Source organism: Urtica dioica, chromosome 8 (genome assembly GCF_054948205.1).
Source record: "Urtica dioica subsp. dioica isolate 48M chromosome 8, U.dioica_male_clone48M_v1_H2, whole genome shotgun sequence".
Classification (NCBI taxonomy): Eukaryota; Viridiplantae; Streptophyta; class Magnoliopsida; order Rosales; family Urticaceae; genus Urtica; species Urtica dioica.
Window position 1 is genome coordinate 21,666,832 of NC_142763.1, and position 285,284 is coordinate 21,952,115.

At 36.7% G+C, this 285,284-nt stretch overlaps 26 protein-coding genes, 1 long non-coding RNA gene, 2 other non-coding genes and 2 pseudogenes across 47 annotated transcripts; 14 read left to right on the forward strand and 17 right to left on the reverse strand.

Annotated features, from left to right (window-relative positions):
* The first annotated feature begins 1,391 nt into the window (after window positions 1-1,391).
* LOC149388537 (isoamylase 2, chloroplastic pseudogene) lies at window positions 1,392-4,501 on the forward strand (annotated as a pseudogene). Its single transcript, XR_016300521.1, has 2 exons — window positions 1,392-1,556; window positions 1,959-4,501. The product of XR_016300521.1 is annotated as an isoamylase 2, chloroplastic pseudogene (transcript).
* A 7,594-nt stretch (window positions 4,502-12,095) lies between these two features.
* Window positions 12,096-15,459, forward strand: LOC149388538 (uncharacterized). 3 transcript variants are annotated; one of them, XR_016300440.1, is made up of 10 exons: window positions 12,096-12,411; window positions 12,484-12,607; window positions 12,781-12,846; window positions 13,682-13,818; window positions 14,026-14,096; window positions 14,366-14,496; window positions 14,602-14,695; window positions 14,785-14,895; window positions 14,988-15,086; window positions 15,168-15,459. It is a non-coding gene; the product is annotated as an uncharacterized LOC149388538 (long non-coding RNA). The 3 variants fall into 3 exon arrangements; XR_016300439.1 differs by having other exon boundaries at window positions 14,026-14,496; XR_016300441.1 differs by having other exon boundaries at window positions 14,026-14,496; window positions 14,791-14,895.
* Window positions 15,460-16,553: 1,094 nt separating this feature from the next.
* On the reverse strand, window positions 16,554-20,464 carry LOC149388539 (uncharacterized). Of its 6 annotated transcripts, XM_089624452.1 has the most exons (10): window positions 20,292-20,456; window positions 20,076-20,109; window positions 19,635-19,853; window positions 19,121-19,540; window positions 18,769-18,843; window positions 18,613-18,657; window positions 18,463-18,537; window positions 17,491-17,592; window positions 17,206-17,374; window positions 16,554-17,112 (listed from the first exon to the last, which is right to left on the reverse strand). In XM_089624452.1, the coding sequence occupies exons 7-10, from the start codon at window positions 18,481-18,483 to the stop codon at window positions 17,057-17,059; spliced, it is 348 nt and encodes a 115-aa protein (XP_089480578.1). In that variant the 5' UTR covers window positions 18,484-18,537; window positions 18,613-18,657; window positions 18,769-18,843; window positions 19,121-19,540; window positions 19,635-19,853; window positions 20,076-20,109; window positions 20,292-20,456; the 3' UTR covers window positions 16,554-17,056. The 6 variants fall into 6 exon arrangements, 3 of the variants coding, with proteins under 3 accessions (XP_089480578.1, XP_089480579.1, XP_089480577.1); XR_016300943.1 differs by lacking the exon at window positions 20,076-20,109 and having other exon boundaries at window positions 17,206-17,411; window positions 20,292-20,464; XR_016300942.1 differs by lacking the exon at window positions 20,076-20,109 and having other exon boundaries at window positions 17,206-17,411; window positions 17,491-17,833; window positions 20,292-20,464.
* A 1,741-nt stretch (window positions 20,465-22,205) lies between these two features.
* Window positions 22,206-28,195, forward strand: LOC149388540 (general transcription and DNA repair factor IIH helicase subunit XPD-like). The gene is made up of 12 exons (XM_089623937.1): window positions 22,206-22,793; window positions 23,419-23,699; window positions 23,809-23,891; window positions 24,369-24,772; window positions 24,948-25,141; window positions 25,276-25,456; window positions 25,610-25,734; window positions 26,595-26,684; window positions 26,798-26,876; window positions 26,960-27,036; window positions 27,455-27,563; window positions 27,682-28,195. The coding sequence occupies exons 1-12, from the start codon at window positions 22,251-22,253 to the stop codon at window positions 27,799-27,801; spliced, it is 2,286 nt and encodes a 761-aa protein (XP_089480063.1). The 5' UTR covers window positions 22,206-22,250; the 3' UTR covers window positions 27,802-28,195.
* A 508-nt stretch (window positions 28,196-28,703) lies between these two features.
* Window positions 28,704-36,520, reverse strand: TT8 (basic helix-loop-helix (bHLH) DNA-binding superfamily protein). Its single transcript, XM_089622849.1, has 9 exons — window positions 36,019-36,520; window positions 35,587-35,841; window positions 33,238-33,334; window positions 33,106-33,120; window positions 32,955-33,011; window positions 32,351-32,831; window positions 29,947-30,554; window positions 29,150-29,314; window positions 28,704-29,049 (listed from the first exon to the last, which is right to left on the reverse strand). Exons 1-9 carry the CDS (start codon window positions 36,126-36,128, stop codon window positions 28,966-28,968), a joined length of 1,872 nt encoding a protein of 623 aa, XP_089478975.1. The 5' UTR covers window positions 36,129-36,520; the 3' UTR covers window positions 28,704-28,965.
* Window positions 36,521-55,665: 19,145 nt separating this feature from the next.
* On the forward strand, window positions 55,666-56,487 carry LOC149388542 (uncharacterized). Its single transcript, XM_089622460.1, has one exon. It carries the CDS (start codon window positions 55,666-55,668, stop codon window positions 56,485-56,487), a length of 822 nt encoding a protein of 273 aa, XP_089478586.1.
* Window positions 56,488-68,545: 12,058 nt separating this feature from the next.
* LOC149388543 (aluminum-activated malate transporter 2-like) lies at window positions 68,546-73,465 on the forward strand. The gene is made up of 7 exons (XM_089624545.1): window positions 68,546-68,594; window positions 68,810-69,067; window positions 69,367-69,507; window positions 71,044-71,316; window positions 71,838-71,950; window positions 72,062-72,205; window positions 72,913-73,465. Exons 1-7 carry the CDS (start codon window positions 68,546-68,548, stop codon window positions 73,222-73,224), a joined length of 1,290 nt encoding a protein of 429 aa, XP_089480671.1. The 3' UTR covers window positions 73,225-73,465.
* Window positions 73,466-76,532: 3,067 nt separating this feature from the next.
* LOC149388544 (protein trichome birefringence-like 10) lies at window positions 76,533-79,660 on the reverse strand. Its single transcript, XM_089624544.1, has 4 exons — window positions 79,068-79,660; window positions 77,792-78,181; window positions 77,201-77,359; window positions 76,533-76,956 (listed from the first exon to the last, which is right to left on the reverse strand). Exons 1-4 carry the CDS (start codon window positions 79,520-79,522, stop codon window positions 76,623-76,625), a joined length of 1,338 nt encoding a protein of 445 aa, XP_089480670.1. The 5' UTR covers window positions 79,523-79,660; the 3' UTR covers window positions 76,533-76,622.
* A 3,590-nt stretch (window positions 79,661-83,250) lies between these two features.
* Window positions 83,251-85,530, reverse strand: LOC149388545 (protein trichome birefringence-like 10). The gene is made up of 4 exons (XM_089621707.1): window positions 84,814-85,530; window positions 84,140-84,529; window positions 83,879-84,037; window positions 83,251-83,637 (listed from the first exon to the last, which is right to left on the reverse strand). The coding sequence occupies exons 1-4, from the start codon at window positions 85,341-85,343 to the stop codon at window positions 83,286-83,288; spliced, it is 1,431 nt and encodes a 476-aa protein (XP_089477833.1). The 5' UTR covers window positions 85,344-85,530; the 3' UTR covers window positions 83,251-83,285.
* Window positions 85,531-90,476: 4,946 nt separating this feature from the next.
* On the reverse strand, window positions 90,477-92,538 carry LOC149388546 (F-box protein At2g27310-like). Its single transcript, XM_089623464.1, has 2 exons — window positions 92,189-92,538; window positions 90,477-91,355 (listed from the first exon to the last, which is right to left on the reverse strand). The coding sequence occupies exons 1-2, from the start codon at window positions 92,536-92,538 to the stop codon at window positions 90,632-90,634; spliced, it is 1,074 nt and encodes a 357-aa protein (XP_089479590.1). The 3' UTR covers window positions 90,477-90,631.
* Window positions 92,539-94,547: 2,009 nt separating this feature from the next.
* On the reverse strand, window positions 94,548-95,737 carry LOC149388547 (outer envelope membrane protein 7-like). Of its 2 annotated transcripts, none has more exons than XM_089623465.1 (2): window positions 95,379-95,737; window positions 94,548-94,683 (listed from the first exon to the last, which is right to left on the reverse strand). In XM_089623465.1, exon 1 carries the CDS (start codon window positions 95,581-95,583, stop codon window positions 95,380-95,382), a length of 204 nt encoding a protein of 67 aa, XP_089479591.1. In that variant the 5' UTR covers window positions 95,584-95,737; the 3' UTR covers window positions 94,548-94,683; window position 95,379. The 2 variants fall into 2 exon arrangements, with proteins under 2 accessions (XP_089479591.1, XP_089479592.1); XM_089623466.1 differs by lacking the exon at window positions 94,548-94,683 and adding an exon at window positions 94,866-94,919.
* Window positions 95,738-99,272: 3,535 nt separating this feature from the next.
* Window positions 99,273-100,842, forward strand: LOC149388548 (small ribosomal subunit protein mS37-like). 2 transcript variants are annotated; one of them, XM_089623486.1, is made up of 4 exons: window positions 99,273-99,371; window positions 100,022-100,195; window positions 100,283-100,364; window positions 100,655-100,842. In XM_089623486.1, the coding sequence occupies exons 2-3, from the start codon at window positions 100,025-100,027 to the stop codon at window positions 100,346-100,348; spliced, it is 237 nt and encodes a 78-aa protein (XP_089479612.1). In that variant the 5' UTR covers window positions 99,273-99,371; window positions 100,022-100,024; the 3' UTR covers window positions 100,349-100,364; window positions 100,655-100,842. The 2 variants fall into 2 exon arrangements, with proteins under 2 accessions (XP_089479612.1, XP_089479611.1); XM_089623485.1 differs by lacking the exon at window positions 100,655-100,842 and having other exon boundaries at window positions 100,283-100,465.
* Window positions 100,843-100,959: 117 nt separating this feature from the next.
* Window positions 100,960-104,478, reverse strand: DBE1 (debranching enzyme 1). Its single transcript, XM_089623484.1, has 2 exons — window positions 104,398-104,478; window positions 100,960-103,993 (listed from the first exon to the last, which is right to left on the reverse strand). Exon 2 carries the CDS (start codon window positions 103,939-103,941, stop codon window positions 101,377-101,379), a length of 2,565 nt encoding a protein of 854 aa, XP_089479610.1. The 5' UTR covers window positions 103,942-103,993; window positions 104,398-104,478; the 3' UTR covers window positions 100,960-101,376.
* A 1,587-nt stretch (window positions 104,479-106,065) lies between these two features.
* LOC149388550 (cyclin-dependent kinase D-3-like) lies at window positions 106,066-111,551 on the reverse strand. The gene is made up of 8 exons (XM_089624801.1): window positions 111,166-111,551; window positions 110,585-110,738; window positions 110,200-110,498; window positions 109,888-110,122; window positions 109,557-109,792; window positions 109,152-109,472; window positions 106,469-106,596; window positions 106,066-106,354 (listed from the first exon to the last, which is right to left on the reverse strand). The coding sequence occupies exons 2-7, from the start codon at window positions 110,687-110,689 to the stop codon at window positions 106,527-106,529; spliced, it is 1,266 nt and encodes a 421-aa protein (XP_089480927.1). The 5' UTR covers window positions 110,690-110,738; window positions 111,166-111,551; the 3' UTR covers window positions 106,066-106,354; window positions 106,469-106,526.
* A 3,294-nt stretch (window positions 111,552-114,845) lies between these two features.
* Window positions 114,846-118,781, forward strand: LOC149388551 (putative glutathione peroxidase 5). Its single transcript, XM_089624802.1, has 6 exons — window positions 114,846-115,131; window positions 115,236-115,312; window positions 115,441-115,502; window positions 115,777-115,895; window positions 118,276-118,443; window positions 118,533-118,781. The coding sequence occupies exons 1-6, from the start codon at window positions 115,078-115,080 to the stop codon at window positions 118,563-118,565; spliced, it is 513 nt and encodes a 170-aa protein (XP_089480928.1). The 5' UTR covers window positions 114,846-115,077; the 3' UTR covers window positions 118,566-118,781.
* Window positions 118,782-137,017: 18,236 nt separating this feature from the next.
* Window positions 137,018-137,702, forward strand: LOC149388552 (small polypeptide DEVIL 14-like). The gene has a single exon (XM_089624200.1). The coding sequence runs from the start codon at window positions 137,201-137,203 to the stop codon at window positions 137,339-137,341; it is 141 nt and encodes a 46-aa protein (XP_089480326.1). The 5' UTR covers window positions 137,018-137,200; the 3' UTR covers window positions 137,342-137,702.
* Window positions 137,703-140,198: 2,496 nt separating this feature from the next.
* STN1 (Nucleic acid-binding, OB-fold-like protein) lies at window positions 140,199-140,726 on the reverse strand. The gene has a single exon (XM_089621712.1). The coding sequence runs from the start codon at window positions 140,708-140,710 to the stop codon at window positions 140,213-140,215; it is 498 nt and encodes a 165-aa protein (XP_089477838.1). The 5' UTR covers window positions 140,711-140,726; the 3' UTR covers window positions 140,199-140,212.
* A 3,086-nt stretch (window positions 140,727-143,812) lies between these two features.
* On the forward strand, window positions 143,813-147,106 carry LOC149388554 (homocysteine S-methyltransferase 2-like). The gene is made up of 7 exons (XM_089622923.1): window positions 143,813-144,066; window positions 144,607-144,663; window positions 144,740-144,972; window positions 145,116-145,245; window positions 145,602-145,805; window positions 146,433-146,504; window positions 146,649-147,106. Exons 1-7 carry the CDS (start codon window positions 143,902-143,904, stop codon window positions 146,850-146,852), a joined length of 1,065 nt encoding a protein of 354 aa, XP_089479049.1. The 5' UTR covers window positions 143,813-143,901; the 3' UTR covers window positions 146,853-147,106.
* A 298-nt stretch (window positions 147,107-147,404) lies between these two features.
* On the reverse strand, window positions 147,405-149,082 carry LOC149388555 (uncharacterized). Its single transcript, XM_089622924.1, is given in 4 exon segments — window positions 147,405-147,941; window positions 148,597-148,681; window positions 148,684-148,740; window positions 148,965-149,082. Coding segments are annotated over 3 exon segments (474 nt in total). The 5' UTR covers window positions 148,715-148,740; window positions 148,965-149,082; the 3' UTR covers window positions 147,405-147,583.
* A 2,726-nt stretch (window positions 149,083-151,808) lies between these two features.
* LOC149388556 (small nucleolar RNA Z221/R21b) lies at window positions 151,809-151,889 on the reverse strand. The gene has a single exon (XR_016301125.1). It is a non-coding gene; the product is annotated as a small nucleolar RNA Z221/R21b (small nucleolar RNA).
* Window positions 151,890-152,117: 228 nt separating this feature from the next.
* On the reverse strand, window positions 152,118-152,198 carry LOC149388557 (small nucleolar RNA Z221/R21b). The gene has a single exon (XR_016301124.1). It is a non-coding gene; the product is annotated as a small nucleolar RNA Z221/R21b (small nucleolar RNA).
* A 1,113-nt stretch (window positions 152,199-153,311) lies between these two features.
* Window positions 153,312-158,769, reverse strand: MCCA (methylcrotonyl-CoA carboxylase alpha chain). 2 transcript variants are annotated; one of them, XM_089623927.1, is made up of 16 exons: window positions 158,349-158,769; window positions 158,127-158,248; window positions 157,403-157,550; window positions 156,998-157,135; window positions 156,693-156,788; window positions 156,531-156,590; window positions 156,357-156,449; window positions 156,159-156,270; window positions 155,827-155,931; window positions 155,497-155,633; window positions 155,160-155,394; window positions 154,906-155,072; window positions 154,511-154,627; window positions 154,162-154,404; window positions 153,927-154,022; window positions 153,312-153,610 (listed from the first exon to the last, which is right to left on the reverse strand). In XM_089623927.1, the coding sequence occupies exons 1-16, from the start codon at window positions 158,682-158,684 to the stop codon at window positions 153,602-153,604; spliced, it is 2,214 nt and encodes a 737-aa protein (XP_089480053.1). In that variant the 5' UTR covers window positions 158,685-158,769; the 3' UTR covers window positions 153,312-153,601. The 2 variants fall into 2 exon arrangements, with proteins under 2 accessions (XP_089480053.1, XP_089480052.1); XM_089623926.1 differs by having other exon boundaries at window positions 153,312-153,613.
* An 11,547-nt stretch (window positions 158,770-170,316) lies between these two features.
* NET1D (kinase interacting (KIP1-like) family protein) lies at window positions 170,317-177,238 on the forward strand. Of its 2 annotated transcripts, none has more exons than XM_089623540.1 (5): window positions 170,317-170,630; window positions 171,051-171,123; window positions 171,254-171,506; window positions 171,789-175,657; window positions 175,822-177,238. In XM_089623540.1, exons 3-5 carry the CDS (start codon window positions 171,404-171,406, stop codon window positions 176,986-176,988), a joined length of 5,139 nt encoding a protein of 1,712 aa, XP_089479666.1. In that variant the 5' UTR covers window positions 170,317-170,630; window positions 171,051-171,123; window positions 171,254-171,403; the 3' UTR covers window positions 176,989-177,238. The 2 variants fall into 2 exon arrangements, with proteins under 2 accessions (XP_089479666.1, XP_089479665.1); XM_089623539.1 differs by having other exon boundaries at window positions 170,318-170,630; window positions 171,342-171,506.
* Window positions 177,239-177,629: 391 nt separating this feature from the next.
* On the reverse strand, window positions 177,630-181,419 carry LOC149388560 (nuclease). Its single transcript, XM_089624827.1, has 3 exons — window positions 181,033-181,419; window positions 180,194-180,672; window positions 177,630-178,444 (listed from the first exon to the last, which is right to left on the reverse strand). The coding sequence occupies exons 1-3, from the start codon at window positions 181,178-181,180 to the stop codon at window positions 177,869-177,871; spliced, it is 1,203 nt and encodes a 400-aa protein (XP_089480953.1). The 5' UTR covers window positions 181,181-181,419; the 3' UTR covers window positions 177,630-177,868.
* A 500-nt stretch (window positions 181,420-181,919) lies between these two features.
* On the reverse strand, window positions 181,920-191,451 carry LOC149388561 (sulfate transporter 3.1-like). Of its 2 annotated transcripts, XM_089622955.1 has the most exons (12): window positions 190,975-191,451; window positions 190,102-190,309; window positions 188,960-189,131; window positions 188,023-188,088; window positions 187,181-187,294; window positions 186,031-186,147; window positions 185,290-185,416; window positions 183,983-184,269; window positions 183,209-183,399; window positions 183,044-183,129; window positions 182,827-182,903; window positions 181,920-182,534 (listed from the first exon to the last, which is right to left on the reverse strand). In XM_089622955.1, the coding sequence occupies exons 1-12, from the start codon at window positions 191,306-191,308 to the stop codon at window positions 182,361-182,363; spliced, it is 1,953 nt and encodes a 650-aa protein (XP_089479081.1). In that variant the 5' UTR covers window positions 191,309-191,451; the 3' UTR covers window positions 181,920-182,360. The 2 variants fall into 2 exon arrangements, with proteins under 2 accessions (XP_089479081.1, XP_089479082.1); XM_089622956.1 differs by lacking the exon at window positions 187,181-187,294.
* Window positions 191,452-206,291: 14,840 nt separating this feature from the next.
* LOC149388562 (microtubule-associated protein RP/EB family member 1C-like) lies at window positions 206,292-211,339 on the forward strand. Its single transcript, XM_089622461.1, has 4 exons — window positions 206,292-206,390; window positions 210,623-210,778; window positions 210,996-211,102; window positions 211,285-211,339. Exons 1-4 carry the CDS (start codon window positions 206,292-206,294, stop codon window positions 211,337-211,339), a joined length of 417 nt encoding a protein of 138 aa, XP_089478587.1.
* Window positions 211,330-213,351, forward strand: LOC149388563 (phosphatidylinositol 4-kinase beta 2-like). Its single transcript, XM_089624382.1, has 7 exons — window positions 211,330-211,518; window positions 212,094-212,147; window positions 212,231-212,305; window positions 212,572-212,655; window positions 212,757-212,837; window positions 212,931-212,995; window positions 213,188-213,351. The coding sequence occupies exons 1-7, from the start codon at window positions 211,345-211,347 to the stop codon at window positions 213,249-213,251; spliced, it is 597 nt and encodes a 198-aa protein (XP_089480508.1). The 5' UTR covers window positions 211,330-211,344; the 3' UTR covers window positions 213,252-213,351.
* Window positions 213,352-250,828: 37,477 nt separating this feature from the next.
* On the forward strand, window positions 250,829-256,644 carry LOC149388564 (serine/threonine-protein kinase Nek2-like). Of its 5 annotated transcripts, none has more exons than XM_089623236.1 (15): window positions 250,829-251,053; window positions 251,691-251,818; window positions 251,908-251,974; window positions 252,302-252,367; window positions 252,628-252,674; window positions 252,760-252,805; window positions 252,899-252,979; window positions 253,110-253,152; window positions 253,281-253,330; window positions 253,419-253,500; window positions 253,600-253,682; window positions 254,343-254,416; window positions 254,568-254,619; window positions 254,769-255,236; window positions 255,665-256,644. In XM_089623236.1, exons 2-15 carry the CDS (start codon window positions 251,733-251,735, stop codon window positions 256,208-256,210), a joined length of 1,791 nt encoding a protein of 596 aa, XP_089479362.1. In that variant the 5' UTR covers window positions 250,829-251,053; window positions 251,691-251,732; the 3' UTR covers window positions 256,211-256,644. The 5 variants fall into 5 exon arrangements, with proteins under 5 accessions (XP_089479362.1, XP_089479364.1, XP_089479366.1 ...); XM_089623238.1 differs by having other exon boundaries at window positions 250,829-250,981; XM_089623240.1 differs by having other exon boundaries at window positions 250,831-251,053; window positions 253,633-253,682.
* Window positions 256,645-260,121: 3,477 nt separating this feature from the next.
* LOC149388565 (nucleolar GTP-binding protein 1 pseudogene) lies at window positions 260,122-262,283 on the forward strand (annotated as a pseudogene). The gene is made up of 2 exons (XR_016300749.1): window positions 260,122-262,143; window positions 262,224-262,283. The product of XR_016300749.1 is annotated as a nucleolar GTP-binding protein 1 pseudogene (transcript).
* Window positions 262,284-263,496: 1,213 nt separating this feature from the next.
* On the reverse strand, window positions 263,497-264,649 carry LOC149388566 (MDIS1-interacting receptor like kinase 2-like). Its single transcript, XM_089623316.1, has 2 exons — window positions 264,200-264,649; window positions 263,497-264,092 (listed from the first exon to the last, which is right to left on the reverse strand). The coding sequence occupies exons 1-2, from the start codon at window positions 264,504-264,506 to the stop codon at window positions 263,737-263,739; spliced, it is 663 nt and encodes a 220-aa protein (XP_089479442.1). The 5' UTR covers window positions 264,507-264,649; the 3' UTR covers window positions 263,497-263,736.
* Window positions 264,646-269,354, reverse strand: LOC149388567 (uncharacterized). The gene is made up of 6 exons (XM_089622462.1): window positions 269,330-269,354; window positions 266,952-267,518; window positions 266,322-266,847; window positions 265,837-266,046; window positions 265,332-265,747; window positions 264,646-265,226 (listed from the first exon to the last, which is right to left on the reverse strand). The coding sequence occupies exons 1-6, from the start codon at window positions 269,352-269,354 to the stop codon at window positions 264,646-264,648; spliced, it is 2,325 nt and encodes a 774-aa protein (XP_089478588.1).
* Between the last annotated feature and the right edge of the window lie 15,930 nt (window positions 269,355-285,284).

Sequence of the window (285,284 nt, forward strand, 5' to 3'; positions counted from 1 at the left end):
AATTTATTCTTTAATGGCGAAGAAACGTACTAGCTAAAGCTTCACCTTGCTTCAATAAAGGGAACAAAAATAAATATAAAAACTATACATTTACCCTTGAATCTGTTAATGAGAAAAAAAATAGAGAAAAAATAGGGCAGTGTTAAGCATAGCAAACTATTTAATTTCAAGGCATAACTTCGCAAATCTGTAGTATATTATCGATTTTATATCATTTAAAAGTTTATTGCATTGCATTGCAACTCACTTCATACATTGAAAAATCATCACTGCGTGAATAGCTGAATGTCCGATAATTTAGTTGTTCCAAATAAAAATGATACAACATCGCAATTTATCTGCGACTTCCACAATATTTTAGGCTTCTGGTGAAATATCCATGTGGTTTTATTTGTTCGGAACGATTTATTACAAAATAGACGATGATAGTTCTTAATTTTTAGTGCTAAATATGTTTACTACGCTTAGCTACCACTAATTGTCTCCTCCTTCCGATCTACTTTACCTAAAACTATTTGATAAAAGTTTTTTCTTTTTGGAGAATGACACATATATACCGTAGTATATTATGTGTTTGAGTGAAATGTCGAATTTAATATTTGGTTTTAAAAAATGTTGAGTTTGTATCTTATGTTTAATTAAAATGATAAATTATACCTTAAAATATATCATTGTATCACAAATATTATTTATATTGACTTTTCGTTAATGTTGACTATGATATTTATATGTAGACCTCATTTTATCCTTATTAATTAGCTCCTTATAGTCCTATATGTAATTTATTGTAAAAAAAAAAAATAACGATTTCTAAAATCTGAAATATCATAGAGAACACAGACATAGTAAAGGATAAAAATCGACATTAAAAAATCATCAAAATCACATATTCGAACGAGATATTCAAGAATCAAAGTTGCAGTTTGAGAGATATGAATTTTATTAGTCTATTTTGATTTAGTTCGATTTCAAAATAAGGGGTTTTTTTATATATTTTTATTTTTAAATAAATTATTATAAGTCGCAAATGAACAATGGTAAAATGACGTTTGCATATAAATATCAGAGTCAACATTAATCAAAATTCAATAAAAAGATGATTTGTAGTACAATTATCTAATTTATGGTATAATATCATCATTTTAATTAAATAAAAAGTATAATCTCGACATTTTTGAAAAACAAATGTTAAATTGGACAATTCACTTAAAACATATGGTATCTATATTATTTTTCCAATTTTTTTTTTTTTTTAATACCATTGGATATCGTAAATCACATAGAATTAACGGCTGAGATTATGCGCAGCGGGGTTGTTACGGTACGCGCGAAGCAGGAATAAACGAACTAAGCCAAAAATTCACTAACTTCCACTGTTCACTCGTCGCTTCTTCCAAAAGCGATAATATTTCACAAAACGACACTCCATTTTCTGTTCGCTCTCGTCTCTGTCTCCTCAGCTCCGCGCTCGTCTTCTTTCTCCGAATCTCTGATAATGCAATGGTGAATTTCCTCAATCTGATTTGATCTTCCCATTCTCCCTCAGATCGCAGAGTGTAAGTTCACAGCTCTCTCTCTTCGTGAGTTAAATTTTCGACTTTCTTTTATTCATAAATCGCTTTTGATCACGTTGAGTTTTCTTTTTGTCCAGATTTTTATCCTCTATGTTCTGTGTAGTCCTCTTGTTTTCTGCTTTGTTATTCGTGTATTAGACTTTTGCTGTTGAAGCATTTGATGTTGTTTATTTGCCGAGATCATTTTTAGGTGATTTTGTTCATTATTTTAGGGAGCTGATTATTTTAGTGAGGCACATTATCTGATGATTTCGAATCCGATTGAGATCGATTATTGATCGCGGTTATTAGTCTCAACCCTTGATCTTTAAACAGCATCATGACTCTGTTATACTTGAATCTAGCTAAATTTTTGCTTTAATTTTTTTTTATGTTGTGTCTTAGGCAGAAAAAAATTCAAATTCAGTGGGAATATAATCGCAGTCCGAGCACAACTTGATATGGAAACTCTTCTCCAATCACAGGCAAGTTGTGCTTATTTTGTCGACTTTGGAGTTAACAACTCATCTAGGCTGAACTGTTTGAGTGGTGTCCTTACCAGAGATAGAGTTCGAAATAGCTTTAATAAGAGGAAGCCAATTTATGGACAGGCTGTTAAACCATTTAGAAATACCAGTTTTGAAGCAAATGCAACCCCACGATCGTCGATCGAGTCATTTCAGATATTCAGAGCTAGTAATAAAATTGAAGAATCTGATAAGGTAGCGGCGTACCGGTTTAGGACAGAAGTTGGTGGTCTGGTGAATGTTCTTGTCAGAAAGAAAGATCTGAATTGTGTTGTAAGAATTGAAGTTTCTTCCTTGGAATTGCCCGATAATGATCACGGTAGACTGGTTCTAGATTGGGGATTATACGCAGGTGATTCATCCGTACACTTTCCTTCTGAGGCTCGATTACAACAGTCTTCTTTTGGGAGGTTCTTTGTGGAATTGGAGGTTGAGGCAAAACACATCCCGTGCTATCTCGCTTTTCGATTAAGATCTCTTGTAAATAGTGACACGAGTGGTGTTGAAATAAGAAGTCACAGGGAGGCAAATTTTTGTGTACCTCTTGGTTTTGGTTCAGGTCACCCAACTCCACTGGGTCTCTCTTTCTCACGCGATGGGTCCGTGAACTTTTCCATCTTTTCAAGAAACGCAGAAAGTGTGGTTTTGTGCTTGTACGATGACCCCGAATCTGATAATCCTGTTCTGGAGCTCGACCTTGATCCATATGTCAACCGAACAGGTGATCTTTGGCATGCTTCCTTTGAAAGTCTTCGGAATTTTTCTCGTTATGGTTATCGAGTAAGACATACTTGCTCCGAAGAAAACAAAGACAAATCGGAAGATCAGAAAGTACTTCTGGATCCATATTCGAAGATGATTGTGAATTCTGGTTGTGGAAAGTATCTTGGGCGAATACACAAAGAACCTGTTTTTGACTGGGTTCATGATGTTGGGCCGAAGTTACCGATGGAGAAGCTGATGATGTATCGGCTTAATGTGAAGCGTTTCACAGAGCACAAGTCTAGCCAGTTACCTTCTGACATCGCTGGTACTTTCTCTGGTCTGAGTGAGAAGTTAGAGCATTTAAAGTATCTGGGTGTAAACGCAATTTTGCTAGAGCCTATTTTTCCATTCGATGAGAAAAATGGACCGTATTTTCCTCATCATTTCTTTTCGCCAGCGAATCTCTACGGACCTACTGGCGACTCTACATCTGCTATAGTCTCGATGAAGGAGATGATCAAGAAAATGCATGTGAATGGGATAGAGGTGATTCTGGAAGTCGTTTTCACCCACACAGCTGAAAGTGGCGCACTTGAAGGTTTCGATGATTCAACGTATTATCTGGACAGTCTTCGGCACTGGGTGACCGAATTTCACGTCAATGGGTTTTCCTTCGTTAATTCAGCGTCTCTGTTGCAAGGCTCCGATGGGAATTACCTGTCTCGCCCTTCTTTAATCGAAGCGATTTCTTTCGATCCTCTGCTCTCGAGGACCAAGATCATAGCAGACTGGTGGGACCCACATGGCACAGTGACTGGTGGGACCAAGATGGGCAGAGATGAACACCGGATTCTGCGACGATGTTAGGAACTTTCTTCGGGGCGAGGGGCTTCTGAGCAGCCTCGCCACGCGACTCTGCGGGAGCGGAGATGTTTTCTCAGAAGGACGAGACTCGTCATTTTCCCTCAATTTCATCGCCAGGAACCACGGGCTTCCTCTCGTCGACCTTGTCTGCTTCAGTGCCGAAGAACTGTCTTCGGAGCTGAGCTGGAACTGCGGGGAAGAGGGTCCCACGAATGACATCGTTGTCCTTGAAAGAAGAATCAATCAAATTCGTAACTTCCTTTTTGCCTTGTACGTGTCGCTGGGCGTTCCTGTTCTGAACATGGGAGATGAGTGTTTACAGTCCACTGGAGGCTCTCCCGCGTATACTTCTAGGAAGCCCTATAATTGGAATGCGCTCAAAACAGGTTTTGGAATCCAAGTCACACAGTTCATCGCATTTTTAAGTTTGTTGAGAAGGCGACGGAGCAACGTGCTTCAGAAAGAGAGGTTTTGGAAAGAAGAAAATATCAATTGGCACGGAAGCGATGAGTCTCCTCCGAGATGGGATGACTGGACCTGCAAATTCCTTGCGCCATGAGATTGAGGTCCGAGGAAGAGAAAAAAGGACACAAAGAAATGGAGTCGGATAGCGAGTGTATTGAGGGTGATGTGTTTGTGGCTTTTGACGCGGCTGACTCTTCAGAGAGCGTTGTTCTGCCACGATCCGGAGAAGGAATTGTGTGGCACAGATTGGTTGACACAGACACAGCTCTTCCGCTTCCGGGGTTTTTCTCGGTTAGTGGTGAGCCCTTGGTTGAGATGGTTCAAGGAATCCTTACTTACGAAATGAAGCCTCTCAGTTGCATTCTTCTCGAAGCTAAAGTTGAGTAATTCTACTGTTATGTTGGATTATGCTCTTGTAAAGTTCATAGAATAGTCGAATAATAATTGCATAGTTCACTTCACAAGAATATCGTGTCATCGGATTACAGTACGTAAAGAATTATCAGTTTGTATGTGATCAATCTCCCAAAATAGATTCTATGATTGCCTTATAAATATTTTATTAAGAGAACATATCATATATAAGCCTAAACAATGCAAGTTGCCAGAAAACTAAATATTTTCCTTGCTAATTATTGTTCAAATTTCTCCCTTTCTACAATGCATACTTGTGTCCTTTAACATTATTATATATATATAAAGCAAATGGATTATTCCTAAACTATGACCTTCACAATAGTATTGAACCAAAATCCAACATCTCTAATTTAATCCAAAAACATGACTTGCTTTTTTATACAATTACGTTTTTATCCTTTTATTTCTTTCAATTTTTTCTCATTGATTCTCTATTTCTCCTTTCTCTCGCTCCACCATTTTTTTCCTCTTCTACTCAGCCATCTTTGAAAACAACAGATGATTCACTTCACAAGCGTTGACGCGAAATCAAAAGAGGAAGAACACCGCCAAGAGGATTGAGCTCTCTCCGTCGAAGCCCATTGATGTCTCGAAATCGGAATCAAAGCTCGCAACTTTTGAAATTAGGATCGAAGCTCACCACGCCGCGGGAGAAAACGCATCACCATGTTCGTTTAGAAGCTCGCCGCGCCGTTGTACAACGATTTCTGTTCTTATTAGGGTTTTGATTTAGAGTTGGTCTCGTGAGATTTATGTATATTTATTTGTTTTTTTATCTGAAATGGCTTTGATTTGTTGAATTCCTGTGGTTTTTGAAGTTAAAAAACAATGAAAGAACGATTCTTGGAAGCATGGAAAATCTGGAAAAAATTCTGAAAAATTCTGGGAATCGTTGAACATTTATTGTCATTGTTGCATTTTTATTGACATTAATGTCGATAAATCTTCAACGGTTCTGGGAAAATTCTTTGAAGATTTATTGACATCAATGTCAATAAAAATGCAATTTTATTGACATCAATGTCAATAAATCTTCACAGTTTTTTTTTGTTGATTTTAAATGTTTATAAAGGAATTTTAAACGTTTAAAATATGAAATTAACATCCCGATTACACTCTTTTTATGCAGTAATGAGTGATATTTTATTGTATGTCAAATATAGTGGTACATGGGTTAAACCATGTGTATACAAGGAGGGTGCATCGTTTGTACTTGTGCTTTTGGATGGTTTTGAGTACAACCATCTCATGGACGCCGTGTATGCTGAGATGGGGCTCTTACCGTCCACTCATTCCATTGTGGTCAAATATGAGAGACCATTTTCGGCATTGCCAATATAGATTACAAACGATAGCCACGTCAAAAGTTACTTGTATTTGAGGAGCCGAGACATTTCCATGTCAAATTATCATCTTGTTATAAATAATATAAACAAAAAATGTTTATTGACATTGATATAAATAAAAAAAAGAACAGGAATGAATTATTTTTCAATAACTCACTGTGACTTTTTATTGACATTAATACAAATAAGTTTCAATGTTTATTGACATTAATATAAAAAAAAAACATGAATTAATTATTTTTCAATAACTCACTGTGACTTTTTATTGACATTAATACAAATAAGTTCCAATGTTTATTGACATTAATATAAATAAAAAAGAACCGGAATTAATTATTTTTCAATAACTCACTGTGACTTTTTATTGACATTAATACAAATAAGTTCCAATGTTTACATGAGCATGTTCTTTTTTTTTTTTTTATATTAATGTCAATAAATAAATTGAACTTATTTTTATTAATGTCAATAAAAAGTCACAGTGAGTTGTTGAAAAATAATTAATTCATGTTCTTTTTTTTATTTATATTAATGTCAATAAACATTGGAACTTATTTGTATTAATGTCAATAAAAAATCACAGTGAGTTATTGAAAAATAATTAATTCCTGTTCTTTTTTTATTTATAGAATTAATGACATTTTTGGCCCCTCGTCTTGGACCTCTTTAACACCTTGGTCCCTGATTAAAAAAACCTGTCATTTTGGTCTTTTATGATAATCAAATTTTCAATTATAATCCTTCTGTTACTTTTAGTGTCAAAATAGACAGAAAACGATCATGTGTCTGTCACGTGTTAATTTAAAGAAGGGTATTGCAGTAAATTAACATTATATATAAAAAAAAATTAAAGCCCTCTCTCTCTCTCTTCTTTTCTTTTTTCATTTTCTTACGATACATATTGTTCTCTTGAATCTAATCATTATCCTCCCTGACTTCAGTTGCAAATATCCCATCCCTTTTGTATCACAAAATAATAAGGTATATCTAAAATCCACAAAATGTAAAACCAGCAAACAAATCTGGAACCCCAAAACACTCAACTTGCAGATTAGTCCCAAGAATCACTCAAACCCCAACCCAAAAAAAGACCTTTCACAAAACCAGCAAACAAACACAAAACAGCATAGGCTCTCTCTCTCGGATCTGATTTCGCCAAAACCCACACACACAGAGAGAGACTCAAACGACTCTCTTTCTCAGTACTTTCATTGTACTTCGATGAGATGAGCAAGACTGGAGGGGACGAGGACGACGAAGACGAGTGCTTCTACGAATCCCTCGATCGCATTGCCTCGTCTTCTTGCTCTTGTTTCACATCCCCCTCCTCCGACGAACAAGAAATAGAAGAAGAAGAAGGAGATCGACCAAGTACAGATGGGAAAAGCAAAGAAAAATCTTCTTGCTCGTCGATCGCATTATCCCAATTTTTTCTCTGCTCCCCATTTATTTTCCCCTAAAACAAAGAAAAAAAAAAGAGAAAAGCAAACCCTAATTACTAAAAAAATTCTCTGTTCTCACTTCTCAGGCTTCAGAGCATGAATCATCGAATCGATCCTTCAATTTCACGTCGATGTCTTCGATGATATCTGTATAATGGTCAAAGCGTCAAGGCCTTCACGTGGTTCTTATCGCCACCGAGCTTTTATGGGTTTCAGCGATGCCCAAGCTTCGCTGAGGCCGAGTTTCTAGGGCTTCGAACGGAAATAGAACACGAGATAGGCGATTGGCTTCGGATCCCTCTGTCGCCGGAAAATTACGTTGAAACAAGGGCCTCCGTGGCAAGAGCCTCCATCTTGCAAGAGTAGTCGGATGAGCTGACGTGGCATTGTGGAAACGTGTCGCGCTCGGCTTCAGAGCCTCCACGGAGATCGACCAGAGTCTCCATTTTGTTTGGGTTGTTGTATCGGCTGAGGGGATTCAATTTTTTTTTTTTCCGATCTGTATGTGTCTGTAGTGTGTTTCTGTATATATGTAAATGTGTATGTGTACGTGTGCGGCTTCCTTTTATTTATTTAACAAAACTTAAAACTAAAAACAAATAAACTTAAAACTTAAATAAATGAGAAGGACATTTTAATAACTTTACTCTTTTTATTCGACACGTAAGCATTTTCTGTCTATTTTGACACTAAAAGTAACAAAATGATTACAATTGAAAATTTGATTATCATAAAAGACCAAAATGGCAGGTTTTTTTAATCAGGGACCACGGTGTTAAAGAGGTCCAAGACGAGGGGCCAAAAATTTCATTAATTCTTATTTATATTAATGTCAATAAACATTGGAACTTATTTGTATTAATGTCAATAAAAAGTCACATCGGAACTTATTTGACGTGGCTATCGTTTGTAATCTTTATTGGCAATGCCGAAAATGGTGTCTCATATATGATCACAATGGAATGAGTGGACGGTAAGAGCCCCATATCAGCATACACAGCGTCCATGAGATGGTTGTACTCAAAACCATCCGAAAGCACAAGTACAAACGATGCACCCTCCTTGTATACACATGGTTTAACCCATGTACCACTATGTTTGACATACACTAAAATATAACTCATTACTGCATAAAAAGAGTGTAATCGGGATGTTAATTTCATATTTTAAACGTTTAAAATTCCTTTATAAACATTTAAAATCATAACAAAAAACAAAAAAAAAACTGTGAAGATTTATTGACATTGATGTCAATAAAATTGCATTTTTATTGACATTGATGTCAATAAATCTTCAAAGAATTTTCCCAGAACCGTTGAAGATTTATTGACATTAATGTCAATAAAAATGCAACAATGTCAATAAATCTTCAACGATTCCCAGAAATTTTCAGAATTTTTTCCAAATTTTTCATGCTTCCAAAAATCGTTCTTTTATTGTTTTTTTAACTTCAAAGACAACAGGAATTCAACAAATCAAAGCCATTTCAGATAAATAAACAAATAAATATACATAAATCTCACGAGACCAACTCTAAATCAAAACCCTAATAAGAACAGAAATCGTTGTACAACAGCGCGGCGAGCTTCGAAACGAACATGGTGATGCGTTTTCTCCCGCGGCGTGGTGAGCTTCGATCCTGATTTCAAAAGTTGCGAGCTTTGATTCCGATTTCGAGACATCGATGGGCTTCGACGGAGAGAGCTCAATCCTCTTGGCGGTGTTCTTCCTCTTTTGATTTCGCGTCAACGCTTGTGAAGTGAATCATCTGTTGTTTTCAAAGATGGCTGAGTAGAAGAGGGAAAAAATGGTGGAGCGAGAGAAAGGAGAAATAGAAAATCAATGAGAAAAAATGAAAGAAATAAAAGGATAAAAACGTAATTGTGTAAAAAAGCAAGTCATGTTTTTGGATTAAATTAGAGATATTGGATTTTGGTCCAAAACTATTGTGAATGTCATAGTTTAGGAATAATCCCTAAAGCAAAACCCTCAATTTACTGTTCATACTACAGTAACCCATTTTTTCATAAAATTTCCAAAAGTACCTATTTAAGTTTTAAAATTACATAAATAACCGTATAACAAAATTTCAAAAACAACTTTAAAAAAAGAAAATTCCAGAAATAACTCTAAAAAACGAAAATTTCATAAATCACTCTAAAAATGAAAATTCTCTAAACTAACTTTAAAACAATAACAATTATTAGCCGACTAATAGTTTTATAATTCAAATTACTTATGATCAGTACAATTATTGAAAACTAATGAATATATAAGTAATGATGTTGGTTAATCATAATTTTTGTGTTGCTAAAAAAAAAATTTGTGTTCATAATTATAACTTACTATTTCTAATTTTTTTATATCTGAGTTATTATTTAATTAAAATGGTTTAAATATATATTAAAAAGTGGTAAAAAAAAATGTTAACATGTAACACATATGATAAGTGACAACCAACAATTGCAAACCGTTCACATTATTATCTAAATTAAAATTTATCAAGCCTCTCGGGCAACGCTGGGACCTATTGCTTGTAATAAAATAAAATAAAGAATGATCAACTCCTCTACAAAAGAATGATCAGATCACATGCGCTATCTCGTGGCTCAGTCCAGAGCATCTCGCTCAGAAAAGTTCAATCATCTTCGCAGAGAGTCAATGAAACAATAACTTAGCACTCACTCATAACTAACACCAAACAAAACAATAGAATTTATAAAACATTAGTAATACAAGCGTAGGAAAAACGTATAAGAGATCAAACAAAATATATTCATTATGTGAATGACACTTTTACATTGCTCATTTGTTATCAATATAAAATTTCAAATCTTTATAAATATAAAATAGAGGATTTTATGAATGAAGTAGCTAATATAAACTTTTTTTTTTTTAACGAAATGGTCAATATTTTATAAGCTATTACATAATAGCCACTTTTAATGTAGAAAAAAACTAATATAGACCTTCATGTTTGTATATATATATATATATATATATATATATATATATATATATATATATATATATATATATATATATATTCGTCTATTTGGAAAAAGAAAACGTATATTTTTCTTTATCGAAGTTCGCAAACAAGATTTCTTGCTTGAGTTTTATCCTTATACTAAAAAAAAATTTTTGGCTCGTGCAATTAGCGACCGGAGAAGAACATATATTTTGGGAAAAAAAATATTATATATCTCCCTTGTTTTTAATCGAAATGCTGCGTTTATTCTCATAGTTTTTAGAAATATCAGAAGTGCCCAAACATTCTTATTAATATCAACTATATACTTTGAAACATGTTTACATATCAAAACCCTTAATTTTATAAGATTTTTTTGATTTTTTTTAAACAAAAAATTGAACCTTCCATTTTTATTGGCGACTATGGTGGCGACAACAACAAAGCTTTCTCTTCTCTCTAGTAAGCTCTTCCTTTCGTCACTATCGTTCGTGGTTAGGTGCAATTACTTCTTTTAAAAATGGGCAGTTAATTTTAATTTTGAATTTTTTTAACAAAATCAATTAAAAAGGGAGGGTTTTGATATGTAAACGCATTTAAGGTGTATGATTGATATTAATATGAATTTTAAGAGACACTTTTGATATTTCTAAAAACTGTGAGAATAAATAAACGTAACATTTCGAGAAAAGGTTCCATGGGAACAATTTTTTATTTTTAGGGTGTGGACTAAGTAAATCAATAAAAACTCTTGATGATCCTATAGAAAATACCGGCATAAATGAAGAGCTCATTACGACGATCCCTCCAAACAAGCACAGGCTTATCGCCAAATGTTCAAATTCGTGCTAATTTTTTGGTTTTGTAATTGAAAATTTATTTATTTTCAATAGAAACTATTAGGTGGTAGGGACTGTAATTTTCCATGAATTTCCCATTTCTCGCTCAAAGATTGAGCCATGTTTATTTCTTTTTAAGAGACGTGATATTTTTCATATATTTTGTTATATTTAACAGAATTATTGGCTCATGATGGAGAAAAAAAATATATAAGACTATAAAAATGAGCAAATTCATTTAGTAAAATGGTACGTTCAACTTTTAATTTACAAAAATCAACGAAATTCAAGATTAAGAGCGAATTTTGATAGGTAAACACGTCTTAAAATATATAATTGATTTTAGTAATGACGCTAAGGGGGATTTATGATATTTATAGAAATTAAGTGAATAAACGACGGATTACAATTAAACTCAGGGAGACATGTGACATATATATATATATATATATATATATATATATATATATTTATACTAGAAAGTAACACGTGTTACGCACGTGGTTATTACACTACTAGAAATCATGCATTTCACAGCACATGTTTTCACGGCGTTTGGCAAAAAAACGCCGTCAAAACATCATTTTTTTTTATTGTCGAATCGACAGAAGACACGTGGCCTGTGAAGAGAAACGCTGTGGAAAACATAAGACAGCGCTTATATATAAGCGCTTTCATTTTATTCTCTCGAATTACAAGAAGCCATGTGGAGAAGAAGCGGTTTGAAAAAAAAAGTTTTGACAGCGTTTATATACAAACGCTGTGAAAAGTTAATGTTCAATTATAACTTGACACGTGTAAGTTTCAGAATTTAATTTATTTGTATTTATTTTTTATATCATTATTTTTTTTTTCTCAGCGAAAAACACTGTAAAAAATATGGCAGTTTATTTCTATTTCTAAGCATAGAATAAAAAACCCCTAAATCTGAGTATAAAATAACTTCTTCTCTCCGATTCTCCAAATACTCACGTTCTCCACGTTTTCCACGAACGCACCCTAGCCTCTTTGCTCACTCCGAGTAATGTCAAGCCATTGACAACCATTACCGAATCCTCCACCCTGACAACCTACGACCAAAGCCCCATCGTCCGCGAGACCCATCGGCCACACCGCCCCCGTCGGCGCCCCCATCGGCCTCCTCGCCGAGACCCAAGAAGAGGTCGCTCAAGCCAAGGCCAAGGCCAAGGCTAAGGCCTCCTCTCCGCCGCCGCCGGCTTCTGCCGCGTCCTCTCCAGATCCTCCGCCGCCGCCGGCCGCTGCCGCCTCCCCTCCGGCTCCGGTCTGTATCTCTCTCTCTCTCTCTCTCTCTTCCCTTCCCTTCCCTTCCCATCTGACTCCGCTGCTTCCACAGGTACGAGAAAGGTCATCCTCTTCCGTGTCGTCATCGTCTGCCTCTTCTTCCACTACCGAATCCTCCACCCTGTCGACGACGCCTACGGCCTCTGCGAGACCTATCTCAACCGCCTCTCTCTCAGGTCTCTTTCTCATTCTCTCTCTATTTAAATCTTCACTTTCCCTTGCATTTGTCGGGCTCCAAACATTCCCTTAAAATATTGGCGTTTGTTTGTGAAATTAACTAAAAATCAGCCTCTGTAAATCGCGATTTTAAATTTCCCTTTTTTTTTTTTTTTTTTTTTTTTTTTTGCAGCTCAACTATCTCGGTGACTATAGTCTAGAGATCTTTGACGATCCTTGTTGCGTTGCGATGATAGAGGTACATGCTTTTAAACAATCTCTCTTGCCTGTGATCATTTGAATGTTTTTTTTCTAGCTCTTCGGTCATATCATCAGCTTTAAATATTTCTTTGTAGGTCGGCTTGATTTATACTCAACGAGACCCTTCGTTCATTAACCCGTATAAGTTTTATGTTTTATGTTTTTTTTTTTGGTAGATTATTGAAGCCAAACTAAATAATCTTTTATGCAAACGATAGAAATAGAATAATTATTTCTAGGTATGTGTCAATTTCCAGGTGAGATAATCGTTTTCAAGTTAGCTAACTTGTATTTGTTTTTAATGGTAAAATTTTCCAATTACATTTAAACTTAATATTCGCTCTTTCTTTGATTGAAAAACCAAGGTTTAAATTGCCTTAAGGAAAAGCTGAACAACACTTGCAGTTGCAGATGAGCATTACTTTTGCTAATGTCAGTTATGTTAGAGCAACTATTTGTATACATATTTCTCATATGTAATGGACGTGTACAGAGTGTGCAATTGTTAGGAATTGGATCTCAGGCCTAAGGTAATTAAAGTAATGAGTAAACAGTTTGGGGTATGAATTTATGATAGTTTAATGTTTTTATTTTATTAGTTGTATAAATAGAAGGGATACTTCGAATTTATAATAGTTCGATGTTTTTATTCCTTATCTTTGTGAAGCGGCCTCTGCAACAACTCTATTTTTGGTCTCTCTGTCAAAACTTACTTCTCACTTGCTTCTTTTAATCGTCTGAATTTTACAAAGATTGGTTATTCTGTGCTGTGGCCTATTTTGTGTTGGTGCCTTTGTTTTGTGATCCCTCACACCTTGATGCTTTTTTTGTAGTGTGGTAGCGGAGTTTGATTCAGCTGCTGCAAGGAAAGTAGAGGACTGAGCTCGCTGGTCAGAATCACGGGAGAGCATCGTTGCGATTCTCTCTACCCCGGCAACAAGCTTGCTGGTCCTCGATGTTCGGATAGCGGGTAATTCAATCTTCTGCCGAGACTGGAGTTGGTGGTGTCGTTATTGAAAAATAAAGCTGTAAATAAGTACAATTTTTCATTGGGGTACTTCTCTGTGATGGTGCCTTTGTTTAGTGATTCTTAACACATTGATGTTTGTCCGTTGGACTATTTTGTGATGGTGCCTTTGATTTGTGATTCTTAATACCTTGATGCTTTTTCTTGTAGAGGTGCTGCCACACAGTTTGGTGCTTTGTTCGACTCATTGTTGAACTTGTGAATTCGCAAGGAAAGCAGAGGTATGAACACGCTATTGTCAGTCATGGATTTACTTCTACTTGGTTCCCAAACAGCCTCACCGGTCATGATCGTTGCGTTGTGGTCCTCTCTCTCGTGGATAAATATATGGCCGGTGGCTGGAATGGCAGACTTATCCGGCTAGATGAATGTAGTTCTTACTAGAGCATGGAAATACTCTCTCTCTCTCTCTCTCTCTCTCTCTCTCTCTCAACAAGGTGAGAATAAAGGTAAAAAAAATTCTCTTTTTCACAATCTTATCTGTCCGTAGAGCCTATGCTTGAGATCGGTGCCGTTGAGGTCAACAGAACCACGGCGGTGTAGCGGTGATCTGGCTGGGAATCACGCACGTGGAGAAGAGAGACTGGACACGACCACGCGGTGGTGATCGAGCTGTACAAGGTTTACAGATTCGAATCATCATTCTCAAACCGAGGAAGCTGTAAACAGGGATTACTTTTTTTTTCCCTGTTTTGTATTTATTTCTAACCCAATATCTTCACACAGGCTTTGCAAGAAAGGTTTGATTCAATCGGCCCGTTCTTTGGCGAGGGAGATCAACGCCCTTTGCAAGATAGTTCTGATCGAGAAAGCCAGTAATGTACGTGAACAATCTCTTGTTTTATTGACTGATTTCTACAAGTGGCGTTATTTTAAATTGCCTTAAGGAAAGCTGAACAACACTTGCAGTTGCAGATGAGCATTACTTTCGCTAATGTCAGTGATGTTAGAGCAACTATTTGTATACACATTTCTCATATGTAATGGACGTGTACAGAGTGTGCAAATCTCAGGCCAAAGGTAATCATATGGAAAATTCCAAAGGTATATATACGCACAATTAAATTAGTATATCAATTACTATATATTTCAGTGTAACATATTTTTTACAGGTACCGAAACAACCTTCGACAATTGAATGTGGCTATTTTGTTTCAATGATGATGAAAAACATTGTTGAAACTCGAGATTTTCATAAATGTTTGCATGAGGTATGTACACATTTAAATACACATATTCAATACGTAATATATTGTTTCACTCACAAACAACTCGTTTTTATATATTATTAGTTTGAAAAGTTGAAGAGTTATACAGATGAGGCAATAGATGCGTATCAAGAAGAATGGTACCAAATGGTGTTAAACTTTATGGACATGGAAGTCAAATCGTCAAATGTGAATGTAAAGTGAGTGTGTTTCCGGTGCATGAATATTCGTTTACATGGTTTGATATGTTTCGGTTTAAATATACGGTACAAAGTACGAATAATAGAATTTGATTTTGAAATTATTGAATGGATTATTAAAAATTCGTATTGGTATGTTTAGGTTCGGATTTTGGAATATATATTGAAACTGTGTGCATGAATTTTTTGTAATATTCAAATTTTTATATATATAAAAAGAAATTACATTACACAGCATTTGTAAATAAACGCCTTTAAAATTTATCACCTACCAAAACGACATGTGGATGACACTTTTGAAAAGAATAGACAGCGTTTGTATATAAACGCTGTGAAAACTTCTCACCCGCCATGAAGACACGTGGATGCCACGTTGGAAAAGAATAGACAGCGCTTATATACAAACGCTGTGAAAAACATTAGACAGCGCTTATATATAAACGCCGTGAAAACTTTATCGCCTAGATTCTTACGTGGCTCCTACGTGGCACCACTTTAGACAGCGTTTATTTTAGGCGCCGTGGAATACTTTTAACCTCATGCGATACAACAGCGTGCAAAAAACGCCTTCAATCATATTTCACAGCGTTTAAAGAATGCTGTTAATCAATATTTTTGTAGTAGTGTTATAGTTTTATTTGAAAAGAAAAAATTTAAAATTAATCCGTTTTTCTTAACTAACATACATTAAGAGATAATAAGAAATATAAAGCAAGTATCGTATTCACAAACTAAATTAAAGAGAATCTAAATTGTAATTAGTTTGAGATAAAAAATGGTTTTAAAGAGAATCTGTTTTGATGTGAAAGAAAAAACGAAGTTAAAAGGAAAGTATGGGATTTTCGTTTTGATTTGGTCTACAGATACTTTATATTTATAAATATAACAATATGTGATTTAACGGGAAAGAAAAAACGAAATTAAAACGAAAGTATATGTTCTTCCTTTAGATTTGGTCTACATATTATATTTATATTTATAAATATCTCTCTCACTCTCTCAATTTTATTTAATAAGTTGTTGCATTTAGCAGAGATTATGATCTAAAAAAAAAAGGAAAACACGTTTCAGTGTTTAGTCGCATCTTTAACCAAACCGAGTGGCTACATACACGATTACCGAGTCAATCTTAACCAATTTCCTAAAAATTCTCTAACAGATTTCCATAAGTATATATGCATACGATGTACATGTTATATATATTTATGGCTACTGGTTTTTTGTCGTTGAAGTAAAAAACCAACCTTGATTATTTGCAATACCCACTGAATTCAACTTCCGAGTACACTGATTCTTGGCATAAATGATTTCAAATGCAAAGCATTATCCATTTTTCACTACAAATATGTGGGCATTGAATAATTAGCAATTCTGTTAACCACAAATCTTGTGGGCAACCAGATAAAAACACCCTGTTTGCCTAAAATTTGAATGGTGTGTGACACTGACATTTACCACATATAATAATTAACACCCACAATCCAGCAAAACCCTAAAATGCCATGAACATGTTTCCAAATCTCATGCACCGGAAAGACAAACCCGGCATATATTATACACGTCAAATAACCGATATACAAGTAGTAATGGTAGTAAAATAAAAGAAAAACTCAGCGAAAGCTGTGATTGACCTTGTAAGGGTCCAATAGGCTGCTGCAATAGCTTGGGGAAACTTGGGAGAGAGATCTTGATGGCATTTCCACTCCTCAAAGGGCTTCAAAGCGATCGGACTTTCCACAGCCGCTGAATCGACGCACAGCATCGGTTGTAGTCTTAGTCCCCCAAATCCGACAAAGCGTTAGCCTTTTTGTCCCAAGGATTCCTAACAGCTAATCAAAGAGTATTTCAAAGCCTTGTAACTAATCAATAATATACGTCGTAAAAATTGTATTATAAAAAAATAAGAGTTCCGAAATACGAACCTGAATCGGGCAATCCGACTTTCGAAGAACCAGAGATCCCTCGTTCTCGTGGTCTATGATCGCGATCTTCGTCGGCGTGCTCAGGTAAACTGTATCGATCTATAACCCAGACAATGATCATGACCCTGGCCGTTGAAAGTGATCGCATCAGCTTGCTAAGTGAACCTCTCTATTTGAACCAGGTTGTCAAAGTAATCAAGCGTTTGCTGTAATCAAGTGATTCAGAGAACGAAAGACCATTAGAGTAAAAGAAGAGAATTAGAAAAAAAAAAAAAAAGTTCGGACCTGATATCCGATACGGGCACGTAGTTTCGGAGAGCGAAAGTGAAAGTGAACGATTTGTTGTCTGTGTTCCTCACTCAGGGTATCAATCTGAGCTTCCCGGGCCTGACACATACTCATTGGGTTAAACGTTCCATATTCTTCTTTTGTTGGGACATTATAAATTAAACTTTATTTTTTTCCCTTTATTAGGATAGGCTAATTTAGTGTTTTGGTCCAGAAAGAGATCTTGTGGATGTACCGCGGGCTCACCCCGGCGAAGGAATCGCAGAGTGTGAGCTTCTCAATTAGTTTGCCAAAGAGGTTTACAAATAGCTGACTTGGATTTGTTGAGAGTAATCAATTCCTAGATAGTTTGAAAGAATCAATAGCAATTACAAGAATGAACAAGAATAGAAATTTACAAATAAATAGTAGCTTATCATGAAAGAGCAATTGCATACCCAAGATATAATAAACACATCCTCACCTGAAGAAGAACAGCACATGTCCTCTGGCTTTTATTTATAAACAAGAAATGCTACTATAAATATATAAAATAATAATTAAAAAAAGTAATATTTTTCATTTCCATATCATGAGTTTTTTTTGGAAAAAAAAATGTAGTGACAGCAAAAATACAGAAACACCTTCCTGTATCTTCGATTGGGTATCTATCGCAAACGCTACACAGCATACGCTAGGTCATAGCTATCGAGCCCTTCAAAAAGGTTTTTTTAGTAGAAATATAAAAGCAGATATCGTAGATACGTACCTATATAAAAGTGATATGTTTCGAGATCATTAATCACTTCGATGAGATTTACAATATTTGGATGCTGAATCATCTTCATAATTAGGACATGGTAAGAAAAAAACAATATATAACATTTGTACATACCTCAAACTACATAAATGATTTATATAAAGTTAAGGAAACTATGGAGATCAATTGAAATGCAAACTACAAAAGCGCAGTTAACGAAAATATTTTACCTCGCGAAAAACATCAGTCATTGCTGTCTCTGAAGGTGCAACTCGCTGCTTCAAAAGATGAGACTTGTGAAAGGACTGCAAATAAAATACAATCAGCTCTCGAATTTCAAATGCAGAAACATCAATCCAGAATCAGGAAAATAATAGTACCTTGATTGCATAATGCTTCCCATCAACACGGCTTCAATAAAGAACCTGTTTCAAAGATGAGTATATTGATTTTATCATAAGGGAACAATTAACCTAGCAAACATCTAAAATGCCACTGCGTATGTGTTCTCTCTATCTCTATCTCTTGGTGCTTACCACTTTCCCATAGCTTCCACAACCAATCTTGTGCTCGCGAACATATTCATTCACCACCGTGTTCCCATTCTCATCCTGAACATTTTCAACACATCAATCCACATAAATTTGTTACTCTTAAAACTACGTCACAGTAAAGACAAATCTGCATGCAAACCAAAGAGGTACAAATACACTCTTGTGAATCTCATACTTTAAGCACTAACTCTAGGAAGAAAAATAAAACGACAACAGAGCGCACCACATTCAATATAACAGACTCGACTTGCAGCGAAAAGAGCAATGACTTAAACATAAATACTACGACCACAATCCATACGACGAATTGACTTGCACAAAAAAATGACTTTACCTCTGTTCGAACGAGTTGATGGGTTTCCTTAACGGGGAACTGCCTGCAAACCAATCCCATCTGTTCCCTCAACTCGAGAATCTCTTCGGAGCATTTTGGGCGAGTTTGTGACTCGCGGCCAAGGCTTCCCGCGTCGCTCTTGTCTCATCTTCCGGTGCTTGTAACGTCGCCATCGTACGAACGATCATCATCATCATCAACATCATCATCTTCCATATCTTCATCCAATAAGAACTCTTGGGAAAGGCAATTGTTAAAGCCCGAGCTCGGTCTAGATAGGGGGCTATGCTTTCGGGCAAACTCGAAGTAGCTACAGCAACCCATGAACTTTGCTACCGAAGAACTCTTACTTAACATACCAATCTGTGTTTTGCGATCTGAGCTCCCAAAAACAGAGAAATTATATTCTAACTACAAAACCTGAATTAAACAATAAAGCAGCTATCTTTAGCATTATATATATATATTTCAGGGTTTCGAACATACACATAGAAATTGTTTTAACAGTAAGAACCTGAATTCGCAGAGGAAGAAGGGGCTTTTTCGGGCCCAAATGAAACTCTGCTATTCTAGTGGATGTCATTCAGCCAAATGATGAAACGATTTTGAATGATCAAGTGCATTGCAATTCGAACCCAGCATCGCGATATGATGACTCCAATTGATTATTATTAATAATATAACCACGAAACAAAATCCAAAATTCTCCAACCAACAATACTTTGACCTTGTCCTGCAATACGCAGAAGAATATAAACAGTAAACACCCACAATTAAAAAAAACATAGAATTATGGCCACCCAACACAATATTCAATAAAATATGAACGTCAGTTGATAAAACAATAAATATATATAAAAAAAATTATCTTGGCACGAACGACAGTGACACAATCCGAGAAACAGAGACTTCTCGAAATGAAATACAGTAATTCAATTCAGAATAAATTGCATACCTTGCGTAAGGAGATAAAACGACCTGTATGAGATCTGAAAACCCGAATTTATAAACCATTTCGTAAGCCCCAATTTAAAAGTAAATTCGAGCAAAACATTTAAAAAATCTGAAAACCCTATTTTTCAAATTAAATTCGAGCAAAACCTATATCAAATCTGAAAACAAGATAGAAGAAGACGAGGAGACATAAACGACGTCGAGATGATGAACTCACCGTGAAGAGGAGCGGAGACGCGCGAGCCAATGGCGAGTGTTACGCTGGCGGCGAAGAGCGAAGAAGAAGAAGAAAGAAATATAGAAGAAAGAGACGCGAAAGAAAGAGACGAGAGAAAATGGTGAAGCCTACGAAACCGTACAAACCCAACCGAACGGTAACAAACTAAAAAAATAAAAATAAAACCGTTTGTATTCAAAGTGAGTGGTGAACAGTATTTTCGGAATTGGTTACATGTCGTATTTTAATTGGTAGATCCTTATGAACAGTGTTTTCGGATTTGCGCTTATTATATTTTAATAGATTTAATGATATTTTGATAAAAATAGGTATAACTTTAGAATTTTTGTAATTTTAGACATGACAATTTAATGGGAAAATAACGCATTTATACCCCGTGTTTTAGTGAAATGTCGAGTTTAACCCTCAGTTTTCAAAAATGTCGAGTTCATACCCTCTGTTTAACTAAAATGACGAAATTATACCTTCTGTTTAACTAAAATGACAAAATTATACCCTGAAATAGACAACAGTGTCACGAATATTTTTTTCATTGACTTTTCATTGACGTTGATTATAATATTTATATATAAATATCAATTATCTTTATTCATTCGCGCCATATATGTAATTTATATAAAAACTAAAAAATAAACAACAGTCTCTTAATTGTGAAGAACACAGAAAGAGGTAAAGGGGTAAACATCGATAATTGATAGTCATCAAAATCGCATATTCGAACAGAGAATCCAGGATTTAGAGTTACGATTCGAACACAAAATGAAGTCATTTCTTAGGAGGTATGAGTTTTATTATTTAATTTCAATTTAAGCCTATTTTTATTTCAAAATTGAGAATTTGGAAGTTAGGGTACTGATTTAGATTTGATTTGGTTTTTCTTATATAAGAGTTAATATCAATGAAAGGGAGATTTGTGACGCTGTTAGTCATTTCAGGGTATAATTTCGTCATTTTAGTTAAACAGAGGGTATAATTTCGTCATTTTAGTTAAACAGAGGGTATGAACTTGACATTTTTGAAAACCGAGGGTTAAACTCGACATTTCACTAAAACACAGGGTATAAATGTGTTATTTTCCCCAATTTAATTTGATCTATATACGACACCTATAAAATTTTAGAAAGGGTTGTACGTAATTATGATGTTTTGGAATAATAGTTGTTAGGCCGTCTTTTCCTTATGGTAAAAACGACGCCTCAATTGCAAAAACGACGTTACAATATAAAAGGGCAATTTAGTCAAATGCTAAAAATACGCATGACTAAAAAACCAAGCACCAAGCGCCAAGAGCAAGCGCCAAGTGCCAAGCGACAAGCACCAAGAGCAAGCGCCAAGCGCCAAGCGCCAAGCGACAAGCACCAAGAGCAAGCGCCAAGCGCCAAGCGACAAGCGCCAAGCGCAAACGACAAGCGACAAGCGACGAGCGACAAGCGACAAGCGCCAAGCACCGATTTTTTTCCTATAAATAGTTCATTCATTCTCAACTCAAAACTCAATTCACTCTCAAGTCATTCTCTCGACTCAAAATATTCTCTCAACCCCAGAATTCTCTCAGCCAAATACTCTCCCAACTTCAAAATTATCCCGGATCATAAACAAAGACCGAGAGCCACCTCTCGACGGGAGGAAGAAAAACAAAAATCCAAGAATCCACTCACATGGCAAATACACTCGCCCTGAACTACGTCATGACCTGATCCCGCAAAGCGGGTACGTAGGCAGCTCAAGAAGAGCACGGTCACACCCCCCATTCACCTTACTCGCTCCTCAAAAAACACAAATCCTCTTGAGAGCCGAAGAAACGTGACCCTAACAACAAAATATCGAGACACGTCGCAAGCTCGCACCCCGAGACGTGTCCCGCAAATGTTATCCGAGAAATCCATATATAGAGTCGAGTGACACATTTTGGGAAAGCAGATAGGGAGAGCGGAGGCGATGAAGTTCAAGATCGACGACGTGACGGTGTACTTCCCGTACGACCACATATACCCGGAGCAGTACGCCTACATGGTGGAGCTCAAGCGCTGTCTCGACGCGCGTGGCCACGCGCTCCTGGAGATGCCGACCGGGACAGGGAAGACCATCGCTCTCCTCTCCCTCATCACGAGCTACACGATCTCGAAGCCCGACGCGCCGCTGAAGCTCATCTACTGCACGCGCACCGTCCACGAGATGGAGAAGACTCTGGCCGAGCTGGCTCGCCTCCACCGCTACCAGATCCAGCACGTGGGTCCACGCGCCGCGTCGCTGCTGGCTCTGGGCCTCTCGTCTCGCAAGAACCTGTGCGTGAACCCGCGAGTGGTCTCCTCCGCCGATTCCCGCGACTCCGTCGACGCCTCTTGCCGGAAACTCACTGCTTCTTGGGTCCGCGCCGCCGCGGTTGAGAATCCCGGCGAGTTTCCGCTCTGTGAGTTCTTTGAGGCTTTGGACTCTGCTGGCTCCGAGGCGCTTCTTCCTTCCGGGGTCTATACATTGCAGGTTTAGTCCTTTCTTTTCATTCATTTTTAAATGATAAGGAAACCTAAATAGTTTTTTTGTCTAGCAGTCGAGTGTATATTTTTTTTTAATTTTATTTTTTTAAACATGGTTAGAAGATCGAACTGGGGGACTGAGACAATGGTGCCGAGAATTGCCCTTACCACTTTATTTATTTATTAATATTTATAATTGTGGTGTCTGGGTTAGACTTAAAAAGTTTACTTGGTTTATTTCCAAGAGGTCTTTGGTGATTAGCGATTGCTAGTGTTTTGTAGGGGATGGAGGGACTTAACCGTGATTAGAAAAAAATGATAAAGAAAGAAGCTTGAGTCTTGAACTTGGTTTGTGTGAAAAAAGAAATGGTGACTTTGTTGTGTTCATAATAGATGAAAGATCGAAGCTTTGGGATTGGTTTGCTGTGAAAATGGTGCCCTTATTATGTTGATTGTGCTGTGAGAAGGAAAAGCTCGAAGCTTGGATTGGTTTGTTGTGAAAAAACGGAACCCTTTATTCATTGCGTGTTTGAATTAGCGTTAAATTGGGGTTGTTCTTGAACGAGAAGCGTAGATTGAGATAAGACTCGGAGCGTTTTATGACGCCGGTGCTTTTTTTTTAATTCATTTAGGATTTGCGGGTGTTTGGGAAAGAGAAAGGGTGGTGCCCGTACTTCTTGGCGCGGCATATGGTGCAGTTTGCGAACGTGATTGTGTACAGCTATCAGTACTTGCTCGACCCGAAAGTTGCCGGGATCATCTCCAAGGAAATGCAAAAGGAGTCGGTGGTGGTGTTCGACGAGGCCCACAACATCGACAATGTCTGCATCGAGGCGCTCAGCGTCAGCGTCAGGAGGCAGACCCTCGAAGGCGCCAGAAGGAATCTCCATAAGATGGGCCAGGAGATTGACAGGTATGGGATCTCTCGTTTTTTTATTTTTATTTTTATTTTTTAGCTCTAGCGATGATGATGAGAGACTCGATGATTTGTAGCACTTAACTTGTCTTGACATGTTAGGTAGGTTCAAGGCCGCCGATGCTGGTAGATTGCGTGCTGAGTACAATCGGTTGGTGGATGGCTTGGCACAGAGAGGGAATCTTCCGGGTATGTGCTCTTTTCCGGGCCTTGTCCTCCATATATCATCGCCAAAAAAAGAAAGAGAGAAAAATCCCCGTTAGAGGAACTTTGTGACTGGATTGACTACTCTACTGCCCTTTGGCTTTTTTTTTTTCCGTAGTTTTGAAATTCAAATCCCATTCCTTTCTTCGATCTTTCTCGAAATCGGTCCCATTCTATATAGGTTATATCTTGCTATGGCTTATCTAAAGTTTTCTCCCTTTTTCAAATTTAATCTTAGTATTGAGTTTCTTATATATATATATATATATATTTTTTTTTGTGAGTTGTTGGTCTAATTGGTCAAGCCCTCGGTTATAGCCTCTCTAATTGCTAGTGTTTCCAGTTCCCCAATTGTTTGTGGGGGGTCATATGGGGACCTAGGGACGAAACCCTAGTTTTTTTTTCTTTGATTGTTTGACATACTCAGTGGAGTGATAAGCTGTTATTTCTTCTTAAATATAGCTGCGGATGGTTGGCTTGCAAACCCAATTGTCCCCGACGACATTCTGAAGGAGGCTGTGCCTGGGAATATTCGCAAAGCAGAGCATTTCCTCCACGTTTTGCGTAGATTAATCCAGTATTTGGAAGGGCGTTTAGAGACTGAGAATTTCGAGAAAGAAGGCCCTGTTGGCTTCGTGGCTTCTATTAATTCGCATGTTGGAATCGACCAAAAGACTCTGAAGTTCTGCTACGACCGACTGCATTCACTGATGCTAACATTAGAAATCACCGACACCGATGAGTTCTTGCACATTCAAACGATATGTGACTTTGCAACGCTCGTGGGGACTTATTCTCGTGGCTTTTCTATCATCATTGAACCATTTGACGAGAGAATGCCCCATATTCCCGATCCTATTTTGCAGGTAGCGTTTAAGTTTATGTTATGCTTTGTTTTCTGGATCGTTGTTGCTTTTATTCTTCCTAAGAAAGATTTTGAATGTCATCCAAAAATTTAAGTACAAGATTTGTGATATAGTTTGAAAGTTCACAAGTCCAGTTCGCGAATTTGTTTTTGTTGTCCTCTTTCGTGAATCCTAGCTTAGCTGTCACGATGCATCTATTGCGATAAAGCCCGTATTCGAGCGGTTTCAGTCTGTCGTGATCACATCCGGTACCCTGAGTCCAATTGATCTTTACCCTAAACTGCTCAATTTCAATCCAGTTGTTAGTCGTAGCTTTTCAATGTCCTTGACACGAGATTGCATATGTCCAATGGTTCTTACTCGGGGAAGGTATTGTTAACTATATAAAATCAACTTGTGATTAAAAATGTTATACGTTTTGTGAGAGGGTCAATACAATTATTTCATTTGTTTGTATTTTTGCTACTTGCTACTCGGTAACACCTGTGGTTTGGTAATTTCAGTGATCAGCTTCCCGTGAGTACCAAGTTTGATATGAGAAGCGACTTGGGTGTGGTAAGAAATTACGGCAGACTATTGCTGGAGATGGTATCTGTTGTTCCGGATGGGATTGTGTGCTTTTTTGTTAGCTATTCTTACATGGATGGAATAGTAAACAGTTGGAACGAGACCGGAATTTTGAAGGTGATTATGCACTTCTCACGTGTCCTGTCTTTTGCATTGAATCTTCACTCTTTTTCGCCTCATCATCTCTTTTAAGATACTCCTCTTTCTACTGTCTCTGGATTATTAGGAACTAGTGTTCTATACGGTCAATTAAAAATCGTAATGCCACAGGAAATCATGCAACATAAGCTTGTGTTTATAGAGACTCAAGATGTGGTCGAAACCACTTTGGCTCTTGACAACTATCGCAAGGCTTGCGACTGTGGAAGAGGCGCTGTCTTCTTTTCTGTTGCAAGGTAATTGATTTTTTTTTACCATGGTTGAAAAATTTGTAAATGATGTAAATTATTGTACCATAGAGTTTCTACTAAGTCCCTTTTGAGTATAGTCGCAGTGCATTTTGAGATATTTTCTTTTCTATGGTCATGCTTCATTTGCAAGATTTGATAAGTCGTCTGGTTTATGCTTATTTTGCATTGTTTGTTTTGGCTTTAGCTTGCCTGTGATTCTATAGAGGATATTTTTTATTTTGATTTTTTATTTTCTTTGTACCGTCCTTTTCAATGTCCGTGGACTTTATCTTATAAAATAAAATTTTCATGGTATTGTTTGGCTCTTCAACCTTTTATTTTTTTTATTTTTTTTATGTGTGTTATAATGACGTGAATTGGCTCTATGATTTTGTTGTGGGTTTTTATATTTGTCTGAAATATGGTTAATCCTATTATATGATCAACTGACTTACAATCAAGCACATGTCAAAACTGTTGGCATTTGTCAATCATTTTATCATTGCCTGTTGCGGCTACCAAAGGTTCATTGCCATTTGTAGTCATGAGTAAAATTTCGGGTTTGTTGTTTTTGGGAGAACTTATTCTTTTAATTTATTAAATCACATGGAAATAAATATACAGGCCACTGATACAGAAAGTCAACGTGGAATAAAGTCCGACTAAATAAAAGATTCCTAGAATAGTCTAATTCAATAATAATTTCCTTATAACCAGGTCTAGCAATAAGGATAATTATCTTTTTGATATAGTACAGTGTTATATATGATTTAAACAAATCTGTGTAAATTCTTGTCTACTTAGACTTAGATGCCAGAATAGCATGTAATCTACATAACTTATTAAAAGTGCGTATGCAATTTCAGAGGAAAAGTAGCCGAGGGAATAGATTTTGATCGACATTACGGACGACTGGTGATCATGTATGGTGTTCCTTTCCAGTACACCCTTAGCAAGTAAGTCTTGTGGTTGAATTCTTACAATTTCCATTATGTTAAAACTTTTTGTTGGCTAAGTAACTTCATTAAACGTTTCCCGTTGATTTTTCACATGGTGATATTTTATACAGGATTTTGCTGGCACGGTTAGAATATCTGCGCGATAACTTTCAGATAAAGGAAGGGGATTTTTTGACTTTTGATGCTTTGGTATGGTTGAATTGCTTTCTGGCCGTGTTTACTTGGAAATTGTTTAGACCATGTGTCTGAAAAGGTAATTTTCTTCGATACAGAGACAGGCTGCTCAATGTGTGGGCAGAGTTATAAGGTCGAAGGCCGATTATGGTATGATGATTTTTGCTGACAAAAGGTTAGTCATTCTCAGATCATGATGTTGAGTAATTTTTTTTTTCTCTTTTTTTCTTTAGTTAAACATAATCCACTGATATAGAATGATTGAGGACGTTTATTGAATTTATTTTGATTGTTAAGTTCCTAGTTAAAAGTATGGAAGAAACTGACTTTACAACTCCCGAGTCTTAGCTAGTTAACTGACAGTAGATCAAAGCAATCCCATGTAACAGAAATCCCTAATTCTTCATCTAAATGTGCAAGACTCAAACTTGAGAAAAACTGAGCAGTGTTGTTGAGACTCCTCTAAATCAAGGCCTTTAATCAACCCTTGACAATTAGGTCACATTGCACTCTAGCTGTTGATATTATGAATCTTTTGTGTGTGAATAAATAGTGCGTAAACCTTTTGAACACGAGTTTCTAAACTTTTCCAGGTACAGCCGTCACGATAAGCGCTCTAAATTGCCCGGATGGATTTTGTCCCATCTACGCGATGCTCACTTGAACTTAAGTACTGACATGGCTCTACATATAGCACGAGAGGTTGTTTTCACATTTAATTTTTTTTATTCTGTTTTATCAAATGGAATGCACAGATTGCATATGAATTTATATAAGATTTTATTTATTTATTTAATTATTTTTTTGTTGTGCCTGGCAGTTCTTAAGAAAAATGGCTCAGCCGTACGATAAGACAGGTGGGAGTGGAAGGAAAACACTGTTGTCCCAAGAAGACTTGGAGAAGATGGGTGACCGAGTCATGGAAGAAATGCAGTTTTAACAAGGCGAGTTTTCATTTAAAATTCCTTCGTAGAAGCAAAAGAGAAGTCATGGAAACTGAATCAGAAAGTCCTATTACCGACGCTTTGATCCGTAATATCACATTTTTAACTTTGCTGAACGTTTTTGACTTAACAGTTCCCTCAAGCCATAGCTTGACCCTGTTTGAGGGGCTTGGAATACCGATTTCGTTTTTGTTGTCCAGAAAGAGAAGAGAACAGAGATGAAATATAAATCATGTTAAAAGAATTCAAGGCGAGTCCTCATGGTGTCATGGTTTGTCTATTATTCCATGAAATGTGTTTTGGCGAATACTTTTTTATTTACCTCCCAAAACTAATTCTGTAAGATTGTCAAAATCTTTTTCTGTCGCCGAGTTTATCAGAGACATGAGTAGACTGGAGTGTCTTTTCATTGGAAGACTATGTATTTATTTATTCTTGAATTTATAGGAAGCAATTTTAAACTGTGAGATTCCCGTGAGAAAGTGCTACATGAACATAACTTTACAGGAACTACGTATTTTTTTTAACTGTCGGTCCGGTCTAAATTAGTTTTCCTTATCAACCTAGTAAAGTCTAATTTTTTAATTATAGAATCCGATTTTGTTTCAAGTAGTTTCAAATTTTTTTTTTGTTTTTTTTTTGTTTTTGTTTTTCTCTTTATTTCAAGACGCTTAAACCTAATAATTTGAGTTGAACACGTTAATTTGATGATCAAATTGTTTTAAAATTAAGAGGATTTATTTAATTACTTTTCTAGTTTAATTTATATTAAAAAAATAAAAACTGGATTAAAATTTAAATCAGACCGGTGTAATTAAATTGTTCGGCAGAATGACAGAAAATAATGGAGACAGTACTATCTTCGAGATAAGATGGCAAGATTGGCAATCATGTCTTCCCTTCTCTGAACCTTAATTAATTATGTCAGGGACGTACAAACAATTATACATTATGTTGGATTTATCTCCAGAGCAATTCAATAAAGAAATTAATTACTCTAATAATTACACTACAGACCAAAACAAGCTCTAACGTAGCTGATTTGATACATGCGCAGGTATTAATTATATGTTATATCCATATATCTATCTACTTCTACTAGGTAAAGAAAAAATAAAAAAATAAAAAAACGGTCTAATAAGCATTTCTTTCAGACATCTCTAATCTCTATGCGGTATGATCTGATTTATCGCCTTCTTCACCTCCACAATGCTCGCCTTTTTTCCGTTCTCATTCTCCTTAACCTTAAAAAAAAAGAAAAAAAAAAAAAGAAAATCAGCTCATGAGATCAGAAGTTTCGCAATCATCTATATGCATATATATGCCTAAACAATATTCACACACCTTAGCTCTGATTTGAGCAACGATGAAACTCTGATCATTCAATGAAGACTGAACTGTTCTGGTCTCGATCCTCATCTCACGAAGCATCTGCATAACCTCGAGCAACAAGCCTTCTCTGTACGGACACTGAAGCTCCAATAAACCTTCGCTCTCTATTATCGACACCTGAATCAGTTATGAAGCCAAACTCTTAATGTTAGAAGGGCTAATATGAAAAAGAAAAAAAAAAGTTCTTAAAAGCCGGTAGGTACAGTCCAATTATCAATGCCTACTAAAATTATTGTAACAGTTTAATAAATTAAATAAATATTTTGTTTCTCTTAACATAATTAATCTAAAATATATTTGATTTAGACTCCCATTTTCAATAAATTTAGTACAATGCAAAATTCTTGATGAGACGATTATTCTGACACTAGTGAAAACCTATTTTTAATATGTTGTATAAATTTTATTACTCATAGTTAAAAAAAAAAAAAAATACAATGAAACCGAATAATAATAAAAAAAAGAACTATACTATAATTTAATTTAATAAAGAAGAGACTATTTCAAGATGTAAGGTTAGTTAGTAAAAATTGCATGTGATACTGATTCTTTGAAACTAATCGAAAAAAATAACATGCTTGAAGCTTTTATCAAGAAAACAATATTATTAAAGTTGAAAGTTGAAACAATATTCGCTAAGCTGTTTACACTTTAAATAAGAAAAATAATCTAATTAAAAGTTAACTTTATAATATTTGAAAAAAAAAGAAGAAAAAAGCATGGAATTCTACAAGCGTCGCGTGACTGACCTGAACTGAAGTCTCTGCCTCAGCAACAGCGGCGACCACCCTCACCGGCGGTCCGCCGGCGGTGGACTCCACGATTCGGATCTTGCGCTTGTCGGAGGGAGGCTGGGCGGCGGAGGAGGCTTCGAGGTCCTGAACCTTCTTGCGGAGCTGCTTTACGTACTCTATGGTGTCTCCGAGGATCGAAGCCTTGTCCATCTTCGTCACGAACGGCACGAGCGATCTCAGGATTATGAACCTCTCGTTCAGCTTCTCTCTCCGCCGCCGCTCCGCCATCACGTGGTTCGCGCTCAGCTCCTCCTGCGCGGTGCGTGCACGCGCCGCCGTCGACTCCGACTTCGGCGAGCTTTCTTCGCGCTGCTGCTTCGCATGGAGGTACGGCACGGTGAACAGCGCGAATTTTAGGAGCCACTGTGATGTTGTTGTTGTTGTTGTCGGTGGCGGCGCGTGGGTTTGCTGGTCTGACCACGCGATGAAGGCTGACTCGGCAGAGTAGGTGACGTGGCTGGAGGATGGGTCGGACCAGAGGGTGGTTTGTTGGGTTTGGAGGATTGTGGACACTGTTTCTGAGTAGTGAGTGTCTTCTTGCGCGCTCAATTCCTCTTCAAATGCTGTGTTCATAATAATAATAATACAAAAAAAAAAGAAGAGAATAGTTATCATTTGTTTGTGGGTCCCATCTCCGAACGTATGTTTCTGAATTGTTGCTGGTTAAAAAAAAAAAAAAAAAAGAGGAAAATTTAAAATTTTCTATTGTTCTTGGGGGAGCAAAAGAAAATTTGAGGGAAACATGTGGAATCCATATATACCATATTTTCTTCAAAATATTGACTACGTAAGCCACCTAAACTATATGAATTATAAATTAGCCAATCTTTGATAAATAATTTGTAAATAGCCAACTTGCATACGTGGCAGCCTATTAAATACCTAAAATATATGTTTGGTTGTGTTAAATAAGACTTTTATTAATCTGTTAATAAGTTTACTTGACTATTTACAAGAAATTAATCAAATATGGACTATATCTCAATACACTATATCCGTGTGGTTATATAACTTAATAACCCTATTTTCTTTTCTGTTTTCATTTCCTCGAGTTTTCCTCAATTCAAAGAACACACATAAAATAAAAGGAATTCCCTATTTCCTTTTTGTCTAGGTTTTCAAACACACGATGAATATTTCGCACATTGGACTAATAATTTATTTTAATATTCAACGTTCCGTAATTTTGTTTAGCACGAACATGTGGAATTGCATGATATAATTTTAATGAAAATTTAGATGTCGGTAATTCATTTTTAGATATTCGAATAACTATATAATTTTTCTTCAAACAATCAAATACTAAATTTTGAATCTTCAAACAATCAAAATTTCATCCATATATCTAACAGCAAAAGGTTTTTTTTTTTTTTTTTTCAATAAATATTTTAAGGTTGTAAAACATGAGGTGCAAAGTCCAAATAACATGCAAAAATAGTACAAGTTTCTACAATATGATATATTATGAGTTCCGAAAAAGATATTTAGGCAGACGCTGTCGCTTCGAGATTGGAGGAAACTGAATGACATAATTTATGTGTCAAAGTCTGTAAGACAAGACAAGACAACCAATGGTGAAAGGGTTTTGTCTGTAATGTATACCAAACGGGGGTTGGGTTTGAAAGTTGGATTGTTGATAAAAAATGATACGTAAATTAATTGGACCCACGTCATACATTCATGATCCCATTCCATTCAATGTAGAGGAGTAAAACCAATCATAGATTTTAGACCATGTTAATCGGTCCCACTTAAAAGTGATATAACATAAAAAAAAAAAATGTAATTAGAAAACGTGTCTATAATATTTTGCGAGAATTAAGCACCAGATACCGCAGATTATATTCAATTTTTAATATAAAATTGCCAGCAATTCTATCATCGATCACTCATTGCTTTCGTTTTCTGTGTAACTTTGTCCTTTTAATTAATTATAGGATGAGGGGGATTATCTTCTGGTCAAAATATAAAATCTTTTACTTTATAATATAGACATTATTTTAGGAGTTATTTTTTTTCTTCTTACATTTTAGGGACTATTCTAAAATTATAATTATTTTACATTTATAGACTTTTTTAACTACTTATTCCAAAAACATGATAACAAATATCATAAAAAAAAAAATGTCATGAAAAAGTTGTTAATTAATGACATTTGTTTCATATTTTTGAAATAAATAACTCTTATTGGATAGTGAAAAAACTGTGAAATAATCAGAAATAATCCCTAAGATATTACTAACTCCTAAAAAAAAAACTCATTGAAAAACAAATTAATTTTTACCATAAAAATAATACGTACTACTACTCACGTCCAATTCTGTTTTTTTTTTTTTTATTTTAAATTTTAAAAACGCACCTGAAGGAAGAAGCGAAACATCGCAGGTGGAGGGGTCCGGCAGCTGGGACCAATGGCGGCCGGAATCCTGCCGGAAAGAACTCTCCGGCTGGTGGCTCTGAAGATCTCCGAGGCTCCTGGAGCGGCTCACAGCGAGCAAGTGGAAATCGGAGTCGAGATTATTGGAGCCATCTTCCGGCGAGCCCAGCCTTATACCCTCAGACATGTCGAGCTGCATCAACTCGCTCGGCTCCGCCGCCATCTTTTCCGGCTCCTCGGATTCCGAGTCTCCCTCGTCGTCCTCGTCCTCGGCTTCCTCTTCGGGCCCGACGAGCGCTCCGGCTCCGGCGGTGACCTGAGGGGAATAGTGGAAGAGAGGGTGATCGGAGGAGATGGCCGGGTTCGAAGTCGACTGCTCGGAAAGCGCCGGTTTCGGCGGCGGGTGGTCGTGCTCCACGAAAAAGCTCTTCACGTGTTCGATGAACCCTATGTCCTCTTCAACCTATGTTAATGAATTCTCATTATTTTTTTTCACTCCATAAATTACTAATGCAGCTAAAATGTATAAGTAATTTAATTTAGGGATGCACCAAAAAAACCATAATATAAATAAATATATTATTACCATGTCTACGGTGCCAAATTCCACGACTCCGTCCATTAGAGGAATGCAAACCACAGTCTGCAAGTTACACAAACTTCTTGTCATTATTATCATTTTTTTTCCTTGAAGAAATGACTTGGTAATGCTTAATTGGTTGAATTAAATTAATTACCTGTATACTAGCACTCTGGCGAAGCCAAGGAAACATGCATAGGAAAAGAAAAATGAACAGTTTAGTTAAAGAATATAATAGTAAATTAATTAAGTGTTGTACATGAATTTCAGAGTGATGGTAAATATGAACCTTGGCAAGAATGGCCCTAGAGAAAACTTTGCTGTCCACGTCATTGGTGCCAGTCAGCCAAACGTGCTGTCTCCTTGTGTACGCTTTTCCGGGCAACCTTTACGAATATTTAAATCAATCACCAGTAATGAATAATTAATATTGATGTATTTCAAACAAAAATAAATAAATAATATGTGTATATATTTGTTTGAGCCTCCTCCTCCTTGGTACGTATATATGTTGATGTTCTAGTAATTGTGTCTGCAAGCGACCACGACTTGAATTTTCCTTAAATGAAGAGAGAGATATAAAAAGGTAGATGAACCATGTTCTGTGAGTTAAAAGTTTTGTTGATGTTAAGAATAATACACACAACGTACATATAATCTTTTCTTTCTTCTATCTAATAAATTTCTATAGTTCTAGGTCACGATAATTAAACCACTGATTTGCTGCTTCTGTGCATGTACTTACGTGTCTGCAGTGTAGTCGCGTGGGTTTTATTCTCAAAGTAAAAGCAATACAGCCACACAATTACATGTAACTAGTATATATATATATATATATATATATATATATATAAATATATATATATATATATAAATATATATACATATATAGATGCAGTGTACGGTAGGAGAGACTGCAGAGAAGACAGATTTACGTAAAGATTTCTTTGTTGCAAAGCGGCATTATTTTTGACAACGGGACAAAGATGAGAATCGTTTAGTTGGATCTCTTTTTTCCCAAAACAAGCAGCTACTTTTGGCATTTTAAAAATAAAGAAAATTAAGAAAAAGAAAAAGAAACAAAGCTACTGATGATTTCGATTGTTCCTAAAGGCAATGTCATTTTGCGTACCGCAGAATCTATTCCCATCGATTTATGCAGTTAATAGGAAGAAAAAAAAAAATAATGAAGAAATTTAAAAATAACTCAAATATGTAAGAGGATGAGTGAGTACTATAGTGTGCTTGAATTCATCTTTCACACATACAAACCACACAAATGTGATTGATGGAAACAAGTCAAATGTGTATTTAATTCCATGCAGTGTTATTGTTTTAGAGGGGCTTATTTTGGCAACCAAGCATTAAAGGCAATGTCATATATCATATTCACTGAGAGACTCAATGCCAATGGTCCTCGCAATATATGAAAAAAAAGGACTAATAATTCAAAGGCTTCCACTTGGATTTTTCTGTTCCGTTTTCTTGCGTTTAGGCTTTTATAACAACCAACCATTCCAATAAAATTTCCGTGTATGGATTTCGTACTGTAGTAGTGAGAGGTAATTTTGCATTGTAATTACTTCCTATACTCTTATAGAGCAAGACATTGAATGGTTTGCTCTAAATCTTCAGTGCGTCTGTTTTCTATGAATGGAAGCAATATTTAAGTAGATTTTTTTTTTAATTTATTATTATTTTTTTATTTTATAGAAGAAAAAGAGTGAAAGTTGTCTCTTCTGATGCGAGAGCAGTTTGCCCCAAACAGAAAGGCATTCCGGTTTCTTCAAAAAAAAAAAAAAGAAAAAAAGAAAAAAAAAAGAAGAAGAAAGGCATTCCGGGTTTCACTCCCCATAAAATACTTTCCCTTTCGGACTCTTTATACTCTCACAACTAACCTTAGAAACTGACTCATCTCTGCTTCGAAAAGTGAAAGATTAGTAAATGAGTAGAGAAGTAACAATCATCTTTTAATTATTATGAGCCACCAAATTGAGAAGCTTTAGGCTTCCGCCTAATTATTTATTTATTTATTGCAGCATTTAATGCTTTACTTCTAATCTCATCCCAAGAAAATAAGCAGCTTTAATGCAATTTTAATCCAGAAAAAAAATAGTCATGTTGGCTTAGCTTTTAGTAAAATAGTAATTCAAGACTTTTGTGCTATTAGGCTTTATAGTTTAGAATTTATATAACTTTAATGCTGCTCGTACATGGTTAGCCCGCAGTTTTACATCACAGAAATATCGACTTCCGACGAAAGTTTTATATCGCCGATTAACGATTTTCAACGGAATTTTGAAATTCAACATTATCTCATGGAAATTCCAAAAATAAAAAATGAAAGCGTTTTTTTTTCTTTTCACCGGAATTTTTACTATTTTTCACAACGAAACGCAATGCGCGTTTTTCATACACAAAAAATCCACCAAGAGCCGAAAAATCATAGAAGAGAACGGATGAATCTTGGAACTTTTTAACCCTTCCTTAAACCCTAATATATAGAAACGGCTATTTTACTATAACATGTTTTATTTGTCAATATAAAACTAAAATTTCCAAGGCTAATAGGTTAGTATATCAGCAGCTAAATAGGCGAGAAAACGTAAGGGAATGTGTAGATTGAAATAGTACTAACCCGACCCCGGGAGGGAAAGAGAAGGAGACACACATCAAGTAGAACCACTCGGACTCGGTCAAGTCCTCCGGGGACAAGGACGCGCAGGGCCGTCGCTGAGGCTGATTGGTCTCTCCCACCGACAGCGAGTCATAAAGCTCCCTCAGCTGTTGACTTCTCTGCAGAGACGCCTCTTCCGTGCTCACCTCCATCGGCTGCACCGTCTTTCTCGTCTTTATCGCTCCGTTGTAGTACCCGTCGGACCACACCAATATCCTATGAAAAAAAAGCAAAAAAAAAAAAAATGTATATTATTGAATAAAAAAAATAATGATATTCATCATCGGTCAGCAGACATCAGCGGCGAGCGAGTGTCTGGCGTGACGTGAGTGTCACACCAGATGAAAATCATTTCTCTGTTTTTATTGATTGATTAAATGATTTTTTGGTTACCCTTGTTGGGGACACATTTGCCAGAAGAGACTGTAAGTCCACTGAGCCGATTGCACGGCCGTCTGAAGCATGGTTTGAAGCCGGCTACCACTCGCCGCCGGTGCAGCCATTTTTCGCTACTCACTGACTCAGTACTGATGTGTTAATTAGAGATTATTTTTGTTATAATTAATTTTGGGTGAATAGTAAGGAACGAGTTGAGAGAGGAGACAGATTTGGCTGGGTTTCTGATGATTATTATCAGCTTATCAAAAGAGGTTTCAAGGACAGTTGGATGTTTCAGATAGTGATAAAATCAGGACCAACGCAAGAGAGCGTGAGAGACTAGCAGGTGAGAGAGAGAGAGAGAGAGAGAGAGGCTTATGAAAGAGAAACGAGGTAGATGAGTTTGAGGAAGACTGGTTGTAATTTTCTTGAGAAATATAAAGCCACTTCGTTTAATATATCTGACGATGATGCTTCTGGTTTAAAATACAAAGTACTTGAATTAATTTTGAATGGTTGTTATAGTCAACCGATTGGTAGAACTTAGAGAGAGAGAGAGAGAGAGAGAGAGAGAGAGCTTTGGGACGTGAATAAAATTTGCTATTGGTTTTTGACTGGTCGGTCTACCGGACTATATATTGTATCACATATATACAAATTTGGTTTTTCGATAAGTAGATTTTGTTAGTTGTGTTAATTTCTGTGGACGTACGGGTTGGGAACTTTGGGGGGTTTTGTTGGATTATATGAGAGAGAGAGAGAGAGAGAGAGAGAGAGAGAGAGAGAGAGAGATTAGGTGGCGAAGACTGGGCGTTGAGAATGTATACAACTACAAAATGATAATCTATTTGTGTGAAATTCAAAAGCTATTTTTTCCTCCCTTCTAAGTTCTAACTATTTTTTAATGATGGTAAATAATGGCTGATTCAAGAATCAAAAGAATGGTTTCGTTTTAAAAAAAAAAAAAAAGAATCCCAAGAAATCAAATACCAAAAAATTCTACATCTGCTTTTCGACATCAAATGTACGAACTCCATAATAAACCATTGTTTCCGTGACCACTTCCAAGTCCTATCAAGGCAGATCTCACTCGCGCTCACACTTTTGTGTCTATCTTGTGACGTTTCGTTGGCTATTTTCTTTATATTTAACCCCTTACCTTTTTTTTATTTTTTTATATTTTATATTATCAAATATATATTCATTTACTGTAGTGTGGCTCCTTTTTTGAGGTCTCATGCGTCTTTATTATCAAAGTGTAAAGGATTTTTCTATAATTTTTTAACAGAGATTTTCCTATAGTTTGAACTTTGAACTTAGATATAATATATACACCGAATATATAATATAATAATGAAATAGAGTAATCAAACTCTATAATTTTGTACTGCTTCGATGTATTAAACTCTGCATTTTGTGGTTAGGCCTTATGTCCAAAATTCCAATTCCTATTTTGTGGTTCTATATATGAGTGGAATATTGGTAATTGGTTATCATACGCAAAATATAAGAGAATTTTGAAATAGTGATTCCAATTGTTACGATGAAAAGGTATCCGAACTGAGCAGAAGAATACGCGGCTTGGCATGCTACCGCCAATATATATACATATATATATATATATACATATATATATATATATATATATATATATTTTTTATTTTTTTTTTATTTTTGAAAAACATGCTACCGCCAATATAATACCAGTTAATGGTTCAAGGGCTATAAAGTAGAACCGCGCTTAGCTCATAAGGTAAGAGAAAATATTTGAGGGAAATACAAATAAAATCACTAGGAACAGTTAGAAATATTTAACAAATTAAAGAGAAAAGAAAGTTAAATTATACGGGCCTAAGAGATGCATGACTTGGATGTATCCATTTTTTTAAGAATGATTTATATTTAATTTAAATAAGCAAATTAACATAATTTATTATTTGGTAATTCATACAAAAAGTTAAAAAGTTGAGCTCAAGGGTTATGCTAGAACCTTGAGACGTATAAATAGTATATTTACATAAACTTCATGTTAAAAAGATATGCAAATTATTAAATATGTTGTTAATATATTGATTTTGGCAATGAACTATATGTAATCACATATATTGAGCGTAAATAAAATGGCACGAATGTGATAGTATGTAACATGGCTAAACAGCCTAAACTCATTACCCCTGTATACGTATAACTGTTCAAAAGATTCTTTATTGTTTCAAATTGTTTTTGCAATAGATAGGCACATAAACCACAATTACGTTCCTTCGTGGAACTACGGATCTTAATTTCATTTTTCTTTGAGAGCTAGATTCTAATATGTAGGATTTAAAAAATGTACGCGCTTGCATAAACGCATAATGCGATCTAATTTAAACTACCTAATCGAATACGGGATTCCCATGTGATGAAGTTATCTTATGATTAATAAATATAATTTTTTTTCAAGAAAACATAGTTTAATAGTTTAGGATAGTACAAATTCGAGATATATGATATTTTTTAGAATAATAAATATAATCCTTTTAGAATAAACGTAAGGTAATTTTTATTCATAAACAATAAATTGAAGAGATATTAAATTTATCCGATGACTAGTCAAATTAAGATAAAATGTGTGTCATTATCATAAAAGTATTTTCTTATAATATTTTCTAATTATATATATATATATTAAATATATATTATATTGAAGTTGTTTCCGAGCCTCAACAATCATGGAGAAAACAATATGGATATTATATGTTTGATTCGATTTAATTTATTTATGGGTCACAAAAAGGCTTCGTATAAGAAATGAATATTAAATGTGTGATGATAAGTATGAAAATAGAACAAGAAAAAGATTAGCTTTATTAAATATCCGATCTCAAACACACTGGTCGAGCTCGACTGATTATGAACACAATCGACGAGCTCTGGAGTACAATGATATATATATATATATATATAGAGAGAGAGAGAGAGAGAGAGAGAGAGAATAGGTCCCAATTCCCTATGAAGAAGAGAATTTATACTATGACGAGATGTGAAATCCTCTAAGACACGTGTTGGGACTTCGTCATTAATCACCTCTTCTTCTGCCATGTCGCTTTTGCGTTTGAATAGACATGGTAGAAATCGTCAACTCTCCGAGCTTTAAGGCGCGATCGCTTCTCTTGTATTGACTTGACTTTGTCACGACCTTGGTGAATGCGTTGTGAGCTCGTAAAATAGACTTGGACCGGGCCCAAATGATTTATGAAACTCGTACAACAAGGATTGATAAAAATCAATTAATAATTGTCATTTATTTGTTATTTAAATCATTTTATCGAAATGAGCTTTGATGAATATCGGACTTTGATGGCCCAAAATCAAATTATTTATGGGGCCGAACTCTACCATATATATATATATATATATATATATATATATATATATATATATATATATATATATTAGATACTCCAAGATGTGTGGCGCATATTATGTGGAGTTAATCATGAGTTGAGTTATATTTTTAATAATTGAGCTATAAATTTCGTCGATGATCGACTATTTCAAACAGTTTCTTCACACACACATATATTGCTCTTCTAAATTAATTTTATTACGATTAAGAATTGTTTCCGAATCGTGAATAATGATTCCCTTAGAAATAAACTATAAATTAATAATTAAAGTTAAATGAAGTCGAAAATATTCAATAGATTGAATTTTATTTTATATAAACATAAAAAAAATGTCTGTTTAGAGAGTAAAAAAAAAAATTCGCGATAGAATTTTTAGACATGTTATTCCTTTAATTAGTTTCAAGCACTACCATATGCAGCTCTTTGTTTGGGCCACAAAACAATCGTATTCTTTGTTTGGGCTTAGTTCTATTAATTGGACTCGGGTCCTCTTTTGAGGGCTTTGCTTCCTCGTTATTGTCTCGATCTAATTCTTGGTAAAACTTCAATCAGCTGGGAATTTAATAAAGTATTCAATAGTTTGGTACACAAATTTATGGTGTACTATACGTATATATTATATATATAATTAAAATAATATAAATTTGATTAATTCTTTAGGCATTTATTGTTGGTATGAAATTTTTCTTATCAGTGACGCTGGTACGTTATAATACCCATCTGATACTTATAAACTTATAAATTTCACAATAGCATAAGTTATAAGTTAGTTGATAATTCCATACCACTTTCAAAATGAAGGTATGAGTTCAATCCCCTACTAATAACGAAACTGCCTTAAAAAAATTAAATATTTAAATTTCCAGAAAGCTGTTTTAGTTATTAAGTTAAGACCGAGTGTTCATGGGTATTCCAGTTAACTATCAGAAACTTAAGTTATGAAAATTAGAAGGAAAAAAAAAAGATATTAACCAAAATGAACAGTATAGATTTGAAATAATTATCTTTATTGACCATGAATCTAAATAAACAAAAATAACTAAAATAAATTACCTATTAACTTCCAAAAGTTTAAAATCTCCCACAAATTGAGAAAAACAACCAGAAACAAATCAAATAAACTAACAAACAAAGTTATACCATTTGAAACTTCAAACTCCTAATTTTGGTTTTTTAAAATCTGATCACTTAACTGTTAATAACGATTATAAAGTACTTGATTAATATCAATTGCGAAAATAAGAGAAACTCACCAATATACATGAACTCGGTGATAATGAATATCACTAAATTATTATAGGGAAATATCATATCATATGTCTTCTCCGAGTTTGATCCAAATGCGACGTTTACTTTCTTGATTTTTTTTAAAATATTGGGATCCACCCTTAGCATCACTATTAAAGTCAATAATATACCTTCAAACACGTTTAGCTATCAAAATCCTCCCTCAATCCCGAGTTTCATTCTTTTTTTTTTTTTAATTAAAAGTTGAACTGGCCGTTTTATTCTTAATGAATTCTCTCTTTTTTATAATCTCAAGTTTTTCTTCTCTAGTCACCAATCGCACGAGCCAATTTTTGAAAAATCCAGTTCGGTTTAGTGTCGGTCTTAACTGAATGATGACTAATTAAGAGGCATTTTTTCGTACTACATATCCGTTAATTTCAACTCAAGTCCCATGAAATTATAGACCACTCACTTTCACTCAACACATTCACCCAACGACGATCCGTAATAAAATCAATAATTAACCAAAAGACCAGAGTAGATTGTATCTTGCGTATCTGTCTTGAGAGGCAACACATCAAATACATGTTGTTGAACATATTATGCAACATCTTGCACAATTTTACCTTTTGCACTAAAATAAGCTAATATCATAGTAATAACACACTTTATGCTAGTAACCGATTCATATTAATATAGAATATTCTATAATATGTGCCGTTTTGTGCTACGCGTGGAGGACTGTACGACCATCATGCTAGACTTTGGAACTTTTGGTGCCTCATGAAATTTGGATGCGCGACGCGCTGAGAGTCTTGCGCGTCGCGCTCCTCTGATGCCTACTAGTGCGTTGCGCTCTAAATCTTGCGCGATGCACGAGGCCTTGGTCGAGTTCTTCTCCATCTTTGACTTTAGCTCTCGAGGGTCGTTTCTTGTGCACTTAAGATCCAATTTTGCTCATGTTCTCATTTGCTATCTTGAACTTGAAATCACTAAAAACTGCCAAAACAATCAAATAACCTAAAGACTAGCTTTGGTTTTTGTATTAAAGGGTTGGGTTGCATGTGAATGAAACACACTTACCAGGTAGCTAGATTTGATATCACATATGCAGCTCGTCAGTGAATAAGTTTTCATTGAGTAGGAGCATTCTGTACAGTTGGTCTGTACGTGACCTGGAGAGGTTGCGGTTAAATACATCGTTTCAGTGACCGTTACACCGTAATCTTAAGTTATAGCCCCGATATAGATCGACCTAAATCTTGAGGTGCTCTTGGAAGTTAGGGTCATATAATCGGCTCTTTGATTCATTCGTTCACAGCTACAGAGATTCTTATATATTTATGTTTTGGGAGACCGGGTTATAATCAATAATGGAAGAGAAAGATCAAAAGTAGAATCGAGCTTTCAATAAAAAAAAAAGTCAATGTTCACTGATAGTTGATTCCGAAACTGTCAGATGCGCGCACTTTTGCATTACGAGTGGCAAATGAATCTTCCGTTGAGGAATCACTAGAACTCAGGGCTAGTGACTCGATGGTATACCGGTATATTTGACCCTTTTGAGTCACGAGATGAACCTGAAGGGTATACTATATGCACTAGTTATATCGATGGACGCTTTATCTAAAAGATCGAGTAATTATAATTCTGATAACTTTGAGGGTTTAATCTTGGATTATAGTGGAATATCACCAATATTTGATGAAACGAAAGTGCGAGAGGTAATAGTGTCTGCGCCCTCACTCATGTTCATCTAGCTTTGAGTTATTTGTTGTCAATGTTGCCCACAAGAAGAGTTGTAGTATTTACTTTTGTACATTTGATGTAATAAAGTCTCACGAAGACTCTTGCTTGTAATTGCTTATTCATTAATAAAAAGTTGAAACGTTCATTCATTCTTCCTTGTCTGTTTGAAGCTTTATGATAAAACGTTAGTCTTTAGTCCATAAACAAACTTAACAACTTACGAAGAGGCAATTGTAGATTTACATGAACCAACTCTTCGTAGTTTGCTTAAAACGATTTATTCGTAATCTAAGGGTCAAATGACTATTGACCTCAGTACGACTGTTAGGAGAATCTATGATGTCTGGTTATGGGGCATTGAGAGTTAGAGACTCTATAGTTTTTCTAGTATCTTCCGAAGGCACTGAATTGACCAGTGCACTTCTAGAGACAAAATAAGAACAAAGCATTTAACCTCTTATGTCTCGAAGTCACTACGTATGAATTGCATCGTGATTACCTTAATCCTGAAATGAGACATGCCATTTCATAGCTTACGTATTCTCATTTGAGAAAGTCAGAGTTCGGACTCACTATGTGATTCTGAACAGGGCCTATTGGTGAAGTACTAAGTTGTGAAGATGTCATGAGTAACGTTGTGAAGTTCTCATAGATATGGAATTCATGTACAAGATTGCTGAAATGCAATGTATACCACCTCATGCTTTGTTCCTTGGAATGTGAATAAATGAAGTGGCCAATGTCCAAATTGAGTCTTGACTCATTTGGATGAAACAATGTGACTTGTTAGCTCCTCGTCAATACATTGTTTCTGACTTATTCACAAGCGACAAAGGAGTTGATGAAATAACAGCTAGAAGGGTAAAATGGTAATTTTATAAATCCCGACTAGCTGATGATATTCATGAAGGGTAAACATAGATAATATTCAGTGGATCCACTCATTACAATTAGGTTGAATTCTTGAGTAGAAAATAAATTCATTTGAACCGAGAGATTTTCAGTGTCAACTCTTTAGTGGAGTCAGTTGACATTAAGCTAAACTTGGAAAAAGTTTGTGAACTTTTGAGTCCAAGTATTTAGCTAAAGCTTTGTTCATTTGGATCCATGAGGTCACTATCACAAATCATATCGAGTAGGAATAGTTAAACTAGAAGCTAAGTCAAAACAAGAACGAGACAAGTTTTACGAAAATTGTCAAAAAGGTAATTTTGTCTTTTTGGACATGGCGTGAAATGAATGTCAATAAATTTTTTGACATGGTCATATGATGACTTAAATCACTCGGCCATGGTGTGTTCATTGGGCCTTGTGAATTAATTTCATTTCATACAATTTTACTTGAAAATTCTTAATGGGCTTTTCTTATGTTGTCATGAACAAGTAAAGAAAAATCTAGAAAGACTTTCTAGAAGCCTTCTTGGTCGTCCAACTCAGAGGAATGAGAGATAAAATTCGCGCAGCCCTTAGTGTGAAAGAGAGTTTATTTTGTTCATTAATGTATGAAGATACTTGCCAAAAGAAAAAATAGGAAACAAATTTCCTCTATGAGGAACAAGGGCAATCAGCCAAGCAAGGCAAGGGAGTAAAAAAGGAAACAAATCCAAGCCTTCTAGAAGCCCCCTTGGCCGCCCAAATGAGAAAGGGAAATAAGAGAATTTTGCTCATGAATATGTGATATTCTATAGAAGAGGAAACTACCTTATTGAAGGTAAAGCCTCTCTTATAAATATGAGCCTTATTCTTCTCATTTTATTCATCCCAAGTTTTAGAGATTTGAGAGCTTCTCTCTCTAGCTTGGCCGCCCCTCCCTCCTTCTCTCTCTAAGTTCTTTTTCGTTTTTGTTTTGGCACCTAGGTCCACATTTGACCTAGTGTTTTAGCTCTTCGACTTTAAGACTTGTTCTTGAGTCGTAGTGTTTAAAAGTGCCCACTCACTAATTCCTTTTCTCTCGAGTGATTCTTGTGATAGAAACTGTCGTGGTTGCTTGTGTTGCTGAGGAAAGAAGAGAGACGTGCTGCGAGGGGAGACGAACGTTGCAACCTTCCAAAAGCTTCTCAACGTTCAAGTTTCTAAAAAGGTTAGTAAATTTATAATGCTCATAATAGTTTTTATTTACGTGCACTTGCTCTTTGTCTAGGTTAGTAAAATCGTTTTACTTGTCAAAAGAAATTTTTTAAAATTCTGCCGCTTACCCGAAGCGTTAAAACTTTTTCTTAAACCCTAGATGAATTTCAACATTATTAAGTCCATCGTCCCCTAGTCGGCTCCGACAAGATGGACAAGGATACTCTTGTAGTAAATATGAGATTTGACTATTCATAATTTAAATGAGCCTGAAAAGACCAATTCAAATAAGCCCACAAAGCCCAATGAATCTTGTAGTAGGCGTGTAAATCAGTGTGCATGGGTCTTGAATTTATTTGATCAAAGCCCAATTGGATTGATGTTTATCTCAAATAAGAAATATATGTTGTATATAAAATATGATTCGATTCGGGGAATATTTAAGATACTATTTATTTATGAGAGCATCATGAATATATTCTTTATTATTCCATTTATATAATAGTATATCTTATTGCGTGAAACAAATAATATGTTAATTATATTATTTATTAATAATATTATGGAGATATTCTATATTATTCAATTATGTGAATAATATATAATAATATGAGAAGTAATAAATATTCGATATGATTTGAATATTTTATTTATTAAAGTATCTTGAGGATATTTGATATATTCTAATCATAGAATAAATATCTCATACTAAATAGAATAAGATAAAATCAAATCGGAAATGTGCATATTCTATTTGCGTAAGCTAGAAGATTATAAATAAGGGGCTTGGAGTAGTGCAATTTTTGACCAACATAGGGCATTCTACACTTGGAATTTTCGCCCACTCCCTCTCCTCAGTTTGGACGTTTTTCCTCTCATCTCAAGAGTGAGAAATTCGTTAATACCACTCCCAAAGAGAGAGAAAAAAAGAAAGAATTATTCCAATACCTTGTTGGAATAATAAATTAGTAAAGAGTTACTCCACGCCTTGGTTTTTGTTCATCCGGAGAACGGTTCGAAAGACTTGGTGTTGATCCATCCACGAAGAACGCGAGGATCTCGAATACCTTGAAGATTGTCAACCGGCGCATAAATTCAAATAGCGGGACTATATATGAGTTTTCCTTGATAATTCTATTTATAATTTTTCTTATTAATTTTTTTTATAGTAGCTCATCGGTATGTTTAATTAAAATAGAACCTATATATGTTGTTGATGTTTTTATAGAATCTAAATTGTTTATGATTTTAATTTTCGTATTAGCGAAACATGATTACTTTCCGACAAGGCGTAACATGAGAGCAAAATTGTAAGGAAACAAAAAAAACTAAGAAATAGAAGAAAAAAAATGATGGAGAAGTACATCGGAAAAAATTATTAAAACAAATCTGGCTAAATCTCGTTAAAATGTTATTATTCTTTCACGGTCGTTGGAACTATTGAGCAAACGCCTCGGAAGATACACTGACAAACAATAAAAAGTTTATGCCAAAAAATTTGATTTCCGTAAAGAGAACCTGTGCATAATTCACCGTCGAACTATAACAAAAGAAAACAATTTTTAAAGGAGGATAAAAATGACTTTTTGAAAATATAATTTCATAGTAAATTTAAATATAATTAAATTCTCTCTGAAATTTCAGATTAAATAAGTGGATCGTACTCAACTATTTTTCACAAATTAGACAAACAATTGACATCAATACATTTTTATACCATTGTTTCGAACATTAAATGGCTTGATGTACGTCGACTCTATATTGGATGAAAGATATATGCTCTATTTTTTTTAGGGAGATATATCCTCTATTTGACCCCAAAAAAAATTGTCAAGGAGTTCGGTGCGTATGTATTAATCCAGAAGAAAGTTCAAGTGTAATGAGGTATTGGAGTGGATATCATGTGGATGAATGACTATGTATCCACTGACCATAGTCTAAAGAAAATGGCATACCAACAACAACAAAAACTTTGGTGTCACATCATTATATATGATTGGATTGAAATTCCTACCACAACCGGTACGGACCAGATTTCCGTGGCACGGACATAAGAGATTGAAAAATTATAGGAGAATTACTACTTTTGGCATTACTTAACTTTAACTAAATTAAGTGGAACTTCATTTGAAATTAAAAATAAAATGTACTTTGTGGCTTATGCGTACAATGGGTCCCAAGCAGCACCCAAAAATATTAAAAAAGTCAGATCCTATCTTCTAAAAGGAATTTTGTAAAATGGCTTCATTTGGCAACGCAGCTTGTTGGAGTATCAGCTCAGCCGAACCAGCAAAAGAATAGCTCAACCACAACTAGTAGTTAGTAAATTTGTTGTATTTAGTTAGCTTATACCGTTAGATTAGTCTAAGTTAAGTTTGTTTTAGGCTTAACACTCAATGGCAAATCATTCTCCGTCCCTCTGTCCATAAAATTATCATCGTCTGAGAGAAGATCAATCTTATATTGAATCCACCATAACTTTTGGTAGCCAGAAATTCAGTGTAATTATTTGTTCTTCTATGATCTCAATCACGCATCTAATTGCATCAAAACTTGATCAACACATTTTCTTTTCTTGGAGAAAACACATACTTTTTTGAGAAAATGACGGCATAAATACCATATGTTTACGGGTTTTTGTGGATATATACCTAAAGTTTAAAAGTTGCGGCAAAAATACCTAATGTCAAATATTTGTCTTTCCGTCACTACCAGGGTCTGTTAGTTTGGATGTATAGATAATGAACGGTGAGGATACATTTGGCTTTTAAAAATTGAATTAAAAATACTCTAAAAACAAAAAACAATTTTAAGGTAACATAATATATTTCATAACAAAAAAACAAAACAAAGAGCTATGATTCAATACAATTTTAAGGTAAAAAAATATCATCGTCGTTGCTTCAACAAGCTTCAGGCTTTTCTCGTCAGTGCTAAGAGCTACAGAGAAGGAGAAAAAAAATTAAAAAAAATTCTGAGAGCTATGATCATCTTGAAAACATCGGTTTCGTCTTCGTCTGAAGAGTTTTTTTTATTTTATCGTCGTCAACTCCGGACATTTTGAAGTTCTCAGGCATAGATGATGAACAATTGAGATTTTAGGGATTTCGAATTGGGAGTTTTTCTTTTCTGCGCGAAGAAGTTCTCAATTTTTTTGCTCTGTTTTAATATATTTTGTATTTCAATTGTGAAAAAAGTAAAATGATAATATTTTGTATTTTGTATTTTTTGAGCCTCATTTTATATTTCTTTTCGTGTTTTCAGATGACATCACAGCCTTCCACGTGTACATACATCCAAACTAACAGACCCTGGTAGTGACGGAAAGACAAATATTTGGCATTAGGTATTTTTGCCGCAACTTTTAATAACTTTAGGTATATATCCACAAAAACCCGTAAACATATGGTATTTATGCCGCCATTTTCTATACTATTTTTAATGGTATTACTGTCGATACGAGAGTTACGTACACTTGAAACGTTGAAATTTTATGTTAGCCAACATTTCAATATTTATAAAACAATATTAGCTTCAGTCTGATGTGGCAAATAAAATCAATTATTTTATACCTAATTTACCAATATTAATTAAGCAATGATATTTATTTCAAAAAAAAAAAAAACAATTTCCTAATTAGTAAGATATTCGTAAATGATTGAAATTTGAATTTATTAGTCTCTCTCCAAAAATCACTCTATCTCTACAAAAATAATTGTTTTTTTCTCGCTAATACAGTACTGGAACAAGATGAGATGTCGACATTTCGTGACTAAGTCACAAGCACCGCATAATTTTAGCTAGATTCTGTCGTTTCAGGCTCCAAAACGTTTTTTTTTTCTTTCTTTTCACATTATCGTTACGAATTTGTAGAATTTGTTTATCTCGTGGTGGTTCTTCATCTTTCCTAACTCATAATCTACATCACCCCCTCTTGGTTGGGTTTGTATGGTTTTCTGATTTTTTCTACAAAATTACGTAATTAATAATCAGTAATAACAGTTTGTAATCAATAACAACTATTTTTTCTTCGGTTGATTTTTATGAATTGTCAGTTAATTTTGGTTAATTATTGATATTAGGTCGCTGATTTAGTATGGTTTTGAATTTTCGTTAATTTTTGTTCATTATCGTTAATAAATTACTATGTTTTTCAGATTTTTGGTGCAGTAACAATTCTAATTTTTTTCGATGAAAGAAAAATTTAAGTGTAACAATTTTTTTTTAATTTTTAGAAATAATTAATTGTGTGTATTTTATGGGAATTGTTAATTTGTGGGATTTTAATTAATTTTTTTTAATATATGAAAATAAATTATAAATGGCATTTAAGTAATATACTGACCTGTCATGGCTAATTAGTTAAAGGTTTTAAAACGATGTCAGATTGTAATCTAATGTTTCGAAATGGCTAGTAAACTAGACTGCCCTATTTTTTAATGGTATTATTGTCGTTTTGATTAAATTTGTAGGATTTGCTCCCCAAATCCAACCTAAAATCAGAGCACGAATTATAATACATACGAAGAAACCCACATATTATTTTGTTGTATTTATGATTGTTTGTGGTCCACTTTTCATATTTTTCATTTAGAAGTTTTTTAATTTCTTTTGCGCTATTATTGTAATTTAAGCTTTTCAGCTTTTACCAATATATCTGTTTGAGGAGTCCTTTAAAAATATATTATACCATTAAATATGTAAATTTTCAGTGAAAGTAAATGACAATCGCTGAAATAAATAACTGTATATATAATTTTTTTTGTATTATAGTAATAAATAAAAATGAACATTTATATTTGAAACAAATAAATTTACTCTTACGTTGTATATGTGATTTATTCTTATATATTTATTAGACATTAAATTAAACAGCTTTTTGTGTTCTTTTTTATTATATCTATGATATGGTAACTGATATGAAACAAATAAATATATTTTTGCAATAATTTATATTTATGTATTTTATTTTTACGTATATATATTGGACAACTGTTTTTTTTTTCTTTTCTTTTATTATATCTATGATATGATAATTGATATATGATCTAAATTACAAGTTAATTTTTTTTACTTTTTATCATTTATTTCCTTTCTATTATATCTTATATTATCATAATTTTAATGGCACAAATTTTATAAATTATACATAGAGTTTTTTCTGCAGGAATGCACAGGTATTATACGCTTGTGTGTGTGCTGTGTGTGTATATATATATATATATATATATTAATATATATGTGCGTACGTGTTTATCTAATATACTTCATGTTAAATATCAATGTATTTTTCTATCTTAATAAACTACATATTATATAATAATTACACTACTCATACTCTTAATAATCAATTCTACAAGTCAAGCGATACGTTCAATTTAATTGGATTAAGTCACACTAATGTTATTTACAAATGATCGCTTTTGCTGTGCTTTCATGTTCTAAATCATAGTTCATATACAGTCTCATTCGATAAAAAAAAAAAAGAAAAAAAAAAAAGAGAACTAATGCTATCGTTTTAGTCCGATTCAATTGGATTACATGATCAGAAATCAAAATCTACCTAAAAGACTTGTTTTTTGGTTAAGAAAAAATGACAATCAGACCAGCAACTCAATAATCCACCGTACTTTTAAAAATAGTCAAAATTTCATTTTTTTTATTAAGAAAATAACATCCCATCAAGAAATAAATTAAGTAATTGATTAATTTAATTTAAATTACTTTGAAAAATAGCCCAATAGACCGAAGTAAATTAAATTAGCCTAACCGGTTAGTTAATTTACTTCGGCCCGGTGGTTTTTTTTTTTTTTATAAAATAAAACTTTGGTTAGAATCTTAAACGAAGTTAGAGAATTGTCTAATTGCAACAAATTCTTCTAAAAAAATCCGATTTGTTTAGGTTATTGTTCTGTTTAATCAAAGTTTTATATAATTTGAATAACCGGATTAATTATTTTAATGGTCCTCGACTACATTCCTATATGCACTATAAAAAAATCAAAATAAAAAGTATTCGGAACTTCCTAGACAAACACTATCCACCTTCAATGAATGTGCTCAAAGATAGGATTTGAATCATGTCAATTGTGATTATATCGTATCATATAAAGCAGCATTACAATATCACTAGGCAATTTCAAAATTTTAAGGGAATTCGAAATACTATCTGTAATGATAAACATGAGAGCTAGTGACGAGAACTAAGTCTCCTACAATTTGGACAGTGGTGAGTGCACCTACTTGGCGTCTGGAGCATTAGTTAAAAAAATGGTACTTTCATAATATAATTTAAATTAATATAAAATGATATTAAATTTATATTTTATGATAAATGTTAATGCGGTTTTTCACATAACATTTGCGACGTGCTTCTCACGGAGGACTCCGACTTCGACATGTCGTAAAGGCAAGAACTCTCCCTTAGACCCGAGGATTAGAGTCACCAAAGGGTTTCGGGAACCGCGAGGTCTCTAGATTTCGATCGGATTTGTTTATATAATCCGACTTAATAGATTTCGCAAAAGATTAGGAGTGAATCATATATATATATATATATACCCACCTAGGGTTTTTGTTTCGATTGATTCACTTACTTTTCTTTTTGGTTGATTTACGTAACCATATCTTTGTGTTCATCTCTCTCTGCTTTGAAGATCATCATCGACAACAAACTCAAAGAACCTTATAACTTTTGTACCGTCGTACTAAGTCCGTGAGAGCATTTTTTGCATTGACGTGCTTGTCAATCTTCGGGAGAAGATCCGGAGAAAGTCAAATACGAAAGTGTTTGCAGAAGGGAGTCATCAAACTTAATATTCTTGTACCTTTTACTATTTGAGTTAATGGATTGCTTTTCACCCCGAACATATCAGTCTCTCTGAGTAGGTGCTATTTCATCGAACAAGGTTACCAATTTCGTGTGTCTTTTGTTGCTTTAAGCTTCTTGTTTGATTGATTGTTAATTTAATTAATTTTGGTAAAATCAATCCGATGTTCAACAAGTATTCACAACAATTTAGTTGAACAACCATCTAACATAACATTAAGTAATTTCAGTTATGAATAGTATATTGATACATATTCATATTTTCTCTATCTCTTATTCCCAATATGATTTGGCAACAAATTCAACATGTGCAAATTTCCTCGAACCAAGATACACTGATATGGACTCCGAGTGTTTCTGGTGAGTTTTCAATCTCAGCCTATTATAAATGGAATTTTTTTCTCAGCCTTATGATACCTCCTTTGAACAGAACTTGAAACTGTGGCGAGCAAAAACTCCATCGAAAATCTGCTTTTTTGTCAGGAAATTATGGTTTCGTGATATACCTACTAATGATCGAATTAGAAAAATGGGAATTCATTTGGTCTCTCGATCCTTTTGTTGTGATAGCCCTTCTCAAGAGACATTTTCTCATATTTTTTTTAGGGGACGTGGCCAACAAAATCTGGAATATTTACCATGCTTTCTTTTCACATACGTCTAGAGAAATTACGATACTTCACTTATTTTCAGCATGGTTTACTGATACTAAGAAGATTCGTACTATGGGCATTGTCTTGTGGGAATTATGGAAGAGCGGTGTAGAAGTGTTTTTGATGATTATAGGGTATCAGCTACTACACTTCGTATCAATGTCGATGGCCTTATCGATCAACTCACTCAAATGCGTCAACAAGTTTGGTTCTCTAATACCCCTGATCATTCTCCATATCGCTCCGTTGGGCTAAAGTGGAAGGCCTTTACGATTGGATTTAAACTTGATGTTGATGGGTCATTCAAGAATGGTATATGTTCTATTGGTGGTCTTGTGAGGAATGAATTTGGTGATTGTATTATGTGTTTTGCTGGCACTGTTCATGTAAATTCTAGCTTTGAGGGTGAGTTTCAGAGTTTACTTTGGGGATTTGATTATTTGAAAAACACGTGGCAGCATATTACAGTGGTTGAAAGTGATTCTAAACTGCTCGTTGACTTGATTAAAGATAAAATTCGAACGCCGCCGTGGATTATTCGTTGCAAAATGAACTTCTTGAAGCAAATAATGGAACATATGGATTTTCTTCATGTTTATCGCAAAGAGAATATGGTGGCTGATTTCCTAAGCAAGTTTGGTCATTCTTTGGTGAAATTAAGATGTCTTAGTTTTAATGATTTATCTGAGCATGTACGCTATTTTATTGATATGTATAGCAAATGAGAGAGATATCACAAACTTGTAACTTTGTGATCCCTTTTTCTTTCAGTTTTATATTTTTTTATTATTTTTTTCTTATTGAATAAGTGTATCTACGATTTTTCTTCGCCATACGTGAGAGTTTTTTTAATAAAATTTTCGTGGTGCCGTCCACGTGTATATATATATATATATATATATATATATATATATATATATATATATATATATATCCCAACAACTCACTAGTTAGCTTGCAAGTGTGTCTTGAGAGATATGTCAAAAGAGGAGCCACATTATGTTCATTCGCAACACCGATTTAGTTTGAACGGAATTTACATTCCGTCTATAATAACCCAGGTGTAGTTAGCACATACACCTAGTCATATCACCAGGGTCGGTCCAAACTCACCGGGGACTCTAGACGATTCAATATTTTGGGGCCCTATAATATTAATAAAAATTTAATATTTAGAAAATGGACCAAAAGTGTAAATTTTTAGGGTAAAAAAATGTAAATTTTCTTAAAAATAAGCAAAAACTGTAAAATAAATTTTTTTTTTTTTGCCCAAGACAAAAGCCTTGCCCGTCTTAGGTCAGGGCCGGCCCTACATATCACATGAAGGAAGTCAGTGATAAGGTAGCTAGATCAAGCTTCTATCAAATGCAAGAATTATGATGGGCAATTTTGAAACTACAACACTAGTCAAGAATTATGATGGGCAATTTTGAAACTACAACACTAGTCAAGGCAATTAGTTAAGTTATTACAGCCAGAGCTAGTTATTCGATCTAACAATAGACGTGTTTGGTATCAACTAAGAAAAGATGTAGATGTATACATATATATATATATATATATATAAATATATGCTTATTTACTTATTTAGTTTGCTACTTAGTCAATTTTTACTAAATTTTTTATAAATAATTATATTCACAATATTTTTTTTTATTGCATATGAACAATATTTACACTATTTCATATTAACAATCTTTACGAATTGAAAATTTATCATAAATTTATAAAATGTTGGCTATTTAATTTTTAAATTTTTTTTATTTTGGTGGTTCAGTTTGCTAATCATTTGTATTTATATTTGTGATGTTCAATTCAGTTGAATAATAACAAGAAATCTGTCACTCAAAATGCCAAGGATCAATCTCCCTCGTTCTGAGAGATTGATTTCCTCATTCTTCTTATTCCTCTATTCTCAAATATCAAATAGAATCGGTTTTTTTTTTTTTTTTTTATCAGAAATAGAATCGTATTATTTACCAATTGGTATTTAACTAGTGCAGTTTTGATAACACACGTAGCGATTCAATAATAAATAAGTGAATAATTTTTTTAAGTGGTTACAATTTTGAGTGGTAAAAGATCTAATAAGCTATCACTAGAAAAACATAGCATTTTGACTCCTCAAATAAGGTAGGGCTTCCACTCAAAATCCCTGCGAATTTTATTTCGTCATTAACTTTAAAAACAGAAGGTACAACTTTCGTACACACGAAACAAGCTAGCAAAGTGACAGCACATCAATACATTCATATATATAATACCAAATCCAAAAGTTTTCCTTGTCGGCCTCTTAAACCCACACCCACCAATTTCTTCTGCCAAAAATTCACAAAAAAAAAAAAAAAAAAAATCAAGCGGTTATATAGCCGAATAAAACTTAAACTTTTGCAAAATAGTCATAGTTTGTCAACTATAAGCAAACTAGCCAAAGTAAGATTAATCTAAGTTGGATTAAATTTAATCCCAACGAACTATAAAGACAGAATGTAAGGTTTATGACGGCTGAATTAAAATTAATCGAGGCAAGATTAAAAGTCGTAGTACTCTCAATTGACTATTTTGCTATATCTAATGAAACTATGACTATTTTGAAAAGTCATAGTTTGAATTGGTTATTCAACCTCTCATAGGTCCTTTCGCATACACTATAAAATAAAAAATACCATAAAGTCAGGTAAAAGTAAAAGTTTAATTGACTCTTTTTATTAAGTAATTTTATAATGTAAAAAAATTGCAGATTAATACGTAAGGTAAATATATTGGATGAAGAGGAAGATGGTGGGATGGGAAGTATCCGTAAATTTATTCCCACACAAAGCTCATTCTTATATTCATAAACATAGAGTTACAGATACGAACACCAAACTTTGTTCAAAACAAAACATGCATACGTTTTAAGCGAGGCCACGTGCCCACACTGAAAAATAGAAGAAAAAAAATTATTCATATATATCTTTCTTTGTCTGCATTTATATATATTAAAAAGTTTATTTTCCTATAAAGTGTAAACAAAATTTTGACGACCATGATTGTTCAGATGATAGGATTGTATGGTAAGCTATACCTTCAACTGTTGTGTTCAGAGTACTGAAGGAAGCAACCAGCTGGTGGGTACATATTGCCATTGGTATTTGATGTTAGAATAATTTTGGGACTACTAATGTCATTAAATAAATGTATTAGGTCATTATTAATTAAGTCAAAATTGATGTGGTCTAATTTAGAATAAAATATGTGACTTAAGGACATATTTGTCATGAATTTATTATGTGGCTACCATAAGTGCTAATCTAATTTGATGATGGGCCAAATTAGAAGTCAACAATGGTTATTAATAATTGTCTGACAGTTATTAATAACAGGGTATGTCCCTGATTGCAGTACGTACGATAATTTTCTTGTATCCCCATCAACAAGAATTCTCCAGACTCAGGTAAACTGCAATCAAAAGACCATCCAATTCTTTATGTTTGCAATCCATGGATTCAGGTACGCTTCCGCTATTTAAGATCTATGGTTTGGTTTCTCTTGAATTGAATTAGGATTATTGTTAGGATTCAAGTATTGGATGTGTTCAAATTATTTAAAGCCGAAGTTGAAAATCAACTCAACAAAAGGATAAAGAAAGTCAAATCTGACCGTGGTGGTGAGTACTATGGTAAGATATGACGGCTTAGGTGAACAACGTCCGGGACCCTTTGCCAGATACCTAGATGAGTGTGGTATCCTCCCACAGTACACTATGCCTGGGTCGCCCAGAATGAATGGTGTTGCTGAAAGACGAAACCAGACTCTTATGGATATGGTAAGGAGTATGATTAGTCATTCAACCTTACCAGAATCACTCTGGGGAGAGGCGCTTAAGACCGCAGCCTACATTTTAAATAGGGTACCATCTAAAGCCACTGACAAAACACCTTATGAGCTTTGGACCGGACGAAAGCCTAGTTTAAAGCATTTTCATATTTGGGGTTGTCCTGCTGAAGCAAGGCCTTATAGGCCGAGTGAAAAGAAATTGGATACCAAAACAATAAGCAACTACTTTATTGGGTACCCTGAGCGATCAAAAGGGTATAAGTTTTATGATCCTAAAGTTAAGACAATCTTTGAGACGGGAACTGCAACATTCTTTGAGGATATTGAGTTTGGTGGGAGAAATAAAGAAAAAGACTTTGTCTTTCAGGAGGATTCGGACTCAACAATTTCTATTGAGGAAAGTTTGATTCCTATTCCAATTACTTTTGATAATGTTCAGGATTCTGTTCCTGTCATTAATCAAGAGCAACAAGACATTGTCATTCAACCACCTGAGGTACAAACTCAACAACCTCAAGATCAAGTGTCTTTGCGGCGATCCACTAGAGAAATGAGAAATGCTATACCAGATGATTACATAGTTTTTCTTCTCGAAAATGAGGATGGTTGTGGTGTGATGGAAGATGACCCTGTCAACTTCCAAAATGCCATGAATGATACAAACTCTATAAAGTGGATTGAAGCGATGAATGAAGAGTATAAGTCTATGCAAGACAATAAAGTTTGGGAAACTTGTCCCATTGCCTGAAGGAAAGAAACCTATTGGTTGCAAATGGATTTTTAAAACCAAAAGGGATTCGAAGGGTAATGTGGAGAGGTATAAGGCTCGTCTTGTAGCAAAAGGTTATACTCAAAAGGAAGGGATTGACTTTAAAGAGACCTTTTCTCTAATTTCATCAAAGGACCCTTTTCGGACAATCATGACACTTGTTGCACATTTTGATATGGAACTCCATCAAATGGATGTCAAGACAGCGTTTCTCAATGGAGATATTGAAGAAACAATCTATATGGTGCAACCTGAAAACTTTGTGTTGGGAGACCCAAAGAAGATGGTTTGCAAATTGACAAAATCCATATATGGACTAAAGCAAGCTTCCCGTCAATGGTACCACAAATTTCATCAAGTGATTCTCTCGTATGGTTTTGAGAGCAATGTTGTTGATGATTGTGTGTATCACAAGTTCAATGGAACTAAACATATGTTCCTGGTTTTGTAAGTCGATGACATACTACTTGCCACTAACGATAAATGCATGTTGCATGAAACCAAGAAATTTCTATCGAATCATTTTGAGATGAAAGATCTTGGTGATACCTCTTTTGTATTAGGAATCCAGATTTACCGAGACCGTTCTCGAGCTTTACTTGGATTATCACAAAAGAGCTACATCGATAAAGTGCTCAAAAGATTTGGCATGTATGATTGTAAACCAGGAGACACCCATGTCGCTAAAGGAGACAAATTCAGTCTCAATCAATGTCCTAAAGAAATTCTTGAGATTCAAGCAATGGAAAAGATTCCCTATGCTTCGGCAATTGGGAGTCTTATGTATGCTCAGGTTTGTACGCATCCAGATATTGCGTATATTGTTGGAGTTTTAGGCAGATACTTAAGCAATCCAGGTATGGATCATTGGAAAGCAGCAAAACGAGTCATGAGGTACTTGAAAAGAACAAAAGATCACATGCTCACATATAGGAGGTCAGACCATTTGGAGATCATTGGTTATTGTGACTCCGATTTTGCGGGATGCCAAGATAGTAGGAGATCCACATCAGGCTATGTCTATTTGTTGGGTGGTGGAGCTATATCATGGAAGAGTGCAAAACAGACTCTTATAACTTCATCCACCATGGCAGCAGAATTCGTAGCATGTTATGAGGCATCCAATCATGGTATATGGCTGAGGAATTTTGTCACGGGGCTGCGTATTGTGGAAGGAATTGAAAGGCCGCTTAAGTTATATTGTGACAATAAATCACCCGTAATGTATTCCAACAACAACAGGAGCTCGACGAAGTCGAAACATATCGACATCAAGTTCTTAGTTGTTAAGGAAAGAGTGCAAAGTGGTCAGATTTACATAGAGCATTTAGGAACAAACTCCATGATAACGGACTCTCTTACAAAGGGTCTACCACCGAAGGTCTTTCACGAACACACTTCTCATATGGATGTTGTACAGCTTCAGGATATCTAGATTCGGTGGGAGTTTGTTTATTTGTTTTATTTATGTTGTGTGCTTTATGTTTGCTTGTGTTGTTTGTAAACATACATATTTATTGTTTCTGATCAGATTTATGGTACTAGTTTATGACACTTTGCATATTCAGGATATAACTTGATCTCTTTGAAGTAGGATCGGATAAAATTGATATGAATAGATCACATTGCATATAATTTTATCTACCACATATTCATGATTGATCTATGTCATTTGATTATATTGATGTATGTGACCATTGACGTGTTTAGTTGTGATTGATACAACGAAAACAACTTTGATCCTATATTGATGTAATTGATGGACGAGATTGTAATATGTCACATCATGATAATGACAAACATTTTCTGCGCGTTAAGGTTGACACATTTATTTTATACATGTATAGTCCAGTGAGAGATTGTTAGAATAATTTTGGGACTATTAATGTCATTAAATAAATGTATTAGGTCATTATTAATTAAGTCAAAATTGATGTGGTCTAATTTAGAATAAAATATGTGACTTAAGGACATATTTGTCATGAAGTTATTATGTGGCTACCATAAGTGCTAATCTAATTTGATGAGGGGTCAAATTAGAAATAAGCAATAGTTATTAGTAACTGCCTGGAAATTATTAATAACAGGGTATGTCCCTGATTGCAGTACGTACGATAATTTTCTTGTATCTCCATCAATAAGAATTCTCCAGACTCACACAAACTGCAATCAGAAGACCATCCAATTCTTTATGTTTGCAATCCATGGATTCAGGTACGCTTCCGCTATTTAAGATCTATGGTTTGGTTTCTCTTGAATTGAATTAGGATTACTTTTAGGGATTTAAAAAATCATAACATTTGATTCTATTGTTTGAGAATGTTCAGAATTCAATAAATTTATTTTAAACTCTCGTAGCTTTAGTTGGACTCATAGTCTAGCTAATGGATAAATAGAGGCGACTCGACTAAATTAGTCGAGAGTTTATGACGAGGAAAAAAAAAGTATTTTTTTATATAAAAAAATTTGCTATCTAGCTTATATAAATTTGGACGTTTGCTAACTAATTGATATTTGATGTATATAGTCAACATGATGACGTGGCTAATAGTCAACATTTGGTAAGTTGATAAGTTTTTGTTTTTCGTAAATAGTCATATTATTTTAGTCAATTTATGCGTTTAAATAATTGGTCTTCGCTATTTACCAAAAAACTTACTAAAAAATGGCTGAATGAAAAAAAAAACGTAAATATGGATATATATCTAATGAGTCATTTCTATAATCATATAAAAATTCATTAAAAAATTGAAAACTACATATTATAAATTTTAAAACAAAATAAAAATAAAAAAACTTACAATACAACTAAATTTAATAAACATTTTTGTTATCATATTACCAAAAAAAATTTTTACACAAAATCTATTTTTTTGTCGTTATTTTTTGACATACAAAGTCAGAAACTAACAATTTATTATCATTCGACACTTTTATGACATAACATAAAAATTTTAGGGATCATTCTTAAAGTAGGACATTCTCACTACTTTTGGACCAAAGTCTATTAAGCCTAATTTAATAAAAAAACTATGAGTAATTACTTTTGTAGCCTTATTATAAAAAAGAAAAAAAATACACGTCTCTCTCTCTCATCTCTTTTTTTTTTAGCTAGAATTTCATATCTTCACTACTAGAAATATGACATTTAGCGACGGAAGTATTAGCGACGACTTAATCGTCGCTAATAAATCGTCGCTAATCACCCTTTTAGCGACGACTTTCCCGTCGCTAATTTTTTGGGGCGAAAAAAATTAAAGTTTGGCGGCAAAGATAATTAGCGACGACTTTATCGTCGCTAATTCTTTTTTGTCGTCGCTAAGTTCACGGGAAACTAATTAGCGACGATAAATTCGTCGCTAATGAGGTCTGAATTCAGCTAGCGACGATATAATCGTCGCTAATAATGTTGAATTAATTTCGAATTTTAAAGAGGGAAAAATCCCTCCCATTAAATTAAAACGAAATGATTTAGCGACGATAATGTCGTCGCTAAAGATATTTTAATCGTCGCTATACATTTAGCGACGAACTAATCGTCGCTAATTGTTTTCGAATTTTGACGAATTTTAAAGAGGGAAAAATCCCTCCCATTACATTAAAACGAAAATGATTTAGCGATGATAAAAATGTCGTTAAATGTCTGAAATTTACTAATAGCGACGGATTTATCGTCGCTAAATGAAATATCGATTTAAGTTCTTTTAGCGACGAAATGAAATGATTCAGCGACGGAAAAATCGTCGCTAAAGGTCTTTAAATACTAGATCGTGAACCAACTTCCTCATTTCTCTTTCTTTAACCTAAAACGATTTCTCTCTCTTTTTCTCTCTCCCGCCGTCGCCGTGCCCTCCTCCGCCGTGTGCCGCCGTCGCCGACCTCGTCGTACCCGGTAACTCTCTCTCTCTCCTCCCTTTTCTCTCTCTCCTCACATCTCTCTCCTTACCGGTCTCTCTCTCTCCCATTGCAGCTCCTCCGCCGCGCTCCGCCGCTCCGCCGCCGACGCCGTAGCCACTTCCCCGCCGACGCCGTCCTTGGCCGCTTCCTCTTCTCTGGCCGCGCGCTCTCCCGCCGTACGTGATCGGTAAGTTTTTTTTTTTAAAACTTTATATATATGGATTAATATATTAATATTTACATAAATGTTTAAATTATGTATAAGTATAATTATTTATATATATATATAAATATAAATTAGGATTAGATATATAAATATTTATATTATGAAATGAAATTTTGTTTGGATTAGTAAATTAGAAATTATTAAATTAAGAAATTTTGTTAGGATTAATTGAAATTAGAAATTTTGTTAGAGTAAATTAGAAATTTTGTTAGGATTTAAAAATTAGAAATTTTGTTAGGATTTAGAAATTAGAAATTTTGTTAGAGTAAATTTTGTTTGGATTAGTAAATTAGAAATTATTAAATTAAGAAATTTTGTTAGGATTAATTGAAATTAGAAATTTTGTTAGAGTAAATTAGAAATTTTGTTAGGATTTAAAAATTAGAAATTTTGTTAGGATTTAGAAATTAGAAATTTTGTTAGAGTAAATTTTGTTTGGATTAGTAAATTAGAAATTATTAAATTAAGAAATTTTGTTAGGATTAATTGAAATTAGAAATTTTGTTAGAGTAAATTAGAAATTTTGATAGGATTTAAAAATTAAAAATTAGAAATTAGAAATTTTGTTAGGATTTAGAAATTAGAAATTTTGTTAGGATTTAGAAATTAGAAATTTTGTTAGAATAAATTATTAATTAGGTGGTTATGGATTTAAAAATGAATAAAAATGTTAAATTAATTAGTTGGTTACGGATTTCAAAATGAATAACAATGTGAATTTAATTAGTTGGTTATTATGGATTATGAATTTTAATAATCGAACCACTGAGGTTGGATTTATTGTTAGTTTTAAGATGTTTCTATGCAGGTTTTAAAGTTAAAGACTTGATGCCGGGTTGTTAAGTTTATAGGGGAGGTTCTGCCGAAATTTCAGTAGGATCGTGAAATTATAAAATAAAATCCGAAAACTACTAAATTTTGAAATGTTCAATCTATAGGTAAAATGAGTTATCCAAATAGGAATTGGATAATCGAGGACCAACGTTTAAGCGTTGAGTTTGCGGCTGGCATGACAGAGTTCATGGCAATGGCCCGACAACACGTAAATGTCGAAGGACGAGTTAAGTGTCCATGAAGAGGTGTAACAACGTGTTGACGTAAAAAATTCCTAATATAGAGAATCATCTCTTTATCAGAGGATTAAAGAGGAATTACACGAGGTGGAACTTTCACGGGGAGGAAGAAGATGACGTAATGCAGTATCAGACGGATTACAGAGGAGGATGGATGTTTGATGTTGTACACGATATCTTAGATCACAACGACGTAGATGGTGACGATGACAGTATTGACCCGAATGCAGAATACCAGAGTGGACAATTCGATGACCTTTTCAGGGACCTGAACACAGAATTATAGCCGGGTTGTACGGAGTATTCGTCACTCTCATTTGTTGTCACGTTGATGCATTTGAAAGTGATGAACAAGTGGACGAATAAGTCGTTTGATCAGCTACTGGAAGTACTGAAAAAGTCTCATCCGATCGGCAACACGATTCCAGAGTCACACTATGAAGCAAAGGCGAAATTGCGTCGATTTGGTATGGGTTACGAGTCGATTCACGTCTGCAAACACGATTGCGCGTTGTTTTGGAAGGACAAAGCCAATCTAGACGAGTGTCCGGTTTGTAATGAGAGCCGGTGGCTGAAGAAAGACGGTGGAAAAAAAGTAGCGCATAAAGTGTTGCGCTACTTTCCACTGAAAGATCGACTTAAGCGACTGTACGCGAGTCGGCACACGGCTCTAGAGATGCAGTGGCACGAGAATGAACGCATTAAGGAGGATGGTGTACTGCGACATCCTGCAGACGGAGCAACGTGGAAGGAGATCGACCGAAAATATCCCATGTTTGCGGCAGAACCGAGGAACGTCCGGCTGGACTTGCCGCCGTTGGTTTCAACCCATTTGGTGACATGAGTTTATCGTACAGTATTTGGCCGGTAGTCTTGACTGCGTACAATTTACCGCCGTGGTTGTGCATGAAAACATCGTACTTGATGTTAACATTGCTTATACCAGGTCGTAGTACGCCGGGAAAAGACATGGATGTTTTCTTACGACCGCTGATTGATGAGCTGAAGGAATTGTGGGAAACCGGTGTTGTGTTGAGAGATGGTTCGACCGGTGAGCTATTCAGGTTGTTTTCCGTACTCCTATGGACGGTGAATGATTTTCCAGCGAGAAGCAGTTTGTCGGGATGGAGTGGTCAAGGGTATCTTGCTTGTCCGACATGTAACAACGACACACCATCTTTCAAGGCTCGAAACAAGATTGTTTACTGCGATCATCGTCGATTCTTGCCGTTGTTACACCCGATGAGGAAGAGCAAACTGTACAAAGTACGAAATGAGAAACGACCACCACCAGTGAGAAAATCAGCGAGCGACATACTTCGACAATTGCGATTAGTGGGAGATGCAACCCCGGGGAAGCACCCTGACTTCGGCGGGAAGAAACGAAAGCGCGATGCGAGTGAGCTGAATTGGACAAAGAAAAGTATTTTCTTCGAGTTGCCGTATTGGTCGAGTCTTACGCTGAAGCATAACCTCGATGTAATGCATATAGAAAAGAATGTATGCGACAATCTTTTGGGTACCTTGCTGAACATCGAGGGGAAGACGAAAGTTACAGATAAGGCGCGGTTGACTTTGGCGGACTGGAACATAAGGCACGAGCTTCATTTGTACCAAGAAAGAGATAGATGGATGAAATCGCATTCGTCATACACTCTGACACCTTCAGAACGGAAGTGGTTTACTGAGTTCTTGAGATCTGTCAGATTTCCCGATGGTTTTGCGGGGAATTTGAAGAAGAATGTTACCGCGGATGGGAGGTTGGCGGGTTTGAAGTCTCACGATTGTCACGTGATTATGCAACGCCTACTGGCTCCTGCTATTCGTCATTTTCTGGATCGAACAATTCGAGACGCCATAATAGAGCTCTGCAACTTCTTCAGACTTATTTGCTCTAGAACGCTGGTAATTTCAGACATTGAGAAGGCGCAAGAGGATGTGAAGCTTATATTGTGTAAGCTGGAACGAATTTTCCCGCCTGATTTCTTCACAATCATGGTTCATTTGGTAATGCATCTACCGGAGGAGGCAATTAACGGAGGTCCAGTTCATATGCGGTGGATGTATCCATTTGAGAGATACCTTGGAACGCTCAAGAACTTTGTGCGTAATCGAGCTAGACCAGATGGTTCAATTGCCGAAGCCTATGTTGTAGACAAAGCATTGACATTCTGCTCAAGGTATCTAGAAGGCGTTGAGAATCGTTTCAACATGCCCCAACGAACAGACGTCGCGTCTAACTTCGAAGGTGTCGAACGAGAGTTATCGGTGTTTCAGTCATCAAGTTGTCGGCCTTACGGGAAGATGAGCACGATACGCTTAGATGAGAATATACGTTTGCTCGCTGAGTGGTACATTTTACGAAATTGTCCCGAAATTGACGATTTCATGAGGTAAATGAGTGAAATAAATTAACTTGAATTATTTATACGAAGTGATGTATTAAATGAACATGAATTTTATTTCAGTGAACACATAGATCTCATGGAATTAGAAGGTCGGCCAGATGTTGAAGAAGCGCATCGACTTGAGTTCCCAAAATGGTTTTGGGAAAAGGTATTTGACTAATTAACTCAAAAAATATGATTAAACTCGCTTCGACACTAACCGACTCGTTAATTAATGGTTGTATGTAGGTATTTCGCATGAGCCAAGACGTATCTGTATCCCCCGAATTATATGCATTGGCATTGGGACCACATTTCGCACCACAAACGTATCCGTGTTGTGTAGTGAACGGAGTTAAATGTATCTCCCGTCAACGTGATAGCAGAAGAACGACTCAGAATAGCGGGGTATGTGTACCAAGTGAAGGAGGTCACGACTTCTACGGTCAAGTAGAAAACGTCATTGTCTTGACGTATCAGAACAATTGTCGTGTCGTCTTATTTCAATGTCGTTGGTTCGGTGACCAAGATCCGAGGAAAAGGACACACAACGACAATAACTTGACAAGCGTGTATGTGGCAAAAGAATGGTACAAAGACGAGCCATTTATTTTGGCAACTCAAGCGAAACAAGTTTTCTACTTGGAAGATAACTTCAATGGTCCTGATTGGCGAATCGTCGAAGAGTGTAATCATCGAAATGTGTGGGATCTTCCTGATATTGACCTCATTCTTGGTCAATCTTCGTCTTCAGTTCAGTTGTCAGTAGAACCGTCAGATTTAGATTCACTGTAGACGCGTCATCAGTCTGCAATACCAGAGCCCGTGAGCAACGACGCAATGAACTTGTTGGAAAATATTGAAGAAGAAGAGTTTATCGATGACGAAGAAACTGAGGACGAAGAATTGATGGAAGAAGATGATTTGTCAGACGACGATGATTGATAGTATATAAGGTTTTTCATTAATTTACTTACTAAATTAACTGATTTAAATCATTACGAACGAATGCATAACTAAATAAATTTTGTTTTGAATTTCAGATGGCTGCGGCTACAGGAGTTGGAGGCAGCGGAGGCGGGGAAAACGAGCGGCGGGACGACAAAGCAAACGTCGCGACTAGTGTTTTATTAGATATTTTGTGTATAGTAGATTATTATTTACATATTTCTCGATAACCGAAAACGTACGTAACCGGATTTTAAATTATATTATATTTCTTGATTTGGATAATATAATTTAGTTTTTATTTGATTTTTCATTTTAGAATTTCATAAATAAAAAACCATAAAAAATAAATAATTAACGACGAAAAAAAAAATAATAATAATAATTAGCGACGACATTATTACACAGAAGTATTTAGCAGTCGTCGCTACTTCACGCGGGAAATTTTCGCGCGTGAATTAGCGACGACAAAGTCGTCGCTAATTTCCTGTTTCAAAATGGAAAAAAACTTCTCGTCACGACATTTAGGGACGAGATTATCGTCGCTAATATCGTCGGTAAATATTTAGCGACGACAAAATCGTCGCTAAATATATTTAGGCACGCACATTTAGCGACGATTTTTATCGTCGCTAAAATCGTCGCTAAAGAGATTTAGCGACGATTATGGGGTTTTTAGCGACGAAAAAAATCGTCGGTAAATGTCGTATTTGTTGTAGTGCTTCTTCTTCTTCTTCACACCTGTTCTTCTTTGTCTCCACCATGATTCGCTTAACACCGGAACGAAACGGAAGATATAGAAAACAATCTCAAACTATATTTTAGCGGAGAATGAAGTATGTTTAGGTGCCCAGTTCCACTCGGGAATGGACTCAGGCGATTGAAGTTTGAAGCTTGTAGGCTTTGTTTGGAGCCCAATATTTTACCATGAAAAATTGAAGAATCTAGAAATCCGTTTGAATATTTAATAGACATTTTGTCTTTTTATTGACAAAGTCTTTGAAAATTTATTGACATCTAGAAAATTTATTGACAAAATGTCAATAAACCTTCAAACGAATTTTAAGATTTTTCTAACCAAATTTTTTTTTTCTTTAAGATTTCCTAGATTTTTCAAAAAAAAAAAATTAATTAATTTTTTTTTAATTTCATAGACTAAACGAAAAACTAACTTTGCTTTTGTGACCATTAAGTAAATAATAAAAGTAAATAAATAAAAAAAAAGATATTTTATTAACGGCATTTTTGTACCAACACATATAAAGAAGTCGTATTTTTGGATTAATTTTAACTTATTGGATTTTGGTATCATGATATTGAGGAGGTCGTACTTTAGGAATAATCCCAAATTTTTAAGGGCTCCCTTTTGTGATCTTAAAAAACTTTTTAACTGGTGTGTTTTTGTTTTTATTCTTTTTATCCTGAAAAATATTTCTTAGTTAATATATTTAACTTTTTAATTTTGACGAAAAAAGGAAACACTAACAAACACAAAATTATATAATAAAATAAAAAAGAGATATAAAAGATGAAACCCTTAAATAGTATAATCAACATATGTATCATCTAAAAATAGTTATTTTTTATTTTGTATTTCTCTTGATAGTTTTTTTCCATCTCATATTTGAATTATATGGTAAAATAATTTGAATTATTTCACTAAATCATATTTAAATAAGAAAATAATTTTGAATTATTAATTAAGTTATAATCTCATTAAATTCTAACTTAATGAAAAATTACAATCTTTACTCATTCACGGAACGATATACCGAGTACTAGTGTTTAAACTTTATTTTTATGAAACAAAATAAACGATTACATGATTGACCCGTACTTCCTTCCCAACTTTTTTTTTAATAAAGGTCGAGAAAACACAAAACAAAATGAATGTGATCACAATTTAAAAAAACAAAAAAAAAAAGGTGTATACGGAATGAATTAATTATTAAAACGAAAAAGTAAGCAGAGAAGAGAAAGACAATAGAACGTGGAATGTCACATTATTCCACTACGATTTCGTGGTCTAGTCCTTTTCTACTTTGTTGTTGTTATTATTATTATTACTATTAATCACTATAATTATAATATTTTTCTACTTCTTGCTAAGCTGATTATATCTACTAGTCGTCTCTTAATTCACAAATCGGAATTTTACTTCTACTGAGTAACACTACATGAATAAATCTTATGGGGAAGATAACCTAGACCGACTTGTCACCACTCACACGTAAATATATTTATCGATACACAGCTGAAGATATATCACATGCTATGGAAAATTTACGTAAAACTATATGCCCCTGACTATATATATGTACACATAAAAGTATCAGTTCTAACCATGCCCTCAATATTAGTAATTCCACGAGAAGAAACACTCAGATTTGAATGCTTTTGAAGATATTGATCATTATTTGATTGTAGATGCTGGTCTTGACATTGGAACCATATAGTACGTACGTTTATAATGTGATCCACTAATAGCCAGCCAAAATGCGACCCCGAAAACCTCTAATTTTGTCGGGATTATGGTCTCTCAACTGGCATTAGTGGGGACTTGTTGATAATATGTGTGTGTGTGTGTGTGTGTGTGTGTGTGTGTGTGTGTGTGTGTGTGTATTAGTATTATAATAATACGGTGTAAAATTCATACACGCATTCAACACGTAAACTGGTTACTGAGAACCTTATATCATTTATAAAAGTTTAAATCACTTGTAAAATGAATAGAAAAAAAAATAAAAAAATCGTAAGCTTTTTACGTACTTTTAGAATATGTAGTATAAATTTTGTGTCCAGCTATTATTGAAAATTTACAACGAGATATAGTACGTGTATATATATATATAGATATAATATATCTATAGATAAACATACGATACCGCTATCTTCTTTGAAATTCTATAACAAGAATATATATAACATTTATACGTTAAATTTACTAGTACGTGATCAATATATATTAACCTTTTCTTCAATTTTTTTACTATATATATATATATATATATATATATATATATATATATAAACCTCAGATGATTTTTGTTATAGTGCGGTGGGGGATCATTCTGAATATTCTACGGTGGGGTCTACGTGGATTATTATATTTATCACGGATATTCATATACGCGTATTAAACATTATCATAGTTCTATGTGGCGGATACAGATTTGGGAAGGAGGGGGGCAAAAAAACAATTTAGGCTAGAAAAAAAAAAAAAAAAAAATATTTTGCCCGAAAATTATGGCTTGGTGGGGGGCCAGGCCTCTTGAGGCTTGGCTGTGGGTCCGCCAACTATCGCGATGGAAAAGACCATTCCCCACGTCGTTTTATTGTTGTACATCCGAAGGTACTCGAACCATGCAAGCGTTCCATTAAAATTATCACTTCAGATCAGTCCCACATTTTTGTGTGCGCTTGAGAGAGAGAGAGAGAGAGAGGTGTATTAATCTTGATTTGTCGCATTTTTTAGGTCATATCCTCTGTGGTTGAATATAGTGGGAATGTCATGTCCACTTTGGCAGAGTTCAATTAGACCTATCACATTCACAGGTAGTTTCCCACTTTTGACAATTCGTGGGGATTTGTCGTAAGATGTCAAGTGTATATAAGTCGTGGGCTATCAAAGCCAAACCTCAATACAAAACCAAACAAAACAAAAAAAGGTGATTCAGTCACAAAGAGAGACACTTAGAGCTCAATCTACGTATTCACCATTCTTTTTTTTCTTCAAATAATGGCTACATCTCATGTGGCTGTGGTAATAGTGACGGATCCAAAATCGGAAACATCGGGTAAAGAGGAAAATCAAGGCTCAAATGAAAGGCGTTCCATTTCAAATGTCGTACGACATGTAAAATCCTTGAGCAAGCAGGACATGAGAAAGCTGACTCACAGCGTCAAAGTCGGGATTGCTCTTGTGTTGGTCTCGCTTCTCTATCTCATCGACCCTCTCTATGACCAAGTCGGAGAGAACGCCATGTGGGCTATAATGACCGTCGTTGTCATGTTCGAGTTCTACGCAGGTTTGTTACTGCAAAAATTTTCAGTGCCTCAGAGCATCTCCAATGGTATCTTCACTCTTTTAAATCAATCTTTTGCACCAAATAAATTGTTCTACTTTTATTTTAAGTATTCAATAGTATTGCACCACGAAAAATATGGTGCAATGTCAAACCAACCGAACCGAATGGATGAATAGTGTTACATCACCATGTTTAACATGGCACAATTAAGTTATACCATCGGCGAACCTTTGGAATTAAATGTATGACCTTACTTGGCACAAGTTTTGATTATGTGTATACATATTATGTATATGCAGGAGCTACACTTGGGAAGGGATTGAACCGTGGAATTGGGACGGTAATAGGAGGAGGTCTAGGATGTTTGGCTGCCTCGTTTGCTCAACAAGTTGGTGGGACCGGAAACTCCATTATTGTTGGCGTCTCCGTTTTTGTATTTGGTTAGAAACACTACGCCCCTGTTTGGTTAACTTTTCTATTTTTGTTTTCTGTTTTCTGATTCTAAATTCTAGAAAACAGTTTTAGAAAAAGTGTTTGGTTATAAATTCAGAAAACAGATTTAGAATCATGTTTCTGTTTTCTTTGAAATTTGTTTAGAAAACAGAAAACAATGAAAAGTTGTTTTCTGTTTTATCTCTATACAATTGAATGGAAAACATAACCAAACAACATTTAAAATATTCTGAAACGTAATTCTAAATCTGTTTTTTAAATTTAAAAATTAGAATCAGAAAACAGAATTTAAAAACAGAAAACGAGTTTAGAAAACTAAACCAAACGGCCCCTACATTTTTTATTTGGCGTGCGTGTACAACATTTTGTTTTTATTTGTCACTTTACAATACATGACCTAACTATTCCTCTAGTTGGCATAAAATAGATAACACACTAAGAGAAACCCGTAAGTTAATCAATGTATTTTGAGTGCTGAAAATTATTGAATTCCTTTTATTTTGTTTAAACTATTACTTATGTATATCCTTTATATATATATGAGAAAAATATAGATAGATTAATCTAGAAATATATGATTATTATTGATTATTTTCGTGTTCTTAACTAACTAATTATTTTATAAGCCTCTATCATAAACGTGTCCTCTAAAAATAACTATTTTAACACATGTGTTAAACTGTAAATATATAAATTATAGTACCATGCTGTATTCTGTTGTGACGTGAAAAATAAAGATACCTAACTTGGTAATATAATATAAAATCTAGAGTTATATGTAAATTTGTGTTTTATATTATGGATTGACGATGATTTGTTGATTGTTTCATTTTATATAGGTTAATTAAAAATATACAAATTTTCTAGACATAAACTTTGAATACATATGTACATGCATATGTAATTAAAAATATACAAATTTTCTAGACATAAACTCATACTACATCTACGTACATGCAGATCTATCAATAATAATTGTAATTGAAAAACGACATGCATGACTTTTTGGAATGATGAATTGTGGCAACCAAACGTGAAGAAACGACATCAATCTAATATAAAACTTTAACTTTAATGTGGCAATAAATTTTGGAAAAAATGCATAAATTGCCACTACTTTTGGAATGATATAATTGTTCTATACCCCTTTCATGTTTTTCTCAACTTTAATGTGGCAGCAAATTTTGAAAAAAAATGCATAAATTGCCACTACTTTTGGAATGATATAACTGTTCTATTCATGTTTTTCTCATACTAATAATGCTCTATATTTATTAATTAAATTTAACACAAAAAAGAGACATCAATTTACGGCTAAAAAATGGGACAATCTTGTCCAAATCTCCAAAATCTTAATATAAAATAACAACTCCTCGAACTTTGGCAAAAAAAAAAAAAAACGACCGCGAAACAAATTTACCAACCTTCATCCGCCGGTACGTAATCTTTAAAAAAAAAAATCAAAGAATCTTGTAACCCTCTAATTATACATATAAGTTTCTAAAATATTAATCATTTTGCAGGTGCGATAGCAACATACTCAAGACTTGTGCCGAGCATAAAGAAGAGATACGATTACGGAGTCATGATTTTCATATTGACATTCAATTTGGTAGCGGTTTCTGGTCTGCGAGCAGAGAAGGTGTTGGAGTTGGCACGCGAGCGTCTCGCTACCATCGGAATGGGCTTTGCGGTGTGCGTGTTTGTCAGCTTGTTCTTCTTTCCCAATTGGGCTAGCGATGAGCTTCATTATTCTCTCGCTTCCAACTTCTCAAACCTGGCTCACTCCATCGAAGGTTCTATATTTATTCCGATCCCCATTATTATCCTATTAAAAAAAAAAAGTTGGGGAATTTGACACAAATATTATAACTTTGACGTATTTCTTCAAAATTAATGAAAAAATGTTTTTTTTTTTACATATATTACTAAATTTCTCATTAAAGTTGTCACTAAATCTCATTTTAATGATAAACTTGTCACTAAATTCAGTATCTTGTGACAAGTTTAATGATAGATTTGTCAAAAATAAAACAAATTTTGCTTTATTTTGATCTAAAAAAAACATCAAAAAAATTATTAATATTTATGTCCCATTTCCAAAATTCTATGTGCCCAACTTTTTTTCTTACCCATATATAAAAGTAAAAAGACTATCTTCGGAGACACCCGATAAAAGAAAGTAATTAAAGAGACTAAATATTGATGAACATTTTAGATATGAGAGAGAAAATGGATTATATTTCTTAGCAAAAAAAATGTACCTATTGGGAGACTTTCCTAATTTTTTATCGTGTATATATAAATCGTATTGAAGGATGCATAGAGGAGTACTTCACAGTCGTTGATGATAAGGAGAACGGACCAAGTACTAGCAATGTTAGTGGTTGCAAATCCGTGTTGAACTCAAAAGCCAAAGATGAGCTATTGGTATGTGAATCTTATTTTATATCTAGCTATTTATTTATGTACAATTGATTGTATCAACAAGGCTAATAAGAGTAACTCAGGCTTGCTGTATTTTCAAACGTGTTTGATCAGGCAAACTTTGCAAAATGGGAACCATGGCATGGAAAATTCGGGCTCTACTATCCGTGGGCAAAGTATCTGCAAATCGGAGAACTTCTCAGGGACCTCGCTGCTTCCACTCTTTCTCTCAAAACCTGCGTTCACTCTCCCAGACAGGTACGGAATTTAGACGTAATGCAATATTATTATCTAAATTGGAACTAATTTCATTGACATGTATGGGGTGCTATTATAAGCTTTCATATAATGGAAAAATTGTACAAAATAACCATTTGAAACTTATTGATTAGTAAACTAACCAAAGTTTCAACTTTTCAGCATAGTAGCAAAATTTACGTTTTCAAAAAAAATTTCACAGTCAAAATTAATCTTGGGGTCAAATTTTTTTTTTTAACCAGATTACTGTACATTTTGGCTATTTCACTAAATTAAGACAAACCTTGACTATTTTGCAAATTCATAACTTTAAATTGACTACTTAACAATATCACCCTAATTTATATATAATAGGAAAGATTTTGAATTATATGCATGCGCACGTATCAAATCGTTTATCCCCTTAAGACAAATAGGTATGGCGCATTTTTTTCTTTCTTAAAATAAAAACGTGTGTTACATTCACGGGGGAAATTTGATTATGAAAAATTATTTTAATTTTTTTAGGGGATGTGTAAGAAAAATAAATATTATGGAGGGGACATTTATGAAAAATCGTATCATTTTAAAGATTAAAGGTTATCTTTGTTAATTTTGCTTAAATGTCCAACATATTTGATTGTTGATTGTGTAGTATGCGACATGATGTAAAAGATGAAATATATAAAATAAAATAAAAATTTAATTTTTTTAATGATTATATATAGCCGTCATCGAGCATGAGACAGTCAATGAAAGAGCCGTGCGAGGCAGCAGGTGCTTGGACAGCTTGGAGGCTGAGAGAGCTCGGTGACAACATAAACAAAATGAGACAATGCCAAAAACGAGAATCTATCGCGCCAATTTTGAACGAATCGATGATTGAGATGACGCCAAGTGGACATACGGATCAGAGCATCGAGGGGCTCGCTGCGGCCACTTTTGTCTTCTCGTTGATGGAGATCGTCGACAAGGTTCAAGAGTTGGCCAAAGAAGTGGAAGAGCTTGCCCAACTTGCTTCTTTCCCTTCCCCTACTTAAAATGATTTAATTAAATTTAATTTCAATGTTTTCCCGGGAAGTTGACGCTTTTTGTATATGAAAAAAAGAGGGGCGTCCATGTTCATAGCCTTTTTTTTTTTGGCGAACCACTCAACCCGTCCTGTGGCGTTATATTTGTGCAGGCTTTCTACTAAATTACTGCAATATATATGTTGTATATATGAACTAAAATTTTGTGGACTCGTCACCCTATTGACTATTATCATTTTTCTTCCTTAATTACTCGAGAATTAATATTTGAACTACCCTTTGATTTTTTTTTTTTTTTCCGGTAAAATTCAGCTTAAACGTTACTTGTTTCTTCTTTAACTTGGTCTCAATTATATACTGGCTCCCCTTCGAAATTTTATAAAGTGTGGAGAGGCAAAAAAAAGTTGCCATTTCGCCGAACCTTATGCCTTACACTAAAACATGGTGTGGAGAGGCAGATTGGGCTAAAGTAGTCGCCAAAGAAGAAGAAAAAAAAATGCCAAAAAAAAAAAATTCTGTTTGAGTTAATTGTGAATGTGAATTATATCATAAAATTTTGATTTGATATGCCTCAAAACTGTTACATTATTGTAATTATGAGATCACTCTTTGCGGTTAAGCCGGCCCTGAATCTTTCATATGTGATCACTGGCTGCTGCCATATCACATATCACAATGATATAACATTTTGTTGAATCTGAGAATCTTGAGAAAGATGAACCAGGAACCAGAGAGAAAAAAAAAGAAATGGAAACTAATTGATATTATCTTCGGGAATGAAAAATCCCTTCTTAATATACATCTGATATGTCTTAAACTTGGTCAAAACGACACAAGTATTAAGTAGCCGACTCAAAAGAATAAAACGACATAAAACAGAGCAGCCTTTAAAACAACAAACAGGCTAAAAACTGAATAATAACCAATAACCCCAACAGAATTCTGTTGTGGAGTTTCAACACACGAGAATTCTGTTGTGGAGTTTCAACACACGAGAATTGATGAATTATTCCCTGTTTAGAAAAGAAATCGGAAAAAACAAGCTCACGTGCATTGTCCGATCTAAAATTTTTAATAGTGGTAGAAAAATGATTAGCAATATAAGCGCAAAAACGAGGGATAATATCATGAACTTCAGACTTATGCTTCATAAGAAAAATCCAACAAAATCTAGTATTATCGTCAACAAGAGTAAGAAAGAAACGATGACCAACACGAGACGGAACCTTATAAGGTCCCCATATATCACAATGTAAAAGATCAAAAGAAGACTTTGAAAAATTATTCTCAGAATTGAAAGGCAATCTATGTTGCTTAGCTAACGGACAAATACAACAAGGTCCAACATCAATGTCAGTAGTATGAATATCTAACCGATCTTTGAGAGAGTTTAATCTCTTTGAAGAGATGTGACCAAGCCGTTGATGCCAAATGTCAGCCGTGACTTTATTCAGGTAAGTAACAGAGTTGACGAAGCTATTTCGAGCCAGAATGTAGAGGTCATTGATACAGCTACCCTTGCCAATCATCTTCGAACCCATGATATCATGAATAACAAAAGAATCATCCATAAAAGATACTGTTACTTTGGAATCTTTGGTTAAAGCTTTGACAGAAATAAGATTGAACTTAAAACAAGGAACATATAGGACATTGTATAGAACAAGATTATCATTCAATCTAACATTTCCTATATAATGTACAGAAATAACAGTTCGATTAGGTAGAGTTACATTCGAATTTTGTAAAGATCGTAATCCGAGGAAAAGAGATTTGTTAGCACAAATATGCCTAGTTGCGCCAGAATCCATAATCCAAGAATCAGAAATAAAATTCGAAACGAGAACAGAATTAACCAAACCGTATAAACCTGGTTGGAATGAGGTCAAATTGACTTCACCAGATGAACCAGGTTTGGATTGAGATGATGCTGAGAGTTGGTTGGAGAGGTGATTGATCAACTGATGAATTTGATCGGTTGAGAGGTTGGTAGATGTGCTCGGTGCAGAATTCTCAATCGCTCCTCCATTGTTTGAACCTTCAGCAATGTTCGCCTGAGTGTTGTTCTTGAACTTATAGCCCGGTGGATATCCGTGGATCTTGTAACATTTGTCCACCGTGTGACCTAACATCTTGCAATGAGTGCAAAGAGGTCGCTCTTTCCCTTTGAATTTCTTCTGCTCATCCCGAACCACCATCGCGAGAGAGTTTGAATGATCATTTGATGGTGCAGAATCTAATCCAATTGAGCGTTGCGTCTCCTCTTGAGTCAACATTGCGTAAACTTTGCTGATCGGAGGAATCGGTTCCATAAGGAGAACCTGACCACGAGCATGAGTGTAAGACTCGTCGAGTCCCATAAGAAATTGCATAACGTACTCAGACTCTGCAAATTCGCTCAGTTTGGCTTTTCCTCCACAGGTACACGCACAAGTACACTCAGGCTTGAATTCACACAGATCTTGGTAAATTGATTTCAGTCTGGTGAAAAAGACTCCGATGGACTTTTGATCCTGAGAAAGATTGACGAACTCACGCCTAAGTTGGAAGATTCTCGGACCATTGCTTTGCTGAAATCGATCTTTCAGGTCGTTCCAGATGTCTCTCGCTGTTCCACCAAGAAGAAGACTCGACGCGATTTCTTTGCTGACGGAGTTCATGATCCAAGCAATGATGGTGCTGTTGTTGCGACTCCAGAGGCGTAGGAGATCAGGATCTTCCGGCGAAGGCTTGGTGATAGTTCCGTCAATAAAACCTAATTTGTTCTTGGCTTCAAGAACAATGAGCATTGAACGACTCCAAGGCATATAGTTGTTGCCGGTGAGCACATTGGAGACAAGACTTCCTCCGGTAGAATCCGAGTGGTGAAGGTAGTATGGTGAGAATTGGTCTTCGATAGTAGACCTAGGTCTGTGATCTCCGGTGATTCCGGTGCGAGCATTCGATGTAGCTTCTGATTCCGCCATTGAAGGGAAGAAGAACAGGGCCAGAAATCGAAGAAAGTGGTGAAAGAATTCTCAGAGATCGCGGAAACGCTCTGATACCATGTTGAATCTGAGAATCTTGAGAAAGATGAACCAGGAACCAGAGAGAAAAAAAAAGAAATGGAAACTAATTGATATTATCTTCGGGAATGAAAAATCCCTTCTTAATATACATCTGATATGTCTTAAACTTGGTCAAAACGACACAAGTATTAAGTAGCCGACTCAAAAGAATAAAACGACATAAAACAGAGCAGCCTTTAAAACAACAAACAGGCTAAAAACTGAATAATAACCAATAACCCCAAAACATTTACGATGTCATATATAATATAAGGTGAAAAAGTGTACAACTTATTCCACCGTAATGTTGTTTGTGCCATTACAATAATAGTAAACTAAAAAATAAAAAATCAATGAAATTTAAGACTGACTAGCCAATTCGTGGTTGAGAAAGAGCGCGTAAAGGAGCTCGTTCCACGAATCAGGCACCCCGGGGAGGCACCAATGGCTGCAATCTTGGCGGTGAAGCGACACGTTCTGAGGCCACGATGCTTTGTAAATAGACGGGTGACCGTCTCTCCTCCTCCACGTCATGCCTGTCACGTTCAACACTTTTAGAGACCCGTTTGATAGCCGAGATATCACGTCCACCACCGTCTTGAAATGCATGGAATACTCTTCTCCGGCCACCTCTGACTCCAAATCCGGTATCACTTCCAAATGGCAACCACCGCCGGTGTTCCACGCGCCACCTCTATTATTTGCATTCACACACCAAGCAATGTTCACAACATCTTTACATAAGTGTGGTCTAACATATGTCTAAAGGATGTATTCTTTACAAAATTATTTGTTTTTAATTTTGTGTTTGATAATGAGGTTATTATGCAACAATTGTGAAATCATGCAACAAAATAGTCTTATCCACAATTGTTGTTAGACCCGAATCGAATTAATTCGAGATGATGAAAAAAAAAATTGTGGGATATTTAAGAAACCTGAAATGAGCAGGTGAGTAGGATCGGAAAAACACGCGAGTCTTGTTGGTGTCGATCTGAGTGTTGACCCAATTTACAAGCGTCTCAATCGATCTCCGATATGCGTCATCCACGCTCATATTCATCTTAACCTCTTCTCCTTCTTGGAAGTAACAACCCCTGGTTGAATGTTTGGTCAATTTTACAAAATACCATATTATTCAATTTCATTGAGCTTATAATCAACATTATTATTCAATTTTGCATGTTTTGATCCCATAAAAAAGAGTAAAAAATAAGAATGTTTCTTTTAGCTCTAACGGTCCTTGAACGTTTTGAATAGTCACAGTTTGACCCTCAAACTTTTACATAGGGGATTTCGGTCACTAAATTTTTATCTTGTTGCAACTTTCCCGAAATTGCTAACATTCTCTATATTAATTTTGACGTAACATCATCAACCTGTTCATTATGTTAATTCCAAAGGTCAACAAAAGTTAGCAATTTTGACTAAATTGTAACAAAACAAAATTAAGGGACCAAAATCGTAAAAATAAAATTAGAGCCAAAAATTTCAGAGATCAATAGAGATGATTGTCAATAAAAACTCACTCTCTTATAGTCTTGCCATAGTTCCACCAACGGCCGGAGCTGAGAATGAGCAGGTCCGCGCCTCTCCATTGGGTGGAAGTCCAGTCCACGTGATCGACGAGTAGTGTCTGCCTCACGGCCGCAGGAGCACCGTAAGGAGGGTGTGCCTGCGGGACAAGGAACGGGGACCTATAGTACTCCACGGTGCAATTGTAGTCCCGGAACTTGAACACGAGGAATCCGGTGTGCTTCGATATCGGATTCCCGTTGACCTCGTAGATAGATGACTTGTTCGACACGGCACCCGACAGCATACACATCAGGGACTCCCACGTGTTCCTTGCTATCGAGTCCCCCGCGAATACCACGCGCCGGTTTCTCAGCCTCTCTAGCATAATCTCTCCATCAAATCTATTATTTTAGTTTTAGTAGATTAAGAAAAGGAAAGGAAAAAAAAATCACATTAGTAATATGTTATATTATTGATCTATGCTTACTGTCATAATATTTGCCCAGTATATGAGTTTTTGCTGTTTCAAATTTTAGATATTCTTTAAGAAACACATTCAAATGCTATATAAAGGAATTACACTACAAGTATGATATTTTCAATAATTTTCTATCAAAATTTAATAAGTCTATTTTAATAGAAAAGTATGACTACGTGCATTTATATTTTAATAATTTTCTTTTCTTTCTCTCTTCGCTCATTCATTTCACTTCCATTCTCTATCTTTTGCCACGCTTGAAATTTTTTGTCCGTATCAGTCAAATAAAAAGTGCATTCGTCGATGATTCTCCGTTTGAAAAATCTGAGAATTCGTTTGAAAATTTATTGACATCTATGTCAATTTAAGATCATCATTATCAATAAATTTTCTGAATATCAATAGATCTTCAAAGTGAAATAAAAATTCAATAGATCATCATTACGGGCTAGTTCGGCCTCTATATAGAAAAGTCAGGTTGGCCCCACCCTTATAATTTTGTTTTTCTTATGTTTATACGATTTCTCTTTTTTTTTTTTTTTCAATTTTTAACAGTTTCATTTAGTTTTTTTTTTTTTTTTCCTTACTCTGCAGTTTCATTTGGAATAACAATCGTTCAAAGTTTCAATTCAAAAATATATTTTGCAGAAATTTTTAAAAGCTGATCATATTCTTAGAATAAGCATAAAAGACTCTTAAATTTCTCTATAGTTTCTCAAATTTGACGGGCCGGCCGTCTTACTCCTAGCACCGCCATATTGCCACGGACAGTTTTTTCAAAAATAAATAAATAAATTAAATAAAAGAACCTTGGGAGGTTGCAAGATTTGGGCTGCCAACGCCACTTGGTAGCAAAATTGTTGGGCCTTCCGTAGCATCGAAACCCTCCGTCGAGGAAAGGGCAGTCCACAGACTTGTAGAGCGGATAGCTCTCGTCCCACACCCAATTCCCATCAAATATGTCGCAATCTTCCCCGCCTTTTTCGAGGAATCCTGGCCGTCCGTTCCCACACCCCGCCTCCGAAACCACTCTTAGACGACCGTTGGATGATGACGACCCCATCCACGACACCAGGCGCGGAAAACTCGCTCCGAGGGTCGTCTCGTAGTTAAAGTACGTGAAGCTGGACACGAAAACGAGTACGAACACAGAGAAGAAAAAGAAGCCTAGGTTCCCCGGGGAAGGCTCCAAAATGTTGCCACGCTTGGGTTTCTTGGGTTCCAAGTTTGTGTTGTTTTGTGAGACATCTGGCAGAGAGCTCATGTTGCCCTTTCTCTCTCTTGCCAAATAACCTGAAATTTTTCGAAACTTTTTTTTTTTTATATAAGAAAGATTGGTAATTAAAGAAGATGGCTTTTATGGAGTGACGGCGAGAGATTTTGATGGCTTGAGAGCACAGTTACTGAGCAATGTTTTCCTTGTTCTTTATTTTGTTGGTCGTTATTTGCTATTAGGATTGGTATGATTCAGATATGTAATAGATAAGAACGAAAACAATGGATGACTATTTAGAAAAAGAGTGCCATTCGGTGGTACAATACAAAAACGTTTTTTTGTTTCTCACAATATTTGATTTGTTGCTGAAATTGGTATAATTTATGACTCGCCTTTTCCACCGCTTTCCTAATTAATTAAAAAAAAAACCTGGAGAAATAACAATTAATACTTCGATTGTTAGTTTCGGAAAACATATTAGGAAAACTGTTAAAGAGCACAGTCCATATTCATGCAAATGGTATGTAAGTTTTAATTATGTTCAGACTTCAGAGTAAGTGTACAACTACAAATAATCAGTCTTCTTTAAAGTTTTAAATTAATCATACATTTATTTAAAAAAAAAAAACAGTCAACCTAAATAATAACATTACAATATTCTTATAATATCCACCACATACCCAAAAATAAATGCTTAGATAATTTCGAATTTAAATCCATATCTTTAATCCCTAAAAAAAATCATTACTGAACATAGTCTAATTAATAATATTTAATATAAATGCATAAGATGGTTAATAATATTTACCATTTGCGAAAGTCAAAAACACCTTAACGATAATATTTTTTTATATGCATATAATGGTTAATAATATATAGGGAAAATAACGCATTTATACCCTGTGTTTTAGTGAAATGTCGAGTTTAACCCTCAATTTTCAAAAATGTCGAGTTCATACCCTCTGTTTAACTAAAATGAAGAAATTATACCCTATGTTTAACTAAAATAACGAAATTATACCTTGAAATAGACAACAGTGTCACGAATATTCTTTTTATTGACTTTGCATTGACGTTGACTATAATATTTATATATAAACACCAATTATCTTTATTCATTCGCGTCATATATATAATTTATTTAAAAACTAAAAAATAAACAACAATCTCTTAATCGTGAAGAACATAGAAAGATGGAAAGGGGTAAACATCGATAGTTGATAGTCATCAAAATCGCATATTCGAACAGAGAATCCAGGATTTAGAGTTACAATTCGAACACGGAATGAAGTCATTTCTTAGGAGGTATGAGTTTTATTATTTAATTTCAATTTAATGCTATTTTTATTTCAAAATTGAGAATTTAGAAGTTAGGGCACTGATTTAGATTTGATTTGGTTTTTCTTATATAATAGCTAATATCAATGAAATGGAGATTTGTGACGCTGTTATTCATTTCAGGATATAATTTCGTCATTTTAGTTAAACAGAGGGTATAATTTCGTCATTTTAGTTAAACAAATGGTATGAACTCGATATTTTTGAAAACCGAGGGTTAAACTCGACATTTCACTAAAACACAGGGTATAAATGTGTTATTTTCCCTAATATATACGATTCACGAAACTAAAACATATTTCTTTGGCCAGAAAAAGGATTATATATATATAAATACTCGAAATTTCACGTATAAGATATCATTGTGGAACATATAATTTTTTTATGAAAAATTTGCCATGATATAAGAAAAATAAAACTATGGGTTGGTAAAATAAACTATAAAGGTTGATAGCAATAAATCATTAAGATAGTTTGATTAATGATTTTCTATGTATGCATATAATGGTTAATAATACTTATCATATGCAAAAAAAAAAATAATAATAATAATAACTGACGGTTAATATTGTTTACTGTATCGGCATAAATGGTCAAAAATATCTATCGTTCGCAAAATAAAAAGAATATGAAAATATATGATTTTAAATTTGAATATGGTTGTAAAACAATGTTCGCTGATAAATAATGAACCATGAAAGAATCGGGATTAACAAGTGGAACGACAATAAGTGTGTAGAAATCGAGAGAACTGGTCATACAAAAACTAAGTCAAACACCGTAAAAGTAAAAGAAGTCTTTGAAATAAAGAAAAAAAATTGTTAGAATTCGAATCCTCTTATTCGAGGTTTAAGGATAAATTCTATAATCTATAATCAAATTATGAATTTTAGAAAGAAATATTGACAATTCTGACTCTTTAATGATTAAAAAAAGATAATCTAATACAATATAATTTTGGCTACTTTTTATAATTAATTTATAATCACTATAATTCTAACTCCATCTTAAAAATAAAAAATAAAAATAAAAATAAAAATAAAAAAAAAACTAATCACTTATAAATTTATTTATTATTTCGGAGTCTTCAAACATACAACAAAACTTACTTCAGTATGAATAAACTACACTATGTAATCAGATCAGATCTTTATTTACTCCACAAGCATCGTTTGAACTTTGAATAAATCGCAACTACAGCTAGCAAATGCCCTTTAATTTATGAGATCCGTTTAAGGAAATAATTTGTCCAAGCCTGTAATTGGTTAGAATACCATCTCTGCAAGTATTCGTCCTCACATACCTTCTGATTGACTCAAGGAATTTCTTTCCATAAAACTCTACTTCTTCAGCTATATAATAATTGTTTTTTTCGATAAAAAAATATATATATATATATATATATATATATAATATTTGTTTTTACTATATTAAATTTGTTTTTTTTTTTCAAGTCTTAAGTATCTATAGTCCACGGTAAACTTGAATTTACAAATAAAAAAACATAAGCTTAAATTATAGACACTGGCTGTGCCAGCATCTGGCAGGGTAACGTGTTGGCCTTCTACACTTTATAATGTTAATAATTTATAAAATTAAAAAAAAAAATCATATAAAATCATTTTCAAGTTTCAACCATGACCCTACCCCACTGGATTATTATACTATCACATTTTTCGCCTAGGACGTATTCATTAACTCTCTCATCCAAAATAACAAGAAAAGTTTATAAACACATTACCTCAATTTTATATGTTCCATTAATTTAGTTTATAAAAAACAAGTGCCATCTACATCATTTCTTGAATTTTATTACTAAACGAGTTCCGCTTAATTACGCTATATAGGAGTTCTCGTCGTCACTCGTTACCCTTGTCCTACTCCGTAGAAGAAGTATTGTAAAATTAAAAATACAAAAAATTAGTTAACTAATCAACTAAAACGTTTACGACTGTTATATAACCAACGTTTCATAAATCTTAAATAAATAGTCACAAACATGACGTGAAATTATTGGTTTACCCTTTCATTGAAATAAAATATTAGGATATTTACGTCAATTTACGCGTGTAGATACACAAACGTGATTATTTACTTAATATTTACAAAACGTTAGCTATATAATAATGTAAAAACTGTAAATATGACTATATACCTAATAAACCTTTAAAAATAATACTAGGAAGAAAAAAAAAATTGCTCTGGCGTTTCTTCGCCAAATTCAATCTTGTGGGGAGCAAAATAAAGCCCCAATAGCCGCTATAAACAGTTGTACTTTCTTGTTCCTTTTTTCCCTTGTATAGACAACTTATATCCCTTTATCTACGCTTATAAACATCCAAGAATGAATCATTGTTGCCACTTCAGCACTAGTCTCCCTCGCTCCGAACGGGATTTCGAGGTCGGTCGAACGAATCACTTAGGTGGTGATGATAGAAAACCGTGGCGAAAAGAGATGGGTTTCATGAGTGAGTTAGTTGTTTTTGTTAGCGAGGTGGCGGCGTTTGAGGAGGAGGGCGAAGAGGAGCTCGTTCCAGGTGTCGGGGACGCCGGGGAGGCACCAATGGCTGCAATCTTGGTGGTGGAGAGGGGCGGGCCCCTTGCGCCCCAAGTAATACACGGAAGGGTGCCCGTCTTTCCTCCGCCTCGTCATCTCCGTCACGTCCAACACTTGCACTTTCCCCACCCGAGTGTCGTTCACGTGCCTCCCCAGTATCTCCGCCAACCCCTTGTAGTGGACATCTTCTTTGCCCACCCTCGGTGGACCTTCCAACTCGGGCTCGGTCTCTGTGTGGCAACCGCCGCCCGAATTCCAATTCCCGCCTCTGCCACATGAAAAAGTCGAATTATCAAGGTCAAATAAAAGAAAGGGTTTTGTAACTAAGTTATATACAAACTCAAATTCTGATAAATAGTCAACGTTTAGTTAATTTTGCAAAAATGCAAATATCCAAAGTATAACAAAAATTAACAGAAAATAACTTGTCACATCAGATTTTGTGGCTATATTTGAAATATATTTGAAACCTTGGCTAAATTGCAATCTCGACGTTTGTAGGGACAGACCTGAAATGCACGGGGGAATATGTTCGGAGGAAGACGTCAGTCTTGTCGGTGTCCACTTGATTAGCGATCCAATTGATGACCGTCTCGACGGATTTCCGGTACCCAGCTTCGACGGTCATGTTTTCCCTCACCTTGCGCCCCACTTGAAAGTAACACCCCCTTTTAGCAAAAAAAAAAAAAAAAAAAAAATCAAAACATTTCCTAATTAAGAAAAAGGCCAATACTTTTACTCATTTTTTTCGTAGACAAAATCGATCTTACTGCCGCATGATCTTCTCGTAGGACCACCAGTGGCCGGTGTTGAGGACGAGGACGTCGGCGGTGCGCCACTTGGCGGAGTTCCAGTCCATCTTGTCGAGCCTGAGGGTGAGGCGGACTTGGTGGGGGGCCCCGGGGGGAGGGTGGGCCTGGGGCACGAGGAATGGGGAACGGTAATACTCGACGGTGCAGTTGTAGCCGGGAATGTTGAACACCATCGAACCCGAGTGCTTCGAGAGAGGCTGCCCGGTGGCCTCGCGGATCGACCCTTTGTCTGCCACCGCTGATGTCACCATGCACATGAACGACTCCCATTGGTTCCTCCCCAGAGAGTCCCCCGCAAACACCACCCGCTTGTTCCGAAGCTCCTCCAGCATTCTCGACGCGTTGAATCTAGCGAAAAAATTCAATTTTAGTTTCATATAATTGCTAATTAAGCTGAGCCCAATTACATGGGGGCTCCACAAACTACTCTCTTTCTAAAGGACAAGAATGAATAGAGATCAATCGATTGAAAACATCATTGGAGAAAAGAATAGCCTTCAATCAATACACTAGCCAAAAAACTAATTAATAATTTCCACAAGGAAAAGAAAAAAAAAATCAACAAGGAAGAAACTATACTCGATCAAAGAAGTATGAAAGACAGATATAATTATGTATAGATATAGAAGTACCTGGGCAAGTCGCAGTGATTGGGTTGCCAACGCCACTTGGTGTATGAAGAATCTGGTCTATGACCTTCTTTGCAAGCAAAACCCCCATCCATGAAAGGGCATTCTCTGGACTCGTACAACGGATATTCCTCGTCCCAGACCCAACTCCCATCGTACACGTCACACCTCTCACCACCCTCCTCCAGATATCCCGGCCGTTCATTCCGCCGCGACGGCGCTGGCGAAATTGACGGCGACGGGGACTGCGACGGTGACGGCGACTGCGACGGTGACGGTTTCGGTAACAGAGATATAGAAGATAACGAGGATGGGGATTTTCTGAGGCCGAACCAGTCTCGGCCGGAGCGGAGTCCGGTGAGTACGGTGTCGTGGTCGAAGCAAACGAACGTGGTGAGGAAGAGAGCGGAAAGTAGAAAGAAGCCAAGAAGCCCAAGAGACGGCTCTATAGGATTAAGCCGTTTCAGTTTCTTGAAGAACAAGCTCAACTGCTTTGCTGGTTCGGTGATTGGACTGTCCTTTGCCAATGCCATGGTTGCTTCTCTGAGAGAGAGAAGATCTCTAGTTTATTATTTTTTTTTTCTAATTATATAATTAATCTATGCATTATGGGGTTGTGTTGTTGCATGTTGGAAGAGAGAGGCAGAGGAAGATTGGCATTAATGGATGGAAAGCGAGAAGCCTCTCAGTTTTGTGTGAGGGAGAAGCAGTTGGGATTTTAAAGCAGGAATGTGAAATTGTTTATATAATTTATTTCAAATTCCCTTTTTTGGTTTACTTATTCAATACAAGACCGAAATATACCGTTGCTGTTGTGTACTTTGGGTGAGAGAATAATTCTGGTAATTAATACAATAATGTTTTTTTTAAAATTAATAATAATAAGCACGGTCAATTTTTTAGAATACATTTGTTTTTCCTTTTTTTTTTAAATGCGGTATGAAAGAACTATTCAGGAGTTTATTCACTCTTAAAATCTAATCTTATTCAGTACCCCAAAATAAAAGTAGTCCAATCTTTTTGTCAAAAAATTTAAGTTCTTATCTTATTTTTAGCTCAATAATATAGGCGATAATGATATAATAAGATATTTTATATAAAAATAATAATAATTATATAATTGATATGCTTGGTGGCTTCAAAAGTTAATAGGGAAATTTGCGTCAATGTCACAAATTCGTCAGGTTTTTGCATTTGTGTCACAAAGTTGTCAAAATTGCATTTGTGTCACGTATTTACATTCGTGTCACATGTGCGAATTTCAAATTACTCCCTCTCATCATTTAATCTTTTTATTAGTTACTCAATGTCTTCTGAATTTTTACAATACCTTATTAAAAATCAGGTCATCTTCCTCTAAAACTTTCTAAATTTTTTGCATGTGACTTATTTGCAATTGGATTACCAATTTGTGACATAAGATGCAAATACCACAAGTTAATATGCTTGGATATTTATAGTTAGTCTTTCTTTCTTTCTTTTTTTTCTTTTTTGTGGCAGGAAGTATTCAAGAATTTATTTGCAACTCTTAAAATTCATTTTTATCACCCCAAAAAAAATCTACTTTAATATTTTAGCTAAATTAAATAATAAGATAGGAGCTGAATATTTAATTAGATTGAATGTTTTTAGCTCAATCTTTTCTTTCTTTATTTATTTTCTTTTTGTGTGGTAGGAAAGCACTCGCCAATTTTTGTCAACTCTTAAAATCCAATCTTATTTTTTTAAAAAAATAAGTTCTTATCTTCTTCATAAATAAATAAAAAGATCCTTTTTTTTTTAGTTCAATCAAATGAAAAGATAGGAACTTAATTGGATATTTCGTTTTTAATTTATTTTGAAGTTTGGCTGAGTTTGATGTGTTGGTCTTCCTTCCGGGCGTGTGTGAACGTGGGTTTAATTTAACTGCCCAATCACCCAATAAAAAGACAAAATAACTAGAAAAACTCCGACAAACATGCTGATAACCATGGTTTGTAGATTGATATAACACTCTATTATAAGATATTTTTCGTTATACAGACAAGATATTTCAAATATTTCGCTTAAGGGCTAAAATTTCTGCTTGGGATGTATAAAAATGAAGAGAACAAAGATGAACTCGCAGTGGTAAAAAATGGTAACATGGACAACAATTGCAATGGGTTAAGAATATATGATTGGTGATGGATTCAGTGGAAATCGATAAAACCGGGAGAATAAAAAAAATAACACCTAAAAAAGTCGAGGAATTTATAGTCTCAGAGCAGACGACGACATTGGAGTATTGGCAGGATTCTTAACATCTTCAATAGATGTTGGTTTTTTTGCCTAATTGAGGCATTTTCTTGAGTTCCCTAAAAGAATCAATTACATGGTTAAATTTTTTCAACCGGTATATTATTTCATTTTTATATGAAAACTAGGAGTGGGCACGTTTTAGTCCGATTTTAAACTAGTCTCAAAATCGGACCGAGCTATTTTAAATGGTTTCAAAATTTTAGAATGTATCAGATCATTTAAGAAAATACACTAAACCGAATCGATCAGTATTTTATTGATATGTTTTCTTTTCACAAATTTAATAAAAAAATACAAAATATATATTAACATGTTTAAGATGTCCAAGCCGATTTCTTAAGTTTAATGTCTTATAATTGTTTCTTTAACCTAATTTGAAATTTAAGACATGTCCTGTCCCATCTAGGCTGCAATTTCCCTTTTCCAAATCGTACCGGATTATTTTGGAATTATCAACAAAATCACACCGATCCAATCCCATATCTAGAGTCTTACGATTTTTTTTTCACACCCCATCGAAAATGTTAGTTTGGATTGGAATCGAAAGGACAAAAACAATAATATCCGTGAGTTATTATTAAGCGAATCATATAAAATCCCAAAATGTCAATAACGCCATGTTATAGTTTAATAGACGTGTATAGCTTTAATTGAAAAGTTCACAATCACTTCCGATTTTTTCGTTTCTCAAATATATTTTGGATTTGTATTTGGTCTTTGTTACCCCGACTGAAATACCTTCGATTTTTTTATAAATAAAAGAAGAAGAAAGAAGTTCACTACGTTACGAATTACGATGGCATATCCTTTTTCAGCTTGCATGCCTCTTTTACTAACTTTTTTACCACAGTTATACGCGATTTACCATTTCATAACATATTTAAAACACCTGGCTTAAATTTGACATACACAAACCACAACCTGGAATTTAGGGGCACTATAATAAGGATTTAAAATACCACAGAAAATTAAAGAACATTATACATATGAGCATAATTTCAAGGGCTGTTTGCTTGTCAATAATAAATCATGAAGTTAACTGTTAATCATAGTGCTAATAATAGGCGAAAAATAATAATAAACAAATTGCATAATATTAAATAAATAAAATTAAAAAAAAACTAATAACATAAAACGGAAACATGAAATAATTCCAACACTTACTACACCAAATAGTACATATTTTTTTAATTTTCAGATTATCATATCTTAAGTTTAATAAGTTAAATTACCAAGTCATCACATTCTTCGAAATAATTTTAACAATCACAATTCCTTCTGAAATTCTGATTCTCCATTGAAATATATGAAGGAAAGATTTGGGGTACAAAAGGGTAATTGTTAATATAGTACCTCTAAAAAAATTATAATCTTCCCATATATGCTGAAACAACTCACACCGACTAAGCAATGAGGTGGCATCGAATCGCCAATCAAATTCTCCTCCATTTGGAAGTCAAAGCCTATAAATTATTATCTCCAATCACGATAAATGATTTTTTGTTCTCTATAAAAAAAAAAAATAAAAAAAAAAATAAAAATAAAAAAATAGACAATAGAAAGAGCTATGAATCTGCAAAATAAATAAGAAAGCATTTCCTCGCTGATCGGTTGGAGACTCATTAAATAGTTATAATAAAAAAAATCTCAGACGTGCTTAATGCTGCTGCTGATTAATTTTTGCATCGCGTGTACGTTGATCATATAAATGCCCGTCGATTTATATTATTAAACTCTTCTCTTCACCCAATTAATATCCGCCATTTATTCATGTCGCTCGTGTTATAAATATTATTATAATATGTCTCGTATTGATTTAACACCGGAAACATCGCCGCTGATGCTAGAGATTCACGGAAAGTCATTATCCATCATTCTCTCGAATAAATGGTATTAAAACTTTAACAATTACCTTCCAGTTAGACGTCACCACATCATATTTTAGTTATATGTTATTTTCGTCTATTAAACAAGTTTTGATTTTTAAATGTTACCAGTACAACAAAATATAAAGACTTTTTGATGAAGGCATGTTTTAATATTGCTTATGACTTTTTGCTCAATATTTTACAAGTATTTTATGCTTGCTGTTAACTTCCAAATATTTTTTAGCTTAAACAAATATATTAAAGTTAACCTATTTAAGCTAACTAGCAATGTTATAAGAACATTGACCTATTTTAAAAAATTAGGCATTTTACAAATGTTGATATCATGCATGATGGTTTGTAATAAAACACACATTCACATTACCCTACTTAAACTTGATTTAAAAGGCCATTTTTTTTCCTTATGGTCTAAGATCTCTGAAAGACCTCCGAGTAAGTTGAGCCGCTACTTCAATTACAAGGGAAAAGATTGGGAAGCCATGGCTGCAATGAAGCTGCTCACATTTTAGATAAGTGGCCAAACCGTTCTAATGCTTTTGGATTTTTTATTTCACTTGAAAACTGTTTAGAAATCCTTTTTTTGCATTCTTGCTAAAGGATTTTTTAATTTTTTTAAAAAAAAAATTGCTAAAGGATTTGAAGCAGTGTACCAGAACCCTTTCATCTCACTCAAATAATGTTTCATAACAAGTGCAGCAGACAAATCAGAATCTTTTTCCACATCATCTTTAGATTGATAAATTAATGTGTGAAGTTCATGCATTAAAGTTTATGAATATTTTATAAGTTGAAGTTGAACCACAATGCATTTAACGTCGTGTACTTGACCACAACATAATGAGATCCATAATGGGCTAATTTGAAGCACCACAAGATAGTAAAAGGCCACAAATTGTTTTACACAAATACCTTATTTTGACATGCTAATTCTCGAAAATATGATATAGCTAAATAGTCAATTTAAAGTTATGAATTTGCAAAATAGCAAAGGTTTGTCTTAATTTAGTGAAATAATTAAAATGTGCAGCAATCAGGTTTCAAAAAAAATTTGACTCCAAGATTAACTTTTTTGAAAGTGATAAATTACTTATAATAACCGTAAAAAAATTTAATTCTGGCTGTTATAAAAATTTTGAAAACGTAAATTTGACTACTTTGCCGAAAAGTTGAGACTTTGGATATTTTACTAATCATTAAGTTTCAAATAACTATTTTGTACAATTTTTCCTTCTCAAAATAGATTTATATTTTTACGAATATATTTCATTTTTATTTTCAGAAAATTTTGTCCATATAAAAAAACTCTAAACAGCGAAAAGAAAAAAAAATAACGCTATAAAAAAATACTGTAAAAAGAAGTATTTATAAAATACAAAAGCAAAGGTATTTAAAATAATAAGTTTGGAAAAAAAATGTACTAGAGGTCATTTTTTGTTGCAAAAAGCCCATAATTACCCTACACTGTTTTGGCAAAAACAAATTAAAAAAAAAAAAAAAAAAAGATAGAAGAGCTGATACATTCAGCGAAACGTTGTGTACAAACAAAGAAGCTCAAGCTTTTATGATCAACTGCACAAAAATTCACATTCACAGTATAAAAGCAGTAGCACAACACAAATATTTTATTTACTGACTAAAAAAACCAAAATTTCTCATTTCCTTGACAAAACATAGTACCAAAACGTCATAAAGACGGCGATCCCGCTGAAAATACAAAATCTGTCCAACCGGGTCTCGCTCCTCATCCTCTTCTCCTTCAACTCGCTCTGCACTTTCGTGCAGCGGAGCCAAGACTCGAGCACTTTCCCGTGGTTCCTGCTCCCCCGACAGCTCAGCGCTTGCCCGAGAACGAGCAGGCTGTTCCGCCCGCTGACGTGGCACCCTTCCACGTCCTTGAGCTGCATACTAACCTCGGTGAGCCCGAGAGTCGGCTGATCATCATCATCATCATCGGATTCCATGCTCCGAACCGCCCGAAACTTCACGCTGAGAACGCACTCGGCAGCTCCACATGGAAGCACGCCATTAGCCGAGAGCACGGAGCCGAACCGCACGGCGTAGTCCTTCTCGGTGGGCCAGTGCCTCTGTCCGCCGAGGGCGCTCCAGCTGGCAAGGTTCGCGGCTTTCTTCGCCCTCTTGTTCACGAGGATCCAACTGAGCCGGAGCCCGGCTCGGAGCTCCTGCCAGAGCTTCCCTTCTTTCCTCTCCCTCTCCGGCGATGGAATCCGAGGCAGACCGTCGGAGACGGAGAGTGTGACTTGTTTGTCACCGGCCACGAGGTCGACCCGGAACGGGCAGTTGTAGAACCAACCCTCGGAGCCGGTAGCGTTTGGAATCCCCCAAAGGACTTTTGAGCAGATTGCCTTGCCTTTGTACCTGATATACTCCCCCATCAGAACTTACCGTGAGACGCAAGCATCGCAGGGGCATTTTAGTATGTTTACCGGTATTAGGGGAACTCTTGACTATTTCACTGTAGAAGGAGAAACTTTGACTATTTTGCTAAAAGGTTCTTATGTTTCTTTTCTTATGTATTGCTTTCTTAAATGACTAGCTCACACTAGAATGAAGGAAAGGAAATAGGGATTATTCCAAAAGTATAACTGTTTGGTGGTGTTTTTCTCATTATTTATTGAATAGGTGTCTTTAATCCAAAAGTATGACAACATATATCATTAATAAAATGAGTACTGCTATTTGTCCCGGGTCACGATGAGTGACGATCCACTCACGTGTTGACACGTGGCAATTCGTTGCCACGTGTCAACACGTGAGTGGATCGTCACTCATCGTGACCCGGGACAAAAATCAATTCCGTAATAAAATACAGTTTTTTCATGACATTTTAAATCTCAGTAAATGTAGTTTTTTTCATGACATTTGTTGTCAAATTGTTGGAATAAATAGCTCATATTGGATAATCGCAAAAACACTACCAAATGGTCATACTTTTATAATAATTCCAAAGAAATACAATAGGTGATATCGGAATCTCAAGAGGTCCGTGCTCCTCCCAATCGGCATTCTTTTCTTTTCACACCATTTTCATGCTCATTTCCATCTTAATCTCTCTTATTATAAAGGCTAATATAATTTCTAAGTATTAAATATATTTAACACTCTAATTATCTGTTATTATTCTTATACCCTCAATACACTTTCTTATAGAGTAGAGTGATCAAGTAGATAATTGGTACTACGACGAGTACCTGATGTCGACTATGGAAACAAAGTCGGAAGGTGAAACATTATTGAGCTCGTCGGCGTCGCCATAGTACTCGGCCTCGGTCCACTCGACCGGGTATTCGCGGTACACCTTGTTAAAGATTGGAGGGAAACAATCCGCGTAGAACTTTCTGAAGCCACCGATGGATGAGATTAGGGCTTTGACGTCTTGCCGGTCGGTCGAGGGCCACATGGAAGAGCAAGCATTTTCCCACAATCTCTCTTCCCTCGACATGGAGCGCAGCGCCGAGCAAGAACACGCCGCGCTGGCGAGACTCGGGCCGTCGAGACGCCTCAAGATTTCGTAGAAAAGATCGGTGCTCAATGATCCCATTTGATCTCCCAGCAGCTGTGAATTTAGAATTGAATGTGTTTGATGATCTTCTGTTAAGTTCTAAACAAGCATTTAATATAAGACATACATAACATAAGTTTGCTGCTCGAAATCTTGCGAAATAAGTATCTTCCGTGAAGAGTAACAGAAGGAACTAAATTGCTTCCCTGTCAGCAAGAGTATGGAGTTACTCTTCTCCTACTTTTGTATATATCAACACTCTTGGCTTTTCTTTTATGCACAATCTTGTATTATTTATCTACGTGATGATTAAGCAGGAAAAAAAGGGTTAATATCCAGCTACAAAACAAATAAGGCAACAAGGAGAGAGCGATAGGCCGATAAAGGTGATCAAGTAGTTCAACTTCTTTTATGTTATCCTCTGTTTTTTTTCTGATTTTTTTTATATAATGTCTAGAAGAAAAAAAAAATATGTATATAAATCAAACAATAAACCTCTTTAAAACTACTTACGAAAGTGGAGACTTTCTGATCATGTTTGCGTGTATATTACCATTACAAGAGTAATGAAGAGAGGTCATGCAAGTATGCATCAGAAACAGACATAAGTAACCAAAAACTACTTGCACTAACAGACTTGAGTAAGAAATCCCCAATTAACAACGACACATTGATTAGTAGTAAAAAGCATTGCCCTAATATAGATTAAATAGTCAACCAAAGTATTCAGCAGAGAAAAAAAAAAGTAAGCTTCGTTCCTTGTATACCTGCGATTCTATCTCAACCACAAGAGAAAAACACAACTGCCATTTTAACAGACTTGAACACATGTAATTGAAGATAAATATCACTTCATATTCATAACTTCTTTAAAAATTTAAATGAAATAAAATAACACTTTTAAAGCAGTAATAAAAATAATCTAGAAAGCCAAAGGCGGAATGGGTAAGGCTTCAAACCTCGTGCGAAGAGAACAGGCTTCCAAAGCGGAAACAGTTCACAACAGAGTTTATAGTCTGAAAGGAGAGGAATCTAAGACCAAAATTCAACGAGTGAGTGGTGAATTTTCTGATGTCACGTAATAAAAAAATCGGAGCTATTAAAGGAAAGAAAAGTTAGCTCGCCTGTTACTTTCCATGTGATTTATTTATATTTGTGTGGCCAATTGTTCTTAAAATCAAATATGCCACAGTTCTTATACATATTTATGATTTCCAACTCACAAATAATATATATATGCATATAATGTGGTGGTTCATGCATCTTTCAATCACCACCACGTAGATTTAATGCCACCTCATTGCATTAATTAATTGAATCAACCTCTGATCCAACATATCAACTCAAATACATCTGATTGATATTATATCTGATTATGTAGGTGAGTCAATGGCTCCTTTTTACATATGTAAAAATTGAATTCGCTGGTAATGCCGTGGCGAATGCTCACTTTTTAGAATGAAAGATGACCAGGTTTTGGTATAAAACATTCTCAATCAGAAATGTCTTATCAGAGGTTTCTTTTTATATCAATAAAAATTATGTCAAAAGGAGGAAACTGTGTGATAAATTATACGGTTTATACCAATTAAATATTGATTTTTTTGTTAGCAGCTTATTATTATTTGTTTAAACATAATAAAGGCCACAAGAGAGAGAGAGAGAGAGAGACTGAAATTGCATATTTATAATATTGAAATTTACAATCAACAGTAAAATTTGAATCTGACATCACAAATGCAGTATTATAAGACATTAATCATAAATCCGTGTAAATATTACCGGCTATGAGCTACTTCCAAGCTGCAACTTGTTAGAGCCAAGGCCAAGCGGCCCAAGCCTTACATTTTTGGTATCCAAATAATTTAAAAAAATGATTGATTCTTATGAGTCATGACCCATTAGCTATAAAAAAAACTAAAAAAAAGTGAAGATATCCAAATCTTCGCAGCAAAGTCATTAAAAAAATAATAATAATAATAATAAAATAAAAATAAAAGTTGTGACATGAAATAAATTACCCTACAAAGCCAAAATTTCGGTGGTAATCATCAATCTGGGATCACAACTATGCTTGAATTTTGGCTCTTTCCATAATAACAGTCTCGGTGTCCATAGCAGTCTCATTAATAGTATCTTGAAAACTCAAATTGCTTGAATCATAATAGGAATGTGCAAACAATCCTAGAAGAAGAAGAAAAAAAAACCTTGGTTACTGGATCCACATCTTAAAGCTGTACAAGTCAAGCCGTAAAGTTAAGATAGTCCAGCGTTATAAACGCTTGCTCATAAGTGACAAGGACTGTACTACCACTGTAGCTAGTACCATATTTAATACTACGATAATAACACATCTTATAAATCGTATCACCGCGGACCAAAACAACCAGATCACCCAATTGTCTCACACCCATTTTTCTCTGTGAATTAAGATGAAAGAACGAATAAAATCGAAATTTTGGGCTTCACAAGTCATCAGAGTTAAATGGAAAAAGGGACTGGTGACCTAACAAGGCAAAAAAATCAGATTATAATTCGTTGGGGTCGAATTAGGAATCAAAAGCTTCTTTAACAAAAAAAAAATTAAAAAAGATTGGAGTAGGTACAAGTACGACTGGTCCACTTGACTGACCTCAGGATTTGATGATAATGGCGATAATAAAAAAAATATAAAAAAAAAAAATCGCTGCACCAAGTGGTACCAGAATTGAATTTTAAATAATAGTGCCTTCAAAAACCCCTAATTAGAATATGAGATCGAACTTCCATTGAGTTGATAGAAATTTTAGGTGTACCGTGTACACAACAACAGTCACTGGTTATCGTGAAGCAGAATCTAAAACTATGTCCTAATGAGTTCGATGGATTTGAAACCCTACCTCAGCGATCGGCCTCGGACGGGGAGTTCCGAACAGACGCGTCGTCGTCGTCGTCGTCGTCGGGGTCTCGGGCGGGGTCGGATTTGTCAATGGCGGATCGAGCCTTGTCGAGGAAAGGCTTGAGAGCGAGCTCAATGGCAAGCCACGCAAGACCTAGGGCTGTGAATACAATCGCTGTTTGCTTCGATTTCCCCATCTTTTTCATCAACACACTTCGTGGACGGGAATGAAATGGAAAGATGATCAAATTGATTCCCTTCTTGTATAGATATTTTGGAATATAGGATTTTATGTTTGATTTTTAAATATATGGGTAAAAAATAATATAAACCCTTAAATTTGCTCGAGGGCAATTTAATATACCTTGTGTTTTAGTAAAATTTGTTGTCACTAGCTCATTTTACACTTCTTATTAGGGAATAGCCCATTTTTTCTTAGCAGATAATTATATCCTTCGTGAATCAGTTAATTAATTAACATACTGAATTGAGTTAGGTTAATTAATTAACTGAATGTTTGGATTGGAAATTCACAAAAAATTATGAAAATCAGAACTTAAGTCAATTCATATTCAAAGCATTCAATTAATTAACCTAATTCCTAATTCAGTCAGTTAGTAAATTAATTTTACTCACAAAAAAATCAAAACTTAAGCTAATTCTTAATTCAACCAATCAGTTAATTAATTAACCTAACTCAATTCAGTCAATTAGTTAATTAACTGATTCGTGAATTAGCACTGAATCAACAAAATAGCTCAACTATTCAACAAACAAATCGATCGAGGGTAGATAGAGTCGTAACGAACTCAACAGTCCATGGGCGGGAGATCAGATGCGACTTTCTCAGTATCGCCGATCCGGAAAAGACGGCTACCGAAAATCACGAACCCAACGACGGCGACAAGGAAGATGTCGCCGTTAAAGGACATGACAGCGAGCATAACGAGGTAGGCGAGGCCGACGCCCAGCACGTGGAGGAGCGTTTGGGCGAGGGCGGTGCCGGCGACGGAGGAGCGCGTGTTGAGGAGGCGCGAGTGGGAGAGTCACTCAGTGACGATGGCGAGCGCAAAGACGAAGACGAGAGCGAGGAAGTACAAGGGGGTAGTTTAGGTTAGTTGAGTTATTCCCTTAATTTATGAGAATTTGGGCTATTCTACTAATATTAGTGAGCTGATTGGACTAGTATACAAAATAGCCCAAATGTTGAGTTTAACATTTAATTTTCAAAAATATCGAATTCATACCATATGTTTAACTAAAATGACAAAATTATACCTTAAAATGGACAACAGTATCACAAATATCTATTTCATTGATATTAACTCTTATATAAGAAAAACCGAATCAAATTCAAACCAGTACCTTAACTTTAAAATTCCCAATTTTGAAATAAAATTAGTCTTAAATTGAAATTAACTAATAAAATTCATATCTCCCAAGAGATGACTTCATTCTATGTTCGAATTGCAACTCTGAATCTTTGATTTTTTGTTCGAATATTGTTGATGTCGGTTTCAACAATCTCAAATTATAATATGATATATATTTTTTATTTATGAAAATATGGTTTTCAGAAGACGTCGTATAAGAAGCAAAAGAAATTCAAAAGGAAATGGACAGAAATGAATATAAATACTCGAAGTTATTATTAATAATCGAAGAAATTACAAACTAAAAGGGGGTGAAGTGCCGAACTCAACAAAGGCGAACTCGAAAAAATAGAGAAGTGAGAGATCGAAAATAAGGGTGTAAGCTTGCGTGTGCGAAAATTGACATGTCGGCTTCTATTTATAGTCGGGGCGGATTCGTTGAAGTGGACATGTGTTCGTCAGTTTGGCTCTGCCACGTTTCTGGTTGAAGTCGTCCCAGATCCAGTCTTCGCGGCGAATTCCTCTATCTGACTGTGACCAATTCCCTTGACCAAGTCCATGTTGGTAATGCGTCTCTTCTTCGGCGAACTGGGCTTCTCATTGGGCTTGGGCTGGCCTTCCGGAATCGAGCTGGCCAAGACGATTTCTTGAAAACCAGGTCGCTTCTACTGTTGGGCTTTGGTCAATCCGAAGCCCAACTTATATGATTTTTATTTGGGAAAATGATCTTTAAACCCCACAAATATGTAATTTTGATGACTATTAATTGTCATTTTTACTCATTTGTCTCTTTCAGTGTTTTTCACGATTAAGAGACTATTGTTAATATTTTAGTTTTTAAATAAATTACATATATGACATGAATGAATAAAGATAATTGGTGTTTACATATAAATATTATAGTCAACGTCAATGGAAAGTCAATAAAAATTCAATAAAAAGAAGATTTGTTGTACTGTTGTCTATTTCAGTGCATAATTTCGCCATTTTAGTTAAACAAATGGTATGAACTCGATATTTTTGAAAACCAAATGTTAAATTCGACATTTCACTAAAACACAAGACATATATGTGTCATTTTCCCTTTAATTTAAATCCTCTTAAGAAAATTATGAGAAAATGATTCCAAAAATAATATTAGGGAAATTGACAACAATAATATCAATTGTTTGTCAGTTACCAAAACTCAACCAAAACACAAATATAGATACATCTAGTACCAAATCGGTCACGGACTGAGTTTATTTGGTGACACATTGGTCACGAACTGGTTGCAGTTCGTGACCGATTTGGTACTAAACGTGTCAATATTTGAGTTTTAGTTGATTTTTGCAAGGATTTAAATACCGTTACCGTTCCGAGGTTTAAAATTTACTGGTAACCGCTGGTACCGTAAAGGAATACCGGGGGAAGCAGAAAAAAAAAGGGAAACCGGTACCGTTGAACTTACCGTTACCGTTGAGGAATACCGTCAAATACCGTATTTACCGAGAGGAATCCAGAAAAAATATACAAAAGACATGCATAGTACGTAGGATAAAATTCATAAAATTAAAAATAGTGTACAATATTTCAATACATTACCAAATTACAAACACAAAGTTCAATAGTACAAACCAAAATGACAAAGTTCAATAGTACAAACCAAAATGATAAAATTCAACACAATCCACTAAATACCATAGTTCAAATTCAACATAAAATAAATGATTTGAACTAAATCATCAAAAACTAACGATAAATTTCGTGAAGAACACTAAATATCATCAGATTTTAAGAATTGTCGGTATTTGACCACTTACCGGTAAGTTTCCGTCGGTATGCGTAAAAATTGCCTAAAGACTGTCGGTAAGTGGACGGTTTCCCCGGAATCCAAGAAAACAACGGAAAGTGAACGGTTTTGTACATTCCGGTACCGGGACTTTGAAAAAACCGGTTTCCGGACCGGTTTCCGTCCGGTTTCCCCGGAATTTCAAACCTTGGATTTTTTATAAGTGACAAACAAATTGTATTATTTCTGTCAATTTCTCATAATATTAACTATTAACAAAAATAGTAGGTTATCGATCTAATTGCAATAAACGTTCTTAAATAATATTGATAGCAACAGTGTAACGTTAAGTATTTTTTCTGTTGAAAAAAAAATGTGTATAAAAATTTATAAGATCGAAAAAGTTAAAATATTTATGCCGCCAATAATAAAAAATTATGGTTCCTGGCATAGTTTAGTTCGTAGTTACACACCACATCCAAAGTAGAAGTTGGGGTTCAATCCTTACTCACAATAAAACTGCTTTAAAAATATTAAAGTTAGGGTTCAATCCTCAATCACAACAAAGCTGCTTTAAAAAAAATCCAAAATTAATGATCGGATTTGAATCTAAATTTTAAACACGGTTAATAAATAGTCAGATTTAATCTTATCAAATATATATATATATATATATATATATATATATATATATTTTAAAACGATAAACACGGCACGATTACTGTGTATATAAATAAATATAAAAAAAAAATTAATTCTTAAATATTAAAAACCTAGTAAGTGATTCCTGTCCGATTAGACAACCTTCTAGCCGTGGCTCCCAATTGCTCGCCGTCTCGCCTTCTCGCAGGTGATGTTCAAACCAAGTCTTCGTTTCAGTTTTTTATTTTATTTTGTTGACGTGTTGATTAATATTGCTTGAATTCCCTATTTCATTGCGAAAATATATAATTGATGCGTTTTTAGTTTACGTAATTTGAAATCGTCAAAAATTCAAATTCCGGTTTTGGCAAAGTCTAATCAGTTCAAGATACACCAGGTAGAGCATTCCAGGATCCCTGATTTTAGGGCTTAGATAATGGTTTTTGTTCGTGTGTTTGGATTTTGGGAGATTTTGCCCTGGGTTTTGACTAAGAAGTTTAGGGTTGCGTTTTTCTTAGTTGAAACTGAATAAAAGTAAATGACAATCTGCAAAGTGGTGTTCAAGCAAGGTCATTCACGTAAAAAATCCCAGCAAGGCATTTTACAGACCTAAAACGTACTTTACTGAGGCATTTTCCGGGCGTTTTACCGTTTCCGCGCCTCTGTACGTACGTTTTTAACGTTTTTTAAAACCTCGGTTCCTTATACTTATCTGTCTCAATAAAGAAGTTCAGAGTGTGTCTTTTATTTTTATCGAGAATGTGTCAAAACCTTGCTGGTCTGTTTTATGAACAATCCTTTTTGTGAAGAATATTGGACTTATAAAAGCGCATTCTTTTATATCTTTTATTTATCCAGATCATGGGTCGAAAAGCTTGTAATCTTCGTGTGAATCCGAAGATGTTTTCGGGGTTGAGCAAACCGTGCACTGTCGAATTGGTCGCTTTTCTCAACTGCTTGTCTCTTCACAACAACAGCGACGATAAATGTGTGAAACACAAGCAATTATTGGACACTTGTGTTAGCGCAAAGGTATGGTCTTATTTCTTTGTGCATTTTGATTGCATTATATGAATAAACTAGGGTGATCTCTGACCTTGTAACTTCTTTGTGTTGCAGAGCAAGAACAAAATAAATTGGGGAAGCATAAACTACCACTTGGCCAGGCTTAGCAAAGGAAGATAAATTTTTGGGCTTTCGGGTATTTCATCGAGAAGTAAATTTTAAGCTCATTTATGATTGATTTTGTTACCTCATATCATTGGATAAGGTTTATAGAGTTATGATGGGTTATTTTTTCGAGTCGAGCAATTACCCGGAAATTACACAATAATCGAGCGTTCTTTTATGTTTCCTTGTGAAAAGTAGTAGAAAACTAGACGGTTTATGACCACCAAACCTATCGGCCAAAACTGACCAGTTCATAAAGCAACCTGAGAAAGGTTTGGATTCAGTTTATGTTAAATTGTTTTGTTAAATCATCATTTGCAGAGGCATGGAAGAATAGAACAATACTGTCTTGTTTGAGTACAGCTTGCCATTTTCTTTACCGATTGGTGGCTTAGACGACTATCTGATCAGTATTTCATTGCACTGTCTTACTACGAAGCATAGGAAAACTAAGAGATGGTATAATGTGATTGTTATGGGTAACAAATTCACGTCATGGTTATATAGCGCATTGCAGAATAACCGTGTGCCAATGGTCGGCGTGGATATCTGAATTTGTACGCCTATAATAGTTGTGAATCGGTGGTGGTTTTTTATGGTTAAGTTGGAACATCCAAACATGGTAATTGTATTTTTTTTTTTGGTGTTCAACATCAATGAATTAATGAATTTTGATGCCGATGTCTCATTATTTTTTGCGCTAGGCTTGTGTGCCCATTAGTATGAAAATACTAATATGAAACGAGGAGCCATTAGTATAATTTTTTTACGAGTGGAAAAATATGAAATACCGTCCTTGAAATGGAGCGACATTGAATATTTATCAGGCATTGTTTGGGCTTGTATGATATGTTCTCTTAGTACAATATTTATCAGGCAGTTATACTAATACCATCTATTTTGGGAGATTGATCACATGCAAAATGATCATTCTTTTACATACTGTAATCCGATGACACAATACTCTTGTAAAGTAAACTATACAACTATTATTCAACTATTCAACGAACTTTACAAGAGTATAATCCAACATTCTAGTAAAATTACTCAACTTTAGCTTCGAGAAGAATGCAACTGAGAGGCTGCATTTCGTAAGTAAGGATTCCTTCAACCACCTCAACCACGGACTCACCACTAACCGAGAAAAACCCCGGGAACGGAAGAGCTGTGTCAACCAATCTGTGCCACACAATTCCTTCTCTGGATCGTGGCAGAAAAACACTCTCTGAACAGTCAGTCGCGTTGAAAGCCAGAAACACATCACCCTCGATACAATCGCTATCCGGCTCCATTTCTTCATCCTCTGTTTTCTCTTCCTCGGCCCTCAATCTCATGGCAAGGAATTTGCAGGTCGGGTCATCCCATCTTGGAGGAGACTCATCGCTTCCGCGCCAATTGATATTTTCTTCTTTCCAAAACTTCTTCTTCTGAAGCACGCCGCTCCGTCGCTTTCTCAACAAACTCAAAAATGCGATGAACTGTGTGACTTGGATTCCAAAATCTGTTTTGAGAGCATTCCAATCATAGGGCTTCCTAGAAGTACACGCGGGAGAGCCTCCAGTGGACTGTAAACACTCGTCTCCCATGTTCAGAACAGGAACGCCCAGCGACACGTACAAGGCAAAAAGGAAGTTACGAATTTGTTTGATTCTTCTTTCGAGGACAACGATGTCATTCGTGGGACCCTCTTCCCCGCAGTTCCAGCTCAGCTCCGAAGACAGTTCTTCGGCGCTGAAGCAGACAAGGTCGATGAGAGGAAGCCCGTGGTTCCTGGTGATGAAATTGAGGGAAAATGACGGGTCTCGTCCTTCTGAGAAAACGTCTCCGCTCCCGCAGAGTCGCGTGGCCAGGCTGCTCAGAAGCCCCTCGCCCCGAAGAAAGTTCCTAACGTCGTCGCAGAATCCGGTGTTCATCTCTGCCCATCTCTTCCAATGGGGAAAAAGAGTTTTTGTCACAGACACTGTGCCATGTGGGTCCCACCAGTCTGCTATGATCTTGGTCCTCGAGAGTAGAGGATCGAAAGAAATCGCTTCGATTAAAGAAGGGCGAGACAGGTAATTCCCATCGGAGCCTTGCAACAGAGACGCTGAATTAACGAAGGAAAACCCATCGACGTGAAATTCGGTCACCCAGTGCCGAAGACTGTCCAGAATGAATTGCTGCACGACGGGAAAATTGCAATTCAAAGAAGCCCTTCCATTGAATCTGTTCAGGTAATACGTTGAATCATCAAAACCTTCAAGTGCGCCACTTTCAGCTGTGTGGGTGAAAACGACTTCCAGAATCACCTCTATCCCATTCACATGCATTTTCTTGATCATCTCCTTCATCGAGACTATAGCAGATGTAGAGTCGCCAGAAGGTCCGTAGAGATTCGCTGGTGAAAAGAAATGACGAGGAAAATACGGTCCATTTTTCTCATCGAATGGAAAAATAGGCTCTAGCAAAATTGCGTTTACACCCAGATACTTTAAATGCTCTAACTTCTCACTCAGACCAGAGAAAGTACCAGCGATGTCAGAAGGTAACTGGCTAGACTTGTGCTCTGTGAAACGCTTCACATTAAGCCGATACATCATCAGCTTCTCCATCGGTAACTTCGGCCCAACATCATGACCCCAGTCAAAAACAGGTTCTTTATGTATTCGCCCAAGATACTTTCCACAACCAGAATTCACAATCATCTTCGAATATGGATCCAGAAGTACTTTCTGATCTTCCGATTTGTCTTTGTTTTCTTCGGAGCAAGTATGTCTTACTCGATAACCATAACGAGAAAAATTCCGAAGACTTTCAAAGGAAGCATGCCAAAGATCACCTGTTCGGTTGACATATGGATCAAGGTCGAGCTCCAGAACAGGATTATCAGATTCGGCGTCATCGTATAAGCACAAAACCACACTTTCTGCGTTTCTTGAAAAGATGGAAAAGTTCACGGACCCATCGCGTGAGAAAGAGAGACCCAGTGGAGTTGGGTGACCCAAACCAAAACCAAGAGGTACACAAAAATTTGCCTCCCTGTGACTTCTTATTTCAACACCACTTGTGTCACTATTTACAAGAGATCTCATTCGAAAAGCGAGATAGCACGGGATGTGTTTTGCCTCAACCTCCAATTCCACAAAGAACCTCCCAAAAGAAGACTGTTGTAATCGAGCCTCTGAAGGAAAGTGTACGGATGAATCACCTGCGTATAAGCCCCAATCTAGAACCAGTCTACCGTGATCATTATCGGGCAATTCCAAGGAAGAAACTTCAATTCTTACAACACAATTCAGATCTTTCTTTCTGACAAGAACATTCACCAGACCACCAACTTCTGTCCTAAACCGGTACGCCGCTACCTTATCAGATTCTTCAATTTTATTACTAGCTCTGAATATCCTCTGAAATGACTCAATCGACGATCGTGGGGTTGCATTTGCTTCAAAACTGGTATTTCTAAATGGTGTAACAGCCTGTCCATAAATTGGCTTCCTCTTATTAAAGCTATTTCGAACTCTATCTCTGGTAAGGACACCACTCAAACAGTTCAGCCTAGATGAGTTGTTAACTCCAAAGTCGACAAAATAAGCACGACTTGCCAGTGATTGGAGAAGAGTTGCCATATCAAGTTGTGCTCGGACTGCGATTATATTCCCACTGAATTTGAATTTTTTTCTGCCTAAGACACAACTACAAAAAATTAAAGCAAAAATTTAGCTAGATTCAAGTATAACAGAGTCAACATGCTGTTTAAATATCAAGGGTTGAGACTAATAACCGCGATCAATAATCGATCTCAATCGGATTCGAAATCATCAGATACTGCGCCTTACTAAAATCATCAGCTCCCTAAAATAATGAACAAAATCACCTAAAAATGATCTCGGCAAATAAACAACATCAAATGCTTCAACAGCAAAAGTCTAATACACGAATAACAAAGCAGAAAACAAGAGGACTACACAGAACATAGAGGATAAAAATCTGGACGAAAAGAAAACTCAATGTGATCAAAAGCGATTTATGAATAAAAGAGTCGAGAAAATTTAACTCACGAAGAGAGAGAGCTGTGAACTTACACTCTGCGATCTGAGGGAGAATGGGAAGATCAAATCAGATTGAGGAAATTCACCATTGCATTATCAGAGATTCGGAGAAAGAAGACGAGAGAGAACAGAAAATGGAGTGTCGTTTTGTGAAATATTATCGCTTTTGGAAGAAGCGACGAGTGAACAGTGGAAGTTAGTGAATTTTTGGCTTAGTTCGTTTATTCCTGCTTCGCGCTTACCGTAACAACCCCGCTGCGCATAATCTCAGCCGTTAATTCTATGTGATTTACGATATCCAATGGTATTAAAAAAAAAACTTGGAAAAATAATATAGATACCATATGTTTTAAGTGAATTGTCCAATTTAACATTTGTTTTTCAAAAATGTCGAGATTGTACTTTCTATTTAATTAAAATGATGATATTATATCATAAATTAGATAATTGTGCTACAAATCATCCTTTTATTGAATTTTGATTAATGTTGATTCTGATATTTATATGCAAACCTCATTTTACTATTGTTCATTTGCGACTTATAATAATTTATTTAAAAATAAAAATAAATAAAAAACTCTTTATTTTGAAATCGAATTAAATCAAAATATACTAATAAATTTTCTCTCTCTCAAACTGCAACTTTGATTTTTGAATTTCGCGCTTGAATCTGTGATTTTGATGATTTTTTAATGTCGATTTTTATCATTTACTATCTTTGTGTTCTCCACGATATTTCATATTTCAGAGATCGTTATTTTTATTTATTTATTTATTTTTACAATAAATTACATATAGGGCTATAAAGAGCTAATGAATAAGGATAAAATGAGGTCTACATATAAATATCAGAGTCAACATTAACGAAAAGTCAATATAAAGAATATTTGTGGTACAATTATATATTTTAGGGTATAATTTATCATTTTAATTAAACATAAGATACAAACTCAACATTTTTTAAAACCAAATATAAATTCGACATTTAACTCAAACACATAGTATACTATGGTATATATGTGTCATTTTCCCAAAAGAAAAAACTTTTATCAAATAGGTTTAGGTAAAGTAGATCGGAAGGAGGAGACAATTAGTGGTAGCTAAGCGTAGTAAACAAATTTAGTACTAAAAATTAAGAACTATCATCGTCTATTTTGTAATAAATCGTTCGGAACAAATAAAACCACATGGATATTTTACCAGAAGCCTAAAATATTGTGGAAGTCGCAGATAAATTGAGATGTACCATTTTTATTTGGACCAACTAAATTATCGGACATTCAGCTATTCACGCAGTGAGGATTTTTCAATGTATGAAGTGAGTTGCAATGCAATGCAATAAACTTTTAAATGATATAAATCGATAATATGCTACAGATTTGCGAAATTATGCCTTGAAATTAAATAGTTTGCTATGCTTAACACTGCCCTATTTTATTCTCTATTTTTTTCTCATTAAGAGATTCAAGGGTACATGTATAGCTTTTATATTTTTTTCCCCCTTAATTGAAGCAAGGGGAAGCTTTGGCCAGTACATTTCACCGCCATTAAAGAATATATTTCAAGTCATGCAAGAACATCGGAGAAAAAATCCAAATATGTCTCAGGACCTCACAATTCACTCCTGTAAAACGAAAAGGCCATTTTACCAGTACTGTTCTGTAACGGTCATCTCGTTCAACTAATGAAGATATCACAATATAAGTGTAACTCCATGAATACTCGGTAACTAAATTAGCCAGCCTCGGGATTGAATCACCCCTCATTCGTGATGTTTCAGAATCACTTCGATAAACATGTGAGATAGTCAAAGTAAGAGAGAAAAAAATAATGGAAAAAAAATAATTCAAAATTTTGGCACTTGCGTCAGATATTGTACAGTTGCCCTTCTACTCATCAATTATTTTCTCTTTGTTTGTCTTACACAATAACTCACCACGTCGCTGAAACCGCAAATTGAGCTTTCGTTGATGGAATATTGTTTCTCCATCTACAAAGAAAGTGTTAAAAATGAGTTATAAAAACATAGTAAGAACTTGGATGCAGGATTAGGGAAGTTCACATAACACTTGGTAAGTATGCTTTCACTACTCACAGCACATACCTCTGTTTTGTGTGCTCTCGAAACATTGTTTACATCTTGAGAAAAAGAATTCCAGGCATTAACGTGGAGATTCTTCGGGATGTTGGAACTCGAGATCTAGTTTCCTCTTCAGATGTGTTCTATCAGCACTGCAAGAGAGGGAAACAGCAAATAATTTACAAAAAATATTTGTAAAACTGCAAATCTTTAGACTTCACGTGTATATAAAACACATTGCTGATATCATTTGGCAAATTGAGTAGGGAAATTTGACGAAGTTCGTACAGTAAAGAGCTTTTCTTTGCAACAGAAAAGGTGATGTGAGTGACATGCAATTGATGAAATGTTTTACCAAAAAGATAAACCAAAATGATTCTATTTCAATGAGGACGCTATATACAAAGTTCAAACATTAGCTTAACTAGGAAAAAAAACTAGTCAACAAACGTATGGTCTTTAAAATATCATCTATTATAAAAAAATAGGTGCGCTGCTTAAACTTGATTTCAAAAAACCATATGATATGCTGGAGTGGGAGTTACTGGATTTCGTCCCAGAAAATAAAAATAAAATAAAAAAGGTTTTGACATAAAAAGGAGAAAGATCAATGCAATGAGGTCTTTCATCGGTCTGCTTCTCGGTATTGGTGAACAGGAAACAGCAAGATTCTAATCTCGGATGCTCTATGCTGGCGTATTCAGCAAGATATGATACGGAAATGGGAAGCGGTAAAATTGAAAGTGTCACATTCCCAATCTGCGAACGATACACTGATCTTAAGGAACACGAGTGGTAGATGGAAGAGGATGATCGCAACAGTGAGGCAGTACCACTGGGCTTCGGGCCTCAAAATAAAAACATAAAAGTAACAATTTGGGCATCAATCTCTCCGAGGGGGGTTCTGGGTCCATTGAAGCTTGTCCAGAATGCTTGGCCTATTCGATATCTTGGGATGTCGGTTGAGGTAGCCCAAGACAAAAAGCATTTTGGGTTCTGGTCATTTCGAAAAATAAAAAGGCTGGACAACTGAAAATCAGGTTTTCTTTCTACTGGAGAGGTGTGACTTTAATCCAATCGGTTATGTCCCCCCTTCCAACGTATTATATGTTCATTTTCAAGATGCATATAAGTGAGTCGCATGATATTGAGATGATTATGCATTTTTTTTCCCTGGGACAGATAAAGGCTGCCACGGGGTGGGCTCAGGAGACTTGCTGCGAGCCTAGAAACAAGGGAGATTTGGGAATCAGAAAGATTGCGGAGAAGAACACAGCCTTGCTAGCAAAACGATTCTGGCGATTACCCTCTGAGAGGCAGGGTCTATGGCACAAAAGCATCAGTGCAATCTATGGTTATCACGATAGTGGTTGGGACACGGGAGATTTTTTGAATCATACCATCTGCGATCCTTAGAAATCTGCATTTTCAAATTGGTTGACCCAAATCCTAATTGGCCAATATTTACCGGGCCTACCCAAATAGTATCTTACCAAACCCTAACCAAATAAACATAGCCTCCATCAGCCACACTTCACGAAATGTGAATCCTGGCAGCCACCATTCTCGACCAGCCATTACCAAGTCTCGGCCGAACGTTGCTGCGTCTAGGCCAAACACATAACACCCTATGTCTGCCTAACATCCCGCCAACTCCGATGGGTTGAGGCCTTGGCGGCTAAATGCTGTTCAAATCACCCTGATCTGTTGGGTAATCACCACCTCTGGGTAAAGAGCGACAGCTTATCCCCAACCGGCCGGCCTGAGCATTCCCAGCTTCGTCCTCCGTCAACATGTGCTTATCCCAGCCCAGGGTCCGTGTCACTTGAATCCAGCTCGGCTCAATCATACCATGACGCTCCTTGAACCCGAACTCTACTTTGTTGGTTGCCTCGCATGTGCGCGAATGTTGTCTTGACCATCGAAAACTTGTGTTGAGGCCGCCGCAGGAATTATCGCTCTTGAAGGAGCGTGGAATTCCATGGATTGTGTTAGGGACACAGCCGCTGTCTGCGTTTTCACCGTCGATGCGACTGAATGCAGCTCCACCAAGGAACAATTCAAGGGCGGATAACCGATCGTCGACGGAATTAAATTGGTCATCGAGTGATGTTTAATTCTCTCTATCACGCCGGTCAATGTGTCTCAGGGAATGCATTAACACTCCTGTCTGTGGATCCCAACTGGTCCTTCAAGGCCATATTTTTTGGCGATTCCATCATCGGTCACAGAAAAGTGCTTTGATGCCGATTCAATGGGAACCCGGATAATTAAGAATATAATCACTGACTTTATGGAAATTTCACTAATTCAGTACACTATTCGATATGTGAATTAATATATTTGATTACACTAATCCTACTAGGACTGGTGATTAACTGATATATAATCATATTGCCAAGCCACTAATCAAGGCAGGGGTAGTTTAGTAACCTTACTTGGACAAGGGCAGATTCTTATTGTGTTTTAATTCAGGGCAGGTTAGTCATTTAGCTAAACTAATGTTTGGGGCCTGTAAACAGGTCATTAAGAAAAAAGGACAGGGTTGTTGACTGCTTCTGCTTATTTAATCTCTGCTGTATTTTAAAGAGTTTGTTTCCCCTCTCAAACAAGTGTTCACAATCAACGTTCCATTAGTATGCTTATTCCATTTTGCTTTATTTTTATTTTTTATTTTTTTAGTTTCTTCTAAAAATAAAACACATACCTGTTGATTGTCGGTCTATTTGGTGGTTTTGCAGTAAAGATTGAAAAGTCTACTGACATGGGCATCGATTCGTTACGACTGGAATTTTCACCAGTTAAATGTTTGATTTGACCACTATGGTCATGATTTCTTTCAGCCGGGAAGGTGTTTCCTTCCAAACCACCCTCAGGCTGTGGCATCACTCTTCTCGACTTCCTTGGAGGCGACAGCACAATAGGACCATCATGTGAATCTGAATTCCTTGAATTCAAAGACTCACGTTTAGGAGCTGGTCTAGGGAGCTTATCTGGAGCTGTAGGCAATGGGGCAGATGAAAAGTACCTACACAAAGATCACCGCAGGAATTAAAACGCGCGTTCTGTTTCATACACCGAAATGTTAAATTCAATATTCAAATCCAAATACCTATGTTCCAACGCCTGCTGAACAGATATTCTAGATTTCGGATCATAAGTAAACATCTTTCCTAACAGATCAAGAGCATCATCACTAGCCATTGGGAACAATGACCGCAGAGGAGGAGCAGGAACATATTGGTATTCCACATAATCAGGAAGGTATGCCATGTCAGACCACTGAGAAGATGTCGGTGTTCCAAAAGCAGCAAAAATCTTCCCTAATTGATCGATGTCACTGGATCCCTGTAACATATTATAAAAATAAATAAAGAGAATACATAAGAGAGATACTAGAATGTGGTCAGTGGTGAGTGGTGAGAGAACCGAGCATAATAAACCTGCAGAAAAGGTCGGCGTAGAAGTAGCTCTGCAAAAATGCAAGCGGCGGCCCAGACATCGACCCCCGAACCGTATTGCTTGGTTCCAAACAATAGCTCGGGTGCTCTATACCATCGAGCAAAGACCTGGTGAGTGAATATTCGGTCAGGGCTCCCAAATATCCGTGCTAAGCCAAAATCTGCAAGTTTTAGTTGTCCAGTGGGTCCAATGAGCAGGTTGTTAGGCTTCATATCCCTGAAAAATGACCGAGTTAAGCATAAGACAAAACAAATTCAATTCAATTCAGTGTAATGACCGCAGGGGATAGTGACCTGTGCAGGACCCATTTGGTGTGGCAAAATGCAAGTCCTTTCAAGGTCATCTGAAGGTACGATTTAGTGTCAGCGGGCGAGAGGAATATGTTCCGGTCACGAATGACAGCTTCGAGGTCGGTCTCCATGAACTCGAAGACAAGATGCAAGTTTCCTTTGTGTGGAAAAGCCTCGGTCAACTCTATGATGTTGGGATGTTTGAGTTCTTTAAGCAATTTAATTTCCCGAAGCGCTGTGATGTTGACTCCTTCCTTTTGCTTCCCAAGCCTAATTTTCTTGATGGCCACAGTTTGTCCTGTCTGTAATGGTGCCATTGAAAGCAATGGTTGAATAGAGTACTACTAACTCAGCAACTTTAAGAGGGTTTTGTTTGGGTTCAGTTTACCTTTGTGTCAATGGCTTTGAAAACAACACCATATGTACCTTCACCGAGAACCTCACGCTTCAAATATCTATCAGCCACTTTTTTTGAATAATCAAGTTCTGTCATCTTTCTAATGAATGTGTCAAGCTATACAAACATCAGTTCTTCAATGTCCCTGCAGAGCATAGGGCGACTCATATTAAATTCTTATAAAGCAAGCGTAGAAACAATATAATGTTGTAACAAACAATATATGAAGCTCCACATTCAGAAATCAATCCTCAAAACACACGACAGATCAACAGACATTCCAGAACCAAAGAGAGAACAAGAACCCGAAAACAAATCCAATACAGACTCGAAAGTGAGAGCAAATTTTAATGAACCAAAAAACAAGGTAAATTCGTTGCTTTCGATAGCGAAATGAAATTTAACCCTGAATCGTTTAACTTTGGTTCACTCGATAGCATAACAATCTGCTTCCGAGCCTGTGCAACACCAAAATCCGATAACAACAATATTAAAACACACATTTGCAATCAGTAGAAACTAAACTTAGGCTAAAATTTCAGAAATTTCGGAAATGGAAGTTCAGAACTCACAATCGATGGTGACGGAGCTACAGGCTGTGTAAGCGAGGCAAAAGCACGACAAGGTTACAGTGTGCCTGAGCGTCGCAATGATTTCGCGACGATGAAGCACCCGCGACGATATAGCGATCGCGCAACGGGTCTGGTGTGAAGATGTGAGGCGGTAACGAGATTCCTCGAGTGTGTGCGATGAGTTCGGCGCCGGCGAGGGAACCAGTCGAGAGAGGTCGGCGGGGACTACAGCGGAGAGGAATCGAGAGACGGCGAGCCAAAGATTGAGGAGGAGACAATCGACCGGAACTCGCCGTCGGGGTTGGAGAGAGTGTGGAGGTAATGGACCGGCGGCGAGGAAGGAAGACGAAGAAGGGGAAAGTAGAAAGAGAGTGATAGAAATGTAATGGCTCTTTCAAAGGGGTGAGATGTGAAAAACTTTTTCAGAATTTCGCAAAATTATTATTATTATTATTATTTTTTAATATTTTCATTGTTACATTAAGAAACTTGAGAAACCAAGGATGTTACTTCACATTCGATATTGAACATTTAAAAAAAAAAAAAAAAAAAAAAAAAAAAAAAAAAAAAAACTTCGAAATCACTAGAAAAATAAAAACAAAACATTTGAAACGATTAAAAAGATCAAGACAAAAAACATCGAAATCATTATTCTGAGGTTTTTTCCTTCATTTTATATCTTCGAAGGTTTTGCCTTAATTTTTCTTGAGATTTCGAAGTTTTTGTCTTCATGTATCTGATTGTTTCGAAATTTTCTAAAAAAATGTATTTTAGACGTTTTACCTACTCAAAAACTTAGTTTTTCAAAAGTATTCAACATAGAACTTGGTTTTCAAATGTGAGGTAATATTAAACTTGACTTCTCAAATTTTCCTTACATTACATTAGCCATTGACTATAAATTACGAGTGATGAAAAAAAAATATATAAATTACATGAGATAATGTTTGAAATTCAACACAAGTTTTTTTTTTTTTTTTACATATTAATAATTTGTATTACCTAATCGTTATCATCTTGTAAGATATCAACTCAATCTTGCCCATTTTTTTTAGGAGAAATAGAAGCAATAATGCTTAATGTTTTATCAAAATATTACTTATATACTCAAAGTTTTTTTTTCTTTGGCAAAAATACTACATGTTACGTTATAGTGAGTCCGTTACTACTCGGACCGTTAAGTTCTAACAGAAATTTTAACGGCAAACAATTTCCGTGTAATTAAATTTGAAACTTTGAGTATTTTTGTCCAAGAAAAAATTATGAGTATATAAATAGTGTTTTGTCTAAACATAGAGTATTTTTTACCATATTTCCCCCCTTTTTTTTTATCAAGCTGTAGAAGATTTCATTAACTCAAAGCATATGATGCAACTGCAGCTCTTACATCAAAGAGAATAGAACCTTGAGAAAACACACACATATACAGGCAAAGATATAGAACGCCTAGCAAGATAATCGGCAGCCTTATTCGATGAAGGTCTAATGAAAAAAAAAAAAAAAAAAAAAAAGCGACACATTAGACATAGCACATACAAGCATTTGCCATAAAAAATAACATTCCAAAAGTAGATCGCAACACAATAGAGCTTCGCACTTCTTGGATCACTAAAAGGTTGTCAGTCTCCACTTCTACCATCTCCCATAACCTTCCCTTAACCCAATTTAGTGCTTCTTTGACGGATATAGCTTCCACGAGTTCTAACCGAACATGTCCAATGGAAACACAAGTAATTGCCTCCACCATTCCCAGAATGATCTCGAGCCACACATCTAATTCCGAATTTGCCTCAATCTGCAATAATAGCACCATCGACCTTAATTTTCAGAGTATTCGCCGGTGGCGGAGACCACTTAGATGCTCATTCAGTAGGCCGCAATGGCATCAGTGAAGTCCCGGCATTCGCGCTTTGAGCTGACAGCCATTGGTTTTGAACTCTCTCTACCATGGCTACCATGTCTTTAGATAAGAGTTTTTTTTTATCATTCCAGACCAGCTTGTTACGGACGCTCCATATTGACCAACAAATCATGGCCATTGTTTCCAGCCCTAGTCCATTCATCCTCTCTATAGCCTGAGCAATACAGTCCAAAAAACTGAGCTCCCTCCAGCACTTCAAACGCAAAATTACAAAAAATCAAACAGTGTGGGACTGTTTCACAGCTAATCTCACAGTAGGGACAAATGCCAGAGATGTTTACGTGTCTCCTCCTCAAATTCTCCTTCGTTGGTAGACAGCCCGAGATCGCCATCCAAAGAAAAAATTTCACTTTTGGCGAAATTTTTAAGTTTCATATATCTTTCTCCAAAAGCCAGAGTTTTCGCATGCCGCCCAAGCCCCCTTATTCTCATGGATCAGTTATAGGTTGATTTTACCATGTACGAACCTGATTCTCTTGCCTCCACTCAAAGCAATCATCATCGACCGAGTCGCACGGTGGGATAGAAAGAATAAGTTCAACATCTTTGTTGCTAAAGAGATCACACACAATCTCAACATCCCAAGTTTTAGATTCCATTGAGATCAAGCTATGCACTCTCTATCCTATTAGCCCCGGGTGTCTTGAATGCACATATGGATCTTGGTTATCCGGAAGCCGTGGTTCCCCAATGATACTAATTGATTTCCCGTTTCCAATACACCATCGTCCACCTTGCTTAATTAAAGATTTATACTTCTCTATATAAAACTGGGGTTCGACCCCAATTCAGCTCTTAGATAAGTGCTCAGTGGAAAATACCTCGCCTTAAAATCAATTTTTGAGCGACTCGGTACAAATACACATACGTGTATTTTAGTTTTTTTTCTTTCTTTTTTGTTATATAAATTTATGAGCGAAGATATATAAGTAATTGTGCTAAAAGTGAAAAAAAAAATGATTTCTCAAAAAGCTACGAATTCAATATTTTCCAAGTTACATTAAATTTTTCAAAAGCGCTTTTACAATTTTTAATAAAAAATATGTTTTAATAAATATTTTAAAACAGTTAAGCTTAAAAAAAAAGAAGTTAAAACCAATTTTAATAAGTCCTGTCCAACACTGCCAATAAATAAATTTAATGGTATAGCTTGAGTAACACTGCATCTTTTACGTTAAAGAAACATACTCTTAACAAATTTGAAAAAAAAAAAATCCAAGTTGAAGCTTAAATGTTATATTTATGATTTGTGTATTTTATACTATATAAGAATTAAATAATAAAAAAACACAATAATATCGGTTCTTTGGCCGTTTGGTCTGCAAAATAGCTGAAAGAATAGATCTGAATTAAGAAGCCAAATAAATATTGCTCCAAATTAGGGAGACTTGAAATATGTATTAATATATTAATTTCTTAATCGCGTGATGGAGGCCAAAATCGAATATATTACTCTAGAGTTGGACATCAGAGATTAGCTTCTATTCTCCAACTAATGGAGGCCAAAATGAAATGCGCACAAAAATACGCACGCATATTCTGTCAGATGTTGGAAGAAGAACATGGTTCTGGATATCATGATAGGTTAATAACAATTAAATGGTTTTAAAAACTAACAGATAAGTACCCTTTAAAATCAAAGACTGAATTACCGTAAAAGAGACGAAACAGAAACGTGTATAAAAATAGAAAAAATAAACAGCGATAACAATGAATGGACCCCTATGACCATTAAATGGCGGTGCCTCCATATAAATGATCCGTCGTCGTCACCACATGAATTATTATCCACACACAACTCTGAAACTCCTTCAATGCATTAATTTTTTAATTCAACTACTGAAACAAACTAATCAAACGGTATATAAAAAAATATAAAAACGATCAGAACAGAATATCCCTCTTTGTTCACCCACTTATAAAAACTGAGCTTTTCCTACACCCAGCGAACGCTACAGAGACGTGAATAATAATAAATTAAAATAGAAAAAATGGGAGCTTCTCAATCTGTATCTGAAAAATCCATCCACGAATTCACAGTCAAGGTAATTCTCTCATTCTCTCTCTCTCTCTCTCTCTCTCTCTCTCTCTCTCTCTCTCTCTCTCTCTCTGGAATCACAGTTTTGTTTGGAATTTGGTGTTGGTGTAGGATAGCAGAGGAAAGGACGTGGACCTGAGCATTTACAAGGGGAAAGTGCTTCTCGTCGTTAACGTTGCTTCCAAATGGTTCATTCGCTCAATCCTTTGTTTTTTTTTATAATATATTTGTAAATTTTTTATGAGATTCGCTTTGATCTGAAATTTAATGCTACGCAGTTCTGACATTTCTGTTTCTCGTGTTGATTAATATACAGTGGGTTTACGGATACGAATTATACGCAATTGACCGAGCTTTACAACCTATACAAAGACAAAGGTTGGTTTGATTGAAGTTTTACTTTCTATCTTTATCTCACACATGGTATCTAATCTAAGCATGAATTTAGGAAAAATGACATCGATGAATTGCATATCTTATTGGTATATATTTGTTGAAACTTTCTAAATACGAACTCAAGGTGATCTCAGTCTCAGTTCTTATTCGTTTAGGTTTGAATTAGATTGGTCTTAATTTCTCCATTATCAAGTGCCGTGATTTCCTATTGTTATCGACTCCGAAAAATGCCTTATGGTTGGTTTGAATAATATAGGTTTGGAAATATTGGCATTTCCATGCAATCAGTTTATGAAGCAAGAACCTGGATCGAGTGAGGATGCTGAAAAATTCGCGTGTACAAGATACAAAGCCGAGTATCCAATATTTCGAAAGGTAATTAGTTATTTTTAAGTCTCGTCACTTTGACCTAAACATGTTTAACTCATTCATGGATTGAGGAAAGTGAAAAAAGACTCGACAAGTCACCGCGTTGCATAAACCTCGTTAGGCTCTGCGTTTTTATGGTCACTGTGTAGATAATTTCTATCAAAGGCTTGTTGGCGTATTTTTTAAGTGGAATTAGAAATAGAAGGAAGGGATTGATTATCTTTACCTTTCATACATGCGCTTGATAACATCATTCTCAGGTTATATAAGAAATTAAATCTTAAAGCTGAAACATACATCTCAAGAATTTCATTGCATATGAGCGTTGCAATTAAATGTCTATGCAGATTGTTTATTCTGATTCAGAGTCTCAGATAATACTCACAAAACGCTGTTTCACATTCCTAATAGTATATATCATTTTTCATGTTCGAGTAAATGACTAAATCTGTAAGAACAACGGCCTCCATTTTCACTTGGAAGAATCGCTAGGTTGCCGGTTGGCTTATCCATCTCTATTGAACTTTGATATAAATAGAGGGAGTTTCACTTACCAGACAAATAATGTTTAAAAGCCTTTGGTTTAATCACAATCCAAATAGGCCAGTTTTGCTAGAACAAATTTTATCGCTCCCTTAAATCGATCCATTATGTCAAGGTATAGCACAAGTTGGGAACTGGAGAAGCTGGATTAAGGTCCAATTGTATAGTGTTTGGACACAGTCGTACAGTGTCAACAATGAGGCTGTTCTTGATTTTCCTTGGGTTGCAATGACAGGTCCTGAACTGATAACAATTCACTTGCCTTTGAAGATGCTATTTCATTTTCTACAAAATTATGGTATTACATTGGTTAGGGTATGCTGTAGGAATGGTTCATTTCTATATGACGTTCAAGGCCTAAAACAGAGGAATAGAAGCCTACCAATATCATCTCAGAAGTTCCGGCTATCTAATTCAATCGAGCCTTGAGTTCTTTCTCCCAGGAAATTCCAGAAAGCTTTTGCCGCTTTGAAATAATGTCTCAAAATATTACTTTTAAAATTCAGCGTTTCGTTTGGTCGTGAGAAGTTCTTTGGTTTGAGAACCTGAGTAAGGAAGACTAGGATATGATATATGGTTTTTTTTTCTAGATTCATTGCTTGGAAATATCATGGGGTTCCATCCCAACCTTATAAATACTTAATGATTCTCATTTACTTCACATGGTATCTGAGTCCAACCAAGCCGAAACGGGAATGCGGTTCAATCTTTGAGATTCGGCTCAAGATGAGTGAACTCAAAGAGCCATCATTTATAAGGGGCATACTAGGAATTCCACATTGCAAGTAATTGAGAATTTTTACAAGTGTTTATAAGGTCATTGGTAGTTGCTGAGTGTGGATGGTTAGCAGATACCAATGCGTGTATGGAAAATTACAAGGTATATAGCGACTGTATAAGCCTTTCGGTTTTGTCGTTCAACAAACCAATTTTGAAGTGCTACCCGAAAGCTTTTAAAATGCGGTAAAAATAAACCCCCGAATTTTCAGATAGATGATTCACCATCTCCTCTATACAGTACTTGGTAAAGTCTGGTATTATTTACCCAGTACTTGGTAAAATCTGGTATTATGTACCCTGTACTTGGTAAAGTCTGGTATTATTCCACTTTTCAATTTCTGGAATTATTTCATGAAATTTAAGAGTCCTTTTTCCACTTTTTTAATTTCTAGGGTGGAATGATCATATAGGACGTTTACACTCTCCGCATATTCCTAAATCTGTTCGGTCTAGTCACAATTATGTGCTCCATAGCTGTACAAACTTACAGATAGCCTGTAGTTTGTGGCTTTATGCTCTTCTTCAGATTAAATGCGATTTCCAATCATGTGTATGATTGCAGGAAAAAAAAAGGCGAAATGGGTCCATTTGGATACTGGAATTTACAGGGAATTCAGGATAATGTTTGAGCTGATTTTTTTTGTTGTTATCTCATTTTGTTAACTTTTGTTGGTTTCTCACATTTGTCTGCATTCCACACTGTAAAGCTGGTATTCTGAGAATGAAGCCAAAGCAATTGATAGCGGAAATTATGCTTGGCTGTCTTTTCTCCATCAGTTTACTCTCACTTTCTCTTCTCATCCAAAACCAGTTGAGATCCTTCTGCAAAATTGTCAAAACCAGTATTCATTAGGAACCTTGGGAAACAGACAAATGTTAAGGATTCAAGCTTTTCTTATCAGTATCCCCACTAATTTATGTGGTGCAGATATTATTTTGGAAATATGAGGACAAGAGCAACAAAATCACACAGATTAAGAACATTAACTTTTGCTTCTAACTTATTAATTAGCCAATGTATCTGTGAAATTCAATTTTTTTTTCTTAACTTTTTACGGTGTAGGTACGAGTAAATGGCCCGGAAGCTGCACCGGTGTACAAATTCCTCAAAGCAAGTAAAACTGGATTTTTGGGTTCAAGGATCAAGTGGAATTTCACCAAGTTCTTGGTTGGCAAGGACGGCCAGGTCATCAGCCGTTATGGCACCAGCACAGCTCCTCTTTCCATCGAGGTTTCACTCTCATCTCGTATAGACTCATTTCATTCACGATATGATTTTTTTTTAATTTCTTTTCGTCTCGTCGTTTTTTTTTTACTCAGGCCGATATCAAGGCAGCATTAGGAGAAGCTTGAAACTTTCACTCTCCTCCGATGGAATTCCACCGTTGCGCTTATGAAGCGATTAGTGCCTCTGTTTGTATACCCTTTATTTAATTTTATTATTTTCTTCTTTTTGTCACGCTTATGATCTGTAGTTAAGCCAATTTTTGTTTACTCGTCTTTACATACTACCCCTTTGTCCAAATCTGTGTCCTGTTCATATGAAGTCCATGAGAGATTTTTCTGTAATATGCTTCTCGGAAACACACACATATACATACATATATATACATACATATATATATATATATATATATATATTCAGTACATTTTTGTATAATATGAAACTAAATAATTACTGTCATTAGTAGTATTACCGGGTCTTTTATATTTTTTTCTTTTTGTTTGTTTCTTAAACCAGATCAATATAATGTCAGATTCACATACTATTCAAAATCAAAACACGTATCGCTCATCACATCATAATCAAAATGTGTATTAATGGAGATAGTAGAATGTAGACCACAGCTTTCATTTGCAGCCCCGACAGCTTGGATTTTTTTAAATTCATAACAGAATATTGAAAGGATTTGGAAACATTCTCGACTTCGAACAATTAATTAATTAATCAATTAGCCGTAATTGGTACCTGAGTTGTTGTGTTTCCATGCACCCACGTGATGCATACTTTCACCACTCTCCCAAAACGTACGACAGGACATTCATTTGTTGTAGTACTCCTGTCTTTTCTTTTCTTTCTTCAACGAAATGTTATCCATATTTAATTATGTATCATCGCACCATATGACATGTCACCTATTTCTAAAAAGCCAGGTTTAAAATATCAATATTGTCTATAGAACAGAAGGGATCGATTTTATGGATATTAAATAATAACTTCTTTTTTTTTTTTTTACAAATTTGAAACATGGCTGCCGACGAAAAGGAGTTTTAAAACTATTTTTTCTTTACCGTAAATATTTTATGAAAAATGGAAAGATTTGTACAAATTATCTACGCGATTTAGTGGAAAATTGATGTATTTAAACTCAAGGGTACAAGCCTGACCAAAGATTTTACCAATCTGGTAAAATCTACAATTATCATGTTATTAGTCGTCTATGAAGAAGGCTCAATTAACAAATATTTTTAACTAAAAGACCTAATATAGTAAAATATATAATTCTAACTTTAACATTAGAATTGTAGCTCTTCTAGATTGGTACTCCCGTGCGTGGAACTACACATCATACTGCTATCCCCTTAATATGCATTTGGAGACGATTTACTACTGTATTTTTTTACATTATTTTCAGTGATTTATCCTTGGTATTTGGAGACGAGAAAAATAATGTAAACTACTACCATAATCAGAGTAAATGAGATAGATTCTGACATTTATATAGTAATTTATGGTAATCCCTCAACTAATAGCAATTTTGATAATTTGGACAAAAATGATAGTAATTAAGTTTTTGAACATTTTTACTAATAACTGTAGACTTATATATCTATAATTGTTATTGATTGTAAATTTGTAAGTCTACAATTTAAAACAACTGTATGCTTTCATGTGTATAATTACTAGTAAAAGTGTCCAAAAATATAATTGCTACTATGTTCGTCCAAATTATCAAAATTGGTACTAGTTGAGGTCATTTCCTTTATTGTATTTCAATTAAAACAAAGATGAGTCTAAGTGAGTTTTATAGTAACAAAGTTCCACATAAAATCATATAGATTTGTATTTCCAAATATTACTGACGCACCAACAAATAAATATTTTTCTTTCGAGCAAAATAATAGATATTTTTCCCTTAAATTTATGGCAGATGCATCCAAATCTAAGCCTATGAAAATGAGTGGGACATAAGTTCCCTCAAAGTCCAAACTCTTCCAACTCACTCTACACTGTCGTGTACATAAACTCAATTGAGCCCTGTAAAGTCCTCTCTTTACCTTATCCCCTTTGATTTGATCTCTTAATTAGGGATAAGCTTTAATGGGCCCTCCAGCGTGGTTTTTCACATGGGCTTGGGCCCACAAAATAGAATCCCAATCTTTTGGTTGCCCAACAGCACTTTGGGGCCCACAGACAACGACTCATGCCGGAACGCACGTGTGACACTTCACCTCCACAAATTTCTAAAAGTGGGCCCAAAGTTAGGCCCAAATTGTCTAATCTCGGGTCGCAACATTAAGCCCAGTAACTGCAAAGGTTGCTATCGAAAGGCGAAGGGTCAAAGACTGTGTTTTCTTTTCCCTTCCCTTTGAAAAAACAGCAGATAATGGGAGGTAAAATAAAGGGAAAGAAAGTTGAATATATTATTGTAATATTGCCAAGAGTATGCAAATAAATGAGATTTCATGAAACATCGTGCGCGCTATAATGAGGAAGAAGATAAAGATGGGTTTGTTATGGTAATTTGACTTTGAAAGTTTGAGAGCGTTGTCGGAGACACAGTGCACGTGATGAGCGCTCTCAGGGTTTGTCCTTATTCCCATACACGTGGGGCTAGTCCGAACCTTATCATGTTTGTTGCTGTTCGCTCGTGTACGTATGTATGACCAAACTCGAGTAGTGTTGTAGTAATCATCACTTGCGTAATATGTATGGATCAATACACACGGAGAACTAGTAGTCATGATTGCAAATGTGTAATATGTATTTTGTACGTGAAGAAAATAGAGATAAGAATAAAACGTGTGCGCGTATTACTTTTATCACTATATAAAAAATATATATATATAAAAATAAAAAACAGTCTATAACTATTTAACAGATTTTGAAATTTAAGTTTACATAATATAATCAATATTTAATTAGCCATCGATTCTATGAACAACAATTCTTCAGATATGTAACTATTAGCGAGCATTCTTCGTACTAAGACTTGCCATGGTCCGGGGGTATTTTGGGAAAGGGCGAGGCTATCCAAAAGGTAACGCATGGCTGAGAGAGAGAGAGAGAGAGAGCTTTACGTCTTTCTTACTTCGCAGTCCAAAGCTTTGAAGTAATTTACATCAAGATCTCAAGCTCCTTAATCTAAGGCGTCCATTTGTTCAAAATATGATATGTCATCGAGTATATAGTTTTTTCGTCAACATTTGGTAGTTGATCAAGAATGTTTATTGAGTTGTCGTACTATTTGAGTTTTCTTTTGAGTAGTGTACAGATACGTTTCCGATCTTTGGGAGCGTTATTGAGATACGATGTGATTGTGATTGATGTAACGTTAGTAGGTCAGTAACACAATTGTTAAGTCACTTTTAGTCACCCATGTTGAGTTTTCTTATATTGAGAGTTCTAGATGCTTATTTGGGTGTCTCTCAAAATATTTGTGATCTTCTACCACTACTACAAAATTGATTTTCTGATGCGCAAGACTATCAGATGCGACTAGTCGCATCTAAAAGTCGCATCTAAATAACTTTTAGATGCGACTAGTCGCATCTGATAGTCAATCAGAAGCCGAAAAAATTCGCTCAAATTGTCTTTTGATTTTGACAATCCGATGCGACTGGTCGCACCTGAAAATATGATGAAACTTTTAGGTGCGACTGTGTCGCATCCGATAGTTTTAAATTTTAGGCGGGCCTCAAATCCCCCTCTTTTATTTCATTAATCTGACGTGGCGAATGAATTTTTTTTATTATTATTATAATCAGGTGCGACTAGTCGCACCTGATAACTCATCAGGTGCGACTAGTCGCACCTGATAATAATAATCAGGTGCGATTCTGTCGCACCTGATTATTAGGGTTTTGTTTAAAAACCCAGGTCGCGGTCCTTCTTCTCCAGCCGCTCAAACTCTCTGAACTTCAAAAAAAAAAGCCCTGCACTTAAAAAAAAAAAAACCCTCTCTCTCTCTCTTACGTCCGCCGCGCTCCGCCCTTTCCACCACCTCCGCCGCGTCTCTCTCTCTGCCTCATCTGCGACACCAGCCACGCTCCGCCGGCAGCAGCTCCTCCGTCAAGCCGAGCTTCGATCGGCGGCCAGCAGCTCCTCCGCCAAGCCGCGCGCGCCACCACTCTCCGGCTCTCTCTCTGCCTCACTCTCTCTCTCCGGCTCTCTCTCTGCCTCACTCTCTCTGCCTCACTCTCTCTCTCCGGCTCTCTCTCTGCCTCACTCTCTCCGGCTCTCTCTTTGCCTCAGTCTCACTCTCTCCGACCTCTCACTCCCCGGCTCTCTCTCTGCCTCACCTCTCACTCTCTCCGACCTCGACAGCCTCGGCGTCTCTGCCCCGACAGCCCCGCTGCCTTGACGCGTGCTCAGCCTCGGTGTCACTGCAATCCCGGTAAGCTATCTCTCACTGCCTCTCTCTCTCTCTCTCTCTCTCTCTCTCTCTCTCTCTCTCTCTCTCTCTCTCTTATTTTCCCTTTGACTGAACTGATGCGTTGTCCCGTGCTCAGCCTCGTCAAGCTGCTGTCCCGAGCTGCCTCGCGCGTCCCTGCTGTTTCGACGAGTCCCTGTCTCTCTCCCCGCTGCACCGAACCGTCGCTGTCTCGATCCCTCCTCCGCCGTTTCACCGAACCGTCCCCTGTTGTCTCGAGCTGTCCAAGTAAGTCTAGCCTTTTAAAAAAAAAAAAATTGTTTGTGTTGTTAGTTTAGTTAATTAGGTTAGTTGATATAAAATGTTAGTTAGTTAGTTAATTAGTACGTAAATGTTAGTTAATTAAATAGATATGTTAGTAAGTAATTATTTAGAATGTTAAGTGTTAGTATGTAAATGTAAATGTTAGTTAATATAATTGTAGTTAATCATTGTAAATTTTAATTACATAGTTAGTAATATGTTTAGGTTCTTTAATTTAATTTTGATTAGTATATTAATTGTAATTGTAAAGAAATTGTAATTAATTACAATGTTTTGTGACATGTTTTGATGTTTTGTGACATGTTTAATATAAAATGAAGTTTAGGTTAAAATTAAGTTAATGAATTTGTGATTAGTTTTAGTTTCTTTAACATGAAATGAAATTGTAAGTTTAAATAAGAAATTAGTATGTAAATGTTAGTTAATTAAATAGATATGTTAGTATGTAATTATTTAGAATGTTAAGTGTTAGTATGTAAATGTAAATGTTAGTTAATATAATTGTAGTTAATCATTGTAAATTTTAATTACATAGTTAGTAATATGTTTAGGTTCTTTAATTTAATTTTGATTAGTATGTTAATTGTAATTGTAAAGAAATTGTAATTAATTACAATGTTTTGTGACATGTTTTGATGTTTTGTGACATGTTTAATATAAAATGAAGTTTAGGTTAAAATTAAGTTAATGAATTTGTGATTAGTTTTAGTTTGTTTAACATGAAATGAAATTGTAAGTTTAAATAAGAAAAATAGTTTGTGACATGTTTTGATAGTTTATGATATTTTGTTTATTTCGATTTTTCATTTATAAATGTTGTGATCGAACCACGGAGGTTCGGTTTAGGGCTGAGCTAATTTATAGGATAGTTCTGGATGGTTTGTGTATGTTTTTAAATAATTTTGCAGGTTTTTGGTTTGTCAGTATAATAGGGGAAACTCTGCCGAAATTTTGGTAGAGTTTCGAATTAATTAGTTTAAAACCTCCCAACTTATTCAATCCGAGCTCAAAATAACATAGAATTCATAATCTCTCTTTCATTTTGATTTCCGTCGTCCTTTATCAATAACTCTTCCAAACTTTCATTTCTCGCTCTCATTCAGCGAAATGTCCAATCCAAGTAGAGATTGGATCACGGAGAATAATCGGGTGACATTGCAGTACAAAACCGGTGTTAACGAGTTTATTCGCGCTGCAAGAAGATTCCCTAACGAAATTGGCAAATATCGGTGTCCTTGCAAACCTTGCAACAACGTGAGATGGCACGACATCGGGGTTGTCAGGAATCATTTGCTGAACAAGGGGTTTACCCCAGGCTACACAAAATGGTATCATCACGGCGAGCTCGAGCGTGTCGTACTTCCTCATGAAGAAGATTCCATCGGAGGAACAGATCAGAGAGGAATATGAGGATTGCACGGTGCTGTGGAGGATATCAGGGATCACGAGGATTTCGACGATGCTACGGAGCCGACCCAGAGCGAGGTGCGTGCAGAGGAGCAAGTGGAAGACCTCTTCGCCGAGTTGGAAGCAGAATTGTACCCTGGATGCAAAGAGTTTTCTTCTTTGTCGTTCTTGGTTTCGTTGATGCACCTCAAAGTCACGAACCATTGGACGAACAAGTCTTTTACAGAACTCTTGCAGCTCTTGAAGAAGTCTCATCCAGCTGGTAATCGAATTCCGGAGAAGCATTACGAGGCAAAGGCGAAGCTGAAGCGTTTTGGCATGGGATACGAGATGATCGATGTGTGTATTAACGACTGTGTCCTATTTCGAAAAGATCTCGCGGAAGTTGACGTGTGCCCAGTATGCAACGAGAGCAGATGGAAGCCAACTGGGAAAATGATACCGCAAAAGATTTTGCGATATTTTCCCCTGAAAGATCGATTGAAGCGGTTGTACGCGTCTCGACACACGTCGCTTTTGATGCAGTGGCACGAAAGAGATCGCGTCAGGGAAGTTGGTGTTCTACGACATCCTGCGGATGGTACGACGTGGAAAAACCTGGACGAGAGATACCCAGGCTTTGCTGCAGAGCCTCGAAACGTGCGACTTGGACTAGCTGCGGATGGATTCAATCCGTTCGGAGAAATGAGTTTATCGTACAGCATGTGGCCTGTGGTACTAACTGCGTACAACTTGCCGCCTTGGTTATGCATGAAGAAAGAGTACTTGATGCTGACGCTTTTGATCCCGGGGCCTCACTCACCAGGAAAGGACATGGACGTGTTTTTGCAGCCAATTGTCGAAGAGCTGAAAGAACTGTGGGAGACCGGATTCCGCGTTCGAGATGGCGCCAACGATGAAGTGTTTCGATTGCGTGCCGCGCTACTTTGGACGATTAACGATTTTCCAGCTCGATCATATTTATCGGGATGGAGTGGCCAAGGGTATCTCGCTTGCCCGACGTGCAACCTTGACACGCCGTCTTTGAAAGTCAGAAACAGGATCGTCTACTACGACCATCGTCGATTCTTGCGTACGCGTCACCGATTGAGAAAAAGCACGGATCACTACAAGGATCGCCACGAGAAACGCAGTAAACCCGAGAAGTTGACTCCGCAAGACATACTCGCTCAGTTGGCTAGTGTGTCTTGCACGACAACTGGCAAACATGCTGGCTCCGTGGGCAAAAAACGAAAGCGAGCCGAGTGCGAACTAAATTGGGCCAAGAAAAGCATCTTTTACGAGTTGCCGTACTGGTCAGATTTGGAGTTGAAGCATAACATGGACTTCATGCACATAGAGAAGAACGTGTGCGAGAATCTTCTCGGAACCTTGCTCAGCTTAGAAAAGAAGAACTACGACACAGATAAGGCGAGGTTTGATTTGATGGACTTGGGCATCAAGACCGCTCTCCACTTGAAAAAACAAGGGGATTCGTGGTACAAACCGCGAGCATCGTACACCTTAACCCTTGTTCAGAGGCAGCGATTTACCGAGTTCCTCCAATCTGTCAAATTTCCAGATGGGGTCGCTGGGAATTTGAAGAAAAACGTGACTGCTGATGGAAAACTCACATGTTTGAAGTCGCATGATTGCCACGTGATCTTGCAGAGGTTGTTGGCTGTTGGTATTCGTCCTTTTGTGCCAAAAGAAATACATCAGACGATCTCCGAGCTTTGCAACTTTTTCAAGCTGATAAGTTCGAGAACCTTGAGAGTAGAAGATCTTGAAAATGCGCAAGAGTCTATCATCGAGATCTTGTGTAAGCTTGAGATGATATTTCCACCAGCTTTTTTCACGATCATGATTCACGTGGCGATTCATCTACCAGATGAAGCGTTGTATGACGGCCCGGTGCATATGCGGTGGATGTACCCATTTGAGAGATACCTTGGGACATTAAAACATTTTGTCAAAAATAGAGCTAGACCAGAAGGCTCTATTGCGGAAGCTTATGTTGTAGAAGAAGCTCTGACGTTCGTTGCAAGGTATCTTGAAGATAAAAAAAGTGTAGATGAAGTTCAAGTGCAAGAGCTCTCTTTTTTTCGATCCGAGATGTGTGTGCCTTATGGGATGATGAAACCGATAGTATTAGACGATGAACAGAAAGAGAACGCGGAGTGGTAAATCTATACCAACTGTCCTGAAGTGGATCCATATTTGACGTAAGTTATCGTTGGGAATGTGTTTCAATTCATTCTTTTTTATATATTGCTATTGAAGTAATGTTTTTAATAACAGCGAGCATTTGGATCTCTTGAGCGAATCTGGAGTTCGCGATATTGAAGCGGAGCATAGAAAGAGGTTCAAAATTTGGTTTAAGAAGAAGGTAATAACACAATATCAATGCAATTTTTTGATAAACGCACAAGTGCTAATCAATGCTTTCTTTCGTAATCAGATTTTTGATATGAAAGCTAGTGGTTCTGACGTGTCTGACGAGCTCTATTCGCTTTCTATCGGTTCCCTTCAAGTCGCCTATCAATATCCGAGTTGCTTTGTAAATGGCGTGAAGTTCATCACTCGTCGTCGCGATAATCAACGAGTCACTCAAAATAGCGGTGTATGTGTACTTGTGGATGATTTCACTTACTATGGTCGAATGGAAGACGTCATCGTCGTGAACTATAGGCATAACTGTAGTGTTGTATTGTTCAAATGCATTTGGTACGGTGACAAGTATCATGCAAACCGACTAGTGCACACCGATAAGACTACTGGAGAAACGAATGCTTATACTGCGAAACAGTGGTTTAAAGAGGAGCCGTACGTACTCGCGACTCAAGTGAAACAAGTTTTTTACATCGAAGATCTTATTAAAGGCGGCGACTGGGAAATCGTCCAGGAATGCAATCATCGAGGGATTTGGGACATTCCTGAAGTTGACCCCTCCAACTCAGCCTCGATCCCATTGACTATAGAGTTGTCAAACATCGAGCGTTTGAATCATCGACACGAAATCGATGAAGCTGAGTTAGTGACTGTCGTTGACGATGATGAAGAAGACGATGATGAAAATGAGAGACATGTCGTTTTTGAGGGAGAAGATGTTGATGTCGATATAGAAGATGATATTAACATTATAGGCATAGATGATGATGAATGATTAATATCTTTTTTGTATGTTTATTTACTATATAATGTAACCACGGTTTTCCTCCGCCATATGTGAGGTTTGTTAATAATAAAATCCGTGGTGCCGTACACGTTTTTTTTAAACAGAAAACTAATATTTATTTACTAATATTGTTCACATCTTACAGGATGTCAGATGCAGGTGGAGCAGGTGGAGATGAGTCTCCGCTACACCGTTCAGGAGCAGGTGGAGATGAGTCTCCGCTAGAGACACCGGGTTCCCAAGGTCCTAAGAAAACAAGGGGACCAACAACCGGGTCTACTTCGGCAAAAGCAGCGCATGGGGTACCCGGTGCGAAAGTTGTTAGGTACGACCCAATCAACCAAACTTTCTACCAGGACGTAAGAAAAACAATAAAAAAGGTAGGAGTATTCAACAACCGCGTCAGCGCTTTGGTGAAATTCCATATCCCGGTCACACTTCGTGATTGGAACGAAGTGACGCCGCAGATGTTGGGCAATATTCTGAGCGCACTTCGTTCCGAGTACACTTTCGTGTACAAGGATGATGAGACCGACGAGCTGCTTCCGGCGGATTGCTATCGTCATCAGATTGACCAGACTATCATTCGCGATGCAAAGCGTATGAGGCGCAACCAAAAGTCTAGATTATCAGGGACTTTCTTAGGAAAATGTTGTGGGCAAATGAATGTCGCCAAGAAAGAAATCCCAAAAGGATATCAAAAAGACGATTGGGAGAAGGTGATAGAGAAGTTCGCAACTGACGATTGGAAGGTAATGTATAATTCTAAAAATTATGTTATCTTCTATGAAATCGAATTATAATGCAATTTAATATGTGCAGAAAAAGTCTACTCGCAACAGAGACAATTCCAAGAACAAGAAAACGAAGTCCACACAAGGGTCGATTTCTTTTTTGGCTCATCGACATTTGAACGTAAGTTTATTCTAATTTTGTAATTTTTTTTTGCAATAAATACATTACTCATATTTTCATAAGAACTGCAGAGTAGGGAAGATGGGACTTTGGCCTCGGCGTTAAACACGTGGGAGAAAAAACATCAAGACGATCAAGGCAATTGGACGACAGCTTGGGCGCAACAAGCATTTGTAAGTTACTTGTGTTAATTACTTAATAATCAAGTTTCGATAATCTTAATAATTTTTTTAACATATGTTTGAAGGCGCGAATTATGACTCAAGTCGAGGATATGCAGCGACAAGCAGCGGAGTCAGGCCAAATGTTTGACATAGACCAGGCGGAGAAGTACGCGATGGATACTATTCTCGGGCAACGTCGAGATTGGTATGTCGGGATAGGTCCCTCAATCCCGAGATCCTCGTATCTCTTGGCTCAGGCTCAGGACGACAGCTCGTCCTCAGGTTCTTCATCGACGCGCGTTCCAGATCCAGTGATTAGCGAGCTACAAGCAGCGTTGGCCGCACAACAAGCTCAGATGGAGGCGTTTCAGCGACAGTTCTTTGCCTACACACAGCAGCATCCGTCTCCCATGCAGACATCCCCCGCGATGATGCACCCTGGCACGACGCCGCCATCAGCTTCAATGCCGAATGTTCAGACGCCGGCATCCGCTTCAATGCCGAATGTTCAGACGCCGCCATCCGCTTCCATGCCAAATGCTGATCAGACGCCAGGTTCGGTAGAATTTCAGCGACATCGTTCGAGCGGCAGCGCATCAGGTCGCCAAGGCGCACGAGCAAGATCTGGCGGAAGAGGAGGCCGTGCATTCCAGAATTGGCAGACTTCGAATGAAAAAGGGAAACAAAAAGAATAAATTGTAATTTTTTTAATTTATTGAATGTAAATTATCAAATTTTATGAATTTAATATTATTATTTATATACTTATTCTAATTAATATTATTCAAATTATTTATTTAATTTAACAAAAAAATTATTTAATTCATTTTTTAAATTATAATTTTTATATATTTAAATAGCTGATTCTATTAGAATCAGCATTTAAAAAAAAATAACTACAGACAATCAGATGCGACTAGTCGCATCTGATACTTTCGCGGGAAGAGTATTAGATGCGACTAGTCGCATCTGATTGTACTAACACCCGCCAAATATTTTGCGGGAAATTACTATCAGATGCGACTAGTCGCATCGGATACTCTTCCTGCGAAAGTATCAGATGCGACTAGTCGCATCTGATACTATAATTCATGCTTTAATTTCTTATTTTGAGGGATATTTAGGTGCGACGTTTGGTGCGACTTGTCGCACCTAAAATGTCGCACCTGATAGTGATGACTTTCAGGTGCGACTAGTCGCACCTAATATCATCAGGTGCGCACTTTCAGATGCGACTTTGTCGCATCTAAAGTCGCACCTGATGATACTTTCAGGTGCGACATTTATGCTTTCAGGTGCGACTTTTGTCGCACCTGATGCTATCAATTGTACTAGTGTACATTGTGATTCATATTGCAGAAGCTCGTAATATCGTGTGTACTATATTTGTAAGAATTGCAAGAGAGGTATGACGGAATCTCCAATCTGATGAGGTTTTAGGCTGTAAGTTCATTGTGGATAAGATTAAAGAAAATAAAAACTCGAGAGGGGTTTGTAAACTTTGAGACCGAAATATAATTTTCTTGATTATTTAGCGAATTACTATTCACTCCCTTAGATATAAGCGTTTAATTGCCATCAAAATAGATTATCAGTTTCGATATTGATTAATTATTAGAAAAATTGACAACAATAGTACCAATTGTTTGTCACCTATCAAAAAAATCAACATAAACTCAAATATTGACACATCTAGTACCAAATCAGTCACGAACTAAGTTGATTTCGTTACACATTGGTCACGAATTGACTGCAGTTCGTGACCGATTTAGTACCAAATGTTTTAATATTTGAATTTTGTTTGATTTTTTATAAGTGACAAATAAATGGTATTCCTGCTGTCAATTTCTCTAATTATTATGCTATTAGGTGGATATCATCGCTTGTGATCTCATTGTTAAAGCTTCTCCAATGCATAACTTTATAATTCTATAAATAGAGTTAAACTCTACAATGGTAAAACTCTATAGCTTTATATTTTGTACAACTTTTACATCAAATGTTTAAGCATTATTTTAAGGGGCAATTAGGTCAGTAACTTAATAGTCAACCTTCATTTCCACCAAGCCGAAGTTAATTAAATTAATTAACTGAACAACTAATTTAATTAACTTCGGCTTGATTAACTATTTTCCTAATAAAATGAAACTTATGCTAGATCTTTAAAAAGCAGCAAATTAGTTAGCTGCAACAAATACTTGTTATTCTAATATAACTAATTCACAATCCATAATTACAAGTACATATTTTAGTTAATCCAATTAATCAATAAATTTTTTTTGGAGTTTTATTCATAATCCAAATTAATTTCTTAAATACCACTCAAATTAAACCGATAATTAAAAAAAAGTTTATCGATATCAAACCAAATTAAGCCGATAATTAATAATAATAATAATTTATAGATACCAAATCAAATTAAGTCAATATTTAAAAGATACTACTACTATAAATACTATTACTACAAAAATTTTAACATTACAAGAAAATACTACTACAAAATAAATACTACAAAAAAACATAGTTAAACTTATAGAACAACAAATAGCAATAAATTAACTTATAGAAATTAATTTAATTAATAATATGTAATTTTCATTTTTCATGTTTATATATTTTTAATGGTGTATTGTTTATTTCTTAAAAATATTGTATTATATATATAATGAAGTTTATTAATTTTTTATTTTTATTAATCATGTTTTTTTCAAATAATTTATTATAGATTTATACTATATGTTACACATAATTAATAAATAAAATACAGTTATATTTTTATATATGTAATTAGACATAACTAAATAACTAATAAAATTAAGACACTTAGGTCTTGTTTGGTGGTCCTTTCAAAAAGTGTTTTTCACTTTTTCAGTTAAAAAAATAGGAAAGAAAAGTTGAAAGTGGTGTTTGGTTAAACTTTTCGGGTAAAATTTTTAAAAAATTTTGGAAATTGTTTTGAAAAAAGGTCAAAGAAATTGAAAACAAGCCCAAGGTGTTTTTCGAAATTATTTCTCGCGTGTACTCTGTCATTCCTCTCTCATTGTCGGGAAAAAAAAAACTGAAGAGTCTTTTCCTTCGTCTGTGCTTGCAGGTAGCCCCGAGGTGAAGAAGAAGAAGAAGACGAGGGTTAGAGATTGATAATGGTGGTTCGATGGTTGATTCTCGATTGTGTGGATGTTCGTTCGTTTTTTTTTTTCTTCTGTGTTGCAGGTGGATGAGCGCGTGGGAGAAGAGAAGCAGAGGAAGAATAAGAAAAGAAAGAAAGAAGAGGAGAAAAGATTGAACAAGCTCTCGGCCACAGAACCAAGCTCGTGAGCAATCTCCGAGCCACAGCTCTTCAGCGCGAGGCCCAGACGAGCTAACCCAGCCGTCTCTCACGTGAACCGCCGCCGTGGAACGAACCCGGGCGCGCGACCGCCGTGAAGGCTGAGCCGCTGCAAGTTGGAGAGGACGCCGGCGAGTGAGAAGGTGAACGCCGGAGGGGTTCAATTCCTCCAGAAACGAGGTGAGGTTTTTTTTTCCCGAATTGAAATTCAAGATGTTAGGGTTTGAGGTTTTGGGTTTGGGGCTTTTCTTAATCCGAGTTGTTTATGAGGTTAATGGTTGGTGGAGCTTGATAATCGATGTTGATGATTTGAAATGAAGAAATTGAACTCGAATTTGGTTGGGTTTTGTTGTTATAGCCGTGTGACTTGTCTTGGTTGTGTGTTTGTTGTGGCCGTGGGCTTGGTTTTGGCTGTGTGTTTCGGTTTGACTATGTTGTCATGATCTCTGAGCCTCGGGTTGGTTATTGTGTGTGAACGTTTTTGGGTGTTAGTATTTAGTTACTCGGATTCGGGTTATGTTTACTTGAATTTGTTCGGGTTTGAGATGTCGGGTTTTGGATTTTGGAATTGATACGAGTTTGAAATTGTGAAATTGACTCGTTATCGGATTCGATGACTTGATTACAGATTTGGACGAATGAGCAGGAACCGGCAGAGTCGAAGGCAACGAAGCCGGAGTTTGAAATTTTCAAGAAAAGAGTTATCGTAGTTAAAGCTCGATAAACTCGTGAGTTTTTTAAATCGCTTAGTGCGTTTAAATGCTCTTAGATTTGATTATGTGATGTATTTCTTGTATTTAAATAAATAATTTATGATTATTTATTTAACAACGTTTAAGAATTAGATTTGATTCGCTTTGGAATTCTCGGTTACTTTTTATTCGGATCAATTTATTTAAGACTCATAAGCGTCAGAAGTTGGTGGACCGTCGTACACAAGCGCAACTACACAAGCTCGACGTGCACATTCCGAGCTTAGAGATTTTATTGCTCAAGCTATGTGGGATGATTATGCAGAATGATTTCATATTTATGATGACAAAAAAAATTTTGTATTCAATCTAAACAATAATGTCATATTTATATTTTGTGTAGTTAAATTTATGTTTAAAATTTTTTTTTTGAGTTAAGAATTGTTTCCATGTACCAAACAGGTTTCACTTTTCATTTTTTCAACAAAAAAAAAAAGTGAAAAATGTACCAAACAGTTTTTCCAGTTTTTTCAATTTGTCAAAAACAAAAATGAAAACTGTACCAAACAACTTTTTGAAAACAACTACAAAACAGTTTTTCAGTACAACTACAAAAATTAGAAAACATAAAACAAAAAACAGTTTGAGTTAACTACCAAACACAACCTTAATCTAAAAATATTTTAGATTAAAAAGCCTAACCAGAAAGCATATTATTATAATTTTTTTTAGTCTAAGATATAGTGTAGTACCATCGGAACAAAAAAAATAGTGTAAAAATTACACCATATATAGTGTTAATATTTGAGATGCTCTTATAATCCTCAAAATTGCATGGACTATTCAATCTATTATTCAAAGTTCAAACAATACTCTGAGCATTTATAACTCCACATAATTACAATTACTTGTATTAATTTTTACAGAATTAGATTATACTTTTCAAATCCATACCATCAATATTCAATATTTATAGACATGATTTTGAGATAACTTCATATTCTAAATATATTTGTGCCAACCGTTATGTGGGAAGCTCCCGTATATTAGCTTTTAAGAGTAAATATTACCAAAGCAGATGTTTCCAAAAGAGCTTAATACTGGCAAAATTAGTGACCAGTTTTGACCCAACAAGTCTCTATAACTTAAATTAATAATAATATTAAATTTTTTATCAACTTTGTTCTAGGGTGTAGTTGGCCTCTATTGTCTCCGCTTTATGCATCATTTTTAAGTTGATAGAACTGAATTCACTAAAATGCAATTTAAATATTAAAAAAAAGTTAACTTTTGCGCGACAGATAAATCTATCGCACATGTGGCAAAAGCACGAGATCTACTTTTACCGGGTGAAAATGTACGATGTGTGACTGATAATCTGAAGCTCAATGTTTTAGCGGTATTGAATTTTCTGCACCTGAATGTGAGCATAAATATATGTCGCGCATAATGATTGCGCGACCGATTAAATGCTGCGCAGTATATATTTATGTTGCGCAAAATTTGACATTTTTGTGTATATAAATATGAAAAATTATACGGATTAAACCACTTTAAACGTGAAAATTATAATTTATCCACTGTTTCAGCTAAGTTTCAAACATAGCCACAATTGATGACGTGACTTTAATTAGTCATTTAACAAATTATATATTTATCCTTTATTTAAAAGTCGATTGAATATCACATGTATCTAAAGTTTGACCGCCGCTAAATATTGAAGCTTTAATACACGTTGTAGCCAACATTTCACAATCAGATCTATATATATCTCTCTCTCTCTCTCTCTCTCTCTCTCTCTCTCTCTCTCTCTCGTCACTCCGACCACGACCACCCTCAATTCTCTTTCTTTTCACTCCGACCACCACCGACGCAGACCACCAGACCATCGCTCGCTACTCTCTCCATCCACCATCGGCGCAGACCACAAGACCACTGTGTTCTTTCCTTCGCGCGAGACCACATATCTGCGCGACCACCCAAATCCGCTACAATTGCCTCATCTCCCTCCGCCGTGAATCGGAGACCACAAGAGACCGCCAAAATCGCCTATTTATTTTGGTTTATTTTGTTGTACACACTTTATTACGCGCTAAAATCGCCTCTTTATTTTGGTTTATTTTCGTTAATTTTGTTGTACACACTTTATTACACGCTATATAAATTTATTCCATCATATATTTTATGTCATGTTCTGTAGGTTAGTTAGTTGCTCTGATTTGATATGGATTTGATTTTCATTGACTTTCTTTTCAATACACACGAATATATCTCCTTAACTAAGAAGTACTTATGTTTTTTTTAACGTATGAAAAATGTTTATAATATGCATAAAAAATTATAATTATTACAGCCCTAAAATTTGAAAATGCATAATTTATAAATAAAAATTAACAAAAATTTACTGATGATTCCCAAGTTAGTTATTTTAATCAATATTTAATTTATTTCCTATATTATATTCATTAATGATTTTCCTTTTAAATATTCAAATTTGAATCCAATCGTGTACTAAGCATGATGACGTTGTTGACTTTCTTATTAGTAGGACTCAAATGTTGGCTACTGTTTTATTTTCACTAATTTAAACCACACAAGGGTATATTCGATATTTCATAGTCGTAAATTTCAGTAAATTCGTAGATTACAAAATTTATCAAACGTGGGCTAGATCTTAAAAACCACGTTTCAAAATGGATACATTGCTAGTTGCCATATAGATATTTATTTATAAAATCAAATGCAATATTTTAAAATTTTATAATTTCATTTTGATCAACCACGAGTTACCAAATATAATAACAAAAATAAAAATGATTTTTATCAGTTGTCAACGATCTGTTTATGTGAGAGAGGGAGCCACATGACAAGTGGGTCCCACATATGTGAGAGCATTAGCGACCTTTGACTAATCCTGGCATTGGAAGCTAACGGAAGTTTCACTTCCAATGACTGAAAATTCCGATTCTTAACGGAAGTAAGGCTTCCCCGTTAAGGACTGGAATTTCGGCTTATTGGAAGTGGAAGCTTCCTTTCGATAACTTTCGGTACTATTGACGGAACAAAAAAATTTAAACCTAAAATATATCATTTTATATAAAAAAAAATTCTAAAAAATTGAGATGAATAGTACTGAAAGATACTGGAAATTTCAATTCCGTTAACCGCAGAATTTTCGATTCCGATGAAAAAATACTGGAAGAAATGAAATTTCCATTTCCTTCTTCCTCTTCTGTTCCAATGCCCAAGAATGCCTTTGACTGCTGTTGTATATCTGTACAAAATATCTCATGACATCATCATAGTCACCCATAGAGATTATGGTAGTTAGTCACTAAAACAACAAGTTGCCAATTAACTAAGAAACTTTATTTGTCAATTTCCTATATTAATCAAGTCAACTAATGGTACCTTTCTTAGGCCCTGTGTGTTCTTCTTTGTCATTCACAGCTCATTGGACATAAATTCGGATTACAACAAGTTAAGCAAACAATAAGCCTTTGGTGATTATCATGATACAAATTGAATATCGAGAAAGCTACATCATTTCCCATGCTAGTGAAGACTATGAGACCGCCAATTAATCTTATATGCTCATATTTAAATGTAAATGCACTCTTTAACGGAACAAAGAATTTATGGCATGAGACATCCACATCAACAACTTATTTATTGCAATCTATACCTATTTGCTCCGCTGCCATATTCTTCTTGCACCCATTTGTGGCTACAAAGAATTGTGGCAAACAATAAATAAAATAAAAATATATTTTTTTCTTCCTCCTCCTCACGACCAAAACTGAAGAATAATATTCAAAATATTCCCCCCTTAACCAACATATTTTCATTTATCTGCATGCATGCACGTAATAATCTCCGCATAGAAAAACCAACAATTATATGGATGTCCTCATTTCCAAAGTAGTTATGCTAATAATTATATTAAAAGAAAAATCAATTTTTACTGAAGAAAATATAATACAATATACATGCATGCATGTGAGAAGGAGAGGAGAGACAAGGATGACCCAAGTTGATGAAATGTCTTTGTCAAAGGGGTGTGGCAAAGAGGGGACAGGCTGATATATAAGCTTAATTGGTTTCTCAAGTAAACCAAAAATGTGGGGTCTCAACTCTCAACTCTCCCAATTGGCTCACCATGCCAACCTTTGTCAAACCACCACAAAATTGCTTCTCACACATCTCTCTCTCTCTCTCTATACTATTTTCCTCTCCTATTTAAGATCCCAATTGTTAAACCATTTTGTTAACCCAAGACAACACAAATACAAACCTATTTTGGTCCAAAGAGTCTCTCTCTCTCTCTCTCTCTCTCTCTCTCTCTCTCTCTCTCTCTCTCTCTCTCTCTCTCTCTCTCTCGAAGAAAAGCAATTAAAAGGATATAAAAATATGGCAAGCGCAAATGCATTCTCGACAAGGAGTTCAAAGACGAGGACGTGGCCAAGATGTTCGAAGCAGATAAGAGAGCAAAGGGCAAGGCTTTACATTATATGGAAATGTACTGTGCTTCTTCTCTTCTGGGATGACTAGACACACCTCTTTCTCTCTCTTCATCGACCCTTTTTGAGCTCTCATCGGAATTTTTTTTTTTTTTTTGGTGTCCTGTTTTTTCTTCTTTAACTTGAGAAGTATATAGTTTAAAGTGGGCAGTGACTGTAGGCAATTTTTTGCTTCCCTGGTTAGAAATTAGACAGAGCATGTACGTAGCAAGAAGAAGATCATGTACATTTTGGCATATAGAAGAGTCTTTTTATAATATAACACACTTGATTTTGTTTAGTGTTTTCTTTCATTGGTCTCTTCTTGAGGTTCTATGTTGACCATGGTTGTATAGAAATTCATATAATCATGATGAAATCATGAAACCGAAACAGGATCCATAAATTAATCAGCAGCATATATTATTTTTCCACAAAAATAGGTTAGTTAATAATCTATTTTTTGGGCCCTATAAATATAAAGTGGTTGGATTGAGCATCTAAAGATCCTCCAGCTATGGCGATTTGCAAGGCATCTTATCAATTGGACTGTCACTCAGGTTCTCTTTTCCACAATAAATATATCTGAATCAAGTCTCCAAATATCAATTTTGTGGAATAGAAACGGCCAGGTGTCACAGTGGTCACGGAAAACTCGGAGTGGTTTTGAGAAATCATTAACTAAATGAAATGAAAGTCAGTTTTGATTTTAACTAATTGGATGTGTTTAAAAATTAAAACTGGGTCACTGACTCATGATTTTTAGATTTTAGTTTCCCCTTAAATTTGAGAAGGAAACCCAATTTTTATAACCTGACTAGAATGACTTTCTAATTAATAACAAATCAGACTGTTTAATCACTTGAATAATGATTAAATGAAACGGGGATATTGAATTTATTTTAAAACTATAATTGATTGTTCAGTTAAATTTAACTGATAACCAAAGATTAATCAGAGTATTAATGGGAAAAAAAAATTATAGCAAGCAACGTACAAGTACAAGGAAAGAAGAGCAAAACAAGTGGGAGCCAATGCTCGTATGTTCACAGATGATTTATGAAACTCGTTATCAAACACCTTGATGGCACTTCATCGATCAACTCGATTGCACGCTTTGCAAGTATAGGCTTTATTTTTCCATGGATACCCCATCACTTCACTACAATATCGCATTGCTCGAAAAGGAGAGAGAGCCCTGTGACCAATTAAATGACATTACTTTAGGACAGGGTGTATCATCTACCCTGGTCCTAAAGGAATTTAATCAACCCTTGGGAATTTAAGTACGCCTAAGACATTGACATTTGCAAAGGCCTGGGTATTTAACATTCTTTATACATGCAAAAACATTAGTGATTTCACCCGAGCCATACATAATGCCTCTTATAACACCACATCGATATCTTACATAGAAAACCATCTCAACAAGCAAATCTAGGGGTAATTCTTCACCAAAACTATGCAGCGCACTTTATACACTTTTTTGGTTCAAAGTACAAACCATAATTTACATTTTAAGGCCGTACATTTCCTCTATCCGAGCCACCGTAGCTTAGACGAACAGCTTGAACCAGCAATGCAATGTCGAACCACACATCATACACCAACATGCCGGTTTTGATGGAACTTCACGTCGGAGAGATTGCTTAAGTGCTCTTTGCTCTTAGACTTCTTTATCATGCGAAGATCAGGCATCAAATGATGAGGATTGAGCTGAGCCAGTGTGGATTGTGAGCTTTTGAAAGCATGGTTTGAGATTCTGCGATTTCAGCGCAGAATTCCGTGAACCGCAAGCGGTTTAAACAAAATTGCTATCTTTCAGAAAAAAAAACTGCAACAACGCAAAAACTATAGAAAACACGCAAAAGTTTAATTTTTTTTTTTTTTAATTTTGAGTTCCTCTGCGGCACGTGGTTCACCAACAAAATCAAAGTTGCGGTACGCTAGCAGTAAGCAATTACTCAATTCTTGTATAAGTCTTCTTCGATTTAAAAAACTATCTACCTACTACAGTCTCGACTTTCCATATTGTTATGCATTTTATTATATTTCCGTGGATTTCAAACATACAACCTAGTCGGTCTGCAATGATTAGCTTTCTCAGAGATGTATCGTTATTCCCTGTACTGCAAAAAGCTTAATGATGTTGTGCATGATATTCTAGTAAAAAAAAAAAAAAACACAAAAAAGACTTCATTCTGGACTTTTTGCTATGCGGAGTACAAAATTAATGTAGTTTCTAAGCTTGTTCTGCAGTTTTGACGACATAGACATATCTAATTGCCTAAGCACTTAAACTCGTATAAATCAAACGTTCAAAAAATGACGGCAAGGCCTATATTTCCTTTTTTTTTTTTTTTAATATGAAAACTGCTTCGTTACTCCACAGTCTCACAGCAAGTAACTTGTCGCACAAGGGACGGGTTTCACCAACAATAAAGAACGCAGAGATCGAGAATTGCAAAGCCCATCGACAGATTTCATGTGCATCATAATTAATGATCCTATGACTCCACACAAAGGTTTACAAAATTAAAATCACCAACTCTAGATCTATTCCATAACCAGGCACGCTCTGATCATAATAAACGAGTCTTTCTCACCTTCGGTCTGGCTCCAATTTCTGTTGAGCCCGTAGCAACTCTTCCACTGCTTCTTTACCGCCCAAGCTTTCCCAGTTCCGACCGAAAGCCGCCACGAACAAGAATCGTCGTAAAAGAGAACAACCGGAGAACAGACTCAGATTATTTTCCAACAATCTTCTTCTTTGGCAAGCGCGTCGCCAAATCCCAACCTATCGTATAACAGTTTCGTTACAGAAAAACAATGGAAAGAAAGTAAGCTCATCGAATTCTTTCTTTTCTTTGATTCACCTCCCTAAATCGCTCCAAGGTAAAAAAAAAAACGCGTTATATTGGAATCAATGATTCGGAGGCAGGGCGTGGCGGTATCGGGTCCGGGCGAGGCGGAGACAGTCGAGCCAGTGGAGAGTCTGGGCGTTGGGGTCGGTCTCGGCGACGACGTCGGAGACGGTGATCTGAGTGTGGCCTCTGTAGGTGGCGAGGCGGCCGCGGACTCTGGCGACGGAGCCAAGGGCGGCGGCGTCGGCGGATCGGAGGGCGGCGTCGGCGGCGAGGCGGAGATCTTGGGGGCTGAGGCGGGAGAAGTAAGGGGACGTCAGGTGGTTGAGCCACAGCACGCAGACGACCAGGGCGGTGCCGTCGTCGACGGCGAACTTGAGGAACTTGTCGGGCTTGAGGTCGCGGGAGACGACGGTGCCGACGGCCTCGGCGCGTGAGACGGACGCGCCGCCGGGGGAGAGGCGGAGTGAGGAGCTGCCGTGGGATTGGGAGAGGGACAGGAGTGAGGAGGCGAGGAGCTTCACGTGGGTGTTGCGGAGAGGCTGCTGCCCATCCATTTTAGCTTACCTTTTTTTTTTTTTTTTTCTAACAACAATACAAATATAAGGGTAAATACTTTTGGGAAATTGATAGCAGTAATATCATTTGTTTGTTATTTATCAAAAATCAACCAAAAGTTAAATATTGACACATTTAAATCAAATCGGTCACGAATTGCAACCAGTTCTTGATCAATGTGTCACGAAATCAACTTAGTTCGTGACTGATTTGATACTGAATGTGTCAATATTTGAGTTTTAGTTGATTTTTGGTAAGTGACAAGCAATTGGTATTATTGTTGTCAATTTCTCAATACTTTTTAGTACCCAAAATAAATATATATATATATATATATATATATATAAAGAGAGAGAGAGAGAGAGAGAGAGAGAGAAACTCAGCAAAATGTAAACTATATTTTTTAATTGCAAAAAACATCAATTTACAAACAGGGATTAAACTCTCGCGCGAGATGAAGAAATCTCGTGCGAGATCTCGCGTTTTTAAGAAGCGCAAGACGGGTACGTGAATATCTCGCGAAGTGTATTAAATCTCGCAAAATCTCGTCATGTTTCTCGCGTCTCCCTTGATCTCGCGCGAGATATTCATTTGCCGTCCGCCGGATGTTCATTTCTGTTCAAATCTCACCGTTTTTCACAATTTCCACGAGGTAAGTGTTCAGTCTTATTTTTAATTTTTTTAGTTGATTTTTGAATGGATTTTTCGCCCAGTTTAGACTTTAGATGTTGATTTTTGAATGATTGTTAATGAAATTATGATGTACGAAGAAGAAGAAGATATAAATTTTGATTTTTAAGTATTTGTTCACTTGATTTTATATGGATTTTTATTTGAATAATTAGATGTTGTTAATGTTGATGTTGTTGTTTTGAAATGAGTTTTTTTTAATACGAATTTAAATATTTATTTTGTTGATTTAGATGTAATTTGTAATTAATTTGATCAAATTATGTATTGATTTGTACTCTATTTAGAATTCTATGTGTGAAATGTTGAAAACTTTATTTTAAAATTTAATATTTTGTGTATTCTAAATTTAAACAAAATCCTAATTTTAAAGTTGTTTAAATATCCTGTGGAATATTTTTTTTTAGCGGTATATCCCACAGAATGCGATTTATCAGACGGTACGAGATATCTCGAACGTTCATCAAATATTACGAGATACCAAGATACGAGACGAGATACCCCCAAAATTAAAAGTGCGATATGACCGCGAGATGCGAGATTTTAATCCTTGTTTACGATGAGAGGTGTCTAATTTTGGTCTCTTATCCCCTTATATGAGTTCCTTATATTATAGAGAAATGATATTTAGTTATGTGTTTTTTTTTTTGCTCCATATATTTATAGTGGATGATACACATTACATTACCGCTGATGCGCTGTTAACAGATGTTGAATTTTGTTTTAGTGATAATCAGTTTAATATCATTTTCCTTTTGAGGGAATCTATCTATGCGAATGGCTATTGAATGAAATTGTATGATTCTCTCTTTTAAAAGAAAAATGATCGTAAAGCAACATGAATCTAGGTCAGAGTAAATTTAATTAACTATTAATGTTTTTTTTTTTGTATCTTGTGCATACATCTGATTGAAAGAATGACATAAAATGCATTATAATTTGATCACTCGTTTAGTTCTTTCGGAAAGTCTACAATAATTGATAGTAATATTCAAACAATTACAACCCGATAACCATAAAAAAAATATGATTGTTGAAGTAGTATATACATCAATCAAACATGAAATTCTAATTGAGATAATAAAAGTTTAATAATTTATCTCCAATTCAATGCAAAACAAATACAACATGACAATAGCATAAATTACCAATAAACAATAAACAAAAGAGATTTATAACTAATTAGACCACTTTAAACATGTGATTTTGGATCTAATCTACGTTTGACAATTTGTAATGATATAGCTAAATGGTTTATGTGGCAATAATTAAGATCTGATTTGCCCTTATTTATTAACGAATTCGTCACTTAACCTCTCCTATTTTTTTATGATAATTTTTTTTGCATTAAAACTTCAAAAATTCGTATTTTTCTCATACTAACTCGAAATTGATTGATTTTAGATCCTACAAATTCGTGGCGTCGAGATCTTAAAAAATAGACCCATTGTGTTGACAACCGTCACCGCCAACTACCATCATCCCACTCTTGTCGCCACACGAGGCATTTTGTGACAGATCAATGACATATTAGTCACAAAAATCTAAAAGGTTTATGATTGATCAGTTCGAAATATAACAATTTTATTATCGATTTGTCACAAAATTCTAATTTATAATGAAAATTGGAGAATTTATGATCGATTTATCACCGAATCTAATAATTTGGTGACATATTTCATTATAGAGAAATTGTCTCATTTATCACCAATTTCATAATATTTTCTCACTTTCCACCAAAAGACTAATTTGACCAAAAATGCCATCATCTATGTCAACAATGTTGACATCTATTTTTGTCATTCACTATTAGATGTCAATATTGTTGACATAGATGGTGGCATTTTTGGCCAAATTAGTCTTTTGGTGGAAAGTGAGAAAATGTTATGAAATTGGTGGCAAATTAGGTAATTTCTCTTCATTATAAGTATACCAGTTTTTTGAGAAATTGACCCATTTTCCACCAATTTCATAATATTTTATCACTTTCCACCAAAAGACTAATTTTTTCCAAAATGCCACCATCTATGTCAACAATGTTGACATCTATTTTTGCATTTCACTATGAGATGTCAACATTGTTGACATAGATGTCAATAATGTTGACATCTCGGTGGCATTATAGACCAAATTAATCTTTTGGTGGAAAGTGAGAAAATGTTATAAAATTGATGACAAATGGGGTAATTTCTCAAATTTTTTTCACAATTCATTCATAAAATTTTTTTTTATGGTTGATTTTAGTAAAATGGCGTTGAAATGTCTACATCCATGTGAATATCACTTTCAAATTTCAATTTAAAGTTCTTATATATATTATAGTTGAGAAACGTGGTAAAAAAATTATTTCCCATTTTCAAAATTTTGTTTTCTTTGGGTGGGCAGCTTAGTTAGGCAACACGAAAGTAGAAAAACAAACACGTTCCTCTTTACTCTTGTCCGCGTCATATCAAAATTCAAAACTCAAACACGCAACGCTTGTGTCAAGACTCTCTCTGCCATGGCCGTCGCTTCATCGTTAATGACCGACTTCCTCAGGGAATCCGGTGGCGCCGCCGTAATTGACGGCGGACTCGCCACGGAGCTCGAACGCCACGGTGCTGACCTCAACGATCCTCTCTGGAGCGCCAAGTGCCTCCTCACTTCTCCACACCTCATTCGCTCCGTACTCTCTCTCTCTCTCTCTCTCTCTCTCTCTCTCTCTTCATAAAATTATGTCTTCTTATCGATTCATTTCATCTTCATAGCGTTCAGAGCATTTAATTTTATTAAAAAATCATATTTCTTTTTTTGATTGATGTCGTGTTTTGAGTTCCAAAGTTGATTTACTGTGTGATTTCTTTCACTGAATTGCTGATGGGGCATCTCTGGTAGTGATGATATTGGCAGCGGCGGTGAATTTACTCCGAGCGTTTACTTGTTAAATATTTGGGTAGACTGTGCATGTGATTTGTTTGTCGTGAACCTAATGGGATAAAACATGTATATATGTATGTATTAATGTATTCATGGACCACAAAGTGTGGAAAATTCAGAGCCTTGTTTTGAAGTAGCACTGCCTGTTTGTTGGTAGTATTGGAGTATTGATAAGCAAAGTCTGGACCACCTTTCTGACACTTGAGCTTACCTATACGTATAGTTTAATTTTGAGCCCAATTAGATCATGTTTATTCGAATTGATGTTTATTGGTTCCCTTATGAGCAGGTTCACCTTGATTATCTTGAAGCTGGTGCAGATATTATAATCACAGCATCTTATCAAGTAAGCTATATCAAATTGTGTACTTATTTCCTCTTGGCTCTTGGAACGGACTTAAACAAGTTAGTATGGTTTTTAGGCCACGATTCAGGGTTTCGAGGCCAAAGGATTTTCGAGACCAGAGAGTGAGGCGTTGCTAAGGAAGAGTGTCGAAGTTGCCCGCGAGGCTCGAGGTGTATATCTCGAGAAATGCTTGAAGAGTTCATCATCGAGTGACATTGTGGATAATAAGATTCTCAAGTCTCGGAGGATCTTAGTTGCGGCGTCTGTGGGGAGCTACGGGGCTTACTTGGCCGATGGGTCTGAGTACAGGTGAGTTTACATAGCCATATATATATAATTGTTATTCTGTGAAATATGTGATGTTTTCATTTTCTTCCATGTTGAGCGATTTCTTAAAATAGTAATGAATGGTAAAAGTTTGGTCATTTCGTTGTTGTACGTGCATTTTCCAGCGGAATTTATGATGATGCAATGACAGTAGAGCGTCTGAAACACTTTCATCGGAGAAGGGTGAAGGTCTTGGTAGAAGCGGGCCCGGATATCATTGCGTTTGAAACAGTTCCAAACAAGATAGAAGCTCAGGTACTTATGGATATCATTAAACCACAGTACAATATTTCATATGTCTTTGAATAACGGAAGCAACTTTTTGGTCTTTGAAAGGGTAATGTGTTTTCGTATCGCCGGTATAAATTGTTATTTATGAATAAACACAGGAAATCACTAGTTGAGTGTGAACAAAAAAAGGTCAATTCTTGCAAAAATGCTTTCTTGCTCAAGTTTTATTGTCTTTTTTGTTTTGTTTGGCTGTTTCGATGTAGTGGTAAGAGGTTGCGGGTTCGAATCATGAAATTGTCTCCATTAAAAATTGAAATAAAAAAGTTTGTCAGGGTTCAAAAAAATTCTGTGTTTGGTCTTATCATCTTTATCTCATATAGGCTTTTGCTGAGATTTTGGAGGAAGAGCATATCAATACTCCCGCGTGGTTCTCTTTCAACTCCAAAGATGGCATTAATGTGGTTAGTGGTGATTCTGTTCAAGAATGTGCCTTGGTTGCTGAATCATGCAAGCAAGTTGTCGCTGTTGGCATTAACTGTACTCCTCCGAGATTTATTCATGGGCTCATATCATCCATTTCCGCGGTACATAGTCTTTCTGCCATAGTTTTCCTTTCTGAATTTCTTGTATTATGCCAAGCTTAAGTTATGGATAGCTTACCAACGATACATTACTTGAACCAATTATGAATCTTTTTGAATGTCTCTGTGTACTTGGATGAATTTACTAGTGCTAATCATTCCTCAGTATCGTGTACTGCTGTAAGCCATTTGTCTTTTTAACAGAAAATTTACAGTGATAAGAAAGAATCGATCCCTACGAATCTTTGGTTGTGATGTGAAAAATCGTCTCTTCCGTTATTATGTTAACTGCAAAATTAGATCTTCTGGTCAAATTGCGATGGTCTTGCTTGTGCTGTATGATCACTATCAAATAGTTGACATAGATAGATAAACCTCAAAGTGAAGATACTGAGGACAAGAATAACTTTTAAAAGATTCAACTTTACATGGTTACATTGTTTCTGATCCGTATTTTTGCAGGTCAGAATTCTTTCGTAAACCTTTTTCCACTTTATTAATCATTGAAGTTTTGAGTCTCTTTTCATGAAAGTTATATTCACAATAACTGATATTCTGAAATCACGCTTACATCTCTTGCATATCACCTTCTATATTGACTATCACAGTTTTGTCTATAATTTTCTCCAGGTGACTACAAAACCTATACTGATATATCCAAACAGCGGTGAAAGTTATGATCCAGAGATAAAGGCATGGGTGGTAAGTTCATTTTCTCTGAATGCTTAATGTATGTGCTCCTGAATCTTACCTGCTACACCGAGATCTTTACATATTCCGTCCACGTACTATGATTGATATCATATCATCATCGAAGTCGTCTTAAACTCCATGGTTGTGTTGCAGCAAAATACAGGGGTTTCAGATGATGATTTTGTGTCGTACGTGAACAAATGGATCGAAGCAGGTGCTTCCCTTGTGGGAGGTTGCTGCAGAACGACGCCAGAAACTATCCGAGCAATATATCAATCCCTCTCGAAGAACCAACAGCCTCAACGATGCATTAATCACACTACTTCGACAAAGGGGCAAAAACTTGAGTCCCAGTAGTTGAGAAGCCCCGAAAGTCTGTCTGGGAGCAAGATATGAGGAACACAGCCTGCATCAAAATTTTGGAGCCATAACCAGAGCAATGCCCTTTGCATGATTTTTTTTTTGTTTGTTACAATTTTGGTAGTTGCACTCAAGAAATTATTTGCTTTGTGTTATTTTCTTTATGCATAAACTTAGAAGAAGCAATGTGATAATTTTACCCTATGTCACACAAATCATTTAAAATTTCATAATTTTTCTCCACCTTCAAACTTCAGCCTCCAAATGGCCGAGTATCTCAACAATGGATCTAAAATTAAAAACGTTGATTTCAAATTTTCCCCTGAATTTTTTAATTTTCGGCAGACGATTTCATTATTTTCTATCAATGATCACTAGAAAAACCGGCATTTTAAGAGCGTTACGTTTTAATCAAGAATTTTGAGCTGCTTGCATTTTTAACAAAAATATATAGCTTCAATAGATCAATCTGGTCAGGACCGTGCAGATTCACTCATGTGCATCAAGCACAGAAAGGATATTTCACTCATGTGCATCAAGCACAGAAAGGATATCAAATTCGACAATGACGCTTTCAACCGGGCATTTAAAGTCGATAAAGTAAAGAATTTTGTGCTCCTTGCATTTTTCAACAAGAATTTACTGCTTCCATGGATCAATCTGGTCATGCAAATTCGACAAGTGGTCTTTCAAACGGAGGCACGCGATAGAAACGAGAAAGTTTTCTCTCAAGTATCGAAACCGGAATAAACGCCGCTGTCCCTCAAGAGCCTCTTCTCTTCCTCGACGTAGTTTTTACCGCGGCTGGCCTGGCCGAGCTCTCTCTTCCGCTTCTCCTTGTCGCGCCATTCCCTGCGAGTCTGCTTTCCGGCGAGCTCCTCTCCGTCGGCCAGCGCAGCCCTCGTCCTCTGCCTCTCCTCGTACGACTCCTCTCTCTCTCTCTCTCCCTCTCCGCTTCGCTTCTCCTTCCCCGTCGACCAAGTCCAGTCTCGCTCCCCCTCGGCCTCTTTCGGGGTTGGAACTTTCAGCACCGACGGTCCTCCTCTATAGCCCCGCTGCATCAGCGCCTCGAAATCCACCGCCCCACTTTTCCGCTTAACTGTTTTAGCTGCACATGTTGCCATCCATGCATTTGCTCTTCTCTTTTTTTTAATATATATATATTTTTTAGACCCAAACAGTCCTTAAATTACTAGGCAAGAGAGTTTTTAGATATAGAATCTGCTATCCTAAACAACAGACTTTATCGAGGGAGGAATATTATCCAACAATGTAAGTTCATTGTAAGTGACCTATCCATGAGCGTTCATATTGACCTCTATATCTATAGATTTGTGATAACTTAGTTCCCAGGAAAGACAGACAATAAGCTAGATACATAAGAAAGAAAGGAAAAAAAAAATTATTTGTTTATAAAACGAGTCCACAGGTGAGCTTTCAGATCATTGATTTTTCTTCCCTCAAAAAAAAAAAAAAAACAAAAAAGGCCATTGATTTTTCTAGCATTTTCGTCATTTTCATAAATAAAAAGAATTAATGAAATCTACGACTTAACTTAAATAGCTTGTCAAGTTTATAAAACCAAAGACTAAAGTCGTTATAATTTAACAATAAAAACACTAAATATATGTTTGAATTCCAAGACTATTTGCCCTAGAAAAAGCCGAGATTACAAGTTTCTTTATGATCTTTTTTCGCTGCAGATATTGGTGTAATGATATCAATACCTTTGGAATCTGACGCTTTGGGTTGAGCTTTTCCCTTTGCCTTGGCGGTAGATTCCTCATTAGATTCACTATTTGACGATTCATCTGACGAAGAACCATATCATGATCTTCCTCACTCCACGGCCTCTTCATTTCTACTGAAACAGAGGACTTAGTTTCTACTGCACAATTTCGTTAGACAAAGTTAGAGTTGATGAGAACTAGACAAACCCTACCGGACTTCACTGAACTTCGTACGAATCATAAACTTGGCTGAAATAACTTAAGCGTAACCGGAATTACAGTTACTAATACACGAATAAAAAATAAAAAAAAGGGGGAAGAGGAAAACCTGAATGGCTTCCAATTTGGTTTTAATTAGATCGTCAGAATTGTTTCGTGCCGGAGGCAAGCTTTGCTAATCGGAGAGGGAAGGAGACTGAGGTGGTCACAGCACGGTACTTTTCATTTCTTTATCATATTTCATCCCTTTGAATTTTCTTGACGCAATTGATCAATAATAAAGAGGAATAATTTATTTTTATTGCAATAATATTAGTAGTTTATCATTCTCGTTTTTGTACAATATTTATATAAATAACTGTAATTTACGGAAGAAAAAAAATTACCCTTTTCAATTTATATAAACTGGAGTTGATAGATTTTGGCAGAGCCGTGAAAAATCAATATCTCATAAGAATTTCATCTTGTTTTCCATCTTCCTTATCAAACAACACATTGTATTGGTGAATTAGCTAAATTCATCGATCTTCTTTCCGTCTATCTATCGAAGGCTTTACGATTCTATATGATATTAACTTCACATTTAAAACCAAACTATATGTTAGATATATTAGAAAAATCAAATTTTTAAGTATGTAAAAAGTTCAAAATACTTTTTAGTTTTTCTTGCAATTTAAACTTTTATTAATAAATAAATTAAATTTGCAATTTCGAAATTATATCTTCAAAATAGTAATTATAATTTCAAACTTTATAAAAAAATCTACAATGATTTCAAACTTTTAATATCATTTCAACTTTTTTTAACAAAATCTAAAAATAGAGTTAAATGTTTCGAAAACTGATCAACACCAACTTTTTCGCAAAAAATTAAAAATATTTTAGAATTTTACATACTAAAAAAATTTGATTTTCCTAATATATTCAATGTAGAGCTTGTATATTACTATAGATTTGAAATTTGGTTTTCCTAATACATTCAACATAGAGCTTGTATATTGTTAAAGCGATTTCTCGGATAACATTAACAGGACACTTGTTGGGATGCGAGCTTGCAACGTGTCTCGATCTCGTGTTGTCGGGGTCACGTTTCCTCGGATCTCGATAGACTGATGAAGGCTTGTTTCCTCTTGAGAGTCTTTCGGATTGGTGATTATGTTCTTCTCATCGAATTCTTCGCCTTCTCGTTGGATTTTTCACCTTCTCGGCGGATTCTTCATCTTCTCTTCGTCATTGTTTTTTTTTTCTTGGTCTTTTTCGATCTTTTAAGTGCTTTGAGAACTTTTGTGAGCTTTTGTTCTGTTGAAAATTGGATCTCCCTTTGGTGAAAAATGATGGGATCTTTATAGGATTTTGAGTGTGCAAAATCTTGGACACTTGATCGGAGGGATTCTCCGGTTTTGAAAATTTTGGCGGAGGGATCCTCCGATTTTGTGGGTTCTACCTGAGGGATCCTCTGGTGTTGGGGATTTTGGTGGAGGTGTCCTCCGGTTTTATGGGTTCAAGCGGAGGATTACTGGAGGAATCCTCCGATTTTGTGGATTTTACCAAAAGTATCCTCCGGTTTTGAGGATTTTGGCGGAAGTGTTGTATGTTTAAGCGGAAGAATCTTCTGATTTTGAGGGTCCTGGCAGAAAGGTCCTCGGTTATGTGAGTTCTTACAGAGGAATCCTCTAGTTCCTCAATCTATGACTGGAGGATCTTTTGGTTTTAGGTCTCTTGGTGAAAATAATTTTCTGATTTTAGTCATTTTTGCATTTGGATTATCGTTTTTCCCATACGAAAAAAGAAGCCATAGCATATATTACTTTAGAAAAGCTTGCATATTACTTTAGATTTGGTTTCTCAAGTTTCCCTTGAACTATTGGTTTTCTAGAAGGGATAATTTCAAATTCAAAGATATAATAAGATCTTTTCACTCGTACAAGGTCATTGGTACATAGTTTCATCAAAGTCGAGACCTCCTAAATTGTGTTTATTCACTCTGGAACATAAGTAGCGAAATTATAGATTCACTTCCTACTCTATTCATATCAAAGAAACCCACCACTAAATCTATTGATCGGTAAAGATGATCGAACGAGTCGAAATTGAGTACTATCGCTCAGTTCCTAAAATGACTTTAAAGTTTAAACCAGCAAAACCATCATTTGAATCAACGCTCGAAGCATTATTTGGGAGCTGCTTGTCGCAAACGACATGTAAAAAATAGATTCATATTTCACGTTACACGATGTATAATTATTTACTAATCTGTTATTTGTCCCAGTTCTGCAAATAAATATACAAATTATTCCAATTTCTCAAAGTAGCCGTATCAGAATTTCATCTCATAGACTAAACAGTAATATCTCATTATTCTCAATCCTTCGAGAATATATTCTCTAAATAAAAAAAATACAACATGCCTGGTCTAGACTAGAGAAAGAAAACGTCCCTCTGTTCCAGTCCATCGTCTCCAACATTTCAGATTATGAGTTTGTTGACTTTTGGTATTATGTTGATATTTGGGTGAAATCTGCTCCCATATCCGAGCTTAGCAGTTGGAGCTCAATGTAAGTCAAAGTCAAATCATAGTTAGCAAAACTCCTTATGCTCAACATCATAATTTAAGTAGACACCATAAGTAATCTGCTTGTTTTTTTTATCACATAAACAAAAAACAGAATTAGACAAAGATTGGCCCAGAAACTAGTGATCCAATGTATGATCAATGATAGTTGAAAACGGAGGTTCAATTCATAACTATAATAATAATGAGCCAAATGAAAGAATGCAAGCAAACATTACTTAAAAATGCTAAAATTTTTGCAAAAAAAAAATATAAAAAAAACATAAATAGACAGAGTAGAGAACCATCAGAAACCAAAATTTTATCCCCAGAAGCAATAACGCTATACGGTCCGCATCATGGTAAAGCCATAGACCCCATCACTTGGTTCACATTTTACAGCATAACATATCCAAAAAAACGAAATAAAGAAAAGACGCTAGATTTGGAAATAGGCATCAGATATATATGGGTAAGAGAGTTTATCAGCACGTTAATCAGAGTGGTGCATGACAATTATTTTCATCACTGCCTTCAAAAACAAATCAAGAAGAAACGGCACACTAGATTACCATACATAATTACAACATGATTAAGACAGAGTAGAACCATCAGTAACCAAATATTCATCCCCAGTAGCCAAAAGCTATACGGTCCGCATCATGGTTAGGCCATTAGACCCAATCACTTGGTTCATATCTGACACAAAAACACTTCCTAACAAAATCATAAAATAAAAAAGACACAAGAAAGCTCTGAAAAGGGCATCAGATATATATGGGTAAGAGAGTTTATCAGCACGTTAATCAGAGTGGTGCATGACAATTATTTTCATCACTGCCCTTCAAAAACAAATTAAGATAAGCCAGCACACTAAATTAAACAAGTAACTTTCGAACATACCAGCAACATCAATACTAGATTAAGCATCTAGGGTTTGTAGGAATCTATCAACGTGCAAATTTTACAGAACAATGTAAGACAAAACCTAAACAGCCCTAAATCCTATCAAGAATCCGAAAATGTTCAAATTGTTCGGCAACAGAATCAGTAATGCAGAAGATTGAAATAGAGCACTAATAAGAAACAGAGACGATTTTTTTATTTCTAAGAGCGAGAGAGGGTCTAAGTGGATTCAGCTAGGTCTTCAAGGTTTTATACTACTCCAGTCTTCTTCACCTATTGCTTTGTTGCGTTAGGTCTTGTGCTAAGCCATGTTGTTGAATGGGCTTGGTCCACGTACATGAGTTTGGACCTTGTCTGAAAGTTTAAAGGGAAACATCCATAAATAACTCGTTTGAAGATGGTAATTCTTTGAGTACCTCGAATTTTATAAAGTTTCATAAGTACCTCTTTGTTTTTATTTTTAAAATATTTTACCGATTTTTTAATAAAACTGTAAGTAACTAATAATTTTTTTTAATGAAACTGTATATAATATAAAATAAATAAAAAGTTATAATATCAAGATAAATTATAAAAAGAAAATGAGCTGTGCTCATTATAAAACGAAGCGCTCACATAATAAAAATGAAAAACGAAGTATTCTCGAAAAATATTTTAAAATAAGGTGATTTTCACAATTAATTTAGTGGTATTTAGATTTTAGGGCTTATATCAATTTTACAAGAATTAACTTTTCGAATAGGTTTCTATCATTTGAACCTAAAGTTACTTTCAAATATCAAACCAATGCTTGAAGGAATACATACATGCATGCTTGTCTAAATGCAACCTCTAAATATAATACTAATTGTTTAACATAAAATAATAAATAAAATGGGTAATTTTTAATCGTGTAAACAATATGGATTGTAAATATTCACGCGTAAAATGAAAGCGGGTAGTGAGTTCAATTTCTTTCTTGTTTTTTCCCTCTTAGTTTAATTATGTACAACAGTTAGATACAACCTCTTGAATTTATAACAGATACGGACACCAAAAGCTACGCCACAGTTTCTTTCTTCAACAACATCATCTTGGTTTTATTTAGCCAGTTTTGAACAGTTAATCAGGTTAAAAATTTCCTTTCATTTCAACTGTTTTTGTTGCTTACTCGCCGGGATTACATTCAATACATATGTGATGCGTATCACCGAATACAACATCAAGAAGATAAACAGAAGCAGTAAGACTCGATTCTTATTTATGTACTCTTTCTTCCTTTTGACTACAAATTACGATGTTACGTTTTCCGGATTGGTTCCGGTCCACCTTTCCCAAACCATCCAATCGTGCGAAGTTTTCTATTCCTCCTGCTAAATCATATCAAAGCCGTTAATTGCAGTTTCGAAAACATTCGAGAGTAACTTTATAACACTATTCCAAGCTATCATTAGTTTCCATTCAGAGCACTTGAATCTTAGTAAATTATCAACACTCCATAAGTTTCGTTAAACATGTAACTCGGTTAAACAAGTTTCAAAAGAATAAAAGAGCACTCCCTTATAACTACTCTCAGGCTAGATTAAATTAAGGTCACTATAGAGTCTTGGCAAATAACCAAAACTCCCAAGTTTCTTTTAGACATGTAACTCGGTTAAACAAACTTAAAAAGAATAAATGACTAACCTTGACGGTGAAAAGAGCACTACCATCAGAAACCTGCTGGCCAGCTTTTACTTGTAGCCCGTGGACATACCCGGCTGAAGTTGACTTAACAACATGCTTTTTACATGGAAAAAGAACAAAAGTGTAAGACCATGTTGTGTACAGCAGGAAAAAAAAAAAAAAAAAAAAAAAAAAAAAAAAAAAAAAAAAAAAACAAGAATATAGGGCAAAGTATAATGGTTCAGAAAATGCAAACCTCCATCTTCATGGCCTCTAAAACTAATATGGGTTGACCTTCCTCCACTTTTGTCCCATCATCTACAAGAACTTTGACCACTAAACCAGCCATAGGTGCCACAACAGTTCCTTTTGGATGTGATGATGATTCAAAATTGGGCCTGTGTTGATAGTCATCTTCATCACATATGTTGGGACCGAGTCTTTGTTTGAAATGGTGGTGATGTGAGCCATGCCATATATGTGTATGCTTTGTTTGGTCCTGGCACCAAATAAGCATTGTAAATCGCTTTAACAATATAAAACAATGTATTTTATTTCTCATCTAAATGGGCTTTTACAGGAACATGCATTGATTATCAACACACCTTTGTGTAAACTGCTAATCTGACATTCGTGATTACACCATCAACTTCAACTCTGAATTCATGGTCAGCCAATTTTGTAGCTTTGACTTCCAAACCAGAATGGGCGTTTTCATTAGTCTGAAAGAGAAACAACAGGGAACTGAATCAATTGAGGACGAAACAAGTAGTAAAAATTAACATTTCACTCGAGACAATACAACCCTAATACTTGTTAGTTATACTATTTGCAAACTATTAAAGATATAATAATTTGGACTTTTGGAGAGATATAATTGTTATTAAAAAGCTCTAAAGACTTGCAAATATAGCTCTAAAGACTTGTACGTGGTGATTAAAAAGCACATAGGAAAATTAAGATCCTTATTATACACCATTAAGAGCAGAGCCAGATGTACCTCAATCAGATAACTTCTATCTGGGTTATGAGTAATAGAAAGTGACAATGTCTTTGAGCCATTGACATCACCGTCATTTTCCAACTCAAGTTCCATTGTACTACTTGCACAATGATGGACTCTGAAAGGAGGAGACGTGTACCACAAAGAGACTAATCCATGGCCTCCTGAAAAGTGACAGGCTATTTATTTAAGTACTAGTTTCTCATAGGTTATCAAATAATCCAAACCCAAATCTTAAGATCTCAACTTACCATGAAGATTATCTCTCTGCTCAGAATGCTCCTTTTCAATGAGACATGCAGCAGCAAGGGCTGCGCTAAAATTTGCAGCTTCGTGTGATTCCTTTGCTAATACTAAATTGTGGGGGTCAACAAACAGGTCATCTTTGAATCGTTCAATAAAATGGGTTTCAACTTCTCCATCTTCAAATGCTTTATGACTAACAACCTTTTGAATGAAATTAATGTTGGTTGGTAACCCTGCAACCTGTGAAAATAAATAGCTTAGGGAGGGAAGTCATGAATCTTTATTCCTACTCAAACATTAGTTGTTAAACTTTCGATCTTTGCATATTTCAAAGTAGTATACCTTAAAGTTTGACAAGCAATCTTTCAGCTTCACCAAAGCAGAAGCTCGATTTTCTCCCCACACAACAAGCTTAGCAATCATCGGATCATAGTGCATACTTACAGAGTCACCTTGTTCAACCCCAGTCTCAACTCGTACTGCTTGTTAAAAAATTCAACGTAAGAAACAAAGATAAATATAGCTGTTAGGAAGTAATGAATAAACTCAGCACTGCAAAGTAGTGAAAATGGTAATAGAAAGATGCACCACGATCTTTATAGAGAAACGTGGAAAATAATATACCATGCACTAGCTTTAGAGGGAATTTAATGTTACTTGTGGTTGACTGACCTGTTGATGTGACTGGAACATGATGGTAATGATGAAGAATCCCAGTTGCAGGAAGAAATCCTTTTGATACATTTTCAGCGTATATTCGAGCCTCAAAAGCATGCCCTGTTACCACAAAGCATATGGCATCAGAAGATCATTAAGAACTTCCATTAACAATTGGAAAAGTTATACATAGGGCACAATACAGATTCGAAACGACCAAGGACAAACAACGAAATCCAAATCCCATGTATATTCAAACAAAGAGCTAAGAAGTGTCAGAAGCCACAGTACAAAAGATGAGTTCCCGTTTATTTTTTCAATGGTGCCTTGAAAGATAAGAAAGTCACCTGACAGAGGCACCTGAGATTGACTAATTGGAAGCGGTTCTCCATTTGCTACACGAATTTGCCATTCTACAAGATCTTGACCAACTATCATCTCTGTCACAGGATGCTCAACCTACAAAGTACAAACAAATTTCAGCCTATTATGATTCCTTTTTTTCTCGACATAATATATTCGATCAAACATATTGATTAAAGCACCTGAAGACGTGTGTTCATCTCCATAAAATAAAAATTTCCTGAGATAGTATCAACTATGAACTCCACGGTGCCGGCACTGTGATAACCAACTGCCTTTTACAGATAAAGAAGATAGAAAGTAATCAAGACATCTAAACAATAATGATCTCAACGAATATAAGCGAAAGACCTTACCTTGGCAGCTGATACAGCAGCTTGACCCAAGTGGGACCGGAAGTCTTCAGATATATTAGGCTGCAATATATCAAGAGGTTTTCCATTAAATTTAATTTATTTTCACTTTAGAAGATTAAACCATGAGAAATCCCAACCGATTATCCAGGAAGTGATCCTTACTGCTGGAGCTTCTTCAATTATCTTCTGGTGTCTTCTCTGCACACTGCAATCCCTCTCATTTAAATGCAGGATGTTCCCATGTTTATCTCCAAATATCTATGCAAAAATGCAAAAAATATATGTATATATATACTGTAATAGGATGAAATCAGAAAGATTAATGCACAATACTGTAATTTACAACTTTTCTCTCTGGCTTTAGTTAACTAATAAATAAAACATAAAAAAAAATTAAAATAAAAAATGTTTTCAACCACACACGCAAAATAAAAATAAAAAATTAATAAAAAGATAAATTTTTAAACCTGGACTTCTATGTGCCTAGGCTGCGTGATGTACTTCTCAAGCAATATTGTGTTCACACCAAATGAAGCAGCAGCCTCACGTTGCGCTCCCAAGAAGGATTCAACAAAGTCATCTGGATTATTCACAATCCTCATACCCTAAAAAAAATGTCAACAATTTGAAATTCGTAGGAAAGATAGCCCCATTATGAAGATAAAGTAGATTCAATTATGCTACATCAATTTGCATAAAACATACGAGTCTCTCTAATGCCACACGTATGCTTTTAAGAAACTCTCTGGAGAGGCCCAATTAAGGAATTTTCCTATAAGGATCTGACGGGGACTATAGAATAAGTGTTGTGGATCATGGCTTCTTTAAACTGTTAATCATATCGTGGAGGAAAGCAAAAGAGAGGCACACACCTTTCCTCCACCTCCATGGGTAGGTTTTATTAAGACCGGATACCCTATCTTGTCTGCTTCTAATTTCATTAGATCAATATCTTGTTCGCTACCATGGTATCCCGGCACAAGTGGTACCCCCGCAGCACCCATTATTCTCTTTGAAGCACTGACACACAAATTAAACGCCATTAAATTCAGCTGAAATTCCAATCTACTATATACATTTTAGATCTCTCGTGTGTATAAAAGAATCTGGCAGTAAAACCCACTTAACCGAGGGCCTATAATCTTTTTTTTTTAAAGGCCACATTGCCCGTAATCAAAACTTCGACAATATACCCTTTGAATCTCCACCTCTAGTTTGGTCGTTGTGTATATCTTCTTTTTTAAATGGTCGTTATATATATATATTCTTGCATAAATTTTGAGAAGAGTTTCTCTTTGGAGACCGCAGTCCGCTGAGTTTTATTCGTATGCAGAGCTACTCTAGAGGGAATGTTTTTTATGAGAGCCACTTTCTGGGTCCAACGAAATTCATACGTACTTTTCTTCATTGTTATCGTTTATGCGCCTAGTTTAGTACCTTACGACGAAATCATATTGTTGTCACCGTAGAATCCTCTTTACTAGTCTAATGCAAGATTCACAGACCATGACTCGCATGAGAAAATGTAGTAGTTGAAAAAAATGAAACGCTCTCTACAACTTCATACTGCAAAAAAACTAAACCAAAAGCCCTTACCTCTTATCCCCCATATCTCTAATCGCAGATGCAGGAGGTCCAATGAAAATCAGGCCTTCCTCTTCACAGAGCCGAGCGAACTCGGAACTCTCCGACAAAAAACCATAACCTGGATGAATAGCCTAATTCCAACAAAAGCAGCGAGAGAGAAAGAGTCAATTACGAATCATATAAACCTATCAAACAACGAGAGAGAGAGAGAGAGAGAAATACGGCGCTGACCTGTGCGCCGGTGCGCTTGGCGGCGGCGAGAATGGCCGGCGCGGAGAGGTAGCTGAGGCGAGCCTGCGCGGGACCGATTCGGAGAGCCTCGTCGGCGGATTTGACGTGGAGAGAGTGGCGATCGGCGTCGCTGTAAACCGCGACGGTGCGGATCCCGAGGCGCGTCGCGGTCCTCATGATCCTGCAAGCGATTTCGCCTCTGTTCGCCACCAGAATCTTCTCGATCCTCTTCTCCGAGCCAGGTGAAGAGTTCGAGAAGCGCCTCGAAAGGCGGTGCGTGAGGAGGACTCGCTCAGCGGCGAGCTTTCGGTGGAGAACGGCGACGAAGAACGGCATCGTTTTTTTTTCGCGGTGGTGGAAGTGAAAAAAATCAGTTCGTTTGAAGTTTGGAGTTAAACGACGTGGAAGGAAAGTGACAGGTCGTTTTGGTAAGAGAGGGAAGTTGGGTATAGGAGGGACTGGCGTGGCGGGTATAGTTGCGTCAAAGTATGAAAGAGTGTCTTGTGTGACGTGTAATGGTTTTTGGATTGGATTGGTGAGATAGATGGGTTTATCTTTTTTTTTTTTTTTTAATCGCCGGGATATGGACATGACGTAGTATTGAGTTGGCATTTTCTTATTTTATTTTAGAAATATGATTACTATTTGTATATGAATATGATAACGAGGATAGTCTAGTTCCGTATATTATTATTAATTAGTATGGATTTTTGGAAAATCATTAAAATAAAGAGTCTTCCCTTATTTTGGTAAATATTTAAGTGAGTTAAAGCAGATTCTTGATGACCTTGTAGCGACTAGTGAAGACTATCAAATCGATTATTTATCTTACTAAATCGGAACTGTTGATGATTGTAGTTTGTTGAAAAATACCAAGATATGTTGTGTGAATGTGAGGGCATAGCAAAAACCTCATACTGCATAGTGATTATATCAATGAGCACGTTGATAAATTGAGTAAATTTAATTATAATAACGACAAGAGTTTAGTTTTAGATTTTTAGTGAAATCACCACAAGATTTTATAAAATGAAAGATAGAGTAACCATGATTCTCTCTAATTCGTGTTTATCTCAATTTAGTTAGAGAAATTGATAATCTATTTTTTGTTCAGGGTCTAATTTGTTATTGATAATATTATTGAGAGGTCAAAAATGTCATTAATTCTATAAAAAAAATGTCATTGATAATATTTCCTCTATCGTTGTTAGTGAGTAAAAAAAATAGTAATTTTTTTAGTCCAATACGAGAGTTTAGAGTAAGCGCATAATAGGAATGCACAAATGGAACGAAGCATTCTCAAAGAGAAATTTCATTAATTGGGCTTAATAAGTCATTAAATATCAAGATTAGACCCTAATGTTTAAAAATATATAAATATGGACTTTTGACCCAAAATCGGAGAAAAATACCCCTGATTCAAAAAACCCATATTTTTCTCTCATTTTCAAATAATTTGCATCACAATTCTTTTCATTTGGGTATGTGTTCAGTTTCGATTTTGAGGGTTTCACATTGTATTTCATCGTACAGCATCGTATCGCATCGTACAGCATCGTACAGCATCGTACGACATCGTACGATATCGTATGTGTTCAGTTTCGATTTTGAGGGTTTCACATTGTATTTCATCGTACGGTATCGTATCGCATCGTACATCATCGTATGATATCGTACAACATCGTATATGTTCAGTTTCGATGTTTGTATCTCATCGTACGGCATCGTATCGCATCGACCACCGAAAATTCTAATCCTAGCGCAATCAATTCGAAATCAAATGAAAAGAATTGTGATGCAAATTATTTGAAAATGAGAGAAAAATATGAGTTTTTTGAATCAGGGGTATTTTTGTCCGATTTTGGGCCAAAAGTCCATATTCAGATATTTTTAAACATTATGGTCTAATCTTGATAATTTAATGGCTTATTAAGCCCAATTAATGAAATTTCTCTTCTCAAAATAATAAAGAAGCGAGATATTATAATAATTGTTTTTGCAAATAACGTAACCCAAATAATTTTCAGAATACGAGGGTGAGGTGCAGGCTTGAGTATTGCAGATTTGCTAGAGAGTTGGGCCGGGCTGGTCATGAATTGAGCCAGTCAAGGCCCTTGGTAATCTTTCAAAAGCCCAACTAGTTGCTAAAGTTTAGGTGTTTGTTAGATCCCAAACAACAAAATATTAAAATAAAAGTCAGTAAAAAAGTCAATAAGCAAAAATGTCTATCTTCTTCTTCCAATAAATACCCATAAATTCGGATAAGAAAACAAATACTCATAAAAAGTGCTAAAGCCAGTAAAAGGATAGTGAGCTCAAGTAAATAAAGGGGAAGTAACGCCAACATGAAGAAGATTGAACCCAAAACAAACACAAATTTGAAGCTTCTTATCTCAAAACATTTGGAATTGAGTAAGAGTACAATTAGTACATGAATTTTTTTAAACGGCAACATGATGGCGATTATAGGAATCTATACCTTTCCATTATCTTTAGTGTTAGTATCCATCATCGTGTCTTGATGCCCATCCTGTTCCTAGTTTCTCAATATGCCAACATCAATTATTGTATCATTCATTCTCTTATGCCCCACTTAATTACGTTCTCATTATCATCAACACGCACTTCCTTTCTATAATTTATTTTTTTCTATTCATGGAGAATTCTGTTATGATAACTACGGTCCACTTTAGTACTTCTTTGCGATGTGAAATATATAAATGTATGTATACATATATATGGCTATATATATATATATATGTGTGTGTGTGTTTATATATACACACACACGCACTACATAGATTTTCCAAATTTGGGGAAATGAATATGGGAAGGGAGTTTAATTTCCCCAATTCTGACCGTTATGTGAAAAAATCATGACATAGATCACTAAGGTACCAAGTTACTAGTGTCTTTTAAGTCATGGATATCGAATTGCAAGAATCGTAAATAACGACGGATGCGGTGTTTGATGCAACGTGTTCGTCGATGGCGACAATGCAGCTTTGTTCGCCAGCTATTGCGGTGCGGTTGTGCGGCGGTGATCATCGACAGAGGTGGAAGGGCGTGGGTCTTCTCCGTTTGAGGAACAAACTTCGTTGAGTTCGACAGTGTGGCAGTATCGGAATCCGTGGTCCGGTGATTTTCAATGTCTCTTTCGCCAGTGGCGATCTCATATATGTGGGTTTGGGGTCTGCCCACGTGTAACATGCGTGGAACTTCGAAGACACTGATTTTCCGTGGTTTTCCGTAGTCTATCATACTACTTTAATAAGATTTTATGTTGATTTTGTTTCTTTCATTGGTTTGGTGTCTGTGAACATTTCGTTTTGTTGTTTCGTGTTGATTTGTCTAGTTTGGATTGGATACGGATTAGCTGTCGTCCACTATCCTAATGTGAATTTTTTGTTAGGTGTTTATCTATACAGACTGGAGAATCATCTTCGTCATGGTCATCAAACTACGGTTGAGTGTATCTATCTACCAAATATTTTGGATTTTTTTTTTAAAGAGTCTTATGTGCTCGATTTTAATGCGTTATTTGTTTTTCGTTTTGTCGAAAGCATGTACAAAATAAACGTTTATTTGTATTTAGTATTACATTCAATTCGATTCAAGTTTGTAGTGTGCTTTTTATTAAGGTATTATTCTAATGTATCGATGGATATCTTACTCTATTTCTAATGAAAGCTTCGTTCAGTTTTCAAAAGAAAAAGTCCCAACCATTTACGGAAAAAGACCATCTAACTATGTAGCCAATTGATGCTTGTAATTAGTTAAATAGTATTGCCCATTATAGAACATAATATGACAGGGTAAAGTTGGCATGCTCGATATAATTTCTTCAACAAATGAAAAGGCAAGGCCTAGAAAATCCTTGTCAAACTTAAGATTTCACCTCTTTAGTCTTTTATGGGCTAAGCTTTCTCATTGGAACTTGTTTATACTATGGCATAAAAACGTGGAGCTTAATACCTTACTTTTGTTGACTATTCTTCACGTCCAAACAATTTCATTAATATTTTCCAACGATATAGCCTCCAACCTTGAGTTCTTTTCCCATGGCTGCTGATTGAATACCTAACCTTTCAACGAATTTAATAATAATTACTCTTATAGTCTAAATTTCTCTATAGCATTCTTTTTCAATTATTTGAATTTTAGTCGTCTTATCAACCCGAGAGAGGGACCAGACAGTATTATTATTTCTTAGGCACAGAAACTTGATAATAAGACGAACCATACAGGTGTCATCATTTTTCCATGAATTTGCATAATATAATTCATAAGCTAAATTTGATGTAATTTTTACATCAAATTTACTTTTTGGCTCTAATGGTATTAAACTAAATCTCATTCTAAAGTGACTATTCTTAAAATATGCTTTTTTATTAAGTTTTTTAATCTAATATGCTTTAGATTTAATGTTTTAATTTTGTCTAATTATATATATAAAAATGTAGTTGTATTTTATTTATCAATTATGAATAATAAAACTAGATATATAAAAATGTAATTGTATCTAATTAGATATTGGTTTGATATTTATAATTTTTTAATTATTGGCTTAATTTAAGTGGTATTGATAAATTAATTTTGATTATAAACAAAACTCCAAGCACTTAAAAACAAATTGATTAAGATTGAATTAATTAAAATATGTACTTTTAATTAAGAATTATGAATTAATTAGATTATAATAATGCTTAAACATTTGGTGTAATCTTGAAACTAAATGAATAGCGTTACACCAAATTTGGTGTAACACTGTTCATTTTGTGTAAAAGATGCACCAAATATAGAGTTTTGGTGTTTTAACAATTGGAGGAGAAAAATTCTAAATTTGAAGTTTTATAGTTAAGCATTGGAGATGGTTTAAGAATCCCATTGAAATGTTGATTATAATCTCCAAAAAAAAAAAAGTACTCGAATGTAATACTATAGGAGAGATTTGAGGGGAAAAAAGCTATAAACAAAATAAGGCACTATAGCCAAGTAGCCCAAATAAAACTATCTAATTTAGATATAGCCAACATTTGCAAATGTTTGGATAAATAGCCACACGTTATAAAATGTTTAAATTGTTGCCTAATTTACCTCTAAACTAAAATGCTTAAAAGACTTTATCAAAATAAGAAATAATATTAAAAATAGAACAATTATTGACGCGTCTGGTTCCGATATTCAATCACAACTTCCCTATACACACGTGACCTTAAGTTTTAAAATAAAAATTACAAAAATTTCCTTTTACACTTTTCTATGTAAACTAAAATCCTAGAAATCCTATTCAGAAAATCGAAGGAATAAGAAGACGAAGTTTAAAAGAAGAAGACGAATAATTTCAAATATTTCATGTTATTTCCAAATATTTCTAGCTATTTTCAAATATTTCACGAGTATCCCAGATACGATAATCACACAAAATATGTTTTCAGAGATCCAAAATCATATATCAAAAGTGGTTGCTAAAAGAAATAAATCATCACTCTCAAATAATAATTAATCTTGCCCATATTCAAACCACTTAAAGTAAGTTGTTATCAAACGGGCAGACCCGCCATCCCAACCTCGCCTCCGACTACGCAAACCCAGCAACTCTAAATTGGTCCTCGCGCCCCGCCACACCGAGCAACTCCACCTAGGCCTCTCTCGTACCGCCACGCCGCCAAGAGTTGTGCATAACTGCGTGCGCCCCTAGGTCGCCGCTCATCAAAATCATCTTCTAATTCTTCCTTGAAGCCCTGAAAATCAGCCTCGAAGTCTTCGTCGAAGTTGACGGTCTCAATCGGAAAGTTTTTCCTCTTGTTTCCTTGAAGTCGCCATCGGGGTCGACGATCTCAATTGGAAAGTTTTTCCTCTTGTTTTTTTAAGTACACTAATTCAAATTTTGATATGATATTTGTACTATTAGATCTTGGGAAAATAACACATTTATACCATGTGTTTTAGTGAAATGTCGAGTTTAACCCTCAGTTTTCAAAAATGTCGAGTTCATACCCCCTGTTTAACTAAAATGACGAAATTATACCCTCTGTTTAACTAAAATGAATTATACCCTGAAATAGACAACAATGTCACGAATTTTTTTTTATTGACTTTTCATTGACGTTGACTATAATTATTTATATATAAACACCAATTATCTTTATTCATTCGCGCCATATATGTAATTTATTTAAAAACTAAAAAAATAAACAACAGTCTCTTAATCGTGAAGAACACAGAAAGAGGCAAAGCGGTAAACATCGATATTTGATAGTCATCAAAATCGTATATTCGAGCAGAGTATCCAGGATTTAGAGTTACAATTCGAACACGGAATGAAGTCATTTCTTAGGAGGTATGAGTTTTATTATTTAATTTCAATTTAAGGCTATTTTTATTTCAAAATTGAGAATTTGGAAGTTAGGGCACTGATTTAAATTTGATTTGGTTTTTCTTATATAAGAGTTAATATCAATGAAAGGGAGATTTGTGACGCTGTTATTCATTTCAGGGTATAATTTCGTCATTTTAGTTAAACACAGGGTATAATTTCGTCATTTTAGTAAAACAGATGGTATGAACTCGGCATTTTTGAAAACCGAGGGTTAAACTCGACATTTCACTAAAACACATGGTATAAATGTGTTATTTTCCCTTAGATCTTTGATTAGTGCGATTTTTAATTTTATTCATTGGACCTTAGATATGATATATAATTTCTTTTTGTTTGATCTCAGTCGGACAAGGTTCGTAATAACGCAATCTGCGACATGTAATTATGTCGGTCAATTTCGATTGTAATATTGTTTTTGTGATCAACTTATCATATTTTATAAAGAATTTTGAATTTTCTTTTGAACTTAGTTTTTTGTGATTCAAGCTTTTTTTAGTTTTTATTATATTATATTTCACACGAGGAGCCCTTTTATAGTTTTATATAAAAAAAGGTTAAGGAACATTAATTACATTGAATTGGCCACACAAAAATATAATGATTCAAATATAACAGATATCAAATAAAGATTAATACGTGATAGTAAAATGAGTTTTCTAGCTAAAATTATATAATACAGTTAATGTTATCTAAAATTAATAAAATAGTTATTAAATAAAAATGTACAAGCATTAGGTGTCGATTTTTTCTATCCTGTCATTAATTATATAGATGTTCAAAAACTTTATAGACAATGTTAACAATTGTATAAACCGTATCAAAATTTGACTATTCAATTACACGATTAAAAATGTTGACTATTTTGTAAAAATTTATAAAGACCGAGCTCTTTCCTTAGGTGAACTTGGAGAGGATTTAACGAGGAGTCTATGTTGTGAAAGTTTTTCTAATAGAATAAATAGACTGTACCACCTCATCTCAGAAGAAAAAAAATCGCAGGTTTCTCTCTCTAGCAAAAACGCTCTGAGAAAACCCTAGTTTTCTTGCCGCCGCCCCTCTGGGCTTCGGTTGCCGGCGCTGAGCAATCCATCGGCTCGGCTCGGCTCCGACCCGGAGGGGAGGACGATACGCTCTTTGCGTGCCTTCGTTCCTTGCGTGCCTCCGCTCTTTCGGTGTCTCCCCTTGTCTTCGGTCGGCGTCGTCATCGTCTCCGCCGTGGATCTGTCTCCCAGCGACCCTCTCCTTCTCTCCTTTCCTTCCCGCTGGTTTCTTCCTCTCACGCCGGCCTCCGATGTGGTCTCGCAGCTCTCCCGTCAGATCTGCAACCAGATCTGCATCCAGTTCCGCCGTCGCCTTGTTTCCTTGGCCGCGTCCACTCGTCCGTCAAGATCCTCTGCTCCAGCCCCTCATCTTCCCGGCTCTCCGCGTTTCCATCGTCGTCGCTCTCTGGAGGTGCTCCGCGCCGTGGGTTCGAGTCGTTGATGCTTGCCGCCGAGTGACAGGTTGTTTGGGTCTTGGTTACGTTTGGTTCTGTGGGTGGTGTGTCTTGTGTTTGACTTTGGTTTGTATTTTTCCTGTTTTTTTTGCTTTTTGCAATTTCTGTATGGTTTCTGAAGTTGGATTAGCCATCGTTCAGCCTTCCGTAATGGAATTCCTGTTAGACATGCGTTTATGCAGGTTTGAGACTCTCTTCCGAGGTCTTGTGCTCTTGGTTGTTCGGGTTTGCCTATCAACCATAGAGGTTTTTGTCAAAGAGCTGATGTTGTGCTCGATTAGTTGTGTGCTTTGTTGGTTTTCCACTGTTGGATTCCAAGCCACGTTTAAACTCCATGATCGCTTTCATTTGTTCATATCGATGGGTTCGATTCAATCCGAGATCATAAGCATCTCTGTATTGGGACTTTCAAAGTCTGCATTAGTGTTTGTAATCACTTATGTCTAATGGAATTCTCGGTTTTCCCTCAAAAAAAAAAAAAAAAAAAAAAGACTGTACCACCTTTGTATATAAACTGCACTTTACATGTTCTTTACCTATTTGTTTCTTTTATTTGTTATTTTTCGGAGAACGTAAATCACAACAGTCTTACCCAAATTGAATCATATATCACTTAACACCCACATGGGCGTGTAATGTGTGAGAGAATAAATTAAAACTTAAACAAAAATTGCAGGACCAAAGTTGGGTATATATATATATATGTGTGTGTGTGTTGCATAATATTTTTCATTTATTTGAGTTAATGATTTTGATTTATCTATATGGGTTGCATGTGAGTTTAGAGAAGACAGAGTGTACTTTAAATACACAAGTCTTTTATAATTTTTTGGTCCATAAGGCACAATCATGGCTCTTTAATCCATCCAGGACCTTTTTCAGACCCCGAATTATGAGTTCAGTGTACAGTCTTTTTCACTATCCGTTTATCTTGATTTTATTTTATCCCCGGACACTCTCCATAGATTTCCTCAACTCGTCTCTCATTCGCCTTCGGTAAATTAGAATTTAGAAAACTAAGAAGCTTATTACAGAAGTAAACTACTATGCCATAAACTATTTAAGAAGCTTATAAACAAAGTTGGTGAGCGGTTCATCAAATTTTGACTCAATTAATTACCCCAGATCCTTGAACCACGGATTAAAATATCGATTAAATAGAGAGAAAATCAACAAATATACTGATTTTTGACACTTTCTGTTAAGTGTATGAACAAAATCGCTTGATATTGAGAAAACCGCAAGTTATCAATAGAAAATTGAATCAGTTTCCGAAATCTCAAAAACCAGATTAACTTTTAAAAACAATTGGGCCAATTTTTTTTAATTTTATGGATGTGGAGTACTCGTACCCATTTATGAAACATCTTTTGCTTACAACGAGTACTCTCTACCACAATCTCTCATGGTCATTCGAAAACACCATTTTCATAGTTCAACATTTAACACTAACAAATATTGATGAATGAAAAATGTAATTAAATGTTAATATTTTTTTAGTTTATCTTAATATCATTAATAGTATATATATATATATATATATATATATATATATATATATATAAATACATTTTGTTCACAAGATACCCTCGATCATAAATAAGCTAGAGGTAGCAAATCACACGTGGTCGTATTTGTTTAGTAAGTCGCGGGTCTGATCACTAATCATATAACGACCGTCCACCAAGCAACACCGCCCACCCGCCTGCCCACCACTTTTTTATATTTTTGATGGCTACATTCATATTTCATAGTGGCAGTTTCTGTGCGCATTCAAGATTCTCTCGCATTTACTTAATTGCCCTTATTTTCTCCTCATTATTACCACTCTAAAGTAGGGTATTTATTTTGCTTGAGAAAAATGTTTTGAGTAACTACTAAGCAAAGATAAAGGCCATTTATAATCATCATAAACAAAAGAAAGAAAGAAAAAAAAAAGTTCCCATTGTGTCGATTCCTGATTTGCCTTGTAAGAGGTAATTCGATGATCACATTCACACGTTTTTGGAGGTGATTTGAACGTGATTTTCGATGTATTTCATTTTCAAACGGTTGTCTTAAACCATTATGTCTTTAAATTTATAGTGAGGTATTCAACGAATAAATGTAGAATATATATTTGTAAATAAATGTATAATATTTGACGGCAAGAAATTGAGTATTATTTAGCGTCCAGTCATTGGGCATGAAATTCCAAAATCCAAGTGTTGACTATAATTTCGTTATGTTAACGTTACGTAACTTTGATAAAGTTAAGAATAAAAAACGGTTGTGTAACTGTAAGGTAAAAGTAATTAAATTCTTTAGCTAGCAAAAAACACATCAATGTTTGAACTTTGAAACACCACCTGTTGAAAACTGGATGGGGGGAAATAGGAATAATCGACAAAATTTCTGTTGGAAATCTAACTTCAGGCGACATTATAGACTTATTTTTAATATGTTAGATTTCTTATATTTTCAAATATTTATTTCGGTAAAGAATTGATTCGTCGATAACATTATTTCAAGTTTTCACGAAAATTATGCTCATATTTTCAATATTCAATGAATCATTAGTATTTGTTGAAATCATATCAGTATTTCAAACATTAATTTGAAATAAATAATTTCAAGACGGCAAAAAGCAAATAAATAAGAGAAAAAGAAAAATAGTAATAAAATGAGCTGAAATTTATTTATAATAAAAAAAAGAAGGTGACGAAAGCCGTCAACGTTAGAAATTAGAATTGCCCACTGAACAGCTTGGAAATAGTATTTTTAATCATATTTTAATGGTATAAATTGCCACATGTAATGTCACATCTAAATATCATATTTGTCTTGAACCAATCTCTTTCTTTTTGTCAAACATGAATCATAGTCAGCGTCTAATCCTCCCAATAATTCTTAATTACGAAATCACAACTACAATAGAATATTTTCTCCAAACTCAAAATTTCCATAAAAATAACTTTAGCCGAACAAATAGTTCATCGAATTACACTTTCAATCAAATAATAAGTTATCCTAAATCAAATATATTGAAATAATCTATATCTCATTTATGTCTATTATTTAATGCTTCTTAAATTATATTAAAATTATTTTTATTGATCTTCAATATACAGATTTCACGGAACACCACAGTATATCTTTCTTTCTTTCTAAAAAAAAAAAAAAAAAAAAAAAATTCCTAAATGCTCTCTCTCAAAAATCAAATGTCTGAGCTTTCAATATTTTACCAATCTTCCCCTAGAATAGAGAGACTCCGATTGTCTCGATCAATGAAAAATTCTCGACCTAATTTATTTTTTATTTTTTTTTATATATTTTTTTTTTCATGTTTTGCTTTATGTTTTAATAATTCAGACTTAAAAATTTGACTTATGTATCGCCTAATATTTAATCGGATAGGTTTGAATTTTTTTTTTCTTCAGATTTGAATCTTATATCTAAGATTTGATTATCTTCTTGACCGTGGATCTCAATCGAGCACGAACCCTAAAATCGCAATTTGTAACAAGCAAAGATCGACGTTTTCGCTCGCGATTCGTATATTAATATGATAATGACTGTTTACTTGCATAAATTGATAACTCATAAGTTATTTTATTGTATTTATGATTATTTGTGGCTCGTTTTTCATTTTTTTTTCTTGTAGATGTATTTTTATTTGTGTTACTTTTGTAATCCAATCCTTTGTCTTTTATCATATATTTATTTGAAGAACACTTTATATATATAAAAAAAAAAAATACAGATTCCACGGCTGTTGTCACGACACACTCCTGGAATGAAAAAGAAAAGATAACTATCTAACAAGTTATTTTTTATTTTTATTTTTTAAAACTATCTAACATTTGTTCCTAAAAATCAGTTAAACATCATTTAATTCCAATGACAAAACAGTAATATTGGGTTAATATGGTCATTTTCAGATTCCCCAGAATCGTCTATGATCCTACTCTAGTTTCCGTTGTCAAACTTAAAAAAGGTAATAATAAATAGCAAGCGTGAAGAACTGAAAATAGAAAATAAAAAATAATAAAATACAGATTCCACGGCTGTTGTCAAACTTAGAGATTATTTTTTTTTGTTAATTAATTAAGTTTTACTTGATTTCTTTCCGACAATACTTATTCTCTTCTTTCCTCTTTGACAGTTTGCAAAAGCTGAGTTGGCACCAAACCAAACCACTGCTATGCATAAAGAAGCGAAAGCATAAAATAAACAGAGAAAGTGAGAGAGAGAGATCTCACAACAAATGGGGTGAGAAAAAGAAAAAAGAAAAGAAAAAGAAAATAAAGCAGCTGAAGCTTGCTGCTGAACAAAACCAACCTGAAAAAATAAAAAAAGCGAAAAAGAAAAGATTGATCAAATAAGAGAAGACATCCGATTTTCGTTTCATTTGTCCTCGGTCTCAGTAAGTTTTTCTCCTTTTCATATTTTCTGTGATCCTTTATTTTCAGCTTTAGTTTCACGCTAGCCTTCGTGTTAATCTTCACGTAATCGTGTATTTCTGTGTGCTTTCTAAAGGTTTATAGTTTTAGAGACTTTATTCTTTAGTCTTAGTTTGTTCACATGGAGCTTTGTGGAAGATTTTCGTTTTTTTTTTTTTTTTTTTTTTTGCTGAGGTGATTACGATGTTCAAGCCGTGTCGGCAGATTCTCCGCTGTTTTATTTATTTATTTATTTATATATATTATTATTTTATTTAGAACACGAACTTACTTTTGTGATCTTGGAAGCTTGTTAGAGAACTCCACAATTCTGGATTTTCAAAACTTTTTGAGAAAAAAGTCAATAGAATTTGACACTCTTGTCTTAATTCATGATCGATCAGGACGTTTCTACAAGATTTCACGAGATCAGTGATTTTTGTTTATCGTTCTCGGCGGCTCCGTTCGGTTGATCAGGTAAATATAATTAATCTTTTCATTATCCACGCACTGTGATGTACTGTGATCAGATCATTTTGCCATGAATTTTCCATATGTAATCTGATGAGACTGATCTTAAAGTTGAAGTTTTCACTCTGTTGAGTAGGGGTTGACAACCAGAGATATATTACAGCCTAGAGGAATTCTCATTTTTGCTTGTTTCTTAGCCGCTCTTGATTGAATCGACTGTTCAGTTTGCGTTTTGGATCGGACCGTTAGCAAAGAACGGATAGGAAAGCATATTTTGAAAGCAAAAATGGCAGCCGTGTCACAGGGCGGGTCTAGACGCATGTATTCTTGGTGGTGGGACAGCCACATAAGCCCGAAGAATTCGAAATGGCTTCAGGAGAATCTTACAGGTTTGCCTTTGATGTTGAATTTTCGGACTGATTTCGATTTATAACAGCACAAATTTTACTATTACTGTTGACTGATTTCCATTTCTAAGAGCATAAAGTTTGCTGTTGTACAAACTTTCCTGGCGAGTATATCGCTCTTTAAAAAATAACCTCCGCTCTTATGATAATATCATCACAAAGAGGGACTGACTAGATTCTACATTGGAACTCTTTTTAGCTTTGTACTGTTGGTTGCTTTCGATTTTTTGGTCTCTAATCACGTGAAATGATACGGTGCAACAGATATGGATTCGAAGGTCAAGCAAATGATAAAGGTCATTGAGGAAGACGCTGATTCATTTGCGAGGAGAGCGGAGATGTATTACAAGAAGCGCCCGGAGCTCATGAAATTAGTCGAGGAGTTCTACCGAGCGTATCGCGCGTTGGCGGAGAGATACGATCACGCGACCGGTGTCATACGCCAGGCTCATCACACCATGGCTGAAGCTTTTCCCAACCAAGTTCCACCAATGTTCTCAGACGAGTCACCCGGCTCCGGTGCCGATGGCGACCCACGTACGCCAGATATCCCACATCCTGGGCGTGCGTTCGATCCCGACGAACATCAAAAGGAAACTTTGAAAGCCTTTTCGTCTCACTTCCAAGCTACGAAGAGGAACGGAGGTTTCAACGACACGTTTGGGTCTGGAGAGAAGTTTGCAGATGGGAGAGCAAGAAAAGGCCTCAACTTTCACGCGGTCGAGGATAGAGATCAGAGCAACCAACGCAATGGGAGCCGAGATCTGCAAGCTCAAGCCTTGTCGGACTCCGATCGCATGGGTAAAGCTGAGGAAGAAATCTCGAAGTTAAAGAAGGCCCTGGAGAATTTAGAATCTGAGAAGGAAGCTGGTTTGCGGCAGTACGAGCAGAGCTTGGAGAGACTGTCCAACCTCGAGTCTGAAGTCTCTCGTGCACAAAACGATTCCAAAGACCTCAACGAACGAGCTAGTATGGCTGAAGCGGAAGTCCAGAATTTGAAGGAGGCTCTCGCCAAATTGCAGTCTGAAAGGGAAGCTAGTCTCGTTCAGTACCAGCAGCTTATGGATAAAATATCTAGCCTGGAAACTAGTGTCAGTTCTGCACAAAAAAATGCGGAGAAATCTGAATCTGAAGCTGAAGCTCTACAAGACGAGTTGGACAGGATGAAAGTTGAAAAAGATATTCTTCTTGTACAGTACAAGCAATCACTGGAGATGATGTCGAATCTGCAGGGTAAGCTGGTTCAAGCTGAGGAGGACGCCCGACAGGTTAACGAGCGCGCGGATAAAGCTGAACGCGAACTCGAAGCCTTGAAGCAAGCCTTTTCCAAGTTAAGCGAGGAGAAAGACGACGCTGTTTTCCAATACATGCGGTGCTTAGAGACCATTTCCAATCTCGAGTCGAAACTCGCTCGTGCTCAAGAGGAGGCTGAAAGGCTCAACTCTGAGATAAACGACGGAGTTGCTAAGTTGAAGGGCGCTGAAGAGAGGTGTCTTGCTCTGGCGGATTCGAATCAGACTCTGCAGTTGGAGTTGCAGTCTTTAGTGCACAAAATGGGTTCTCAAGGCGATGAGCTTACAGAGAAGCAGAAGGAGTTGGGAAGATTGTGGACTAGCGTACAGGAAGAGCGGCTGCGATTCGTGGAAGCCGAAACTGCTTTTCAGACATTGCAGCATCTCCATTCTCAGTCTCAAGAAGAACTAAGATCCCTGGTTGCAGAGCTCCAGAATAGGGCCGAAATGCTGAATGGCATGAAAACTCGCAGCCAGGGATTGGAGGAAGAGATCAGGAAGATCAAGGAGGAGAACAAGGGTTTGAATGAGCTTAATTTGTCTTCTTCCATGTCGATAAAAAGTCTGCAAGAGGATATCTTGAGCTTGAAGGGGACTATCAAGAGACTGGAAGAGGAGGTTGAACTTCGTGTAGACCAGAGAAATGCTCTTCAGCAAGAGATATACTGTCTCAACGAGGAACTGAAGGAACTGAGTAAGAAAAACCAGGCTATGCTAGAGCAGGTGGAGTCAGTCGGCTATGATCCGGAGTGCTTTTCTTCATCTGTGAAGGAATTGCAGGACAAAAAAACAAAGTTGAAGCAACTGTGCGAGACCAATCAGCTCGAGAAAGTGGCTCTTTTGGAACAGTTGAAAATCATGGAGAAACTTATGGAGAAAAATATCCTTTTGGAAAATTCTCTTGCTGATCTGAATGATGAGTTAGAAGGAGTTAGAGAAAAGGTAAAGGTATTGGAAGAATCCTGTCAATTTCTTCTGGAAGAAAAGTCCAGTCTTGTTGCGGAGAAGAGCAGTTTGATTTCTCAGCTACAAGTTACAAACGAGAATCTTGACGAACTGTCGATGAAAAACATCATGTTGGAAAATTCTCTGTCCGACTCAAACGCAATGGTAGAAGGATTGAGAGTAAAGTCAAAGAGCTTGGAAGATTCGTGCCTGTCGCTTGACGGGGAGAAATCGGGCCTTGTCACTGAAAGAGAGAGTTTAATTTCTCAGTTGAACAGTACTCGGCAGAGACTGGAAGATCTTGGAAATCGATACACGGCACTAGATGAGAAACTTTCGGCTGTGGAAAAGGATAAAGAGAACTTACTAGGTGCGGTGGAAGACTTGAGCATTCAGTTGGATTCCGAGAAGAAACAACATGCCGAGTTCTGTGAGTTGAGCAAGGCGCAATTGACAAGCAGGGAGTCACAGATTTCTCAACTACAAGCAGAAGGTCTTTATAGGAAGAAAGTGTACGAAGAGGAACAAGACAAAGCTCTCAGTGCTCAGATCGAAATCTTAATATTACTAAAGTGCATCCAAGGCCTGGAAGAGAAAAATTTCGCCCTCCACACAGAGAAGCAAAAGCTCTTGGACGAATCAGTGAAGTCGGAGAAACTGGTTTCAGAAATGCAGCATGAAAATGTTGGACGGAGAGAGGATAATAAATTCTTGTCTGAGCACAATAATATATTGAGAATGGGGCTTTTTCAGTTATTGAGGATTCTAAGTGTCAATGAGAGCAATGGGTTTTCCGATAAAGCCGAGCAGGATCAAAGCCTCTTGGAACTTGTCACCATTAGACTTAAAGAGATGCGAGACTCCCTATGTTCTAGTTTTGACGAAATGCAGAGATTGGTGATCGAGAAATCGGTTCTTTTGGCAAGTTTAGAGCAAGCTGAGTCAGACGGGTTTAATCTTATGACGGAGAGAAATAGTATCGATCGAGAGTTCAGGATCAAGTCTCAGAAGCTATTGGCGTTGCACGCGATGGGGCAGGAGTTTTGCCAGAGTATTAAAGATTTAAAACTGAAGCTAGCAGAGGCAGACCAAAGGGAAAATGAGTTGGCATCTAAAACAGAAGATCTTCGCAGAAAGCTGGTGGACTCAGAAAGCGCTAACGAGGATCTACAGAAAGAAAATATCAAGTTGCTTGAAGAGAAAAGATCCTTGACTCTGACAGTCTCAGATTTGGAACAACAAAGAAGTTGCCTTGAAGAGGAAAATTATGCCGTGCTCGGGGAGACAATGTTTCACAGTAACATGTCCCTGGTTTTCAATCATGTTGTCTCCAAGAATTTGGTGGATCTTGCGGAACTTACTGCAATGCTGAATGATGTTCGTATAAATAACGTTGATCTCGATGAGAAGGCCAGAGTACTGGAGGAGAAGCTGGAAGGTATGCGGACGGAAAATGCCCATCTTAAGGAGGTCTTGGATAAATCTGATAGCGAGCTGTGTTTGGTTAAATCAGTCAACGACAAGTTCCAAAGTGAAATTATTGATTCGAAGAATCTATTGCTTCGGAGGGAAAATGATGTTGAGATGTGGGAGGGCCAGGCTGAAGTGTTCTTTTCTGAACTGCAAATGTCCAATGTCTTTGAAGTATTGCTTGAAGGAAAGATGAAGGAGGTTTTCGAGAAGTGTGCGAGCCTTGAAAATGAAAGTGATTCCAAAGGTTTGGAGATCGGACTTCTGAAACAAGAACTTGGCACTTTGAAAGATGCAAATGGTGGACTTAAAGCTCAGTTGGCCAATTACACATCAGCTGTTATCTCATTGGAGACTTGTATAGCATCTCTTGAGAAGCATACAATGGGCGCAGAAGCTTTTGAAGCTGAGTGTGAAGATCCAGAGGTATGATCTAATTGTTCAACTGAATTATTATCTTAGAAATTTTAGATTTTTCTCATATGTAAATTATAAAACTAAGAGTCCCTCAAATATTTGTTGCTTATTTGGAATATAAGTTATGTTACATATTTATTCTTTAAATGATGGATGTTCTATTTGCGATTCAGGATGCTGATTTGACTACTCAGAATGGAGAAATCTCTGAAACTGGCGAAGTTCAAACTACCACACTACAAGATGGTATTCTGGAATTGCTGAGTTTGAAGAGAAGGATCGAAGCTATTGAAATAGCAATAACCGAAAAGGAAAAAGTTGCAATGACGGAAATTTTGGCTTCAGGTGCCAAACTAGATGCTGCAGTGAGGGAGATTGAAGACTTAAAGGCCAGTGGCAGCTCAAACCGAGAGATCGGACAAGAAGAAATGGGAAATGGGCTGAACAAAAGTCTCAGGGTTCGTACAAGAAGGACAAAGACCCAGGAAATTTCGGAGTTGTCGAACGAAGTTCTGACAAAAGACATCGTTCTCGATCAGATATCCTCGGATCGTCCGTCCTTCAGGAGAAGCAAGAGAGAGGCCGTGGACGGCGAGAATCATATAGTTGAGTTGTGGGAGACAGTTGACCACGGTGGAAGCATCGACATGACGGTCGGCAAGGCTCAGAAATCTGCCTCCAAACCACACCACAGAAGCAAAAACCCCTCCGTGGAATCGCTAATCGAGAAAGAGTTGGGCGTGGACAAGCAAGAGATCTCGAGGAGATTCTCAGAGCCCCGGCAGGAAGGGAACAACAGCAGTAAGAGAAGAGTTCTCGAAAGGCTCGACTCGGACGCTCAGAAGCTTTCGAACCTCCAGATAACCGTGCAGGACTTGAAGCGAAAGGTCGAGATCACCGAGAAGAGCAGGAAGGGAAAAGGGCCAGAATACGAAAGCGTGAAGGGACAGCTCGGCGAATCCGAGGAAGCGATCTCGAAGCTCTTCGAATCGAACCGTAAAATGATGAGGAGTTACGAGGACGATTCTCAGCCGTCTGATTCAACGTCTGTGGCGGTGTTGGACGGAAGTGGGAGTGTGAGGAGGAGAAAGATCTCGGAGCAGGCGAGAAGAGGGTCGGAAAAGATCGGGCGATTGCAGTTGGAAGTTCAGAGGCTGCAATTCCTCTTGCTGAAACTTGACGGCGAAGAGAAGGAAAGCAAAGGGAGATTCAGAGTTCCCGAGCAAAAGTCGAGAGTTCTTCTGCGCGACTATCTCTATGGAGGCGCCGTTAGAACTACTCGGAAGTACAAGAAATCTTCTTTCTGTTCGTGCGTTGAACCTCCGACCCGGGGAGATTGATTTAACTTTTCATCGGCACATAAACTAGTTATTGATGAGATAGTAGACGCAATATTTTGTCTATAAATTTACTTCATCCCTGTAGAACTGTTTTATAGACCGTACATTTTTTATTCTGTGTTTTTGTTGCATTTTCTCTTGTTCTGTAGAGGATCTGGTTTTCATTATTAGTGTTGAGATCCTGCCGTGTAATTGCCAGGCCGGTCTGCGAATCAAATGAAGCCACACTCATGAGTTTACTTTTCTTCAACGATTTGCTTGTTTGCTTTATTATAAAGGGTCGGTTTTTAAGATCTAATCTAGCGTAGTAAATCTATCACAAGTAGTGCCTCATCGAGGCGCGTAATTGTACTTGAAATATTTTAGTATTGCTTCGGTTAACTTTTTCTCCAGTCTGTAACTCTTTGTATTTGCTCTATTCCACGCCTCAGAGAACGGATTTTCAAGAGAAAGATTCCGAGAAGCTTTATTTTTTTGCCATTTGGCCGTTTGATAGTTCGGTCAAGTAAACCAACATAGTGTAATTGCTAAATATGCTCAATTTAAAAAGAAGAGATTTGTGTTAGAAGACTATATATGTACACATTTTCGGTACACTATATATATATATATATATATATATATACATATATATTCCAGCGTTTGATTCCGAGTCTTTTATCGAGTCTTTTATTGTTGGAAGATTTCAACCGTCAACAACAGTTCTGTATATTAGCAATCCCCCAAAGTCCCAACTAGTAATTTCAAATCCAAAGCTCAAATTACAGCATTTCAGGATTTTCAAGCAATGCCAAGTTGCCAAGATATTCTTCGAAATCCTACCACTTATCAATAACACTGTGTTCAACAAACACTACAACACTCTCACGAGTTACACAGCTCAGAATCTCCCCGAGTCCTCAGCCCGACATTTCACCTTGTCTGCCACGCTCTCTCTCTCTCTCTCTTTCATCATTTTAACCAAATCCTCCCTCAAAACTCTCCCGAGAGGATCAACCTGCTTACAGCGCATCTCGACATAACCCGAATCATGGTGGCCCGACAAAGCCACGCCGGGCTGCAATTCATCCCCGTAGTCGATCGCTATATTATGAAGCAAACAACACACCAAGATAATGCTCGGCAGTTTCCTCTTATCGGGCCTCCACATAACCTTGTTCAAGATCCTCCAACTCCCTTTAAGCCGCGAGAACGCCTTCACCGCGATCTGCCTCACGGCCTCGTGCTTGGCATCGAAACGCTCCTCAACCTTGTCCCCTTCTTCCCCGAAAGGCGTCACGAGCCAAGGAAGGAGCGGATACGAAACCCCTCCGACAACATAATCTCCACCGCCCATCCTCTCTCCGGCGCTGCAGAGCTTGTAAAGCCCCGAGCACTTCAACAGCCTCGAGACGCTCATCCCTCCGGGCCATCCCGTGACGACGTCCACGAACCTCATCTCGTGGTCCACCACACCCTGCAAAGTAAAAGTCGGCAAAATGGTTAACCAGTTAAAACCTTTAACCATTTTGAACAGTTAACCATGTTTTTTTAGAACGGTTAACCAAATAACCGTTAGTTTCAATAACCGCAGTTAACCAGGACATAACCGGTTAAAATTTACAAATAATTCGAAAATTAAGCCACCAAAACTAGAGTAATTTCTAAATAGCCAATATTTTGTAAATTTTTGGTAAATAACTAATTCATACATATTAATCATATGCAATAAAAAAAAGGATTCATTAGGTATATAGTCATATTTACAGTTTCACATTGCCATATAATCAACGTTTCATAAATCTTGGGTAAATAGCCACGTCTATGTATTTACACCTGTAAATTGACGTAAATATCCCACCATTTTATTTCAATGAAATGGCTGTTATGCCGTCGTTTTTCACAAGATAAAAATGACACCCCGAGATAAAAAACGACAAGATTTAGTAAAACTTGCACCAAAACTATAAGCAACATAAAACAATTCAGTAAAAAAGTACCTAACTATTGGCGAAGTTCAAGACCGAACTAGAAGTAGAAGGCACTCTGGTGGGATCCTACTTTATGTTTCAGAAATCTTACCAATTATTTATTTTTCGGCGTGCTTAAACCATCGGCAAATTTCAAGACCAAAGTATCGGTGTCACAAAGTCTTTGGCAAAGCAAGACTATCGACAAAGAGATGAATCCTTGAACTATCGGCGAAGTTAAAGACCAAACTATCGGCGTCCCAAAGTCTTTGGCAAAACAAGACTATCGGCGTAGACAAGAATCCTTGAACTATCGACGCAAAAGACTATCGGCGATCAAAACTATAGGCGTCCAAGATTATCGGCGCTAAAGACTATCAATGATCAAGACTATAGGCGCTCAAGACTATCGGCACAAAAGACTATCAATGTGAAACTATCGGCAAGAATACTATCGGCTAACTTCCACAATCTTGATCAAAAACGATCTCCAATGCCCAAAATACCCTCAATGCTCACTCAAACCTCAAAATGAAAAGCTATAAATACCCCTCTACATTCACTCTAAAGGTAAGTTTTTTAAAACTGAAGAAATCTCTGCTTCACTCCCGACTCACTATATTTTCCTCTCTCGACACTTGAGACGAGATATTAGCTCCTCACCTTGACTAATGTTGAGCGTCGGAGTGTCCGCCAGGGGAAACCCCACCGCGTCCTTCTAGTTCACGTTTCTTGTCTTTTCAGGTGAAGAACACGAAAAGTCCGAAGATCGCGAAGAACCCGAAGAACACGACGAACTCGAAGGACTCGACGAACACAAAGAACGCGAAGAGCCCGACGGACTCAAAGGACACAACGAACGCGAAGAACACAAAAGTGAACTAATCACGAAGTCACGAGAAACCGAGAACCTCTTTCCGAAGAGGCAAAGATGACGAGCAGATGATATTTCCCCACACACAACCTACGTGCGGTCACAGGGTCCGGCCCTAGACCAAACCACGGACGGTTCTAAGTGTTGACCCAAAAACAGCGATAGCAATGGCAAATCAGGAATGTCACGTCATATTTATGGCTATTTACCTAAGATTTACGAAACTTTGGTTATATAGTAATTCCAAACGTTTTTGTTGGCTAATTACTTAATTTTATTTATTTAAAATTGTAAATAAGGATATATATATATATATATATATATATATATATATATATATATATATATATATATATAATAAATAATGGAGCCTAAAATTGACCTGCAAGAGCATGCTGTAATTCCTCTTGGGGTCGCACCAATCGTCGGAGGTCTGGACGGCCGGGAGGGTCATGACGACGTGGGTGGCCTCGACGGCCCCGAGGCAGCCCGGGAGCCCGAACCCCGTCTCGAGGGCGGACTTCAGGGCTCGGGCCCGGGCCTCGTCGGGCCAGCGGAGGTGGTGGCGGGCCCGGGCCTCGAGGGCCTCGATGAAGCGCCACGTCACCTGGGAGACCGTGGATTGGCCGACCCCGAAGGACGCCCCCACGGACACCTGGGACTCCCCCGAGGCCAGCCTCCGGAGTGCGATCGCCGCCTGCTTCTCCACGCTCAGAAGCCGTCCCTCGATGTTGATCAGCCCCGAGGGAGGTCGGGACACCAGATCCTCTCTCACCAGAGAGCATATGTACTCGAATGTCGTCTTCGAGACTCGGAAAAAGTGCTTAAACCCCTCTGCCTCGTCACCGGGGACCCGACACCCTGCGTTTCTCGAGATTCGCGAGTTAGCTTAGCTCAAAGCATCTGAATTTGATAAGACACTGCTTCAGGGGTTATCGGTATTCCCTCTAAAGAAAAAGCATAAAAAAAATGTAGAATAAGAGAGCCTTTATATACTAATTTTGGGAATACTCTAGACTATTAGCTAACGATATAATTTCTACTAGCCGGGTGTATCAGAATTTGCCGATGATCTTTCGTTCGTTCATGAGTGTTTTTTGGGTTGTGAAAAATGGGAAAATGGGACGGTTTGTTTCGATTCGTGTAGAGAGAATGGACATTTGTAAACGAGAGAGAGAGAGAGAGAGAGAGAGAGAGAGAGAGAGAGAGAGAGAGAGAGACCTGGAGCGGAAGAATTCTTGCGCCAGAAGCAATCCCACCACTCGGAATCGTTGGCTTGGGGTTCTGTGGGAACTGGGCTCGACCTTCTCAGCTTCTTCTTTTTCTTCGATTCCTTTTTAATCTTCTTCGATTTCTTCGGAGGAGCCATTAGAGAGAGATACAGATTAGTGTGCCTACACTTCCTAAATCCAGTGGAATCTAACTCGACGAGAGTTAGTGAGAGATCGAAAGGCGCGATGGACTGGGGAAGAGTCCATTAATTGCAAATTGAATCAAAACATTTGGCACTGAACGAGAAAACCTCAATATTTGGGGACTGAAAACATATTGATTTAAGAATGAGGTTTTATTAGTTCCATGAAGAAAATTGTAAATTTAATTTACTAATTAATAAATAAAAAAAATTATCATACTAATTTTTTTTATACTAGCAAATACCACCATTGTATGGTGTAAATTTTTATTTATTTCATTCCGTACTTGTATTCGCCCTTATATAAATACAATGGACCTCCCAAGTGGTTAATGTTTGTTTTATGAAGTAAGCTCAAGCGATTTTGCTTTTATATTCCTATCAACAGAAAAAAAAAATAGATGTGTACACACATATATATATTTATTTATATATAAAACTTATTATATGGACGATCACAATAAAAGAAAAAAATATGAAAAAGAGAAATGAATTTTTTTTTATTCATATGTATATAGTTGATGGATTGTTTCTTTTTCATATTTCAGTCATAGATCCAATGGTCCAGAATTAATTAAAAAAAAAAAACCGTATGACATACAAAAATTACTTGACTTCTTTCCAGTTCCGTCACTCTATCGGAAGGTCTTCAAAGTTCCGATCGCCATATGTTTAGCCGTACACACAATGTCTCTTGCCAATTTTGCATATAACTAATTTTCTTGCAAAACTAGTATTACTACTAAAATTCATTATGTGAACTACTGTGACAAAAAATCACCTACAACCAAGCAGCCACATACCATGAGAATGTCACAACTCACAAGTTTGATGTTTGCAATTGTCAATACAAGTTGCAGAGTAAGAACTACGTCCTTATTAAATTTTCCTTTGGAATTTCATTTCAATTAATATACATTATGCCATGATTGATACATAATTCTTCTAACGAAAAAAAAAAAAAAAAAAAAAAAATTCCTCCAGCAAAGGACTTCACGTATAGAGACTCATTCTTCTCATATCGCGTAAAGCCAACATAGCTACAACATAATTAGAAACCTCGTATCGCAGTAAGACAAGAAACTGATGGTGCCAAATTTAGCTGCAAATTCTACAAACATTCCACTTTGAGCGATCAGACAGCATTTTCGTCTTTGATATCGCCTGATTTGAAGGAGTGAAGCCTATAATTGCAAGCCGCAACGGCCTCGCCAACGGTAAGGTAAATCCATTCTTGACCTATCTTCTCTATGATCTCTGACTTGTTTAGCTTCTTCATTACTTCACTTCCAGGGTTGGCCAACACAAGCTGAATTAATAAGAAAACACATCCAAAGAATACATCAGAAGAAAAAAAAATGCTGAATTACGCAATGTTAAGTCTCAAAATCAAATCGCAATGAGTGAAGTAATTGACGACGTTTAAAATCTTTTTTAAGTTCGTTTATCTTTCAAAACGTGAGATCTTTAACACGCCCTCTCAAGATGTTGACTCTTTTAGGCTCACTCATTCTATCTCAAAACTGACAGGCTTTAATCTTATTGATAAAATCTGTGACATAACTTTTGTTTTAATAGAAACAATACAATGTGCTTATTACCTTAAGCTCTCTCCTTTCAACAGTCTTCTTGAGCTCATCAAGCATGCTTAATCCACTTGTGTCTATGTTAGCAACAGCTGTAATTAATAATAATAATAATTAGAATTAGAAGAAGAAGGAACAAATTTCATATAAAGATCTCAGATGAAGAGAAGAAGAATAAGAGTTCATTGATTTTGAAACCTTATAAAGTTAAACAAGTCAACATATCAATTACCAGCCATGTTTAGAATGATATATTGTAAGCTTGTATCTCCACTGGCTTTTATTCTGTCATCCTCTTCATTAATCCACCTCGCAATCCTGTGCCCAAAAAAAAAAAATACATTGGTTAGTTAACTAAGAACTTGTATGCATATTATAATTAATAAAATATTATCACCTTTCTCTCAAGTAGTTGGAATTGGCAAAGTAAATAGGAGCATCAATCTCAAGTACTAGGATTCCAGGAATACTATTGGCGTTTGTGTATTGCTCGACATTTCTATAAATCATGGAGTCTGGAATGTTCCCAAGAACAAAAGTCTTAGGCCTCGCCACAAATAACAGCACTCTCATCACAGATATTGCAACCTGATCATGATTGAAAAAACAGTGTAACTTGATCATATGATTAAAAAAACAGTGGAGGCCAGCTAGAATTTGACCACGTATATGATAAAAATATATAATAAAGAAACAAAAAATTAGGAAAATAGTCAACTTATACGTTTTGACATTGTAAAATACCGACGTTTAGTAAATCTTAGGTAAGTAATCACTTTCAGACATAAATCTCAGGTAAGTAATCACTTTCAGACATAAATCTTAGGTATATAACCAACGTTTGTTACATGAAAGTGGTTATTTACTTAAAATTTACGTATGAAAATAGCTATTTACTTAATATTTAACAAACATTGGCTATTTAGCAATGTCAAAAGTTTAAGTTGATTATTTTTCTAATGGACCCAATAATAAAAAAAAAAAAAATCAAGGGCGTGTACACTTTTTTTTTCCAGGGGCAAATATGAAAAATATCATATAATTGTGGCTAAAATGTAAAAAAAAAAGTAAAAACAAGGGTAAGAAAATAATTTTTAAAATTTCAAGCGAAGCATGTAACCAAAGTGATCTAAAAGAGAATATAATGAATATAGAAGTAAAATAATTATACCGCGATGACCAATCCGACTTCAACGCTACCAAAGACGACGCCGATGTAAGCGCTCATGCAGACGATGAAGTCAAACTTGTCGACCTTGAAAAGGTGGATAGCGGCATCGTAGTCAATGAGGCCGAGCATGGCAGAGATAATGATGGCCGAGAGAACGACGATGGGCGTGTAATGGAACAAAGGTGTGAGGAACAACAATGTGAACATCACCGCGATTGCCATCACTATGTTTGACACCGCCGTTTGACATCCCGCGTTGTAGTTCACCGCAGATCGCGAAAACGGCCCTGTATATATATAACCATGTAATTTTCTTGTTTTATAATCTTAAGAGGAATTTGGACACGGTTGGCAATTTTTTTTTTTTTTTAAGGGTAGACTTCTATGCCTAATTTCATATTCGCTGTTAAATCAATGCTTTTTTTTTTTGTGTAAAATTATATGTAAATGTTGAGCATTACAATGAAAATATAATATGATAGAGACATAAAATCTATCACTCTAAAACTAGTGATGGTTAATGCTATCTTTTCAAACTTTTTTTTTTTTTTTTTTTTTCAAGAGGCTAATGTGGCTCTTAATTTTTTTTGGTTTAAGTGGTTCTTTGACATTGATGATCAACTTAAGTTAATATTTTTGGTGTCGTTGACACGTCTATTATCTTGATTCCATATTTTCAACAAAGAAGATATTTCACATTTTGAATCACAACTAATTTTAATATGTATCTTAATGGTATTACTAACTATTTCATAAAAGATGAAATTGAAAATGTATAGCTAAGAATTTGTAAAAAAAATAAAGTTTTTATTACTAGGGAAATGGTGGCAAAAAAACTCGATGTTTAGATAAAACACTACTTATATACTCATTTTTTTTTCTTGGGCAAAAATACTCAAAGTTTAAAATTTAGTTACACGCAAATACTTTGCCGTTAAAATTTCTGTTAGAACTTAGCGGTCCGAGTAGCAACGGACCCACTATAACGTAACATGTTGTATTTTTTCCAAAGAAAAAAAACTTTGAGTATATAAGTAGTATTTTGATCAAACATTAAGTATTAAGTAGTTAAAGTTTGATACATGAATATTTTCAATAAATGAATATAAAATATTAATATATTTGATGGGTCTCAGATGTATAATGAATAGAAAAAGATCAAAATGTTTTTAATTATTTAAGGCAGGACTTGTGGCCATACCCATACTCAAATTAGTTGTTAGTAAATTAGTATGAATTTTTTTTTTTTTTTTTCATTTGCATCAAAAGTAAAATGTGAGAACTTTATGCATGTTAATTGTGATTACCTGTTGTGAGGTAGCAAGAAGTGCAAGAACCAACAATGTTCATAGTTCCAATTGCAATCATCTCTTTGTTACCATCAATATGGTAATTCTTGAACATTGAAAAGCTTCTCCCAACTGCTATCCCTTCCTGCACATTAAACCATGTATTACCATAAATTGGACAATAATTGTCTTCCTAGATGCAAAAAAAAAAAAAAAGCATTTCAATTTGATATTATTATTTATTTTTGTATGATAGCATTCAAATAAATTACATTCAATGGTTTTTAATTTTAAAATATATATATATAAATTAATAAATATAATTTTGAATGGTTGTTGCCAAATAATTTAATTAACCGTGAAGCAGTCTAATTGTAATTTAATTATTTTTATTTTCTAGGCTTTCACATGTGTTGGTACAAATGGCTTCAACCAACTCTCTTGTATCAACTATCTTTTGACAAACCTTCATTACCGAAAACTAGACACATCATCATCATATCATGCTTAAAAGAAGTGTGGAGAAATGAAATTCTATTAGCCAATAATGTTTAGACTTTAGACCAAAGTCATCGGCTCCAATTAGAGTAGTGATGACCTAAAAAAAGTGAAAGCTCAAGTCAAACATCAAAAAGTGCTTTTGTTGTGTTAGTTTGGACTTCATGGAAAATTAAAGTATTAATTGCATACTATTATGATAATAAACAAATAATAATAATAATAATAATAATAACAATAATAATAATAATAAGTGCTTACAGCGAGAGCTATGACTCCAGTGACGATACCAGTCTTGATGGCTAACGTCATGTGAGGAGGGACCAGCACAAGATGTGTGATCGATATTGGATTAAGCCCTTTCTTTAGATCCCCTATCTGAGTTAACATACACCCGGATTCACCAGATCATTCCACTTATGCATAATAATATATTAAAGATGCAAGAGACGATAGGAATATGACAACGTGCAAATTGCAAAGATGCAAATGTGGGAACCACAGCCACAGGTCCATAAATCATAGCGAAAAGAAACAGTGGAATTATTGGTGAAGACCTACAAAAACATACGTTCCTGTTTAATTATTTATTTATTTTAGGAAAACAAAATAATTTTGGATTGGGTCTTCATGACAAAGACTTGAGAGGCATAGTGTTTGTGGCTCTGGTCAGATTGTGAGGTCAAAGATAGAAAGTATTATTTGATTGTTTTTGTCCCGTGGATCACAAGTTGGCCTATTTGGTCTCTGTCCAATCTCCCCCAAAGTATAATTCGGTATCATTTTTATTAAATAAAAAAAAAGAATAAAATCTCCCCCCCCCCCCCCCCCCCCCCCCCCCCCCCCCCCCCAAGTAAGAAGTAGATCATAGAGTTATCCTATGTGGCTTTGAATTTTATGATAAGAACCGTTTCTAGTTTTAGTGGCTATTTTTATTTGACGGATAGTTACAATTTTCTTCTTTAGATAAATTATGGTATTTAATGACGTCCCTGAAAAATAAAATAATGTATATGCCAAATTATATTTATTAAAATATTTTATCACAAATAATATATACATGAAAATCCATAAAAAAATCCAATTTTATTTTTTAATAATATGGAATAATAAGTGATATTATGAATATACTGTCTAACATTTTAAGTCAAAATGTAACTATCACACAAAATCAGGGTTACAAATGTAAGAAAAAAAACTATTTTCAAAATACAACTGCCAATAATGTCTCTAACAATGCAACATATAGTTTTTGTAACTTTAATAGCTAGTATATTGCTGTAACTAATTCCTTAATCTTTACAGGGCTGTTAATATTTAGTCTCTTTGTTATTATTATCATAGTGAAATTAATTTGTCTGTGTTGTGAATAAATGAGCTGTAAAAGGTTATATTTAAATTGAATACATACCACTTGAACGCCGTGTTTTTCAGCATGTGTGAGATAAACAAGAAGACTGCCTAATATAACAGACGTCAAAGGTGCCATGGCTGATAACCAAAAGAATTTAGGCCTTCTCTTACTCTGTAAAAAAAAAAAAAAAAAAAAAAACAATATTGAAACACTTAATAAAATAGGTATAAAATAACATATACCAAATAGCCTCATTTGTTTGGTGCTGATTAATTATTAATTTCCGTTCAAACAGCAGAGCGTAAAATCATATTTTGAAAGTTTGATTTGATTTTGAAACTATAAGTAGTTATTAATTAAAAAAGGCTAGCTGTCAAGACTTTTTAACAAACAAATAATAAGGTTAGGAGAGAAATTCCATCCTTGGGAAATGAAAAATAAATATATTTGCTTTTGGGTATACTTTAAGTCTTTAACTGCGTACAATAATTCCATACGTATGTTTAGTATTCTATATATATATATATATATATATATATATATATATATATATATATATATATATATGTATATATATACCAGGAATATATTATTGATGTGGGTCAATACCTGCTAATAATGCTCGAATTCTACTTCCTTTTTTAATTTCATACCCAATATCTGTATTATTTTAGTAAATATGTCGGTGCTACACTGTAAACTAATACATGCATAACATTTAGCAGGTACTTGAAAGAATTTATAAGAAGAATCCTAAGTTTAAAAACCAAGGCAAATATCTTGAACAATATAAGTATCACATGGTAGATTAATAGGTATAGTTTGCAAAAAAATATGGATATTTTTATTCTTCTCATTATTATATTTTTTATCCTTGGAAAAATGCTTGATCCACTTACTAAGTATCTGGTTATCAGAAGGAAGGAAAGGAAACAGCATCCCAAGAGCCCACTTTCCCATTTCCACTGCAAAAAAAAAATCATGAATTTTGATTTCGTTAATTACTAAAGAATAACTTTATTAAATAAAAGAAAACACTAAAGAATAACTGGAAAATCCCCAAACAGCATAATATATATATAAATATATATATCATCATCATCCAAATATTCACCATGCAATATTCTTAATGATCCATCATATGAAAACTTTTCTCCCTTTATCTAGTGTTCAAAATATATTCTACATATCACCCACACTACTTTCCAAAGATCAGGCTAAAAAGTTTATTCTATGAAACGTCCAAAAGTTATTATTAGCTCATCTCAATTCTTCAACAACTTTACTGATTTTTTTTTCCCATCGCTTTATTCAAATATTTTTAATAATTATATATGTAGACGTTGAAACTTGAAAGAACCACTTCATATAAATGTTTATTTAAACACTTTAAAGCAAAGCTTATCGATAAAGATCGATCCAATTGTGAGAACTCCCAAATTCAAGCCTATCACTTTTAACCAAAAAAAACGTAACATTTCAAGACCACACTCTCGTGCTTATGACCCACGAAATTAGAGACCATTACTTTTGAAGAGGCATGGGACACTCAGCGCCAAAAAAAAAAAACAAATAAAATCAAATCAAGTCGAATATATTAAAGTTGGTACAACTTTGTGTCTCTTTACTAGGAAAAATGGATCGTTCTTTTGATATGCGTGGTGGTAAAAGTATCCACATTTTGCATTCCATTATTTTTCTTTATCCTAAACGTACTTGACCATTTCAATGATTTTCACAACCCGTATACTAAATTAATATATATGTACCAAAACTATATATGTAAATCAATATAAAAAACGATTTTATATTAGATGAATAATTAAGATCAATAACCTGGTGTGTTTGGGTAAAGACAGAGCGCATAACTGAGACAATATCAGTGGCGTGAGTGAAGTGTTCAAGGCCAAGAATGCCTTTAAGCTGTTGAAGAATCACCACTGTTGCTGCTCCGGCCATGAACCCTACTATCGTTGCATGTGATAAGAAATCCACTATAAACCCTAGCCTGCAAATTTCATTCCAATCACACAAACAAGCATAGATATTAATTATTTATACTAATAGCGAAGGCGAATTCTATGGTATTAATAAACATATGAACCGTTGATTTAAAATGCTTTTACCAAATAATATCACATAAACATGGAAATATATTCTAGTGAAGTCACTAGCTGACCTAGGTAAGGACAAGGGAGCATATGCCCTCTGTGAACTTTGAATAATATAATTTTCATATATTATATATACATATATATATGTATAATGTATCCTTTATATATATATATATATATATATATATATATATATATTTATCTTACCGTCCCCTACAAAATTTGGAATTTTTTTTATTGTCAAATTTGCGCCAGCCTCCGCCTAAGCCTTTATATTATTAAAATATAAAATCAATCAAGATCGTCTATTTTGGGATCAACACTTCAGATTGCATAAATTGTACAATACATATATCCTACAAGGAGCCTACACAATATCATTACGAATTTAATAATAATATAAGCTGTCATTTAAATAATATATATAGATACCTATATATATTAGGGTTATTTTTTCAGTACATATAATTGGTTGGCATTTTCCTCTAGAGGGAAAAAATAATTTAGGTACTGAAAATAATATATTTGAATAAAAACGCTTATTTTGTATTTAACCATACTATCGTAAATCCGACAGCTTATCCCTAACAGCAGCGAACGATCCAATTCAAAACTTGGCTCAGATCCGTTCAATAGTAAACAAAATTTGTAAAAGACAAAAGTTTTTTGAACAGAGAACAGGGAAAATAATGTACGATTGCATTGCTTCTCGACAGATATTTTAAATAATAACTTTCGCTTGCTTGTTTTGTCGTTAATAATGGCAAAGTACTTAGACAGTGCATGTATGAGATATATAAATATATATATATATATATATATATATATATATATATATGTAAGACCCCTTGCTCAAGTACTTACCTCAGTAGGCCCAAGGAAGCTTGGAAAACTCCGGCGAAGAGCGTGGCGGTGAAAGCAAGGTGAAGAAAGAGAGTAGGGTTTTGCTTGAAGTCGACCTCTTGCCCTAACATAGACGCTGTCAGCATCGACGCTACCGCCACTGTCCCCACCGCCAAATCTCTTGAACTTCCCATCATCGCGTAAACCAATGGCGGAATAAAACTTGAATCTACATACACCATAAGAAAAAAAAAATGGTTTCACCACATGCAGAGGCGGAGTCAGAAAACAAACTTAGAGCATCTTCAATAATGGAGACCGTCGAACCCTCATTTTGAGGATTTTTGGACCTCCAGTGGGGAACTCTAAACTCTCAAATTGAAAATAATTTTTTTTATTTTTTGGTACATAAAAATAAAAATATTTTAATCAGATCATTTTTAATATAATCAAGAATAATTTTATTTGATGCACAACAATAATTATGGCAACTAACATGTTATAATAAAATACAGTAAAATAAAACAGAATAAATAAAGGGGACATATTTATATGTTTCTTACATAAACACGGGTTACTTATATATGTATATATATATGATGAAAAAAAAAACATAACATCACGTACAAATCCTCCCCCATCCATACATGAATTTCATATACATATATAATTCGGTCACGCCGTTATTATTATGCTCATTTCATTATATACAATTTCGATACATAGATTGCAGTAGTTACACTTAGTTAAATAAAACAATCTAGCTAGCAGAGAAGAAGTATATACATATATATATATATATATATATATATATATATATATATAGAAGAAGAAGACAATATATAATTAAGGAAGTGAAATATATATATAGAGAGAGAGAGAGAGAGAGCTCACAGAGGCCGAGAATGGGAGGCAAGTTGGCGAGCTTGGCGTAGCTGATTCCCTGAGGGATTGCGAGGCTGGCGATGGTGATTCCGGAGACGAGGTCGGCGCGGAAGAAAGACAGCGTGTAGCGTGGGGCCCACTCGAGGATGGGAAAGAAGTACTGAAACCCCAAAAGGAGCCTCTTCAGAGCCGTCTGGTTCTTGAACTGCCTGAAGGGGTCGTCCGGGAAGAAAGTCTCCTTCAGACACTTCTGCAACGTCTTCGCGAACGCCTGCGCCGGCGGAATCGCCACCCTGTGCGCCGCCCTCTCCGATGGGTACGACACGTAGTCCGCGTTTCCCATTTTATGTGTATATATATATTACTATGGTCAAGGTGAAAAACCGTCGAGAGGCGTTATTAGATGAGATAAATGTGAATAGTTTGTTTGGAAAGTGGTGGGTGGGAAGTGGAGCGAGTCGATGGAAAGCTGGGCTTGTCTTGTGAATGAATGTATATATTCAACGTACGTTAGGCTTTATATAAAAAACAGAGAGAGAGAGACAGAGGTTTTTTTTTTCTTTTCTTGTAGTATTAGCCTGAGTGGGTTGGTGGTCCCACGGTGTGCAGTGTTGTGAATGAGTGAGGAATTGGGGTTTGGATATTTTTTTTTTCTTTCTAAATTTATGATTTGGAATCCCTTAGTAGTGGTTTCTATTAGTAGTGTAATTTTATTTTATGACTTTTAGCTAAGTGTTACATTGAAATTAATACATTTGTAAAATAGTCAAATTCTATAATTAGTAAAGTAATTTTTTTTCTATAAAAAAAATATTAGTAAAGTAATTAAAATGCACAATTAACATGCTTAATTATTTTTTATTTTATTATTAATTTTTTTGAAATTGATATATAAATCGTTAAAAAAATTTAATGTGTCAAAATTGTTTTTGACAATGCAACTTTCATTATTTTACTCAAAACTTGAAGCTTTAGCTACTTTATTGATTAGTTTACTCTTGAAAATTTAGCTATTTTAATAATTAATTTGTTTTAAAATAGCTGTTTTATAAGCTTTTTCCACTTTTAGAGATTTGCAAATAGGGAAAAGCGGCAAAGTCATTGGAAGCTTACGTTCTTTGTACTTATTATAAGTATCACATAGCTTTCCTGATTTTCTTATTTGTCGTCTCGTCATGACCGCCTTTAATCTCTTTTATTTTTTTTTTTTTTTTTTTTTTAGGAAACGTGGTCGTTGTCACGAAATATCATAAAAGCCTTCACGTATGGCGGAGGAAAACCGTGGTTACAAAGATAAGAATGAAACAGAAACCAACGGTAAAGAAAACATAAATAAACTCAAACAAACAGGGCCCTAGGTGGCCGTGCGGGACCTCAGCTTGCGATCATCGGCCCTAATAGCCTCTTCCGAACAAGGCGGGACTAAACCCAGCCAGGTCGAGGACGAGTGATGGTTAACCGCGTAGCGCGCTAGATTATGCGCAGCAATATTACAAAGACGAGAAATATGCATAATGCGAAACACCTCTAGCTCCCTCACCTCTCTGAAGATGCGGTGCAAGATCGTCTCAAGCTCTATCGCAGGCGTCACGCCCTCATCGATCATCCTCACCACCCCCAAGCAGTCAGACTGGATCTCCGCTCTCCTGCCACCGACGCTGCGAACTAGCTCTATGCCCTGGAGGACAGCATACGCTTCCGCAAGCTGGGGGGAGAACCCCCTAGCCAGGAAAAGCGTCTGCGAGGCGATCACCTCTCCGGTGTGGTCTCGAACTATACAACTGACACCGAAGCCTCCACGGTCGCGAGCGAGTGCTGCGTCGACGTTAATCGAGAGGGTCCCGTCCCTAGGGGGGTCCATCTGGGGGTCGTAGTCACCCTCGTGCTCGTCGGAGTCTCCCCAACCGTAGCCGCTCTGTACTCCTCGAGGAAGCTCACCGTCCACTGGACTAGCTCTGGCTGGCTCCAAGCTGATCTCCCGGCCAAGACATTGTTCATGTGGTTCCAAAGTTCCCAAATAATGGTAATGAAAAGCTCATGGAAACGAACCTCAAGGGTCTCCGTCGCTCTGAGGATAGCATCGAAAACATCGCCGTCTCTGAAAGGCGGAAGAATGTGGTTGAAACCCACTTCTTTCCAGACTCTCCTACTCCACCTGCAACCCCAAAACACGTGGAAAACAGTCTCTCTCGCCTCCTAACAGACAGGGCAGCTGTCGTCAGAGGTGATCCTCTTCTTGGCTAAGACTGCTCTGGCCGGGATCTGGCCTAAACAGACTCGCCAACAGAAGAGTTTCACCTTTAGAGGAACTCTCAGCTGCCAGAACTTCGTCCACCACTTCTCCATCACCGTCGGATCGGAAGAGCTGGCGACCGGAGAACTGGCTCTCTCCATCGCGACACGGTAGCCGCTCTTGACGGAGTACTCTCCGTTCTCAGTGAAATGCCAGCGACGCACATCAGGAGTACCCTCACCACCACACGGAATGCTCAGGATCGCTGCAGCGTCCTCCTCCCCGAACATCGCTGTAATAAGATCGACGTCCCAGCTACCGTCTAATCTCATAAGCTCAGCTACCCGCATATCGGGGGGAATCCAGGGGGGATCAATCCAGGTGGCCGGTCTGTCCCTCGGAACCGAACTGTCGCCCATGACCAACACAGACTCCCCGTCCCCGATCCGCCATCTCAAACCGGACTGAATGATCTCACGTCCCCAAAGAAGACTGCGCCATATGGAGGAGCTACACGAGCCAGGGAGAGCCGTCATAATATCATCGTCGGGGAAGTAGCTCTGTCTATAGACTCGTCCTACCAGACTATCCGGTCTCCTGAGAAGCCTCCAGACACTCTTAGCCAAAAGGGCCTGGTTGGACTTCTCCAGATCTCTGAAGCCCATCCCGCCCTCTGACTTGTGTCGCGTGAGGTCCTCCCACTTGCACCAGTGGATCTTCTTTGTCGCCGTTCCACCCCCCACCAGAATCTGGCGATCGTCGAGTGGATGTCTCTAATCAAACGCAGCGGGATCTTGTGACACGAGGCCACGTAACTAGGGATCGACTGAAGGACGGATTTAATGATGATCTCTCTTCCAGCCTGCGATAGGGAGAGACCATTCCAACTCTTAATCTTAGCCCAGAAACGGTCTCTCGTAAACCCAAAAAGCTCTGCCTTCCTCCGACCACTGAACGCGGGAAGACCCAGGTATCGCTTATGGCAGTCCGTCTTCCTTACACCTAGGATCTGAGCCAAAACCTCACCCTCCTCATCGCTAACCTCCGTACCGAAACAAACATCGGACTTTTGAAAGTTCACCATCTGGCCCGAGGCCTCAGAATAAGTCCGTAAAATGTCTGTAACCTTCTCGCACTCGTCAGGTATCGCACGACAGAATATCATGCTATCATCCGCGAAAAGAAGGTGAGACACATGAAGATCCCGGAATCGGACTCCTGAAATCGCCCCAGCATCCTCGCTCGCTCGAAGGAGGCTCGAGAGACCCTCAGAGCAGAAGAGGAATAAAAATGGAGAGAGAGGGTCCCCCTGGCGGAGGCCTCTAAAAGGAGTCACACTGCCTCGGGTGGAGCCGTTGATGTTGAAAGCAAATCTGACTGAGGTAACGCATCTCATGATAAGGTGCACCCACTGCGTGCTGTATCCCAGTCTCAACATCATCGACTCCAGGTAGACCCACTCGACCCTGTCGAAAGCCTTAGCCATGTCAAGCTTGAGAGACGCACACTTTCCATTTCCGAAGCGTTTCCGCTTCATCGTATGGAGAGCCTCGAATCCAACCATGACATTATCGAAGATCAGTCTACCTCCTACAAAAGCGCTTTGGGACTCAGAAATAGCATCGTGCATAGTGATCTTAAAACGGTTGACCAAACACTTGGCCACTATCTTATAGATCACATTACACAGGCTAATAGGTCTGAAGTCGCTGACTCGTCTCGGGTCCTCTATTTTTTGGATGAGGGTGACCACAGTATCATTAATGGTGGCCACCTCATCCCCGTCGTTAAGAATCCCAAGGCAGGTCTTCAAGACCGACTCGCCAACTATGTCCCAATATCTCTGGTAGAAAATCGCGGGAAAGCCGTCAATTCCCGGGGCCTTGATCGCATCCATCGAGAAAAGCGCCTTTCTCACCTCCCCTGTCTCAAAAGGGCGCTCTAACTCGGCGTTCATCGCTTCCGAGATCCTAGGCTGTACGCCCGCAGAAACTAGCTCAATACTCTGCGAAGAAGGCCTCGCTGAAGAGAAAATGTCACCAAAGTAACCAGAGACGATCCTCTCTATCTCAGTTTCTCCACTGTGCCAATCCCCGTGTTCATCCTCCAAACCTCTGATGGCGTTCTTTTTTCTCCTAGCAGAAGCCTTGCGGTGAAAAAGCTTCGTATTCTTATCCCCGCACCGCATCCAGGACACTCTGCTCCTCTGTCTCCAGTACTGCTCATCCCTCTCTACTAAGGCGTCAAACTGTCTCTCCTCCCGTCTGAAGGTTTCCATACAGAAATCCGGGCCCGATCGTCTTGCAATCTCCACGATCTTCTTCTGCTTCTCGATCCTATCTCTGATCTCTCTGTTCCTCCCCCCGCCCCAGCGAGAGAGGCTCTGTCTGCACTGACTGATCGCATCGGCTAAGCTCGGACTCTGATCACCACTCTGACCCATCCCCCAAGCTCTACGGATACACTCGTCACACTCTGGCTCTCCTATCCAAGACTCCTCAAAGAAGAATCTCATCGGCCTCCTGCTCCGCCGGCGGTCTCTGAAACCCGCTGTAAGCAGAAGAAGATGTCTATGATCCGATCTCCAGAACCTCAAGTGTCAAACTTTGGCCGAAGGGAAGAGATCGCTCCACTCGTGACTCGCGAGACATCTATCCAGACGCTCCTCAATACCTCCTCTGCGCCAGGTGAAAGGGTCATCCTCGAAACCTAAGTCATGGATGTCGCAATCTAAAATCATGTCTCTGAAAGCTGATAGCTGGCCGGGGCCTCTGTCTCTACCTCCTCTAATCTCTGAGTTAGAGGCAACTTCGTTCATGTCGCCTCCAACTAACTAAGGACCCGTGGAAGAGCTCCGGAGGCGACGAAGAAGCTCCCAAGTATGCCTCCTCTGGGCGCTCACTGGATCCCCGTAGATCCCCACAAAACTCCATCTCTCTCCTAGCTCGCTAACCAGATCTCCCTCAATGTGATATCTCGAAAATGTCCCGAGTAGGAATCTCACAGGCCTTTTCCAAAGTAACATCAAGCCTCCACTCCTACCAAGACAGTCCACCGTCATACAACCATCGAAACCCAACAACACTCTCACCCTTTCAGCCCCCTCTCGCCGCAGTCTAGTCTCCGAAAGAAAAATAAAATCGGGACTATGATCACGAACATGAGATAGGAGGGCTGACCTCGTCCCGGGGTTACCCAACCCCTGGACGTTCCATATAACGCCTATCATCGCGTTCGGCGGTCCTCGCTCTCGAGGGGCGCCGCTCTCTCATCAGTAACTACTAAGGTCGAATCCAGTGAACTAGAAACTTCCAAAGTACGAGTAACAGAAAATAAGTCTCTCCTCCCTAGGTCATGTGTGACAGAAAGGGCGTCTCTATCCCCTAGTTCATGGGTATCAGACAGGGGATCTCTAACCCCAAGGGCTGGTGTAGCTGAAGTAAGTCTCTGTGTCCTATATCAAACTGTAATAAAAGAGTATGAGCGGAGGTATGTGGACTTACCAGAGAGTCCGTCGAGGCATGAAGGTGGGAGCTTGAGGTCCTAGGCGGGAAACTCCCTGAGAGGCGCGCCAATTTCTTCACGTTTCCCGTTCTGCCCTTGTCGCTCTCTAGCACGTGATCATCTCCGCCTGGACCTGCTAAAATCAAACTCATCTCTGGCCCCTTATCGAGAGAGGGGAGTTTCCTCTTGCCCAATTGCATATCTGGCCCGAGAGAGGGGATGTCATCAAGAGAGCATCCTTCCCGAGTTTTGTGAGGCTCAGCAGGAATGAGCTGAGTGCAGAGTCCATGGCCCACTGAATCCAGGTTCAGCTGGCAATTTCCTTGAGGCCCAGCCGAATGAGGTAAATGAACCAATTGGTTAGCCTGGCCCAGATCACTTGAATGTTGGGTTGTAGAGATTGGGCTTGGGCCGGCATTAGGGTTGTAAGTATAAGGAACCCTCACACCCTTATCAGGAGAAGCGACTGAAGACACAAGGACAACCTTTCCCGAAATAGGGGAGGCAGATCCAGGAGCAGGCGAAAGGTAGGTTGGATCGAAGCTAGCTCGGCTCACAGGTCTGTCGCGACGAACCATCTGGTTCTTGCTTTTCGGTTTTCGGGCAGGGCGTCGGGCTGTCGTTGTGTCAGGAGCCGTTGGGGTTTCCTCGGGCCTCACAACCTCCCGATCTTTCGTCTCAGGCGAGGTGAGGACAACCGGCACCGGGGTGGCTGGGGACAGAGAAGCGGAGCGACGCGGGGACGAAGCACCAGGAACGCCGATGTTGACTGTGGGGAAGGGAGCTGTCGGGATCGCCGGTGCAGAATCCGCCGACAGATCTGGAGACCTCGCAGGCAGATCAGGCTTCGCCGAGGAAATGGATGCCACCCCCAAATCTGAGGTAACGTCTGTCTTATGGGTCTTGACTATCACAGGGATTTCCACCACCATGGGAGTCGACTCCGCTGCCGAATCCGGTGTCGAAGGGCTCGACGCGGTCGGGTTTCTCGTGGCTGTCGGGGTATTCAGCACAGGTTGATCGTGAGGCTGAGCTTGGGCAGCCATCGGGGTTCTCGTCTTCTGCTTGGCGTGGGGGCCTGGTTGCGCTGGGGGCCTGGTCGGAGACCTAGACGTAGACGGGGAGGTCGCTTTGCCATGAACCTTATATTCCTGAAAGTCTGTCCCTCTCCAACCTTTTGGCAATGAGGCCTCGTAGCCTTTGAACGTCCATACAAAGTCTACAAGTCTGTTAGGAGGCACACCCCTAAGCCAAGCCCCGAACCTTGGCTTATCTCCATCCTTAGGTCGTTCTCCCGAGCATTCAGACTCTCCATGACCGATCTTGCCACAAACGTAGCAGAAGTCCTGAAGCTTTTCGTACTTAAAACCCACCCAAGTTTTAGAAACGCCTGAACCGAGCTGGACAAAGATACCAGTCTTCAACGGTTTGCTGAGATCGATAATGACACGAACTCTGATAAAATCACCGTTGATGAACCTGTCCTTATCTTTCTCGACGGAGATCACTCTTCCAATTTTAATTCCCAGGACCTCGCCCATTTTGACTGACCTATTTCTTTCAGGGAGACCATGAAGTTGGACCAAAAAATGGACGAAACGGAAGAAGTCGGCAGGGTCGGTCTCAGTCACCGGGTCACGCAGAGCCAGCAGGGATCGGTCGAAGTTCCAGGGACTTGAATCGAGCACTCTTTTCTTATCAGAAGCCTTGCCAAATCTGAAGGTAAAAATTCCATTGCTATCCTCCGATATCGAGAGAGCACCATTCGGTTTCCAAACCTTGGTCAAGACAACCCGAAAGGCTTTTCTGTTGAAAGATTTTGATCGCAGCAGCTTACCATAAAGACAAGTAGAAAGGTCAGGATTCGCAGCCGAGAGGTCGTCATCTTCGAAGACCACCACGTTCTCGTCATCTTCGTCGTCCACTCCCAATTCTGACCAACGTTCGCACAAGTCATCCATAGTTCGCCGGAGCACGGGGATGAGGCGAAGACTCTAACTACCCTATAAAAGGGGACGCAGAGGGGAGTTTCTAGCAAGGGGAGGTAACCAATTCTAGGAACTGATTTTTCGGTGATCGGAAATGGGAGTTGATTTCAGAGCAGAGACTTGTACGGAGAGAAGAGAAAAATTGCCTAATTAAGTCTTTAGAAGGAACTCTTCTATGTTAGTTTTTCACAAAAGTAAATAAATGACACTTTAATCTCTTTTATTTTCAATACGACAAAAGTGTATATGCGGGACATAAATTTCTAGCTAATAGTTTCCTTAAGAATGAACATAATTCGATTAAATTGAACGTCGAGACTATTTTCTGATGTTTGCTATATATAAATTAAATTGTCAAATGATAAATTTTGGTTAAAATCCAGTGCACATATATGTTGATGTTATGTTAGTGAATTTTAACCAATATTAAAAAAAGGATTAGAATAATTTACCAGCAAGTGGATCCCTCGATGGAATCCATAGTGGGCATGTCATACCTGATCAGGAATCAGGGAAATTTGCGTCAATGTCACAAATTCGTCGGGTTTTTGCATTTGTATCACAAAGTTGTCAAAATTGCATTTGTGTCACGTATTTACATTCGTGTCACATGTGCAAATTTCAAATTACTCACTCTCATCATTTAATCTTTTTATTAGTTACTCAATGTCTTCTGAATTTTTACAATACCTCATTAAAAATCACTTCATCTTCTTCTAAAACTTTCTAAAATTTTTGCATGTGACTTATTTGCAATTGGATTGCCAATTTGTGACATAAGATGCAAATACCACCAGGAATCACTTAATCTACCGACCCAAAACACGTTTTAGACTTACGTACGTACCTAAATTTGAGACCAGTTTAATTCAGTGCATGGAGCTCAAAATCAATGAAGATGTAACTCATATTGAGCAAACTTTAGTAAACTAAAGTGTGTTTTTTTCGATATTATTGTTACATTTTTCTGTTTTTACAAATCTAGATGTTAATTTTATCCTAATTTACAAACTGATGCTGAAGCTCATTAGAGAACTTCATGACTTGAAAATCCAAGAGAATCAAACATAAAATTCTAGTAAGTTTAGAATTAGTTAAAATGATGATATAAACTTGCATTTAACAGCTCGCTTTGTGATCACAATTTGAGTGGGACCCGCACGTCTAAACATATTGTGTCATTCCTCTTGCGATAGGTATGCAATCAGTTATTAATTTTTCAAAATTAGATTCAATGTGGACATGTGACGTACAAATTCCAAATTAAATAACCATCCTACTACGAGTCACTATATGCATTTTTCCTCAAATGTTTTCCTATAACTTTGCATTAATTTGAGGAGAAATGTTTAACACTATCGAAGTTAAAGTCTTAGTTGAACATTTGAATTTATAAATAGTCCTTTATCCTAATGATCGAGCATTAACATGTACTAATGGTACCCTCGAACATCACAAGCACTATACAATTGTTGAACATCACAAACTTTTTGTCACGTCTAAAAATGATCTATTTTGTCTTAATTAATGCGACGAGAGAGCAATATAGTTTAAAGTTAATTACCATCAAACGGAAGCTCTAGGCATTTCCTCTAATTTTCTTATTTTAAATTCAATTATTAGCACAAATATTATATGTAATTTCAAACAGCCCCCTTGGTTGGTGGTTATAGACTTATATCGATCTTTTCTTGTTACTCTTTATGCTTGTTTTGATTAAGAAAATATAATAAAAATAATGAACAGATTTTACACGTAAACTCGGACATCTTTTCTTTAATAAGTAATGAAATTCTTTTGGCATTTTTTTTTTTGAACGGAGAAAATTCTTTCGACAACGTCATCAACTCTACTCTGCATATAAATACAAAAATAAATTTTAAATAGTTTATTCTGATGTAGTCCAATAATTAAATTAGTACATGTTACTATCGATACAACACAAACTAGATTAGTCGGTTGAATAATACGCGCTTATTTCATCGTCAAGCAATTTGATGCTCTCACTGGATGTGGCGGTTTCACTACCAATGATTATTGGCTGACACGTGTGCATGCCTTTTGGTTTGATTGTTGGTACGTTGTAATAATTATTTGATTCAAATAATGAACGAAACGAAATTCTAATTGGCCTGAGAATCACATTCAAACATATCGATCGTTGCCTAACTTGAGAATGTCTTACGGAAGCTTCAACCCACAGTCAAGACGATAAAAGTAGGTCTACAGATTTTCATATACAATAGTAGAGTGCTATTAATTTAAATCGAAAACGAAAACATCTACGCTGTATATGAAGTTCTGTCAATTTTATATTATGAGGTGCTTTCCATTTTGCTTTTTCTTCCGTTTTGATATAATAAAAAAACTCATTCCCTACACCCAAAGCAGGCTTTTTTTTTCTTTTTTTTTTAAAGTCACGGAATTTCCATTAAAATTGGGTAAAAAAACCCATCAATACAGGAGAAAAACACCTTAGTACATGGAACACTCAAACCTAAGTCGAAGTGAAACTAACACTAAGTTCCGGTAATCGCACGTTTTGTGCATGCTTCAGACAAGTGGAAGAACGACGAGCACAGATATTGAGCACACAAAGGGCTCTTTCAACAAAACCAAAATAGGTTGATGGAAAGATCCACTCAACCTCGGTTTGCTGACCACGAAGAAGATGCATCTCCAACCTGTATAGATCAAAACCTAACAGGAAATCCACAACGGGATAGTGGACAACGGCTAATCCGTGTCCAAGATAAACCAAGTCAAACAAAACGCAACGTGTGCTAACTAGCATAAAAACATAAAGCATAACTAAATAAAACACAAAACAAGAAGCACAACACAACCAAAGCCGAGCTGAACCGAGGCCGAGCCGAGCTGAACCGAGGCCGAGCCGAACTGAACCGAGGCCGAGCTGAACCGAGGCCGAGCCGAGCTGACCCGAGGCCGAGCTGAACCGAGGCCGAGCTGAACCGAGGCCGAGCCGAACTGAACCGAGGCCGAGCTGAACCGAGGCCGAGCCGAGTTGACCCGGGGCCGAGCTGAACCGAGGCCGAGCCGAGCTGACCCGAGGCTGAGCTGAACCGAGGCCGAGCTGAACCGACCAGGTCGCGCGGAGGGGATGGAGGAAGGTCGAGGAGACACGCGCGCCGTGAGAAGATGGTCGACGGATCTGGGCAGCGGTGGCGTGCGGGACGGATCTGGACGGCGGCGACGGATCTGGACAGCGCGGTGACGGATCTGGATGGCGGCGACGGATCTGGACAGCGCGGTGACGGATCTGGACGGCGGCGACGGATCTGGACAGCGCGGTGGCCCGGCGGCTAAGGAGCGGAGAAAACGGCCTCCACCGGAGGATCGCCCTCCCCTCCGGACCGGAGCCGCGACAGTGACGGCGTCCGAACCCAGAGGGGTGGCGGCGGCGATACAGCTTTAGGGCTTTCCTCTGTTCTGAGGTTTCTCCAGGAGAGGGGATGTGAGGAGAGAGAAAACCAGTTAGGTACCGTAGAAGCTATTTTCCAAAGCAGGCTTTTAAGTAGTTCTAAAGTTGTAGCTTTAAATTTTAAGACTCCTGAAATTCATTTGACTTTATAACCCAACGTTGTTTATGTGACCTATATATGAACGTGTGGATTATTTTAAAGTACCTGAACTGAAATTTTGAAAATAATGTACTCGTTGGAGAAGTGAGAGAGCAAATTAAAAGAGAATGAGTAGGTTATTATGCACGTGTCAAAGGGTACGGTAAAATTTTAATTGAAGAATTGCCCAAAGTACTGCCATATACTAATTCATTTACCATTTTTCATCAAAAGTATAATTTGGACAAAAATACTAATATGTCAAGTGTGTAAATTGTCCTCTCTTTTTTTCTCTTTTTTTTTTCTCTCACGCCTGTTCTCTGTCTGAAATCCAAAATCGTCATCTTCTTATTCTTCACGTACCCTAAACCCACAATTCTTTTGCAACATGAAGCTCTTGTCAAGCTCGCTCACACGGAGCGTAGATCCCGGAGATAGGTCCATCGGCGAGCTCTTCCTCAGCAGCAATGACGACGGGAATTGGTCATCGGACGTGAGCCACGTAAGGAATCCGAGGAGAGAAAGGCGCGACAAAGAAAATAAGGATAGGTTCACCGGAGCCACTCCGATCGGAACTGAACCCTCGGTCTCTCCTCCTCTCCCCTCCGCCATGAGATGGTTCCTTTTTTTCATTTCTTTTTTCTTCCGTTGCTCGGTAGAGTTAGGAAGAGAGTAATATTAAATAGAGAAGAAAATTCAACAAGATCACACTACTACAAATATAGGCATCGGGTGCGACGAAAGTCGCACCCGATGCCCAAAATGTTGCACCCAAAAGTTCTTCGTCCCTTGCTGGGCCTCAGCCCTCGTCGCCCTTCATCCCCCTCCTCCCTCGCCGGCCTCCCCCACCCGCCCCTCTTCCATCACCGACCTCCCCCTCCTGCCCCTCCTCCCTCGCCGGCCTCCCCCACCTGCCCCTCTTCCATCACCGACCTCCCCCTCCTCCCTCTCCGGGCCTCAGCCTTGGCCGCCCCTCCTCCCCCTCCTCCCTCGCCGGCCTCGCCCTCTACGAGTGAGGGAGGAGGCGTTGTGATCTGTTGGACGGTAGAGAGTAAAAGAGGCAGGCCCTCACGGTCTTGGACGGCGGAGGTGCTCGGCGGAGGTGGCTGAGGTCGTCGGTCGAGTGAGAGTGCTTACCTAGGCTCGGTGGCGAAGAGGAGAGGCGGCGACGAAGAGGATGGGCGGCGAGGAGGATGGGCGGCGGCAGAGGGACGAGAGATAGGGATAGAGAGAGAGAGAGAGAGAGTGAGTGAGAGAGATAGAGAGAGAATGAGAGAGGCATGAAGAAGAAGAAGAATGAGCGGTGTTTATAAGTTTAACCTAATACTTTCAGGTGCGACATGTCGCACCTGTTGCTCATATTGGGTGCGACATGTCGCACCTAAATGAACATTAGCACCGGATACTAAAAAAAATTTCAATTCAAGACAATGAAAATAAGAGGATGGATTTTAAGCCCGCCTAAAACTTTTAAAACTTTTAGGTGCGACATGTCGCACCGAATAGTATTGGGTGTGACATGTCGCACCCAGTACCACTTAAAATGAGCAAAATATTTGGTTTTCTGGAAAGGTATTGGGTGGACATGCCGCACCCAATGCTCATTTATGTGTGACATGTCGCACCGGATACCCTTCCGCATCATAAAATGAAATTTGTAGTAGTGTCATAGTAGTTAGTCTGTATTCAAGTATTCAAGCTGATATGTGATCATGATAATGTTTTTTAGTCAACCTTTGATTAAAATGAACTAATGCTTAGGCGTTGTGACAAATTAGGATAAAACTGATCTCCTAGCAACAAGATCATCGTAGCTGGTCTGTGTTTGTGTTATTTTCTGTAGGTATTTGAAGGTTTATGGCATTAAGAACAATCGATATGCTAGTCTGATCTTTTTTATGGCATTAAGAGCAATCGATATGCTATTCATGATTTTTTTTTACCTCAGTCAACCTTTAATTAATTTTTTATTTATTTATCAAAATTCAATATTTAATTAATAAAAGGTCATAAGGTTTAGCATCTGAAATAACATAGCGAATTGTTCTAGACTTGTATAATCTAAACTCATGCGAGCTTCGGTGCATTTAATTTAAGCGATTTGCGATCCTGGTCATTGGTTTTCAGCCTTTAATTGATAATAAACTAATTTAACATAATGAATGTATTCTAAACTTGTAAATGAACAAAAAAAAGTGATGACTGTGACTAAAAATGTGTGAATCTCAGACTAGCTTCGATGACTTTGAATGTGTGACAACCGGATGTGGTTCGCGAGAGGCACAAAGAGATTGTGAATAGGGCGTTGTGCCGGTCGAGCCTTAGGTCCGAGCCTTGGAGATGGAGCTCGACCGAACGATCTCATACTTTGTACCTTTCCTAAGATAGTTGTCCTTTGAATTTCATTTTTAATTAGTACTCTGTATTACGTTTATCAACTTGGACAACTGTATGAATAAGTTTCTACCATCACAGCTCATCATTATAGCCATATATGGTGTGCCAATTTTTTTTTTATATGGTAATATTTAAGTATTGAAACTTTTTTGTCAATTGTTGACATATATGTGTCAATTGTTGACATCTATATCAACAAATCATATCAATTGTTGATATTTATGTGTCAATTGTTGACATATATGTCAACAAATTATGTCAATTGCTGACATTTATGTTAACAAATCAACCAACTTTCGAGTTATGTCAACTGTTGACATATATATGTCAACAAATTGTCAAACAAACTCAATTTTTTTTTACACAAATGAGACTCAAAGAAAAAAAAATTAGAAAAAAGTAAAGGAAAAAAAAAGAAGAGGGTAAAAATGGATAAAAAAAAATATTCTCTCTCTTTTTTTTATTAGTATTTTTGTCCAAATTATACTTTTGGTGGAAAATGAGAAAAAAAAAAAAGTTATGAGATGATAATAGTAAGGCACGAAGCCAGTAGCAGTCCCGGGTGGGCTATAGCCCCCCCCCCCCCCCCCCCCCCCCCCAATTTTTTTTTTTTTTGTATTTTTTGCCAATTTTTCTTTTTATTTTTACATTTTTTTACCCTCAAAGTTTACAAACCAGTCCTCTTGAATTTTTTGTTGCAAATTAGTCCCCATAATTTAGATTCCTGGCTTCGTCCCTGGTAGTAGTTTATGCAATTTCTCATTTTAATTTTTACCAAGTTTGTTAAGCTGATCACTCCATCGGATGTTATCTCGTTTCTCTTTCCGTCGATTTGGATTTTACAAGTTACAGGTCAACTTGAAACGCTTATGAATAATCGATACATGCCCAATTCAAGCAAAAGGAGTCCCAGAAATTTGTTATTTATGTAATGCATGTATACATAAGATAAGACAACACTTGTTTACTTTAACGTCCAAATATGACGTTTGCTAAATAACTCTTTGCTTTGCTCAGTCCAAGCTGAAAAACTACTAATACTACCAGCTAGTCCAAAATAATTAAAAAAAAATTAAAAAACTTATAGATAAGAATAAAAACCTTCATTAAGAAAAAAGTTGTTTATTTTGTAGAACTAATTAACATTGAAATTTATCTCAAGTCTTGAACTAACTTCGAAAATCTTCACCTAGGATCAGGCCGGCCCAAACTCACCGGAGACTCTAGGCAATTCAATATTTTGGGACCCTATAATACTAATAAAAATTTAAATTTTCAAGGTAAAAAATATAAATTTTTTAGCAAAATGGATCAAAAATGTAAATTTTTAGTGTAAAAAAAATATAAATTTTCTTAAAAATAAACAAAAAATGTAAAATATTTTTTTTTGGGGCCCGCCTTAGATGAGGGCCGGCCCTGCGTAGGATTTGTGAAGCCCGCAACATGTTAAGTCATATAACTTGTTTATAGTTTGTTTTTTTCTTCTAGAAAAGGAATTAAATAAAGACCAATTCCCATTTATTCTTCAATTTCCTTGTCCCGTTCTTATTCCTGGGAGTCTCTCTCGTCTTTAAATGAAGTAGACCAATTACACATCGCCACGTTGACAAAAATTAAAGCGCTATGTGTGGGCATTCTATTAAAAAGCAACTTGAAAAGAAGCAGTCCAACCTCTACCACGTGGAGGTGGCGGATACATATGACACTCGTTTTTTGAGCACCGTATATCTTTCTTAGACCAATCACAACCCCCCACGTGGTTGTGAAAGGGAATAATCGCCGCCTGAGAAACGAGCGTCAAGTATACTTTTAGACGGCGCTTATCCTGTGCACCGTTTATATCATTTACCAACTACAATTCGGAACCGGTCCAACACTTAATGGTATAAGTGGCAGTGGTTTAAGGCTTCAAATTTATTGTGAAAAAAAAGCCCAAAAAAAATCTCAAATTTTAGAGAAAAATACCTCAAATTTTTGGAAAATAAGTTATTATACCTTTCTTTTAATAATTTTTAAAAAATCTTAATTTTGTATCTTTTTTTAAAGTCACATCATAATTTGGCCAATCCTGCCACAACCCGTCATGTATGCAGTTGTGACATAAATAAGTGATGCTAAAAAAACGAGCTCTTTTTTGTTCTTCTTCATTCTTCATCGCTCTAGAGAGCTCGCGAATTTCGTTGTCTTTGTCTCTATCAAGTTTTACATTCGATGTTGTTTTCTTCTTTTTGGAGATTTTTGAGTTATCCCTTCGATTTTGAAATACTTATGCTTCCCGAATTTCTTTTTGTTAGGGTGATTTTCAAGTTCATCGCCATTCTTTCTCGGTTAGATTTTTTTTCAAATGTTCAAAATTTGTTTATTATTTAGTAAATATTATCATTTTGTGATGTTATGGGTGTGTGGTTGATTATTCTGAGCTCTATCATTTTGCAACTTTTTTTGCGCTCGGATTTGAAAATCAAATGTTAAACTCGGCATTTCATTAAAACACATGGTATATATGTGTTATTTTCCTTTTCCTAATACTGATAAATGAGCGATAATGTTAATGACTAAAGAGTAATGATATTTTGATTCTCTACGGTCAGCTAAACTAAAACGAAGCTGAATTGACCAGTGAACATCAAGCTTCATAACCCTATTATTTTTTAGAATTTATATATTGATTTCATTAGTAAACTAACATATATTAGTTAACTTAATTCCTGCTCCATGTTCTTATATTCTGAATGAAATGTCAAAATAAATGATCAGAATCTGAGCGTTTGTTTTGCATGTATGTCAAACCCATGTGGAAACATAACTTTATACCACCACGATAAACCCAAGACAGTATGTAGTACTAAAAATAAGGCTATCACAACTTTAGGCTATAGGAATAAATAGATGCATATCATATGAGACATAGACCTTAATATATATGGAATTTTATAGGACTTGTGCTGACCTAATATGCTGAAAATGAGCGGTTGTGTTTGTTACTTTGTTTCACAAATTAGAGATGGTTGTAAAAAATAAAAAATAAAAAAAATAAAAAAAAAGTGGTCTTAGAAGTCAACAAATTTGGTGGCACTTTGTCACTGTTTGTAATGCTGTGACTTCTATTAATATCTTTATAAATTTTATTGACTCGCTCATCACCTTATACACACAAAATATCTCACATACACATATATATATACACATATTAAGACAACCGCGTAATTGGCTTTGGCAACAACTTCTTATTACAGTCCACATTAATTATTGAGCTAATAAAGATACAAAAGTACACCTCCAAGGCATGGAAATAAGCAGAGTGGGTAGAGTTAGATAAATTATATGATTAATGTCACATAATTTAATATATTGAAGGAATTTTGACATTGCTAAATAGTTAATATTTGATAAATCTTAGATAAATATCTATTTTCATATATTTACAGACGTAAATTTATATAAATAGCCACCTTCATAGATTATGCTATATCATTATTTACGGTCATTTACCAAAGATTTACCAAACGTTTGTATTTAGCAATGTCAAACGTTTAAATTAGTTATTTTCCTAATTTTTTTATTTTTTTAATGGTAGATATTTATGCTCTATTTTAAATTTAATTCAAATATATATATATATATATATATATCTCTTTAAATATAATTTAAATGTAACTGTTGGACATTATTAATGTTACTCGTATAAATTGTATGAATCCAAGCACCTTCTCGGAGGCACTGAGAACAGAAGTAATCCAACATTGAGTTCGAGTTAAATAGATCCGAGAGCTCATTAAAGTAAGGAACGACCTGTTCATGAGGCAAGAACGAACCATACCGAACAAAATTTCGAAGAGAAAAGAAGTTGATATGTCAAAGACTACTAAAAAAACAAGTGTAAACAAATCAAAATCAAATCAAAATGCACACCACAACGGTTACAGCCAAAGGAAGAGAAGAATAACCGCACATTACGCACGTCATGAGAACGGTTACTCGGAAAACCGTCAAGAACATGAGATTGAGCATCCCATGTACTCGGCCCAAAAGCTCTGTAAATAGAGAAGGAACTCGCTGAACAAGGGTTGACACTTTTTTACACACAAAAGCACTAGCCTCAAACTTCACCTATCGTTCAGCACATTCATCATTTTCTTTCTCTTCCTAGATTCGTCTTTATTTTGAGATAATCTTATCTAGATATCCAGAGTTCTCGGGAATCCGTTCTCGGAACTAATTGACATTCGTGAGACAATTGATGAATTTTGTTGGTCAACAATTAATAAGAAAAAAAACATAAAAAGACATAAAAATCTATCTTTCTACAAGTAGAAGTAATGAATATAACTATTATATTATTTTATATGGTGTTGGAGAATGTCATATTTGTTTAATTTATCGTCTACACATTAATTTATAACTAACTAGGTCATCTTAACATTAACGTTTGAGATTTAGCCAACGTTTAGAAAGTTATCAAAAAATAGCCCAATGTATGAGGTGACAGTTGGAGTAATGGGTTAAAAATTCCAAAAGTATCATTAAATCAATTTATCATTTTTTTTCTAGATTCGTCACTTTCTCTCTCGTACTTTTTTTCAAACATTTTTTTTTTCATACAAACTTCAAAAACTCATATCTATCTCATATGAACTCGAAATTGAGTGATTCCAAATCCTACAGATTTGTGGTACCGAGAACTTCAAAAATAGATCCATTGTATTGGATGAAAAATAATTTTTAATGCCATACATGTAAAAAAATCACGTTAATGCCTTAGATATGGAAATAACTAAAAATTTTCGGAAATCATCTGAAAATAAATGGAATTTATTGAATATTTTTCGAAAAGTCATTACAAACACACGTAAACATGATGCATTAAATATGATTTTTCATCAAACACAATGGATCTATTTTTGAAGATCTCGGCGATACGAATCCGTAGGATTTGAAATTCCTCAATTTCGAGTTCATATGAGATAAATATGTATTTTTGAAGTTTTTATGAAAAAAAAAGTGTAGGAAAGAAAATATGAGAGAGAAAGTGACGAATTCAAAACCAGGAGAGAGAAATTGACGAATTTAAAAGGTTAAAGACTTAAAATCAATTTTTATTAGCTATCACTTATACTACATAGATTGTTTGGCTATTTTTCCAAAAATTTACAAACGTTGGCTATTTCCAAAATATTAATATTTTTGTTGGCTATTAAACTATAGTGTCCTGATTTATAACCTATAATAACAACCCCATAAAGTTTTCTAAGTATGAAAAAAAAATACTATTTTTTCGTTCTAAAAAAAATACTATTTGCACTGGTACAAATAAATAATGTGTATCTAAAAATTCATTTGGCCTCTTCTTCATCTATTATCATAAAGGAAACGGACACGTCTATTAGTTATAATATTGATTAGTTTCCGTAAAGTTGCACACTACTACAAATACAGTTTTTCGGTGCGGATAACTTTTGGGTGCGACTTTTCGCACCTAAAAGTCGCACCAAAATTACTTTCGGGTGCGACTTTTCGCACCCAAAAGTCACCGAAGTAACCAAAAAATTTCGCTGATTTTTTTTACATTTGGGTGCGAAAAGTCGCACCCAAAAGTTCATCATACCTTTGGGTGCGACAAAGTCGCACCCAAAAGTCCAAAACATTTCGTCTAAAAACTTAGCGGGATTTTGTTCCCTCTCTTATTTCACTTCTAAAATTTCACTTCTAAATCTTGCGAAAAGAAAAGAAATAAAGAAAAGAAAGAAGAGAGAAAGGGAGAGAGAGAGCCGAGAGAAGGAGAGAGAGCGACGGGGGTGAGCTCACGGAGGAGGAGGAAGCTCGACCAACAGCAAGCCACCGAGACCCGAAACCATCTCGAGGAGGTACGATATAGAAACCCTAATTTCATGGCCTCGTTCAGTTTAGAGTTTCTTTCTGATGATATTTTTTCGAGTTGGTTCGTTCAAAATTAGGCTTGTTCTGGCGCGGTTCACTGCCAGTTGATGGACGCGGCTCATCCGGGGATGGTGCCAATGCATAAGGTCAACTTCGACGCCAAGAGCGAGTACGAGATGATCCAGAATTACAAGGTCCTTCAAGATGTTTTTAACAAACTCAAAATCACTAAGGTCTGAATTCTAATTTCTCAACCCCTCTCTGCGATTCAAAATATTTTTTTAATTTCAAGATTTATGTCAATCTTTTTGTTGTTGTGTTTTCTCTATTGTTATTCGAGATTCGGATGTCACGATTTAATTAAATATGCTTTAATTTATTTCTGCATTTCTAATTGTTGTGGTTTCTCATTTTTTTTTGTGAAATTTTCTTCACTATGATTTCTTTCAGCACATTGAGGTGAACCGATTGACGAAAGGAAGGCCTCTTGATAATCTAGAGTTCATGCAATGGTTGAAGCGTTACTGTGATTCTGTCAACGGAGGACTTAATCAGGGGTGTGTATTATAATTTGCTAGTTTCATTATTTAATGCTCTAATTCGTAAGCTTGATTCTAGTTTGGATAAAATCCTGGTTCGCTAGTAGTGCCGATGAATTGTAAAGCACTTGAAACAATACATATCAGTTTTGATAGAACCTAGCCTTCTGTGTTGGTATTGTTTTACCTTTCTGTTACAGTAGCCTGAAAATGACCAGGTCTTATGATGAAAACATAAAGCAGAAGCTTATATAGAAAGCATGCCTAATTACTATTTTGTACTGGATTCGCGGCCAGAGACCGAGCCTCCTTGTGCGTGCTCTCCGACCGAGACGAGCCACGACGGCCGCGAGTCACCGGAGCACGCCGACCATGAGTCACCCCCGGGAAAAGGACGAGAGAGCACCGAGAACAAGAAATTTCACGAAATCAAGGTAAGAAAAGTTCTTACCCGAAATGGATTTTTGAAAAAATTAGGGTTCTTAGTTTGGATTTGGGGATTTTGATTTCTGAGCTTGGGTTGTGGAATTTAAGTGAGTTTGAGCTCGTTTTGGTGCTCGGATTGTATTGCTTGTGCTCGGATACGTGAGTTTGAATCGATTTTAAGTTCGCTGTGAACAGCCTCTGTAAATTGACGTGGTCAGATCAGTACCGATTTAATTTGGATTTATTGATATTTTTCCTGGAAAGTAGACGTTATGGGCTTTCTAAAATGACCAAGAAAATGTAAATCCGTTGAGATTTGAGTGAGTTAGGAATTTTTGAAAACAGGGTTTTAAAGCTGGGAATTCTGAGCGTGTGTTTGAATTTTTGGCCGAAAATTGGAAAAAAATTAGGGTTGAGGAATTATGATTTGGGGCTTTTAATTTCTGAGATTAGTTTGATGATTCTGGAGTGTTTTGTGGCTCGTAGTTGTAAATTTGAAAGCAAAACTTGACACTATTGTTTCGATTGCCTTCTTTCATTCGGCTGGTTTTTGTCAAGTTGTTTATTAGTACTATTCTTCCAGGTGATGGATTCTGATGCCGAGGGAGTTCCAAGCGAGTTCTTTGATTATTTTAAGGTAATATGCAGCAGCCTTTTCACCCGGACAAAAAATTATGATAAATGCACAGAGAATCCTCAAATCTTCTTTTTGGTGGTTAGGTTTTATGCATTCAAGGATTCCTTACATGTCGAAAGCATGCCGAGCGAGTTATTCTTCTTGTTGAAATGTTGCAGGTAATAATACCAACCTGAACTCCCCGTTATTCCTCTACTTTATGCATAGTCTAGTTATACATAGTGGCCGTTTCTTCCAAGTTAAATGATTGAACAAATAATTTTACCGTAACCAATTCGGGGAAAAGGGTGTATGCCGAGAGGATATTGAGATTTCTATCATTTAGATAATAACAAGAAAACAGTTTGATATGTATTTTCACTATCATTTCCACATATACCCTTTTAGTATGCTTGGTCTCGAAACGACTTTGTTATTGTGTCAGGACTCTGGTTTCCCATGCTTTAAAGGCGGTCCACGTACAATACAAAATCTGCGAAAACGGTTCCACCTTGGTTTGACAGAAGAGGTTAGTGAACTATCGTCATTCTTCTCTGTTGTGGTTGTTATACTTGTATTAGTAATAACACGTGTATCGTTTTTTTTATTTATTTTGGGGGGTATTATCAGCAATGCGTCTCCTTGGTCCTTTCCCTAATTAGCAGCAGCTTAGATGCTTGGCGGACACGGCACTACGATTATTACCAGAAGGTCTTGAATGGAATATTATGATGTTAGGCAAGATCTACATATATATGGAAATGATGCCAAGTATTTAATCCGAAAATCTTCTCATTGAAACAGGTGGCAAGTGTTCTAAACATTTTGGATGACGAGCTAGTTCAGAATGTTGGAAATTACATTGTAAGGTTGGTCTTCACTCATTTTCCTGTCGATATCCGCCGACTCTAAAGCAAGCTGGCAGCATCATTATTATTGTTTCGGATTTTCTAAGATCGTTTTGATTTTTCATGGCCAATATATATTATGTTCAAGCAATTGCCTTGTGAATGATTCTTATCAACGAGACCAATCGCTTAGATTTGAACATTTTGTTTCAGGTACACATTCTGTGGCTTGGCTGCAATGATTCTTATTAACGAGACTAATCGCTTGAACTTGTGAATTGCTATAACAATTTTTTTATTCTGTGTATTATGTGTATTATGGACCATTTAGGTATAATTTTTATTTTTCAATTAAGCAATTCAATATAACAAGTTTCATTCAGCCTTTTATTTTTAATTGCTTAATTGCTTATAACAGGTTTCATTAAATTAAATCAAGTAATGTCATTTAATTGCTTTTTATTTTATAAATAAATTAAGAATCAAAGTCACTTTCAAATCAGATGACAACTAAATCACAGTTAACAATTACATTTTTCAAAGATTTAAAGTCACTTTATAATAGAGCGACGTCTAAAGTACTATTTTTTTTCCCCAAAACTGACTATCGGGTGCGACTTTTGACTATCGGGTGCGACAAAGTCGCACCCAATGCTCTTTTACCCGCCTTTTCAATGGATTTTTATGACATTTTAGGTGCGACTTTGGGTGCGAAAAGTCGCACCTAAATGTCGCACCCGAAAGTCACGACTTTTGGGTGCGACTTTTCGCACCCAAGACCTTTAGGTGCGAACTTTCGGGTGCGAAAAAGTCGCACCTAAAGTCGCACCCAAAGGTATCATTGGGTGCGAAAATTGACTTTCAGGTGCGAAAAAAGTCACACCCAAAGGTCTTTTTTGTACTAGTGGCATTAGAAAGAGTAAGCACCTCTAGACTTGTAAGATGGATTGAGCTTTGTGCATATGCATGTTTGTGATGGGAAGTGAACGAAATATAGAGTAGACTTCGATGCTAAATTATTGAAGATGTATTTTGGCATTTTCCGTCATTATATTGATATATACGACACATTTTTAGGGTTTTTCTGGGTCGGTTTTTATTCGGGCAGGGCATATGCTTGCTTAGTTAGACTATAGTTCTCTTATAAATAATAATAATAATAATAATAATAGTGATCATGATTTTTTTGTTCGGGTTATAATGAAAGATCGTTACTTTTCTAAAATTAATTAACATTCACCTAAGATTGGTTCAGTACTTTTTTTGTTTTTATTTTGGGATCGTGAGGATTTGTTTTCAGACTCTTTTAGTTTTAGTTTTTTTTTTTTTTTGTTCTGTTTTGTTCGTTAACAGTGGTCTTTTTGTAAATAGAGTTATTATGCCGTGGTTTATAAAAGGCAGGCTCTATAACACTGTATAACGGTAATAACAAACATTTTGGGTTTGGGAAACACGATAGAACTAGGTTTGAGAAACACGAGTGAATTGGAGAGGAATTGATCGAGATTCAAGTCGATCAATTGGTGTGATTCAAGAACAACACAAACACTTTGTATTTCTGTAATCGATCCTGGTATAGTGGAGAAGGCAGGAGTAGATCATTTGATCGAACCTGGGTAAATCGCTTGTGTTCGTCTGTGTTTTGATTCTTCGCTTTATCTCGTAGTGATTCTCGTCTTTGCAAGATTCTTTTTTCCGCGATCGAACAAGGATTATTGTTCACAATTGGTATCAGAGCCATCAAGTTGCAGAGATGGGTTTCGCGAAGGTTGAAATCGAGCGGTTCGACGGAAAAGGGGATTTCGCACTGTGGAGGCAAAGAATGAGGGCGATTCTTGTACAGATGAAGGTTGTGAAGGCTTTGTCTAAAGAATCCGATCTGCCGAGCAACATGACCGCCGAAGAAAAAGCCGATCTCCAAGAACTCGCCTACAGCACGATCGTTCTGCATTTAGGAGACAAGGTCCTGAGAGAAGTAGCCAAAGAGAAGACCGCTGCTGGGATTTGGCTAAAGCTGGAGAGTCTCTACATGACGAAGACTCTTACAAACAGGATCTTCTTGAAAGGACGTTTGTTTGGCTTCACGATGGGCGAGGATAAAGCAGTCGATGACTATCTTGATGACTTTGCCAAGATAATCATTGACCTAGAGAATATCGACGTGAAGGTGGAGGATGAGGACCAAGCCGTCATGATCCTCAATTCTCTTCCAAAAAGTTATCAGAACTTTGTTGAGATGATGAAGTATGCAAGGGAATCTCTGAGTCTTGAAGAGGTTCTTGTCGCGCTGAAGTCAAAGGCTATAGAGAATAAGGCCTCGGTAGCAGAACAAAGGACATGCCTCGGTAGCAGAACAGGGATATGAAAGCTCAGACACAGGCTATGAGAGTGCAGAGGTACTAGCTGCTACAGAAAGAAACTCAAGCACAGAGTGGATAATGGACAACGGCTGTACTTTCCACATGACACCAGACAAGTCTTGTTTCGAGGACCTCGATGAGAAGACCAGAGGGGTTGTTCTTCTGGGAAACAACAAGGCTTGCAAGGTAGAAGGCAAAGGCAGTGTGAGGATCAAAATGTTTGATGGACAAGAGAGGCTGATGACTGAAGTAAGGTATGTGCCAGAACTTAAGAGGAATCTAATTTCTCTCGGTTACCTTGAAAAACTTGGTTATTCCTTTAAGTCTGAGAATGGAGTTCTTAGGGTGTCTAAAGGATCTCTCGTTGTCCTGAAAGGATCTCTTACAAATGGCTTGTACACTCTTATTGGAAAAACTGTAAAAATTTCTGCTTGTATCTCTGAGTCTGCTCTAGATAAGACAACCCTGTGGCATCAAAGACTAGGGCATGTGAGTGAAGTTGGCTTGACAGAATTGAAGAAACAGGGCTGTTTTGGAAAAGATTTGGTTGGCAAAATAGGCTTCTGTGAAAACTGTGTTTTGGGAAAAGCCAGTAGGGTCAAGTTTGGCAGGTCAGTACACAGAACTCAGGGGATTCTTGACTACATACATTCTGATCTATGGGGTCCAACCAAGACTAAATCACACGGCGGGAAGAGATACTTCATGACCCTAATAGATGATTTCTCAAGGCGTGTGTGGGTGTATTTCTTGACACACAAGAATGAGGCTTTAAGGGCCTTTACAGACTGGAAAATCCTGGTTGAGAATCAGACTGGCAGAAAAGTCAAGAGGCTCAGGACTGACAATGGCCTGGAATACCTTGACAAAGAATTCCTGAAATTGTGCAAGGACTCAGGGATTTCAAAGCATCACACTGTTCCTGGAACTGCACAGCAAAATGGTTTGGCTGAGAGGTATAATAGAACCATTTTGGAACGTGTGAGGTGTATGCTCATTCAAGCAGGGTTACCAAAGACCTTCTGGGCAGAGGCAGTGCAAACTGCATGCTATTTGATCAACAGGTGCCCTTCAACAGCCATTGAGTGCAAAACTCCAATGCAGATCTGGTCAGACAGTCCAGTTGATTATAGCCTGCTAAGAGTCTTTGGTTGTTCAGCCTAAGCACATGTGAAATAGGAGAAGCTTGAAGCAAGAGCTCTGAAATGCGTGTTCATAGGCTACCCTGAAGGGGTTAAAGGCTTCAAGCTGTGGTGCTTGGAAGATGGACACAAAAAGTTCCTGATTTCCAGAGATGTGACTTTCAATGAAAGTGATTTTCCGTTCAAGAAAGCTGATGGTCAACAGAACAAATCTCAGAAAACTCTGAGGGATCAAGAGACATGAGAGTTGAGGTGGAGCTTGGAGAGTCCAGTAAAAGTCAAGCAGAATTACTAGAAGATCATGTTGAACCTGTTTTTGAGGCTGAGCAGGACTACACTCTTGTGAGAGACAGACAAAGAAGAGTGGCCAAAGCTCCAGTCAGGTATGGTTTTGAAGATCTTGTTGCTTTTGCCTTCAATGTTACAGAAGAAATCACTGAAGAGACAGAGCCAAGGTCTTACCAAGAGGTAATGAGGTCAAAGGAGAGTGATCTTTGGCTCAGTGCTATGGAAGAAGAGATCACATCCCTGGACAAAAACAACACATGGAGGCTGGTTGACAGACCAAAGAATCAACGGTTAGTTGGTTCTAAATGGGTGTTTAAGAAGAAAGAGGGGATTTGAAATGTGGAAAAACCTAGGTACAATGCCAGGTTAGTGGCAAAAGGTTTTACACAACAAGAGGGAATAGATTTTAATGAGATATACTCGCCAGTTGTGAAACACAGATCCATCAGAATAATCTTGTCTCTAATAGCTCAGAAAAATTTGGAGTTAGAGCAACTAGATGTCAAGACGGCTTTTCTACACGGAGACTTGGACGAGGTCATATACAAGAGACAGCCTGAGGGATTTGTAGTTGAAGACAAGGAACAGAAGGTTTGTCTGTTGCAGAGATCTCTCTATGGTCTTAAGCAGTCACCACGTCAGTGGTACATGAAATTTGATGATTTCATGTTGAAAAATGGCTTCACAAGATCAAACTATGACTGGTGTGTGTACACTAAGGAGCTGAAGTCCGAGTGCTTGATATACTTGCTCTTGTACGTGGATGATATGTTGATTGCGTGTCAAGACAGGACTGAGATAGAGATCTTGAAGAAGCAGTTGGATGAAGTTTTTGAAATGAAAGACTTGGGGCTAGCTCAGAAAATTCTTGGCATGGAGATTCAGCGAGACAGGAAAAAGTGAAGTCTTTTTCTGTGCCAAACACAGTACTTGACCAAGGTGATTGACAGGTTTGGCATGAGTGACTGCAAGACAGTCTTGACTCCTCTTGCAAGTCACTTAAGGCTTAGCTCAGAACAGCAGCCAGAAACAGCAGAAGAGAAAGAGGAAATGAGCTATATCCCTTACTCATCTGCAGTGGGGTGTTTGATGTACGCCATGGTTTGTACAAGGCCAGATTTGGCTCATGCCGTGAGTGTGATCAGCAGGTTCATGGCAAATCCGGGCAAAGAACATTGGAAAGTTGTGAAGTGGGTACTAAGGTATGTGAAGGGTTCGCTGAACAGGGGTCTAAGCTATGGTGGAGCTGAGTCAAAAAATGAGGTGGCTACTGGTTTTGTGGACTCTGACTATGCAAGTAGTGTGGACACGAGAAAGTCCCAAACAGGGTATACTTTCACAGTGTTTGGAACTGCAGTTAGTTGGAAGGCTTGTCTGCAAAAGGTGGTTACATTGTCCACAACTGAGGCCGAGTTCGTGGCTATAACAGAAGCTGTTAAAGAGGCATTGTGGATGAGAGGTGTTCTGGCAGAATTGGGTTTGAAACATGAGAAAATAACTGTGTTTTGTGACAGCCAAGGAGCCATTCATGTGTCAAAACATTAGGTATTTCATGAGCGCTCGAAGCACATCGACGTGAGGCTGCATTTTGTTCGTGATGTGGTGAGTGAGGGTATGGTAAGCATTCAGAAGATTGGGACTGGAGACAATCCAGCTGATATGCTGACCAAGGCAGTTCCATGGGAAAAGTTTGATCATTGCTTGGAGCTGATCAAACTGGTGAAGAACAACTGAAGATTGAAGACCTCCACTAGCTAAGTTTGAGTCATGAAATCAAGGTGGAGATTGTGAGGATTTGTTTTCAGACTCTTTTAGTTTTAGTTTCTTTTTTTTTTGTTCTGTTTAGTTCGTTAACAGTGGTCTTTTTGTAAATAGAGTTATTATGCCTTGGTTTATAAAAGGCATGCTCTATAACACTGTATAACGGTAATAACAAACATTTTGGGTTTGGGAAACACGATAGAACTAGGTTTGGGAAACACGAGTGAATTGGAGAGGAATTGATCGAGATTCAAGTCGATCAATTGGTGTGATTCAAGAACAACACAAACACTTTGTATTTCTATAATCGATCCTGGTATAGTGGAGAAGGCAGGAGTAGATCATTTGATCGAACCTGGGTAAATCGCTTGTGTTCGTCTGTGTTTTGATTCTTCGCTTTATCTCGTAGTGATTCTCGTCTTTGCAAGATTCTTTTTTCCGCGATCGAACAAGGATTATTGTTCACAGGGTTGAGTGCGTAATAATTGATAACATAAAATATTAGAACTCAGATTACAAAACATGTTCTAAAAATTAAATTATAAAGACGAATCGCTATATCAAAGAAATAACTTTATGTCCTCGTGATATAGTAGACGTCACAAATATGAAGTAGTGTTACTCAAATTAAATGTTTAAAATTTTATGGTGATGGAAGTTGAAAATTGCAACGTACAACGGTAAAAGATTATGAAAATATTGCATAATATAATTAAAAGAACATAAAATTTTTATATATATTCTAAAATTAAATTCAAACTAGAAAATGAATTTTTTTCTGTTATATATATTTAGATATCTTTTAATATACCTTACAATTACATTTATAGCATCATTATTTTTTTATTTTTTTTTTATAAATATCATTACGAGCGAGCGCTTCCAACACCTTGGGTTTGCGTGTAGAACTTGTATATGTTATCTTTTATTATACACAGTACAAAACAAGATATCTTCAAAATAAAAACAAATAGTGCTTTGTTTTGTTTAGAACTATTCTTCTTGTTGGAATAAATGTATTAAAGATCATTTAATATTCAAATAATTAGCAAAATAGCTAATTTAAACATTTAAAATAGCTAAATAATCAACGTTTCATAAATTTTAAGTAAACAGTCACTATATTTTATTTACGAGCGTAATTTTATAAAAATACACATATATAACATTCCCGCCTAAAACCGATTTTGTTTTCATTTTAAATTAAAAAATAACCGATTTAAATCAATAAAAATAGCACAAATCATGGACATTAAATGATCAAATCAATTACCATACGTTTTCTATGTATAAATTTACAGTTAAACTAAGGAATTTATTGATCATTACATCTAATTCAATTGAGATATTATATGATAGTATGATTTATTCTATTTACTTTTGATTTTTGAATCAAAGTGGAAGAATTTTTTTTTGGACAAGTTAAAATCAAAGAAGAGTTTTTCGAATATCCACTTTTTTTCTTTAACCTTCTATAAACGTTAAACTTCTATAATGTTATTTAATTAACGATATAAGCTATTTATAACTCAATAGAAGTCTAATTTGTTTTCTTTTACCAATATCTTTTTGGAAAGTATAATGTTATTTAATTAACCATGATTAATTAAATATATATCACGTATAAGAAGTAGGACATCCGTGTCAAAGTAGTCGTCTCGAAAGCCATAACAAAAACATGGTACTATATTTGGTATCGACAAATTTTCATACGTTAAATCATAATAACTTTATTATACCAAGCTTATAAAAAATAACAAATCAACATAATTGTGATTTTCCATATAAGCTTTTCTTTATATAATGCTTTATGTAACATAAACATTTTATTAAACTTCGAATATTAAAAAAAAATGAAAATTCAGGGGTGTTGTCTTTATTTCCTTTTTACTTTGGTTTTATAAGTATCGATTTGTTTAGTTTTTAGGCTTTTCATCGTAAAAATACTTAAAAACACATGTAATTGATTATTTATCCTCTGTAATATTTTGGCAAAAATACCGCTTAGTCCAATAACCATATCATTAATTACCTTCCAAAGTTACACTCCCCCAATTTTTTTTCTGCTACGACCATTTACACTTAAAATCCGTTTTCCCCTCCATAAGTATGGTAAGGATACAAATTAAGTAGTTTGTGTGTGCGAGTGTGTGTGTGTGTATATATATATATATACGTTAAATAAATTTGGTTAAAACTGATGCAAGTAAACAAAAATAAAATAAAGAAAATACCCAAATGCAAATAAAAATAAATCACAACCGGTCTGAAACCCAAGTCGCTGTTTAGCTTTCTTTCTTTATATATTTTGTTAGCTATAATTTATTTTACAAGACATTTACTTAAGAACATTGTGCATTTTCCCGGAAAAAAAGATGATGGAGTATTTATATCATCAATTAAGAACCAACTTATAATTTAGATCCAGATCTACTTACAATTGATCATACATGTACGAAATTCATAAATGATATAATTCGAATATATTTTTTGTGTGACCCATTAAATAACAGAATTTGTGGTTCCGCTATATACCAAACTATCTTAAATATATATTGTGAGATCTATGGTCAGCTACATCACATGTGGACGGCTCAAGATTAGCCATGTCAGCAAGGCAGTTAGGAATAACTGTCTCAGATCTAGTGCTGAGCTATAAGTACTAGAAGGCTAAGTCTTGAACGATCATCAGATTCATTCGCGAGAAACAAACAGAAAAGAATAAGAGAGTATCATTTGAGAGAGTTTTCTAGAGAGAGAAGAACGAGATTGGGATCTCTGTTCTTAGGGAAACACTTGAGTGATTGGTGTATTGAGGAACGATCGGACTGTGATCGGACTCAGGGTTATTCTTTGGGATTCAGTTTGTGTGTGGATTCTCGCGTGTAATTGTTTCTGAACATAGTGGAGTTTGAGTTCTCGTGCCCTAGCTGGAGTAGGATCGTATTGATCCGAACCAGGATAAATCCTCTGCGTCGTTTTCTTTCTTCATCTGTTCTTGGCGCTCAATCTCTCTCGATTGCTTGCGCATGAAGTTATTTCGTTGTTTGTGTTTTGATCTGTTTTGCTGTGTGATTTCTGGTTTTCCGTGTTGTTTACTCTAACAAATTGGTATCAGAGCCTTCACTTTCTTATCTTAGTTTCAGAAATCTATAGCTGTCTCTTCGCACCGACGGTCCTGGAATTTCAACTTGAAGAATCCCTGATCAAGATTCAACAATGTCGAACCCCAAGTCCGATATCGAGAAGTTTGATGACAAGAACAATTTCATCTTGTGGAAGATAAAGATGGAAGCGCATCTCGGAAATCTAGGGCTTGACGAAGCCCTGAAAGGCGAATCCAAGATGTCAAAATCCCTGACATCAGATCGAAAGCAAGAAATTCTGAAGAAAGCCAAGAATGCGATCATCTTGAGTCTCAGTGATCAAATCCTGAGAAAGGTGATCAAGGAGCCCTCAGCGGCGGGAATGTGGCTTAAGCTCGAGTCACTGTACATGACGAAGACTCTACCCACGAGGATCTATCTGAAGCAGAAGTTCTACAGCTTCAAGATGAATGATCAGAAGTCAATCGATGAAAACGTGGACGAGTTCACCAAGCTCGTCTCCGATCTTGAGAATCTTGATGTCAAGATTGATGACGAAGATCAAGCCATCTTCTTACTCAATTCTCTTCCTAAAGCTTATGAACAATTATGTGATACACTCAAGTATGGCAGAGAAACACTAACACTCGATGAGGTTGTTTCTGCAGCTTACTCTAAGGAGCTTGATCTCAATGCCAACCCCAAGAACGCTCGAGCTGAAGGACTCAACGTGAGAGGAAGGAGTGAGAAAAGAGAAAATGGAAAGAAGTCTAAATCAAGATCGAAGTCCAAGTCAAAGACTGTCTGCTGGAACTGCAACAAGGAAGGTCATTGGAGGCGACAATGTCCAGAGAAGAAGAAGAATCCAGAGAAACCAGCATCAGAAGAGTCAGCAAACGTACCAAGTGGACTCAATTTTGCAGAAATGCTGACAGTTTCTGATAATGATCCTAAGGATCAATGGATTCTGGACTCAGGCTGCAGTTTGCACATGACTCCAAGAAGGGAATGGCTCTTTGACTATCTACCTAGCAATGGAAAAGTGCTCATGGGAAACAATCACATCTGTGATGTTCATGGAGCTGGTTCTGTGAAGATCAAGAGACCAGATGGGTCAATCAAGATCCTGAAAGAAGTGAGGTACATTCCTGAACTCAAGAGGAATTTAATCTCACTTGGTGTTCTTGATAAAGCAGGGTATTCGTACAAAGCTCAAGGTGGAGTTATCAAGATCTTCAAGGGCATCTTACAAGCCTTGAAGGGAAACTTGGAAAACGGTCTGTATGTACTTGAGGGAGAGACCATAACAGGAGAAGTGGAGTCAATTACAAGGCACACATCAGATGCTGCTCTTTGGCACAAGAGATTGGGACACATGAGCATCAGAGGTCTGCAAGAATTGACAAAGCAAGGGTTAATCAAGAGTACAAATCTCACAACACTGGAATTCTGTGAAAGCTGCATATTAGGCAAGACTCACAGACAGAGCTTTCAGAAAGGAATTCACATGTCTAAGGGGACTCTTGATTACATTCACTCTGATCTATGGGGTTCTCCACAGGTACCAACTTCCTTATCAAAATGCCAATACTTCATATCCTTTGTTGATGATTGTTCTAGGAAAGTCTGGATATATTTTCTTAGGACAAAGGATGAATCTTTTGAGAAGTTTGTGACCTGGAAAACCCTTATTGAGAACCAAACAAATAGGAGAGTGAAACGTCTTAGGACTGATAATGGGTTAGAGTTTTGCAACTCTGAGTTTGACAACTTCTGTGCTAAATGGGGTATATCCAGGAAACACACCTGTCCCTATACCCCACAGCAGAATGGAGTTGCTGAGAGATTCAATAGAACCATTATGGATAAAGTGAGATGCATGTTGTCTGAGTCTGGTTTACCTAAGTCCTTCTGGGCTGAAGCTGCTACCACTGCTTGTTATCTCATCAATAGGTCTCCAAACTCATCCCTAGACTTTAAGGTACCTGAAGAAGTGTGGTCTGGTAAAAAACCTGAGTATAGTCACCTTAGACCTTTTGGCTGCAATGTCTATGTGCATATCAGCCAAGGCAAGCTTAACCCTAGAGCTAAGAAAGGTGTCTTCCTAGGTTACCCTGAGGGAGTTAAAGGTTTTAGGGTGTGGCTTACTGATGACGAGAGAGTTGTCATCAGCAGAGATGTTGTCTTTAATGAAACTGTTTTTTATAAAACTAACCCTGAAACTCAGACAAGCCCACAGCTTGATCAGAGACATGAAAGCTCTCCACAGGTACAAGAAGTCATTCCAGATTTAACAGGTATTCAACATCAAGGTGGAGCTCAAGATCAAGAAAACCTGGAAACTGATGAACAAGTTCAAGCTCAAGACCAAAGATGCCAAAATGACTCTGAAGAGCTCAGTGACTATCTGCTAACCAGAGATAGAACCAGAAGAAGAATCACACCTCCCACAAGATTTGCAGAAGCTGACCTTATTGCCTTTGCTCTCAACATAGCAGAGACAATTGAAGAAGAACCTCAAAGTTTCACTGAAGCTCAACACAACAATCAAAAGGAGATGTGGTTCAAGGCCATGAATGAAGAGATGGAGTCTCTTAAGAAGAATCAGACCTGGATTTTGGTGGAGAGACCCACAAACAAAAGAATCATAGGCTGCAAGTGGGACTACAAACTGAAACCTGGTATTCCTGGAATTGAGGAACTAAGATATAAGGCTAGATTGGTGGCAAAAGGGTATTCCCAAGTAGAGGGTGTTGATTATCATGAGGTCTTCTCACCTGTGGTAAAACACACTTCTATAAGACTCATGCTCTCAGCCACAGCCATCCAAGACCTTGAATTGGAGCAACTGGATGTTAAAACAGCTTTTCTACATGGGACACTAGATGAAGAGGTGTTTATGCAACAACCAGAGGGTTTCTCAAAGGGATCTAAGGTCTGCCTGCTGAAGAGGTCCCTATATGGACTCAAACAATCACCAAGGCAATGGTATCTCAGATTTGACGATTTTATGATGAATCAAGGATTCACAAGGAGCAAATATGATGCCTGTGTCTATATTACCAAGCTGAGGAGTGGCAACTACATGTACCTGCTAATTTATGTAGACGACATGTTAATTGCCTGCAAAGATAAAGATGAGCTACTGAAGATGAAGGCTCAACTGAAATCTGAGTTTGAGATAAAGGACTTAGGACCTGCATCAAGAATTCTGGGGATGGATATAAAGAGAAACAGAAGTCAGAGAAAGCTCACTCTATCACATGAAGGGTATCTCATAAAAGTTGTTGACTTGTTTGGTCTGAGTGATTCAAAGAGTGTTACAACTCCTGTTGGTGCTCATTTCAAACTGAAATAAGTTCAAGAAGGTGAAGAATCTGCAGAGCGCAGCTACATGAAGAACATTCCTTACTCAAACTGTGTGGGGAGTTGTATGTATGCAATGATCAGCACAAGGCCTGACATTGCTCATGGTGTAAGTATAATCAACAGATTCATGAGCAAACCAAGTAGAGAACATTGGCAAGCTGCTAAATGGCTAGTGAGGTACATCAAGGGAAGTCTCAACATGAAAATGGTGTTCAGTGGTGAAGAGAATCAAGTGAGCAAGGTTGTTGGCTGCTGTGATTCAGATTATGCAGCTGATCTGGACAAGAGAATATCACTTTCTGGGTATGTCTTCACAGTTGGAGGCAATACCGTGAGCTGGAAGGCATCTCTACAACATGTAGTGGCTTTGTCAACAACAGAAGCTGAGTACATTGCCTTGACTGAAGCCATCAAGGAGGCAATGTGGCTAAAAGGTTTTGTGAAAGAACTAGGTCTGGGTGATTGTGAAACTGTTGTGCATTGTGACTCTCAGAGTGCCATACACTTATCCAAGAACAGTGTATTTCACGAGAGGACAAAGCATATTGATGTGAGGTTACACTTCATCAAGGATGTGATAAACAGTGGTCAAGTCATAATCGAGAAGATCTCAACTGAGATAAACCCTGCAGACATCTTCACCAAGGCAGTACCAGTCAGCAAGTTCAAGGAAGCTCTTGGATTGCTGAAGTTGATCAAGGAGTAGATCAGCAAGTGAGGGGCACGGGAACAAGATAACAATACAACAGTGATGTTAGTGACCAAGGTGGAGATTTGTGAGATCTATGGTCAGCTACATCACATGTGGACGGCTCAAGATTAGCCATGTCAGCAAGGCAGTTAGGAATAACTGTCTCAAATCTAGTGCTGAGCTATAAGTACTAGAAGGCTAAGTCTTGAACGATCATCAGATTCATTCGCGAGAAACAAACAGAAAAGAATAAGAGAGTATCATTTGAGAGAGTTTTCTAGAGAGAGAAGAACGAGATTGGGATCTCTGTTCTTAGGGAAACACTTGAGTGATTGGTGTATTGAGGAACGATCGGACTGTGATCGGACTCAGGGTTATTCTTTGGGATTCAGTTTGTGTGTGGATTCTCGCGTGTAATTGTTTCTGAACATAGTGGAGTTTGAGTTCTCGTGCCCTAGCTGGAGTAGGATCGTATTGATCCGAACCAGGATAAATCCTCTGCGTCGTTTTCTTTCTTCATCTGCTCTTGGCGCTCAATCTCTCTCGATTGCTTGCGCATGAAGTTATTTCGTTGTTTGTGTTTTGATCTGTTTTGCTGTGTGATTTCTGGTTTTCCGTGTTGTTTACTCTAACATATATATATATATATAAATATATATATATATATATATATATATATATAAACACCTAATCCTTTACATCGTCATCACAATTTTGAACCTCTTTTTGGATGTAACGCTCTTATGCTCCCATAAAACATGTGGTTATCGGCGCCACTAACGAATATCCTCACTTTTGTATGTATTAATTATTTACAATTCTTTCGAATTATGAATTATGAATCCCAAGGAGAGAGGATAAGACATGTTTGGTATGGTTCTTTGGATCGGTAAAAAAGGGAAGTCCTAATAAAGTAGGGTATATATGATCTATACGTATACTTTCCGAGCAAAAGAATATGGTTTATACATATACCATCAAAAGTTCTAAATGTATACACATTTTAATTAGTAATGTAAATGACAAAAATATGATAGAAAGAAAGAACCACTTCCACTACTAAAGGTGTAAAATAAAAGTATACACATTATAGTAATGTAAATGACAAAAATATAATCGAAAGAAAGAACCACTTCTACTACTAACGACTACTTCACATGCACTTACCAGCCTCCACCTTTAGGCCGATGTGTCATATATGAACTATTGTCGTCACTTATCCCTCTATTTATTCTCTTTCCTAGACAGACATGAAAATATTAAATAAAAAAAAATTAAAATAAGTCGAATAAGTAACCGCAAAAATGCATGTCCTCTTAGAATTTATCTTAAATTATATAATCTTGGTCGATGATGTCATCTGTATTTTGCATTGCTAATATATTATGTAATTTTGATCAATAGTGTCACTTCTAAAAAAAAACTTTAATTAAAATTATACCTTAATAATCACTTAAATCTTAAATATATAATCTAATTTGTGCCTATTTCTAACATCATAAATAATATATCGTCCATCTTAAAGCAAATATTTAAAGTATAAGAATATTCCAAGTGATCAATACCGATGGACCTGATAAATCAAGCTCCAATAATCACGAGTAAAATGCAAAAGCTCCTTTTTACTTTTAAACGTTTTATAAACATGTTGTTATTTCAATAAATATTTGTGATTGCACTCTTGATATTATTAGAATAATTCACTCGATATAAGAGCGTCCATTGATATAATTAGTACATGAGATTTGATCTTTAAAGTTCCCCTCATGACGAGACATGTGTATAGTACTATTATCTCCTTAAAGTCACATGGAATCCCTAAGTACCGTACCCTAGCTAAATATTATTTAGTAATCATATTACAAATGTGCGATTTATCATTTCTAAAATAAAATCATAGTTGAGCCAACATATTAACTTTATTTCAGAACAGTTGGATTTCGTATATGTAAATCTCATTCCATAGTGATCGTATATGTTGTTTCATCGATTATTGGGTATATGAACGAATGAATGAACTAGCCCGAGAATATGACCTAAACGTCTAGGACTTCACAAAGATTAAGATCAATCCTGATACGACTATTATAATGACTTCGATATGTGTGTTGTAACAATTCCTTAAACTATTATCTTATTAAGTTTGTCAAAGTCGTGTATAGTGTATATGTATAGAACACTCAGACTCACTCAAATTATACTTCGTGTTCTAAATATGTAATTTTCAATATATCAAAGCATTCCACCATAATTAGAATTTTTATACTCAGATATAAACATCTAGATATATTAGTTACCACATAAGGCTATTGATGTATGTATTTTTTTTTTTATAAATCATAAATTAAATAAAACTTATAAACAAATGAAAAAAAAATGTACTTCTTGTATTAATTCAGCACATGTAGTGATTACAATAATTTTTTTTGTTGGTACGAATTCCTAAAATAAAAGGAGCCAGACAACGGACCCACAACGTACCATGTTCTTATATAGGGCCATGAGAGCATCTTTAATGGTTTAGCTAAATATATTGCTTAGCTAAATAGTATTTTTACCACATAGATTTTTCTAGAGCTAAATAGTTAAGCAACTAACTTAAATTAACTAATTTGCTTAGATTTGCTTAGCTAAATCAATAGCCAATATGCAAAACAATGGTTAAGCAACTAGCTAAATATTTTTGATATTTACAAGCAAATCTCTACAATTGTTAAGCAAGAAACCATTAAAGATGCTCTGAGCCATATATATCTCTCCGAGTGTGTACTTGAGTGTTAGTCTGAATTTCACGACCATCACCGGTCGAAATCAAGCATCAAAATTATGGTGTTATGAGAACAGGGCATATAATTAAACAATATATAATATAGTACAACAATCATTCATGCATTGATATACACAAAATCCGAAAATGATGCAACCTCATTTAAACGGCTTAGAGAAGCGCAAACAACGCTCTTAAGTGGATGGAAAATCGTGTTCTATTACCCAGTTGGTGTGAATCACATATTCAAGTCCACGAGGCTCTAGTTATTCAAAACGGCTCAAATAAAGAATAATCGCTGGAAAAATCTCGTCAAGTGATAGATGTGGGTAATTGCTTGTGAGATGACGTGGCCTCTTTGCTTGTAATCTCTTCATGCGATCCATTGACTTGTGAGTGTCATCGTGATAGAAAATTCTCGGTCACCCAAATATGTCACGTCACGTGAAGTCGTTTAGCATGTAAAGGTGAGAGATATGGTTCAGGGAAAGCCATTGTGATACTGGTGGTCCAAAAATGAAAATATGCCTATGGATCTTCTCATGAGGGCATTGATTCCCATCACTATCATCACCGACTTTTAGAAGCATTACTCACAATTTATTGGGAAAGGATAGATAAAATTTACGTCGGACCTACCCTATATGACCTATCGATATCAGTCGTATTATACAAACTATGAGAAGCCACGGATTGGAAGTCCTTTGTGCGTTCGTCACCAAGCTATGGGTCACTAGAGCATTGACGGATCATTAAATTGTATATATTTATATTTTGTTTTAACAGGATGTGCTATTGAGTCAATTATAAGTTTTGGGCTTCGCTGTCAAGCGGACAACAAGATGACAGATTCAATAGACAGAAAAATTTGTTGTGCATAGTTTCCTTTACTTAAAAGCAATGAATAGAATAAAAAGAGCTAGAGAGAGGGGTGAAAAGTTAATACCGTAGTCTTTTTTTATTTTTATTTTTTGTTACTTTCCGTGTAAATAAAGCAAAAAAGTTAAGGGCAAGGATTGAGATCAGAACATCAGATTGGTTTTTATAATTTTATTTTATTTTTAGCATAACATCAGAAGAATGCATGTGAATAAGACTGCATCATCACATATTTATGAGTATCCGTGCATGCCCAGCAATAAAAGATGGGATAATTTACAAGAATACACCCTGAACTCGTGGTCGATTAACAATGTGCACCATCAACTTCGATTTTCAACAAAAAATACTCTGAACTATCATTTTTCTTGACTTTTGCCCCTTCCGTCAAAATTTAGCAGTTACCATCCATGATATACGCACGTTTTAGTCACATGTTACCTCAATTGAGGGTAGAATAGTATTTTTTAGTATATTGAATTTTTTTTTTAATATAAATTAACTCTCTCTCTCTCTCTCTCGCTCTCTCTCTCTCTCTCTCTCTCTCTCTCTCTCTACACATACACTAACAAATCAATACACACATAAACCTGGTCCGTGCTTGCATCCATTGAAGAAGCATTTCTTCTAACAGATCGATCTGCAGAGTTGAATATTTGACATGTTCAGAGAAAAGCAACTTCATACTCAATCCAAGTAACTTGATGAGTTCATTTTTAAATACATAATTATTACAGAATTTAGATTTGGATATTTGGGAGCTCCAAGTAATTCGATAGACCCATGGCTCTCCTAACACAATCTCAACCTGATTGTTCAAAGCCTTTTCTGATCATTCTATTCTATTAAAGACAACTATCCACTGATAATTACAATCACCCCACACCCAAAATCTTATCAATTGCTAAGGTCAAACGTTTACCACAATAATATCCTTTTAGACAAGGCTCAAACCAACCAAAAGAATGCCAGAGATATCAGATGAAAGAAAATTGAGAATATTGTTGACAAAACCCAGTAAAAAAAAATTACTATTCATAAAATGGTGCCTATAATCCAAATATGGTTTACCTGAGGCCGGAGTTCTCACATGACCCGATGCCACCTCGGACTTCTGCGAAGAAGCTCGTCTTCGAAATTTATCCAAAGGACTTCCTTCCTCAGATGCATAGGCAGAGTCGAGCTTGGTTTCTCTCTCTCTCTCTCTCTCTCTCTCTCTCTCTCTCTCTCTCTCTCTCCTGACACATACACTAACAAATCAATACACACATAAACCCATTTTGTTCCCACCAGCTTCGGTCCCAAACCAGAGACCCATTTCCACGGTGGAGACTCAAGCTCTCTCTCTCCGGAAGCGACAGCTCAGCCTCTCCTCTCTCGCCATACTGATTCTGGACGGGTTTATCTCCAACTCTCCCATGGCCATTTCCATGGCCGTCTCTGCTTTAGAGCTCGAGCTCGAGAGGTACACCGATTCCGAGCAGGGCTTTACTCTTCTAAAGCCCTCTTCTTGGGTTAAGGTCTCTCTCTCTCTCTCTCTCTCTGTTATACTCTGCTTGTTATTTTTCTCAGTTACCGAATTAGACAAAAGATGACACAAAAAACTGGGTTTATATTTGATTGTTGATGTCTATCATTGTACTGTAAATAATAAGAAATTCTACCGGGACTCTCGATGAACAAACCAAATGGAGGTTATGAATGTGTGTGTTGTGAACCGCTTGATTTTTTTTTTTAAAGTTGTATATATAAATGGGTTTATGTGTGTATTGATTTGTTAGTGTATGTGTCAGGAGAGAGAGAGAGAGAGAGAGAGAGAGAGAGAGAGAGAGAGAGAGAGTTAATTTATATTAAAAAAAAATTTAATTCAATATACTAAAAAATATTATTCTACCCTCAATTGAGGTAACATGTGACTAAAACGTGCGTATCTCATGGATGGTAACTGCTAAATTTTGACGGAAGGGGCAAAAGTCAAGAAAAATGATAGTTCAGAATATTTTTTGTTGAAAATCGAAGTTGATGGTGCACATTGTTAATCGACCACGAGTTCAGTGTGTATTCTTGTAAATTATCCTAAAAGATAATAAAAATATGCTTTACAAATTAGTTTGGCTTTTTGCATGGGCAAAAATCAAGGGACGTGTCAACTTATCTTCAGCAATGAGCAACTCTTGGGCTTCAATCCCAGTGATGGGGCTTCAATGGATATGGGCCCAATTAACTTATAATTGACGTTGGACCAGTCCTACACTTAACGATGGCCCAACAATTGAACGACTCTGAGCGGGAAGATAGTCCATTAGTATTATTATTAAGGATTATTTCTAAATTATGACCTCACAACAACAGTGGTTTTGGACCAAAATATAATGTCTAATTTAATGTAAAACTATGACTTTTGTGTTTACGTTTTTAATCTCTCTCTCTCGTTTGGCTTTCGTTGGCATGAAACAACAAAATCTCAGGTTATAGCATTTTACTGATGAGATTTCTATTCATTGATTAAATCCCTCCCATTAAACTTCAATCACCAACAAAACATAATCATCTCCCATTGCTACAGAATTACACGCACATCACCCACACACGATTTTACCCCCAAAACAAAAACAAAACAAAACCTTTTTGTGCATGTGAGAGATTGAGGAAAGACTTCGATCATCGAGAGAAAGGAAATCGAAAGAGAAAAAATGAAAACTGTATTTCTTAATTTGAATTTGGGGAAAGTACACGCTATATAACAACACCATTAGAGGAGCTGTTAAAAGACTAAAACAGCCTCACTAACAATATGTTAAGTGAGGGTAAAAAGGTAAAAACCTAAACTAATCAAAACACATAAACACGCTGAAGAATAGCGTGGAATGTAAAAAACCCAGAAACCGTCTAAATACAAACTGAAACCTCCAATACTCCCCCTCAAGGTGGACGAAAAATGTCCTTGAGAGCCAGCTTGGACATGATGGTACGCAAAGCAGGAGATGGTAGAGGTTTTGTGAATGCATCAGCAAGTTGGTGATGGGTCCGGATAGGCAACAACTTCACTTCTCCACGTTGCACATGTCCGCGTACAAAATGGAGATCAATCTCAATGTGTTTTGTACGTTCATGGAACGCTGGATTGGTGGCAATGTATACAGCAGCCTGATTGTCGCAGAACAAAACTGTTGGGGTGTCCAGATTGACTTGGAAATCACGTAACAGTTGTCTCAACCATATCAGCTCGCTGGTGGTAGATGCTAAAGCGCGGTACTCCGATTCTGCAGACGATCTTGATACAGTGCTTTGCTTCTTCGACCTCCAAGCGACCAAGCTATCTCCAATAAGAACGCAAAATCCCGTGACAGACCGTCTGGAGTCAGAACAAGTGCCCCAATCTGCATCTGAGAAGGCCTTTAACTGTGTTGATGAATTGGATGAGAAGAACAAGCCCTGACCAGGTGATCCTTTGATATAACGTAGCAGGTGATGAGCTGCCTACAAATGAGGACCACGAGGTGATTGTAAAAACTGACTTAAGGCATGAACAGAAAAAGTTATATCAGGACGTGTTATGGTAAGATATAGAAGCCTGTCAATCAAGCTTCTATAATGTGTGACATCATCAAGTAAATTTCCATCGTCAGAGTTTAAAGAAACTCTGGGATTCATTGGTGTAGTCACTGGCTTAGAGTCAAGAAAACCATAATCATCTAAGATTTGTAAAGCATATTGACGTTGGCTGATCACAATGCCAGACTTAGATCTTGCTATTTCAATGCCAATAAAAAATTTCAAAGGACCTAAATCCTTTAATTTAAACTGAGAATGAAGGAAGCGTTTGACATCGTCAATAATCACACTGCTGGGACCTGCAATAATAATGTCATCGACATACAATAAAATGGCAACAAACTTATTTCCAGTTCCACGAGTGAACAGGGAATAATCAGATTGCGATTGAGTAAAACCAGCTGAGATAATAGCCTGTGTAAAAGTAATGTTCCATTGCCGAGAAGCTTGCTTTAAACCATATATCGATTTGTGTAATTTACAAACACGCTTAGGTAAGCCTTTTGAGAACTCCCACTGTTTTGCATAACCTGGAGGTATATCCATATAAACCTCTTCAAAAAGTTCACCATTCAAAAAAGCGTTATTGATATCTAACTGAGCTAATAGCCAATTATGAGAAGCAGCAAGGGCTAAAAGAACTTTAACAGTAGTGAGTTTAGCTACCGGAGAGAAAGTGTCAATGAAATCGACACCTTCCATCTGGTTGTAACCTTTGGCCACCAACCGGGCTTTATGGCGTGCTAGTGTGCCATCGGAATTGAGCTTGTTGGTGTAGATCCATCTACAGCCAATGCTCTTTTTATTTGGTGGTAACTCCACAATAGACCAGGTACAATTATCTTCCATGGCATTAAGTTCTTCTTGCATTGCCTTCCTCCAATGCTCAAACTTGCAGGCTTGGTGGTAAAACTGGGGCTCAGAATGTTGTGAGACTGAAAGGGCATAACACTTAAAAGAGCTTGATAAGTTTTGGTAAGAGCAAAAGTTGGAAATATGGTGAGGCAAGGAAGTGTGTACACCTGATAATGTCTTAATAACATTGCAATGATAATCAGTGAGTTTAGTGGGAGGAACTCGTTGTCTTTCATAGCGTCGGATAGCTAATGACTGCAGAGGTTGGTCTTCATGACTGGAAGTAGGGTGATCTTCTTGGTCATGATCTCTTGGTTGATCAGCAACAGGTAAGTTAACTAACGCATTATCCTCCTGAAAGTGAGTTGGTGAAGTTGGACAATGACCTGTGCTTGGTATGTCATGGATATCTGGAAAGCCAGCAGGCAGTACAACACTAGGAAAGGGGTCAATGGTCATAGATTGAACAGTCATACTATGAAAAGGAAAAACTTGTTCATGGAAGACAACATCACGTGAAATAAAAACTTCACGAGTATGAAGATCTAAGACCCTGTAGCCCTTGACTCCTGGTGGATATCCAAGAAAAATACATTTCCTTGCACGGGGTTGGAATTTTGTCCCGTGAGATTGCAATGTAGAAGCAAACACCAAGCAACCAAAAACTCGCATAAAATTGTAATCAACATCTTTGTCATAAAGAATGTTGTAAGGACATTTGTTATCTAAAAGTGGACTCGGTGTCCTGTTAATCAGATAAACAGAGGTTAGTATACACTCAGACCAAAAAATGATGGGAATTTGAGATTGAAAGAACAAAGCTCTCGCCACATTCAGGATGTGTTGGTGTTTTCGTTCAACCACTGAATTATGTTGTGGAGTCTCAACACAAGAGTATTGATGAATCACTCCAAGCTTAGAAAAAAAATCTGCAAAAACTAATTCCTTTGCATTATCAGAACGAAACTGTTTAATTGTGCAAGAAAACTGAGTAGAAACCATGGCACAAAATTTAGGAATAATATTTTGAACTTCAGTTTTATTGCGCATGAGATAAATCCAACAAAAGCGGCTACAATCATCAACTAGAGTCAAGAAATATCTATATCCTGAATGTGAGGTCACAGTATAAGGACCCCAAACATCACAGTGAATGAGATCAAAGATTTTTCCTGACAGATGATTATGAGATACAAAAGGTAATCTGCGTTGTTTAGCTAGAGGACAAACATGACAAGGAGTATGTTTATTAGAGGAAGGATAAGACAACTTAGCCCGTAAAGACTCTAGCCTTTTAAAGGATAGGTGTCCAAGCCTATTATGCCAAATATGAGCCGTAACTAGATTAATCTTGAAAGGTGGTTGATGTTTGAGTACATATAGACCTCCTTCCTTGTCACCCTTGCCAATTATCCTCTTGTTCCTGATATCCTGTATGTCAAAGCATGTGTGTGAAAAAGAAACTCTAATGAAGGGATCAAGGGTTAGATAGTTCACAGATAACAAGTTAAACTTGAAACCAGGCACAAAAAGGACATCAGTTAGAACAAGGTTTGTGTTAACCACAATATCACCATAAAAATAAACAGGGATCTCAGTGTGGTTAGGCAAGGTAACAGATGAATTCTGTAAGGGTTTTAGGCTGTGAAACAAGGATTTATGAGCACAGATATGACGAGAGGCACCAGAATCCATTATCCAATTATGATCAAAATTAGAGGTACAACCTGGACCATTACTGAAACAACAAGAACCTGCATGAAACGAGGTCATGTTGATGTCATTTTGACCTTCTGGTGCAGATGGTGCTGTGAGTTGATTGGACAACATGTTGATGATCTGGTGAATCTGGTCATTTGTGAGATTTGGTGTAGTGCTGATTTCTTGTTTTCCTTCCACTGTTCCCTCAGCTACGTTGGCTTGATTTTTGGCTCTTGGCTTGTAACCAGTGGGATAGCCGTGGAGCTTGTAGCATTTGTCTGCAGTGTGTCCACTCATCTTGCAGTGAGTACAGATTGTTGTCAATGGTGCCCACAAGAAGAGTAGTAGTGTCTATTTATGTACATTTGATGTCATATAGTCTTACGAAGACTCTTGCTTGTAATTGCTTATTCATTAATGAAAAGTTGAAACGTTCATTCAATCTTCCTTGTCTGAAGCTTTATGATAAAACCATAGTCTTTTAGTCCATAAACAAACTAAACAACTTACGAAGAGACAAATGTAGATTTGCATGAACAAACTCTTCGTAGTTTGCTTAAAACGATATATTCGCAATCTTAGGGTCAAAGGACTATTGACCTCAGTATGATTGTTAGAAGAATCTATGATGTCTGGTTATGAGGCATTGAGAGTTGGAGACTCTATAGTTCTTCTAGGTATCTTCCGAAGGTACTGAATTGACCAGTGCACTTCTAGAGACAATATAAGAACAAACCATTTAACCTCTTATGTCTCGAAGTCACTATGTATGAATTGCATCATGCTTACCTTAATCCTGAAATGAGACATGCCATTTCACACCTTAGTATTCTCATTTGAGAAAGTCAAATTTCGGACTCACTATGTGATTCCGAACAAGGCCTATTGGTGAGGTACTAAGTTGTGAGTCTGTCATGAGTAACTTTGTGAAGTTCTCATAGATATGGAATTCATGTACAAGATTGCTGAAATGCAATGTATGTCACCTCATGCTTTGTTCCTTGGAGTGTGAATAAATGAACTGGCCAGTGTCCATATTGAGTCCTGACTCTTTTGGATGAAACAATGTGACTTGTTAGCTCCTCGTCAATACATTGTTTCTAACTTATTCACAAGCGACAAAGGAGTTGAGGAAATAACAGCTAGAAGGGTAAAATGGTAATTTAGTAAATCCCGACTAGCTGATGACATTCATGAAGGGTAGCATAGATAATATTCAGTGGATCCGCTCATCATAATTAGGTCGAATTCTTGAGTAGAAAATAAATTCATTTGAACCGAGAGATTTTCAGTGTCAGCTCTTTAGTGGAGTCAGTTGGCATTAAGCTAAACTTGGAAAAGGTTTGTGAACTTTTGAGTCCAAGTGTTTAGCTCAAGCTTTGTTCATTTGGGTCCATGAGGTCACTGTCACGAATCACATCGATAGGAATAGTTAAACTGGAAGCTAAGTCAAAACAAGAACGAAAATTGTCGAAAGGGTATTTTTGTCTTTTGAGACATATGGATGAAATGGATGTCAATAAATTTTGACAAGTTCATTTGATGACTTAATGTCACTCGGCCATAATATGATTAATTGGGCCTTGTGAATTAATTTCATTTCATAAGAATTTTATTGAAAATTCTAAATGGGCTTTTTCTTATGTTGTCATGAACAAGTGAAGAAAATTCTAGAAGCCTTTTCTAGAAGCCATAGGCGCCCAACACTACCCAAAGAGAAAGGGAAATTATTTTGTGCATAAATGTATTTAGATACTTGCCAAAAGAAAAAGAGGAAACAAATTTGCATATTAGATGCACAAGGGAATCGGCCAAGAGAGTAATAGGCAAGCCAAGGAACAAAAAAGGAAACAAATCCTAGCCTTCTAGAAGGCTGCCTTGGGCGCCCAAAAGGAATGAGAAATAAGGGTTATTTTGCTCATGAATATGTGATATTCTATAGAAGAGGAAACTACCTTATTGAAGGTGAGACCTCTCCTATAAATAGGAGCCTCATTCCACACTTTTCATTCATGCAAAGTTTTAGAGATTGAGAGCTTCTCTCTCTAGACTTGGCCGCCCCTTCCTCTCTCTCTCTCTAGTTTATATTTTCGATTTTTCTTGTCTTGGCACCTAGGTCCTCACTCGACCTAGTGTTTAGCTCTGCGACTTCGAGACTCGTTCTTAAGTCGTAGTGTTTAAAAGTGCCCACTCACTGATTCCTTCTTTTCGAGTGATTTAGTGATAGAAACTTTCGTGGTTGCTCGAGGTGCCGAGGAAAGAAAGAGAGACGTGCTGCGAGGGGAGACGAGCGTTGCAACTTTCCAAAAGCTTCTACAAGGTTCAAGCTTCAAGAAAGGTTAGTAACTTTAATAGCTCATATTGGTTTTTATTTACATGTACATGCTCTTGTCTAGGTTAGTAAAAACTAGTTTTACTTAAAAAGAAAATTTTTAAAATTCCGCCGCTTAACGAAGCGTTAAACTTTTTCTTAAACCCTAGATCGATTCCAACAAATGGTATCAGAGCTATGGTCAAAGGAATGCATGTGCATGTTTTTAAATTATGAGCTTGAAAATCGTTTTCGAAAGTTTACTAATTTTGTGACAAGTTAGAATTGTAATCTTAGATTTTTTTTTAATTTATTGCTCATGCCTTTAAATTAAAAACCATGTTGATTTTCTATGAGTTTGGGATGATGTTAAAACACATTAGAATCAGTTCTAAAAGTTTTTAATTTTTTATATTGAAAAACGTGTTTTAAAGGTTTGAGAATTTTCGAGTAAATTTTGTGACTAGTTTTGTTTTCTTGCTAGTTTCGTTTATTTACTTGAATCGTTTTATGCATGTTGTTATTTCTTTTATTTTTATGTTATTACCCTGCTAATAAAACACAAATAAAAGCTTTAAACAACTTCATGAAACGTTCCGTTACACTCGATTCTTTTTCGCACCTAAAAGGACGAAGCTTTAATTTATTTCTTTTTCTTCGAGCTGGAATGTAAACCCGCATTAAAAGCGGCATAACTCTCTGCTCAGAAATCGAAATTTAATGATTCTTAAATCAAATTAAAGCTCTGTCTGTCCTCTGTCCAATGCCACCGGTTTCGGCTCAAAAGGACATCGGAGCCGCCAGATATGGCGATTTTACTCCGAGGTGCGCGGCTGTCTGAAACTCCAGTTTTTTAGAAATCCGGATTTTCAAACCCCACTACCATGAGTTATAGAACTCTAATGAGAAAACTTTCTTGAGCAAAAATGTTTTTCATATGATTATAAACATGATGTGTAAGATTAAAATGTTTTGTTTTTTGAAAGTTTAATTGAAATTGAATTTTTACAAAACTAGTTTGAATTTTGAAAAACCGTTTTCACTTTCAAACTTGAAAATATTTTGTCATCCAAATCAAATAAGTTTTCAAAATGTTTTCAAAACTATATCTATATCACATATGTTCAAAATCTATATGCTCTTGAAAATTTGAGTGGGAGGTCTCTTTGTAGACAAAGCCGAAAAATAAAAAGATGTGTAATCTCAAACTTTCAAGTGTTCGAGTGAGTTGAAGTTCACACTTCCCTCACGCACTTTCCCGAAATAGAAAATAGGAAAAGATCGAGTATGTCCCTTGTGCCTTTATGCACTAATACTGCTCTGAACATGTCGATCTAGGATTCTCTTCTAGTTGTCCGCTCTGTCGCTCTCTAACTAGGAAATTTGTTTCCGAACTTAAAAGAGTCGATGAACCATCTCCAAAAACTAAGTGGGAGGGTTATACTTGTTGTTTATAACCCACGATCCCCAACACTAATGAAAAGTGCAAGTGTCGCCGGACTAAGAGTCACCCTCGTGGCCCTCTCTTAAATGAGAGTACTCAAGGGCGCTTTGCTCTGATCATTGCTCAATGAGCTACGTTCGAGAGTGAGACGATGATGACAAGACCTCCCCTCGGCGGATTGTTTTTCAAAGTCAATCTTTTGGACTAAGTGGTTGGTTACACACTTAGACTCAATCCCTAGTAATCCTCCCTCGAGGCCCTGCGAAAGGATGTGAGTGATCAAACCAATTTACAAGGTGGCTAGTCAAAATTGATGTATTGACATCTTGGCTATGCATTAATGATGAGTCATTTACTTATGAAAGGAGACTCGTTGCGGCCTTCCCTCGAAGGAGTAAAGTGTCATTTCGTTCATAACACCTTTGGATTTTACAAAAGTCTTAATGAAACTTAAATCCTAAACCAAAGACTAATCATAAACTTGTTTCAACTTATATAGGCAATATGTCTCTCAACCCTCTCTCTATCTTTCTTTCCTCGAACCAACTCGAAAACGAAAACTACATAGATTCGAAACATAACCTCGACATAATACCTACCGTTAACAAGCACAAATGGGTACTCACCACCCCGTGTCCTCCTCTGACGAATGATGATTCAACTCAAGAGGACAATGACGCCTTAGCGGCCTGGCTTCGATCCGATGAGATTGTGAGGTGCTATATCTTAGCATCTATGAACAATATGTTGAACAAGCAACATCGTGACATCGAGACTGCCGCTGACATGCTCTACAATCTCCTTGAGAGTTTTGGAGGGCAAAGGCGTCAAGCAAGGCAAAAAGCAGTCCGACAGTTTATGAATTGTCATATGAAGGCTAGGACTCCTGTTAGAGACTTTATGATACTGATCATTAGTTTTCTAAATAAAATGGAAATCCTAGGATCTGAGACTGATGGGAAGAATCTCATAGATATGATCTTAGAAACTCTCCCCGCGTCTCTTGATACCTCCAAGATGAACTACTCCATAAACAAGCTAGAGTACACTGCTACCAAGCTTATGGAGGAACTTCACACTGCTGTAGGTTTCACTAAGAGAAAGAGGAATCAAGGAGAGGCACATGCTACTGAGCGAAAAGCCTCCGCCTCTGAAACTGTGAAGAGACCTTACAAGGCCGACAAAAAGAACTGTCCCGCCTATCTCAAAGCAAAGGAACATGGTACTGTACTAGTTACCGAAGCATGCTTAGTAGCTGATAATGTATCAACGTGGATTCTTGACTCCGCTGCTACTAACCATATTTGCTGTTCCTTGAATGGTTTCAAGAAAACCAAAAGCTTAGAGGAACGCGAGTTCTGTTTCAAATGGGGTGATGGGAGCCTGGTGTCTGCAAAGGCTGTGGGATCTGTGACGCTGTCTTTTGAAGACCGCACTTTAAACTTGAATAATGTATATTTTGTTCCTACCTTTGGGAAGAACTTAATATCCGTTGCTCGTCTTCGTGAGCAAGATTATTGTTTAAAGTTCATTAAGAATGGAATTCGTATTTCGTTTCCTGATAATTCTTTTGTCACTGATGCATGTATGAAGAATGCTCTTTTCTACATCTATCCCACTCAACCTTCTCTTTTAGACACCGAAATAGATAATGATCTTATTAGGGAGCCAAAGAGGATCAAACTTTCTGAATCCTCCGATCTAACAAAATCAACACACCTATGGCACTTAAGACTTGGTCATATCAGTCTAGATAGGATTAAGAGACTTGTGAGGGATGGTCCACTCCAAGCCTCTGCAATAGGCTCACTACCTACTTGTGAATCCTGTATAGAAGGAAAAATGACTAAGCGACCTTTCTCCGATAAGGGTCGAAGAGCCACTGAGTTGCTGGAACTAATACATTCTGATGTATGTGGTCCGCTCAACCAACAGGCACGTGGAGGATACGAATACTTCGTTACCTTCACTGATGATTACTCAAGATATGGGTTTGTCTATTTGCTTAAACACAAATCCGAGACCTTTAACGTATTTAAGGTCTTTAGGGCTTTAGTGGAAAAGCAAACTGGCAAAGTGATCAAAACCCTTCGATCTGATCGAGGTGGTGAGTATATGTCTGGAGAGTTCGATGACTTTCTTAAAGAAGAAGGTATCGCTTCTCAGCTTACCGCACCTGGCACACCTCAACAAAACGGAGTGTCAGAGAGAAGAAACCGAACTCTTATGGAGATGGTTAGATCGATGATGAGTTACTCATCACTCCCGCTTTCCTTTTGGGGATATGCCCTCGAAACAGCCGCTTATATTCTGAACCAAGTTCCGTCCAAAACGGTTCCTGGTACTCCTTATGAACGATGGACTGGCCGTAAAGTGAATCTTGGCCGCATCCGAATTTGGGGTTGCCCTGCACACGTGCTAAGGCAAAAGACTAGCAAGTTGGCTAGTAGGTCAGAATTGTGCCTGTTTGTAGGATATCCGAAGGAAACCAAAGGTCTTACTTTCTATAGTCCCGAGGACGATAAGACTTTCGTTAGCACGAATGCTCGTTTCCTTGAGGAGGACTTTATAAAGGATGCGAAACCTAGAAGCAAAATTGTGCTTGAAGAAAAGTTGGGTGAGGAAGCTTCTACCTCATCTGTAAGAACTGTTCTTACCCCAACTGAAACACAACCTAACTCATCAGAACCTCGTCAAGTAGTACTTCGACGTAGTGGGAGGGCTACTCAAAAGCCTGACAGGTACATGTCTTATGGAGACTCTCTCGTAGCCGTCTCTGACATGGATGATCCTGTTTCCTATAGCCAAGCAATGGCTTGTTCTGAATCAAACCTTTGGCTTGACGCCATGAAAGTTGAGATGCACTCGATGTATGTCAACAAAGTCTGGAAACTTGTAGACCTTCCTGAAGGGATTAAACCCGTAGGGTGTAAGTGGATATACAAGAAGAAAAGGGGTCCTGATGGGAACGTTGAGACGTTCAAAGCACGACTTGTGGCGAAGGGTTATACCCAACAAGAAGGGATTGACTATGAAGAAACCTTCTCGCCAGTCGCGATGCTTAAATCCATCCGCATACTCCTATCCATAGCTGCAGCTCTCGACTATGAGATCTGGCAAATGGATGTCAAGACAGCTTTTCTGAATGGCAATCTTGACGAGCGCATTTACATGGCTCAACCAGACGGTTTCGTGGATAAGGGTCAAGAGACCAAGGTTTGTGAGTTGCTTAAATCCATTTATGGACTAAAGCAAGCATCTAGGTCATGGAATATTAGATTCGATGAAACTGTAAAGAGCTTCGGCTTTGAACAGTCAATAGATGAGCCTTGTGTTTACAAGTTAATACACGAAGGCAAAGTTGTGTTTCTGGTACTATATGTCGATGATATACTACTCATTGGTAATGACGTGGGTAAGTTATCTGAGGTTAAGGTCTGGCTAGCAAAGCAATTCGATATGAAGGATCTAGGAGAAGCCGCGTACATTCTGGGAATCCAAATCTTTCGAGATAGGAAAAACCGTACCCTGTCGCTCTCTCAAGCATCTTATATTGATAAGGTGATGGATCGCTTCTCGATGCAAGACTGCAAGAGGAGTCAAACACCCTTTAGGCATGGAGTTTCACTCTCTAAGGACCAGTCTCCCGAGACTGCACAAGAGATTGAAGACATGAGGAAAATTCCTTACGCCTCTGCCGTAGGAAGCCTCATGTATGCTATGCTTTGCACCCGACCTGATATATGTTTCGCCGTTGGCGTAGTTAGTCGTTTCCAATCCAACCCTGGACCCGAGCACTGGATTGCTGTTAAGCATGTTCTTAAGTATCTTCGAAGAACTAGGAACTTGATGCTTACATACTCAGGTACTGACCTGACTATGACGGGATATACCGACTCCGATTTTCAAGCGGATAAGGATTCCAGGAAATCCACTTCGGGATCTGTGTTCATCCTTAATGGTGGAGCTGTCGTGTGGAGGAGTATTAAGCAATCTTGCATTGCTGACTCCACAATGGAGGCAGAATATGTGGCTGCTTGTGAAGCATCCAAAGAGGCTGTATGGCTTAAGAAATTCCTTAAGTATTTGGAAGTTGTTCCAAACGTCGACGAGCCCATGACCCTTTATTGTGATAATAGTGGGGCTGTCGCTAACTCAAAGGAACCTAGAAGCCATAAGCACTCTAAACATATTGAGAGGAAATACCATTTGATTCGAGAGATCGCGCAACGCGGAGACGTGGAGTGAAGTAGATCTCTGGAAGATCCATTCACCAAGGCCCTAGCGAACATGGTCTTCGACCAACTTCGAGAGGGATTAGGCATGTAGGACTACTCACATCTTCTTTGAGTCAAGTGGGAGTTTGTTGTCAATGGTGCCCACAAGAAGAGTAGTAGTGTCTATTTATGTACATTTGATGTCATATAGTCTTACGAAGACTCTTGCTTGTAATTGCTTATTCATTAATGAAAAGTTGAAACGTTCATTCAATCTTCCTTGTCTGAAGCTTTATGATAAAACCATAGTCTTTTAGTCCATAAACAAACTAAACAACTTACGAAGAGACAAATGTAGATTTGCATGAACAAACTCTTCGTAGTTTGCTTAAAACGATATATTCGCAATCTTAGGGTCAAAGGACTATTGACCTCAGTATGATTGTTAGAAGAATCTATGATGTCTGGTTATGAGGCATTGAGAGTTGGAGACTCTATAGTTCTTCTAGGTATCTTCCGAAGGTACTGAATTGACCAGTGCACTTCTAGAGACAATATAAGAACAAACCATTTAACCTCTTATGTCTCGAAGTCACTATGTATGAATTGCATCATGCTTACCTTAATCCTGAAATGAGACATGCCATTTCACACCTTAGTATTCTCATTTGAGAAAGTCAAATTTCGGACTCACTATGTGATTCCGAACAAGGCCTATTGGTGAGGTACTAAGTTGTGAGTCTGTCATGAGTAACTTTGTGAAGTTCTCATAGATATGGAATTCATGTACAAGATTGCTGAAATGCAATGTATGTCACCTCATGCTTTGTTCCTTGGAGTGTGAATAAATGAACTGGCCAGTGTCCATATTGAGTCCTGACTCTTTTGGATGAAACAATGTGACTTGTTAGCTCCTCGTCAATACATTGTTTCTAACTTATTCACAAGCGACAAAGGAGTTGAGGAAATAACAGCTAGAAGGGTAAAATGGTAATTTAGTAAATCCCGACTAGCTGATGACATTCATGAAGGGTAGCATAGATAATATTCAGTGGATCCGCTCATCATAATTAGGTCGAATTCTTGAGTAGAAAATAAATTCATTTGAACCGAGAGATTTTCAGTGTCAGCTCTTTAGTGGAGTCAGTTGGCATTAAGCTAAACTTGGAAAAGGTTTGTGAACTTTTGAGTCCAAGTGTTTAGCTCAAGCTTTGTTCATTTGGGTCCATGAGGTCACTGTCACGAATCACATCGATAGGAATAGTTAAACTGGAAGCTAAGTCAAAACAAGAACGAAAATTGTCGAAAGGGTATTTTTGTCTTTTGAGACATATGGATGAAATGGATGTCAATAAATTTTGACAAGTTCATTTGATGACTTAATGTCACTCGGCCATAATATGATTAATTGGGCCTTGTGAATTAATTTCATTTCATAAGAATTTTATTGAAAATTCTAAATGGGCTTTTTCTTATGTTGTCATGAACAAGTGAAGAAAATTCTAGAAGCCTTTTCTAGAAGCCATAGGCGCCCAACACTACCCAAAGAGAAAGGGAAATTATTTTGTGCATAAATGTATTTAGATACTTGCCAAAAGAAAAAGAGGAAACAAATTTGCATATTAGATGCACAAGGGAATCGGCCAAGAGAGTAATAGGCAAGCCAAGGAACAAAAAAGGAAACAAATCCTAGCCTTCTAGAAGGCTGCCTTGGGCGCCCAAAAGGAATGAGAAATAAGGGTTATTTTGCTCATGAATATGTGATATTCTATAGAAGAGGAAACTACCTTATTGAAGGTGAGACCTCTCCTATAAATAGGAGCCTCATTCCACACTTTTCATTCATGCAAAGTTTTAGAGATTGAGAGCTTCTCTCTCTAGACTTGGCCGCCCCTTCCTCTCTCTCTCTCTAGTTTATATTTTCGATTTTTCTTGTCTTGGCACCTAGGTCCTCACTCGACCTAGTGTTTAGCTCTGCGACTTCGAGACTCGTTCTTAAGTCGTAGTGTTTAAAAGTGCCCACTCACTGATTCCTTCTTTTCGAGTGATTTAGTGATAGAAACTTTCGTGGTTGCTCGAGGTGCCGAGGAAAGAAAGAGAGACGTGCTGCGAGGGGAGACGAGCGTTGCAACTTTCCAAAAGCTTCTACAAGGTTCAAGCTTCAAGAAAGGTTAGTAACTTTAATAGCTCATATTGGTTTTTATTTACATGTACATGCTCTTGTCTAGGTTAGTAAAAACTAGTTTTACTTAAAAAGAAAATTTTTAAAATTCCGCCGCTTAACGAAGCGTTAAACTTTTTCTTAAACCCTAGATCGATTCCAACACAGATAGCCCGATCTTTCTTGTTGTTCGGTTTCTTCTGATCATTTATTGCCATTGCAACATAGCTCATCTGATCTTGAGTTGTGAGATTGTTGGAGCTGACAGATCTTTGCCTTTCATCTTGACAGACCATAGAAAACACTTTGTTGATGGGAGGCAAAGGATCTAGGAGAAGAATTTGACCTCTGACCGTGTTGAATGAGTCATTGAGTCCCATCAAGAACTTCATGACGTACTCATTCTGAATGAAGTTGAGTAATTCTTTAGATCCTCCACAAGAACACGTGCATGGTGGCTTGTAAACATTCAATTCCTCCCAAAGAATCTTCTATTTCGTGTAATACACGCCAACAGGTTTCTGGTCTTGAACAAGATTCATGATCTCCAGTCGCAGTTCAAAGATCCTTGGTCCATTGCTCTGCTCGTATCTCTCCTGTAGATCTTCCCAAATTTCTTTCGCCGAGTCGCCATAGACCACGCTAGATGCGATCTCTTTGGTGCAGCAATTCAGGATCCAGGTGATAACGATGTTATTGTTTCTTCTCCAGGAATTGAGAAGAATTGGATTGGATTCATCTGGTTTCACAATGGAACCATCGATGAATCCGAGCTTGTTCTTGATCGAGAGCGCCATTCTCATTGATCTACGCCATGAGTGATAGTTCTCCCCATTCATCGGTTGATTCACCAGGACCATTCCCGGCGAATCTGTATGATGCAGAAAATACGGATTAATTGCTTCATCCACTGAAGTTTTTCTTGAGTTGATTTCCATCGCAGATCTCTCTCCAATTCCGGTTTCTTCAGTAGCCATCAGAGAAGAAAGAAAGAGATATCGGAGAAGAGATTCAGATCTTCGATGATGAACATATCAATCTTTGAGTAGCGGAGAGTCGCTCTGATACCATGTGAGAGATTGAGGAAAGACTTCGATCATCGAGAGAAAGGAAATCGAAAGAGAAAAAATGAAAACTGTATTTCTTAATTTGAATTTGGGGAAAGTACACGCTATATAACAACACCATTAGAGGAGCTGTTAAAAGACTAAAACAGCCTCACTAACAATATGTTAAGTGAGGGTAAAAAGGTAAAAACCTAAACTAATCAAAACACATAAACAACGCTGAAGAATAGCGTGGAATGTAAAAAACCCAGAAACCGTCTAAATACAAACTGAAACCTCCAATAGTGCACGACATAATAATCGAAAGCAAAGTATATTATAAACTTTGAATTCCAAAGCGTTAGCTCACAATTAATTAAATTCGAGGAACTAAGCTCAAATTTTAGCTTAGGAAATTCGTTGAGCAGTTGGAGTGCACCTTCCACTTTAATCACTCGCACAGAGCTCGTTCAAACTGGGACTTCGTTGTCTAGGTCGCCGGAGAAAGTGAGCACCACAGACTTGGAAGAGTCAACTTCGCGAAGGCCTTCGATAAAAGAGACGATCATTGGCGAGCTCGCGAAGCTTCTCAGGGCTCCGACGATGAAGACGAGAGAGGGGCCTCGAAATCGGACTCGACGAACATGTTCGTATCAAATTCCCTAGTGAACAAATTTAGGGTTGGAATTGAATTTAAAATTCAAATCGATTTTTTGGCCTTTGAGAACTCCCATGGAAATTCTGGTTTGAATCAACAAAAAAAAAATATTAATGAAGAATGCAAAAAAAACCTCACGAATCTCGCCGCCGAAAAAAACACTCACGCACTCCATGTTCTTCTATCTCGAGGAATACAAGGCAGTCATTAAATTATTGAATTTTGGTCCAAAATTATTGAATAATCCCTTATTATTATCCCCTTCTAAAATAATATGGTACTATTATTATCATTAAAAGAAATTAAATCCAAATATTTACCCAATTTAATTTAGAGAAATATAAACAATTAAGCCACTTCAAACATACCAATTTTATTTTAGTCAATTTTTCTATTTTTTTTAACAAATAGCCTTTTTGGCTGACATGACAAGTGAGATAATATATTTTGTACCTAATATATCCTTTGAGTAATCTGATTTAATTTCAAATTTAAAACAAAAACTCAATTAATTTCTTATATCTTGGGATCTCTCTAACTGATTAAAAAAATCAATCACTTTATTTTCTCTCCTCTCTCTCTCTCTCTCAAAGCTTGACACGAATCTCTTCTCCACACATTTCAGTGAAATACAACCGAGTTCTGAATCGACGGCCACCGTTCATGGCCGAATATTACATCAGAGGAAATGACCTCCACCGTCACGAAGTTCCACGGCATTCAGCGGCGGCCATGGGGCAGTGGGCGGCAGAGATCCGAGACCCAACCCAACGAGTGAGGGTATGACTCAGTACTTACGACACAGCCGAAGAGGCGGTGATTCGCCTCAAAGGATCCAAGGTCGTGACCAATTCCAGGTCCGGTTGTCATTGCAAGATCTGAGCCTGGTTTGAATGTAATCTATTCGTTTTTCATTTTTTTGTTTATTTTTTCGCTAGTCCAGATTTGTTAATTAACAATAATTAACATATATGTAATTAAATGATTTTCAAGTTAATTTTATGTTATTGTTCATTTTGGGGTTCATCAATGTTAATAGCTATTAGTAATTTACTATTTTTTTCTGAATGATATGTTCTCGCGCAATTAATATTTGTTAATTATTGTTAATTGACAATTGTTCATCTTCTTTGGTATATTTTTCTGGTCTATGGACGGTTAATTATCTTAAATTATTGGTAATACGTGCATGTTCATCTTCTTCAAGAATTCTTTTCATATGCATTTTTCCTGTCATTGGTTGATTTGTTATCTTATATAAGTGGGTAATCATTATTAACATTTATTATTATTATTACTATTATTATTTCAAGTAATATTTTTTTGTGTGTAAATGGGCGGGAATATTGTTAAGAATAATTTTGTTTTTTTTTTGTCAAGTAATAAACGGTTGGTGACTAATTAACAAAAATGATCTAACAATGGCTATTTTACAATTCTAGGTTTCAAAATGGCTAGTTATCTATCGTGCCTTTAATTTAAGACTAGTATTTATTTAAAAATAAAAAAAATTAACACTATTATCTCATGTGGTAATAATTGATTCTTCCACACTTAATTTTTAATATTAAGCTTAGTTTTCAATTGTGAGGTGTAACATTAAACTTGGTTTCTCAAGTTTTGCAACGCGGATAAAAAAAAACTAAAAGCAAATTGACAATTAAATCATAGTGATATATCCATTTCCCAATAATTATAATCTTATTCCCAAAGAAATTTCAGAAAATTATGGGATATTCTACATAATACGTTTTATTTTCGCGAAATAGTCTCTTTCTTCCATCGCATTGGAACAATGATGTAAAAGAATAAGGTATTTTCGAAACATGAATGAGGCTAATTCAAATCATTAAAGTAAGATTCGATAAAAAAAAAAAATGATTAAAGTAAGGGCGTAGTAGAAAATGCAAAAAGAACATAAGATACACTCGGAATAGAATTGAGAAATAAGATGTTGTAATAACTATTTTGAAGATGAGATAGCATAATTTCGACAACCCAAATGTAAAAGCCGTTTTGGGCCCACATTCGATTCTGTTTGCACTTAGCCCAATGCATTCAATAAACAAAGAAAAGCATATTTCTTTTACAATTTAGGTCCTGGTTAAAGGGATCATTATTTTAAGTAAAAGAGTACACTATAGTGGAATTTAGAGTTGGAATATTTACTCAACAGGGAATGTTCCCTATAATACAATTATAAAACGGTTGGAATTGAGAAATAGTATGTTTACATGCAGGTATATATAATGTGATAGCTTTAAATAAAGATCCTTACTTTACTATATAGACATGAATCATATGATTGATCTACCGACAAAATTTAATAAAATCACAAAAATCGTGAAACTAAAGCTGATAAATTTGGAGAGAAAATTATAAAGGATAAGAAATGTTAAATAATATTCATAATTTGATTAGTAAATAAGGAAAAGGTAAGGCGTCTAAATCACCCAACAGATCCTGGATTTCCATTGCCCACCAAATCCGCTCTAAGGATTATGCTGATGCAGTTGTACCACACGAATATGATGTTTGATTTCGCAATTTAGGTCACATATATGGGTTGGCTCTCATTAACAAGAAACAGTGTGAATTTGGACTTTTCTAGACCCACACGAACGAATTAGTCTTCCCAAATTAAAATAGAGTATAAACGAGAGTACAAATAATTCAAAATAATTAAATAAAGAAAAAATGGCATCAATTAGCCCATTCAAACTATAGATTTTGCAAAATAGCCATAGTTTTATTAGGTTAGGCAAAATAGCCACCTCTAATAGGAAGAAAAAAAAAGATAATCCACAGAACGAGGAAGAACGCCGGCACCGCCGCCAGATTTTTCCAAGAGCTCTTCTCTGCAACTTCGGACTCATCACTCCGAATAAGAACGCCGGCACCGCCGCCGGAGGCAAAGTCCGACGAACCTTTCCAGGGAGGAAGCCCTCCTCGTCGTCGTAGCTTGACGGAGAGTCCCGAATCTCCGTCGATCTCCTCGCCTTCGCCGCTGTGACGGAGAGTCCGACGGGAGGTAAGATCGACGGAGCGATCGGGAACATCGCGAGCGTCGAGGACGCAAGAATCGCGTCGCCGAAGAATGAGATGTTTCGGTTCTGCTTCAGATCTTCGATTCCAGATTGTCATTAAATTTAATCCTGCCTCGATTAATTTTAATATAGCCCTCATAAACTTACATTATGTCTTTATAGTTCGTTGAGATTAAATTTAATCCAACCTAGATTAATCTTACTTTGACTAGTTTGCTTATAGTTGACAAACTATGATTATTTTGCAAAAGCTTAAGTTTTATTTGACTATATAACCGCTTGACGCCTTGAATAAAATACCCAAACCAAACTTTACCCCCCACCCCACAAAAAAAAACAAAGATAAAAGAACAAAGAGAGGAAAACTCGGACGGTGTAAGAAAACGACAATGTGCACGATCGAGAGCGTAGTTTCGGAACTGTACGGGTTGTCGTAGAGAAGCTGCGCCTTAAATTTTCTTTTCCCCGTGCACTTCACTCTCTTTCACTCGCTTTCAGGAATCTTTTTGAATAAATCTCTCTCTCTCTCTCTCTCTCTCTCTCTCTCTCATCAGCAAATTTGAACTTGAAATCTTTCTCCCTCTCAGCTTGCTTTCATTTTAATTCTCCGTCTCTAATAAATAAAGAGAATTAAAAAACTATTAAAGCAAAAGAAGAATAGGTGAAAAGGTATATCTCGATTTCTCTAATGGAAAAATGGTAGCGGAGACGGAGTGATTTTTTGGCATCTCGACTATTACGGTACTCTTTTCAATATATATTTTTCTTTTGTCTGAGAATTCCTTCTCGGTGGTTTTTGTTTCATTTGGACTATAGCTTTACGACTTTCTATTTTTGGTTTCATTCATCTCTGTTCGTTTTTTTTTTAATACATAAATTTATTGAGTACTTATGAAATCAACTTTCTTTTCGTTGTTTGGAAGAAAATTCAGTAAGTTTAGGTCCTACAATAGAACACGGTGGGTTCATTTTCTCGAGGTTTGGTACGAACCAAATCAATTTGTATTGATTCTGACATTTAATGAACCGCTTTTGTGAATAGCCCTAGTGGACGTCGTGGGGTCAAGAAGAATCAAGAAAAAGAAAATGTCTTCTTGTGGCTAAAAAAAAAAAAAATTGTAGACGTGCGGAGTTAGAAATTGCGATTCTTCTCTTTGCCATATGTGGTTCTGATGCTTTGTTCAAAAGAAGCGTGAGTCTTTCGCTTTTAGCGGATTTGAAGTTTGAACTAAGACTCAAGGCATGTAGATTCGAATATAGCCCTGAATAGTTTATAGCTTTCTCTTACTGGGAAAGAGTTGACAGTGTACTTGAAAATGTTCTTACTTCCATTTGCACTTTGTAACGTTTTTTTTTTCCTTATAAAAAATATTTGCAGGTAAATACGATATAACAAACAACGATACTGAGAGTTAAAGCGATGGAGCAGTATGAGATTTTGGAGCAGATTGGGAAAGGTTCATTTGGTTCTGCTCTGCTTGTGAGGCATAGGCATGAAAATAAGAAGTGAGCGAACTTTACTGAACAAGGAGATGATGCGTTGTGTTTGAATTCCACGTGTTTCAATAAATTGATCATCCCTTTATCTTGTGTAGGTATGTTCTGAAGAAGATTCGTCTAGCTCGACAAACAGACAGAACCCGTCGATCTGCTCACCAGGAGGTAATTATATTTTATTTTGCTTTCTTATATTCATATCTTGTTTTAAGACCTCGACGAAAAAGAAAGAGTATGTGGTACCTTAGTTTATGACAAGATGTATATTATCATCTTGCTTGTTTGAAAAACCCTGGGTATTTTGCATGTTCATAGTCATACTGTAGTTATTTAGGTTTATTTAGCATCTTTAAGAATTGGCCCTTTAAGTAGGTGTGTGCTAATCAATAGCTGGTGAGCTTCTTAATATATATATATTCAATGGTTGGTAAAACTTAATGTTCCTCATTTATTAACCCCATTCTAAATTGATTTCTTTCATTATGGTTGCAGATGGAGCTGATTTCCAAAGTGCGAAATCCATTTATTGTTGAATACAAAGATTCCTGGGTAGAAAGGGTAATAATCATGGTCTATTTTCTCTTGTTTGTAATACTCACCCTAGCCACTAGCACAAACACTTGCAATAAATATGATAAAAGAAAATAGTTAAAATTTTTGTATATTTTTTTTTCTTTCCAAAATTTTATGTTTATCTGTTAATTCGCTTTTTTGCTGAATAAATTTAGTTGGGACAATGGCTATAGCATTAGAGAATTATATATGTATATTTGAATGGTCTTTTTGATTGAGTCAATTATTGCACCTTCATTTTGCAGAATTGCTTCGTATGCATTATTATAGGATATTGTGAAGGGGGAGATATGTAAGTTATTTTCCTTTTTAAATCAGTTGTACTTGATCGTATAAATAAATTGAAGTTATGCTTCCTGTAATTTGTTCTTGTTCAGGGCTGAGACAATAAAAAGAGCCAATGGTGTCCAATTTCCCGAAGAGGTAGTCGTTTTGTTTCCATTTTGAGCTTTACGTATAAATATCTTTCCACTGTGTAACTCTAACCGTGTTCCACATGGATTTCAACTTGCGCAGAAACTTTGTATGTGGCTTGTTCAGCTCCTGATGGCTCTGGATTATTTGCATGCAAACCACATCCTTCACCGTGATGTCAAGGTCAGTGAGTAAATCATCAGATAGATTTTAGTTTGACTGTATTTGTCAAATTTCATTTTTTTAAAAATTTGTTTTTTTGTTTTTATAATTATTATTTATAATTATTTTAATTCTTTTCTTTGTGTTTCAGTGTTCAAATATATTTTTGACCAAAGATCGAGATATACGCTTGGGTAAGTATTTATTCGGTTGCCTTTCCAGTCAAATTCCAGTTACACCCACGTAATTCTAGGCATGGTTAACACGTGCCTAAATCTAATTATATACCCTTTTCTAAACTGTGATAACGTGCTCAATTCAGGCGATTTTGGTCTTGCCAAAAAGTTGATTTCTGATGATCTCGCGTCCTCTGTGAGTATTCATGCTCTCCTAAGTGTAACTTTATGTTTTTTTTTTCCTTCCCATATGGTTTGTCATTCTCATATTGCTTCAAATATAGGTTGTGGGGACTCCAAGTTACATGTGCCCTGAACTTCTTGCAGACATACCTTATGGTTCTAAATCAGATATTTGGTCCTTAGGTGAGTTATTTTCCTTTATTCTTTACTGTTTCTTATAACATTATTATAGGCGTATTATCACAGCGTTTATTCAATTTTTAAATACATTATTTCTTTTAGCTTACAGTATCGTCAATCTAACTTGCTCATCAGGGTGTTGTATATATGAAATGGCAGCTCACAAGTCTGCTTTTAAAGCATTTGTAAGTTGTTGATTTTCTTTGCTGTATCTCCTAAATCAAATCAGTCTCTCATTTGTTTCACTAATTTAATTCAATTATATGCAGTCAATTCAAAGGTGACTTTAAATTGAAATTTTCTTTATAACTTGAATTGAGAATTCAGATGTAATACTGAGTTCATCTCAATTTAATTCTGTCTATATGTGAAAAAAAGATCAATTTTTTTCCAAACACTTATTCGATTCAAATTTTCAAACCTAAAATATGATTATGTAAATAATGCTATTAGATCAATAAAACAATTTAAACCCCATATTGAAGTTTATAATTTGAATTCTCAGCTCGAAAACCAAATAGGGTGTTTCTTTACTTTACATTCGAAGTAATGATAATTTTCCAAGGAAGAAGGCTAAACCATGTCAAGCTTTTAATATGAAGTGCGTACATTTAATTTTACAGTGGTCACGTGAATAAATATGATCGAATTCAATGAAATCAAACATTAAACGGATTCTTTCATCTAACCTTATTTACGTTATACAGCAGTTACTCTAATTCCGGGAGATGCTTCCATTTGCAGGCGATAGTGTTGTCCATGATTCATGCTGCTGTTTATAATTTTGGCTTCACTTCTGTCTTGTTTGTAATTTTGACTGACATCTCTCTATATCGTTCTTGCAGGATATGCAGTCTCTGATTAACAAAATAAATAAATCCATAGTGGCTCCACTACCAACTATGTACTCTGTTGCATTGTGAGTAAAATACTTCATACAATCTTTCAACCTCTTAACTTTTAGATAAACCAGTGGGAAAAAATGACGATCAAAATAACTGCGTTTGACATGTAATTCATTATGCCTGATTATTGACCCTCTTGGGATATTTTATGGTTATTGTTTACAGTCGAAGTCTAGTCAAAAGCATGCTGCGGAAGAATCCAGAAGTACGACCAAGTGTAAGCCCTTTTTTCGCTCACTGCCTCTATTTACCTGTTCTTCATTTCCCGAAGTAAATGAAGTCAGGAAAAGTGATGCTTCTCAGATCTAAATCGGAAGTTAATGTAAATGGTTGGTCTAAATGAAAAAAACTTATCCCGATTTTCAGGCGGCCGAGTTGCTTGGTCATCAACATCTTCAACCCTACATCCTAAAGATTCACACGAAGTTAAATTCCCCTAGAAGAAATACATATCCTGTTGCATGGTCGGAATCGGATTATATTAAGAAGACAAGATTTATGGAGCCAGAAGTTTTTTCGGTACACAACTTTAAGGAGAAACGGCGATCTCTTTGCAACGACAGGACCTTGAATCCCAGTATATCAGAAACTGAACAGGATTCCCCGTGTTCGTCGACCAAAGCAGCGCAGAGATTCCAAAGTGATTTTGATCATGATTTTGCCGAATTATCCGTCGGGAGTGGTCATGATAAATATGATGTCAAGAAGTCGGTGACAACAATTCTCCCAAACTTAACCAAGACTCCAAGATTGACGACCACAAAAAACTCGAATACGCCTAGGAGGCAGATAACAACGACTAAGATTCCTCACGATTGCTCAAAACGTGATTCGGTACGTTCATACGTTACAAGTAAAGAATAAATTGTCTATCTACCTCTTGATTTGTGGTTGTGGTCACTTTGCCCCTATACTATAAAATCGTCCAAAATGGCCACTAAGATATGAAGTGTACAAAGTTAGTCCTTTTGTTATCTTTAACTTAAAAAAAATGACCAGACTTATTTCACAATTCAATGAATTTAAGACATTTTACTCTACAGCATTTCAAACCCAATTCCTAAATTCAAAACCTGGCTATTAAATTTTTTAGCCTTGGCTAAAGTTATATGATGCTTAGCGAAAATCTTAACAAAAAGACTAAACTGGTACGATTTACACCTTACAGGAACCATTTTGTATGGTTTTTATAAAATCAAACAAATTCAAGATTTACTAACATAATATCTATGCATTCAAGAATAATTGTCTTTTTTTGGCAGCTTCCAATGTGTCACGCCCCAGCGAGAAACTGTGCCCTGCAAAGTCGGAGAACATCCCTTCCTTTATACAGTGGTGTCCTTCGAACTGACGAGTCTCCAGATGTGTCTGTGAATGCCCCGAGAATGGACAAGATCGCCGAATTCCCTCTGACCTCGTCTGAGGACCCTTTTTACTCCATCCGCAAGCCTTCGGACATCACCGATCGCTCCATCACCAAGGACCGCTGCACTGTTCAGGTCGTCGAGAGGGTGTTTTCGAGTCGGAGCGTCTCTGACCGAAGCCTGGGAAGCGAGTCCTCCGACCACAACAACAACAAAGCCAAGTCTCTGTCATCTTCGGAGTCGCAGCACCGGCGGTTCGACACGTCGTCGTACCAGCAGAGAGCGGAGGCTCTGGAAGGGCTGTTGGAGTTCAGTGCTCGGCTGTTGCAGCAACAACGGTTCGACGAGCTCGGAGTTCTTTTGAAGCCCTTTGGGCCCGAGAAGGTCTCTCCCAGGGAAACTGCGATTTGGTTGGCCAAGAGTTTTAAGGAGACCACCACTTGAAAATACGGGACGAGTTCGAACTGAGTTGTCTTGTGGTTCAGCCCTGTTGTACATTTGTGTTAGTTACCATTCTGCCCAATGGGTAGTGCGAGTCTTCAACCTCTGAAGCCTCCATTTAGGATTTTAGCTGAGACAGTCTGTTGTACTGATCCTAGATTTTTCTCAAGCTTTGCGGTTTAGTGTTTTCAGATCCGAGATTTTCATTGATATAGTTATGGTGGAAGAGAGTGTTTGTTAGAAACAGTGCCCACTTCTGAGTACTTGACCAGTTCCAAGTACATTTCTATCTAATTCATGTCTTTTCACCTCTGTCCTCTATCTAATCCGCGTTTGTTAAAACAAAGAGAGGACGATCTTTGTTTTAATTTCTGAATGAACAGATCATTGTAAACTGTGACAGTCAAAGTTCTATTCACTTGGCTAAACATCGTGTTTTATGAATGATATACTCAACATAGGTGACATGAAGATTCAAGAGGTGTCTACAGAAGACAATCCTGCAGACATGATGACTAAAATGTTCCAACTGTTAAGTTTAACCACTGCTTGGAATTAGTCCAGATTTCAAAGGTGTGAGGCCTTTTTGAGCCTAAAGACACAGTTAAAAACACTGTTGTTGAGGTTGATCTCATTTAAGAAGACTTTGTGAGGCATAGACAACGCAGCAAAACAAAGCAATCCAGCGATTTTGGAAATTATTGTTTTCGACCTGTGGATTGTATCCAATGGTTGCTTGTGAACGAAGCAATTTGCTAACAGTGTGCTTTGAGTTATAAATATCCGTTGTTGGGAGGTTTAAATGAGTGACACAACACTCAAAGAGAAAAACAAACAAAAGAACAAGGGAAATACTTGAGCGAATCGTTATTTGATCATTCGGGAAGTGAGGCTTTGTGAGCGTCTGTACTCGAAGATCTACTCTATTGTTAGAGGAAACGACCAGAACTCGGTGAGATAAGACTTGACATAGGCCTTGATTTGCTGAACCAGGATTAAAACTTCCTGTTCTTTTCTTTTCTTCCTATCTTACTCTTTTGTTTGTCTGTTACTTGCAACTCAAGAAACTAAGTTCTTGATTGCGGATCTGCTGATATGGTTCAACACCACTAATAAACATTTGATCCATAAAAAAAATTGCCTCCCATTGCAAACAAGAACAGAGTCAAGAACACATATCAACAATAGACATTCTGTTCTCTCCATTCAGTATTTAGCTGGGACATTCTGTTCTGATCTTAGATTTTTTTTCAAAACTTGCGGTTTAGTGTTTTCGGATCCTAGAGTTTTCGTTGATAAAGTTTACGGTGGACGAGCGTGTTCGTTAGAAACATTGGTCGAATGCTCACTTGTGAGTACTTGACCAGTTCCAAGTACATTTTCCATCTAATTGATTTCGTTTCACTTCTGTCCGGTGATAATTCTGAAATGTGAGGAAAAAAGAGAATCATCTTTGTTTTCAATTTCTGAATGGACAAGATGCAACTTACATGATTGGGAATGTATACACCTACATGGCGGAATTGAGATAAATCAAATCTTAGAATAAATGTTGAAGAGGTAAATGAAAATTAGAAAATCTAAAAGATAACTTTTGAGAAACCTTGAAAAATAGTTGAAAATCCAAAGAGGGAAAATGCAAGGTTATAGGTCACTCAATTTCTTCGTTTCATAATTATTGGTACGATTTCAAAACTGTAACAAAATTACAAGTTTCATGCCCCAAACAAATAATCGAAAAATAAACATTAAGGACAGAAATAGGATGAATTGAGACATTAATTATTTTGTAAATATGTAATTATCTTGAATATATGAACTATTTCTTTATTTTCCGATCACCTGGAAAGTACAAAAGAAACGTCTTGTTCTTCGGGAGGCTCATGTAGTTTGTTACGTCAACTCCAAAAGGAAAAGTTGTATTAGCTAACTAAGAGAAAAAGCCCGTCTATAATGAATATTATACTCACTTGCAGCTCACAAAATTTCATACGCGATTCCTATATTGGCAATGAAAGAAATTAAAATATATCACAAAGAGATTGATTCCGATTACATCTTAGAAAATATATTGAAGTAATTTGCTAGAAGCTTCCGGCGCCGCCATGGCTCTGCATGCAGTTGTTGCTTTCCTCAGCCGTCTCAGACCCGTCCGATTCTCCGCCTGCAAGTACTCTCTCTCTCTCTCTCTCTCTCTCTCTCACACACACACACACACACACACACCCACAGCTTATCTCTTTCTTCAAGAGTTTCCACTTCGCTTAGCCGCTCTTGAGGTGATTCAATTTTAAAATCTATAAACTGAGGATATTATTGATTTAATTATCCAATATAAAGGTTAAAGATATCAAATCAGTTGAACGATAGGTTCTAACCCTAACCCTAACAATGAGATGTAATAGCATAAATCATGTCTTACCCATCAAGTAAGAGTCTTTCGGAAAAATGACGAAAATTAACGAACATTGTTTAGTATATATTCAACATAACCAAGCCGTATTAAGAATTTAAGATAACAAAAGCTTACAATTTTGTAAGTACTATTCTAAAAGTACCCCTTAGTAAAACTATTTCGACTGAATGTACACAGCGTATTATCTTAATTAGCAAACTTCTTACATTATTTTAGTGAAAAATGGAAGGAATATAAATGCAAAGTACAAACATGAATTATGAAACACTCATCTACTTTTTTTTAGCAATATGTAAATACTATTTTGATAAAGAAACTTCTGACTGAGAACTTACCTCTCACACACATTAAAGAAACAAGGATTTTTATCTGGTGGCAGCGACAATATTGGACTACTGTGTCCGATGATACTCCTCAGCGGTGGAGAGAGGGAAGCTTGAGAGGCTCTATTGCTCGATAGTCGCTGCGATACGGAGTGTATGGTTGGCCGTGACTCCGGAGCAGTTCTGGTGCAAGATATCGCTAATTAAGCTCGCAGTTAAAACTGCACTCGCTGATAAGCTTCCCGTTGGAGGTTCCAACCTTGGGTCCAACACGTTCTTTAATAGCAGTTCTGTACTGTCTGAAGAAACTGGAGGTATATATTAACAATGGATAATAAAAGGTCCCAGAGTTAAATAAAGAAATTTTGAGTTCGAACGAATAAATTATCGACTATGAATTTTGATTAATTTTCGAGATTATCTCGTACGAGAAAAATAAATCCTGAATGACCTTAAAAGTATTTCTGGAATGAATACATTCTTGATGCTATCCCGTTTTTATTTATTTAAATAAATGTTAACCCGTTTTTAATCTCTTGAGTTTAATGGAAAGTTTAGGGGATAAGAGTAAAACTTAGAAGCAAAGGATCAGTTTGCAAAAAAGAAAAAAGAAATAAAAGGATTATCTGATGTAGAAATTAAGAGAGGCCAAATATGGATATTCAATGTATTTAGGGCTAGGTTTAGGGTTTACCGTTATATACAAAAAAAAAAAAAAACGCCGTGCTTCAGCAGAGAGAGAGAGAGAGAGAGAGAGAAAGAAAGAAGGTGAATCCCATGCTCAGACAATTCAAGGTAGCTTTTCTAGTTCTTTTCTTTCTTGCACAAACCCAATTTTGAGGGTTTATTGCTTGATTTTCGATCTAGGAACGTGGGCTTTGTTCGATCGAATCCAATTTCGAAAATCAGGGTTAGGTTTTGGAATTCTTAATGATTTGGAAATCTGGAATTTGCTCTAGGTATTTCGGGTTTCGTTTTTGATTCATAGAATGGATTTGATGGTTGAGTTGCTTATTTAGTTATGTCGATGATGATGCATATACTCCGTTTGATTCGGATTTCTGTTCTGAAAGGTTATATAGCAGTGGTATGAGGTTTGATGACTACTTTCATGACTTTTTTCACTGTGAAATTTGCTGCGTTAATTTATCATTTCTGTGCCAGTCTTAGGTCCGTAACGATGGTACAATACAACTTCAAGAAGATCACCATTGTCCCAAATGGCAAGGACTTCATCGACATCACACTCTCTCGGACCCAACGCCAGACTCCGACAGTGATCCACAAGGGAGACTCGATAACCCGAATCCGAACATTTCACATGCGCAAAGTCAAGTTCACGCAGACCAACTATCAGGACAAGCTCTCGACCATCATCGACGAGTTTCTGAGGCTCGACGATATCCATCCTTTCTACGGTGATCTCCTCCACGTCCTCTACAACAAGGACCACTACAAGCTCGCCCTCGGCCAAATCAACACCGCCCGAAACCTCATCAGCAAGATCGCCAACGACTACGTTAGGCTCTTGAAGTACGGAGACTCGCCGTACCGGTGCAAGTGCCTGAAAGTCGCTGCCTTGGGTCGTATGTGTACCGTGATCAAGAGGATCGGCCGGAGCTTGGCTTACTTGGAGCAGATTCGGCAGCACATGGCTAGGCTTCCTTCCATCGATCCGAATACTCGGACGGTCCTGATCTGTGGGTACCCGAATGTCGGGAAAAGCTCGTTCATGAATAAGATTACCAGGGCTGATGTTGATGTTCAGCCTTATGCCTTCACGACCAAGTCTCTGTTTGTGGGTCACACGGACTACAAGTGTCTGAGGTACCAGGTGATCGATACTCCGGGGATTCTGGACCGTCCGTTCGAGGATCGCAATGTCATCGAGATGTGCAGTATCACCGCCTTGGCGCATCTGAGAGCTGCGGTGTTGTTCTTCTTGGACATCTCGGGGTCCTGTGGCTACACCATCGCTCAGCAGGCCGCGCTTTTCCACAGCGTCAAGTCGCTGTTCATGAACAAGCCGTTGGTGATAGTTTGCAACAAGACCGATCTTCAGCCGTTGGAGACTCTGTCGGAGGAAGACGAGAAGCTGGTGATGGAGATGAAATCGGAGGCCGCGAAGACCGTTCTCGGGGGATCGGAGGAGGAGCAAGCGCTTGTGACGATGAGTACTCTGACGAACGAAGGCGTGATTTCGGTGAAGAACACGGCTTGCGAGAGGCTTCTGAACCAGAGGGTCGAGGTCAAGATGAAGTCGAAGAAGCTCAACGACTGTCTGAACAGGTTTCACGTCGCGATGCCCAAGCCCCGCGACCAGAAGGAGCGGCCTGTTTGCATTCCACAGGCGGTTCTCAACGCCAGAGCTGCCACAGAGAAGAAGAAGACTGAGAGGGATTTGGAGGAAGAGAACGGCGGTGCCGGCGTGTACTCTGCGAGCTTGAAGAAGCATTACTTATTGGCCAACGACGAATGGAAAGAGGACGCGATGCCAGAGATTCTCGACGGCCACAACGTGTACGATTTCATCGACCCCGATATCCTTCAGAGGCTCGAAGAGCTCGAGAGAGAAGAGAGCGCCGACCCCGAACCCGAAGACTTCGAGACCGACGGAGAAGAATTGAACCCGGAAGAGAAGAAGTTGGTGGCCACGATCCGGGAGGTGAAAAAAATGCTCGTCTTAGAGCACAGGATCAAGAAGAGCACGGCCGAGAGCAGGCCGACCGTGCCCAGGAAATTCGACAAGGACAAGAAGTTCACGTTGGAGAGGATGGGAAGGAAGTTGTCGGATATTGGGCTCAACCCGAGCCTGGCCATCGACCGGGCCCGGAGCAAGTCCAGAGGCAGGAAGAGGGAGAGATCGCCGGAGAAGAAGAGAGGCGATTCCATGGATGTGGACATGGACAGCACACCGAGCAAGAAGCTCCGTACGAGGTCGAGATCGTTGGCTATGGCGAGGTCGAGATCGAGGTCGAGGCCGCCCACTGAGGCCGTCCCCGGAGACGGATTCAAGGACTCAGCTATGAAAGTCAAGGCTCGGAATCCCGCGAAGAAGTCAATCAAGAAGAGGAATAAAGAGGCTCGGCGTGGAGAGGCTGATCGTGTTATTCCCACTCTCAGGCCGAAGCACTTGTATTCCGGGAAACGGTCCGCTGGAAAAACTGACAGGCGTTAAGAGATGTGTCTCTCTAGTGGTATAATACCTATAATTATCTTATCTCTACTGTTTTACCTGAAATAGGATGAAAGGTTTTTTTTTTTTTTTTTCGTGCAGGGTGTTTTGGATGTTCTTTTGGAGGGTGGAGACCAGTGCTGTTAATGTTTTTTGATGAAAGATTTTTATTTTTTATTTTGACTGTGTTGCAACGCAGGTTTGAGAGTAATATCTGTTTAAATTTTGTTTTGAAGCTTTTACTAATCTATGCTTGCAATACTTTTCACACATGCATAATCCAATATCAAGAAAGCTTTTGGAATGTTTCTAAACGAATTGTATCTGTGTCCTAGGTTCTAACCCTACCAATGAAATGTAATAGTGCTAAATCATGTTCTGCCGGAACGAATAAAATTAACGAATATTGTTATAGTATATATCCAAACCCTTTTGGAAGTACTTTTCTAGAAGTACCCTAATGTACACAGCGTATTATCTTTAGTAAAAAATGGAAGGAGTATAAATGCGAAGTACAATCCAGAATTATGAAATATAGTGTTGTATTTGCAATGTGGTTGGAGAAGATTTTGCTCTATATTTGAAATGATGTTCCGTGTAATAGCTCCTCCAACCTTGGGTCCAACACATTCTTTAGTCTATAGAAACTAGAGATGATAAATACTCGAGAAGCTCCCCTGGGTGTTTTCCCATCATGATCTCCACCGCCACAACTCTGAAACTGTACACGTCACACTTCTCAGTGACTCGCATCGTGAAAGCAAGCTCTAGCACAAGAAATAGCGGTCCAGTTGGAGGAAACCGGGTTCATTGTCCTGGCAGTTCCAAAGTCGGACAGTCACGGTGGACAATCGGCAGAGAACAGTTGTGGTGTAAATAGTCGATGTGCAATAATGGTAGTTATTACATAATTATCGTATATCGTCTCGATTGATGGAATTAATATTAGTGTTAGTTACTTGAATTAATTTAAGCAATTAATCCGAGGAACGTGAGCAGAAAAAACAGCCGGGATAAATAAGTTATTTTGGCTTTGTAAATAAAATTTCGTTGCTATTTTCTTAAAATTTACTAAAAGTGACTATGAAAAAAATTGTGTTTTTACTTTTTTTATTGTGACGGGTAATATATAGGTGAAAAAACTACATGGCACGAGTACGACTATATGGCTTATTGTGTTTTTACTTTTTATATTGTGACGGAAAATGACTAAAATTAACTAATAATATTGTCAAGTATATATCCAAAATGAACCAAACCGTAATAAAATAGCAAAAACTTACAATTTCACTAGTACTATTCTGAAAGTACCCCTGAATTTCGAAACCAAATTGCAAATAGACAGAAGAGTAAAACTCAAGTTGTTTGTGTTCGACTGAATATACTCAACGTATTATCTTAAAACTACTTTTACATTATTGTAGTGAAAAATGGAAGGAATGTAAGTGTAAAGTACAAACCAGAGTTATGAAACACATCTACTTTTTCTTAGCACTCTGTAAATATTATTTTGATAAAGAAAAGCTTCTGACTGAGAACATATCTCGCACACACTAAAGAAACAAATATTTTTATTTGGTGGCAGCAACAAGATTGGAGTTCTGTATCCGATCATTCAAGCGAGGCTCATGAGCTGCTTGATTGTAATACTCGTCAGCGGTGGAGAAATGGAAGCTTGAGCGGCCCTATTGATCGATAGCCGCTGCGACACGGAGTGCATGGTTGGTCGTGACTCTGGAGAAGTTCTGGTGCAAGATATTGCTAAGCTCGCAGTCAACACCACACTCGCTGATAGGCTTCCCGTTGGAGGCTCCAACCTCGGGTCCAACAAATTCTTTAATTGCAATTCTGTATTGGATGATAAATGCTCAATAAATTCCCCTGGGTGTTTTCCCATCAAGATCTCCAATGCCACCACTCCGAAACTGTACACGTCACATTTCTCAGTGACTCGCATCGTGAAAGCAAGCTCTAGCACAATAAATACATAGCAATAATGGTGAGCTTTCAGAGGCCAAATATACAAGAAAGCGAGATTGAAGTGAGGTGATATCAGAGATTGTTTTTTTGTTACATACCTGGTGCAATGTAGCCGTACGAACCAGCAATGGCAGTACAGTTGGATGAACTTGGGTTCAATAGCCTGGCAGTTCCAAAGTCAGACAGTCTCGGAACCAAATCAGATCCTAACAAGATGTTGTTGAGAGACACGTCGCGGTGGACGATCGGTGGAGAACAGTCGTGGTGTAAATAGGCGATCGCGTGAGCCAGGCCTTGCACGATACCCACTCTCGCGTCCCTTTCGATGTCCTTGGCTCTGTCTGAACCGACGTGCAATAAGTTTCCGAGGCTGCCTCGGTTTGCATACTCGTAGACCAAGTACATTGAGCCCTTTCTCGAGCAGAAGCCGTACAGCTTGATGATGTTCCGGTGCCGGACTTGGGTCAGAGCTTTTATCTCGTTGTGAAAGCTTCTGAGGCTCGTATCTGCAATGTCTTCACCGGAGTCCGATACATGAAGCCGCTTAACTGCGAGAGCTAGACCTGAAGGTAAGACCGCCTGTAGACGGTCCCGAACCCTCCTTTCCCAATAAAATACTTTTCGTCGAAGTCTTCGGTGGCCTCAATGATCTCTCCAAACTTGAATTTTCCTTTTTGGGCTCTCGGTTCTTGTCCAGAACATTGAATTTGTGATACAGCATGACTGCTACGGCAATGCAAGTTGCTGCTGCTACAAAGCTACTGACAAGTGAAAGAGAAATCACGACGAACTTCTTATCCTTCTTGGAAGTTCGTTTGCATTTGATAAGTCCTGTAATGTTTCCGCACAATCCTGCGTTTTCAACAAAGGCACTCATTGACGCATTACTGAAAACACCTCCAATCGGGAGCACACCAGCCAACTTGTTGTGAGAAAAGTCAAAGGAACTCAGACTAATCATGCTTGAGAATGATGGCGGAATTCTCCCAGAGAGAGAATTACGCGAGACATTGAGGGTTTCCAATCTTATAAGCCTGAATAAACTCGAGGGGATTTCGCCAGATAGGAAATTGCTGCTGAGATCCAACATGTATTGCAACGACAGCAAGTTTCCAAGCTCGAAAGGTATTTCTCCCCGCAATGTATTGTGGCTGAGGTTCAAGCTAAATAATCTTTCACATTTACCAAGCCACTTGGGAATTTTTCCTCTCAAAGTGTTAGCCGAGAGATCAAGATATTCTAGCCCGGTCAAATGGGACAGGCTGTGAGGTATTTTCCCTGACAGACTATTGCCGCTAAGCCCAAGCTTGAACAACTGTTTTAGATTCCCAAGCTCAGATGGAATTTCGCCGCTCAAGTTGTTGGAGTCGAGGCTCAAAAGGTGCAATTTAGTCAACTTCCCGAGCTCAGGTGGGATCTGACCTGAAATCCTGTTCCCCTCCAATTGCAGATTGGTAAGATTTCTACAGTCTCCCCAAGCTGTTGGCAATTTTCCAACCAAATCATTGTGACTGAGACCCACAAATTCCAGAAATGGGAAAACGCACAACGCAGTTTTTAGAGTATTGTTGTCAAAATGGGTCCCTTCCAGTCTCACTCTTCCGAACTCTGAACAATTTCGCATACTGTCCTGCGGTGGCTTTCCACTGATGTCACTTCCATTAAAAGGGAGTGCACTGCAAATTTCACTTGGCAATTCTCCGTGGAAGTTGTTGGAAAGGATAAAGCGGTTAACCTTGTACTATTCCTTCCGAAATCCCTCGGGACCATCCCCGATAAATTATTAGAAAACACAAAGAAACCCGTTAATTGGCCGAGGCTAGAAATGGTGTCTGGTAACTCACCAGACAATTGATTTGTGTTAACATCAAAGATAGCCAGGGATTTCATGTTCCCAATATCGGGAGGGATTGTTCCAATGAGTTTATTTTGAAACAGTTGCAAACTGGTGATATTTCGGAGACTCCATAGCGTTTTAGGTATTGGACCAGACAAGTGGTTTTCTGAGAGGTCCAACAACAAAAGACTAGCCAGGTTCCCTATTTCTTGAGGTATTGAGCCCGATATATTATTTTGGAATAAAGACAGGTACATGAGACTCCTCAGATTTCCTATTTGAGGAGGGATTGTACCAGAGAATTTGTTCCTAAATATAGTGAGAGTGGTGAGATACACTAGATTTCCGCGGGCGGGATTGCTCCATCTAGGCGGTTGTTGAACAATTGCAGATCGATGAGATTTGTGAGACTCCATAGTGTTTTCGGAATCGGGCCCGAGAGTGAGTTCTCGGAGAGGTCCAACTGCGCTAACTCCTTTAAGTTTCCGATCCCAATGGGAATTTGGCCAGTCAGGCTGTTTTGGTACAGAAAAAGGAGGGTGAGATTCGTCAAAACCCCAATTTCATTTGGAATTTGCCCGTTGAAGCTATTGTTTTGAAGCTGCAACGCGATGAGTCCAGTCCAATTGGAGACTAGAATTGGATGAATGGGACCAGAGAGGGAATTACTCGATAGACCCAAATAAGCAATATTCTTCAGATTCGAAAGTGACAAAGGAAGTTCACCACCGAGCTGTTTATCCCCGAGGCCCAAGAGGGTGAGTTTCGAGCACAGCCCAAGCTCGGGAGGGATCGAAGAGGTTAAGAAATTTCCGTGCAGATCAAGTGTAGAAAGGCTCCTGAGTTTTCCTATAGAAGCTGGAATTTTACCATTGAATGAGTTTTGATAAAGCTCAACTACCTCAAGACCTGATACTGAGCCGATTTCAGGTGGAATTCGACCGCTAAAGGGTTGATTGGCATACGACGGTGTTTGAGTTTGGAAAGCTTTGAAATGTTTGATGACAATGGACCCTCGAATTTGTTATTGGTGAGGTTAAGAAACTCAAGATTGATCAGATTCGTGAACATGGATTCCGGTATCGGACCAATGAATGAGTTCTGGGACAGGTCGAGGTACCTCAAGTTCAGGCACTTTGGTATGAAATCTGGGAACGATGAATTAAAGTTATTCAAATAGAGATCAAGGTAAGTCAAGGATTTCATGCCTGAAAAGCGAGACCACTCGGAATCTTCAAAGTAGTTTGATCCAAGATCAAGCGATTTGAGGTTGGAGAGATTCCCGATCGCCGCTGGAATTTTCCCGCTAATTTCGTTGTCATTGACGCTGAATGAAGTGATGTTGACGAAGTGCGAGAACTCAAAATTGTCGAGTGTTCCTTCCAGATTCAGTCCAGAGAGGTTGATTTGGGTCACTTCTCCGGTGGAATTGTTGCAGATAATGGAAGTCCAATTGCAGAGACTGTTTGTACGGTTGAGAGACCATGAGCTCAAAGAAGAGGTTGGATGGGACAGGCTGTTCTTCCATTTCACCAGAGCCTCTGCTTGAGTTCTTTGTGAGGCAAGTGGTGTGGTTTTATCTGGAAGCAAAGTAAGCACAAGTACAAAAAAGCCAACAAGAACACAATTTTTTTTTAAGTGTTTTCATGGCTTTTCATGCAAGCTTTGCTCATGAAATGCAAGCGTTAAACCCCACGGAAGCGGCTCGATTTATTATTATTATTTATGTTTATTTGTGCAACCCCATTTTACCATTAAACCCTTTAATATTTCCATGTTCTTGCTTTTGACTTCTAATGGTTCAGTCAATATTAGTCTTCTGCTCTTTTCCTCCAACATGACACAATCCAACCGTTGAGGTTTAGTTATGAATTTAGTACCACGAAATTAAAGGTTCACAAATCACCGCTACTCAGCTAAGTCAAAGTCAACAAGTTTTTTATTTTATTTTTATTTTTTTGTAAATATCAACAAATCAACGGCATCCTTACCAGTGAACCACAAATATTAATAAGGTTGAAACTATATTCAACAAAAGAACAATTATGTACACAGTTTGTTTGACAGAGTCTTTTATGCTAGTTTAAAATTGTATTCACATCCATTTGGTCAGAGCATTTGCTTGTGTCCTTTCTGAGGCTAGTGTGGTCTTCACTGGAAGCCAAGTAAGTAGAACAATGCAAAGGCCAAGAGAAGCATAATTTTTTTATTATTGGTTTTCATGGCAATCATGCAAGCTTTGCTCATGCACTGCTAATACCTCGGAAGTGGCTCACTTTATAATTTTTCCCATCAAACCATCCGTTATATAATACAAGTTATATTGCATAGCTTCTATTGTATTAGTCTTCTGAACTTATGTTGGCATTGGAAGGGAAAGTATTTATTGAGACAGCCAGCTGAAAATACAATTTTTCCTCCAACATGACACAATCCAACCGTTAAGCTTTAGCAATGAATTCAACGTACTGTACTACAACATAGACATTATGGGCACGTTTAGGGTTTAGGGTAATAGATATGAATGTAAAGAAAACGTAATTCAATTGTTGGTTTATTCTAAGGATTTATATACCATTATTGATTAGATATTAATAATTTGATTTATTGAGGTATTGATTATAGACGAAGATACCGACCTAAATTTTATAGATATTTGAAATACCGCTACCAATAAACCGATCATAATTTTTTTGGAATAGCAATTACGGACAAATATGTATAATTAAAATTGATATATAAACTAAAATAAAAATTTCAAAATTAATATTAATAAAAAGATGATATAAAAACATAATTTTTTTTTTTTTGTATAAATATGTAAATATATATATATTTTTACAGTTAAATGATTTTTTTTTTTTTTTTTTTTTTTAACTTTTTCGTATCTTTTTATGTAGTGTGAGACCCCTCTCTTTTTCAATCACGGTCTAGTATTAATATAAACGTTATCTTTTATTTATTTGAAGATGTGTCTACGATATAGTACATTGTTTATCTTTTATTTATTTGAAGATGTGTCTAGGATATATAGTACATTGTTTTATAAACGATAAATTATTGAGTGATATTCACTCCACCATATACGTACCTAATTAGTTTCCTAATAATCTGCTATCAGTTTGTATATCACGCTAATTTGTTAGTAGCGTTTATTATGTTTCCTATTATTTTGTGTAATCTGTTGTACATATATGCCTATATATATTCAAGGCTGAATCAATAATAAATATAGCAATCAATTCCATATTCGTGTGTTACTTATTTTACATGGTATCAGAGCGATATATCAGTCTCTTCTTTCCCTTTTTCTGCTGCATATCTCTGCGCATATGCTTTATTATCAGAGTTGATTCTTCACGGTCATTCATATAAATGCATATCTCATTACTTTTATTATCAGTAATTGCATTCATTATTACTCATATTCTCATATCAGTATCACACGTTCATATCATATCAGCGAAATTTGTCTTTAATATAGTCAAATATTTTATGCATTTATAGTCAATTAAGTGCTATTCATGATATCATCTTCATATCAGTGCTATTCCTCGTATATTTTTTTTGTTACTCAAAATTTGTCTAAAAAATATATATTCTTATCAGTTCATCACACGTTTTTTTTTCTCTCACTCAGTCTAATATCTACGTCCTTTTTTTCCCCTCTCTTTCTCAGTCATCCAATATGTCTAGTGAAATCAACACTACTGACATAAACATGTCCAGTGAAACCACCGCTGCTGAGCCATCTGTGAATCAATCCAGTATGTATGCGATTCACCACTCCGACAGTCCGTCCACTGTCCTCGTCACGCCCATCCTCACTGGCGACAATTACGGTTCATGGAGCCGAGCTGTCACCATGGCACTGCGGGCCAAAAGCAAATTCAGCTTCGTCGAAGGCTCTTCGTCCAAGCCGACCGATGCGACAGCCGCTGTCAATTGGGGACGCTGCAACGACCTCGTGAGCAGCTGGATCCTCAACTCCGTCTCTCCCGAGATACGACCTAGCATCCTCTACGCTGAGACGGCTAGTCAGATTTGGGTCGATCTTAAGGAAAGATTCTCGCAGTCAAATGCTCCAAAGATCTATGAACTCAAACACTCCATTTCTGCGCTCAAGCAAGACGGTATGACCGTTTCTCTTTACTTTACTCAACTCAAATCCCTATGGGATGAACTGTCCAGTATTGTCTCGATGCCTCCGTGCATTTGTGGTAACGCGAAACGGCTAGTAGATCAACAAAATCAAGATAGGGCCATGGAGTTTCTACAAGGCCTCACTGATAACTACTCGGTGGTTCGGAGCCAAATCCTACTGATGGAGCCTTTTTCGTCTGTCCAGCGCATCTACAGTCTTGTGCGCCAAGAAGAGAAACAGCAGGAAATCAACCTTCGCTCCACCGTCTCCGCTGACTCTGCTGCCCTCCATGCCGCCAAGCAACCCGCTCCATACAACCGCCCACATGGAAAGCGCCAAAGGCCGTTTTGTGATCACTGCAACCGACATGGCCACACTCAAGCGACATGCTACCAGCTCCATGGCTTCCCTGACAAAAATCAGCAGCGAAGCAACTCGGGACCACCTGCAACGCACTCGAGACCACCGCCCGGAAGCTCCGTACAACCTGCAACCTCTTTCACAGCCGACCAATACAACTGTTTGCTGTCACTTTTGGCCAAAGAATCTTCCAACAGCGACTCGGCACATTTAGCAGGTACATCGCTTTCGTGTACATCTCCTTGCTGGATTATTGACACTGGTGCATCTAATCATATATGTACATCTTTATCACTATTTTCCTCTTATGCTTCTATAAGTAAAAATATTTATGTACAATTACCTGATGGTTCGTACTCATCGGTGACTCACATCGGTACCGTCAAGTGTACATCATCACTTATTCTCAAGGATGTGTTCTTTATTCCATCCTTCAAATTCAACTTATTGTCAATCTCACAAATAACACGTCAACTCAATTGTGATGTAACATTTTCTTCCACATCGTGTTTATTTCAGGACCGTGCGAAGAGCACGACGATTGGTCGGGGTAACGTGCAACAAGGGCTCTACTACTTGGATGTCTCTCATTTCATAAATTCCGTTTTTTCATTTAAGCACTCCAATAAATTTGATCTTTGGCACTTACGCCTTGGACACCCTTGTCATTCTCGATTTCATTTCCTCGTTAAGCATTTTCCCAATATTGTTGCTAATAAGAATTTTATTTGCGATGTTTGCCCTCAAGCAAAACAATCGCGCAATTCATTTCCATTAAGTGTTACTCGTTCTTTGAAATGTTTTGAATTATTACATGTCGACATTTGGGGACCTTTTTCGGTTTGTTCTAAAAATGGGTCACGTTTCTTTCTCACCATCGTAGATGACTATTCACGTTGTACTTGGGTGTACCTGTTAAAACAAAAATCGCAAACTTTTGATATGTTCATCCATTTTACAAATCAAATACAACGTCAATTTCAATCCTCCGTTTCCCAAATCAATACAGGCAATGGAGGAATTTTCATTCCACAAATTCAAACCATTCGATCTGATAATGGTACTGAATTTCTCTCCAATAAATTTCAACATTGGTTTCACACTCAAGGGATCGTTCACCAACGAAGTTGCATCTACACTCCTCAACAAAACGGGGTTGTGGAGCGCAAACATCGTCACCTTCTTGAAGTCGCTTGCGCATTACGCTTCCAAGCACACCTTCCCTTATCCTTTTGGGGCGAGTGTGTTCTCACCGCTGCCTATCTCATCAATAAAATGCCGACTCCGCTGCTCAATTATAAAACTCCACATGAACTTCTCGTTGGGAAAGTCCCATCTTACTCTTCGCTCCGTGTTTTTGGTTGCTTATGTTTCGCCAAAAACATGCATATTCAACATAAGTTTGATGCTCGTGCCAAACCATATATCTTTATTGGCTATCCATACGGCCAGAAAGGCTATCGTATTTATGACCCATCTACTCATCAAATCTATGTTTCACGAGATGTTACTTTTCATGAATCTACATTTCCATACCGTGATATCTCGGCAAACTACCCTTCCACCGATCTCAACATCACTCACATCGATGATAACGATGATTCATTACCAATTTCTCAATCGGACCCGAGCTCATTTGAATTACCTTCCGTTGCGACCAGCGATGAACTTATTGATTCCTCAATCATTAATTCATCGACTCAAGCTTTGTGCCCGTCAAATCGGTATGATCACCCTCATCGTGTTCGTCAACCCCCACCACACCTACGTGATTATGTTTGTAATGTCACTTCTGCATCATCTACTCAATTTCCTCTTCAAGATTACATGTCATTTGGTCACTTGAGTTCCTCCCATCGTGCCTTCGTTACGAATATTCTTCTTCACTTCGAACCTCAAACTTACTCTCAAGCGGTTAAATCTCCTGCATGGCGTGACGCCATGACCGCTGAACTTCGCGCTCTCCACACCAACAACACGTGGACACTATGTTCTTTACCATCCGGACAGACCGCAATTGGATGTAAATGGGTATTTAAACTCAAATTTAATCCCGATGGTTCTATTGAACGTCACAAAGCTCGTTTATGTGCCAAGGGATATACTCAAGTCGAAGGTATTGATTATCATGATACTTTTGCTCCAGTTGCCAAATTAGTCACTGTTCGCGTTCTTCTCTCTATTGCCTCAATCCAAAATTGGCATCTCCATCAACTTGATGTTAATAATGCCTTCCTACAAGGCGATTTGGATGAAGAAGTCTTCATGAAACTACCACCTGGTCTTTCTCATACAGGTGACACTCGAGTGTGTAAGCTGCATAAATCTCTTTATGGTCTAAAACAAGCATCTCGTCAGTGGTTCTCCAAACTTTCATCTACCCTCATTTCTCGAGGTTTTCGTCAATCAACTTCTGATTATAGTCTTTTTACCTATATTCGTGGCACAATATCTGTATTCGTTCTTGTGTATGTTGACGACATAATTGTCACAGGAAACAACGATGTTTTTGTAAACAAAACGAAAAACCTCTTAGCTTCTTCCTTTTCAATTAAGGACCTTGGTCGTCTCCGGTATTTCCTTGGCATCGAAGTTTCTCGTTCCAAAAAGGGTATATTTCTATGTCAACGAAAATATAAACTTGATATTCTCACTGACTCCGGGCTGATTGGTTCACGTCCCTCTTTATTCCCGATGGAACAAAACCTCAAACTTCGCCCCACTGACGGAACTCCCCTTCCGGACCCATCCATCTTCCGTCGCCTCATTGGTCGTCTCTTATACCTGACCGTCACTCGTCCGGACATTCAATTTGCTGTCAATACACTCAGTCAATTTATGCAACAACCCCACTCTGTTCATCTTGATGCGACACACCGCGTGCTTCGCTACTTAAAAGGTACTATAGGCCATGTAATTATCCTCCCTGCCTCTAGTAACCTCTCTCTTGTCGGGTATTCTGATTCTGATTGGGCGGGATGTCCTAATACTCGCCGTTCCACAACAGGATACCTCACAATGCTCGGCTCAAGCCCTGTTTCTTGGAAGACCAAGAAACAACCAACGGTTTCACGTTCTTGTTAGGAATATTGCCCACTTGAAGATAATGAATAAATGATTACTAAATTCGATAATAAGATTACTTTATTAGCATTATATGATTAGTGGGTTGAGTTCTAAACAATTAGAATCAATAACAACTATCTTCCATAGCCTCCGTATTAAACTGAGTCACGTGCTGGGCACCTGAGTTCGGGCGGTGTGCTAAAACATGGTCGATGACTGATATACGCCTGGAAAGCTATATCTAAAGTCATATATGTGGAACACATAGGTGAAGGCTGATCACTATGTGGGAGCATTCTACACTTGTGGTAAGTGTACGACCTGGACAGGTCTTGGTGTAGATGTGTCGTTTAAGGACCGTTACGACACACTAACCGAGGCCACTATGATGGTCACAGTGAGACTTGATCTAAATCCTGAAGTGATCATGGACACTGGGTTATGTTACTGGGCTCTTTGACTCATTCGCTAAAAGGCTATTCATGCTAATCACAGCTTATGTCTTGGGAGTTTTCTCAGAGCATGATTCGAGTGAGAAGTGATTTACAGATACGGAATCCAGCCTTCCTGAAAGAAGGTTAATGTTCACTCACCTAAGGGTTGATTCCAGAACCGATAGATTGCTAGCACTTTCGAAGTAAGTAACGTTCGAAAGAATCTTTCGCTGGGGAAGCAACAATGCTTAGGGCTGATATGTATCAAGAGAAGTATAACGGATAAATTGACTTCTCTCGATACGGGTTGAACCTGGAGGATCTTGATCACGAACTGACTATATCAGTGGACACTCGTCACGATGAGTAAATATAATTATAGTATAAAGGAGAGTTCAGTCTTGGCTTACAAGGTGGAGTATTTGACCAAGATTACATGAATCGATGGACAAAAGAGAAAGGACTATTTCGTCTTTTTCATCGGATTTGTTAAGCTCCTATTACTAGGTCCATAGTCCCCGATTCGGCTCTGATAAAGGCGGATAAGAACTTTCTTACAATAATGTTTATCATTATTAATCTCACTTGCTGTAATTGTGATTGACAACATTAATTCTGGAAAACGGGTATTCGCAGAATTAAATAAATATTTATGGTAGAGTTGTTTATTTATTGTTTGATCAAGTAAATAAACAATTATTAATTATTTGTTTATTGTTGGACCAAGTAAATAAATAATTAATTGGGTTTTAAGCAATTGGGCCTTGCACAAATAGGAAAGTCGGATTTAGGGTTTTGGCACTAGGGTTTGCGCAAATCCCCTTGGCCGTGTGCCTAAAAACCGATTTTTATAATATTGGTATTTACCAATATTTTCTCTTTAGTTGTTTAAATAAAGGAGAGAGAATAATATAAGATATTTTCCTATATTTTCTCCTTATTTAATAGAGAATATTTAGGAGAATATTTAGGAGAAAATTTAGGAGAATAATATATTCTCCTTTATTATCTCACTAAATAAATTATTCTCTATTTAAATATCCCATAGATATTGATCTGATGGATGAGAGAAAAAGTAGGATTCACTTGTTGAGATCCAAGGGCCTAGATTAAATCCTCTAGTGTGAACACAATAAAAGGAAATAAAATATTCTGGAAGATTCCATAAATATCTCCTTTTACTACTATAAATAGGGGTTCATGAGAAGGCAAAAATAAGTAATTTTTTTGAAGGATTTTGACCTAGAAATTTCGTGGCCCTCCCTCTTGGCCGTGCGAAATTTGCTGCTTCTCCCCCTCGGAAATTTGTTTCCATTCTTAGTAAAATAAGAGAGAGATCTCGGAACACCTAGTTTCGTGATCTAGTGAGATAAAGACTGTGCCCACTCATCTTTCTTATTCGCCTCGGAGATTACGTTTCGGAAGACTAAGGTGTCATCCTCGAGTCCTTCATCAAGACGTTCAAGACGAAGACGGATTGTGAAAGCTTTCAGTACGTGAGCCAAAAACTGTAAGTATTCGTTTTCACTCTATATCGGTTGCTTGACTTATATGCTCTCGTGAATTAAATTAATTAAACATAACTAGATCTTATTAATTATAACCATAATTTAATTAGCTTATGATTAGCGTAATTAATTATTTTTCCGCATTAATATGGTTATATGGTGGAATCATCTCAAAAGAGGCGCGTCGGAGCGATCGTTCGTGTCCGATGCGCGCTCGATCCACCGACAAGTGGTATCAGAGCGATTGTTCGTGTCTGATACCCACTTGATTCCCCAACAGTTCTTCTGCTGAGGCCGAGTATCGTGCTCTTGCTGCCCTTACATCTGAACTTCAGTGGCTTCACTCTCTCATGTCGGAACTTGACTTTCCCCAAACTCAACACATCACTGTTCATTGCGACAACAAAGTTGCAATTCACATTTATGAGAATCCCGTGTTTCATGAACGTACGAAACACATTGAAATTGATTGCCATTTTGTTCGTGAGAAGATATTATCTGGACTTATTTCGCCATCTTATTTACGTTCTTTCGATCAACTTGCTGACATCTTCACCAAGCCACTTGGTGCCCAGACACTACACCGTCTACTACACAAGTTGGGCGTCTTCGATATCTCTCCACCAGCTCCACCTTGAGGGGGGGTATTGAGCGATATTCACTCCACCATATGCGTACCTAATTAGTTTCCTAATAATATGCTATCAGTTTGTATATCACGCTAATTTGTTAATAGCGTTTATTATGTTTCCTATTATTTTGTGTAATCTGTTGTACATATATGCCTATATATATTCAAGGCTGAATCAATAATAAATATAGCAATCAATTCCATATTCGTGTGTTACTTATTTTACATAAATGCCTAAAAAATAGCGTTATAAAAATCGTGAGATTTTATAAACTTTTATGATACATATTATAGGTATGGACCGATACATAAAAAATCTAGATTTTGGCTAGATATTGCGAATTTTTATAAAACCTATACGATATATTGTATATATAATAGCGAGACACTAAAAAGAATTAAATATAGTGAGATATCATCTATATTTTATTCTTTTAATTATTTTAAGAATGTAATGGAATGGATAGAGCACTTACCAAAAAACCGTAAATCATTTCATCTTCCTCCTTCCCAATCTGAATTACAACGGAATTGAAAGATAAATAAGTCACTACTATGTCATTGTAATCATGAAAGCAACAAAGTTTGACTACATACCAACATTTCATGATAATTCATATAAAACCCAAAGACCCATATTTAAGAAAGAAAATCCAAAAATCTAGATTAACCATTGTTTAAAGACCAAAAAATTTAGATTTCATATTTACGGCTTTAAATTGCGAAGTGAAGGAGTTGAGGGCGATGACGATAACGTCGTAGACGAAGGCGTGTCGACAAACCCGGGGTTAATATTATGATGGATGTGATTTGCGACGATGACATCGGTTAGTTGTGACGATTTGGCGTTTGAAGGTTGCTGTCGACAGCAAGATGACCAGAGACCGTTGATGTCCTAGGCTACAACCATAGTTGAAATTATTCATATCTATAAAAAAAAAAATACATAAATTCTTTGCAAATGTTAATTTTGAAAAAAAAAATGGTCATTACGAGATAGAATAACCAATTACAAATAAGACCGACCATGATATAAGACAAAGTCAAATTTAACAACAAGACCTCATAATTACTGAGTAATCAAATAAGTGGAATAATCATTCGATATAATCATGAGGTAAACAAAATGAACCAAACAAAAAAATGACGAGTTTTAAGAATACATTCTATTCTCTTAAATTATCGCCAACCAAACAGCCCTAAGGGTTCACAAATTACCACTACTAATAAGCTAAATCATAGTCAAAGTAAACCACGAGGTTCTCAATTTTTTATTCATAAATCAATAGCATCCTTATCAGTCAGCCACACATATTGTAAATCATCCCTATGCCTTTAATATTATATATCAGTTTACTATTGGATCATGCCCACATTTTTTTATATAAATATTATAATCAGTCCTTCGCAAAATCATATGTTACTGGAATTACTGAGCACATGCTTCTCTACACCGATCGGTATGGAATTCTGCGATGATTTGTGCTTATGAGCAAAGTTGAATATTGCATAACCATTGGAACAGATTGTCGTGGCTGAAAATTGGACAACGTCCAAGATTTCGGGTGGAATCAAGTGGTCGCACCCGAACCAGATTTGTAGAAATTCGAAAGTCACGAGTTCCCTCTTCTAGCTCAAGAACGTTCTTCGTTCGTCGCGGAGATCTGATAGTAAAAAGATCAAGAACTAGAAAATAAGTTTAGAGGGACGCATATGCGGTGCCTCTGGCGCGCGCTTTGACACTCAACATTAATTTGATTGCTATGAGTGAGGTGGAGGCGTCATTATTCATAGAGAATATTTGAGAAAATCGAGATCGATTAGAATGAAAGCAAGCGTAGAGGGTTCTCGACAGCGTTTCACGACTCTGGAATCGAATGATTGTCTTGAAAGAGAACTGTGTACATTTTCCCTCTGGGGAGAGGGGCATTAATAGTGGTTAGAAGATTAAAAAGACCCCTAAAACTCGAATTGGGCGAAGGCAGGACGAGCGCGGAAGGCCATGCATACGTATGAAAATACAAGCATGTGTGCTTGGTTTTCACATTGGCGCGGCGATGAGTGCCAAGCGTGACGCGCCAAGAGCGATTTCACTTTTTTCTCTGTTTTTTTCTCGTTTTTCTTTAAGAGCTCGTTTTGGATAGATTTTTTAGCCAATCTGTGTCCGGATTGGATTTCTTTATGGGCTTCGTTTGAGCTTTGACATTAAATTCTTTGTAAGTCACAAAAAAATTAATCTTTCTAAAAACGATCGACAATCATTCGGATTCGGACTTCATAAAGGTTATTATTACAGTACCTTGATGAAATCTTAGTATATGATTCTAGAGGGAAAAAAATTGATCGAGTGAAAGAATTTTCTCATTACTAAAATTGATCGACTATACAAGGTACAACTACAAGTAATTGTTGTAATTAATTAGGTCATAACAACTTTAACTGAAAGTAACAAATTTGCCAAGGGGCAGTATGCCATTGGTCTCATTATTACAAGTTTACAACATAAAAATTACACATAGGCATACGCGCGTGATTTGCACGTGACATCTAATGTCCTTAATGCTTTGTCTTACTTTTTCTTAAGCGTCAAATTACAGTTGCTAAAAATAATAGTAAATTTTGAAAAAACATTGTTGTTTTAGAAGAAGGGTCACTCGCAACGGAAAATTTTCACAAACACCCATCTTTTAGCTCATTCTGAACGAGGTAAAAAAAAAAAAAAATTGCTGTTTGTAGACATTTCCCTTGATACCCTTTAAAAATATTTATTTAAAATTTACTATTATTTTTAGCAGCTGTTATTTGACGCTTAAGAATCTGATAGAAATGTATCAAACTTGTTACTGGTTTACCACCCCAAAGCGGCGTTGATATACTTTTAATGTACATGAATATCATTACCGTATTTGGCTGAATGAAGTTACTTTGCCCACTGAACGAAAAGTATCAAGTTTTTAGACATGAAAAGAATATCGCCCAGCAAGCAATTTATTGGATTCCCGAGTCTTCTTTACCTTTGCAGATTTATAACCAAAGCTAACAGCCTACTACACATTGTCAGTCGAGAGAGACTATAGTCTATACAACAACCTTTAATCGCTCCTCTACTCTATATATGCTGCTAAATGATATCTGGTCCATATCCTAATCTTGTCACCAATTTCTCTTCAAAATCGTAGTACGTACGTGGCAGATACACAAATCCATTTTCTTACTGTGGGATGGAATTCATCAAATCTATTGCATTAATGATTAATCATGTTGTTGATTATTAGATTTAGTGAGGAATAATTCTCTGACTGAAGTCAACTGACGAACTCCCGGGTCTCAAGTAAACGGACACTAAACGAGTCACATTACCAACCCAACAACATTTTCCTCAATTATTTCTCTCCATTTTTGTTTTGGGTTTCAGAAACTGAGATCAGAAAGAAGGTCGTCAAAATAAATCACTTTCTTGTTTTAATAATACAGATTTTTAACTTTCCTAAACAATAAACATATAGCTAAGTTGAGTTGGGGAATCTTTGCTGGGATGGCTTGATGTTGATATATGATAACATCTTTCTCTTTGAAATTTTCGGAATGATCAAAAAGCAAATTGGAATTATTTGCTTATTTCCTTGGAGGGAGAGAAAGAAGGAAAGCAAACGTATGGTCCTACTATTCCATTCCATTCCATGCATATATTATGGATTACTTGCCCCACAAACAAAGCATGAAGCTGAGTCTGACTTTTTACCCTTTTCTCTATGTAATAAAATTGTTCTTTTGTGCATGTTTTAGAGATCACAATTATATGTATCTACAAATTTAGCACTGCCGTAATCATGTTTTTCTTATATATAAAAAAGGACACTTTTGTAAAACAATTAAAAGTTTTTTCATCTACACTTCTTCATACCCTAAATCGATTAACCGAATAGCAACAAGACGACCAACACAGAACACGAAAGTACGAAGTCTGTATATGGAAAACGAAAGGTGGTTACGATCATTTGGAAAATGTGACAAAAGGAATAAAAAGTAGTGTCTTTGGTCAACAATCAGGGTGGCTAGAATACAAAAATCTCTCTTGAAAACCCCAATAAAAGCAAAGAAAAGAAAACCTGTTATCTCTTTCACGTTGTTTTTAATCAGCTTTGGTACCCTCGGGTGGTCAGACAAATTTTTTTGAGAAGGAAAAAAAAAAGGTTTTGTTGTGCTCATTGTGATGTCGAAAGATTAGATGATGACGTGGGCATGGCAGGCGTATTTTAGCATAGATCTCTCTCAGGTGCGCAGGTCTGAAGAGCTGAAATCTGTTTGGGGGACCTCCAAAGTTGTCGGCTGTTGATAGTGGCAAGACCTAAAGGCTGGTTAGGGCTTCGGAGCACACACTCAGTCACTTAAGTTTAGCTTTAGCTTTAGCCCACTGTCCTCACTCATCTCTCACCATAACTAACTTACTTCTAGCCTAGCGCGTCTAGTTTGTGGGACCCACACCCTTGAACCAACGCTGAAAATTCCTCATGGAATTTGAATGATGGGCTGATAGTAGACCACCAATTTTTTATTTCTATGTAAACACCTGCTAACTAAACATGTACAAACTTGTTTTAAAAAGGAAAATATCAACAGTCTCCTCTGTGTTTAATCGAAATGCGAGATTTATTCATTCGATTTTTAGAAATACCTCCCGTAAAAAAATGTTATATTACAAATATCACATTTTTTCGTTTATTTTGAACTCTACAAAATACCCTTAATAAAATAATTTTTATTTTCTATTCTATATTAAATTAAAAATTTTCTTTATAAAAAGTTACTGATTTTTTTTTATAAAGAGAGATTTTGATTTTTTTTAATAAAATAATAAATAAATATTTATTATATTAAGGGTATTTTGGGGAGTTCAATTTTTTTTATAAAATAAACGAAAAGTGATTTGTAATATAACATTTTTTTAGGAGAGATATATGTCATTTATATTAAACTGAAGGGATATGTATGATATTTCTAAAAATTGAAGGGATAAATCTCGTATTTCGATTAAACACGAGGGGTACTCTTGATATTTTCCCTTTTAAAAATAGCTAATATTTTGTTAATTTTACAAAGTAGTCATTAATAGAAATTAACGGTATACAGATATTCCAAATATAATAAAAACTAATTTTTCCACGTGAGATTTAGTGGTTATATTTGAAACATTGACTAGATAATTATTTTCACGTTTCAAGTGACATTGTCACTACTACAAATGTTGGATTCTACAACTCATATTCTACAACGCTTACGGTTAAGTGTTGTAGAAATTGGAGATTCTACAACGCTTAAAATAAGTGTTGTAGAAACTGTGTGCTTCTACAACGCTTGTGGCTAAGCGTTGTAGAAGCTTGGTGTTCCTACAACGTTTATGGCTAAGCGTTGTAGAAGCTTGGTGTTTCTACAACGCTTATGGCTAAGCGTTGTAGAAGCTTGGTGTTTCTACAACACTTACTATAAGTGTTGTAAAATTTCACCATATTTCAGATCTTCCACAACGCTTAGACTATCCGTTGTATCAGCTTCACCGCGGCGACGTGTTTCTCTCGCCGCGGCGAGAACTTTCTTCAACGGATAATCTAAGCGTTGTAGGATTAGTGAAATTTAATGAACCTCGCCGCGGCGAGAATCCTTCTTCGCCGCGGCGAGAACCTTCTACAACGGATATCTATCTGTTTTCGCTGCGGCGAGAAGAGTTCCAGACACCTTTTTTGGAGAAGATATTTGTGCCGCGGCGAAGGCTATCTCTCGCCGCGGCGAGACAATTCTGGGTTTACTTTTCAGCAGTCTCGCCGCGGTGAGAAATAGTCTTCGCCGCGGCGAGAGTTCTACAACGCTTACTCTAAGCGTTGTAGAAGCGTTTTAAAACCTAAAAATTTAATTTTTTTCAAAAAGCCCGCCCGAATTTCAGACTTAGTCAATTTTTCTTCTTCATTCTTCATTATTATTCTTCTTCTTCATTGTTCTTCATTCTTATTCTCCACCCTCTCTCTCTCTCCACCCTCACTCCTCTTCTCCGTCCTCACACTCTCTCCGCCTTCACTTCTCCTTCTCTCTCCGCCCTCACTTCTCTCTCTCCGCCCACGCTCTCTTCTTCTCTTCCCTCACTCTCTCTTCGCCCTCACTATTCTTCTCCATCCCCACAAACCCACAAAACCCAAACTCAAACCAACCAAAAGACACAACCACAAACCCACAAACTCCACCACCACGTCAAACTCACACAAGCCTAAGCATCTCCGCCGACAACTCCGACTCTCTCTTTCTTCCACGCCTCCATGCTCCTCATCTACACTCCGGGTTAGTTTATGGAATTGAGAATTATGTATAATTTAGGTTGAAACACCATATTTGTATTATATTTCGTTGGAATTGAGTTTTCATTTGATATTTAGTTGGAATTGTGTTTCTTAGATTTCATGTCGTCAACTACTACTAGTTCTAGCGGTAAAAGAAAAACTAGAAGACAACCTCAAAATGTACATCGCCACGACGAGAATTTGGGTAGAAAGAACTCAGATATTTCTCGCCGCGGCGGTGTATATTTTTTGCCGCGGCGAGATAGTTCTACAACGGATGTCTTATCCGTTGTAGAATACCTCGCCGCGGCGAGAAATTGTGGAATTTTTGAAAATTGGACAATGAAACTCTATTGTTGTAGAAGGTTCTATACAACGGATGCGTAAGCGTTGTAGAAGCCAAGCTTCTACAACGCTGGATTCTACAACGCTTAATAAGCATTGTAGAATCATTCTACGACTGTTTTTAAGCGTTGTAGGATCTCAGTTTTGTAGTAGTGTGTCTATTATATTTTTCTATTTTTTAAGTAGAATTTCTATACGTACTTCTTGTAAAATGGAGACTCTCTCTCTCTCTCTCTCTCTCTCTCTCTCTCTCTCTCTCTCTCTCTCTCTCTCTCTCTCTCTCTCTCTCTCTCTCTCTCTCTCTCTCTCTCTCTCTCTCTCTCTCTCTCTCTCTCTCTCTCTCTCTGAGGAAGTGAAACTGAGGTAGAGCATTGCATGGTCATTATTACCATTGATCACATTGCAACTCATTCTTCATAATCACAATTTTTTTTGTCATTGCCTGTATCGAAGCGACATCGTCATTGTGTTCGTCGTTCTTTTTAATTTTCAAAATTGAAAGTTAGGGATCTTACCTATCTAATTTTATGTGCATTTTCTTAAATTATAGTTGTGTAGAATAATTTGGATTAACGAATAAATTTTCAATTTTTTTAAGTACAGATGAAATTTCTAATGCCTTATTTTGCAATTATCATTTGCGATATGTTTTGAAATTTTGTTATTAAAACAAAATATAATTGCGTTTACAATCCATTGCTTTATAAAAAGATGGTTATTTACGAACAAACCTATAAACAAACAGTTTCGTTAATAAAAGAAAATTTCTATTTATTGCTGTTTTTTTTTCTTATGAATGATAAAAAAAAACATGTTATCATATTTTTTTAAAAATCATGTCGTTTTATTTGAAAAGAAAAATTGTTGTTTTATAAAATAAAAGTGTTTTCAATTCGTGGGATATGAATTGAAAATTTCCAAAATTAAAACTTGTATTAAAAAAAAAAAAGAAAAAAAAGAAAGATGTCATTTCTGTTTTTGATTGAGCATTTTATTATATTTAATAGATACTAAAAATCAAATAAAAGGCAACTATTATTGAACAAACAAAAATGTTGAATTCGTTACACAATCTAGGAATATATTAAAAACCATTGAATATATAATTGGAAATACAAAAATCAGGTCAAAATAAAACCTGCTCGACCAATTTTAGCCAAGTCAAACAGTTAAACCGAAAATGATAAATGAATTATTTTGGAAATGGATTATTTTGAAGTGGCTTATTTAGTGCGATCTCTCTTTATTGCCATTATGAATATATTTGTGTATTACAATATGAAACACTTTTATTGCCGAGTATGGAAGTCGGAAATATAAGATTTTGTTTTACGGTTGAGTTGATGGAAAATGGAGTAAATGTAAATAAATGTAAGAGAAATTTGTTAAGAAATTATGAGATATTTGAAAGAACTAGAGAAATGAGAAAAATTATGTGAGAAAATGAAAGGGTTTTTTTTTTTTTTTTTTTTTTTTTTTTTTTTTTTTTTTTTTTCTAGAAAACTAATTGAGTATGGCATTAGTCGGACGTTTTTAGGATTTCATTTATGTCATTGAAGTTTGATGGTTGTTTACAATTATTAACGAATATTTATAACTATTAATATTTTTTGGCTTTGTTAATAAAATCTCGTAGTTATTTACTTAAAATTTACTAAAAGATAATTATATGGTAAAACTTGAGTTTTCATAGTGTTAATCATATAATTTGCATTGTCCGAGCAGGAGCTCGGATGCACCGAGAACGGTAGGAATCCAGCACAGAATCTGAGTCAAATAGGCCTGAGGGTTCATGAAAGTTAAGGAACGAATTGTTCATAAAGTAAGAACGAACCCTACCGAGCAGAACTTCTAAGAGTTGTTTTGTAGTAGTGTATAAACACGTGTAGACCAATTCAAACTTAAATAAAAGGCTCACTTCAACAGTTATACCGAGAAGACGAGCAAGTAACTACCCACTACGAACGCCCTGCAACGGTTATTCAGCAACTGTCAAGAATGTGAGACTAATCACCCCACGAACTCGACCCAAAGCACTATAAATAGAAGGAAGCGGGGGTGAAACAAGGGACTTCAGATTATCATACATACAAGCATTCGCCAGAAATTTCACCTATTGTTCAGCACCCTCATTTACTTCCTCTTTTTTACTAGATTCGTTTGTATTTAAAGATAATCTTGCCTAGATATTAAGAGTTCTCGGGACAACGTGCTCGGAATCAAGTGTTTTTCGTGAGACAATTGTTGTACTAATTTTGTCTGTCAATATACATAGACTATATATCTAGAGAATACTTTTCTAAACGGCTATGATTAAATCATGCGAGAAATCATGTTTGAATTATTTGTAAACGGCTAAGACTATATTTTACATATATCATACATGTCTCTAATGCTAAGACAAGGCTAGCTACAGCACACAAAAAAAAAGTAAATTGAATATTTTTTTATTATTACGAAAATAAAGAATTTGTTTTGTTTTTTTTATCGGAACCTTTAATCTTTAATCGTCTCACTTTAGCAACTTTTGAA

Coding starts and splice junctions, on each gene's coding strand:
- LOC149388543 (XM_089624545.1), top strand. CDS start 68,546: ATGTCATGTCCACTTTGGCAGAGTTCAATTAGACCTATCACATTCACA. Junction 69,508..71,043: donor CGTCTCCGTTTTTGTATTTG/GTTAGAAACACT, acceptor ATCATTTTGCAG/GTGCGATAGCAACATACTCA. Junction 71,951..72,061: donor AAGCCAAAGATGAGCTATTG/GTATGTGAATCT, acceptor GTGTTTGATCAG/GCAAACTTTGCAAAATGGGA.
- LOC149388540 (XM_089623937.1), top strand. CDS start 22,251: ATGAAGTTCAAGATCGACGACGTGACGGTGTACTTCCCGTACGACCAC. Junction 25,735..26,594: donor GTCTTCTTTTCTGTTGCAAG/GTAATTGATTTT, acceptor ATGCAATTTCAG/AGGAAAAGTAGCCGAGGGAA. Junction 27,564..27,681: donor CTCTACATATAGCACGAGAG/GTTGTTTTCACA, acceptor TGTGCCTGGCAG/TTCTTAAGAAAAATGGCTCA.
- LOC149388547 (XM_089623465.1), bottom strand. CDS start 95,583: ATGAAAAAGATGGGGAAATCGAAGCAAACAGCGATTGTATTCACAGCC.
- LOC149388562 (XM_089622461.1), top strand. CDS start 206,292: ATGTGTGGGCATTCTATTAAAAAGCAACTTGAAAAGAAGCAGTCCAAC. Junction 206,391..210,622: donor ACACTCGTTTTTTGAGCACC/GTATATCTTTCT, acceptor GTTCAAAATTAG/GCTTGTTCTGGCGCGGTTCA. Junction 210,779..210,995: donor ACAAACTCAAAATCACTAAG/GTCTGAATTCTA, acceptor GATTTCTTTCAG/CACATTGAGGTGAACCGATT.
- LOC149388552 (XM_089624200.1), top strand. CDS start 137,201: ATGGCAAGCGCAAATGCATTCTCGACAAGGAGTTCAAAGACGAGGACG.
- LOC149388554 (XM_089622923.1), top strand. CDS start 143,902: ATGGCCGTCGCTTCATCGTTAATGACCGACTTCCTCAGGGAATCCGGT. Junction 145,806..146,432: donor TCATATCATCCATTTCCGCG/GTACATAGTCTT, acceptor AATTTTCTCCAG/GTGACTACAAAACCTATACT. Junction 146,505..146,648: donor CAGAGATAAAGGCATGGGTG/GTAAGTTCATTT, acceptor GTTGTGTTGCAG/CAAAATACAGGGGTTTCAGA.
- LOC149388563 (XM_089624382.1), top strand. CDS start 211,345: ATGCCTAATTACTATTTTGTACTGGATTCGCGGCCAGAGACCGAGCCT. Junction 212,656..212,756: donor ACCTTGGTTTGACAGAAGAG/GTTAGTGAACTA, acceptor GGGTATTATCAG/CAATGCGTCTCCTTGGTCCT. Junction 212,838..212,930: donor ACTACGATTATTACCAGAAG/GTCTTGAATGGA, acceptor TCATTGAAACAG/GTGGCAAGTGTTCTAAACAT.
- LOC149388550 (XM_089624801.1), bottom strand. CDS start 110,689: ATGACAGAACTTGATTATTCAAAAAAAGTGGCTGATAGATATTTGAAG. Junction 110,123..110,199: donor ACCAAATGGGTCCTGCACAG/GTCACTATCCCC, acceptor GTCATTTTTCAG/GGATATGAAGCCTAACAACC. Junction 109,473..109,556: donor CAGCAGGCGTTGGAACATAG/GTATTTGGATTT, acceptor ATCTTTGTGTAG/GTACTTTTCATCTGCCCCAT.
- STN1 (XM_089621712.1), bottom strand. CDS start 140,710: ATGGATGGGCAGCAGCCTCTCCGCAACACCCACGTGAAGCTCCTCGCC.
- LOC149388545 (XM_089621707.1), bottom strand. CDS start 85,343: ATGGCATTGGCAAAGGACAGTCCAATCACCGAACCAGCAAAGCAGTTG. Junction 84,530..84,813: donor AATCACTGCGACTTGCCCAG/GTACTTCTATAT, acceptor TTTTTTCGCTAG/ATTCAACGCGTCGAGAATGC. Junction 84,038..84,139: donor TACGAGAAGATCATGCGGCA/GTAAGATCGATT, acceptor TTTTGCTAAAAG/GGGGTGTTACTTTCAAGTGG.
- LOC149388560 (XM_089624827.1), bottom strand. CDS start 181,180: ATGGCTCCTCCGAAGAAATCGAAGAAGATTAAAAAGGAATCGAAGAAA. Junction 180,673..181,032: donor CAAGAATTCTTCCGCTCCAG/GTCTCTCTCTCT, acceptor CGAGAAACGCAG/GGTGTCGGGTCCCCGGTGAC. Junction 178,445..180,193: donor ATTACAGCATGCTCTTGCAG/GTCAATTTTAGG, acceptor TTTACTTTGCAG/GGTGTGGTGGACCACGAGAT.
- LOC149388567 (XM_089622462.1), bottom strand. CDS start 269,354: ATGAATGCAATTACTGATAATAAAA. Junction 265,748..265,836: donor TTCGGAAGGAATAGTACAAG/GTTAACCGCTTT, acceptor AAGTGACATCAG/TGGAAAGCCACCGCAGGACA. Junction 265,227..265,331: donor GACCGGGCTAGAATATCTTG/ATCTCTCGGCTA, acceptor GGGGAGAAATAC/CTTTCGAGCTTGGAAACTTG.
- LOC149388542 (XM_089622460.1), top strand. CDS start 55,666: ATGCCTGGGTCGCCCAGAATGAATGGTGTTGCTGAAAGACGAAACCAG.
- LOC149388564 (XM_089623236.1), top strand. CDS start 251,733: ATGGAGCAGTATGAGATTTTGGAGCAGATTGGGAAAGGTTCATTTGGT. Junction 253,153..253,280: donor AGATCGAGATATACGCTTGG/GTAAGTATTTAT, acceptor TGCTCAATTCAG/GCGATTTTGGTCTTGCCAAA. Junction 253,331..253,418: donor CTGATGATCTCGCGTCCTCT/GTGAGTATTCAT, acceptor CTTCAAATATAG/GTTGTGGGGACTCCAAGTTA.
- LOC149388551 (XM_089624802.1), top strand. CDS start 115,078: ATGGGAGCTTCTCAATCTGTATCTGAAAAATCCATCCACGAATTCACA. Junction 115,132..115,235: donor TCCACGAATTCACAGTCAAG/GTAATTCTCTCA, acceptor GTGTTGGTGTAG/GATAGCAGAGGAAAGGACGT. Junction 115,896..118,275: donor AGTATCCAATATTTCGAAAG/GTAATTAGTTAT, acceptor TTTACGGTGTAG/GTACGAGTAAATGGCCCGGA.
- MCCA (XM_089623926.1), bottom strand. CDS start 158,684: ATGCCGTTCTTCGTCGCCGTTCTCCACCGAAAGCTCGCCGCTGAGCGA. Junction 157,551..158,126: donor AGAGATATGGGGGATAAGAG/GTAAGGGCTTTT, acceptor TTTGTGTGTCAG/TGCTTCAAAGAGAATAATGG. Junction 154,405..154,510: donor GATTAGCAGTTTACACAAAG/GTGTGTTGATAA, acceptor ATTTGGTGCCAG/GACCAAACAAAGCATACACA.
- LOC149388548 (XM_089623486.1), top strand. CDS start 100,025: ATGGGTCGAAAAGCTTGTAATCTTCGTGTGAATCCGAAGATGTTTTCG. Junction 100,196..100,282: donor ACACTTGTGTTAGCGCAAAG/GTATGGTCTTAT, acceptor TTTGTGTTGCAG/AGCAAGAACAAAATAAATTG.
- NET1D (XM_089623540.1), top strand. CDS start 171,404: ATGGCAGCCGTGTCACAGGGCGGGTCTAGACGCATGTATTCTTGGTGG. Junction 171,507..171,788: donor GCTTCAGGAGAATCTTACAG/GTTTGCCTTTGA, acceptor ACGGTGCAACAG/ATATGGATTCGAAGGTCAAG. Junction 175,658..175,821: donor CTGAGTGTGAAGATCCAGAG/GTATGATCTAAT, acceptor TTTGCGATTCAG/GATGCTGATTTGACTACTCA.
- LOC149388546 (XM_089623464.1), bottom strand. CDS start 92,538: ATGGGATCATTGAGCACCGATCTTTTCTACGAAATCTTGAGGCGTCTC. Junction 91,356..92,188: donor GTTTCCATAGTCGACATCAG/GTACTCGTCGTA, acceptor GGAGTATATCAG/GTACAAAGGCAAGGCAATCT.
- LOC149388539 (XM_089624453.1), bottom strand. CDS start 18,483: ATGACTGATGTTTTTCGCGAG. Junction 17,593..18,462: donor TGACTGATGTTTTTCGCGAG/GTAAAATATTTT, acceptor AGTATGTGTCAG/GCCCGGGAAGCTCAGATTGA. Junction 17,375..17,490: donor GTGCCCGTATCGGATATCAG/GTCCGAACTTTT, acceptor TGGTTCAAATAG/AGAGGTTCACTTAGCAAGCT.
- TT8 (XM_089622849.1), bottom strand. CDS start 36,128: ATGGCTGCACCGGCGGCGAGTGGTAGCCGGCTTCAAACCATGCTTCAG. Junction 29,315..29,946: donor AGGCAGAGACTTCAGTTCAG/GTCAGTCACGCG, acceptor TAACTGATTCAG/GTGTCGATAATAGAGAGCGA. Junction 29,050..29,149: donor TTGCTCAAATCAGAGCTAAG/GTGTGTGAATAT, acceptor TTTTTTTTTAAG/GTTAAGGAGAATGAGAACGG.
- LOC149388544 (XM_089624544.1), bottom strand. CDS start 79,522: ATGAGCTCTCTGCCAGATGTCTCACAAAACAACACAAACTTGGAACCC. Junction 77,360..77,791: donor TATGGCAAGACTATAAGAGA/GTGAGTTTTTAT, acceptor ACATTCAACCAG/GGGTTGTTACTTCCAAGAAG. Junction 76,957..77,200: donor TACTCACCTGCTCATTTCAG/GTTTCTTAAATA, acceptor TGCAAATAATAG/AGGTGGCGCGTGGAACACCG.
- LOC149388561 (XM_089622955.1), bottom strand. CDS start 191,308: ATGGGAAACGCGGACTACGTGTCGTACCCATCGGAGAGGGCGGCGCAC. Junction 188,089..188,959: donor TCTTTACCCAAACACACCAG/GTTATTGATCTT, acceptor TTTTTTTTGCAG/TGGAAATGGGAAAGTGGGCT. Junction 182,535..182,826: donor TTGAAAGGAGAGAGCTTAAG/GTAATAAGCACA, acceptor TTATTAATTCAG/CTTGTGTTGGCCAACCCTGG.
- LOC149388566 (XM_089623316.1), bottom strand. CDS start 264,506: ATGTACTTGGTCTACGAGTATGCAAACCGAGGCAGCCTCGGAAACTTA. Junction 264,093..264,199: donor GTACGGCTACATTGCACCAG/GTATGTAACAAA, acceptor TTATTGTGCTAG/AGCTTGCTTTCACGATGCGA.
- DBE1 (XM_089623484.1), bottom strand. CDS start 103,941: ATGGCAACTCTTCTCCAATCACTGGCAAGTCGTGCTTATTTTGTCGAC.